General features: G+C 42.7%; 5 protein-coding genes, 3 long non-coding RNA genes and 1 pseudogene across 36 annotated transcripts; 4 read left to right on the top strand and 5 right to left on the bottom strand.

Annotated features, from left to right (window-relative positions):
* Window positions 1–9409: 9409 nt before the first annotated feature.
* Window positions 9410–20775, bottom strand: LOC128312577 (uncharacterized). The gene is made up of 3 exons (XR_008292052.1): window positions 18630–20775; window positions 18444–18522; window positions 9410–9962 (listed from the first exon to the last, which is right to left on the bottom strand). It is a non-coding gene; the product is annotated as an uncharacterized LOC128312577 (long non-coding RNA).
* Window positions 20776–37792: 17017 nt separating this feature from the next.
* ZNF32 (zinc finger protein 32) lies at window positions 37793–42649 on the top strand. Of its 6 annotated transcripts, none has more exons than XM_027062584.2 (3): window positions 37793–37944; window positions 40367–40506; window positions 41667–42649. In XM_027062584.2, exons 2-3 carry the CDS (start codon window positions 40437–40439, stop codon window positions 42458–42460), a joined length of 864 nt encoding a protein of 287 aa, XP_026918385.2. In that variant the 5' UTR covers window positions 37793–37944; window positions 40367–40436; the 3' UTR covers window positions 42461–42649. The 6 variants fall into 6 exon arrangements, with proteins under 6 accessions (XP_026918385.2, XP_014924516.3, XP_053063060.1 ...); XM_015069030.3 differs by having other exon boundaries at window positions 37794–37944; window positions 41709–42649; XM_053207085.1 differs by lacking the exon at window positions 37793–37944 and adding an exon at window positions 39115–39859.
* Window positions 42650–47838: 5189 nt separating this feature from the next.
* Window positions 47839–60046, bottom strand: ZNF485 (zinc finger protein 485). 3 transcript variants are annotated; one of them, XM_027062577.2, is made up of 5 exons: window positions 59959–60046; window positions 59463–59549; window positions 57342–57468; window positions 56785–56880; window positions 47839–51345 (listed from the first exon to the last, which is right to left on the bottom strand). In XM_027062577.2, exons 2-5 carry the CDS (start codon window positions 59493–59495, stop codon window positions 50264–50266), a joined length of 1338 nt encoding a protein of 445 aa, XP_026918378.1. In that variant the 5' UTR covers window positions 59496–59549; window positions 59959–60046; the 3' UTR covers window positions 47839–50263. The 3 variants fall into 3 exon arrangements, with proteins under 3 accessions (XP_026918378.1, XP_053063059.1, XP_053063058.1); XM_053207084.1 differs by having other exon boundaries at window positions 59659–60040; XM_053207083.1 differs by having other exon boundaries at window positions 59463–60040.
* An 11447-nt stretch (window positions 60047–71493) lies between these two features.
* Window positions 71494–200737, top strand: ZNF239 (zinc finger protein 239). 10 transcript variants are annotated; one of them, XR_008292171.1, is made up of 5 exons: window positions 71494–71796; window positions 72616–72740; window positions 164899–166101; window positions 187101–187238; window positions 199316–200737. XR_008292171.1 is itself a non-coding variant. In XM_053207308.1 (3 exons), exon 3 carries the CDS (start codon window positions 84720–84722, stop codon window positions 85974–85976), a length of 1257 nt encoding a protein of 418 aa, XP_053063283.1. In that variant the 5' UTR covers window positions 71666–71796; window positions 72616–72744; window positions 84491–84719; the 3' UTR covers window positions 85977–89828. The 10 variants fall into 10 exon arrangements, 6 of the variants coding, with proteins under 6 accessions (XP_053063283.1, XP_014924510.1, XP_053063286.1 ...); XR_008292173.1 differs by lacking the exons at window positions 164899–166101; window positions 187101–187238; window positions 199316–200737 and adding an exon at window positions 75935–77640 and having other exon boundaries at window positions 72700–72740; XR_008292172.1 differs by lacking the exons at window positions 164899–166101; window positions 187101–187238; window positions 199316–200737 and adding an exon at window positions 75935–77640 and having other exon boundaries at window positions 71500–71796.
* LOC106972121 (uncharacterized) lies at window positions 109333–165715 on the bottom strand. Its single transcript, XR_008292175.1, has 5 exons — window positions 165363–165715; window positions 164863–165014; window positions 164556–164614; window positions 163908–164041; window positions 109333–109709 (listed from the first exon to the last, which is right to left on the bottom strand). It is a non-coding gene; the product is annotated as an uncharacterized LOC106972121 (long non-coding RNA).
* A 2078-nt stretch (window positions 200738–202815) lies between the features above and the next one.
* On the top strand, window positions 202816–221447 carry HNRNPF (heterogeneous nuclear ribonucleoprotein F). 12 transcript variants are annotated; one of them, XM_027062578.2, is made up of 6 exons: window positions 202973–203277; window positions 213228–213384; window positions 213559–213797; window positions 214200–214333; window positions 216095–216163; window positions 219531–221447. In XM_027062578.2, exon 6 carries the CDS (start codon window positions 219582–219584, stop codon window positions 220824–220826), a length of 1245 nt encoding a protein of 414 aa, XP_026918379.1. In that variant the 5' UTR covers window positions 202973–203277; window positions 213228–213384; window positions 213559–213797; window positions 214200–214333; window positions 216095–216163; window positions 219531–219581; the 3' UTR covers window positions 220827–221447. The 12 variants fall into 12 exon arrangements, with proteins under 12 accessions (XP_014924528.1, XP_014924526.1, XP_014924524.1 ...); XM_015069038.3 differs by lacking the exons at window positions 213228–213384; window positions 213559–213797 and adding an exon at window positions 202839–202889 and having other exon boundaries at window positions 203210–203277; XM_027062582.2 differs by lacking the exon at window positions 216095–216163 and having other exon boundaries at window positions 203141–203277.
* An 11364-nt stretch (window positions 221448–232811) lies between these two features.
* On the bottom strand, window positions 232812–237400 carry FXYD4 (FXYD domain containing ion transport regulator 4). 2 transcript variants are annotated; one of them, XM_015069046.3, is made up of 8 exons: window positions 237118–237215; window positions 235574–235633; window positions 234708–234740; window positions 234547–234570; window positions 233800–233874; window positions 233655–233691; window positions 233199–233236; window positions 232812–232999 (listed from the first exon to the last, which is right to left on the bottom strand). In XM_015069046.3, the coding sequence occupies exons 2-8, from the start codon at window positions 235611–235613 to the stop codon at window positions 232980–232982; spliced, it is 267 nt and encodes an 88-aa protein (XP_014924532.1). In that variant the 5' UTR covers window positions 235614–235633; window positions 237118–237215; the 3' UTR covers window positions 232812–232979. The 2 variants fall into 2 exon arrangements, with proteins under 2 accessions (XP_014924532.1, XP_053063290.1); XM_053207315.1 differs by lacking the exon at window positions 235574–235633 and having other exon boundaries at window positions 237118–237400.
* A 20468-nt stretch (window positions 237401–257868) lies between these two features.
* Window positions 257869–260333, bottom strand: LOC128312635 (uncharacterized). The gene is made up of 2 exons (XR_008292176.1): window positions 260205–260333; window positions 257869–259644 (listed from the first exon to the last, which is right to left on the bottom strand). It is a non-coding gene; the product is annotated as an uncharacterized LOC128312635 (long non-coding RNA).
* Window positions 260334–276923: 16590 nt separating this feature from the next.
* Window positions 276924–287448, top strand: LOC106972126 (transmembrane protein 258-like; annotated as a pseudogene).
* The last annotated feature ends 910 nt before the right edge of the window (window positions 287449–288358 follow it).

Below are 288358 nucleotides of genomic sequence, written 5' to 3' on the forward strand. Positions count from 1 at the left end.
TTGGCATGAAGAACCATACAGGTTGAAAGCATGCTTGAGAAAAGAAGAGGAGGTCTCAGAAGCATGGAGGCCAGAGCAGGCTGGGGTTGGGGGAAGAGAACCCATGGAGGAGGAGGGTCAGGCTGAGAATGTACACAGTAGCAGGAATCCCAGGAAAGGCCCAAGATTAAAACCTGCCTTTGATAAGACTTGATGCAGGGTCCTGGAGTTCATATCACGTGCTCTAAGTGGTCAGGCACCCACTTCCCTACCACAGAATAGTGTCCACAACACAACTTCACCATTCACTGTGCGTAACCCTGCCAGAAAGGGCCTTTGGCTGCAGGGGATTCTCCCCCAGCAAAAAGAGGTGGGCTTCAGTACACGAACATCATTTATTCAAACTGTTCAGGCAAATTTATCACTGGAGATCCCAGAAGCTCACGAAAATAGAGCTTTCATTTCTGCCTTGACAGACAATGTTATGTATGCTAATATCACAGGCAAAGTTAATAGAGATTGCCTTTTCCTTAGTGAATTGAATTTTTATTTTACTGAATATTGTTTGAGATAGATGCACTACTCAGAGGCTTCTTTTCCTAAACATTCATTCATTCCATGAGCCCCTGAGGATGCCACATGTGTGCTGGGAAGAGAGGCCTTTGGAGACCAGAATAACTTGGCTGCTGCTGGAGGGCTGACTGTCAAAACTGACATGTGATGTAGAGACAAGGGAGACACCGAGCGCAGAGGGTGACCAGCGAGCCCAGGAAGGGCACGGAGCAGGGACAGGGAGGACAGGTGGGAATTTGCTGGGCAGAGAAAAAGAGAAAGGCAGTTCAGAAAGAGGAAATGCCTCTTGCAAAAGCCAATATCTTGAAGAATTAAACTAAGGAAGTAGCAATATAAATATAGAGAGGAGAATAATACAAGACCCATTAAAGGGGAGTGAATTCCAAAGACCTTCCATAATGGGAGTGAAGGAGCGGAGGCATCGAGCCTGACAATGTCAGGGCTGAGGAGCCGGAGCCAAGGTGGTGTCTGATTGAAACTGGGAATAGGAAGAAGCAGAATTTCAGGGAAGGAAATGAGTTCAGTCTTGACCATGCCTGTGGGACAGTCCAGGGCAGGTCTTTACTGGGCCTTGCTCCTGTGGAGGTCAGGGAATTAGGGTCCATAGTAGGAAAAAATCCAGGACATCTGAGTTACTCAGAGCATTTGATAAATTAGCAGAGAGCAGAGATATGCAGAGCACATTTTCCTACGGTTTGTAGAATTCAGATATGTAGAAGTTGGGTGCAGAGAAGAAGACATAGTTTGGAGAGACTACTGAAGGACAAACATCCCCAGATGTAGAAAGAGAGAGAGCAGACTAGTAGACATGTGGGCTTCTTTCTTTGTGTCAAGAGCTTTCTCTCTAATGCCTCATCCAGTTGTCCTAAAGACTGTCCATTGTTGCTATCTTCCCCATTTTGTAGGTGAGCAAAGTAAGTCTCAGAGATGTGAAGTGACTAGTCTGTAACCACACAGCTATTACACGGCAGAGCTGGGATTCAAATTACTGCAAAGCCTGAGTTCTTTCCAGCGTGCCGAGCAGCACCACGACTCTCTGACAATGGCAAGGTCACGCCTTCAGATTCTGGAAAGAGAACAGGTGAGAGACGGATTGAAAAACCGCCCGACCACTTTGACATCCGGGGCATGAATGCCGGCCTAGTTCCCCTGGGGTTTGGGAGGTAGGAGCTGCATTGAGTGACTGAAACAGAGACTGGAAGGGGAACAACATACGCCAGGTTCTCTTTCCAGAGCTTCACTGAGAAGATGAAAGTGCTTTCACCCAGGCTTCGGAGCAAGAGCGTTTTTGTTTCCCCAGGTTTTTGCTGCTGTTGGTATTTGAAACTTGCACAAGCTCATCATCCGTGGAGAAGGGGTCAAAGAAGGAAAACTCAAGGACTCAGGAAAGCAAGGGGTTAAATATAGGAAGAAATGAAGTATCTAAGAGAGAGGAGGTGAGGCGTCAAGATCTAAAATGAAGGAACTATTATTCCTGGATTGGGGGGTGGGGACACCTTTGCTGAGACACCTAAGAACGGGGAGAAGAGCCAAGAAGCAGATAGATCTGTGGCTTTGGAGACAGGAAGCCGAAGGAGCCCTCATCAAACATAAAGCAGGGGGTGTGGGCAGCCACGGAGATGGGGGCGAGGAGGAGCGAGGTGACGGGAGGAATGGAAGGGGCTGCCGGCCAGAGTCCCGTGTGCAGTGAAGCGTGAAGACCACACACTGGCGTCGCATGGAGAACGTAACCCTCCCGTCTCCTTGGCCAGCCCTCAGCCGCAGGTGAGCAAGAAGGGGGAAGCAGACGGCTCTGCGGGTTCACAGTTGGGCTCTGGCAGAAGGTCAAGGGAGAGAGGGATCCCACCGGACTGGCGGGACACGACACGGAAAACACATTTACGAGAAGAAAGGCTTGTTGCCATGTATGTTGTGACGGGAATTGGCAAGACTTTTATATCATCAGGAGTCTAATTCAGCTCAGTTTTGAACAACGTTGAGATAGCTCTCCTTAATGCTTTGTTTCAAGGTTCCCTAATCTTGTACCCCCACCTCTCTTTCAACACACAGAAGATAAATGCTAAAGAGACAAACTTCCCAGTTTGCCTCAGGAGACGGAGGAAAGCAAAGCTAGAGGGCCATGTAGGATGCAGAGAGGAAAGCGTGAACCGTCTACACACACAGGCAGCTCTCCGGCCCGTGCCGTGCGCACAAGTGACGCCGGGTCTGGGGAACTCAGGACTGCCAGTGCTGCTCTCCTCCAGAACTGGTAAGCGTGTCCTTGGAGGCTCAGCTTGCTTGGAACCGCCTTCTTCCACATTCTTCTCCTTGCAGCAGTCTCTATCCCTTTATCTTGAAAATAAGGCCTAGGACCTGGAGGGGCTTAATGCCTCCAAAACTCTAGCAGTTCATGGCCCTTCCTTCTTGTTGAATGGCCAGTCTACAACCATTTCTGATGCATCCTCCTGGGACCCTCACCCCCAATGCAAAGCAAGAAACATTCAACTATGAGAGCTCTTCACAGAGTGAGAGACATGGCCATGGAAATTATATTCCTTTTAGGGAAAAAAAAAAAGTGAGTGGACCCAGGGTGCTGGGTCTTTCCAGCTTCCAGACGGATGCCAAGCCAACATCAGAGGCCCAGGCCTGGGACAGACAGGAAGCCAGGATGGAAAAGAATGCCACTGTTTAAACACCTTTCCGGAGTCTTGTGCCTCTTCACCAGAGTCTTAAAAGCCATTTGATTCAAAATACTTAAAAAATGGTCGAGGGGCGCCTGGTTGGCTCAGTCAGTTAAGCATCTGACTCTTGATTTCGGCTCAGGTCATGATCTCACGCTTCGTGGGTTTGAGTCCCGCATTGGGCTCTGTGCTGACAGTGCAGAACCTGCTTGGGATTCTCTCTCTCCCCCTCTCCTCTCTCTCTCTCTCTCTCTGAAAAATAAATAAGTAAACATTTTTTAAAAGAAATAAATAAAGTAAATCCAAAACGTAGCCCCTTCTCATCATCTCGGCCACTATCAGGCCAGTCCAAACCACCACCTTCTCTTCCCAAATCATTACATGAGACTCTTCCCTCTTCCCCCTGTTTCTGCCCTTGCACCCACATACCCTTCCAATCTAGACACAACACAACAGCCAGAATAATCTTTTTAAAGCTTAAGTGAAATCATGTCACTCCTTTGTTGAAAATCCCTCAATGCCTTTCCCTCTCAAAGTCCTTAAAATGGCCCAAATAATTACCATGGCCTGAAGTCCTCACCATCAGCATCCCCAAGGACTCCTCTGTCAGGCTCATCCTGGCCCCACCCACACTGGTCTTGGGTCCCATCTCAGGGTTTTCATAGGCTCCCCCCAGGTCTCCTCCTGGCTTGTTCCCTTGCCCCTTCAGATCTAGGCTTTACCTGGCCACCTTATTTAAAATTGTCAGCACCTCCCTCCACCCACCCAACTCTCTCCTCTTCCCTGCTCTCTTGTGTTTCCAGAGCACCGATTACTTTTCTTCATCTGATATAGTTTAACTTGTTTATTTGCTTATTTTCTCTCTTCTACCCCATTCCATCCCTCACTGAACATAAGCAAGCTGGGATATTTTTTTCCTCTGTTTTATTCACTTCCTGATGTCTACTGCAAAGACCAAGAGGAGGGCCTCAATAGACCGTTGTCAACAAACGCATAAAAAATCAGGTCTCTCTTCACTTTCTCTCCTTCCTGTAATTTCTATCACCTTTTGTGGTTTTTTTTATTTTTTTTTAACTTTTATTCATTTTTTGATAGAGACAGAGCATGAGTGGGGGAGCGGCAGAGAGGGAGAGAGACACAGAATCCGAAGCAGGCTCCAGGTTCCGAGCCGTCAGCACAGAGCTCCATGTGGGGCTCAAACTCATGGACCATGAGATCATGACCCGAGCTGAAGTCGGACGTTCAACTGACTGAGCCATCCAGGTGCCCCTATCACCTTTTGTTTTTGATCTGATCTGTGAGGATCCCTCCAGTTCTTCTCTTTCTCTGCCTCAGATTTTAGAGTCCATTTGTCATTCATTACTGCTAGTGAGTTTTCATTTAATCTGTGCCATTGTGGACTATTTTTTAATTTCCAAGAACACTGTCTTGTTCTCCTGCTCCTTTTTCATAACTGCCTAAGCTTGTGTTTAATCAAAGCAGTGGCTCCCAAGCGCTTTCTGAGACCAGAAAAGACGCTTCTGTTTTCTGCATTAACTGTTTGAGTCTGGGGGGGCTTGCTTGGATTGCAGGGCTAGACCCCTCCTTATGCCAAAGTGCTGGCTCACAGAGCCACCCAGTGGCTTTTTCCCACGCATCCGCATTTGTGAGCAGAGGCCTTGACTGATCCATTTGGAGTCAGAAACCAGACATCAGGCTCCAAGTCCTTCCTCCTGCTGCCGCTTCCCCACGTGGGCCTCATCGCACACCTGCCTGACACAGAGGTAAACCAGATGGTCCTTTAACCCCCTTTCCAGATTCTGCAGTTGATGAGTCCATGAGTAACATACTTAATAGCATTTGATAGTTATTGGATAATTTTCTTATCACCAAGGTAATTATCAAAGTAATTCCACTTCCTGGTCATTACCCTACACAATATTTACAAGGTGCCTTGTTAAGCATGGTACAGAAATCATAGTTTAAAAAAAAAAATTAGAAATGATGCTTATTGAGCACCACTGCATCCAAAGTTTAGGTTTGTCAAGGGACATAATCCTTGTTTCTGTGAAGCTTAAATACTCATTGGAGAGTGTTCCAAATGATCCACAGCTGTGATCCAAACAAACCCAAACTTAGTGGGTAAAAACAACAACCACTTTCTTATCTCTCCCAATTTCTGGGCCCAGGAAACTTGGCAGTTTGGCTGGGTGATTTTGCTGTTCCACGTGGCATTGCAGAGGTCACTTGTGGTATTCAGCTGGTAGGTGGACTCTTTTGGAGGGACCAAGCTGGTTTCACTCACACATCTCGTAACTTGGAAAAGATGGGGACAGGGCTCAGCGGTGACTGTCAGCCAGAGCTCTAACACTCCCTCTCCAGCATGGTGATCTCAGAGTAAGTGGACTTCTCAAATGGCACCTCGGGATTGCGAGCCTGGGTGTTTTGGTAAATGAGACAGAAACTGCATGGCCTTTTATGACCTGGTCTCAGAGTCAACGGTAGCATCACTTCTGCTATATATTATTGTTCCTAGCAGCCCACCCAGATTCAAGGGAAAGGGGCATAGAGACACCACCTCTCATGGGAAGAGTGTCAAAGAATTTGCAGCCATGTTTTAATATCCCCACAGGAAGCAATAATACTTAAAAAAAGAACCTCTTTAAAAGAAACCTCTTAAAAAAGAACTTCTTAAAAACAACTTGACCTATGCATGACTGTTTACAGCAAATCTATTCATAGACACCAACAATGAAAATAATCCAAGGGCCCTTCAATGGTTGAGCGGATAAACAAACTATGGTACCCCCTATGATGGAATGCTACTCAGCAACAAAAAAACACGTATGTTATTGATACACGCAATAACTTGGATGACACTCAATGGTGTTATGCTAAGTGAAAGAAGCCAATCTCAAAGGTTACATCATCTGTCATTGCATTTATGTAACATTCTTAGAATGCCCAAACGATAACTATGGAGAACAGTTTAGTAGGTGCCAGGGGCTGATGGGGTGACTATAAAGGAACAGCACCAGGGAGTTTCTGGAGTGTGGAACAGTTTTGTACGCTGATAGTGGCGAGTGGGTACTTGCGTTAAAACTCGTAGAATTATACTCCCCAAAAGTGTCATTCTTACTGGTATGTTAATTTTAAAAATAAAATAAAACATGGGAATGCAAGCCGGTGCAGCCACTCTGGAAAACAGTATGGAGGTTCCTCAAAAAACAAAACATAAAACTACCCTATGACCCAGCAATTGCACTACTAGGCATTTATCCACAGGATACAGGTATGCTGTTTCGAAGGGACACGTGCACCCCCGTGTTTATAGCAGCACTATCAACAATAGCCAAAGGATGGAAAGAGCCCAAATGTCCATCGATGGATGAATGGATAAAGAAGATGTGGTATATATATACAATGGAGTATTACTCGGCAATCAAAAAGAATGAAATCTTGCCATTTGCAACTACGTGGATGGAACTGGAGGTTATTATGCTAAGTGAAATTAGTCAGAGAAAGACAAAAATCATATGACTTCGCTCATATGAAGACTTTAAGAGACAAAACAGATGAACATAAGGGAAGGGAAACAAAAATCATATAAAACAGGGAGGGGGACAAAACAGAAGAGACTCATAAATATGGAGAACAAACTGAGAGTTACTGGAGGGGTTGTGGGAGGGGGGATGGGCTAAATGGGTAAGGGGCACTAAGGAATCCACTCCTGAAATCATTGGTGCACTATTCGCTAACTAATTTGGATGTAAATTTTTAAAAAATAAAATTAAAAAAAATGAAGTGGGTGGGAACAGTAAATAAATAAATAAATAAATAAATAAATAAATAAATAAATAACAACTTTGAACCCAGTGACAATTAACTTATTCTGGGCTGCCTATATGGGCACTGAAGCAATTCTGAATAAGAGACTTAATCAGTTGTACAGGGGATGCATGTGCTGGGGAAGTGAGGGGAAAATCCTGTCTCATACTCTTCACGCCCTCACCAAGGGCTCTCAGTTCATTCTGACCTGACTCAGGAGTGGAGCCCCAGTGAGTCCTGCCTTGCCCGCCAGGGACGGAACAGAGGCACAGAAAGATTCAGGAACGTGCAGGAGTCACACACCAAGTCGGCAGCTCTGATTGCCAAGAACCCCCTGCTTAGCAGAACTCCTCATGGCCCTGTGAGCATCTGACAGCAGGCACAAGGACACCCGCCAAAACTCCTCCAGACCCCTCCCCAAGTTTCATTTTTCTGCAATTAAAATATTTGTCAAAGAGGATTTAATCCTACTGCTGTAAAGTGCTATGTCAAACAGATTTGGCTCAACATTTTTAAATGTTCTACGAAATGGTTACTCCCAACAGTAATTCAACTATGTTACCATGGCTTTAAACAAAAACAGCAACTAAAAAGACCATATTTTGACATACCAGGAAAAATCATTTTGAGGCACAGAGTCATGAATACTTCGGTAGAAAAAAAAATTAAGTCCAACCGTAACAGAGATCCCTAAAATGAAATCTCAGAAAACCTGTAAGTCAAAGGAGGGACAAATGCAAATCTAAGGAAAGCAGAGGTCATGATATTAATACCAAACCGTGCAAGAGAGTGGTTTTTTGGGAAATTCTTGATTCGTTTTACCTCCATTTCTCTTCACCACACTTTGTTTGGATTGCCCCTTTGGATCAGGAGTAGTCTGAAACATAGCTAATGGTAAATCCAAATTGTAAAGTAGACAGCTATTTCCATAAGTGAAAATACAAGTAGATGTGTAAGTAGGTTAAGTCCATTTATGTGAAAGAGTATTTAAGTGCTAAGGACAGATTGTGGCCTGAGGAGCCTCAGGGAGCGGGGAGGGAGGAGATGGAAGGACGTCTTCGAGGTTCAGGCGCCTGCAGAGGGAGAACACAGGGGCACAGGGCACGGCGGGGCCAGAGATACACATGGCCACAGACCGTGTGGGTAGAGAACATGGTGGGTAGAGAACTTGGTGGGTAGAGAACGTGGCGGGAGGCCACAGACACTTAGGAAGGCACACGCCTGCCCCTGCCTGAGTCACACTGGTGGCCCAGACTCCTGGACGTCACTCCATGCCCTGACTAAAGCCAGATGAGAAGAGGAAGATCTCACGCCGGACACCAAGAATGGACCGCTGCACCTCAGGTTTCCCAAGGGCACCCCTGCTTTCTATTCCTCTCCTTCTGAAGGCCCCAAAGTACTCAATTACCATTGCATCTGTGAGATATCTAAGGTTCCGCCTTCCCTTTGGCCTTCTATGTCTCCATTTTTTTTTTGTTTGCTAATTTCTTGCTGGCAAATAAAGAACAAATGAGGAAGAAACAATCTCTTAGAGAAACCAAGTTGTGCTTTTTGCTCCCGGTCTGTTACTAAAGATGTCATCAAGAATCCTCTGCGGTTTTGTTTTTTGTTTTTTTGTTTTTTACGGTCTACCCAACACACACAATGTAGAATTCTAGGGGGGAAATATGCAACGGCACGAAGAGGGTCACATTATGACGTTGGGAAGCACAGTCAAAAAGAACATTAATCCTCACTGTGGTTTCACGTCCAATTTACGTCACAGGTCAACACATATAGTAATTCCTCCAGGAATTATAAGGACAAAATAGAATAAACCAGTGTCCTAGGGAGGTTTTAACGTATCTACTTTGATATACATTTTTAACAGTTCAAGTACATAAAAATCAAGACATAAAGAATCCAAATAATATACAATCTGTCCCTGGTTCAGAAGTATGCACATTACTTTTTGCTATTTCAGAAGAGTGCTGTAGGGGGACTTGTAACAATTAATCATGTTTTCAATTACAAAGAGAAAATGAAATATTAATTCTGATCTTCACTGTAAAACTCACGTCTCTGCTCAGCCTGCCTATGACATGTCCTGGAGAAAGACCAACAGCCCAGTCATGTCCTATAAAATCTACACAGAGAGGCAGTGAAGTGCATAGTCCCTGGGATCAAACGGTCTGTACCTGGCTCCAACCCTGTCATTCACAGTGTGACCTCTCTATACCTTAGTCGTCCTCTTCTTTAAAATGGGGAAATGACAGCCGTGGCCTCAGAGTACTATGGGGCCAACTGAATAGAAGGTTAGAGTAGGTGTTAGTTATTAAACACATACATAGAATTTAAATCTATCCACACTGGGAATCATTGAAATATTTATTCCCTTTGGGGAAAAAATGTTATAGGTAAAAGGCACATTTATTCCTTCTAAATTCATACTATTTTACAGTAGGAAATGCGGTACACATAAAATGCTTCTGAAAGTGCCCAACAAATAGAAAATGCACAGTAATAGCTATTATTATTATTATTATTACTACTACTACTACTACTACTACTACTACTACTACTACTACTACTACTGCTACATCATCCAGGGCTTAAAAACACTATTAAAAAGAAGCAATTCAAAGGAAGAAATGGTTCGTGTGAGAGATTTGCAACTTTAAGGCTGTAAGTGTGGGGGCATCCAAGAAAGGAAATAGAAATCTTACACTCAGAAAATTTCAGAGAATAATTCTCACTCTGTATTACTCAACAGCTTTAAACATGCACAGAAGAGAAAACCCAGCTCGGCCTGGCTTAAAAATAATCAAAACACACAACTTGCGATCCAAGTTAATACAGCTTTAGAGTTGGTTGACCCAGGGGCTCTCCAGTGTCATGAAGCTCTAAGCTTCTGTCTTTCTCCCACAGCACTGTTCCATCTTCTCATGACTACAGTTTGGCTGCCTGTAAAAATCAGACGATATGCTTCTTCATTCTTGCCTAGAGGAGGTCCCACTATTTCAACATAAGTTTCTGCACCCCTGTCCCTGAAGACTGTGGCCAGGGGAAGGGCTGGTGCCTACCTGAAGCAAGAACTGGGATGGGTGCTCACCTTCCCCTCCGATGGCAGAAGGCAGAAAAGGGGGGAAATTCAAGAGATAATGTGGGCAGTAATAAATGTTGCAATAGTGCTGAATAGTGAATAGTAGTAAGTGCCGAATAGTTCACCACTGTGTTCGCTGTATCCCTGAGTGAGTTTTTCAGGATGCAAACATTGGATAGTTAATTAGCTGTGCCCACCATACACATCCTTTGATCCTTTGAGACAGATTTGCCACATGCGAACAGGCCAGTTCTGCCTGAAGGGTGGTCAGTGAGCTATTCTGTCAGAAATCATTTGCTGACTAATTAAATATCCAAAGAGATCAACAGGCTTCTCCTGTGGTCCCTTTCAGCCAAGTGTTTCTGTGCTGGGCAGCATGAAAATCCAGGATGATGGCTCCACTGGGCTCAACATGGAGATGTGGCCCAGAAGGCCATAGTCTCACTGTGCCTGAGGCTGAGACCAGGCCAATGTTGACCCAGGCCCAGGCCGTGCTCCCTCTATTGTACTTCCTCAAATCAGCCGTCTTGATTATGCAGCCAAATTACACAGCTTTCTGAATTCATCCAAAATTCTGACAAAAGATTTTTTTTTTCCAAGTCTGGTTTATTTCCAAAGGTGAAAAGTCTAAATTGTAAAATATTTCAATGTCTCAACAGAAGTAAACAAGGGAGAATTAGGTGAAAAATCATGGAAGTTTATAAAAACCCCTACACAGAATGAAGAATCCCCAAGGGCATTTGTCTGGTTTAAATTAATAACTTAGGCTACGATTAAAACACCGTTTGTATGAATCCTCCAGTTACCCCACATAATGAGAAAGGTCAAAGTATGACCACGTGTGACGTATGGTTTGGGGCCTTGCTCACATTCTTCCATTTGAAATGAGAGCTCGCCTAACTTCACCTGGAGGCTCTGTGCCATTAGCACGGAAGCATGTGCCTCCTGGAATCTCAGGAACCTGTAGCCCCACATCTAGCCTGGAGTGATACTAGCTGTGGGCCCTGTGCCTTTTTGTTTAAAATTCACTCAAACAATATAAATATCTGTAAGATATAAATAAAGAGCTAAAGAAAGAGTAAAATATTTCTTAACCAACTTAGGCAGAATCACTCAGAGAATCGTGGCCTAGGTATAATGTTCATTTAACCCTATAAGCATGTACTTCCTCTCTTGGGAACAATGAAGGCCCATTGTCACATCCATTTAGTGGCATCTGTTTACCTTCTCAAGCACTTCCCTCACTGGTGGCTCTTGGGCAGTTTTACAGCATCTCAAATATGTTTTTGGGCATCCACTCAGGGGATCACAGTTACTTTGTTTCCACCTTAGTAGCATGGTGAATCATGTTAACACATTTCCTTTTGTTGCACTATCCTTGCATGGCTTGGACAAACCATTCTTGGTCTGGACTCACTATTCTTTTTTTAAATGTTTGTTTACTTTTGAGAGAGAGAGCAGGGGAGGGGCAGAGAGAGGGGGGGACAGAGGATCCAAAGCGGGCTCCGAGCTGACAGCAGCAAGCCCAATGTGGAGTTTGAATTCACGAACTATAGATCATGACCCAAAGTCAGACACTCAACCAACTCAGCCACCCAGGTACCCCAGGACTTACTACTAAGAACATTGATTTGTTAACATTTTAACTGACATTCTGCATCTCTGTTTATGAGTGAGATTAACCTATATATTTTCCTTTTCATGCTGTTCTTTTTCCAATGTGGGATCAAGGTTATATTCACAGTTTAGAAAAAGATGAGGACTATTTCATCTTTTCCGGTGTTCTGGAACAGTTTAAATGACAGAAAGTATCTATTCCTTTTAGGATACTATTTTCATAGTACTTTTTGAATTACCTCTTCAATTTTTTCCACGGTCATTGGGATCTTTTGGAGCTTTCTTGAATCAAATGTAGAAGTTTAATTTTCCGGAATTTGTTCTTTCCATTTAGATAACTTAAATATATTTTAAAAGGGTTTCTTTTTAGAATAAATGTTTTACGTTTCATGAACCACACTGAGCTTCTTACTCTTCTGTCCTAATATTGTCTCTCTTTATCTCTTGACTACTGTCAAGAGGTTGATCTATTATGATACTTATAATTTTTTTCATTTGTCAGTCTTCATTAATTTGTGATTTTTGTTGTTTAATGACTCCTTCCTTAAAATACATTTAAAAGCAGGAACACTCCTCTGAGTTGCATTTAAACATAATATGTCATGCTGTTGGTGGTATTTATTCCTAAATAGTCTGTACTTTGTAACTGATATTCTTTATAGTCAAGAGTTGTTTAAGACACTGATTTAGTTTTTTTGTTTGTTTTTTTCAGAGTGGATCGATCAGTTTAGAGGGACTCTCTTTTTGTAGGTATTACCTTCAGAAGGTATAGCATGTATGTTTTCTTATATGTGTAATAATGGTCATAAAATTTCCCCGGGTATTGGGAAAGAACATGTATCTTGCTTATTAAATATTATAGTACATCAGTTATATTAATTGTATTATTCAAATTATCCAAATTATTACACATTTGTTGTCACTATTCTGGCCACTTTCTGAAATATGTGCAAAAGCACACATGATTAACACATCTTAGTGGGTTTTTTAACTCTTGCACGATGAACATTGGCTGCAATAATTACAAAATTCAAAAAAAATAAGTAAGGGGCACCTGGGTGGCTCAGTCAGTTAAGCGTCTGACTCTTAATGTTGGCTCAGGTCATGAATCCGGGATCATGGGATCAAGCCTGCATTAGGCTCCACATTGAGAATGGAGCCTACTTAAGATTCTCTCTCTCTCTCTCTCTCTCTCTCTCTCTCTGTACATTTCCCCCACTCACATACACTCTCTCTCTCTCTCTCTAAAATAAAAAAAAATAAATAATATGGATTTATGAATGGATACAAGGATAGAAAAATGGATAGGTATTTAATAAAGGAAACAGCAAAATATTCATTGTAGACTCTAGATAGTGTGTGTATACAGATGTTCACTGTATAATTCTTTCAACTTTTCTGTTTGAGTATTTTCATAATAAAATGTTCAGGGGCTCCTGGGTGGCTCAGTTGGTTAAGAATCTGACTGTTGGTTTCAACTCAGGTCATGATCCCACACTTCACGGGATCAAGCCGCACATCAGGTTCTGCACTGACAGCACGGAGCCTGCTTGGGATTCTCTCTCTCCCTCCCTCTATATCCCTCCCCCCCAGCTCACTCTCTCGAAAAATAAATAAATAAATAAACATTTTTAAAATGTTCAAAATAAACATTTTTAAAGCCAACTTCATGGATGTGTGCTTTAAGCATGCCCACCAAACTAAAGTCCTCAAAACAAGTTCATTTGTCTTCATCACCCACAGATATTTATGACTGAAATTGATGCAAGAAAATAGAGCATCGCTGGTCTTGCAAATAAATGCTCAAGTTTAAAATCTATAATAATAACAACAGTGAACACTAAAGCTTCACTGTGGACCAGAGCATGTATTATCTCATTTGCTCTCCACAACAACTCTTTGTGGCAATAATTAATATCATCATTTTATAGGTTAGAAAACCGAGCCTCTTATAAGTAAGGGGATTTTCCTACATCTAGACAGCCTATCAGTGTCAGAGCCAGGATTCAAACTCAGCTCCATGTGACTCTAGAGCTCACACCCTTTAGCCTGCAGACTCTGCAGACCTGCTGGGTCAGTACAGGAGCCACTAGCCACACGTGGCTTCCAAGCACTTGAAATGCAGTAAGTCTTAATTGAGATGTCTTCTGAGTATAAAAGACACAGCAGATTTCAAAGACTTGGAACAGAGAAAAAAGAAAGATATTTCTGATCATTTTTTAATATCATGGGCTAAAATAATATTTTGGAAAACTGGGCTGGATAAAATATTTTCAAAAGTAATTTCACCTGCCACTAGAAAATGTTAAATTACATATGTAGCTCACACTAAATTTCTGCTGGGTGGTGCTGCTCTAGTCCTATTGGACTCTGATATGAATTGTTTTGTGTTTCTCTCCTCTGATGTGAATCAACAGCCTCCTTGCGACAAAAATAAGAACATTAAGAAAGGTGGCAAAAAGGATCACATTAGAAGCACATTGTGCCAGCCTGAACTTCAAGGAAGGGAGAAGGTGTTGTCCTATGTGGGACAGTGGAGGCAGGCAGGCTTAAGACTGCCAGGCAGATGGCATAGAAGGGCTTGTGGGCTGGTTTAGCTACAGGAGGGGTTCTTCTGTGAAGGTGAAATAGACATGTGCACACGAGGATGCGCCAGTCATGGGAGTCGCTGGTTACCGAAGGCCTGCGACATGAAAGCATCTCAACTCTGCTGGATTCACAGAGGCTCATGGTCATTTAGTAACAGTGACTTTCACTCCCTGCTCGTCTCAACCTCCCCTGCACAGAAGGGTGGAAGAGGTAAGAGTAGAACCCCAGAGCAGCAGAGATAAGGCAGTGCCTCCAGGGACACATGTGGCCCCTGGGCTCTGGAGCCCCAAAACACTGCACCCCCCCACCCCGTCTCAGAAACCTGAGCTCACACTGAGGCAAGACTGGAACGGAGGACACGTGAAGGGAAGTAACAGCCTTAGGTATATTGGTGCCAGATTGTGAATGTCTTTGGAGTCTATCCTAAAGGAAATGGGAAACCACTGAAGGTGCAGCAACAGGAGGCAAATTAACATCAGGTTGGCAAGAGGGACAGCATCATGGAATTTAATTGAAAAAGACTGAAAAGTCTGCTGGTTCTCCAGGAGCGTGTGCCAAATGTGACACTTTAGCAAGATGGGAGACTGCTGCACATTGCCAGGAGGGGCTCCGGGGGGACTTCTAAATCCTTCCTCTAGATGTTCGATTTCACTATAAACCCGTTTCTAACGTCCTTTCCATTTCTGAAATTCCCTGACCCTGTCATGCTGTGATGTTGGGGCTGTTCTTTGTTCATCTTTCCACATGTTTCTGAAGAGGAATAACTGATAGAATATTGACTGATCATATGTAAGCCATAGAATACGCACACAGTGTATGTTATAATAAAAAGAACCATCCGAATGCATGATGTTTCATTTCCAGTCATCCTAGCTACGCCCTCTGTCATATAGAAGATAATATCTCTTCCATTCTATGCCCCAAATGAAACGGAATTGTAGAATACTGCAGATATTGTGGTCGTCGTGCTAAGCTACACTGGTTTTAACAAAATAAAACAGGTCAGAATGGAATGGTGGTGCGCATCCTCCAGCCTAGTCCTGGGAACCATCCCCATCAAGTTGTCAAAGTGGTTTACCAGTCTTGTAGATCGCAGCCTTCATCGTGACCTTCTCACAACCGTATTCATGGTGGATGGCATTCATGGGGCGTGAGGAGCCGGCTGGGCTCCTTTCACATGTGTTTTTCTGACGCAACTCTGCAAAGTGGGTCCTAGTGGGTGCTCATTGCACTGATAGGAAAACTCAAATTCACAGACTTTGTCCCCCTCCTAGAAGGGCATCTCTCCAGACCCCATGCTCTTTCTAGGACCTCAGGCCACCTCTTAACACCTCCACATAGATACTCAAACATCAGGAGTTTCCAGATGCCCCTACCCTTACCCTGGATTCCCTCAAGGCTAAAACACTCTGCTTCTTCCACCATTCTCCATGATTCTGAATCCTTTCTCTATCCCACTCACCTTCTGGTGGCCATTCCCCATCCACCCAACACCCCCCACCCCAGTTACTACTACTGTTACTCTAATTGCCATTCACTCCATATCTTTATCAAATTTATCAACAAGAATGAGGAGTAAAACAAAAGGCAGCACAGTATGGGTATTCATCTGTAGGGTCTGGAATTCCTAGGTTCCAGGGTCAGTTCTGCTACCTATGAACACTGTGATAGGGTCAAGTTAATGAAAATGGCTGGGCCTCAGTTTCCCCACTCGTAAAAAGACAATTATCTTTGCTCCCTCCCAGAAAAGTAGAGGTACAGGAATGGTGCAACTAAGGAAAAAGCCAAATCAGGCAGAAGCAGAAGTACCCTTGTCTGGAGAGAAGACAAGTTCAAGTTCTGATGCACTACAGAAAAGGTGGTATCATGTAGCATGAAAAGCATGGACTCTGGAGCCAACAACCCTTGATTCAAGTCCTTAACTACTTTGGTTTCCTCCTCTGCTTAACAATAATAGTAGGAGTATCTACCTCACTTAAAGAAGCTACCTTATGGATCCTGGCCAAAAACCCTGTTAAAACAACACCCAACTTTTCTGAGATAATTTGTTGGTGGAAGAGGCACCTGTAATTCTAACATGGGAAGGCTTGCCTCTCAAAGATTTGTTTATTCGTTAAAAAAAAAAAAAAAAAACATGTTGAGGGGCATCTGGGTGGCTCACTCGGTTGAGTGTCTGACTTCAGCTCAGGTCATGACCTCATAGTTTGTGAGTTTAAGCCCCACAGCAGGCTTTTGCTGCCGTCAGCACAGAGCCTGCTTTGGGTCCTCTGTCCCTCTCCCTCTTTGCCTCCACCCCCGATCATGTTTTTGGGTTACAACAATGGAAAAATATGCCTGACCTCATGGAGCTTACATCTTATAAGAATAAGCAGTAGATAATAAGTAAGCAAATCAAGTAAGTACTACGGTATAACAGCCCAAAAAGAGAGGAGAAGACAGGTTGCAATATTAAGGAAAGCAAAGCTAGACCTCGTGAAGAAAATGACATCTGAGTAAAGATTAGAAGGGGAATATCAGGAGGAGGAGGAATTTTGCAGACAGAGGTGCTTAGCAGTAGGAATGTTCTCAATGGATGCATGCCTAGTGCCCCAGAGGAATAGCAAGGAGGCCATGGGGAACAGACTGAAATGAGGGGAAGAAGATAGGTCAGAGAGATATGGGGGCCAGATGGTGGAGGACTTGTGGACCACTGAAAAGATTTTAGCCTCTGCTCTAGGTGAGTTGAGAGGCACTGCAAGATTTTAAACAGAAGAAGGCCACGAGCCCTCTGATATTTTAAAGGATCATTCCAATGGTTCTGTTGATAGTAGCCTATAACAGAGTAAACTGAAGCAGCTTCTGTTAAGAAGCTCCCACAATAGGGACGCCTGGGTGGCTCAGTCAGTGAAGCGGTGGACTCTTGATTTCAGCTCAGGTCATGATCTCACAGTTCATGAGATCAAGCCCCACGTCAGGCTCTGTGCCAAAAGTGCTGGAGCCTACTTGGGATTCTCTCTCTCCCTCTCTTACTCTCTCTCTCTCTCTCTGCCCTTTCCCAGTACACACATGTGCTCTCTCTCAGAATAAATAAATAAACCTAAAAAAAGTAGAATCTCCCAAAATAATCCTTAGTTACAAGCAGGCTGTGTCTTCAACCAAAGAACAACAAAGGAGAGGTTTAGCAATTAGATTCTAGACATGTTTTTCATTTTTCTCTTTTTTTGTGGTAAAATGGCATAACATAAAATTTATCATCTTCACCATTTTTAAATTTTTAAAATTTTTATTTTAGAGAGAGAGAGACAGACAGACAGAGTGCATGTGGGGGAAGGGTGCAGAGGGAGGGAGGGAGAGAGAGAGACAATCTCAAGCAGGCTCCACACTCAGCACAGAGCCCGATGTGAGGTTTGATCCCACGACCCTGGGATCATGACCTGAGTGGAAACCAAGAGTCAGACACCCAACCAACCGAGCCACCCAGGAGCCCCGCATCTTCACCATCTGTAAGTGTGTGGTTCAGTGATATTAAATACATTCACGTTGTCATACAGCCATCACCACCATCCATCCCATAACTCTTCATTTTGTAAAATGGAAACTTGAACATCCTTTGAAGGTAGAGACAGCCATATTTCCTGACAGATGGTGGACATTTGATCCGATATCATAAGCATATCCTTTTTTGAACAAAATGTGGTCCAGGCGTCAACCATTGGGCTGTGGACATTACTTCTGTGGAACTGGTCTGTTGGAGATGTTTCTATAAAGAACCCAGGACTACTGGGCAAGCGGCTGCATGTCCAGACCTCTTGTCTGAGTACATTATCCTATTACCCTGAAGGTCATAAGGAATTTCTCTTACACATTGTTGGAAATTGTCACCAAGGTGTTTGAAAAGCCAGAAGCATTCTGTTGGGTCCAGGAGTCACAGTTGGTGCATGGACAGACAGAAGATGTTAAAGCAAAAATGCATCCTGGCAATTAGGGCTGCAGTGGCTGGAGCCAGGCCCAGGGCTGAGGGGAGATGGCTCCCCCAACAAGGCACTGCACCCTCTCGATATGATCTGGGATGGGAGAGCCCAAGCACCACCTCCCAGGGTTCTCAAGGACCCACGGCACACCAGCAGCCCCTTGGGCTACTCCGTCTTCTAGCTTACCTTCTGCTTTTGGATACATTCCCAAAAATATCATGATAGTCTGGAGCCAATGGAAGTCCCAAATGTTGGCAACATCTTTCTGTAAAAGGCCCGATGGTAAATATTTTAAGCTTTGTAGCCACATGTCCCAAGTCACAAGTCTTCTGATTTTTTCCACCCATTTTAAAAAGTAAAAACTATTCTTACCTCGCTGGCCGAACAAAAACAAGCAGTGGCTGGATTTGGCCTGCTGGCCATAGTTTGAGGACCCCCAGACTAAACCACGCATCTCAAAAGGGCCTCATGGGCCACCATGGCAGTCCCAAGGGTGAGGTCTCACTGTCCAGCTCTCCAACTGCCTGCCTTGTCCCCTCCAGTGCAGCCAGGCTGGGCACAGAGCTTCGAGGTTATGCTTACCATGGTCATCTTTCTGCTGGGGCCCTAGCTTAGTCATGACTGCTGTAACAGTCATGTGCCAAGTGTGGGCCCACTGCTAAGTCACAGAGATGCCGCACAAATTAGAACAAGGCACCTGCTCTTCACAACACTCTCCTGCCATCTACTGGAAAAACTGTTATAATAATAAACAGAGCAACACCAACTATGAATTTGAGTAGCACTCCCTTAGAGTTTTGCGATGATCTTTTGCTCAATTTAAGCAGTGGCCCTGAGTTCAGGAAATATAGAAGGGGAAGAAACTCACTCACAGGACTTCCAGAAGATATCATGTAAATGACAAAAAGATCTCTCTTCCACAACTTTCTAGAATTTGTGGGATAGGAGGCAGACGGGAGAAGGGAAGCAAGAGATCTCATTGCTGTTCTCATCCAATCTTTGCAGGATGAGACTGGAACTCTGCCCTACACTGAAGGCATCCTGAAAACACAAAGTCTTTCTCAGGTAAATGGGATTCCTACAAACTTGCTTGGACTCTGGAGAGGCTGAGAAGAGAGGAGACCATCAGCACCTGCTGATTTGAACACGCTTCTAAGGGGCACACAGCACTGAAGTCCTATTAGTTTTGAAAGGACTCTGAGCTGAGGGCCAGGAGAACCTGAGTAAGGCTAAGCTTTCCCACTGACTCTATGACCTTGAGTGAGCACCTGGCCTCTTCCTGCCTCAGTTTCTTGGTCTTTCTGATAAGAACAACACTACTAATGATGCTATCTCATGGAGGTCATGTGACAATGGTATGCACTCTGTTTGCACAGCATTATAATTAGAATGTGCAATCCAGTGACCAAAAGGCTGGAGTGAGAACAGGAAGTAAATGGAAAAGGTCTGGTTCTACTTAAATAAAGTGTAATCGAAAAACCAGGAAACACTGCAAGATAAGAGATAACATGAGTCCAGGCTTTCAGGACCTAGCAACAAATCCCCAGGTGTCCAAATGAAAAAGGAAAAGGGTCAGAGACTGACACCAACTCATATTTGCAAAGACTATAAGGTCCACCATCTCTAATTTAAAACTAAAGCCTTTGCTATTTACTCTGGGGAGGAAGGGAAGAAAGAAACAGGGGGTGATCTGTTTCACCCTGCCCCCGAGTCTCCTGAAATTCCCAGCATTCTAAGGCAGGGAGAGAATCCAGGTCAAGAGTTCCCACAGCAAAACAGGTGTGGGCACAGTGAAGGCTCAGGAAACCCAAGGAGCATGTCAGATGGAACCCGGGGGGCCTGGGATGCAGAGAGCCCCATGTCAGGCCTGGGGTGGGGAGCAAGCATAAAGTGCAAACATCAGACTCAGATCTGGTAACAAAACCGTCCGAGGAAGAGCCAGAGGATCCCAGTGTTGTGACAGCTGCACAGGGGCAGCTCAGCACCGGGGATGCCTGTGTGGGGACAATGGGTCCTTTGTGGGTGCAAGGCAGGGGGGTGGTGCAAGGGGGCCTCTCCAGGACCCCAGGAAGGGAATGTTGCATGGGAAGGGCTGAGCATTACAGTTCACCAAACCCCATGTCTACCATGAATTGACAAGGCCTTTGACCAGCTTTAAAAACCAGTTTCCATCTCCTCATCCACATACCATAACTGAACTTCCATGTTGAAGCTTCTGTCTGGAAACTTGGGGTTTCTCTGGGTCTGGCATGTTGTAGAGACTGCCTCCTCCTTCGAGCCCAGAAGGGCATTCAGCACACACATGGCACACAAAACATAGACAATGTCCAATTCCACTCTGATCTGAATTAGGAAGGCAGGAGCCCCAAGGGCTCACCAGCCATGCTTTCTATAATTTTCTTAAGAGATTCAGGAGCAGGATTCAAGCTCTCCTCCTTTCACATCTTGCTGCTCTCATCCCTCATCACCCTTCACCACGAGCAGCCACCACGAGCCAGGTCCACAGGGCACAGCTACCCTTGGCCTCCATGACTCTGTCCTCGGAGAGTGGGCACTGTACCCTGTGCTGCTCACCAAGGCACAAAATCCTCCCCACCCCCCAATACCCCACCACAATCTGAGCCCAAATTGTAAATTTCAGGGAATTTGAAGAACTTGGAATGAGCCAAGGGAGCTATAACAGAGAATAACTTAGAAGTAAGCCCACATCTGGCCACGAACTGACACTGTCTACCTTACTCAGGATCCTCTGTACGGCCAAAGGTGACCAGCCACCAGAGCTAGCAAGGCCATGATCCAGCCTCCATCTGCTACTCATGGGGGATGTTTCTCAATTTGTTCAGAATTCAGACATTTGGGATACCTGGATCTGCTCACAGACCCCAACATCTCCCAAGTCCCACGTCCTGCCCCAGAATCCACCATTTCCCAGGATGATTGACAATAAAGGCCCATTCTCTTTAAGACAAACCCACTCCACTCAAGGTTGAGCCTTGGGGTCTTGACCTGACAGTCCACCATGAGGCACAGAGGATGTAGTGCAGATAGATGATGATGATGCTTGGGCAGAAGTGTTCCTTGTCGCCCAAGGGCCTTTCCTTCCCCAGACAGGTAGACATAGATTTGCCCCATGATTTGGGGAAGGAGAGTCAACTGTGGAATCAAAATACAAAGACAAGACAGACTTAACTTCTTACTTTAAAAGGTACCATCCAGGTATGAAGCCAAATATTTGAAAGGCAATGAAATAGAAAGATACAGTTTTGTTATCCAACACGACTACCATCCTCATCTTCAATGCATCCATATATGTGAAATGAGAAGCTAAGAATGTATCTTCTTTATATATGTAACCTATTGTATGTGTCTGTGGGTATCAGAGTGTACAGTGTGTGTATATGTGTGTGTCAGTATGTGTCTGTGTGTGTGTGTCTGTGTGTGTGTGTGTGTGTGTGTCTGTGTCTTAGTGTCTCTGTGTGTGCAGGCGTATGTGTGCACACTCCAAGCTGGGGAACTGAGGGAATTGACGGGAGAGGAAGCATGAGGCTCAGGCCCAGCACCAAGGCCACACTCTCCCCCCTTCCCTCTGTGGGCTGAGAGGACACACAGCAGACTGTACTTGAAGTCTGAAGGTCTGATCTAGAACGGAAACCAGAGGACAGTAGCAGTGAGCCTCTTAGAGAGACCTGTGTCATCCAGCCTCAGGGGAGAAGTGGGTTCTGAGTATGTCTAGGCACCAGAGGACCCATAACAGCCCCACCTGACCCACACAACAGGCAAGAGAGGCCATCCTTAAGTTCGAAAGGGACCAAGTGGGACTTGGAAGTTAGATAACCCGGGTGGATCTAGAAACTGGCATGTGGGAAATTGCATCAAAGAACCCACTTGGACAGCCTCACTGTCCACTGAGACCCAGTGGAGATTCTGCTACCACCTCAGCAGCTCTCTCTGCCCAGGGAGCCAGGGAACCATAGGCATCGTTCCCGGAGGCCTGCCCAGCCCGTTTGTGGGTGGCCCAAGAGAATAAGAAACATAAATTGGAAATAGGCAGGGATCAGCAGAGGCCCCCGAGAGACCAAGGCCTTAGTAGAAGCTGGCCAGCCTGTGGTCCCAGGTGGGTGGCAGTGTCCAGCCCTCTACACTCTAGTTAGAACCAGTCCAAGGATACAGTGAGAGGGAACCAATGAGTTTTAAACCTAAAAATGGTTGAGCAATCATTAACTCGGGAGAGTTAACCAGGAAGTGGTGATGTATCTGTATCAGGCAAAAAAGAGAAAGAAACTAGACGGGGATTACAGGAAATAATGGCAGTGCCGTTTCCTTTACAACCCAGTCTAACTGAGAGCTCTGGCCCACTACAAAGACATTTCCAGCAGTCCGCCAGTCTGTTTAATCGGCACCCTGAGTAAGTCCCCATGGAGAGGCTGCACCAGGTAGAATCCACCTACCCTGCCCTTCCCTGAAGGCCTGTCCCAGCCCATTGTCACACCAGTGTGACAGATGTCCAAAGCAAAGGAGAGAAAGCAGGTTCCATCAAAAACGCATGATTGTAATCTATGCTGCTGTTGCTGTTTTTAAAGGATTCCTTCGGACTCGAATGATCCGTGTGGAGTGAAAGTCAATAAACTTCAGACCATAAAACAGAGAGCAAACTGCTCCAAGTTTTCAGACGATTTTGCAGTGTAAAGCCCAATGCCGTTGGGAAAGGTTCCTAAGCGTGCCTGCACTGCCCCCTGCTGGAAACTTCCCGCACCAACGCGCCTCGGCCACGGGCTGTCGGGGTGCACCGCGAGAGCGCTCAAAGACGCCCAGGCGTCTGAGCTTCACCCGTAACCGGTCTGTCTTCACAAAACACTTCCGAGGCGACCTTCTAAGTAGAGCCGTTCTTAATTCTTGGAAATCGCTGCATCCGGACGCTGACTCGGGCCCGGGAGCTGCTCTGGGATCCCCAGCCGGACCTGCGGACCACAGAGCCCAGACCGGCCGGCTGGCTGTGGGTTGCAAGCCTGGACCGAGGGGAAGCTCAAAGAGGTGATACGTGTTTTCAAACAAGGATAAAGGGTTTGCTGCCATTGGAGTCCCCCGGGGCTGTCCCCTCTACCGTCTGCTAGCACATCAGAAAAAGCGCCTTCCATAGCAGGGAAGAGGACCCCTACATGACATGGCTTCTGAGCCCAGGAAGTGACTGGGCCCAGCTTGGGAAGAGGACCCCAAATCTCTGATTGGGCACAAGTGCTTCCTGAGGGGGAGGGGCAGCAGCAGAAGCTGCACAGAGATAGTGTAAAAGTGCCATAATCAGGAAAATACAAACAAACCTTTGATAAACTACCCAACATTAAAGACCACGTCTGAAGGCTCCTGAATGTCCAACGATGTGGGAATGGGTATGTTATAATTAATAATAGCCATTTAACAGAGGGGACAGTTTTTATTTACTAATGTGACCACACTGTGCCTTTAAAATGCACCCAAAAAACCCAGAAATGTTCATGGTGACTTTCTGTTTGAGAGGATTAGTAACAAATTTTTCCACTTTGTATTCTCTATATTCTTATATTACAAGCTGTATTGTTCTTGTAATCCTAAAAACATCTTTATTTTTAAAAAGAACACTTGGAGGGGGCGCCTGGGTGGCTCAGTGGGTTGAGCGTCTGACCTAAGTTCAGATCATGATCTCACGGTTCATGGGTTCGACACCTGCATCTGGCTCTGTGCTGACAGGTCAGAGCCTGGAGCCTGCTTCGGATTCTGTATCTCCCTCTCTCTCTGCCCCACCCCTGCTCACACTCTGTGTCTCTCTCTCAAAAATAAATAAACATTTTAAAAATTTAAAAAAAAAAAAAAAGAACACTTGGAAATAAGAGAGGTTATAGACACACAGGTTAGAGTACTTGACCTTGGGCAAAAAGAGAACTCCATCTGCTTCCAAAGAGGTGGAGGGTGGCCTACATGATGTCCGTTCTGGCAGCAGGGATACAGAGGAGCTGGGGGCTCAGGCCTGATTGTTCTCACTTCCTCATGAACAGGACAGGATGCCCTCTGTTGAGGAAAGGGCTGCTGGCCGAGAAAGTGGAGCCTGAGGAGTGGCCATGAGAGCTCAAAGGAGACACATAGGGGACAGGAGTCTAGTGGCCGGTCAGAGATATAAATCTGGCACTGGCAGGCAGGGGCTGGCGGCCCCACTCCCCTGGCTTTGGGGCTACGGGCAAGCTCTTTATCATGGCTTTCCTGACTATTGAGGTTTGCCTTAATTTTTCTCAGCAATACTTTTGTAACTTTTAGTATACAGATTTTGTATGTACTTTGTTAGGTTTCTTCCTAGGTATTTGATGGGTTTTTTTTTTAAGTTTTTTTACTTATTTATTTTGTGAGACAGAGAGAGAGAGTGGGGGAAAGGGCAGAGATAGAGGGAAAGAAAAGAATCCCAAGCAGGTTCCGAACCGTCAGCGCAGAGCCCAATGTAGGGGCTTGAACCGTGAGACCATGACCTGAGCCGAAACTTAACGGACTGAGCCACCCATGTGCCCCCTAGATATTTGATATTTTGATGCCATTGTAAAAAAATACTTTATTTCATGTTCTAATTTGTTGCCATTATGTATGAATACAATTAATTGTTTATTGACTGTGTCCTGTTACCCTGCCCAATTCCAGTATTATTCTAGTAGTTTTATTTTATATTCCATAGGATTTTCTACATACACACAAGTGCGCTTGGTCAAGATCTTGCTCTCATAGTCAAGAGGAGATGTAGCTAAATATTATTAAAGCTGCACAGAAAGATGCAAAGATCATAAGATACGTAATGACAAAGTGCTGTGGGATATCTAAGAGCTCTAGAACCACTGGGTAACATGGAACCCTTAGGTTCACAACCAGCTCTGTTTTTCACAAAGTGAAACATAACTACCAGAATTAAGCTTCACAGCTCCGTGACACAGGCAAGGTTGTTGTCATTATTTGAGACCCAATGGTCCCAATGGTCTGCCCAGTGTTGCAGAATCTCTGCTGGGTGCGTGATTTTTATATTTGTACACTTCCCACCATTGGGCCAAAGATGGTCCTTGGAAGTTATCTAATGATAAAAACCATTAAGCTGGAAAGGACCTCTGATGAACCTCTTTTCTAATTTAGCACTGCTACTCTAGAAGATTGTTTGCCCTCTTGAGGCACAGACGTGATCAGAGCCAGTTAATTATGCCCCTCTGGGTTTCGGAAGCACTTTCAACACACAGAAGAGAAGCAAAGTCCCTCGCTCTCCTGTGCTCTTCAACCGGACTTGACCTACAGTCTGACCCAACATCTATTTCCTGTTTGGAAATCCACTACTTTTTTTCATGGAAACTATACCAACTTAACCAATTCATTCTATAAATTCCATGTTTTTTTCTTTCCCCACCGGGACCCTAGGATTCTCCTTTTGATGTTCCTTCCTTTGGAGGGTGAACAAACCAGAATCTTGTCGATCCCTTCCAAACAATACCATTTAAGCCTCCAGCAGTCTGCTTCCCTGGGGTCTGTCAACAAAACAAACAGCCCAGAACTCATCCAGGACTTCTCAGGAAAGAAAAGGGAGGGAAAAGAAACTTAAAACTACTGTGCCCTCTGGTGGTCATGACAGAAACCAAACATACCAAAATATCAAATTTCCCAAAAGTTCTTAAGCTACATTTAAAAATATTTGCTTATAATTTTATAAAATATACCTTTACCATCAATTATATCTTTATAAATGTTACAAAATAAGTTATATCTATAATTATTAAATCTACTCTTTAGATTTACTAGTACTCTTTTTTTTACTCTTTCTTAATTACAGTACTATTTGTACCTATTTGATCTGTTTTTCTTGATCTTTTCTTCAGTGAGTTGTCTTTTTGAGGTTTATAATTTTAAGGTTTTCTTTTCTAATTTGTTTTTTTCCTTTTATTCATATTATTTTTATCTTATACTTCTTTGAATCCCCTTTCCAAGAAATGCATATTGAATGTTTTTTGGTTTTTTCCTTTAGTGATAATAAAAACACTACATGTGAATTTTCTCTTGAATACTGTTTTGATAAAAATTACAGATTTTGGGAGTACCTAGGTGGCTCAGTCTGTTAAGCATCTGACTCTTGATATCTGCTGAGGTTGTGATCTCACAGTTGTGAGATCAGGCCCCACATCGAGCTCCACATTGAGCGTGGAGCCTACCTTGGATTGTCTCTCTCCCTCTCTCTTTGCACCCCCCAAAATAAATATACAAACTTTAAAAAATTACAGATTTTCATATGTAGTGTTGTCATTTAATAAACAGCATGTTGCTGTATTTCTTAATTTCCCACTTTAGCCAATTCTTATTGATGGAATTGAGCACATTTTTTAATTTTTATTTACATTTTAGTTAATTAACATATAGGGTAATATTGGTTTCAGTAGAATTCAGTGATTCGTCACTTAAATATAACACCCAGTGCTCATCCCAACATGTGCCCTCCTTAACACTCATCACCTATCTAGCCCATCTCCCTACCTACCTCCCTTCCATCACTTAGTTTGTTCTCTAAGAGTCTCTTGTGGTTTGCTTCTCTCTTTCCTCCTTTTTCCCCCCTTCCCATATGTTCATCTGTTTTGTTTCTTAAATTCCACATGAGTGAAAGAATTGAACACATTTTAAATGACACAATTTTGCAATTTCTATTGAAACATTTATTGTTATTAGCTTGCTATATTATGGGAAGAGTTTGTGGCCTTAAGATTTTTGTTTATTTTTTGTAATGTGTTGGTTGTCTTCATACTGTCATGAATTAGGCTTTGTAAAAATTTCAGACAGTAGAAAGTCTTTCAGACTCAGATTCTCTCAGTTCATTCTATTTTATTGTTTTGTAATATATACTTAATTTTTGCCAGCTTGATTTAATAATGTTAACTGAGAATGGTAATTTCAAATTTCTAAACAGCATATTTTGTCAAATACTCCTTAACTCTAAATGTTATATACCGTTGTGTCAAAAAGTAACAAAGTTCATAAACTTTTTAAAACAGTGTCTTTAATAAAATCATAATTTTTGTTAAATGCTACATATATATAGCCGATTTCTGTTGACTAAACAATGCTTAATATCAACAATGCTGTGTTTGTATTTGATAAGGCCTTTCGGGGTTATTTTGTTTCAGGTGCTCCTACCGCAGTCCAATGCGTATCCTGTCAAGATGACCCAGGGAGTTGGAAGAAGCAAGGCATTTGGAATCAGAACTGGGCAGAATCCCAAACTGAGCACTTCATGGTTGTGAGACCCTGGATGTGCAATGGACACCTCTCTAAGGTAGAGAGAGTGCCACTGCCTGCTACATGCGATTGTTGTGAGGAATAAATTATATGTAATATACATAAATGTCTACGGAGACACATCTGTTTCCAAAAGCATCAGTCTTGGGACTGTTCCCAAGTACATTCTTGGGAGCTTTTTTTTTTTTTTTTCCTAGAGAGAGAGAGTGAGCACAAGAGGGGGAGAGGGGAAGAGGGAGAGAGAGAGAGAATCTGAAGCAGGCTCCGTACTCAGCTCAGAGCCCAGCGCAGGGCTCAGTTTCACGACCCTGGAATCCTGACCTGAACCAAAATCAAGAGTTGGACACTCAGCTGACTAAGCCACCCCACCCAGGACACCCATTCTTGAAAACTTTTGTGTAGTCACTATGGGCTAGTATTTATTTGGGGACCCAATATGCACAATGAATTGTAATTTTTAGGCTAATCAACATTTAGGAACCTATCCTGGAAATCCAGGGGAGGGAAGGTCACACATTGTGGAGTGGCAGAGAGGCAAGAGCGGGGGTGGCAGATCTAATAGTTAGTTAGGAATAACACTGGGAGGATAGGGTTTGTTGGAATGTGGGAGGTGAGAGGGGAGCTTCTTTGGCATCAGAGGATACATACTGTGAACATTCCCAATCCACACCCAATATTTTATATATAGTAATTCCTTGTGTATTTCTTGTCTTTAGATGAGTGAATGTATTCCCACTTGCTTCCATCTTTTACTAAGGTTAAACAGGAAAACAGTTCAGTTCTAATCCTCTGGTTGTTATCCTAAAACAGTATCAGCCTCATTTAAAATATCTTAAAATAGCAATGAATGCACAAAATCCTATTTGCCCTTTAGATAAGTGGAAGACTAATGATTTTTGGCTTCTCTCAATCCACTTTCCCATTCCTTCCTATTGTCTCATTACCTAGTCTGTAATCTTAAGGGCTGGCTTAGAATGATACTATCTGGAGAGCCTGGATAGCTCTAGGTGTCTGACTCTTGATTTTTGGCTCAGGTCATGATCTCACTGTTCTTGGGATCGAGCCTCACACCGGACTCTGTGCTGAAAGTGCTGAGCCTGCTTGGGATTCCCTCTCTCCCTCTCTCTCTGCCGCTTCCTTGCTTAGGGCCTCTGCCTCTCAAAAAAATAAACAAATAAACATTTTTTTTCAACGTTTATTTATTTTTGGGACAGAGAGAGACAGAGCATGAACGGGGGAGGGGCAGAGAGAGAGGGAGACACAGAATCGGAAACAGGCTCCAGGCTCTGAGCCATCAGCCCAGAGCCTGACGCGGGGCTCGAACTCACGGACCGCGAGATCGTGACCTGGCTGAAGTCGGACGCTTAACCGACTGCGCCACCCAGGCACCCCACAAATAAACATTTTTAAAAAGAGAAATCTCCTCTCAAATTTAAAAATAAATGAATAAATAAATACATAAATACATAAAATGATACTATCTTGAGGGTGGGGGAGGGATAGATGAAATATGTGATGGGGATTAAGGAGTGCACTTGTCATAATGAATACCGGCAGATGTATGGAATGGTTGAATCACTAGTTTGTTCACTGGAAACTAAGACAATACCGTATGTTAAGTGTACTGGAATTTGAAATGTTGTGTTAAAATTTTTTTTAATTATTTTAATAAAATAAAATGATACTATCTTCTCTCCCAGTGTGTGTGTCTGTGTGTGTGTGTGTGTGTATGCATTGTTGTTATTGTTGCTGTTACATCCATTTCTCTTAGTCCACCAGATTTGTTAATAATTTAGCCTTACCTATTGGGATTTGGTGATTTTCTTTAATCTCCAATTTCTCCAAGTGGTTTTGAGGCCCACCAAGAGCTTTTATCTCCCAATAAGACTGATGGTTCTGTTGTGTTACTTAGTTAGTATGGTGTCTCCTGTTGGGTGTCCAAGAAAGGAGACCCTGAGACAAAGACTTAGGAGCAAGTAATTTGAGAAGCACAGTTAGGCAGTGGGAAAATGAATGAGAAATGGAAGGAAAATCAATCAAGGGTACATGACAGAATGGGGTACCACTGTGGGCAAACGGGATACAAGCCTGCTGGTCCCTCCGGGAAATACAGAACACACTCCAGAATTGCACAGCTGGGAAGGGAGCAAGCTGGGATATTTCTCCATGAATTCCTATTCCTCCTTGGTTGAAGGTGATTCCTGAAGACATTAAATCCCCATCACTTGAGGTCTGCCACACTCAAAAAAAAGCCAGGCAAATTCCTATGGCCAAAGAAAATCCTTAAGCCAGGAACTTGGGTTCTTGAGGTAAGGAGCCCTCCACAAATGGGAACCTTGCCCACTGAAGCTTAAGGTGAACTCAGGAGATACAAGAGGGGCACCAAGAGCATCTGCTAAGGGTGGTATTTTATAAAGTCCCACAAGAAACACTTGGCTTTGCCAAGTGGACATGTTTGGGAGTAACCGCACAGTGGTGCTGCCTGTCCTTGGAGACTGTGCCATGAGAACACCCTCCCCAGAGACCTCCAGGCCTGTGAACAAGAAGAGAATCCCCAAATTACATCAACTTCTTCTTTAGTTGTAGAAAGATTACAGAAAAATATTATGTCTCTTGCTTTGTGAGTAAGCACTTTTAAATGTTAAATATTTTGTAACTAAATACTTTAAAGTTTTATCACTAAAGGCATTTCTGAAAATGTTATTCAGAAAAATGTAGGAAAATACTTTCTAACAGCTTGTTTTATGAGTTAAAACACCTCCTTTCAACTCCTAGTACAACAAATTTTATTTTAAAAGCATTCTAGTTAGTAAACCAGCAAGTTCAGAATCAAATACTGGAAAAGTCATAAACGCCAACCATAAAAAAGGATGAGCTCTATCATTTGCAATAACTTGGATGGACCTGGAGGGTATTATGCTAAGTAAGGTAAGTCAGAAAGAGAATATGGTTTCACTTAAATGTGGAATATGGAAAACAAATGAATAAATGAAAAACACAAAACAAGAAAAAAAAAACAGAATCAGACTTAGAAACGCTAATTGATGTTGCCCGAGGGGAGGAGAAGTGGGTATGGGAAAAACAGGCAAAGGGGAGCAGGAGATACAGGCTTCCAGTTATGGAAGGGATAACTCATGGGAATAAAAGGTACAGCACAGAGAATATAGTCAATGGTACTGTAGTAGTCTTGTGTGGTGACAGATGGCAGCTATGCTTATCGTGAGCATAGCGTAACACATAGAGTTGTTGAATCACTATGTTGTATACCTGAAACTAATGTAACATTGTAGGTCAACTGTACTCAAGTTAAAAAAAAAAAAAACTTACCGACATTTGAAATGCCAACTACAACGCTTTTTAATAGTTGAAATTTTTAAATAGCTGGAAGGATTTCAGAAATAAAAAAAAAAGGACACAAGCACAAATGACATGTTCACATGTGCCCACTGGCATATTTTGCCAGATATTTACATTTTTTAATGAAAAATATGTCTCAAAATGGTATAGCATAAACCATTTTCTCAATTAGAGTCCATTTCCATAGTGCTCTGAAAACAGCAGTCTTTGATAACGTGAAGCATACATTTAGCACTCACCCTACAATTTATCTTTTCTCTTGTTAAGTAAACACTAGGACTTCTGTTTTCAGAAATGGAATAACCATCAAAGTACGCTTGAGTGTCTGAAAAATACTATGCACTTGAGTGCGCCTGGTTTCCATAATGAAAAGATGCACTCAACTCATAGCAATTTTATCAGATTTGAACATTTGGAAAGATACTTTCATTACCAAGCTCTGCACCACCACCACCTCCATCATGCATTTATCACTAAGATGGAAGTTTCTGAAAGAAAACAAATCTATGTAGCTGTTCTTTAGGCCTGAAGAACTTAGATCTTGGCGGAGCATTCAAGAAATTTTTAAAAGCTCTGGAATCTAGACAGGCTACATGTGTGACCTACCAATGAAGGCTCCCACAGGTCACGATCAGGGTCTTTCAAGACAGTGGTTCTATGTTGAGTTTAATCTATATTTAGAAGAACTCTAATGTTTGTTATGAACGCTCAATGCAAGTGAGATAACTTCGGGTCTGAAAGTGACCAGCTCTGTCCTATTGTATTCTTACAAATGAAACGTGTTGAAATGAGGAAGGAAACTTTAGCTGAAGTGCATCTGCTAAATATAAAATGACACTTTACCAGTAACAATCTCTTGTTTGTCTTGGAAGAAGAATTATTTTTATCTTCAAATGCAAAGACTCACGGGTTTCAAATTCAGCTCTCAAAGTCACTGCAAAAGTTTAGGTCAATTGCAAAGCAAGGGAACAGCCTACAAGACCACCTCACTTCTGACATCAGTTTCAGGTTTGTGGAGTTCCCAAAAACCCCCTCAGTTTTGACAGCGTTGCTTTCCCAGAATTCGTGTGACAATACGCACAGCGTATTGCCAGCCAAGGAAGTTCGCTTGAGCCTTGATGTCCAGACTGTTTATTTGGAGTCCATCACACAGACGTGATTTATTGTCCATGTGGCCAATCTCAATCTCCATGTAACCCCAAACTCCCACCCGATGTCATACTATTGCTACCTGGAGTGTCCAGGTCCCATCCTGAGACTATCTAGTGTGGCAGCCCACACCCTAAATCACATTTTTATACTACTCGGTATAATCGAAAGCTTCATGGCAGATGAAGACACCATCAAGCATGACATTCCAAGAGCTTAGAGGTCCCCTTCCAGAACCCAAGGACAAAAGTCTGACCTTTTGGGGGCAAGGTTAAATTCTTTACTACACAGTAAAGTCAGGTGTATGATGATTACAATTGCTTGGTTTATATTTCAAGAAATGTGTTTGACTATTCTGAAACATGGTCGAAGCTTGTAAAGCCTTTAAAACCAACAGTTGCAGGGGTGCCTGGGTGGCTCAGTCGGCTGAGCATCTGACTTCAGCTGAGGTCATGGTCTCACGGTTCACGAGTTCGAGCCCTACATTGGGCTCTGTGCTAACAAATAGCTCAGAGCCTGGAGGTTGCTTCAGATTCTGTGTCTCCCTCTCTTTCTCTCCCCCTCCCCTGCTCATGCTGTCTCTCTCTGTCTCTCAAAAATAAATAAGTGTTTAAAAAAATGTGTTTTTTTCATTTTAAACCAACAGTTGCATTTTTTACTTATTTTAAAACAAAAACCATAACTTTTTTACTTCCATTACAGCAAATAAAAATAAAACTAATTTTTAAGTTTTACTTGGAAAGGAAAATGAGTAAGAAGGGAAAAAAGAAGAGAGGGAGGCAGATCATTTGTATGTCCTTACATTTACCTTGCATTTTAATGTCATCACTCCCAACAGATTTTACTTTCTTCTTTAAAGTGAGGAAATGCCACAAATAAGAGAAGATGAGCGAGACACAACGACCAAATGCAATGTGGGATCCTGGACTGGGCCCAGGAACAGAAAACAAACACTAGGGATAAAACTGGTGAAATTTCAGTAAGACCAGTGGTTTACAGCAAGTGTTACTGTTGGGTATTGTGCCAATGTTAATTTCCTGGTTTCCATTGTTGTTATAATTCTCTCAGTTGTTATTATGAGGGAAAGCTGTGTGAAAGATAAATATGACAACCCCTGTATTGTTCTTGGAACTCTTCTGTAAGTCTAAAATTGTCTTGAAAAAAAAAAAAGTTAAAAGAAAAAAAGTTTTAAATGATCTATCTCTGTTTACTCACGGATTCTCTAAAATAATCATTTTAATCTTTTCAGAGGTCAACCAAGTCTTTGATGAAAAGTAAGTACTATCTGCCCTGAAAGTTCACTTACGCCATTTTGCAAGTCCACAGACCCACATGCGGCCCATCCACGGGCCCCCAGTGAAGAACCCAGGCTCCAAGGGCTGCAGCTAGGACTTGGGTGTGGCCGGAAGTGACATCCAACCGATTATCTGAGCAGAACAACTTCTGTCTCTCCCTGCAGTCCCAGTCATGCCTTCACCATCTGGCTGCTTGGGAGGCCTTCCTACAAAATGGGCTTACAGAAACACAGTACTTCATGCTCGCCCTTGACAGCTCCTCAAATGGGTCATTATGAGAGGACTACACTCACCCACACAACAAAGGCCACCTCCTCTTTCTGGGCCAAGCAGCACCATAAGTATATCCCAAAGGGATCCTAAAGACAGCCCCACTAAGTGATACCAAAAAGGATAATCAGCTCTGGGCATTAAAGCCTCAGCAGGAAAGAATGGCCTGGGCCCTAGCACTGGAAATAGACCCAAATATATACTAAGTGTGGGGCATCAATTCCTACCCCCAAACTGCCCCTCCCATCTTCTGCTTTATAAGCAACTCCATCAAGAAACTGAATGAAGAAAGGCATAACTAGTTACATGCCAGAAATAAACGGCAAGGATAAAAATCTGTCTGAAGCCTGCACAAATAGTTTCCACAAGGACGAATGATTTAGACTTGAACAGCTGGGGGAGTTACAAAGTTACAAAAGTGAAGATGCACACAGTAGGCGTCTCTAATGCCAAATTATTAGTATCAGGTAAGAATAGTGAGATCAAACACAAGACATATTTGCTCGAAGGGACAGAAGCAGCTGTAGAGAACAGGAATGGCTAGTCCAAGGAGAGGCCAGGATGACTTCCAGCCCTGAGAAATAGCTAGCAAGTCAAGAGACACTTGGATGGCTCTAGCTGAGAATTCAACAAACTTACCAGAGAATTGCATTAAAGCACAGATCCCTCTCTTTCAATAGGGTCAGCTCCTTAAGCCTGGCCACTGGTCAAAAGGGGCCTGAGAGACAGCCAGCTCTCTGCCAAGCCCTGGCCTCCATGATGGACATAGTGGGATGGTTTTGGAGGGATGGGAAGGCTGCTTAGTTCAGTGAGTATACAGAACAGGGGGACGGAAGACATAAAACACGGCTGTTGACAAATGACTAAAGGGGCTTGCATTTTTGACAGGGACTAGAATAAACACAGACTTGAGACATAATGAGAATTGTTCTGATAAACTCTTCCAGGAGGGCAAATTCTACCATTCTAGACCCAAAGACTGCTCAGAACTATGGCAGCAAGGGAAGGACTTGAGCATCATGCCATCTCATGGAAACTTCTGGGGCAGCCCCTCCCTTCAAAGAAACCACAAGTCCCTTGCAAGTCAATAACTTACTTTATAAACTTGGATCCTGCAGCTTTCATTCCACATTTAGGATACAATTATCTGATTTTTGCCCCCCTGGGGAAAATATCCTAGACATAGTATGTACATTTTTAGGACTTTTCGATACATATCACTAAATATCTAATCCGAAAGACTGTCTCAGTCTACACATGGATGAAAATGTCCATTGCCCTTCTCCCTTCTGTAATTTTTGCCATTAAGTAGTTAGGGAAAAAAATTTCCTATTTCACCTGGCATTTTAAAAAGATTAATAGCAAGTCTGAGAATTTTTCTTTAATTCTATTTTTTTCTTTTGTGAGGTGCTGTCCTTTGCCAGATTTCTAATGAAATGTTTTATTTTTGTATGTTATCTTTAAATATGACAGTTACTAATATTTTCCCAGCTTGTCGTATTTTACCTTCATAAATGGTGTTGACACACAGAAGTGTTGGATTTTAATACAGTCAAATCCAGCAATCTTATTCTTTATTATTTCTACCTTTGTTACCATGGTTAGGAAAGCCTTTCCTAAGCCAAGATTATAAAAATATTAATCCACACATTCTTCTGGGCCTTTTGTGGATCTGAGTTTTACATTTTGTATTTAATCCATCTGGAGGCTATCTTGACTATAGTAAGATTAACGTTTCACTTTATTTCTCTCCCAAATGTTTAGCCTTTTGTCGTTAACACCATTTATTGAATTATCTGTCCTTGCCTACCGTTCTGAAATGCACGCAAAGTCGGGAAAGAGTTCTTCAGCAATTGTTCAAATCTACACTGCCGACACCATCACCTGGATCCCCCGCCTCCTGTTGAGTGTGGGCCTTAAGTTGCTGGTGGTGGTTGAAAACTGGGCCCCATTTAGGCTGAGGGTGAAGACTGCTAAGTGTCTGTCTAGGGAGCATTAGGTCGCATCAACTCCAGGCCTAACTGCTTTCTCCCCTATTTCCATTCAATATGCCTACTTTCCCGAGACTCCTTAAGAGAATTTATGTAGATTTGTGAAAAAAGTAACTACAAGTCCTCCTTTACAGCCACCTTTTCCCACCAAAGCTTTGTCATCTACTTTCCTGGTGACATCTGAAACTTGTCCTAATGTCCACAGCTGATCCTGCCCTCCACAGAACCAATAGACCCAGAGTGACTTCCAGGCGCCTGGTGCTGTTTATCAGCAGACGAAATGACTCCTGGTCCTGGGGTCTGGGAGGTGATGCACGCAGCCCTACTGGCACGGCCTTGGGAGAGAAGAAAGCAGAGACACTCATACAGCATCGCCCAATCAGACATTAGGTCTGGCTTTTGCTGTGTGCTTCCTGGGCTTTGAAAAAATAAGAGTATGTGGCTGCTCTACAAGGAAGAGACAGAGTAGGGATTGTGCCCCATCCCCTGGTGCAATACCCCTTTCTCTCCCTGACTCTGGAACGAATGACAGGAGAGGAGGCACCACAGGGAGCTCTGCAGTGGTGCTGAGGGGTCTTTCAGGAGTAGGAGACATCAGGGAAGTTTCCACTGCACACGCAGGGACCTCTCAGTGAGGCAACTGCTGGCCCAGGTTTTAAGGAAGGTAGTGTGTTTGTTTCTCAACTAGACTGTCAGCTCCCTTCATAGAAGGGAGTGCGTCTTCGCATTTGTGTCCCCAACATCCATCACAGTACCTGACACTTAAAACGGGCTCAGCATGTGCTCACATCGGCAGCACATACACCAAAATGGGCCCGGCACACACAGATTCAATGAACTTAAGTAATGATGTATTACTGGTGATGGTAATGACTAATATTACTTAACACTTTGTATATACTCTGTGAAATTAATTTTTGGTTCTGTTTTGCTTAACAGGTAGGTGGCTTTGGGGTAAAGGACAAGAACATAATAGCAAGAGGAGATGGGTCTCCAACTAGAAGCTCTGGAGGAGGGAGCCTGAAGAGAGGTACAAAGAGCAAGAGAGCTCCAGGAAGAAGGAAAGCAAAGGTGATTCCAAGAAAGAAAGAGCCCCAGGCAACAGCAGCCTGCATCCTCAGGAACTTTGCAGCCATCCTTCCCTGTCCAAATCCCCTCTTGGGGAGGCCAGGATCCTATAAAAGTGCACTTGAAGGGGTCTTAGGGCATTTTTAGAGATCCTTTATCTCGTAGATGCTCAAAAGCAATCTTGTCCCTTCGCAGTATCACACGACGGGACTAAGGACTTCATGCCTGTGTCTGAGTGGGCTCTGCACAGACGCCCCATAAAAAAAAAAAAAAAAAAAAAGAGCTCTTGCTCCATGTGCTGGTTTTCAGGACTTAAAATTTCTCCACGTTTCAGTTAGGTCTCCAGTTAAGAAGAAAAATCTAATTTGTTACCCTACAAAACACTGTTTTCTCTCCATAATTTCTCCATGAGAAATTTCTCCATAATTCACAAGGTATATGAAGAATAACTTTTTCTGGGTTCACTCACATACCTGTCTTTGCTCTTACGGAACAGAATGGGGGTCGCCTGGCCTGGGCCCTGGCTCTCCCAAGAAACTCACCTGGCACCTGTCCGGTCACCTAACCATACCCCGGGCTCCCCACCAGGGTAGGAAGCCTATCCAGAGTCCGGTAGCTAATCAGTGGTGGAGCCGATATGCAAACTCAAGACAAGATTCTTACTAAAGAGATCTGAAGGGAATAGCTCTACACCTGACAGCAGTATCGACCTTCCAGCCCCTCGAAATTCTTTAGTTGTGACAAATTCTTCCCCGTAGTCTCTGCTTGAAAGATCTGCTCCTAGCTTCAGAGCTGTAACTACAGAAACTTAGTCTTCGCTTATGCAGAGGCTCAACTCATAACCCCTAAGCACCCAAGACTCTTCTCCCCCCGCCCTCCCCCCCCCCCACCTCCCGCCAAGACTTTGTTTCCTTCCACGAAGCCCTGCAAGAACCCCGGATTCCCGATTTCCTGGCCCAGCAGACGGCTTCCCGAGGCTGCTATTCCAGGCCTCACTAATCTGAGCGGCTGCGTCTGGGTCAGTGGACAGGGCGCCTCCTCCTTGAGGCCAAAGGGGATCCGCCTGAGGACCCCGCGCCGGTGGAGACCCTCCAGAGCCCGAGCGCAAGGGCGCGCCGCCGAACTACGTTTCCCACAGTGCTCCGAGAAACCGGGACGACCAAGGCCCGGGACCCGGCGGGCAGGCTCGCGCGGAGCCTCCTGGGAGTTGTAGTTCGGTCCGCTCGCGCCGGCGCTGCTGTGGGCTCCGCGCCGGCCTTTGTCTGTCTGCGGGCGCGCGCCGCTGCGGTGAGTGAGGCCGCCGGCCGGGTCAGTGAGCCCAGGCAAGGCGGAGCCGCGTGGGCGGGCCGCCGCCCCCTGGCCCTCCGAGGCCCCAGTGGCCTTGAGCAGGCCCGGCCGGCCTGAGCCCGGAGGGGGGCCGCCCGCGAGGGGAGAGGCGTGCGGCCCGCACAGAAGGGTCCAGCTGGACCGGAGAGTGGGGTGCTGAGGTCCAGCACGCAGGGCGGGCCCGGGGTGGGGTGCTGAGGCGGGAGGGGAGAGTGTGCCCGGGGGAGCTGGGGCCCCTCCGACCGCCGCTCCGCAGGGCAGAGCATGGGTGAAGGCCCCGCACCCTGGAGACGCGGGAGGGGGAGGCCACAGGCAGGTGTGCCCAGGGGCCTGCAGCGAGGGTTTCACGACACGGTCCGGGAGGGAAAACGCAATCTCCAGGGAGGGGGAATGGGAGAGAGATCAGACTTGTCAGGGTGGAGAATGGGAGAAAGGACAAAATGGACTCAGATGTGCGGAGAAAAAGAATCACCCTCCTCTCATCTTCTAACCCTAAAACTATCACCCAAGAGGTTACCAAGACAGCAAAGTTTACCCCTTCTGCTGGGCCTCTCCTGAGGACTCTCAGCATCAGGCCTTCAGTCTGTAGCTTGTAGCAGAGATTTTGCACATTTGGTTCTTTCGTTCTCCCAAGATCGACCTGATATGACAGTGTCCTTAACCCATTTAGTCAGTGAGAAAATAGAGCCGGGGCTGTTTGGTTACTTGCCTAAGGTTGTGTGGGGGTAATGGAGAAGACAAGGCAAGAATCCAAGTTTCTCATGGCCTAATTCTGAGTTTTTCAAAAGGATAAATAGCCTTTCTGATAGGAAAAGCAATTTTCTACTAATAAAGCTACTTCTTTAAAATCATCTGGAAACCATTTTCTCAGATTTGTGACCCAGGGAGAAAAATAAGACAATGTCCTTTTTTTTAATCCAGAGACACAGCTGAGTTGTTACTTGTTGGAAGATCTCAGCATGCTCAGAGGTAGAGCTATAAATTCTACCCCTTGTTGGGACCAGACTATTTGCTGGATGCCCCGAGACAGAGTCCAACCCTGGGTAGCAGTTTTCATGCCTCCTTCCACTGACTCTTGATGGATGTGCAGTAGTTGAGCAGTAACACCTTGAACCAACAATGAACACCCTGGCACTCTCACAGAGGATTCCTTTGTAGCTTCTACTCCAAATTGGAAGTGAGGCCTCCAAATACAAGTTTTTTGGGTTTTTTGGTTTTTTCCAAATACAAGTTTTAAATGCCTCTCCAGTCAAAACAACACGTAGCCAAGTGTACAGCTGTCAAGTGTAGCATTTGTTTACTTTAACAAAACAAAGCACTGTAGCATCACACTGCTATTGCATTAAATCAGGAGGCGAGCATTTTGATGAAATATATTAGATGGAAATAAGGATTATACATTGAACCACTGCATAAAGTGTAAGAATTCGGTAATGAGGATCCTAAAGTAAGAAGGAAATACTCAAAAAAAAAAAAGGGAGGGGGAGGGATAGAAAAAGATAATATGGAGCAAGAGGATTCCTAGGATCTTGAAGACTAGTAAAATCTGGTCAAGCACTGTTACATTCGATTCCTTTTTATAAAAATTCTCACCAGCTCTTTAGTGATTAGAGAACTGTCTAGTGTAAGGGCATAGACTTTGGACCTCAAAAGTCTTTAATTTGATCCTTTGCCTATCGTTGACTCCTTATCGGCTCTGAGAATTGGAGCAGGTTACTGATCCTAGTTGGAGTACCTTGGCTTGGTTTTGGGAGTCTGGGGTAGGTCTTCCTTTTCCAAGAATTGACAAGTATTTACACATAGAATTGGTATTCTCATACCTTGAAGAATAGGAGAGGGCAGTCTGGATCTGGAACCTCCTAAATATTGCTAAAAGGTAAACATACGAGATCTCTTGTTCTGTCCTTATAACCTAGGGGGATCTGGAGGGGAGAGCTAGAGCCATTTGCATCCTAAAACCAATCATGAAGGCTGAAATGTTGGGTTTTTTTAGATTCTGAATTCCTTTGGAGGCTTGAAGGATAAAAGAGAAGGTGGTTAGATGGGGAAAGGAAGTGGGAGATCCCAATCACATGCCAAGGCTAAAGTACAAACAGGAGTGACCATTATCTTGGGATTGGCAGGAAGAGATTTATGTTTATGTGTTCTCTGCTTTCCCACCTCGTGTTTCCAGTTTGACTCATTTATGTGTGGTCATGGCACCTTTTGGCCAACTTTGCAGTCACATTATAGGTGACTTAGATTATATCAGTCCAGATTTCCTCCATTTACTCACCCCAAACTGGAGCTCATGTTGACTTTATCCTTCTCACTTGTCAATTCTCCTGCCCTTTCCTGTTTGTTTTTGTTGTTGTTTTTTGTTTGTTTGCTTTTTCCTCCTCAGGTGTTCAAGAACAGCCCATGGAAGAATCATATGAAGAGGTGGTGATTAAGGTCATACGGCAGGCGTGGACATGTTTGGATTTCCAACAGCTACCCTGCTGGACTGTCACGGAAGATATGCTCAGAATGTAGCATTTTTCAGTGAGTGAGTCGGTTGATCGCTGAGATGCCCTCAGCTCACAACATTCCGTGTCCCTGTCCTCAAGCACTGGTCAGCAGACTGAGGAAGCAGAGGAGACATTTCTGTGGAGGAGTTCACTGTTCCTGGGGGTTACAAGGAAAGCTTGCAAGCTAAAATTAGAAATAGTGGTAGAAATCAAGCAAGAGAATGGTCTTGATATGGACGCAGTTTTGAGGTAGTCTCTGAGAAAATGAATGAGCAGCTTTACATCTCAGCACAGTCACTGAACAAGGGTAAGGCAGAAGAACGAGGAGAAAATCTTCCTAGGATGACTCTAAGAAAACTGTTAATAGTGATGAAGGGCCCAGTGCAGTAGGAGGCTCAGAGGCAGGGCAATACAGAAAACACTGTCAGTCAGCATCTGCATAGGAAGTGTTTGAGAATAACTTCCAAACCAAAATTGGTCTCAGTTCCACCGTGGCTTAATAGATTGAAATAGCATGGATTTTAAAGGGGAAAGTTTCTTGGATCAGATTCTATAATTGTCCTAACGTGATCTACGGTATCAGATACATTATTTAATTTCCTTGAGCTCCAGGCTCTTCATCTGTAAAATGGGACAATAAACTCTACCTTGCAGGGTTGCAGGGATTAGATAATAGATGTAATGTACAAACCGATCTGATATATATTTTTTCTGTTGTCATGGAGCTTACTCCACTGTCAGGAAAACAGATTGGTATAGAGATGGATTGCTCATTTATTGATTTCTTCAGGGCCTGTACCAACTTTTATATTTTTTCTTACTGGAGTGCCTCCAAAATTTTAGAGCTTTAGGCCCTATGCAACCTGGATCCATAAACTTTTTTGGAGTCCGATAAAACTTGGGTATGGGGCTCTATTTGGTCCTATGTAGTTTTCATAATTTTTCTAAGCCTAAGGCCAAATTAAACTAAATTTAGAGGCAATATACTACTGTGGAGCATGCCTGTGTTTGAATCCCAACTTGACACTTAGCTGCAAGGTCTTTGACAACCTCCCTATGCTCTCATTTCCTTATCTGTAGCACTCTCATAGTATTGTTCTCAGGATTAAATTATCTATGCAAAGTTCATAGTATAATGGCTGGCACCTAAGCACTCAAAGCATTGTTTCTTTTTTCCCTGTTCTTCCCACTCAGCATATTGGTGCATCTTACATGACTTCCCTCTCATTTTACCAGATGTGATGACAGAAGCCCACCACAAATATGACCACTCTGAGGCCACAGGATCCTCAAGCTGGGATTTCCAGAATTCTTTCAGAAGGGAGAAGCTGGAACAAAAATCCCCAGATTCTAAGACACTACAGGAAGATTCACCTGGAGTGAGACAGAGGGTCTATGAGTGTCAGGAATGTGGAAAATCCTTCAGGCAAAAAGGTAGTCTAACCCTGCATGAGAGAATCCACACCGGTCAAAAGCCCTTTGAGTGTACCCATTGTGGAAAAAGCTTCAGGGCCAAAGGCAATCTTGTCACACATCAGCGAATACACACAGGAGAGAAGCCCTATCAGTGCAAGGAGTGTGGGAAAAGCTTTAGTCAACGAGGTAGTCTGGCCGTTCACGAAAGACTCCACACTGGACAGAAACCGTATGAGTGTGCTATTTGTCAGAGAAGCTTCAGGAATCAAAGTAACCTTGCTGTTCATAGAAGAGTTCACAGTGGTGAAAAGCCCTATAGATGTGATCAGTGTGGAAAAGCCTTCAGTCAGAAAGGAAGCTTAATTGTTCACATCAGAGTCCACACAGGCCTGAAACCCTATGCCTGCACACAGTGCAGGAAGAGTTTCCACACCAGGGGGAATTGCATCCTGCACGGCAAAATCCACACAGGAGAGACACCCTATCTGTGTGGCCAGTGTGGGAAAAGCTTTACTCAGAGGGGGAGTCTGGCCGTGCACCAGCGAAGCTGCTCACAAAGACTCACCCTTTGACCACTCTCTTCAAATGAAGTTCTCTTTATGAATTAAAAGTACAAAATCCTCAGATCGAGCAACCTATCCAATTCTATGGAATGAATGCAGACTCTTTCAGAAAGACCATCATTGGGTAGGGCATACTGACTTTTCTCCTTTCCCCCAAATGAATATGAAAAATAAATGTCTTGTTTATTATCATTATCACATATGTTTCATAATTTCTGTCAGTTTATTTGGACCTGATTTCCCAAAGTAACTCCATTAATCTCACGCATACTGGGAGACTGTTCTGTGTATAACAGAGATTTTAAATTTGTAGTTGACATCGTTAGTCTTTTTTAAAAAATCAGCCCCTTATGAATGCCAAGATCTTTTCTTTACATATTCAAATCAATCTTGTATTGGATTCAAAACCACTGGTAAGAATTCATCCCAAAAAGCTTGATAGCAAATCCGTATGATCTAAAGAGGTAAATTATATCAAAGGTCTCTGGACACAGAAATGTTTTAGAAATACTATGGGTTTGATCAGTGATGCAGTATTGCTCCCAAAGATACCCTGATACCAGTTAAAAAAGTATAGAAGAAGGTTCATATCACCCCAATTCATTATAGTCATAAACTGGATAAAACCCAACAATAGGTAAAGTTATAATATAGTTGGGTATGTTCATATAACGAAATATAACTCAGCAATAAAAAATAACACAGCTGATACAGTAATATGGAAGAATCTCAAAGCTTTATATTGAGTGAAAGAACACAAATACACACACACCAAGAAAAACTAATCTATGGTAATAGAAGTCAGATAGTGGCTAACTATAGGGGGAGGGGACTGGGTAAGGACTGACTTGAAAAGGGCACAAGGCAACCTTATAGAGTGAAAATAAGCGCCATACCTTACTTCAGGTTTCAGATGGTGGATGCCTGGGTCTATAGAATTGTCAAAGTGTACTGAACTCAACATTAGAGTCTATGCATTTTCTCACGTGTAAAGTATACTTCAGTAACAATGAGATATTTTTAAAACACTGCACACAAGTCCCTTAACACTAATCTCATGAAGAGATGGGGGTCTGTCTGGGTAGGCTTGTGACTGCTTCAAACAAGAAAACAGAACTGATGCTACATGATATCCAAGAATAGGTCTGAAGAGCTCTTTAAAGCTGTGAAAAATTTCTACATAATTCTCTTGAGACACTTTGGAGAAAACTAGCTGCTGTGTGAAAAGCCTATCTTAAGACCACTATGATGGACAAAGCTGCTTATAAGTGCTCCAGTGGACAGCTTCAGCTGAGGTCCCAACAGATAGCCAGCATCAACTACCAGCCACGTGAGTGAGTTATTGTAGATGTCCAGCCAAGTGTAACCTGCAGATGACTGGAGCCCCAAGTGACATCTGACCAAAACTGTATGAGAGACCCCAGTAAGAACAGCCTTCCCAAATTCCTAACACAGAATCATGAGAGAATTCAAAAGTGATGGTGTAACCACTAAATATTTAGATTATTATACAGCAATAATACAACATATTTTCTAAAAGGATAAGATACTATGAAAAGAAAAGGAAAAGTCTGGGAGAACAACTTGAGATTTACTTACTGATTAAACCAAAACAGGAAATCATGATTTAAGATTCACCGGGGAGCTTAAGATTTAAAAATAAACATTTATTTTGACAACATAGAAGGCGAGACATAGATTAGTTAACCCAGATACAAGTTAATATGAGGACGTAAATGCTAGTCTCTAGCAGTCCTGCACTGTAAGAAATTTATTAGATACTTCAGTAACGAGGCAGTTTAAAAACACTGCCCACAAATTCTCTGATCTCACGAAGGGATGGAAGTCTCTTTCACCTCCACTTGAATCTGGATCGGCTTGTGACCGCTTCAAACACAAAAAAATAGCAGAACTGATGCTACATGACTTCCAAGAATAAGTCTGAAGAGCTCTTTAAAGCTGTGGAAAGTTTCTGCATGATAGGTAGAGATAAATACATACAGACACAGCTATATATAGATAGAATGCTAGTTCTGCAGAACTAGTAAATAAGGAGTAAATAGGTCAGAAAATATAAAGGGCCTTTAAAAATATTCTTTCTATTCTTGATACATGTATTATTAGATTTCTTCAAAGATTGTTGGCTGCTTATATTACAGTAATAACAAAAGAGAGTTCCAGTTTAAGAGGACACTGTAAGAAGATCCCGGACTCCCCTCTTCCCACAGATACATTTAATCTACAGCCACGTATGGAACCATTTCCTCTTTACAAAACTAAAAACTAGCTGAGTGAGTCCTATATATAACACAAATTTAAAAACCTCACATTGAAGCAGGTAGAAGAGGCTGAGACCCTTTTGCCATAAATCCTACCCCTAGTACAGCAAACCACAATCAGGAGGGAATACACAACCTGAGGAGCAAAGAGCTTAGCCCCATGTTGGTTATTCCAACTTTTAAGACTGAAGACAGGAGTCCCCAAAACATGTAGTTCTGAAAACCAACAGGACTCACATTCATGAGACCCACAAGACTAGAGTGAACTGAAAAACAGCTCTTAAAGGGCTCTCACACTGGGGCGCCTGGGTGGCGCAGTCGGTTAAGCGTCCGACTTCAGCCAGGTCACGATCTCGCGGGCCGTGAGTTCGAGCCCTGCGTCAGGCTCTGGGCTGATGGCTCGGAGCCTGGAGCCTGCTTCCGATTCTGTGTCTCCCTCTCTCTCTGCCCCTCCCCCGTTCATGCTCTGTCTCTCTCTGTCCCAAAATAAATAAAAAAACGTTGAAAAAAAGAAAAAAATTTAAAAAAAAGAAAAGAGCTCTCACACTTGGGGCCCCCGGGTGGCTCAGTCAGTTAAGCTCTCAGCTGGGGTCATGATCTCATGGTTCCTGAGACTGAGCCCCACGTCAGGCTTCACACTGACAATGCAGAGCCTGCTCGGGATTCTCTCCCTCTCCTCTTCTCTCTCTTCCCTCCCCATTGTGCTCTCTCTCTCAAAATAAATAAATAAACTTTAAAAAAGGGAGGCAGGGGGACACTCACACTTGGACTCACCCCAGGGAAAAGCACAAGAGGCAGCCAGTTGAGAGGTGCCCAGACTTCATGTGAAAGAGGCGTATTTTCGGTGCACCTGGGTGGCTCAGTTCATTGAGCATCCAACTCTTGATTTTGGCCCCAACGTTGTAGGGATCGAGCCCCGCATCAGGCTCTGTGCTGAGCTTGGAGACTGTTTAGGATTCTTTCTCTCTCTCCCCCTGCCCCTCTCCCCTGCTCATGCTCACTTGCACTCTCTCTCCCTCTCTCTCTCTCTCTCTCAAAAAAAAAAATTAAAAAGGAGTATTTTCTTATCTTAAAGTGATGGCCTGAGGCACAAGCCTCTAATTGAACGCACACCCTAGGGGCCTTGCATCTCCAGAGGTGGAAGATGGCTGGCACCATCTTGGCACTGTCCCTCTGCCTCACTGTTCAGCTCACCCGTTATCTCCCAGGAGGGAGCTTATGCCCTCCTCTGGCACACCTCTTCTGGCAGCTCTGGCCTAGGGGGACAACTCTAGGTCACCCGAACCTGGTGCCCAGTGGGGCTTATGCCCATGGGTCCACAGGACTGTAACCAATGTAGAAATAAGCTCTTGACTGGCTACCACCCTCAGGGCACAACAAGAGACAACAGACCAAGGCACTCAGTGTTTCTGTGAAAGAAGCCTATTAGCTTATCTTCATAGCTGCGGCGCGAAGGGCAGGATTGTAATTGAACACACAGGTAAGGGCACACGGTAATTCTCTCCAGAGACCTCAGAGAACGTCATCTTCACGTTCTCCCTCTGCCGTGCTCCACAGCACCAGTATTTCCCAGAAAGGTGCTCCTGCGTGTGTCTCATGTTGTCTCATGCTCACGTTGGTTTTTATGGCTCAACATCCACAAATCTATCAAGGTGACACACATTAACCAAATGAAGGGTAAAAATCCTGTGATCATCCCCATACAGTAAAAGCATATGACCAAATTCAACATCTGTTCCTGACAATAAAAACTCTCAATAAAGTTGGTAAGAGGAAACACCCCGCAGCAAAATAAAGACCATATAGGACAGCTAACATCATACGCAGAGTAAAAAGCTAAAAGCTTTTCCTCTAAGATCAGAAACAAGACAAGGATACCCATTATCCTCACTTTTATTCAACATAGTAATTAAAACCCTAGCCAGAGCAATTAGGCAAGACAAAGAAATAAAAGGCATTTTATTTCAAATTAGAAAGAAGCAAAACTGTCACTATTTGCAGATAACATGATCTTATATATAGAAAACCCTAAAGACATCGCACACACACACAAAAAGTTAAGACTAATAAATGAATTCAGTAAAGTTGTATAAATAAATACACAGGGGCACCTGGGTGGCTTAGTTGGTTGAGCATCTGACTCTTGATTTCAGCTCAGGTCATGATCTCACGGTTTGGGGGTTCAAGCCCTGCATCGATCTCTGTGCTGACAGTATGGAGCCTGCTTGGAATTCTCTCTCTGCCTCTCTCTCTGCCCCTCTCTCTGCCCCTCCCCCACTTCCCCTCTATTTCTCTCTCAAAATAAATAAAAATAAACTTTAAAAAAGAAATGAAATATACAAAATCTGTTGCTTTTCTGTACACTAATAACAAAATATCAGAAAGAGAAATTAAGAAAACAATCCCATTCACAACTGCATCAAAAAGAATTAAATATCTAGAAATAAATTTAACAAAGGATGTGGAAGACCCATACACTGAAAACTCTAAGACATTGATGAAAGAAATCAAATAAGACAAATAAATGGAAAGATATTCCATGCTCATGGATTGAAGAGTTATTATTGTTAAAATGTCCACACTACTCAAAGCAATCTGCAGATTCAGTGAAATCCCTGTCAAAATTCCAATGGCATTTTTCACAGAAATAGAACAATCCCAAAATTTGTATAGAACCATAAAAGACCTGGAACAGCCAAGACAATCTTGATAAGAACAAAGCTGGAGGCAACATGCTCCCTGATTTTAAACCATATTATAAAGCTATAGCAATCAAAACAGTATGGTACTGGCATTAAACAGACACACAGATCAACGGAATAGAGAAGAGAGCCCAGAAATAAATAAGCACATGGCAAATTAATCTATGATGATGAGGGGGGTTAGATGGGTGAAGGGAGTCAAAAGGTACAAACTTCCATTTATAAATAAGTCACCCTGCCAAGGCACTCCCTTCATGGAGTACCCTGGGAACCCCCAACCGATGACCCACCTCAGCTCCAGCCACCCTGCCAGGGCACCCCCTGCAAGCAGCACCCCAGGAACCCTAGACCCACGCCCTGCCTCTGCTCCAGCCACCCCCCTCCCCAGGGTGCCTCCTGTGCTGAGCACCCCAGGACATCCTGGCTTGTACTCACTTCAGCTTCAGCTATCCTGCCAGGGCACCCTCTGCATGGAGAGCCCCAGGACTGCCCCGGGCTGCACCTACTTCAGCTTCAGCTGTCCTGCCAGGGTGCCCTCTGTACGGAAAGCCCTACCTGAGGTTCTAGCCTATAGCGTCTACCACCAAATTTGTGAGAAGGCATTCAGATCAGTATTGACCAATAGAAATACGATGCGAACCCCAAATATGGGTTGCATATATAACTAAATTTTCTAGCAGACACATTAAAATCATTTTAAATAAATTTAATATTTAATTTAACCTATATATCCAAAATATCATTTTGATATATAACATAAAAATGACCGAGAGACTTTAGTTTCTGTTTGTCATGCTGCATCTTCAAAACCCAATGTATGTGTTACACTTATAACACATCTCAACTCAGACTAACCTCTTTTTAACTGCTCAATAGCCACTTGTGGCTACTCTACTGTGTCACCCTTAAATGATTCAACCAGGCAACTGTTAAGTCAATGCCAGTCTTGAGTTTTCCCAGCTGAGACCCAAACTTCACACTGTTAGAAAGTTGTCCCTGCCATGCTCTCTTTCTGAATTCTTGATACTCACAAAGTCTGTGAGTCTAACAAAATGATAACTAAGTTTGGGTGGCTTGTTATGTGCCAGCAGTAACTGGGATGCCAGTCTGAAAGTCTATAATTTATTTAAACGTTTTCCTAATTTAGGTGTTTTTCCCACTTCTTTTCAGGATTTTATTATAAACAATGCTATGATGAGTAATATAAGCTTTGTAAGCTAATCAAATTATTTCCTTGAGAGTGGATTTTCTGGGTCAATGGAAGCATACATTTAGATTGACATTCATGTTGTCAAACTGCTATCCAAAGCTTAACCAGTTTCCACTAATAACACACATATGCCCAACGGTGCTACTAATTAATACTAACCATTTTTAGTTTCTTGAGTTGAATGTTTAGTTCCTTTCCCTTCTGTTCTATAAAATTCATAAATAATCTGGCTTTAGCTTATGTCTTAAACTACCACTGATATATTTGTATTATAAAAGATTGAAGTAATGCACAAACTATATAAAAGGGGCCCTACACCACTATATAATTTGGCTTTTTTCCCACTTAAAGTCTTGGTTATCTTTCCGTGTTGGTTAAAAAATTAACCCATTAAGTGTTTATTGATTGAATGATTGCCTTATAATTGCTATGTATTAAATTACTGCATGGTAGTCCAGAGAATGCATGTTATCTTAATTTAACCATTACCCTAGTGATAGATATTATGGTGACTCAAATTGTGCATTACTATAGTGCTCTAAAGACTGCCTTTACTCTTTATTGGATTTTAAGAAGTAGAAATGTTAAGTCAAAGAGTAGAAGCTTTCTAAAAGTTGGCAGATACAGTCAAATTATGCTTCTCATCACCAAACACTTCATTAATTCACAATTCCTTCAACAATATGTAAGTGTGCCTATTTTCTTGCACCCTCAAAAGTACAAAATATTTTCTATCTTATTAATTTTTGCCAAGAATGACAAAAAAAAAATCTGATCATTTTAATTCACATTTCTCTAAAGCTGGTTATTTCTTTTGGACTATTTATATTTCCTTTTTCTGACAACTGTACATTCATATTCCAAGCTATTTCTCCACTGGGATTTTTATATTATTTTTATGTACCTTTATGAACCCTTTAGATATTCTAAGTATTGTTTGTTATTTATGATGGTGATAATATTCTCTCCAAGTCTGGCTCTTTGTATTTTAACACCATGAAGCCTATGGTCATACAAAAGCTTTTACTTTTTATGTGGTTATTTATTTTATTTTTATGGCTTCTGAATTTTCTTATTTAGAAAGACAACTAGGTTTAACTATGTTAAATTATACATTAATGTATATGCGATTAAATATTTCAAAAGAAAAGTCAAAGTAAAAATTTCACTTCATCACACCAATAAAAACATTCTTCTTAAAGATAAAAAACTTTTGGACTTTATTTTACTAGATCTTTTTGAATACATAGGATATATACATATAAACAAAATAGCTTCATTTCTTAAAATGTAAATTGGACCACAATATGTAGATTTTCTGCAACTTACTTTTTTTTAACTGGAACAAGATATCATGGGATATTTCTATGGCTCTCTATAGAGCTCTACTTCATTCTTTTTACTTGCTACATAGTGTTCTATAGTAACTATTTCCATATTGATAAACATTTAGGTTCTTCAAATATTTCACTAATACAAACCATACGACAGTGAACATCCTCACAAGTGAGAAGTTCTCCAGGATAGAGGTACACAGACTATTTTTGTTAAGTGTGTGATTTGTCGAATGTCTCCCCTTTGACGGTCAAAAAGAATAATTACTTTTGCCTGATTTACCACACTAATTACAATTGATGGCTCTTTCTTTGTTATGCATTTTCTTATGTTGTTTAAGGGCTGAACTCTGAGGAAAAGCCTTCCCACATGCATTACATTCATAAGGTTTTTCTCCGGTATGGATTCTCTGATGTTCCACGAGGCCAGAGCTATGTCTGAAGGATTTCCCACATTTCTTACAGTGATAGGGCTTTTCTCCAGTATGAATTCTCTGATGTCCAATAAGGGTTGAGCTCTTCGTAAAGACTTTCCCACAGTCATTACATTGATAGGGTTTATTTCCACTATGAGTTTTCTGATGTCCAGCAAAGGATGAGCTATACCTGAAAGATTTTCCACACTTACTACAGTGATAGGGTTTCTCTCCGGTATGCATTCTTTGATGACTAACAAGTGTTGAGCTCTTCCTAAAGGTTTTTCCACATTCATTACATTGATATGGTTTCTCACCAGTATGGATTTTCAGATGTTCCAACACAGTTGAGTTATCCCTAAAAGCTTTCCCACATTCCTTACATGTAAAAGGCTTCTCTCCACTATGTATTCTCTCATGACGAGTAAGGGCTACATTCTGAGCAAAGGCTTTCCCACAGTCATTACATTTGTAGGGCTTCTGACCGGTATGAATTCTCTGATGACGTAAAAGGATAGAGTTCTTTCCAAAAGCTTTTCCACATTCATTACATTTATGAGGTTTCTCTCTAGAATGAATTTTCTGATGATTAACAAATGTTGAGTGCTTCTTAAGGAATTTCCCACATTCAATACATCTATAGGGTTGCTTGCCTGTGTGGATTTTACGATGATTTAAAAGGGATGAGCTGCTCATAAAGGCTATCCCACATTCATTACATTTATGGGGTTTCTCACCAGTATGATTTCTCTGGTGGCTAATAAAGGAGGAACTATATTTGAAGACTTTCCCACATTCTTCACATTTATAATGTGTCTTCTCTGCGGAACTTCTGCCCTCCCAGTCCAGGCCTCTCTCCATCATGTCAATTTTTGTTTGTTCTCCCAGATCAGATCCTTCGGAGGTATTTTGCTTTAGGGTGGACACCTTTGTTTCAAACCAGTACTCCTGGACTGAAAAAAATTTTTTTAATTCAAACACTCTCTATGTTGAAATACTGAAAGTGTGAGCTGCACAGGATAAGAATAATGTTCTCTTCTACACAAGTAAGGGTTATGTAAAATTAATTCATCCCACTTGTGACTCTTGCTAAGAAAAGATGGCAAGACTAAAGATAACAGTTAAGTAGGTGTCTAAAGAAATGGCAGGAAGTTATATTATAAACTTTGTATTTAAAGAACGCAAAGAACATCTAAGAAGTTGGCAAGTTAGGAAGGCAACACAGAACCCGCCCCTCCAAAAATAGATGAGAATGTGAGAATACACACAAATTTGGAGAGAAAACCAAGTATCACAAAGCAAACCATGATTGCTAGCACAGAATCCTGTAGGGTAGTACATGTGAGAACATTTTAATGTCTCCAAGAACTTAAGGATAACATTTCATTGTGAGAATTTAACAGAGAACCAATATTTAATGTATCAGAGAAAAACCAGACAAAACATTTAAGGAACCAAAACAGTTCTCAGGCCTAAAAGATTCTAGACTTTAATCTAAGTTTTTAACATACCTAAAAAAGAACATACCAAATTGTCACTTTTTTGTTGTTGTTGTTACAAAGTACACACACAAGACCCAAGAGAAAATATGCAAGATGATTCTGACAAGCAGATGCCAGAAAACTAATGAAGCCATATTTGTGATAAATCAACAATCAATGATCAATTCTTTTACTGAATGAATTTTTCTTATATACAGATATAGATATATACACACATACACATATATTTATATTTTTATTATTTGTATTTATATTTATTATGATTCCATATATCAGATACTAGAGCTAAGATTTATTTTTTTAGGAAAATGCAAGAAATGAAGCCTGGTGAGTAACAGCCCAGATCCTTCAAATGGCCTTTAAAGGGATATACATTTAATGTATAATGGTTAAACTAGAGAAAATTTCAAGATACTGATTGTAAAGGTAGGTAGAGGCAAATTAGTCATATGAAGAGAAATGCAAGTATATGGACATCTGTTTTATGACAAAGGTAGTTTGCAGAGCAGTGAGGAACATTGGTACTTTTTTGGGAGAGTTAAACATGAACGCTACCTCTTACCATGCACAAAAAATCAGTTTCAAAAGTATGATAAATCTAAAAGGCAAACAATAAAGCTCCTAGAAGTTAACATAGAAGAATGTTTTCATGAACTTGGGGAAAGATTTATTAAAAAGGACACAAAAAGCACTGTCAAGAAAGGGAAAGATTGATAAACTAGACATCATTAAAATTAAAACTTCTATTCATCAAAAGACCATTAATAATGAAAAGCAGAGAGAAGGGTGATACTGCATATGTAATCAACAAAGGGCTCTCTGAATAGATATTTCGTGAAAGATGATATATAATGGCCAATAAACATTTGCAAATGCCCTCAACCTCATTAGATATCAGGGATAAGGATATTAAAACCACATGAGATACACAAAACACACAAAGAATGCCTAACTTCAAAAGACTGACAATATCAAGCACTGGTAAGGATACGGAAAAATGAGTACTCTCACACACTGATGGTAGAAATATAAATGGTACAAACCTTTAAAAAACTATTTGGCATTATGTAGTAAAGTTGAATATATGCATATCCTATAAAATAGAAAATCCACTCCTAAGTATGTGCCCAGAAGAAATGTATCTACATGTGAACCAAAAGATAACCCATAAAATTGTTCACAGCATCTCTAATATTAGTCAAAACCTGGAAATATCCCAAATATCCATCCAAATATATGCAATAAGCTATGGTATAGCAATACAATGAATGAAATACTCCATTTCATTTCATGTTTTCAAAGCATGGTCCCCAGTCCAGTTGCATTAGCATCAGCATCACCTGGGAACTTGGTAAAAATTTTCAGTTCACTCTAAACCAAATAAATAAAAAACTCTGAGGGCTGGGCCTAGTAATTGTACTTAAGCATGCATTCTGATGAATGCTAAATTTTTAAGAATCCTTGGTCTACACAAAGGACAATGAATGAAAATGGCCAAATAAACTTCAGTGTTAGTCTGGGTGGGGAGGGGTTAGGGCAGGGGAACATGGCTAATGATTGGGAGGGATCAGCATGTTATTTAGTAGTATTCCCAGGGTTCTTTTCCTTGACCTGAGTGTTGGTTACATAGTATTCGATTTAAAAATACTATACTAATTTAGGGGTGCTTAGGTGGCTCAGTCAGTTAAGCGTCCAACTCTAGATTTCGGCTCAGGTCATGATCTCATGGTCATGAGGTCGAGCTCTGCATCATAACCAAGAGGCATTTGATACAATTTAACATCGTACTTATTTTAAAATAAATAATTTCGTAATGAAAGAGGTGAATTAAATTTTTTTAATGTTTATTTTTTATTTTTTGAGAGAAAGAGAGACAGAGACAGAGCACAAGTGGGGGAGGGGCGGAGAAAGAGGGAGACACAGAATCTGAAGTGAGATCCAGGTTCTGAGCTGTCAGCACAAAGGGCTCGAACCCACGAACTGTGAGATCGTGACCTGAGCTGAAGTCGCACACTTAACTGACTGAGCCACCCAGGTGCCCCGAAAGAGGTGAATTAAATACTTCACTACATAATAACATTCAGGTTTCCCAACCCAATAACCAGCTAAATGGGAGAATCCTAGACACAATCCTATGAGAGACACAAAAAGACTACCATATCCATCATTACCATTATTGTTGACAATACAAAAACAAGTCGATATAAAACAAACTTTAAAAAAACACATGCTCGACTACACTCCTGATAAGAGAAATGCAAACTAAAATTACAATAAAATTAAAGTTTTTAACTATCAGTTTGTCAATGATCAAAAAGTATAAGACACTGTTGACAAGGTATGATCAGATTGGCATCCATACATTGTCATTAGGAGTATAAATGTATATAATCTCTATGGATATTGGTAATATTCACTGAATTTAAAAATATACTTACCCTTTCACCTACAAATTCTTCTAGAATTTATCCTATAGATGTACTTGAGAGAACTGATGTGTATAAAGATGATCACTGCATCATTCATAGTTACTATGTCCATCAACAGGGAACTGATAACATAAGTTACAGTACATCCATAAAATGAAACACTGTATACCCATTAAGAATAAAACAGCACTCGAGGCGGCTGGGTGGCTCAGTCAGTTAAGCGTCCGACTTTGGCTCAGGTCATGATCTCACAGTCCGTGAGTTCGAGCCCCGCGTCGGGCTCTGTGCTGACAGCTCAGAGCCTGGAGCCTGTTTCAGATTCTGTGTCTCCCTCTCTCTCTGCCCCTCCCCTATTCATGCTCTGTCTCTCTCTGTCTCAAAAATAAATAAACGTTAAAAAAATTAAAAAAAAAAATAAAACAGCACTCTAAATGATGTAGCTATTTGAAATGATTTCCAAGATATTACAAAAGATACACAATACTGTACTACCATGTGCTTTAAAAAAAAAAAGGAATACATGTATATTCTTGCAAAGCACACATTATATCTAGAAATTTCCACAAGAAATTTATATAAGAATGCCTCCAGAGAGAGGAACTGGATGATTAAGAAAGGTATGTGAAGGGAATGCGTGGGTGGCTCAGTTGGTTAAGCATCTGACTCTTGATTTCGGCTCAGGTCATGATCCCAGGATCATAGGATCAAGCCTCACATTAGGCTTTGGGCTGACAGTGTGGAGCCTGCTTGGGATTCATTCTCATTCTCTCTCTCTCTCTCTCTCTCTCTCTCAAAAATAAATAAACTTAAAAAAATAAATAAATAAAGGTATGTGAAGAAGACTGCATACAATTTGAACCATCTGAATTTTGTACCATATGTATTTCTAAAAGCTAAAAGAGTAGAATATGCAGAAAAGGAGGATGAACTGTGAAACATGGAAGGGTTGTGAAATCTTTGTCTAAAGATTTATTAGTCTTCCAAATGGATGGAAGAAATATCAAAGGAAACATTGCTAGTTTTTACTACATCTAAATTCTAAACATCTTATTTCAAAAAATACCAAAATTAAAACAGAAAGAACAAAGAATAAGGAAGACTGAGTTACTACTACTACTGAATTACTCAATAAGGAATCTACACAAAAATTTAGAGGGAAAGGGGGTGCCTGGGTGGCTCAGCCGGTTAAGCGACTAACTTCAGCTCAGGTCATGATCTCCTGGTTTGTGAATTTGAGCCCCACATCAGGCTCCTCAATGACGGTGCAGAGCCTGCTTGGGATTCTCTCTCTCTCCCTCTCTCTCTGCCTTTCCCCCATTTGTGCTTTCTCTCTCTTTCAAAATAAATAAATAAAACTTTTAAAATTTTAGGAGAAAAAAATTAAACATAGTAAGAACAAAAGAATTACTGAAAAGCGTTAAAAAACAAAACAAAACAAAACAAAACAGGGGCACCTGGGTAGCTCAGTCAGCTAAGCACTCAACTCTTGATTTCAGCTCAGGTCATAATTTCACAGTTCATGAGATCAAGCCCTGAGTCGGGCTCTGCTCTGGCAGCATGGAGCCTGCTTGGGGTTCTCTCTCTCCTTCTCTCTCTGCCCTTCTCCTGCTCACACACACATGTTCCCTCTTCCTCTCTCTCTCTCTCTCTCAAAATAAATTAAAAAACATTTTTAAAAAACCTAGGTTAAACAAATTATATATATCACTGGTATTTTCCATGAAATATAATTATAAAAGTTTCATTGAAGATGATATAGGCAAAATGACAATTAGAGTTTTTAAAAAAGGAATACTAGCAAGATAAATGTTGTAGGTGAGAGAAACATCATGTTTAAAGACTTTGAAATGAATTATGATGCAAAGAAAGCGACTTACAGAAATTTATGCAAAGTATACACAGAAAAAAGATGAGAGCCAAGAGCAAAGGATAACAGAGACATTTTAAAAGGGGAGAAAATGCTTCCCCATCAACTTGTTTGCTAAAAATAGTAATTATCTGATAGTTAGGAAACTATGCTTACACTTGGAATCTGCCACTGCCACTATATGATTAAAGATAATGGATATTAAAACCAGAAAAGGATATACAGTCATTTATTAAGCTAACCATGAGAGAATTTGAAAGGAATTGAAAATGGACAGAAGATAGAAACAAAGTACAGCCCGACAAGTGCCTGAAAACAGGGAGGGAGAAAAAAAAAACACATGAAGAGACTGAGGACTTCAGGCGAGAAGTCATGGGCCTGAGGCCCTCGAGAAGGGAGCAGGCACGGATAGAATGAGGAGAAAAATGGCAAGTCATTTGACGCAGCGATGACATTAAGAGGAGGAAAGCGGTGTCAAGTTCCCCCACGCGGCTGCACAGACACACGCCCTCTGAGGTGAGCCTCGTGACCAACAAGTCCTCCTCACCACTCTGTGCGCTGAGCTGCTGCTTGAAATGGCCCCGCCTCACTCACCTGAACAAGTACCTGATGGAACTTGCTGTACTTCCATCCGTGGCTCTGACCCTTGCTCCAACTGGGTGATTAGTTTGGGTTTGGAAGAGAGAAGCCCTGTTCATAGAAAAACACAAAAGGAATGTGACTATGGTCATGAGCACAAGCAGTCATCCCAGACCTCAGTCTCAGGAAGGTTTCCACATCAGAGAGGCCTAGAGGGTGGTATGAGGATGTCCAAATCATGTCCAAATCATGCTAGTTATAGAAAGGTAGGAGGGAAGGTCAGTTAGAAAACCAGGCCTCCTTGAGCATGAGAATTCCTATTGTTGGTGGCAGACAAATCCTGAGATGGAAAATTTAGAAAACTGGGCTAGACAACACACATAGCTGCCATCTTAAACTCTGTATGGCTCGGACTTTCTGAGAGATGGGACTGTGCATAAACTCCAGCCTCTAAATCCATGCTAAAAACAAACAAAACTTCCTATTTACGATTTAAATACCCCAAATCATTTACCCTGTGAAAACACACAGTTGCCCAGGAAATCAATTTTGAATTAAAAAGACATCCTTACCCACTGACACCAGATTCCCATAGTTTTCCAGCATCACATCCTTGTACAGGGCCCGCTGAGCAGCATCCAGGTGTTTCCATTCAATGTGGGTAAAGGCCACAGCCACATCCCCAAATGTCAGTGATCCCTGCAAAGTCAAACCCAATTCTTCTCACCAAGGAATGTTTATACCCTGAAGTAGGGAACCAGGAAGTCCTCATCAGAAAAGGAGAGCAACACCTTCAAGGCCAGCTTCTGATACTTCAGCTTGTTTATGCAGAGGGAAGTGGAACACAGTTAACAAAAGGACCAAGGGGGAAAGTAAATGACAAGCTCAGGAAGCAGACTTGCTACCCAGGAACAAAAAATCAAAAGAAGCTGGAAAATCCAGCCAGCAATAAGAGGAGGTCATGGCCCCTCGTTTCAACCACACTGCCCTCCTCACGTTCTTCCAACACGCCTATCATGCTCCCTCCTCTGGGCCTGGCATTTGCTCATTCCTCACTTCATAGGTCTTTGCTTAAATGTCACCTCCTCAGAATGTTCTTCGCTTTTCTCCCATCCTCTACCACTCTCCATCCTATGTCCCACTTCACTCTCTTCACAGGATTTCTCACTACTTGGCAGGACTAGATTTATCATCTATAATGTGAGCTCCAGGAGCTTAGGGACCACTTGGGTCACTGTTGTCCCCCTCGCCTAAAATACTGCCTGGAACATAGAAGTGTTCAAGGATTTGTCAGTCAACAAATAAATAGAAACTCCAAAAGGCATGCAAAATGATAGTGGATTTATCCTAGAATTTACTAGGAAATAATATATATTTGTCAATTGCCTTTCACAGCAATAGCAACTCAGTATGTACCACGCACAGTGCTAAGCCCCAAGATAAACACCATCTCTCTGCATTTCTGCCATGATGGTCTATAAAGTAAATCTATTTTATAGCTAAAGATACTAAGGCTCAGAGAGTTGAAAGAACTTGTTCAAAGTCACAGGGCTGGCTGACTACAGAATAAAAAGGAGCTTTAAAAAGTGATAGTGAGGGGCGCCTGGGTGGCGCAGTCGGTTAAGCGTCCGACTTCAGCCAGGTCACGATCTCACGGTCCAGGAGTTCGAGCCCCGCGTCAGGCTCTGGGCTGATGGCTCGGAGCCTGGAGCCTGTTTCCGATTCTGTGTCTCCCTCTCTCTCTGCCCCTCCCCCGTTCATGCTCTCTCTCTGTCCCAAAAATAAATAAATGTTGAGAAAAAAAAAAAAAAGTGATAGTGAGACTATGGAGCAAATAGGAAGATATTTCATAACATATTAATATGTCATAACATATTAAAACATATTAAAAGGAAAAAATGGATAAGCCTAAAAAATACTTATACAAAAGTGTTTCAAATGAAATAATTTGATTTGTTAGTGCAATAGGAATATGGATCTTTAATTTTTAAAATTTTCCTTTACTCTTAATTTGTATAATAGTCAAGTAGGTCTTACTTCCTTTCAAAATGCTAATTTACTTCCTGTCAACTTCTCAAAATTCTTCAAAACCCAGTTTTCTCCAGCATACAGGCAAACTCCAGCCTGGCATTCTAGATCCCAAATGTTTCCAAATTTCTCTGGAACCCGTGTTCATGGTTCAGATATAATGGCTTCACTCATGTTATAGCCTTCCCCTAGTCACCCCACCTTCTGCAATTATGCAAAATTAATTTAATCTTCAGGAAGAACTAAACACACCCTGAAGACTCCTCTGACCCCTGAACATCAAGAGAGCACTACCATCATTGTGTCGTATCTATCAGCCTCTGTCCTTGTATGATGTGTCTGTCCTTCATCTTCTGCGAGGTGGCAAACTCACTTTGAGACAATGGCTATTCCTTACCTACAAAGTACTCTTCAGTTTCAAGCACTCTAGAAAGCATGGGTAGCAATCATCTATTTAGTAAATGACTCTGTAATGTGTAGAGAGGACATGAAGGGACAACAGTGGGGAGAGGGGTCCTTTCTCCGCAGCGCTGCACCTATCCAGGATTGGCTCAGGGAACCTAATTTGGTCCATACACAGGGCAGAGCACCTTCCAGACAAGCATAAACCCAGCTTCACTTTGAAAGAGTGGCAATTCCTCAGGAAAAGTTAAAACCAAACTTGCCTGGATCTGGGCTCTTGGTAGCCTTGGGGCCATCTGTCTCCTGAACTGTTCTCCCAGGCAAAGGCAAAGAATCCTGAATAAGCCAATCTGGGAAAGAAGAAAGGAAATATGAGGAAGTCCCTCCATGTCCTAAACTAGCTAGAACTTGCTCTCTGCAAGCTGAACCGACCAGTCCTCCACCCTCCCTACTCCGCACAAAGGTGGGTAGACAGGTGAAGGTGGTTAAGATCAGGACTGGCTGCCTGGAGTCCGGCCGGGCAGCAAGCTCCAAGCCAAGCTCTGGCTGTCAGTCAGGAACCTTCGCCAAAACGGGTGGAAAGTCTCGTCGGTGACTCGATCTCTGGGCCTCAGGGCAAGCCTTTAAACTCTCAGGCGCCGGATTGGGGCGGCCATTTAACACAGTACGGCTCATCTGGGTGGGGCCCCGGCCACATCTGCCTGTCCCCTCGTAAACCGGCTCCTTTCTCGGCCCGCCCTGGGGAAAAGAGGGGCGCACCAGGTCTCAGTGCCTGCCTGGCGGCCGCCGTTCCAAAACGGCGCTGGGCGTGCTGGCCTACGAGGCTGCGCGCGCCGAAGAACTCCGAGACCCGCGAGCAGGCAGGAACCTCGCTCTACTCACACGGAGGCCGGCAGGGCCGGAAACGGAAGCGGCCGCGGAGCCCCTGGGAAATGTAGTCTCGGATGCAGTCAGAGCTCAGGGTCTCCATCGTATGCCTATGTTGGCATCTTTGGAGAGCTTTGAAAAGTAATGGGGCCATGGTCCCAGCTCCAGAGATTCCGGATTTATGCTCTAGGTATAGTCCTGGCATTGGGATTTTTTAAAGTTCCCAAGTGATTCTGATGTGCAGCCAAGATTGGTACCCAATGCTAGAAACTAATGCAAATCTGTAAGGCATATTTTATGTTACTTTGGGGCAGCTATTTATGATTGATTTGTTCACCTATTGGTTTCAGAGTAATGCTGTTTTGATTTCAAGTTAAAAAAAAAAAAAGCATGTTAGAAAAGCAGAGCACCCAAAACACTAAGATTTTTCTATTTGCTAGCATAGAAGATGGAACAAGATTGGATCCGTTTTTTAAAACTGTGGTTTTTGGGGGGTGCCTGGGTGGCTCAGTCGGTTGAGCATCTGACTTCGGCTCAGGTCATGATCTCACGGCTGCAGAGTTCAAGCCCCGCGCCAGGCTCTGTGCTGACAGCTTAGAGCCTGGAGCCTGCTTCAGATTCTGTGTCTCCCTCTCTCTGCCCCTAACCCACTCACATTCTGTCTCTGTCTCTCTCAAAAATAAATAAACATTAAAAAAAATTTTTTTAATTTAAAAAATAATAATAAATAAAAAATAAAACTTTTTTTCAGGGCACCTGGGTGGCTCAGCTAGTTGAGCGTGTGACTTTGGCTCAGGTCATGATCTCATGGTTCATGAGTTCAAACCCCACAATGATTTGCTGCTGTCAGCACAGAGCCTGCTTCCCATCCTCTGTCCCCTCTCTCTCTGCCTCTCACCTGCTTGTGTACTTTCTCTCAAAAATAAATAAAACACTAAAAAAATAAATGGATACAAATGTGTTATTTTCTAGAAAAAAAATCCTCCTTATACACTCCAGGAATTGGACAGATTAGGAAGGAAAAATGTATCTCTTTTGTTCAGTTAGGACTTCTTATTTGAAAGACTATTTCTCAGAATGGGGCAGTTATTTACTGAATTAATAGTGATTAACCAATGCCCTGCTAAGTGCCACTCACTAGTCTAGATGCTAAGGACAGAGCACTCGACAAGGCCTCCCTCCTTAACCAAACTTTGGTCAGGGTCTTCTCAATCCTCTTCTCAATAAGGCCTTGTCTTTGGCCTAATGAGCCCAATTTTAGCAAAGGATCCCACTAAACCAGTTCATCAAGAATTCCCCCACCCTTGGATCCAATCAAGCTTCGTTTCCCCCATCCTTGATACCTAACCCAATTCTGCTCTGCCCTCCCCCCACCTTGATACCTAACTAATTTCTTCCTAGAAATTTTCCATTTACTCCCTCACCCTATCAGTTGGCTATAAAACCCCATTTGACCCTGTTGTGTTGGGAGTTAAGTTCAAGCTCTCTCCCATATTGCAATGCAATGAAATCTTAAATAAACCCTTCTTTTCAATTCAATAAGTGTCAGTATAATTTCTCTTTGATGCAGTAAACAAAATAAACAATGTCTCTCCCCTCAAAGATCTTACATTCAGATGGGCATCAGGAAGAGAGAGATTCAACAAAATCAGGGTAAAGAGGTAGGAAGAGGATTCTTATTTAAAATAGAGCTGTAAGGATTGGCACCTTTGATAAGAGATCATATGTTCAGAAGTCTGAAGGAAATGAGGTAACAAGAAGGAGTATACCTGTGGGAAGTCAGATAAAACAGCAGATGCAAAACCCCTACAGAATATGCTTCATTTATTTGAGGAACAGCAAAAGGCCAATGTGCTTAGAACACTAAAAACATAGGTAAAAGCTAGAACACGGGTGTGATGATTAATTATATGTGTCAACTTGGTTGGGCTAAAGGGCACACAGACAGCCGGTAAGACATTAATTCTTGGTGTGTCTGTGATAGCGTTTCCAGAAAAGAGTAGCATTTGAATCAGCAGACTGAGTAAAGAAGATCCACCTTTACTAATATGGGCAGGCATCATCCCATCCTTTGAGAGCCCAGGTGAACAAAAAGGGGAAGGATGAATTCTCTCTTTCTTCTTGAGCTGAGGCGTCCATCTTCTCTTGTCCTCAGATGTCAGAGCTTCTGGTTCTTAGACCTTCAGACTCTGGGACTTCCTCCAGCACACCACCCCCTCCCTTCTCAGGCCTTCAGCCATTGGTTCCACTGGTTCTTGGGCCTTCAGACATAGACTGAATTACAACGCCAGCTTTCCCAGTTCTCCAGCTTGCAAGTGGCAGATCATGGGACTTCTCAGCCTCTATAACCACATAAGCCAACTAATTAATTAAATACACATACTATCATTCTATTTCTCTGGAACACCCTAATACAATGTTGGTCCATTTAGTCCACTGCAAGGATATTGGCTCTAATTTTGAATGATATAAGCCATCAGAATGTGGGGAAATGGGAAGCCTCATTGTTGGTAGGATCATAAAATGGTGTGGCCACTTTGGAAAATAGTTTGGCAGTTCCTCAAAACCTTAAATATGGAGTTACCATATCATTCAGTGATGCCATTCCTAGACACCTACCAAAGAGAAATGAAAATATACATCCACACAAAAACTTGTACACACGTGTTCACAGCAGTGTTATTCATAAGAGCCAAAAGTGAAACAGCACAAATGTCCATCAACTGGCAAATGGATAAAAAGTGTGGTATATCCAAACAATGGAATGATATGTGGCAACAAAAAGGAATGAAGTAGTGATATATGCTACATAATTGATGAACTTTGAAAATAATACTAAGTTAAAAAAAAAAAAGATAGTCACAAAATACAATGCGATTCCATTTATACAAAATGTCCAAAAAAAGGCAACTTCATAGAGACAGAAAATATATTAATAGTTGCCAGTGGATGGAGGGAAGGAGGTATGGGGAATGACTGTTAATGGGTATGAAGTGATGGGGGGTGATGTTTAAAATTAAATAGTAATTGGGACGCCTGGGTGGCTCAGTTGGTTAAGCGTCTGACTTCAGCTCAGGTCACGATCTCACGGTCCGTGAGTTCGAGCCCCGTGTCAGGCTCTGGGCTGATGGCTCAGAGCCTGGAGCCTGCTTCCAATTCTGTGTCTCCCTCTCTCTCTGCCCCTCCCCCGTTCATGCTCTGTCTCTCTCTGTCTCAAAAATAAATAAACATTTAAAAAAAATTTTTTTAATAATAAAAATAATAAATAAAATTAAATAGTAATTATATTAGTTTACTAGGACTATCATAACAAAGTACCACAAACTTAAGCAATAGAAGTTCATTTTCTCAGTCTGAAGGCTAGAAGCTCATTATCAAGCGAGGCTGGTTCCTTCTGAGACTGGGTAAAATCCTTCCTTGACTCTCCCTACCTTCCTGTGGTTGTTGTCAATCCTTTGCATTTCGTGGCTTGAATACTCCTGTGTGTGTCTGTCTTCATATGGTATTTCCTCTTATAAGGATAGCTAGTTATATGGGATTAGAGCCCACCCTAATGACCTCATCTTAACTTGATTATATCTACAAGAACCCTATTTTCAAATAAGGTTACATTCTGGAGTACTGGGCATTAGGACTTCAAGTATGAAGGGTGTGGGGGAGGACACAATTCAACACATAAAGCTTAGTTTTATGTTTTATGCTTTGTTCCTTAATGGTTGCCTTTAATACCTCTAATTTATTTTTAATAAAGTTCATATATTATAAAAGAAAGGATCTAAATTTGTCTCAAATGATTGCATAATTTTTTCAACACCTTTCACTGAAAAGTCTACTCTTTCCTCCAGCAAATCAAATGTCATCATTATCTTATGCCACACTATAGTGTCTCCCAAATACAAGTTTGGGGGATTTCTTAATCTGTGCTATTTTTCAGAAGCACAGGGCTCAGATAAACTTCAACACTCTCACTATTAATAGGAAGCGGTTAAATAAGTTATAGTAAATCCAAATGAAAGATTACTAGGCAACCATTAAAAATTTCAATGTGGATATAAACATATGTTACATAAATGTGCTGACAAAATTGGGGGGGCCTGGGGTTTTTTAAATTGAAGTAAAGTTGACACACAATGTTACATTCATTTCAGGTGTACAACACAGTGATTCAACAACTACCCATTATGCCATGCTCACCACAAGTAGCTACCATCTGTCACCATACAACTATTATAATACCATTGACTATATTCCCTGTGCTGTACCTTTTACCCTCGTGATTTATGGACGAAATACTGTGAATGAAAAAAAATCAGTTTCTAAAAGAGCCTATGTGGCATAATCCCATTTAAGTATCACATAACAATGACATAATGCCAGAAACATGCTCAGCAAGGGCCTACTGTAAAGTATGATTCAACTCATGCCAAGAACCATGCTAAACCTTCTACTTGAATCATTTCATGTAATACTCAAAGCAACCCTATGAGGTAGGTGCTATTACTATTCTCAACAGAAAAAACTTTTTGTTCTAGAAATTTCAAAATATGCACAACATGGGAATAATATAGCCTCCAAGTATCCATAACCCAGATTCACAAATATTGAGATCATGCCTGTTTTAGTTTATCTGTCAATCTCTCCTCGCCTTTTACTGAACTATTTAATCTACAAATAATCAAGTATATATCTTACCTAAGGGCATTTTAGTTTATTTTTTACATTGTATCATTATTACACTTAAAAAATAAATAATTTGAGAGATTGAATATACACATGGACAATAGAAAGACCATATATAAAAACAATCTGCAGCAACCAGCTCAGGAAACCAACCCATAATCTACGATAACTAGCCCAGGAAGCCAGTCTGCTTGTAGGCTGACTTGTAAGAAGTCAGAATATCATCTCTAGCAATCAGCCCGGGCAGCCAAACTATCAATCATCCCCAAACAGTCAGGCCTTGATTAATAACTGACAATATCCCTAAGTTTTGTCCCCACTTCCAATTTAGGATCAGAGAAAGCCAAATATGCTCCCCTAACCAATCACATAGGATGCCCTCTTCTACTTAGCCACCTCCAGTTTCCCTGCAATCAGGGCATACCCAAAGCCTTCCTTTTTTCCACTCTAAAGCTTTATCACTCCGCTGCCTTTGAATCACAGCCAAAATGCAAGGGATAGTAGCTGACTACCTTGCCATAGCATGCTTATTCTCATTTGGTTGGTCTTCACTTTTTCCACAAATTCTTTATATCTAATATCCAGTCCAAATTCAAATCTTTGTAAGTGTCCCATAGATTTATTTTGTGTCTAGTTTGTTTGATTCAAACGGGAACCCTTCAAGCCAGGCCTGGGTCCTTACAACTTGATGGTAGTAGTCTTTGGAACTTTCTTGCTCTCTGGCAGACAAGTTGTTCCAGGCTTGCTCTATGCTTTGTCATGAACCAGCCATTTCTCCAAAGACCCCTGGCTTTTTCAGTTTCCTGCAGTCTTTCGGAGTCACCTACAAACTGGAGCTTGTGAAAGAGCCTGTGGAACCTCAGGCCAGTTTCATTGGTATCCTCAGTTTCTTGCTGATGGTTCCGCTCAGAGTGGAGCTCTCTTCTTGGAGGACGGTATTATTTGGTGGCATTTTCTGTGTTCTGGGTTCCAGAACTCTCACGACCTTGGAACAGCTGCTGAAGCCTGATGGTGATTCGACCCACCTCTTCTAGGATCCGTGGGGATCCCCTGATCTTGGTTTTGTTGAAGATACTGTCCAACGGGATGTTTCTCCTGCTATCCTAGTGACTCAGTCCATTTTTGTGAGTGATTTGGGGAATTCAAAAACTGCGGCCATAAGGATCTTGTCCTGCTCCTCGTTTAACAGATGAGAAATGTTTAGAGAAGCTAAATAATGTGGCCTCAGTGTGCTCATCTGCAAAAACGTTAATAATCTCTGCTCGCCTACCTCCCACGACTGTTATGAGAATTAAATGATATAAAAGAAGTGAAAAGTCAGAAATTCAAGGAGAGGGATGCCACAGAACACAAGGGCAGAAATTCCTGGAACAGCGCCTCCACCTGAAGGGCATGTCTCTAGTGTCTGGGGCCACCTAAAGGTCAAAACTGAGAATAACAGTTACATTAACTTTTACCGCCTGCATTGTGATGTACACCTTCCATGCCTTATTCCATGTAGTTCTCACAACAGCCTGAAAGGGACAGGTTTCCTGAGCCTCATTTTACAGAGGAGGAAATCCAGGCTTGGTGACATTGATAAACTTGCTCGTGATGTCAGTTTTCTGGTGGCAGAGCCTGTATTTACACCCAGGCTATCTGACTCCACAGCCCCTGCCTTTAGCTGCTCTGCTCTGGAGCCTGAAGGGGAGAAGGTGTGGGTTTTCACCGAAATGAGGGAAAGAGAGAAGACAGAGGAGAAGGTGAGCCAGGTTATTGAGCTATTGAGAAGCCTTTGCAGCTATTCTCAATATCCTGTTTCACTGAGGTAGGTGACTAAGCTGAAAGCCAGGCTGGCACATTTTTGGGGGTAGGCTCCCAGATTGCAATTGCCCCCTTAGAGTCTTTCAAGGCATTCTTGGAAATATGCCACTCTTCTAGGGTTTCCAGATAAAATTCAGGATGCCCAGCAGCGTCTGAATTTCAGACAAACATTACAAAGAACACACATCTAAACAAAAAAATAAGGCCATTCATTGTGTATCTGAAATTCAAATTGAGCTGGGCATCCTGTATTTTCATTTGCCAAATCTGGCAACCCAACTCTGCCCACCCCACACAGATTTTTTTTCTTTTACATTTCCATCATCCTAATACAACATCTAAAAAGCCACAATTTTTTGGTTTAAAGATTTTTAGACCTTTCGGGATACCCTGTGATACACTTAACCTTAGTTTGGGGGGGACGCTCCTTAAGATGTTATCTACTCAATAGTATCCTTAGTTGGCAGTGGCCGACATCTTAAAGAAAGTCAACAGGTAGAATCTGAAGAAAGGTGAAAGCACAGCAATAACAATCAGGATGAAGAGGCTGCTGGGGGAGGAGAGAGGATTCATAATGCTGAAAACCACTAAAACCCTCACCCCCAGTGCTGGTGGAGCCCTGTGGAGCAACAGCATTGTATGTGACAAGGTACACAGAATATACTCACTGAATGCTTTTGAATGAGTAAGCGCAGGAATGATGCTGAGGTGCATCTAGTAGCAGGAACACTATAATGATAAGTGTCTACCCCTGGATCCCTAGCAAGGCAGCACCAAGAGCCCTTCAGTACTAGGCAGGACTAACTTCCCTCCTCTCCCCTCCCTGCTTGTCTGAGGGCACTTGACCAATTCTCTCCTTTTCTCTGGGCCTCAATTCCCAGTCTGAAAAGTGAAGAAGGCTGGATGAGACCCTCCTTATCACCCTCTTCATTTGTATGGTTCACATTTGAGCACATTCCAGGGACAGCCTGGGAAACAGAACTGGACATATTCTTAGAACTTGTAGGAATCTGGAAGGAGGCAGCTCTGTGTTCCCCTGTTCTAGCCAGGAGCCAACCTGGCTGGGCTCAAATCCACACAGGAGCCCTGACCTCCCTTTTCCAGCTCCTACAGTGATTTCTGCAGCTTTCCTAGGAGTCCACTATGACTGGACCTGCATCTACCACCATTTCTATGTTGGGTTGATCCCTCAGCAGGCTGAACTGGGAGGCAGGGCCCAAGGGGTCCAACAGAAGTTCCTTTCCTCATCTCTATTCTGGCCTATTCCATTTGTGATCCCCTGAAAAGATGAGGTGACAGACAAATGTGCTATAGTGAACGTGTGCCCAATTCAATATCCAAGGTGCTGAGTTTCAATCCCGGCTCTGCCATTTACCACCAGCAGGATCTTGGGCAAGTCACTGTCCCTTTCTCGCTCATCCTCTGTGCCTTCAATTTAAAAATAAGTGAGCAGGGGCACCTGAGTGGCTCAGTCAGTTGAGCATCCGACTTTGGCTCAGGTCATGATCTCACGGCTCATGAATTCGAGCCCTGCATCAGGCTCTGTGCTGACAGCTCAGAGCCTGGAGCCTGCTTCAGATTCTGTGTCTCCCTCTCTCCCTGCCTCTCCCCTGCTTGCACTGTGTCTCTGTCAAAAATAAATAAATATTAAAATTTTTTTTCTTAAATAATAAATAAAACAGGGTTGTTAACAGGCAATGATAAACATTGGGCCCTGAGCCCAGTGCAGGGCATCCAGGAGGAAATCAGTAAATGGAAGTCCCTCCACCTTTCTTTCTGTGTCTCCCAAGGGCTCTCCAGCTGAGGCCTACAGACTGATGTGCTCCCTGGCCAGTGCTCCTCCAGGTCCCAAGACCACAATAAGCAGAAGATGCAGACCCCAAATGAAGACCTCTCAAGCTTCTTCCCAGAGCATCTAGCCCTGGCCACATGGAGGACTTAGCTGGGCCTCAATGGCCTCAGGGGGCCATACCATAACTGCCTTTCTCTGGGGTCAGGGATGGAATCAGCTAAGGAGAGATGGCAAAAGGGTACTGGATAGGGGTGGGGCAAGACTAAAGTAAGATTGAAAAAAAAAAAAGTACCATTAGATACATCCACACAGCAGATCATTTGACTTGGAAAACAGATACGAACATTCCTGTGAGCCTCAGCCACACTATTTAGGTAAAAAAAAACTCCTTACTATATTGTGAGTCCCCTAAACAGGGCTCAAGAAGGACTTCTACTAACAAGTCTGCATTCATAAATGTGACAACTTGGAAGCACTGAACAAGCTCCCTGAAAACCACAAACTACAAAAACAAAAACAAAAAAATAAAATGATCTGAAGAGTCATGTGACTATTAAAGAAACTTAACTTGTAATTTAAAATAAAAGGAAATCTCCAGGCTTACATTGTTTGTTTCACTGGAGAAGTCTATCAAACATTTAAAGAGCAATTAACATAAATTTTATGCAATCTCTTCCAAAAAATAAAACAAGATGAACTATTATTTCCCAGCTCACTTTGTGAGGCCATTATTAGCCTGATAACCAAAACCAGAGAGCATCAAAACAAAACAAAACAAGGGCACCTAGGCTCAGTCAGGTAAGCATCTGACTTTGGCTAGGTCATGATCTCATGGTTTGTGAGATGATCTCATGGTCAGCACAGAGCCTCCTTTGGATCCTCCGTGTCCCTTCCTCTTTTTGCCCCTCCTCCACTTACACTCTCTCAAAAATAAACAAACATTAAAAAAAAAAAAAAACTACCAACCAATATCTCATTAATTTAGATGTAAAAATACTCAACGAAATATTATCAAATCAAATCCAGCAAAATAAAAAGAGGATTACACACCTCAGCCAAGTGGAATTTATTCTACATATGCAAGATTGGTTCAATACTTGAAAACCCATTAGTATATAATCTACCATATCAATACTAAAGAAGAAAAGTATTAAGATCATATCAATTGATATAAGAAAAAGCATTACATAAAATCCAACAACTACTCATGGTAACAATGCTAAGCAAACTAGGAATAGAAAGGAATTTCCTCAAATTGATAAAGACCTACAGTAACACCAAAGTTAATGTTAAAAGTTCAAATGCTTTCTCCCTAAGGGGGGGGGGGGGGGAACAAACAAGGATGTCTATTCTCATCAGCTTGTTCATCATAGTGCTGGAAATTCTAGCTCATGCAATAGGTCAGAAAACACATAAAGGGAATATAGATTGGAAATAAAGAAGGTAAACAATCTCTAATTGTAGATGACATAATTCTCTATGTGAAAAATGTCAAAAAAGCATTTAAAAAAGAAAACCCTCTGGGGGCGCCTGGGTGGCTCAGTCGGTTGGGCCTCTGACTTCGGCTCAGGTCATGATCTCGTGGTCCATGAGTTTGAGCCCCCTGTGGGGCTCTGTGTTGACAGCTCAGAGACTGGGGCCTGCTTGGGATTCTGTGTCTTCCTCTCTCTCTGCCCCTCCCCTGCTCATGCTCTGTCTCTCTCTCTCAAAAATAAATAATGATTTAAAAAAAATTTTTTTTTAAAGAAAACCCTCTGATAACCACTAAGTTCAGCAGAGTCTTACACAAGATCAGCACACAAAAATTAATCAATTTTCTATATACTAAACAATAAATATGTGAAATCTGAAATTAAAAATACAATATCACTTATAGTATAAGAAAATTAAATATTAAGGTATAAACTTAACAAAACACATACAGGATCTATATCCTGAAAATTACAAAATGTATTTATGTAAGATGCTGCCATTAGGAGAAACTAGGTGAAGGACATGGGGACTTCCCTGTACATTTTTTCCAACTTCCTGTGAATCTATAATTATTTCAAAATAAAAATTTTTTAAATACATGAACTGAAACAAATTGGGGAATAATAATGTGTTCTCGCACAGACAATAATGGGTGAGTGTGAGCACATGCTATGTATGAATGTGGTTGTGTGGGAACATGCTGTGAAGGGGTACAGATTGTGTGTATGTATATAGTTTGTGTGAATGAGTATGGGGTATATGTTTGTAGGCAGGCTGATCACTGTCAGCAGAATGCCGTTCAACACACATCCCAAAGTCCCAGCACCACCCTGGGAGGAAATTCCCCAGGGATCATTCTCCAGGGATTCTAAACTGCGCAGAACACAAGGTGAAGGTCTTTGTCCCCCTAACAACCCCGCCTGAGGCCCCTCAACTCATCCCTACAAACACCTCCTGACATTTTCTAAGTATAATGCACCATAATTCGGTGATAGTTACCTTCAACCATCTAGAAGCCTGGAAAGTTTCTGAAACACTTTAACCCCCTTTGCCTTCCTGGGGGCTTCCTCGAAAAGGGCTGTGGTTACTGGGTCCCTTTCATAAATGAGAAAACCAAGTTTTCAAGGGGAAAATTATTTGGAAACACAGGGGAATAATAAAGGGAATCAAGTGTGAATAACACGTGCTCTGGAATATTCAGAAAAAAAATCTGGACTTGAATCCATACTTTACCCTTATGATGAGACACTGAGTATGCTTCTTGAAACTTCTAAAATGTAAAAGCTGTAAAATGGGGTTACACCACCCTCCCTTGACAGTTCCTGGAACATAGTAGGCCCTCGTGTTTGCCATATGAATGAACTTTGGAGCCAAGACGGTGAGGCCAAATAGCATATATTCATTTCAAAATATTTTTAAGGGTAAAGACAAAATTACAGGTGATATCTTTACGTTCTTTTCACACCAGTAACACTTCAAAAACTAAGAACACTTCAATGGGTATTCCTAAAATAACTGACACACTTATAATAAAAAAATAATAATAAGGAGTGCCTGGGTGGCTCAGTCGGTTAGGCCTCAACTCCAGCTCAGGTTACACTCTCATCCTTTGTGAGCTGGAGCCTACGTAGGGCTCTGTGCTGGCAGCTCCAACCTTGGAGCCAACTTCGGATTCTTCTCTCCCTCTCTCTGTCCCTTCCCCTCTCACGCTCTCTCTCTCTCTCAAAATAAATAAACATTAAAAAGTTTTTTTTTTAATAATAATAAGATAACTTAAACAAACTAGTCTCTAACCTCAAAGTACAGCTACCCACTGAACCCCCGCAGCCGGGAACTGGCCCGGACCTTCGCCGGAAGTGTGCGCCGGAAGTGGGTACGACCGGCCCGCAGCTTTCTGGGACTTGTAGTTGGGGGCCCTTAGGCGCGGGCGCGGGTCAGTCTCGGGAATACTGCGCTTGCAGGTGTAGGATTCCACGTGGGAGGTGAGACGCTCAGGACAGGCAACGCTGCGGGCAGGGAGGCATTCTGTGGTTGGGATGTGGGAGTGACGCGGTGGTGGCGCAGGACCGCTGAGACCCGAAAGCCTGGCGGGGCGGCTGTGAGAGGGCTCGCGACCAAGAGGAGGTGCGGCCCGGGACCGCACGTGTGGGGGTGTGTGGGGGGGTGGAGGGGTGGATGGGGGGGGTGGGAGTCGCGACCGCCTCTGTGTCCGCCTGGCCGGACCGCGATCACCTGACACTAAACGGCCCCCAGCGCAGAAGCGGCTGCGGCTCCGAGGGGCCCATCTCTCTCGCCCGGCTTAGCTCTGGCACTGGCCGGCCTGGAGGCTTCGAAGTTGGCCGTACCGGCCATTTCTGTGCCGGTGACTGGCCTTATTCCAGGGTTTGCGGTGGATGTTAGGCGACCGAGAGGGGCCCCTTTGAGAGACCTAGGTTTCTGTCCCCACAGCACTGTCCTCACGCCCCAGAAATGAGGCAGGTTGGGGAAAGCGCCTCGGGTAGTGGAAATCCATTCTGAGGCAAAGCATCCAAGCTGAGAGCTCCTACTGCTCTTTCTAGAACTTCAGGACAGAAATCAGAATCCCTGAGGAAAGGGACACATCCTAGTGTTGCTGGGAGCAGCGGGATTTACTTACCTTCGTGGGTTTGGGGGAGAGGCTTGGCCTGTTCAATCCAAAGCCGTGTGGAGAGAAGTGAGGGAGGGGCAGCACGGAGAGACTAGAAAGAAAGCTCGGGAGATGGCGTGGGAAGGGCTACTGAAGAGGGGTTAGTCGCAGGAGCTCAGTAACTTTTTTCCTACAGTCTTGCTGGACTGGCTGGTCTGTACCCTGCAAGGTGGTCTTGATTTTCATGGCTGTTTCTCTTTCCCTGACGCCACTTTTCCAGGCCGGTGACCTTCCAGAGAGGAGGAAATGACCTAGTGCCAGGTAGGTGAGTTGGGGTTTCTTCTCTGTGAAAATGCCATCTCTCTGAGAATGGACAGAACCTTTCTAGCTTGGAACAAAGAAAGAACATTAGCATGAATTGGGTGCTCATCTGGTGTCAGGTCCTGTCTTTGTTCTGTACGATCTTTTTATTGTCAGACGTCGGTGTGAGACCTGAAATATTGTATACATATGGGTGTAAGAACATTAATATGCTAAGGGCATATAGCTACCAAGTGATGTCGCCAGAGTCTGCACAGGTGGCCGCTCACTTTAAATTCCACATCAGTTTTCACTGAACCACCCTAGCTCCATGAACTTGGCCCACTCCCCAGAGCACTGCGCTGTGCTCTCCCATTGAAAGAGTCCACACAGCGTCTTTGCCTGGTCCTCTCTCAAAGCCTCCCTTTTCCTGCCAAGGCATTTCACTCGCATTGAAAGTTATTCAGAGTTCTCACCTGTTCCAGCCAGTGCTAAGTGGTGTCAGGAGAACAAACAGAATTATAAATTGTGGTGCTTTTCTGCATGAGCACATTCTGTGTGTGAAAGAATACACATCTTAATAATAACCATTTATTAAACATTAAAAAGTTTGGTAAATGCCAGCACAGTTGTTACCAAATCACTCCCAGTAATACTTCTTAACCAAGCTGTTCATCAGAGTTACTGTGGTGGTTTTTAAGAATTCAGATTCATAGACACTACCCTCACCCCAAACCTACTAAAAGGAGAGTTTCACTGTTTTTTTTCTTTAATCTTATTGGCCTCTGTACATCCAAAGATTTGTTGGATTTGTTGTGAGATATATCTCTATAAACTTAACGTGAGCGTCATTAAGGTAGGTAAGATGGGTTATTTATCTTTTATGCTCTGGTTGCTTTGTTCCCTTCACCAACATACCTACATGTTTAATTGGTCCAATAAATTGTTAAATTACTGAGTAGTACTTTTGTAAAAACTGATTTCTCATTTGTCTCCAGAAAACCATTCCTCGAAAGCTACCTCGAGGTTAACACTTAGAATCATAGAATGTTTGAAATGGGAGGGGTTCGCCAGCCCCCTCTCTGCCTTGGGACCGGCATTTTACAGAGAGCTCTAAATCTGAGGGAGCTGAAGGAAAGCACCATGTCCCCTGTTGCAGAAGCAGCAGAGTCAGAAGGAAACCCCATGTCTTCTAACTCTATGCTCTTCCCTCTCCATAACTAAACAGGTGAATTATATCAGAAGTTACTTGAATAAAATATCAGGCTGGATTTTAAGGAAGAAGTAATTGGTTCTTTGCACCACCACCAGAAAGACCATCTTTTTGCTTGGCAAATACAGTTCTTAGATACATAGGAAGAGACCATGAGCTCTTATAAAGATCTGTTTAGAGGACAGTAAGCTGCCCCAACGTCCTAAGAGCATGCCATCTCTGTGCCTTGAAAAGGAATTGAGGACTTCAAGGGAAATTAATGTGAATGAAACCCTGTGCTCTATATATTTTCCTTCCTTTTCCTCTACCTAGGCCCTGATGAAGATTATTTATCATGAAGTTGGGAATTGCTGATATAGTGGAATTTTGAAATTCTGGTATATATTAATAACTTTTGAATTTAAAGAAAAACTTTATTCCACCAATACTTATTGAGTGTTCTCTTATGTACCAGACATTGTCCTTGAGTCTGAAAGGCAGGAGTCCCAATTTAACCCCTCCCTCTGTGACCTTGAGTAAGTCACTTCACTATCATGAGCCTTGGTCTTCTCATCTGTAAAATTAGAGTGTTTACCTTGATGATCTCAAAGTTCACGTATACTTGTATCTTTTCATCATTCATTTAAGTTGAATGTGAATTTGTAACTATCATTTAGATCCCTAGTCAGTTGTGCTAGTTGCTGGGGATTTAAAGATTAGTTGAACATGGTCCCTATCCTTTAGAATCTTGTAGCCAATTTGGAAGACAGACTTTATAGCTATGGTAGAGATATGTGAAAAATACTATGAGATCTTGAAGGAAGAGGCATTTAACTTATCCTCACGCTTCAGAAAGGCAGTTGTTGATTGTCTTGAAACTGAAAGGAGTTGCAAGATGAATGGAAGAAATAAAAGTCAGGACAGAAGCAGCATGTAAAGGGCTATTCTAGATTACAGCATGACATTTGGTTAACTGCAGGTAATCTAGTCTGACGACAGCACTTGTCTACCTCCTGACTTCTGCATTACTGTTTTCCTGCCTCTGAGTAAATTGTTGGATCCAGCAAGGATGGGCTCTGGAAAGGAAGTGGAAAGTTACATGATATAAATAGTTTTAAGGAGTTTGACATTTGTCAGGTGGGAACAGGAAACTGCTAGTCCCATGACCTTTCCCTTTGGTTAGCCTTCAGGATACTGAGTCTACCTTGGGTGTAATTCATTAGCTCCACTGATATCAGGGGAGACTGTTCATTATTCAGATTCCTTCCCCCAGCTTTGTCTTTGGCAGAACCACTATTTTCTTTCCCTTTATCACACTGATACCTTTCATGTGGCCCACTGTCCTACCATTTCTTATCCCGGAATCTTTAGTCTACTGCAGAGTTAGTAGTCCATCAACATATCCTTTCCATTCTTGACATGGAATTCTCCCCACCACTTTATCTGTGGGATCTTAAAAAATTAGTAACTCAGTCTTTCAGTCTCTGGATTGAAAAATGACAAAACTGGTATTTTAAAGACTTGGTAAGGATTTATTGTGGTCTAGAATAAGAAACGGGGGCCTTACCTACAACGGTGGCAGTGAAATAAAGAAGAGGTAACACTTTGAAGGGAGATTTAGGAGAGAAGAGTTCATAAGATCTGAAGTGGTTTGAAATTGCTGAGGTAGGGCGGGAGTCTTAGACCATCCAGATGACTGAGTGGAAGGAAGATGGTTAAAAAATGAAAGGGGAAAAAAGATAATTGATGGACTTGAATTTCAAAAGGAAGAAGATTGAATCTAGAATGCGACGGGAGAGGTTAGCCTCATACATAAAGAAACCTTGTTCTCTGAGGTTGAGAAGAAAGTCTGGTTGAAAGGAGTGGCTAATCCTAATGCTTGACGTTCCCCCGGCCCCTGTCCTCACGGGTGTGTGTATGGCACCCTGAGGCAGCAACCTCCACTTCTGCCGCTTTTCTTTCCCACCTTCACGCAGGAACTTGCAGGCTTCTTGAGCCCAATCTCATCTCTCTCTCTCCTCAGATACAGTGGAGACCTGAGAGCTTGGGAGGAAACTGCTGCCTTCCCTCATCATTACCTTCCACTGGTGACAAGTAGGGTAGTCCTATCGTTCCTGCAAGCGGCCTGGTTGTCTTCAGTTTCCTGAGGCGCGAGTGGGTAGAGCCCCTTCAGCCTCAGGCCTGAGGTGTTGGAGTTCTGAAAGTTAGCAGGTTCTTCCCTGGCCCAGAGTTGAGCTGCTTCTGTGGCTTCACTTCGTTCTCATTTTATGTATATTCTGTCAGTCTGCTTTTTAGGTGTGGCCTGTAGGGTGGTGGCAGCCCACAGACGGCTTGTTACCAGTCTGCAAAGACACAAGGAGAGACACTGAGAGTGTTTAAAATAATTCAATATTTTAATAATAATTTAAAAATGGCTTCGGTATTTTCTATGTCTGGGTTTTTATTTTCTAGTAACTCTTTTTTATTGTATTTTACAAAAATGTGACAAGTCTGACATATTGGAAACTTTTCAAAAGAAAGTATTCCTTCACCAGAGGTAATTTGAGAAGTGTTGCTCCATCCACAGAACTCTGGAAGGAACCAGAGTCACTGTGAAGTTAACTAAATAAATGTTTGGACGCCTGTTAAATGACAGGCATTGCTTGAGGATGCAAGGATCAGACACCTCTCTGTTCTTAAGTAACATATATCTTAGCGGGGAGAGATGGTAAATAAGAAAGCAAATGAATAAATAAGAAAATGAGATAAGGCATAAGTAGTGCAAAGAAATGAAAACAAAGAGAAGTGATAGTTTCTGGATGCTACTCTGGATTACACCATCAAGGAAATGCTTCTCTGACAGCGGTCGTTCAGCTGAGACCTGAATGAAAAGGAACCAGGTGTGTGTGGATGTGGGAAAAGAATGTTCTGGGCAGAGGGGACAGCCAGTTTAAAGGCCCTAAGTTGGGATAGGTTTGATGTTGTCAAGGACCTGCAAGGTCACTGCGGCCAAGTACGACACGTAGGGAGGAGTGACTTGGGTTGAGGTTGGAGAAGTGAGTGACAGGACCCCAGTCTGTGAAGCTTTGCAGACTAAGATGAAGGGTCTGGATTTTACTCGATGTCCGTTGCAAACCTTTGGAGGGTTTCCTGCCTGATGTGATGTTTTAAAAGATCACCCTGGCTACTATGTGGAAAATTCATTGTGTGCGGTAGCAAGTGTGGAAGCAGAGAGACAAATCGGGAGGTTGGTACAATTCAAACTTAATATGGCTGTGCTCGTAATCATAATCTCCAAGGTGGAGAGAAGTGAGTAGATTCTGATGTGTTTTAGAGATAGAATCGATAGGACTTGGTATGGATAAAATGTGAGGAAGAGAGGAGAGAACCAAAATGACTTCTAGGACTTTGGCTTCAGCAACTGGGTGGGTTGTGTGGTCATTTACTAAAATGAGGACCCCCTAGGCAAAAGCAGATATTGATGGAGATTTTTAGGAGCAAGAGTTCCACTGGGGCCTATTAAATTTTAAATGCCTCCTAGACATCCAAGTGCAGATGTTAAGTGGGATTTGGAGTGTAGAGGTAAGGGGAAACATTGCTGGGAATACCTAAGGATAGTATTTTATGGTATGTGTGTATGTGCTATTTTCTTTTTTCCAGGAACGTTCAACTACTTAGTTTAGAAGTAGAAAGAACATGATTGATAGGACTAGGGAAAGACTTGAAATCAGAAGTATACTTGGGGGGAGGGGGGGAAGAAGTATACTTTGGCTGGGAGGAAAAAAAAAAGGAGGAGTTAGCAGGTGGTGCTCTTGATAAAAGAGGTGTGATGGAAGAGAAAGAACAGGAAGATGTTTTTAAAGAATAGGATAGTAAGAGATTAATATTTCAAAAGCAGGGTGGTCCATATAGCAAAATGGCCCTGGTTATGGTTATTGAGTTTGAAGAAATGAGGCAGAGATGATTAGCACTAAAGTAGCTAAGAAACGTGAAGTTAGAGTGTTTAGCAAATTGTTCTCTTGAGTGTTGAGATTATCAGGATAATGATAGGAATGGGTGGAAAAGACAACTCAGCAATGTCATGAGATGACAGTGACAAGGAAAGATTCAGTAACTGGACAGCTTAAGCTTGGGTGAGTTATGGACAGGAAGGGAAGGATTTGGATAAAAATAGCAAAGTGGATGAGAAGAGAAAGTTGTTCCAACAAAACTTGACTTAAATGACTCATATCCCTGAACTATACTCTTCTGTACCCTTGTTGTCCAGTGCTACCAACCCCACATTCCTTCCAAGGCATTTGTGCAAATGGTTGTCAGTCGAGGAGAAATGTGCTAAATGTTTTAGAAGCTAGTAACATTCAAGGATGTTTCTTGGGGCTTCACTGAGGAAGGGCAAGGCTGTCTGGACTCTGCTCAGAGGAAGCTGCACTGAGCTGTGATGCTGGAGAACCACAGTTGGTCTCCATAGGTAAGAACATGAGCCTGGACACCTGCCTATTAGAATCTTTGTTTCTTCAAATTTAAATAGTGATGGGGCCCCAGGGGTGTAGTTTAGGAATTGATGTTTCCTAAATTTTTTTTTTTTTTTTTTTTGGCACAAAGGATGTTTCTGATTATTCTATGCAGCCAAAGAATTTGGCTTGTTAAGAATTGGAGAATGTAGGGGCGCCTGGGTGCTTCAGTTGGTTAAGCATCTGAATCTTGGCTTCAGCTCAGGTCATGATCTCACAGTTCATGAATTCGAGTCCACATTGGGCTCTCGTCTGACAGTATGGAGCCTGCTTGGGATTCTCTCTCTCCCTCTCTGCCCCTCTTCTGCTGACATGCGTGCTCGCTCGTTCTCTCTCTCTCAAAATAAATAAATAAACTTTAAATTAAAAAAAAAGAATTGGAGAATGTAGCTTTACTGAGTCATCTTAAAAACCATACCCCTTATAAAATCATCCCTTGGGACTGAATTTGCTTTCTGTACAGTTACCCGATCCTTCTTGTCTCCCAGTTGTGATCTCTCAGACCAAGGTGAAGATCATTATATAATGGAAAATAAACTCCAAAGGAATCAGTTAGGTATCATGGCAGATTATAAGCCCAGGCTAATTCATGAAAGAGGAGTCCCTTTTTTAATATTCCCGGAGTTCTTTCTGAAGTTCTCTGGTCTGTGGAGAAAGCTAAGGCCTCAAAGGATAGTCTCCACATACTGATCTCCCTTTTTCTAGTCACTTACTCCCCCCCCCCCTTCCTTTTCAGAAGTTTGTGGTCTTTCCCATTTACACTGACCTTCTTATCTGAACTCTTGTCTTTTCCCACATTTTCCCCACATTGGCCTTGTACTATCTCTGCTTGACTTTATTTTCATTAAATATCCCTTTCCCTTGCCCTACAATGTCTAGTTTCCATTGCTTCTTTTCTTACACATTCAGGGATTTATCCATCTCCCCTTCTGAATAGAAGAAAATACTTTTGATGAGACAAAATTTCATACCATAAAGTAAAATATGGATATAACTGACAGTTTTTCTCAAAAAACATTTTGACTGCTTAAATCAAAGAAGTTAAACATTTTTGATATAATAATTCATTTTTAGGTATCTACTGTAAGGAAATAATCAGTACTCCAACTGAAAATCATGGAGAATGATAAGTCATTATAGAATTATTTAAAATACTGAAGGGGCACCTGGGTGACTCAGTCAGTTAAGCATTCAACTCTTGATTTTGGCTCAGGTCATGATCTCACGGTTCATGAGTTTGAGCCCTGCATCAGTCTCTGTGCTGGCTGTGCAGAACCTGCTTGGGATTCTCTCTCTCCCTCTTTCTGTGACCCTCCCCCACTTGTTCTCTCTCTCTCAAAATAGATAGATAGATAGATAGATAGATAGATAGATAGATAGATAGATAGATAAAATGAAATAGTGAAAAAATTACTCACCAAACATATCAGAAGGTGTTGGTTATACAAATTATAGTGGAACATATAAGAGAAAAATGTGTACCCATTAAAAAATTCAATGATAAAAATTTTTTAGGGGTGCTTGGGTGGCTCAGTCAGTTGAGTATCTGACTCTTGATTTTGGTTCAGGTCATGGTCCTAGGGTCATGGAATTGAGTCCGATGTGGGGCTCCATGGAGCCTGCTTAGGCTTCTCTCTCTCTCTGTCCCTCTCTCCCACTTGTGTTCTGTCTCTTAAATTAAAAAAAAAATTGTTTTAAATAATTTTAAATGTTTGTTTATTTATTTTGAGAGAGAGAGTGAGCATGGTGAGGCGGAGAGAGGGAGAGAGAGAATCCCAAGCAGCCTCCACACTCAGCACTCAGTGTGGAGCCTGACACAAGGTTCGATCTCTTGAACTGCTAGATCATGACCTGAGCCAAAATCAAGAGTTGATGCTTAGCCGACTGAGCCACCCAGGCGCCCCCACAAAAGGCTTTTTCACAGATGTAAGATACATATATACTTACTAGATTAAACCATGTGAAATTGCCATCCCGTAGTAAAAACAGACATTGTACAAAACCACCAAAAAGAAATAGCCTGTAATAATGGCTATCAGGGTTTTTTTCCTGCCTCTGTCCACATGGTTCTCTTCCCTCAGTGACTATGGCTCTTGAACCATTATTTTCAACTAAACCTGGGAGGTGAGGCAAGCACCACAGAGTGAAGAAGTCCCTGTAAGTAGTGAGAGGCCTGTGCTTTCATTTTCTTTATATAAACATAATGCCTGTGCTCTATGCTTCCAGTTTCAGTCTCAATGCTAGGTCAGTCTAGTTTTAGTATAGTATCTCAGTATAGTTTCGTATGGTATCTCAGTATAGTTTTAATGTTTATTATAATATACTGCTAATTTTCAGTTTATCAGTATTTTATATTTTATATTGACTTATTTAAATCATAAATGAGGATTTAGCTCTTTTACATTATTTTCCCCAACATTCATCCACGATTAATGCTTACATTGCTTTGACTTCATAACGCTTGTTCCCTGCAGGGTAAAGTAGTGTACTATAATTACAGTTCCTTTTTTTTTTTTTTTTTTTTCCCTTTCCTAAAGCTAATGCTTGCTTTTTAAAGTATTTTATTTGGGGTGATTTTCCATGCTGTTTTATAGTGGCTTGGTTAATTATTATAGTTTTCTCTTATGTAACAACAGTCGATTCAACTTAACTGTCTATTTTATTGACTTCTTTGCTCACTGCGATTTCTTGTATTGTGTATCATCTTCTTCACAATCACTTTTCCTCCAAATGGAAGATAATGCTCAATTATTTCAGGCTTCCAGTATTGTTTATTGGTAGTTCGGTGTTAATATATTAATTCTCATTTATTTGCACACAACCTGCCATTTCTGTCTGGATGCTTTTGTGTTTTCTGGTATTTTTTTTTTCCTTGAAGTCCTGAAGTTTCACATACAATTTTTAGCATTCAGTGAGCACTGAATTGTGAATTCTAAGAAATATTTTTATCTGTTACTGCTTTGATCATTTCTCTCCCTCCCTTCAGTCTTCACCATATTCACGGAACTACTACAAAATGGGCTTTTAGGGGCGCCTGAGTGGCGCAGTCGGTTAAGCGTCCGACTTCAGCCAGGTCACGATCTCGCAGTCTGTGAGTTCGAGCCCCGCGTCAGGCTCTGGGCTGATGGCTCAGAGCCTGGAGCCTGTTTCCAATTCTGTGTCTCCCTCTCTCTCTGCCCCTCCCCCGTTCATGCTCTGTCTCTCTCTGTCCCAAAAATAAATAAACGTTGAAAAAAAAAAACAAAATGGGCTTTTACTTTTATCTTTCCATCTGTCTCTTTTTTTACTCTGCATTCTAGGAGAATCCCTCAGTCTTCCATCTTAGCCATGTGTTCATTTTGCTTCTCGACCCATTGAGATTGTAGACCTTAGGATCAGACAGCTTGACGGTAGCTGTGACATAAGTTACTTAACCTTTTCAACCTTGGGTTTCCTCATGTGTAGAATGGATGTCATAAGAGTTCCTCTTACATAAGATTGTGCAACTAGTGCCTGAGTATTTCAAATGGGCATGACAGGGATAGTTGTAATCCTTTTCAGTCCTTTTATTAATTTGAAAGAATTCTGATTATTTTTCATAGCAATGTGTTTATATTTTATTAGATTATATTGTTTTTCTAGATGCGATATCCTCTCAGATTTCTCTAGGATTTTAATTACGTACCTTTTAAATTCTGTTTCCTCTGGTCATTATTTCTTGAGTTTATGCCAGTCTTCATTTATGTTAGTTTTCTGCTTTTTTTTTTTTTTGTCTGCTTATATTGTTTTTATTGTCTCATTTTTTTTTTCAAAAGGCTTATGTTCACAGTATGACACTGGAGTATGTATCCTCAGCTGATGCTTGGCCCTCTTTGGTGCATGCATGCTGTACTTATAGAGGACACCTCTGCTGATTGGGTTTGAGACAGATATAAGAATCCAGATGGTGGGTGGTTGTAAACCCCTTTTTTAAGGTTGCCTTTTCAGTGCAAAATTACCTGGGATGTGCCCTGCTTCTCAATCTCTAGCTCTGAGGTATCTCTCTTATCAGAAATCCCACTTCAAGGGTTACCTCGAGCCTTATTCTGGGCACATGTGGAGTCAGTTGCTTCTTTTTGTACTTTAATCAACCCTTTCATTGTGCAGGTTCAGTATTACCTCAACTTCTGCTTTTCTCTCCAGCCCAAATAATACTATTAGGAGTTTTTCTTTGGCAGACCATTTATTTTGTTCTTGAGGCTTTCTGTGGGGCCACTACCCTTAGCCACCCAATGTTTCATTTTTTTGTAGGGAAGAGGGTGCTTGGGAGAGTGGTGCTGCTAATGGCAACAACTTGTCCAGCCATTAGAAATGCCTAACATTAGGGGCGCCTCTGTGGCTCAGCGGGTTAAGTGTCCGACCTCGGCTCAGGTCACGATCTCGCGGTCTGTGAGTTCCAGCCCCGCGTCAGGCTCTGTGCTGACATCTCAGAGCCTGGAGCCTGCTTCGGATTCTGTGTCTCCCTCTCTGGCCCTTCCCCTCTTGAACTCTGTCTCTCTCTCTCTCTGTCTCTCTCCAAAGTAGATAAGCAAAACTTAAAAAAAAAAAAGAAAAGAAATAAATGCCTAACATGAATTAATAAACATGTTTCCAGGGTAAACCTCTCTTTACAACTGTTGATTCTGAGTTTGGAATTTGAATTTCTAGGATTTGTTGAGATCTTAGTCTTTTGGAAGCCCTTTTCTCTGTATGTGATTTGAGCTGTGCATTTGGGTTTTGGTTTTTTTGTTTATTTGTTTTTGGTTTTTGTTTTGTTTTGCTTTGTTTTGTTTTTCGGTTTTTTTTTTTTTTGGATTCTCTATCAGTTCTCATTCATCTGCTCTTTATCATCTAGGAGCTTCTCAACATTTTTATTCTGCTAATTGTGGCCTATTTTTACAAGACTATTGTGGACTTCTTTTTTGTCACCTCAGTGTAATATTAAGATACTCACTCTAATTGTTTTGATGAACATACATACTAGTAAGTCTAAAATCTACATTCCTGGAACAGTTCTCTCTCAGGAGTTCCAGGCCCATATTACTGAACAGTACAAGAACAGCACCACAAATTAAACAAGGCAAAGTTTGTGTTTGTTATTGTCCCCACTTTCCCATTCCAGCCTGTCTTACCAAGTACACCCCCATACCTGGTCAATTCAAGTAAGGAACTTAAGGATCCTGCTGGGTGCCTCCTTCCCCTCCTAAATTTAGTCAGTCATCATGTGATTTACAATGAATTTCTTCCTTTGTCTTGATAACCATCCTTATCACTTTGCTTCTGATTTGCTGCAGCAATTGTTTCTCTACCTAAAGTCTTGCTTATTTCTGATGGTGTTTAAAATCACAAAATCAGGTATTTTGCTCCCCATTGAAGTCCTTTAAATCCCTGAGGGTTGTAATCCTAAATCCTTATAGTACATGACAAGCCCTTTGTTCTGGCTCCTGCCTTCCTCTTCAGAGCACACTTTTTACCACAGTCACCTGTTTTATATCCTCCACAAGGAGTTGTGTATAGTTTTCTGGAGCATGTCATATTTTCTCTGCATTTTCACTTTTTTTCCCCCCCTTCCATTTGCTCCCAGAAATCTTCCCCAAGGTTTGGGTTGAATGCCTGTACTCTGTGCTCCCATGACTGGTTGTGCGTGCATCTGTTGTCATACTTACGGTTATCACTGTTGATACTGTCTTTCTTCCTAGTAGGCTCTAGCTTGTTAAGCAGAAGAATTTCTATTTTCTTTGTATCCCCAGCACCTTTTAAAGTGGGTTACCAATTTAAATGCAAATTTAATTAAAGTACAATGAAGTAAAGTGAAATGAAATGTTATTTGTGACAAGGACACATTCATTGCCTATGCAAGGTTAGGGGAAGAACAGTTTTTTTTGTTTGTTTGTTTAAAAGCTGAGACAAGATTTCTGCCTTGTGTAGCTAAGCCTTCTCTCCTTCTGACATTAACCCAAAGGACATGACTATAAGGACGAGACTGAACCTTTTCCTAGTTACTAAATCTTCAAGCATTAGGCATTCTAGTTCCAAAATCTTGAAATCTACTCTTTGTATGTTCTTATCACTGAATTCTCTTTGTTCCCTAGGAGATTTGAATGAAAATTCTATGGAGAATCTTCAAGAAAAAAGACTTAGGGATCTATTACGTAGGGGCTTTTCTGCTGGCTAATTTTAGAAGATATGGCCAGCACAATTACAGAGTCAGGATTGTATTGTGAATCTTCCAGGAGAAGGGTACAGGAATCCTGAACTAGATTGTTCCCTTTGTCAGAAGTAGGGAGAAGCATCTTCTGTATTTCTAGAAACAAGAGCAGTATGGTGACTCTTCAAAGTGATGATTATAAAAACATGGCAAGTGAAGAATATTTGTCTTTGACAGTCCCAAGCCAAGTGGCCACAAAGGGCTCCTCAGTGACTTTCTGCCAAAATGAGCCCCAGGATCCTCAGAAAAGTAAAAGTCTGTTTATAACTGAAGAAGGCACTGAGAGAAAAGTCTTGGGAGGAGAAAGTCCTCCCATGGACCATTGTTCAGAGAACCTTCAAATTAAACTTTTGTCTGATGTAACAGAACTGGTCTCGCCATTGGTCAGTGGTGAGGCAACTTGCCAGAATGGCCAGTTGAGAGAATCTTTGGATCGCTTTGACTGTAACTGCAAAGACATTTGTGGTTGGAAATCACAAGTGGTCGGTCGTAGTCATCGGAGAGCTCATACAGAGGAGAAACCCTGTAACCATTACCACTGCAGGAAAAGACATAACAATAGCTCAGGCAATAATCCGTGTGAGAAAATCCACACTGCAGAGAAGCTACACAGATGTAGTCAGTGTGGTAAGGACTTCAGCGAGCGCTCAGAACTACTACTTCATCAAAGACGCCACGCAGAAGAAAAGCCCTACAAATGTGAGCAGTGTGGGAAGGGCTTCACGAGGAGCTCCAGTCTCCTCATCCATCGAGCAGTCCACACAGATGAGAAACCCTATAAGTGTGACAAGTGCGGAAAAGGCTTCACAAGGAGTTCAAGTCTGCTCATTCATCACGCAGTCCATACAGGCGAGAAGCCTTATAAATGTGACAGGTGCGGGAAGGGCTTTAGTCAGAGCTCCAAACTGCACATTCATCAACGAGTGCACACTGGCGAGAAGCCCTATGAGTGTGGGGAGTGTGGTATGAGCTTCAGTCAGCGCTCCAACCTGCACATCCACCAGCGAGTCCACACTGGGGAGAGGCCCTACAAATGTGGGGAATGTGGGAAGGGCTTCAGTCAGAGTTCAAACCTTCACATTCACCGGTGCATACACACAGGTGAGAAGCCCTTCCAGTGCTACGAATGTGGGAAGGGCTTTAGCCAGAGCTCTGATCTCCGCATCCATCTCAGAGTCCACACTGGAGAAAAGCCCTATCACTGTGGCAAGTGTGGGAAGGGATTTAGCCAGAGCTCAAAACTCCTCATCCACCAGAGAGTACATACTGGAGAGAAGCCCTATGAGTGCAGCAAGTGTGGGAAGGGCTTCAGCCAGAGCTCCAACCTCCACATCCACCAGCGGGTTCATAGGAAAGATCCCATTAAATAAGGTCTACTGGAAAGACTTAAACATTTTTAATATCACTCTTCCCTTTATATTCGCAGGAGAGAGATCATAGGTTATTCAGATATGTTCCCTCACTGAAATTTATTCATTCATTTAAAGTATTTAAGTACCAAGCACTTTGTCATGCTATTCAGAGAACCGATTGTTCTGGTTCCTCGGATGGGTAGAGTGAAATATCTGTACTTTGCAGTTCAGCCAGTGTTATTAGAACTGTATATCCTACCCCGCATTTTTAAGTGCAAAAAACTTTATATTTGTGCAAGCAGAACATGTTTCCCTTTGTTCACATTCTGAGAAATTGAAACTCTGGTTTCTCTTCAAATCATGTGCCTTGTGTTTTTCCTATTTCCTTCCAGCCTTGATGAGCTGTCTCTGAACTGTGATTGCACGTGTTAGTTTCAGGTCAAGGGAGTGGTGGGAGATACTATGGGCATGAAATCTCTTGTGTTTATGAAAAAAATATACCAACAGTGTGTGGCCACGTGGCAGGTGGTAGAGAGGAGCTACTTGTGTGGTACACCCCATACACTGTTTTACAGAATATTGAACCCACCCCCCTAAGGCAGCTGCCTAGGAACAGAAGTAGTTCTTTTTCCTGGGTGCGGCTGGTCTATTGGGGTTCTTCCAGATCTCACCACTTCAGATGACCCCCCGCCACCAAACTAAAGCCAAATAGGGTACATATACCGTGTTGAAACATAGCAGAAATGAAATATATCTAAATGTATTTAATTCCTCACTACCTCATTTCCTTAATTTTCTTCAGCACTCATGTCTGCGCTAAGCAAAACAAAGGAGTCCAGAGAGAAAATTTCTAGTATTTTTCTCTTTGGGCTTATCTCTTGTTTTAATATTTGCTGTACCCCCCAAAAGCCATTTGTTTTCACAGAATCCCCAGCCTGTTTAGGTCTCACTATAGATCTAGAAGTCTGATTTATAAAATTATTCTTATATTTGGCTGAAAGTACTTCACATAAAAATAGCTATATGGGGCACCTGGGTGGCTCAGTTGGTTAAGCCTCCGACTCCACTCAGGTCATGATCTCACATTTTGTGAGTTTGAACCCCATGAGAGGCTGTGTGCTGACTGCTCCGAGCCTGGAGCCTGTTTTCAGATTCTGTGTCTCCCTCTCTCTCTCTGCCCCTCCCTGCTCACACTCTGTCTCTCTCAAAAATAAATAAATGTGAAAAAAAATAGCTATATAAAAACATTTTAACCTATTTGGAGAGTATGTTTGGGATGACCAGGCTTAAAATATGCAATGTATCACATATAATTCACTTGCAGTGTGAAGCTAGGACACTTCAAAGAGACATTTGTCCCCTAGAAGTTGATACAAGAAGCGGAAGCAACAGTTGAAAGAAAAGTGATTATGTACATAACTAAATTGAAATTTACTATACAATGAGCAGCCCTCATTTTCTCACTAATGGTTAATGATTCCTCAAGCAGTTCTCAGGTGGTTACCTAGTGTTTCATATCCCAGTTTTCCACCAATAACTAGTATCCATATATGAAAAATATGGATGCTTATTAGCTTGAGAACATGGGGTTATAACTAATATATCCTGACCAAGGTAAGCTGAAGTAGTTAACTGGACATAGATAACAGGAAAAGTATACATTAATTTTGGGGAAACAGCTCATCTCTATTAAGGAATAAAGAAGAGAGATTAAGACATTTGCCTTTAAGAGATAGTTCCAGAATATTTGACTCCACCCTTGAGTAAGCGTTCCGTATGCAATGATTAGGGTGATGATTAAGCATCTGCCCTTTAGCCATTCCATAATTTCTCACTTGTTTGGGTACTCTAAGGCAACATCACAAATGATGTGATTCTGTTTCACCAATCTCTAGAATAATGAATGAATGCCTCTCATTCCTTCTACCCTCATAGATCATACCTGAGTATCTATTCAGGATTTCACTCTTTGTCACATATGTCTTCTAACTCCCTGATATATGGAATCTAACTGGGGTTTGGAGCCAAATATGATCACAAGAACCTGTGTGTTTTGAGGATAGAGGGAGGTCGGAAGTCCAAATCTCAAATGGTTATAAAATAGCTTATTTTTCCAAATTTCCTTTTATACATAACTTATGGTATCAATTTTTTTAACTATGTTTAGTTTTTACTATTTTCTTTTAAGCATCATCTTCTTTAATACAATTGAAATATGATCAGAGTCCTTGGGAAGCATTTCACGGATTACGGGAAAGAAGTTTGTGGAAAAGAGGGATTTACACGTGAAAATACAGGGGGAACAACAGGGGATATGTCACATTTCATCAGATCTTAAGAAACCATTGATTGTGAAAAAAGCACTTTGCTAAGATACATCCCAATTTCATGAAAAAAATATATGTGTGCTTTAGGATTGTTGAAGAAGAGTTTTTTTCAGAGTTCAAGGGTTGCCCTAGGCTTGATACTTGATTTGAACAAAGACCTTTGGCTATTCTCAGTAATCATCAGTTATATTCAATTGATAATTCTGTCAATAGGTTACAGATTATTTGTTGAGTACTTGGAACACTTTTACAATTCTTAAAATTCTTACCTATTCATTGGGTGCTGTTCCTTCTGTATGGGTTGTTTAATATCTTAAAGTCAAAATACTAGTGAATATGTGATCACTACTTGTCACATTTCCAAATTATAATGTTTAACTTTTTTAAGATTTTATTTTTAAGTAATCTCTACAACAAACATGAGCTCAAATTCCCAACCCCGAGATCAAGAGTTGCATGTTCTACCAACTGAGCCAGCCGGGCACCCCTGATATTTTAATTTTTCCTTCCCACCCCCCACCCTGACAGCCAGAGTTAGGGGATAGAATGAAATATGGAAATTCCCATGGCTTTCCCATTGTACTTTCATTGATGAGAAAGCATCATGACTGGTCATGGAGTACAAGACTATACCCTAGGTAATGAAAGCCAACAAAAGTTCAAAGCAACATGCCCAAAGAAGTTGCAAGAGTAAAACTGGCACCAGATTGGTACCTGAAGGCAGGTAATAACAGCAAGTAGGTTCAAGAGTTAGATCTGGGAAAAGCTAATACATAGGAACATGTGGCAAGGGCCACAGAAATGTCAGCATATGGTCAACCCAAGCAAAATGACTAGCAGAGAAAAGGCTAGAAAATGCGCTTTTTGTTAAACATCTCTCTGGACAGCATTAAAATGCTAAAAAGAAATTTTTTACATTTATAAAACCACAGCAATAAAGAGGACAGGAGGAAGACCATAACAAACAAATCTCAACAAAAATTTGAAAGATGGAAGGGGGGTGGCTATTGTATCAGAGCAGAAACAGGCACCATTTAAACTGCTTGCGTATGAAGATAAGGACAAAAAGTAACCAGTTTGGCTCCAGTCTCAGAAATGCTTAATACTGTGGAAGACAGGAGTGAGACATGAAGGGAAAGCAGTGAAATCAATGGCCAGGTGTATATGGAACATTCACTTAACCCCATACACCCATGCCCTCCTCTCCAACCACTGTGCCTTTGCCAACCAGACATTTACCCTCCAGCAAGAGGTGGGGAGTTCTTTGCAGAAATTGGCCCGGAGGGAGAGACCTGTATTCTGGCATTTGAGAATCCAACAGTAAAACAGTTATCTTCTATCTCCAATACTTATAGCTTCAAAATGCACGAAATAAAAACTGATAAAATTGGGGCACGTGGGTGGCTCAGTCAGTTAAGTGTCTGACTTTGGCTCAGGTCATGATCTCACGACTCATGAGTTCAAGCCCCGCATTGGGCTCTATGCTGACAGCTCAGAGCTTGGAGCCTGTTTTGGATTCTGTAACTCCCTCTCTCTCTGCCGCCCGCCCCCCCCCCCCACCCCCGCCACACACACACACTCGTGCTCTGTCTCTCTCTCTCAAAAATAAAAACATTGAAAAAAATTTTTTGAATGATAAAATTGAAGGGTGCGTGGCTGACTCAGCCAGTGGAGCATGCGACACTTGATCTCAGAGTTGTGAGTTTGAGCCCTGTGTTGGGCTCAGAACCTACTTAAAAAAAAAAAAAAATCTGATAAAATTGAAATAAATGTAGACAAGTATGGTTATTTCAAGTATTTCAACACTTAAGTGATACCACAAATAGAAAATCAGTTAAGGCTGCTTAACCGAGTTACCCAGGTGAAGGGCAATCCAGTTGTAAACAAAGACACGCTGAAACTCTGCAAAATGTTCTTATGTTAGCTACTTGACTATTAAGATTCTCTTAAAGTTTTAAACTGTCAAAAAAACAATCAGTTAAGGGTAAAAAAGACCATCAACTAATTTGATTAAATGACATACATAGAACACCACCCAACAACAGCATAATGTACATTCTTTTCAGGTGCAAATATTGTGAGCTATAAAACGAGTTTCAAATGATTTAAAAGAATGGAAACTATACAAGGTACGTATAACCAGAAAATAATTAAATTAAAAATCACTAACAGATATCTGAAGAACCCCAGATATTTGGAAATTAAGTCACCCTCCTAAATGAGCCATGAAGAGGAGGTAAAAAGGAAAATTTGAAAATATTTTGAACTGAAAGTATATACCGAAATATTTGGACCTACTAAAGCAGTGTGGAATTTTAAACTTTATGCCAGTAAATTCAACAACTTAGGTGAAATGTCAAAACTCCTTGACAAGCAAAAACTACCAAAACTCACTCAAGAAGAAAAGAAATGTGAGTAGCCCTAAAAGTTGAATTTGTAGCTGACAACCTTCCCCCACAAAAAGAAGTGCAGACCCAGATGGCACAAATGAATTCTACAAATATTTAAGGGAGACAGAGCAACCATTCTATACAAATTCTCTTCTAGGAAGAAACACTTAACAACCCATTTGTGAGCCAACATTACCCACGTACCAAAGCCAGGAAAAGACCTCACAAGAAAAGAAAATCATACATCAACATCTCTCATGAATACAGATGCAAAAATTCTTTTAAAAAATAGCAAATTGAAACTGCTATCTATAAAAGATGGTAATACCTCATAGAGTTTATCCTAGGAATGCAAGTTTGCTGTATCATTCAGAATCAATGTATTTCATCATACTGACATACTAAAAAAGAAAAACCCTATCTTATTTAAATGCAGAAAAAGTATTTGAAAAACATCAACATTCATGATTAAAAACTCTCAATTGGTAAGGAATTAAAGGGATCATCCCCAATCTAACAAAGAGTGTCTATGGAAGAACCAGCACCTGACATATTTAATGGTGAAATAAAAAGCAGTTTCCTTCTAAAACTAGGACGAAGGCAAAGATATCTACTCCCCTCTTCTAGTCAACATTGTCCCAGATGTAGCTGGTGCAACAAGGCAGTAGAGGAAAAGAAGGGGGACCCACCATAAGTCTGAGCATGCACCGTATGCCAGGCTGCATTGGTTTGGGGACAATTGAGCTGGGCCTAAGTATTGGGACAGAGCACACCATTAAGGGCAGATAGAAAAGACACAGATGGGGGGGCACCTGGGTGGCTCAGTTAAACGTCTAACTGCGGCTCAGGTCACGATCTCACGGTTCGTAAGTTCGAGCCCACATCAGGCTCTGTGCTGACAGCTCAGAGCCTGGAGCCTGCTTCGGATTCTGTGTCTCCCTCTCTCTCAACCCATCCCCCACTCATGCTCTGTGTCTCTCAAAAATAAACATTAAGAAAAAAAAAGAGTCACAAAGACCCAGGCACATGAAGGGAGAATACCATATGACAGCAGAGACATTGGTGTACAGTTGCAAGCTAAAAAACACCGAGGACAGAGAGCCATTACCAGAAGCTAAGAGAAATGAGCAATGTAAACATAAACACTGTAAACATAAACACAAAACCCATAAAGTGCTATAAAGAGAGAAAGAAAAAAATTGGATATGGTTTCAAGGAAGCCATGAGATGAGATAGTAACAAAAGAATAGGCAATAGTATTGAATCTTGCCCAAAACTGAGGGGCAAGAGAATATATTAGACTACAGAGTAAGGGGTATTGATTGGGAGGAGGAAGCATGGTCATGCAATGTGTGAAAAAGCCATACAGATGCCTCTGATAGTCCTTTCCCTTCTTCTCCCCACCCCTCCAACAATCTAGGCAAATCCTAAGCAAAACCCATTGTTAGTGTTCCTTTTTTCTATTCCCTATGAGTTATATAGATATCACTATCAGGGTTCCAGTTCAAGATGGCAACAAAGAGGGATCCTGAACTCACCTCTTTCCATGGACATACCAAATCTATAGCTACATACAGAACAATTTCCTCTGAAAAACACCAAACAGGTAAATCACTTTATTTTGTTAAGGTGTTTTTCTGAGGTTTTATTTTGTGCTTTCATTTGGAACGTATTCCTCTGTTTTTCCATTTTCCTTCACTTTGCAATGGTTTAGTGCATTGTATAAAACAACCACCTCTCCTAGTCTTGAAGGAGTGTCCTTATATAGGAGATATACCTTATTGTTCAACCCAAACCTTTGTGATTATCTAAGCACCTACCTTATTTTTAGTGGCTCCCAGTAGTTCAGGATGTGACAAGATCTGTGAGTGTCCCGAAGAGGAGAATCCCAGTCAGCATCTAAATTCAGACTGATTGAAAGCCAGACCCTCAAGCAGCAGCTTTTAAAGTATGCAAATATATCTCTTCCAGAGAAAGACTGGGAAATCACTGTTTCCGTCTGCTCACTTTGCACTGGGCACTGGGGTGATAGCCAGTTAAGAACTGTTTCTTTCTTTGCTATCATCCCATAGAACCCATGAACACCAGCCCCACTGGCCACCACAGCCAGGCTATGAAGGATGTGTCCCCTGGGCAGCAAACACAAAATTGCAGGCACCAGACTTGTACACAGACTCCTCAGAGACACTGATGACCTGGGGCGAGGCAAAGAGATTGCATAAAGATGGTGCCCACTGACATCCCAAGTCTCTAGAAAGGATTGCAGTCCTTAGTACATCTGACTATATAGAGTTACATCTATTATGATGGTGACACAGCAGTGCAATGTCTTTTCAAACAAATAAAACCATGTCACTATGATAATCATATGGTTAAAAAAAGAATCACACTATTGAGTTGATGAATTGCAAGTCTAGATGTGAAAGTTTTTTTTAAGGTTTTAGTAGAAAACAGATGAATAACTTCATGAGCTAGGAACAGGCAAAAAATAGGACACAGCAGTAACCACAAAAGAAGAGAATTGGAACACATTAAACTTAAGATTTTCTGTGCAAAAAAAAAAAAACAACAAACTATTAACTAAGTAAAAAGGCAAGCCATGGTGGATGAAGATACTGCAATTCTTATATATGACATGACCAAGACTGTAATTCAAGAATATATAAATAAAACCTACAAATTAATAAGACAAAAGCTGGCAACACAATAGAAAAATGAACAAAAGACTTAAGCACTTCACAAAAAGACAGCTTATCCAAATAGCCAGTGAACACATGGAAAAAATATTCTACTTTATTAGCCATCAAGGAATGTAATAAAAACCATAAGGCAGGTTTGCCTGGCTGGCTCAGTTGGTAAAGCATGCGACTCCTGATATTAGGGTCGTGAGATCAAGCCCCATGTTGGGTGTAGAGCTTACTTTAAAAAAACAAAACCCACAAGGCAGAACTACACATCCACCCTAATGGCTAAAATGAAAAGGCAGACAATACCTGCATTAGTGAGGATGTGAAGAAACTGCAACTCTCATACACCTGCTGTGAAAAACTAAATTGAAGCAACCAGTTTGGAAAATGATGGCAGAATTGACTAAAGCTGACTATATGCATATCAAATGACTTAGGATTTTACTTTTGGTGTGTGTTCAACAGAAATGCATTCATATATTCGTCTAAAGTCACGCACTGAAATGTTAATAGCACTATTTGTCAGAGCCAAGAACTGAAAATTCTCCAGTGCTTGTAACAGAACAGGTAAAGTGTGGTATACTGACACAGGAGAATATTACACTACATTACTAATCACCAGACCCAGGGCACCTGGGTGGCTCAGTCGGTTGAGTGTCCAACTTCGGCTCCAGTCATGATCTCACCATTCATGAGTTTGAGCCCTGCATCTCTCTCTCTCTCTCTCTCTCTCTCTCTCTCTCTCTCTCTCTCTCTCTTTCTCTCTCAAAAATAAACAAAAAAAGATTTAAAAACAATAATAATGAGCACACCACAATTACATGCAACTGTAGGGATGAATCAAACAAAATGTTGAATGGAAGAAGTCAGACATGAAAGATGTATATTGAGTGATTTTACTTATACCAAATGAGTAGAATTAGTTCAAGATTGAAAGTAAAAAATCATCTGTTGCTTATAATATCTATTATCTGCTAATAGGCATAAAGCCAGCTGCAAAGTTAATAGAAAATATTTCTCCCAAGGTCATGCTGCAGATGTAAAATGTCCTAATGACCCCCTTCTTCAAGTTACTGCTGCCTTTTTACTAATGATGCCCCAGTCCTAACTTGCTGTTCCCATTTGCTGAGCAAACATTACTGAGATACCTAATTGCTAAGCTGCCTTATGACAGCTACCATTTTAGAGCTGATCCCAACTTCCCCTAACTCCTCAGAGTTATTCAACCTAAGCCCGGTGTTTCCCTGCTCCCTCTTCTCACCAGATGCACTCAAGTTGCTGAGATGCCCTCTCTTATTGCAGCAAGCCAATAAGCCTACACCTGAACTAAACTACCTTGCTGTTCCCATCTGCTGAACAGACATTACTGAGATACCTAATTGCTAAGCTGCCTTATGACAGCTATCAATTTAGAGCTGATCCCAACTTCCCCTAACTCCTCAGAATTATTCAACCTAAGCCCAGCCTTTCCCTGCTCCCTCTTCTTACCAGATGCACTCAAGTTGCTGAGATGCCCTCTTACTGTAGCAAGCCAATAAGCCTACACCTGAACTTAGTTGTTGTTCTTGGTGGTATTTAGCTGGTTGGGCATTAAAAATACATCAAAAGCAGGAAAAAATAATGCATGAGGTTAGAAGTGAGAATAATAGCTAATACTGAAGGGGTAGGGACTATGAGGGGGCACAAGAGTGACATCTGTAGTATTGGTAATACTGAATTTCTTGAACCAACTGGTGGTTATGCAAGTGTGTTCACTTTATGAAGATGAGTTGAGCTGTATACTTATAATTTGGGCACTTTTCTCTATGTTATACTTCAATAAAAAGTTTATTTTTTAAAAGAGCAGTCTCCCCATTTCTGTGTCCATCAAGTCTGTTCATAGGCTGTCCACTCACAGTCTGCCCTTTACTTCCTTACACCTACTTTTCATCTAATTATTGTCAGCAGGGTGACTAAAGGCTTCATTTCCTATGATCTAGAGAGTCTAGTCTTTGCTGTATATGCCCCTCTTGGGACTTTTGGGACTATATTGTCTGAAAACACATGGTTGGACTTTTTTATACCTAGCATTGTGTGTCCATCTATGCTAACAGTTATTCCTGTTGTTGGCACAGTTCTTAATTTTTCTGGAAAAATTCAAGTTAGTTTCCAGTGCATATCCTTCTTGACTTGCACAAGTAGAAACTGATCTATAATTTTAAGCACTGCATTTCCTTCACAATTCCTTCACAATTTCAGAGATTGCTAGTGCGGCTACAAAGCCACAGCTGTGGCAGTGGGTGGAGATGCTCATGCATGGAGGTTTATGTATCTGGAGAACAGTCTCCAAAAGGAGCACTAATTTAGGGACTTGCTGAGGCAGCTGCGTCCCGTGCTCCAGGATCAGGGACTACTGAAGAATTGGCAGTCGCCTCTCGCCTTGTGCTTCTCCCTGGGATGGAGGTGATGGGGTTGCAGCCTCCCAAGACTGCTGGCCTTCTGAGATGAGCTGCTGCTGATTCTGGACCATGGGCAGACAGGGCCGCAGCATCTGCCCCTGCTGTTCTCTCCAGCCAGCCCACTGGCCATGGGGCGGCTGCTGATACCAGAATGGGGGCAGGTGGGCCTGAAGCATCTGGCCAGGCTGCTGACCCTGGGGCTGCTGCTGATCCTGGACTATGGGCACACAGGGCTGTGGCATCTGCCCCTGCTGTTCTCTCCAGCCAGCCCGCTGGCCGTGGGGCTGCTGCTGATACCAGAATGGGGGCAGACAGGGCCACGGCACCTGCCCCTGCCATTCTCCCCAGCCCAGCTGGGCTGCTGGCCCCAGGATGAAAGATATTGCTGAAGTATATTCTTGAGGCTCCCATCTACGAGCAAATGCCAAGAAGGAAAATCCTGAAGCATAACCTGTAACAGCTGTCTCATGTCTGATTGTGGATCTTTCATATCAAGAAGTAGCTCCTGGGGACTCTTTGGGTGTTGGAATTTTACAAAAGCTTGTAGAAGCATCTTGATCATTGGACTCAACGGTTCTTCCCTTTCTAGACATTCCTGCAATCATTTCTGCAGGAGGTGGTGGTCAAATTGCTCAGATAGCCTTAGGTCTTCCCCAGAGAAGCCAGTTAGTATCCTAAGGGACTGTCCTGGGATGGGATTTTGTCTCTGACTTCCTGATTCTCTAGACTTTCCCTTCGGAGAATATGTCAAAAGTGAGAGAGTGGTTTGAGGCCAGACTGTTGAGCTGCCTGTGGAAGAAGGGGAACTCTGCCAAGCTCCAGAAGGTCCTAAGCTTGCCATGACCATCACAGGGAAATGTGGGGCCACACCTACACTCCTGCCTCCACGGTTCCCGGAGTAAGACTTTTGTCCAGGAACATGCTCTGTCTTCCTAGAATCACTAGGTATAGTAAGCTTGTCATCAGGACCCTTGAGAACAGGATCTTGTCTGGGAGCCTGGTTCTGTCCCCAGTAGGCCATTGCTTCTTTCCTTGTTGGTGTCCAGCTCTTCAATTTAAGGCCAAAATCAAGTGGGAGAACAGAAAAACAGTGTTAATTCATTTATTCATTGCAGTCCCATCACTGCCTTAACATGAAATCATTATTTGCTTACTAAACTCAGTCTTAGCATTCTGGTCACCTAGCCAGTCACCTGTACTCCTAAAGAGCACAGACGTAGCTCAAATCATTAGCCCAATATTCAGAGATCTTGGTGGTTCGACCCCATTCCAGCTTTCTATGATCTTTTCTTGGTATTCCCTTCCTTATAGGCTCTCAGAATACTACTCTGTTTACTGTGTTCTCATACCTGCAGGCCTTAACCAAGCCCTTCCACAGCCCAGAGAGCCCTTCCTGCACTATCTTCCCTATCTTGAAAACCCTTTTCACCTCCCAGGATGCATGGGAAGGGCAATCTTATGTTTGCTGAAATGATGACTTCTCTGATGATATGACTGCCTTCATCTAGACTTTTATCTGATTATCAGATTAGGTTGTGGGACAGCAGAGTCTAAAGCAGTGCTTCTTTAACTTGGCTTTTTATCAGAGTCAGCAGGGAGATAGCTACTGAAGCCCACAGAGTCCCAGGCTCACTGACACTGGATAGTATTTTTAACAAGCTCCCCAGTTGATGCTGATGAAAACCAACGTTTGAGAACAGCCCGAAACCTTAAAACATTGATTAAAGTCCTGCTCTAACATTTGTCATCTATGTGGCTCTGGAGAGGTCTAGAATCTCCCAGAACCACACTTTCCTTGTAGGAAAAAGTGGGGATAGCAAAACCATACTACATTTCTTATAGACTTTCAAAGGTAAACTAAAGGGGGCTTTATAGCCTGAATGGTACCATGCAAATATGTCCTTATCCTGGTGGGAGAAACTGACAAGTGTGACAGCTACAGTCAAGCCCCATGACGCTGCTCCTGCCCCAGTCAGCCATGTTCTTGTCCTCTTCCTCTCCAATATGAGATGTCCAGAAGGACTTTGCTAAGACAGCATCTAGGGCCAGAAAGAATTTGATCCACACACACTTGTAAAGCTTTCTAAAATTGCCAGATGTACACTATGGTAGACAATTTCAAACAAATTCTTAAAATAATCCTGACACGGAATGTATCTTGCTAAGTATCTGATAGTTAATTCATTGCGTACGCATCCCATGACAGTGGAGAAGTGGCAAAAACAGCCTCTCATAATCTGAGAATTGAGTGAGTATCTAATGTTTCAGGAGAGAAGGATAAGGAAGATACAAAACAGGCTACATGACACACTAAATAAATATGTGCAACAGTACTCCCATGATGCATTCCTTCTTCCCAGGGCATATGAGCCTCTCAAAGAGAACGAGGCAGCATATAAACCTAACACATTATCCCCCATGCAGGAAGCAGCACTCTGAGAATCTGGCCTCCAGGAATCCAAGCCTAGAAAATATCTGTAACTAGGCAACCAAGATGCCAGGGGTTTTCACACCTCTTTCAAAGCTACTAATATCACCCAGGGAATCAGATGGCTTCCTTCTTAGAAGACTTGGGAATCACTGTGTCTGCTTTCCTTCCTGTAAATTTCATGAGTTTTATTCACAGAGCACACATGCTTATGCCTAATCATCTTTGCATCTGATGGAGGCCCTAACTTCTCAGCACCTACCACTGACCCACCAGGGGCTGGACCAGCACCATGCTGTGGAATGTGCCTAGCTCAGAGATGCCACAACTAAGCACAACACCTTATAGGGCCTTTATCTCTTCACCAGCCAGGGCTCTTCATTCCTGCGCTTATGAGAATTCCCTGGAGAACTCTTTAAACATTCAGTCTGAACTTCTAGAGATGAGTCTGATATAATATAAAGATTAAGAACACTACCTAGATGGCAATTACCCATTCTATCTACACCCACCCTGAAGGTGCCAAATGGGGCAAGACAGAAATGTTTTCTGAAAAACACTGACCTTCAAAAAGAGTGTCTTCCTTCCTCACCACCACCAACTCCTATCTCCATGGCAAAGCCCTAGTGTTTTTATACCTTGAGTTTTAACAATAAACCATTTACATCACCTGATATTGCCTCTAGTGCATGAAGTGATATTCAAAATTGAACTATTTTCCAAATAACACTTCCTGCGTATAAAATCTAAAAAATGTAAAACAACAATTATAATATATGTAAATATATTTTATAAAATATAATAATTATGATATTGTAATTTCACAAGTGGTGAAGTAAAGATAGTATAGTTATACATTGCTAACAACGTTATAAATTTGTGTGCCTTATCCTGAAAATAATGATTCAAGTCCTTTGTCAGAAAAATAGATACTATACCCTCTGTCCTTGTAAACTCTTTTAGGTAATCTGTCTTAAAGGAGTCATTCTCTACAAATCAATGGGGTCCACGGACCAGCAGCATCAGCATCAGCCTCACCTGGGGACTAGTTAGAAATCACCTCCTCAAGCCTACTCCAGACCTCCTGAATCAGGAGCTCTGGGGCAGGGCGCCACCCTGTGCTTTAATAAGCCCTCCAAGTGACTCTGATACCCACTCAAGTTTGAGAATCACTGCTGTAAAGTGACAGGTCTCAAACTTGACAGCACATTAACATCACAGCTTAAGAAAATCCCACCTGCGAGATTTTTGCTTTAATCAGCCTGGGGCGGGGCCTTGGCAAAGCTCCCCAAGTGATTCCAATGTTCAGTCATGTTTAAGAAGTAATTCAATAAAGGGGTGCCCGGGTGGCTCAGTCAGTTGAGCATCCAGCTCTTGACTTTGGCTCAGGTCGTGATCTCACAGTTCGTGGATTCAAACCCCACATCAGCCTCTGTGCTGACAGAGCAGGGATTGGGACTCTCTCTCCCTCTCTGTCTGCCTCTCCCCCCCCCCCCCCACGCACACACTCTCTCTCAAAATAAATAAACTTTAAAAAAAGTAATTCATGGGGCGCCTGGGTGGCTCAGTCGGTTAAGCGTCCGACTTTGGCTCAGGTCACGATCTCGCAGTCCGTAAGTTTGAGCCCCGCGTCGGGCTCTGGGCTGATGGCTCAGAGCCTGGAGCCTGCTTCCGATTCTGTGTCTCCTTCTCCCTCTGCCCCTCCTCCATTCATGCTCTGTCTCTCTCTGTCTCAAAAATAAAAATAAACGCTAAAAAAAATTTTTTTAATAAAAAAAAAGTAATTAAAAAAAAAAGTAATTCAATAAATCCATCACCAGCCTTCAGTGCTATATTTTGTTTAGTTTTGTCGAGTGGGAAAAATGTGGATGTGACCTCAATGTTCATATTTTTGAAGTTCATGTATATTCATTCAAAGTGGAAGTAATGAATATTACATATTTTAAAAAGAAAAATTATTAAGATATAATTTACAAGCCAATTAATCATGCATTTTAAGAAACTGAGTATTACCTATAAAGAGAAAAAACAAACTAAAAGGAACTACATGAAAATGTTAAATGTTTGTTTTATAAACAAATTTTTTCCTATTGATCTGTATTTCTCAAATGCATTTAAATGTGGAAGGGTTTTTATATAAAATTATTTCATTATTACTTTTTTTAGGGGCACCTGTGTGGCTTAGTTGGTTGAGCATCAGACTCTTGATTTTGGCTCAGGTCATGATCCCATGGTTGTGGCATCGAGCCCCCACATCAGGTTTTGTGCTGAGTACGGAGCCTGCTTGAGATTTTTCTCTCTCCATTTGCCCCTCTCCCCCACTTGCTCTCTCTCTAAAATAAAAATATTTTCAAAGAAAGTAGTATTTTTTTTAAAAAGTAATTGATGGATGATATCAGTGTTTTGTTGAAGTAGCATGCCCTAACATATAAGCAGTAGATGAATAGGTAGAGATTTAAATCTCTTGAAAAGAGACTCAGGGACACTGAAACTCTGTTAAGTTTGTTTTTCTTTTGAATGTGCCCCTTTTTAAAAAATTCTTAATTCCAATGTAGTTAACATACACTGTTATATTAGTTTCAGGTCTACATTATAGTAATTCAAGAGTTCCATATATTACTCAGTGCTCATCAAAATAAGTATACTCTTAATCCCCTTCACTTATTTCACCCATCCCCCCCCACCAACCTCCCCTCTGGTAACTATCAGTTGTTCTCTATAATTAAGAGTTTGTTTCTTGATTTCTCACTTTGCTCTCTCTTATTTTTTTTCCTTTGCTTGTTTGTTTCTTAAATGCCACATATGAGTGAAATTATATGGTATTTTTCTTTATCTGACTTATTTCACTTAGCGTTATACACTCTAGATCCATCCATGTTGTTGTAAATGGCAAGATTTTGCTCTTTTAATGGCTGAATAATATTCACCCACACACACACCACATCTTCAGGATGTAAAGTATGACATCATATACCAAAAACATGAGGGGTGCCCGGGTAGCTCAGTCATTTAAGCGTCCAACTCTTGATTTCAGCTCAGGTCATGATCTCATCATTTATGAGTTCAAGTCTTGCATCGGGCTCTGTGCTGACAGTGCAGACTCTGCTTGAGATTCTCTCTCTCTCTCTCTCTCTCTCTCTCTCCCTCTCTCTCTCTGCCCCTACCCTGCTCACTCTCGGTCTCTCTCAAAATAAATAAACATTAAAAAAAAAAAAACAACATGAGCGGGGGAGGTGGGGAATAAAGAATGGGCTTAAACTTAAGCAACCATCAACTTAATATAGACTGCTATATGTAGAAGATGTTATGCAAACCTAATGGTAACCACAAATCAAAACCCAGTAATACAGGGGCGCATGAGTGGTTTAGTTGATTAAGCATCCAAACCTTGGTTTCGGCTCAGGTCATAATCTCACAGTTTCAGAAGTTCGAGCCCCACATTGGGCTCCATGCTCACAGTGTGGACCCTGCTTGGGATGTTTCCCTCGCTCTCTGCCCCTCCCCACTCATGCTGTCTCTGTCTCTCTCAAAATAAATAAATAAACTTAAAAAAACAGTAATATATATGCAAAAAACAAAGACAGAGGAAATCAAGTCTATCACTAAAGAAAGCCAGCAAACCATGATAGAAGAGAGCAAGAGAAGAAATGATCAGAGAAGAACTACAAAAACAACCATAAAACTAGTAACAAAATGGCAATAAATAACATACTTATCAAAAATTACTTTGAATGTAGATGGACTAAACTCTCTAATCAAAAGATATAGGGTGATGAAATGGATAAAATAACAAGACCCATTATATGCTGCCTACAAGAGACTCACTTCAAACCTAAAAACACATGCAGATTGGAAGGGAAAGGATGGAAAAACATTTACCATACAAATAGAGATCCAAGAAAGCTGGGTGGCAACACTTATATCTGACAAAATAGACTTTAAAACAGACTGCAACAAAAGACAAAGAACAAAAGACAAAGAACAAAAGACCGCAACAAAAGAAAAATTGTCCTTCAAAGAGGACAATTGAACAAGAAGATATAACAATTGTAAATATTTATGTGCCCAACATGACAGCACCCAATATATAAAACAGTTAATAACAAACATAAAGGAATTAATCAATAGTAGTACAATAAGAGCAAGAGACTTTAACATCCCACTTACATCAATGGATAGGTCATCCAAACAGAAAATCAAGAAGGAAACAGTAGCTTTAACAGATATATTCAGATCATTCCATCCTAAAACTGTAGAATACACATTCTTTTCAAGTACACATGGAACATTCCCCAAAATAGATCACATATTAGGTCACAAAACAAGTCTCAACATATTCAAAAAGATCGAAGTCATACCATGCACATTTTCTGACCACAATGTTATGAAACTAGAAATCAACCACAAGACAAAATCTGGAAAGAGCACAAATACATGGAGGTTAAATATCATGCTACTAAACAATGAATGGGTCAACCAAGAAATCAAAGAAGAGATCAAAAATTACATGGAGACAAATGAAAATAAAAACTCAACAGTCTAAAAACTTTGGGATCCAGCAAAAGTGATTCTAAAAGGAAGTTTCTAGCAATACAGGCCTACCTCAAGAAGCAAGAAAAATCTCAAATAAACAACCTAATCTTACACCTAAAGGAGCTAGAAAAAGAAAAAAAATACAAAACCTAAAATCTCTTAAGTTTTTAAAAAAAAATTTTTAATGTTTTAATTTATTTTTGAGACAGAGCATGAGCAGGGGAGGGGCAGAGAGAGAGGGAGACACAGAATCTGAAGCAGGCTCCAGACTCTGAGCTGTCAGCACAGAGCCCGACGCGGGGCTTGAACTCACAGAGTGTGAGATCATCACCTGAGCTTAAGTTGGACACTTAACCAACTGATCCACCCAGGCACCCCTATTAAATGTTTAAGATGTAATTTCAAGGGAGTAAAATGATATCAATATATCATAGCACATAAATTAATCAAGCTTTTGGGGCACCTGGGAGGCCCAGTCAGTTAAGTGTCCAACTCTTGATTTCAGCTCAGGTCATGATTTCATGGTTCATGGGCTCAAGCCCCACACTGGACTCCATATTGTCAGCACAGAGCCTGCTTAGGATTCTCTCTCTCCCTCTCTCTGCCCATCTCCTGATTATGTGCTCTCTCTCTCTCTCAAGAATAAATTTAAAAAACTAATTAAGCTTTTTCCTACTTGGGTATATTAATTTCAGTGAAAACCTAAGTAACATTATTAGTTCTCAAACAGAACAGAGATTGACAAGGAAATATAAAGAGCAATAATTTGATAAGGCAAGAACCCCTGAATCAAGATGGAGAGTCTTTCAGACCCAGGACAGTGGGAGAAGAAAGTAAGGAAAGAGGGACACAGAGAGAGAGAGAGAGAAAGAAAGAGAGAGAGACCATTTTATGTCATAACTCCCTCTATATATTCAGCATTTATTTTGAGAGAAAGAGAAAGAGCACAAATGGGAGAGGAGCAGAGAGAGGAAGAGAGAGAATCCCAAGCAGGTTGCACGCTGTCAGCCCAGAGCAAGACGCAAGGCTCAATCCCACAAGCTGAAAGATCATGACCTGATCTGAGATCAAGAGTCAGACATCTAACCAACTGAGCCACCCAGGTGCCCTGATATTCAGCTTTTTAAAATAATAGCCTTGAGCTACAATTCATATATCATAAAGTTCACCCTTTGAAAATATACAAATTAATGGGTTTTAGTATATTCACAGAGTTGTATAACCACCACCACTATCTAATTTTAGAACATTTCATCACCCCAAAAAGAAATCCCATACCCAATAGCAATCACTCCCCCTTTTCTTCTCTCCCATCTCCTAACAACAACTAATCTACTTTCTGTTTCTGTAGATTTGCCTATTGTGGACATTTTGTATAAATGAAATCATACAATATATGGCCTTTTGTGTGGCTTCTTTAACTTGGCATGTTTGCAAGGTTCATCCATGTTTTAGCATATATCAGTACTTTGTTCCTTTTCATGAGTAAATAATATTCCATTGTATGTACATACTACATTTGCTTATCCAATAATCAGGTGATGGATATTTGAGTTGTTTCTATCTTTTTGGCTATTATAACATTTTATGCAACATATGGACATACATTGGCATATATTATCAATTGTCTTGGATACATACCTAGGCCATGGGTTACTCTATGGGCCATATTTTTGGGCCATATGCTTGCTCTATATTTAACTTTTGAGAAACTGCCAGACTGTTTTCCAAAGAATTTTGTATTCCCACTAGCAGTGTATGTGGGTTCCAATTTCTCCACACCTTTGCCAACATTTATTATCCATGTTTTTTTTTTTTTCTTATAGCCATCCTCATGGTGTATTAAGTAGCATCCTGGAGATTTCATTCTTTCTGGGGCACCAATAGCTCATTAGACATAACTGATATGGCAAAAAAATATTTTCCCTACTAATTCCCCCAAATGAATACTAAATCAAAACATAAAACCCTGTCAATAATACAGACCTCCTCATAGTGGTAGATTTCTGTTCACCAAACAATTATAGCACCCCAAGTACATTAAACAAAAAAAACAAAAAAAAGAGAGAAAGAGTGTCTGTTACTAGTATTTAGGTATAGACCTAGTATCCAGGTCTCAGGAGAAGTATATTCTCCCAGAAGAAATCAATAAACAGATCACAACATTTCTGTGTTTGACTCTCCAAAGTGAAGCTACATGTATGAGTTTGATGAACTCTAGGAGCAGTGAAAAATCTGTTGTTAATCTGTTTTGTGGAATGATTATGTCATTTAACTTTTTATTTTACGTGGATATAAAAGAGGGAGTGGGAGAGAAGCTGCCAATAGCTAATTTAACAAGATGGACACAGAAAGTCACATGAGAGAAAAAATTAACTGACCCTTTCCTGAATATCTCATGATTCTTCTTAGGTGTCTGTTCCAGAGCAAAGGGGAGAGGGGTGTGTGAATGTGTGCATTGTGTGTGCATGAATGTGCATGTATGTTTTCTGATTAAGGTGACTTTTCCCAGGAGCTTTCTTTCAGAGGATGTAAGGCTGGGCACACTTGAATAAGGGACAAGGATCCTCACAGAATTTTGGTAATATACAGTAGAGACGAGATTAGATTAATGGTAAAGTGAGAGAAAATATACGTACCCTCCAAAGCACGCACTTGGGTGGCATTAGCATCAGACTGATATGTCACTACCTCCTAGCATTTCTAGTGTTATGGCACCAATGAAAAGCAGTAATATTTTTTATGGTGTACACTGAAAGGAATTGGGAGCTGTCTACACAGGACTTGGTGGGAAAAAAACCATTCTATTATTTATATATAATAAAATACCAATATAGTAAGAAAATAAAAAGTATTAGGGAAGAAAATAGACATTGAACTTAGATAAAACTTCCAAATAAAGTCGTTAGACATTTCTAATGAGAAACTGAAGCTTGAGGAGCGCCTGGTTGGCTCAGTCAGTTGAGTGTCTGACTCCATTTCGGCTCAGGTCATGATCCCAGGGTCAGAGAATGGAGTCCTATGTCAGGCTCCATGCTGAGTGCTGAGCTTGGTGCCTGCTTGAGATTCTCCTCCCTCTGTCCCTCTCCTCTGCTTGCGCTCTCTCTCTCTCTCTAATTAAAAAAATGAAGCTTGAGTCCATGAATATACATTTTTAAATATCACATTTAATTCTTAAAATTAGCCACATGCAATTTTTATGAAGAATTTTTAATAATGTTTAATGATAATCTCTTCAAATTAGAGATGGTCACCACAGTGAGCTAGTTTTATTTTTTTTAAGTTTTTATTTTAATTCCAGTTAGTTAACATACAGTGTTATATTCATTTCCGGTGTATAATATAGTAATTCAACACTTCCATACATCACCCTGTATTCATCACAAGTGCAATCCTTAATTCCTATCACCTATTTTAGCCATCCCCCCATAACCATCAATTTGTTCTCCGTAATTAATTAAGAGGCTGTTTCCTGATTTCTCCCTCACTCTCTTATTTTTTCCCTTTGCTTGTTTCTGAAATTCTACATGTGAATGAGATCATATGATATTTGTCTTTCTCTGACTTATTTCAGTTAGCATATTCTCAAGCTCCATCCATGTCGTTGCTAATGGCCAGACTTCATTCTTTTTTATGGCTGAATAATATCCCATTGTATATATATACATTATATATTTATACCACATCTTCTTTGTCCATTCACTATTCCCCACCCCACAACCTTGCATCTATCAATGGACACTTGGACTGCTTCCATATCTTGGCTATTGTAAATAACCCTGCTATAAACATAGGGGTACATGTATCCCTTTGAATCAATGTTCTTGTATTATTTGGGCAAATACCCAGTAGTGCAAATACTGGATCCTAAGGTAGTTCTATGTTTAGTTTTTTGGGGAACTCCATACTGTTTTTTACAGTGGCTGCACCAGTTTGCATTCCCACCAAGAGTGCACGAGTGTTCCTTTTTCTCCACATTCTTGTCAACATCTGTTGTTTCTTGTGTTGATGCTTTTAGCCATTATGACAGGTGGGAAGTGATATCTCATTGTAGGTTTTTTGTGGGGGTGGTTTTTTTAGAGAGAGAGCGTGAGGTGAGAAGAGGGGCAGAAGGAGAGAATCTTGAGCAGGCTCCACGCTCAGCGCTCAGTGCAGAGCCCAACACAGGGCTCAATCTCACAACTGTGACATCATGATCTGACCCCAAATCAAGAGGCAGATGCCCAACCAACTGAGCCACCCAAGTGCCCCCCTTTTTTTCCCCTCATTGTAGTTTTGATTTGCATTTCCCTGGTGATAAGTGATGACGAGCATCTTTGCATGTGTCTGTTGGCCATCTGTATCTCTTCTTTGGAGAAATGTCTGTTGATGTCTTCTGCTCATTTTTTAATTGGATTATTTGTTTTTTGGGTGTTGAGTTTGATAAGTTCTTTATAGATTTTATATACTAACCCTTTATCAGATATGTCATTTGCAAATATCTTCCTTTCCGTAGGTTGCCTTTTGGTTTTGTTATTTCCTTCACTGTGCAGAAGTATTTTATTTTGATGAAGTCCCAATAGGTTATTTTTGCTTTTGTTTTCCCTTACCTCAAGAGATACATCTAGAAAAAAGTTGCTATGGTCAATGATAGATAAGGTACTGCCTGTGCTCTCTTCTAGAATTTTTATGGTTTCAAGTCTCAAATTTATGTCCTCAATCCATTTTGAATTTATTTTTGTAGATAGTGTAAGAAAGTGACCCAGGTTCATTCTTTTGCATGTTGCTGTCCAGTTTTCCCAACACCATTTGTTGAAGAGATTGTCTTTATTCCCATTGCATATTCTTTCCTGCTTGTCAAAGATTAATTGACCATATAATTGTGGCTTTATTTCTGGGTTTTCTATTCTGTTCCAATTAACTATATGTCTGTTTTTGTGCCAGTAGCATATACAGTGAGCTAGATTTAAAATTTTTTTAATGTTTATTTTATTTTTGATAGAGAGAGACAGAGCATTAGCAAGGAGGGACAGAGAGAGAGGGAGACACAGAATCTGAAATAGGCTCCAGGCTCTGAGCTGTCAACACAGAGCCCAACACAGGGCTCAAACCCAAGAACCATGAGATCATAACCTGAGCCAAAGTCAGACGCTTAACCAACTGAGACACCCAGAGCCCCCTTTTAAAAAAAAAAAAAATTTAATATGAAATTTATTGTCAAATTGGTTTCCATACAACACCCAGTGCTCATCCCAACAGGTGCCCTCCTCAATACCCATCACCCACCCTCCCCTCCCTCCCACCCCCCCCATCAACCCTCAGTTTATTCTCAGTTTTTAAGAGTCTCTTATGGTTTGGCTCCCTCCCTCTCTAACTTTTTTTTTCCCCATCCCCTCCCCCATGGTCTTCTGTTAAGTTTCTCAGGATCTACATAAGAGTGAAAACATATGGTATCTGTCTTTCTCTGTATGACTTATTTCACTTAGCATAACACTCTCCAGTTCCATCCACGTTGCTACCAAAGGCCATATTTCATTCTTTCTCATTGCCAAGTAGTATTCCATTGTGTATATAAACCACAAAAAGTAAATAAACATTAAAAATCTTTTTAATATTTATTTTTGAGAGAGAGAGAGAGAGAGAGAGAGAGAGAGAGAGAGATACAGAGTGTGAGCAGGAGAGGGGCAGAGACAGAGGGAGATACAGAACTTGAAGCTAGCTCCAGGCTCCATGCTGTCAGCACAGAGCGTGACATGGGGCTCGAACTCACAAACTGAGATCATGACCTGAGTCCAAATCAGATGCTTAACTGACTGAGCCACCCAGGCGCCCCTCACAGTGAGATAGCTTTAAACATTTTACAACTATCTTACATTTGCAGCGGTTAAAGTTTGCATAAATACTCATATATTTTATTTTTCTTTCATGTATGTTAAAATTCCATGTCATGGTGCAAATGGCTTTCAAATACAATCAAACTTTTTATCAGATATTAAAAAATAATGATGTTCTGGCACACCTGGGTGGCTCAGTTGGTTAAATATCGGATTCTTGATTTCAGCTCAGGTCACGATCTCACAATTCTCTGAGACTGAGCTCTGTGTCAGGCTGTCAGCGCAGAGCCTGCTTGGGATTCTCTGTCTGTCTGTCTGTCTCTCTCTCTCTCTGCTTCTCTTTCTCTCTCAAAATAAATATATAAACATTTTTTTAAGTAATAATGTTCTAATTTTCAGAACATAGATAGCAGTGTAGTATAACGGGTAAAACCATACATAGACTATGGAGACAAACTTCTTACATACAAATCCTTCTTCCACCATTTATTTACTAGCTGGAACTTGGAAAAATCCATCAAAAAAAGCACTAGGTCATGGGGTGCCTGGGTGCCTCAGTCAGTTAAGCATCTTACTTCGGCTCAGGTCATGATCCCACATCTGGTGGGTTCGAGCCCCACAACAGGCTCTGTGCTGACAGCTCAGAGCCAGGAGCCTGCTTAAGATTCTGCATCTCCATCTCCCTCTCTCTCTGCCCCTCTCCTGCTCACACTGTGCCTCTGACTCTCAAAAATAAATAAAAACATTACAAAAAAAATTTAAAACATATTGGAATAAAGACTGCACACAAAGGCAAAAATTTTTTAATTTAAAAAATAAACTGTTCTACAGCATAAAGAAAAAGGAATACTTTCTGATTATTTTAATGATGTAATTATTTTATTTATACAAAAAATGACAAATATTGCATCACAAAGGAAAATTACAATTCCATAATTCTAATGAATTTTTCATGAAGAATAAGTCTTAAAAAATATATCAACAGAGTCCAGGAACAAATTAAAAGAAGGACACCAGGGTGGCTCAGTCCGTTGGGCATCCAACTCTTGATATTGGCTGAGGTCATGATCTTAGGGTTGTGATCTCAGGGTAGTGAATTTGGGCCCCACCTTGGGTTCCATGCTGGGCATGAAGCCTATTTAAAACAGCAGCAACAAAAACAAAAAACACAAGATATCCAATTGCAGCTGACCCAAGGAAAGTGAGATGGTCCAACATTAGGAAAATATAATTACCTTCATCACAGACATGGAAAACACATTTGAAAAAAAATGTTTGCCTTTTCTTTCCTGACTTTGGTGCAAACATTTCTAGTATTTTCCTATTTATCATAACACTGTCTTTGGGGCTTATGTTAAGGAAGTATGCATCTCTTAATATTGTACAAAGGTTTTTAAAAACCAAATATCTTAAATGGAAAATGGTATGAAAACTTGCAAATATGTTATATAAAGCAGGACACAACACAGTGTTCTCTTAGACCAAAATACAGTTTCCAAAGTCTCAGGTGACTTTGCTTCTTAGGCCATTCTCAGGTATATCCTAGTGAATCAACAAGAAATTTTAAAACTTGGCCATTTTGAACTAAATCTGTTTCTCAGTGAAGCCAAACTACATGGAAGGAGACAGAAAGTAGAAATCCTCTGTTGAAATGAATCTTCCCCATTATCCAATAGCAAAAGTTCATGGTCCTATGTCAGAGATCGTCTGTCCACTATCTTGGAATTTCTGGAATGATCTCCTTTGCTTTCACTTTCTTTCCCTCCCTCAAATACCAGGGCCACTAGGATCTGGGGACTTTGCATCAATACAACTTCTGACTCCAATCTGCATTTCATATTCAGTGCAGTGATGTTATCAGGAAGGTCACGGGATTTACAGAAATACAGCAAGTTACAGAGAATGTAAAGATTCTTTATTGGCAATGTATATGGTAACTTATAAAGGCTGCTATGCAAATCAGGAAACAACAAAGAATTCCTTGAGAAGAATTTCCTAAAACCCCAAGGTTCCAGGTCCACAGGTATGAAGCTGTGAATTATACTACCCATATGAAGTAAGGACTCTTTCCATTGCAGAATCTCCCTTTGACATTCTCATTGGATTTTATATTTATACCATCTTGTCCTTCTGGCCCATTCCTGACTGTTTTGTAGATTTGGCTACATGTATCATATCAGAAGCAAATGACAAGTGAAAAGTAACTGTGACTTATTTCTAAACATTTATTCTAAAATTGATTAAAATGAAGGTCAATTTCCCAGTACCTTCCAAGAGCAGGCATATCCCTAAGACTTTGTCCAAGGCCCATGTCTACAGAAGATTTTTATGAACTTTGACATGCTGATTCTTAAATTCATGTTTAAAAGAAAAGGATCAAAAGCAGTTAGCTGAATTTGAAAAACAAGAATAAAGATAGCTACATTATATTGAGATTTATTTAAAAGTGATAGTTACAAAAGTGTCTAGTATTAGAGATAGGGATAGAGATAGACAAACCAGCAGAAGAAAATACACAGCCTGAAAGTAGACCATCAAATAAATGGAATTTGGAATATAACAAAGATAGCATTAAAATAACCAGAGAGGGGCGCCTGGGTGCCTCAGTCGGTTGAGCGTCCGACTTAGGCTCAGGTCATGATCTCGCAGTCTGTGAGTTCGAACCCTATGTCAGGCTCTGTGCTGACAGCGCAGAGCCTGGAGCCTGTTTCAGATTCTGTGTCTCCCTCTCTCTCTGACCCTCCCCCATTCATGCTCTGTCTCTCTCTCTGTCTCAAAAACAAATAAACGTTAAAAATAATAAAAATAATAATAATAACAATTAATAAATAAAATAAAAATAAAATAACCAGAAAAGCATAAGTATTTAATAAATGATATTGAGGCAACTGACTTTCCATTTGGAAGAAATCTAACATCCTAACTGAAACATAACTGAAATATAAAAATAAGTTTTACATGAATTTAAGATGTAAATATGAAATGTAAAATATCCCTTCAGGGGGAAAATATATACATGTTTATAATGAGGGTTGGAAAGAATTTTATTTTTTAAAAAAGAGTTAAGAGGCAAAAACTCTAAGAAAAAATATACATTTTAATAATTTACAGTTAAAATTTTCTCAAAGAGGTGGCCCCGTCGGTTGAGCATCCAACTTCGACTCAGGTCATGATCTCGTGGTCTGTGAGTTCAAGCCCCGCATTGGGCTCTGTGCTGACAGCCCAGAGCCTGGAGCCTGCTTCAAACTCTGTGTCTCCCTCTCTCTCTGACCCTCCCGTGCTCATGTTCTGTCTCTCTCTCTCTCAAAAATAAATAAACATTAAAAAAATTTTTTTTTAATTTTCTCAATGACAAAATACCCGTAAATGAAATTAAATGCATTAGGCAGGGAATGGAAAAGCTTATTTGCAAAGCATATAGCAAACAAAGATTTTTATCCACAACATCTGTAAAGAACTCTCACAACTTCTTTCCTAGTGACTATCCCAGAAAAGCCTAAATTCTTACAATTTTTTAAAAATTTTTATTTGAGAGAGCGTGCATGCATAGGAAAGGGGCAAAGGGAAAGACACAGAATCCCAAGCATGGTCCACACTCAGTGCAGAGCGCTACATGTGGCTCAATCCCATGAGCCCCGGGACCATTACCCCAGCCAAAATCTGAAGAGTCTGATGCTCAACCTAACAAGCCACCTAGGCACCCCTCTCACAATTCTTAGAGAAAGCAATGAATGGAAGGAGAAAACAGAGTGGCCTATTAACATAGGAAAAGATGCACAACATCAATACTATGCAGAAAAATGCAAATTAAAACAGCAAAAATGCCTTGCAAGAACATCAGGTAACAAAAAATCATAAGTCCAATAATTTCAAGTTTTGGCCATGATGCATGAAAACACGAATGCTCATATACTGCTTGGTAAGAACATAAAATCTGTACAATCCATTTAGAAAGCATTTTGGCATTATTCTGCAAGCTAGTGATTCCATTCCTAAGTGTGCTCCCTGGAGAAATTATCCACGATATGCAAACAGACACATGTACAAGAATGTTCATTGCAACCATTTCTGAAATTGAGGGACATTGGAAACAACAAAAATTTTCATCAATTTTGAAGTAGATAAAATATTATGACTTATGCATACACCAAAATATCACAAATAAATCATTTCTTTATGTAGCAATGTGAATGAATCACATAAAACTAATTTAAGTTTTTTTTTTTTAATTTTTTTTTTCAACGTTTATTTATTTTTGGGACAGAGAGAGACAGAGCATGAACGGGGGAGGGGCAGAGAGAGAGGGAGACACAGAATCGGAAACAGGCTCCAGGCTCCGAGCCATCAGCCCAGAGCCCGACGCGGGGCTCGAACTCACGGACCGCGAGATCGTGACCTGGCTGAAGTCGGACGCTTAACCGACTGCGCCACCCAGGCGCCCCACTAATTTAAGTTTTAAAAAGCAAATTGCGGGGCAGCTGGGTGGCTCAGTCGGTTAAGCGGCCAACCCGATTTCAGCTCAGGTCATGATCTCACAGTTTGAGAGATGGAGGTCCCCAAGTGGGGCTCCATGCTGCCAGCATGGAGCTTGCTTGGGGTTCTCTCTCTCCCTCTCTCCCTGCCCCTCCCCCCCCAACACTCTCTTTCTGAAAATAAATTAACTTTAAAAAAAAAAAAAGCAAACTGCATAAAGATAGACACGGTTTGACAGCATTTACATAAACTTTTAAAACAGAAAACCTATGCCTTTATTTGACACACATCATTTTCTAGAGTGAACTTTTTACCATTATAAAATGTCCCTCTTTGTCTCTAGTAACATTTTTGTCTTAAAGTCTATTTTGTCTAAGAATAGTGTAGCCACTCTGCTCTTACATGATTACTGTTTTTACAGTATATCTTTTCCATCTGTCTATGTCCAACCTATTTGTATCTTTGAATCTAAAGTGTGTTTTTTGCAGACAAACTATAGTTGGATATTAATGAGGTTTCCTTTCAGTCCAATCTAACAATCTCTGGCTTTTTATCAGTAACATTAAATGCAAACAGATTATTAATATAGGAGAATTTATATCTGCTATTTTGCTAATTCTTTTCTCTATGTCTCATGTCTTGTTGTTGTGGTTCCTCAGTTCCTCCTCTACTACACTTTTAAAAATCAAGGAGAACCTGGGTGGCTCAGTCAGTTGAGTGCCCAACTCTTGATTTCTACTCAGGTCATGATCTCACAGTTTGTGAGGTCGAGCCCCGCATCCGACTCTGTGCTGACAGCCTGGAGCCTGCTTGGGATTCTCTCTATCCCTCTCTCTCTCTCTCTCTCAAAATAAATAAAAGATGAATGACTACTCAAGTGTACATTTTAAAAAATAAATTAAAAATAAACTAACCAGGGGCGCCTGGGTGGCTCAGTCGGTTGAGCGTCCGACTTCGGCTCAGGTCACGATCTCGCGGTCCGTGAGTTCGAGCCCCGCCTCGGGCTCTGGGCTGATGGCTCAGAGCCTGGAGCCTGCTTCCGATTCTGTGTCTCCCTCTCTCTCTGCCCCTCCCCCGTTCACGCTCTGTCTCTGTCTCAAAAATAAATAAATGTTAAAAAAAAAAATTAAAAACAAACTAACCAATACAAATTATTGCTTGATATCATCTTAGGACTTTTAAAGAAGTTAAGGGAGGGGTGCCTGGGTGGCTCAGTACGCTAAGCATCTGACTTCAGCTCAGGTCATGATCTCGTGGTTTGTGGGTTCAAGCCCCACGTCAGGCTCTGTGCTGACAGCTCAGAGCCTGGAGCCTGTTTGGGGTTCTGTGTCTCCCTCTCTTTCTGTCCCTCCCCCACTCATGCGCTCTCTCTCTCTCTCTCTCTCTCTCAAAAATAAATAAACATTTTTAAAATTTTTTTTAATTTAAAGAAATTAAGGGAAAAAAAGGAAAGGAAAAACGTATTTATAGACTCATAGATTACACGTGATAAACCCAACAATCCAATTCTATAACTATTGTTAAACAATGATATTTTAAATCAATGTTAAAAACAGAAAAAATAGGAGCACCTGGGTGGCACAGTCAGTTGAGCATCTGACTTAGGCTCAGGTCATGATCTCGCTATTGATGAGTTCAAGCCCTGCATCAGGCTCTGTGGTGATGCTCAGAGTCTGGAGCCTGCTTTGGGTTCTGTGTCTACCACTCTCTTTCTGTTCCTTCCCCACCCGCGCTCTGTCTCTCTCTCTCTCAAAAATAAACATTAAAAAAATAGAAAAAACTTTTATACTTTTGTATGTCTTTTTCCACTGTTCCTAATTTTGGGGGTAGATTCAAGTATCATCTGGTTTCACTTCCTTTCAATCCTAAGGGGACTTTCTTTAGTATTTTTTTGTGGAAATCTGCTAGCAACAAAAATTCTGTTTTCGTTAATCTAGAAATGTTACCTTGCCTTTATTGTTTTTAATAGACTTACTTTTTAGAGAAGTTTTAGGTTCACAGCAGAAGTGAGCAGGAAGAAAGCTCCCAAACACTGTCCCACCCCTCAACCCATGCACAACCTCCCTCACTATCAACACTCTGTAGCAGAATAGTGCATTTGTTACAATTGAGTCTAATTGATACATCATTTCACCCAAAGCCCATAGTTTTTATTAGGGTTCATTCTGTGTGTTTTATATTCTACGGATTTTGACAAATGTATGACATGTATCCACCATTATAGTATCCTAAGAATAGTTTCACTGTTCTAAAAATCCTCTGTGCCTATTTATCCCTCCCCCCCCCGCCCTGATCTTGTTACTATATCCATAGTTTTGCCTTTTCTAGAGTGTCATGTAGTTGGAACAAGCATAATGTTTGGCCTCATCAGATTAGTTTCTTTCACTTAGTATAATATGCATTTAAGGTTCCTCGGTGTCTTTTCACAGCATTTCTTTTTAGCACTAATATTACATTGTCTAGATGTACCACAGTTTATTTATCCTAATAAAAGACATTGTGATTGTTTCCAAGTTTTCACAATTATGGATAAAGCTGCTATAAACATCCATGCGCATCCATACCTTTTTGTGGACCCAAGTTTCAAACCCCTTTGCATAAATACTAATGTGACTGCTACATTGCATCGTAAGAGTATATTTCGTCACACGCACTCCCCCAGTTTTATTGCAATATAATTGACATACATCACTGACATACATCACTGAACATACAAACCGAATGAGTTTCAGATGTACAGCATCATGGTTTGACTTACATACTGTGAAATGATTACCGCAATAAGTTTAGTTAACATGTATCATGTAATACAGATACAATACAAAGAATGGGGTAAAAAGAAAAAAATTCTCTTTGTTTTTAAGGAATGATTTTGTTTTTTTCTCTTATTTTTTAAGTTTATTTATTTATTTTGAGAGAGAGAGCATGAGTGGGCTAGAGTCAGGGAGGGGGGAGAGACAATTCCAAACAGGCTCCGGACTGTCAGCACAGAGCCTGATGTGGGGCTCAAACTCATGAGCTGTAAGATCATGACGTGAGCCGAGATGAAGAGTTGGATGCTTAACTGACTGAGCCACCCAGTGCCCTGAAAAAATTCTCTTTGTAATAAGAACTCTTAGGATTTATACTCTTAATAATATAACACTCTTCATATATATCACACATTAGTGGTAACTATACTCATTATGTTGTACATTACATCCCTAATACCTATTATTTTGTAACTTGAAGTTTGTACCTTTTTTTTAAACTTTTGTTTTAATGTATTACATAATCCATTTTCTTATAATAAATCAGAATATTTAATCATTTCTTTTTTTCTTACAGCATCTTTGATTTAGGCAGGAGTATTAAATCGAGCTTTTTGATATTGAGAGGTCAGTATTTTTTTTTGTTTTAAAGTAAGCTTCATGCCCAGCGTGGAGCCCAACACAGGGCTTGAACTCAAAACCATGAGATCAAGACCTGAGTTGAGATCAAGAGTCAGATACTTAACTGACTGAGCCACCCAGGTGCTCCAAAGCTTGTACCTTTTGACCACCTTCCTCCAATTCCCTTTCCTCCCACCCCTTCCTCCGGTAACCACAAATCTGATCTCTTTTTCTAGGAATTTAGTTTGTTGTTGTTGTTTTTTAGATTTCACATATATGTACAGTATTTGTCTTTTCTCTGTCTGACCTATTTCACTTAGCATATGCCCTCAATTTCCATCTGTGTTGTCTCAAATGGAAGAATTTCATTTTTTATTAGTATGTTTAGTTTTATAAAAAAAAACTGCCAAAATGTGTTCAAATTGTAGTCCCACCAGCAGTGAATGAGAGTTCCCGTTGCTCCATATTCTCACCAGCATTTAGTGTTGTCAGTGTTTTGGTTGTGTGCCATTCTAATAGGTGTGCAGGGGAATGCCATTATTTTATAACCTTCATTTTTTCATATAGTAACTTTGCTACATATAGAATTCTTGGTTTTACAGGGTAGTTTTTATCTTTCCTTTCAGCACTTCATTTTTCCTTTTTCTTCTTGAGACATAACTGATACATAACATTGCATAAGTTTAAAGTGTACAACATATTGATATGACATTTTTATATATTACAATATGATTACCGCCACAAGGCAGGCTTTCTTGACTCTTTTATTCTTCTCTGTTTGTTCTGCTCTGACTGGGTTGTTTCAAAATTCCTGTCCTCTATTCTGCCTTCCATTTGCAAATGCCCTCTACTTTTTTTTTTTTCATTTCACGCATTGAATTCTTGAGCTCTAGAGATTCTGTTTGACTCTTTTTTATGATTTCGATCTCTTTTATAAGTACCTCATTTTGTTCATGTATGCTTTTCTTCGTTTCATTGGACTGAGTTTCCTTGTAGCTAATTGACTTTCTTCAAAAGAGCTATTTTGAATTCTTGGCCAGCTAGATCACTAAAGTCCATGCCTATTAGCTCAGTTATTAGAGAACTGTTTTCTTTTGGTGATGACATGCTTTCTTTATACTTCATCTTCCTTGTGGTTTTGCACTGCTGCTTTCATATTTGAAGTCGCAGACACTTCAAATCATTACTAGTTGCCTTCAGATGGGGTATATTATTCATTGGTCCTGTTATATCTGGAGTTTCTCCACCTTTGTATGGAAACTCCTGCTACACACTTCTCGTTCCCTCTTGTGGCAAAATTCTTAAGCTTTTGTGTCTTCCCTGATTTTTATAATTCACGAAGCTTGATTGCTCAAACCTCTCCTTTGATTTCCAGAAGGTGGTGCTATAGTTCAAGTTTGAGGATCATCCAATGTCCACAGACGTGGTCTGATTTTCTAATAGCACTCCATTTACTGTTTACTAGACTCATCTGGTGGCCATACTCAGGAGTGTGCACAAGGAGCCAGCCACAGAGTGGGAGATGTGGGTTTAGTGCTAAGGGTGTTCAGGGTGCTAAGGGTGTTCAGGGTCTCCAGGGAGAGATCCTTGGGTGGGGCTCTTACACAAGCTCATGGGCAGACTCCCTACAGAAGTCCTGAGGGTAGTCATCAGAAACGGGTTCCCTTTAATGCCTTTGATCATCTTAAATGCCTCTTTCCTGATCTTCTCTTTCCTTCACACCTCAGAGAAACTGGTTACTCTCTAGCAATGTCTCACAACTGGGGTAACGAGGCACTCACTCACTGCTTTCCTTTTCCCCTGCAAGAGAGGTTACTAGAAGACAGTTCAGCTTCACTCTCGCCTTAGAGGATAGGCAGTGCTGGCAAAGCTCCTCTTACCTTCTCCACTGCATTCAATCTCATTTTCCCCCCCTCCAATGGCATGCTGGAATCTCCCCCTTAGGAAAACTGGACTTCAAAGTCTCTCTCGTCTGTGGGTATCTGCCCAGGTCAGCACTCCACATTTTCCCCAAACACAGCCAAGAGGGACTGGGGCAGGTTCATTGGCTCTCCTGGTTCTGCAGCTCCTACCAAGGTCTGTCTGGCTATTATTGAATAATTACATGTGGGCAAGACTACTTTTGCATTCCTTAGCATATGGTACCGAATCCCACAAATCCTACACTTTTGTTCATGACACTTTTGTTCATGAATGGATGCCTAATTAAATGTAAAAGTAGAGAACAAGAAGGAAGAATGTCTGTCACACCATCATGCCGACTCTCCATTCAGCTCTCCATTCAGCACTTGTAATTTCATTCTATTGCTTTTGGCCTCCATTGTTTCTGGTGAGAAATCAGCTGTTAATATTATTGTATATGGTAAATTCTTCTTTATTGCTGCTTTCAAAATGTTCTGTTTCTGCCTTGACTATAATGTGTCTAGCTATGGGTCTGTTTGTATTTATACTACTTGGCATTTATTGGGGTTCATGAATGTGTAAATTAACATTTTCATCATATTTGGGAAGTTTTTGGACATTACTTCTTACTATGTTTTCTATACCTTTCTCTCCTCTCCTCCTGGGACTCCCATTATTATTTTGTTGATATGTCTGCTGGTGTTCCACAGGTCTCTGAGACTCTGTTCACTTTTCCTCATTCCTCTTGTGTTCTCTGGTGTCTAGGCTGTAAAATCCCTATTGCTTTATCTTCAAATTCACTGATTTTTTCCATTGCTGGCTCAAATCTGATTTTAAAAATCTTTCTACTGGGGTGCCTGGGTGGCCCAATTGGTTGAGCATCCAACTTCAGCTCAGGCCATAATCTCATGGTTCATGAGTTAGAGCCCCACATTGGGCTCGCTGCTGGGCAGAGCCCACTTAGGATCCTCTTTGTCCCCCTCTTCCCCTGCCCTTTCACTGCTCTCACTCTCTTTGTCAAAAATAAATAAAACATTTAAAAAGTGTTTTTAAATCCTTCTGCTAATTTTTTTTTTCATTTTACTTCATTGTACTTTACAAGTCTATACCTTCCATTTGGCTTTTTTAAATAATTTCTATCTTTTTATTGATGATCCCTATTTTTTTAAGTTTTATTTATTTTTGAGAGTAAAAAGGAGATTGTGTAAGTGGGGAGGGGCAGAGAGAGAAGGAGAGAGGGAATCCCAAGTAGACTCCCTGCTGTCAGGGAGTATGTGGCTCAAGCTCACAAGCTGTGAGTTCATAACCTGAACCAAAATCAAGAGTCAAACATTTAACCAACTGAGCCACTCAGGTGCCCCAGGCATTTTTTTTTAAGATTTTATTTTTAAATATCTATACCCAGTGTGGGGCTCGAACTCACAACCCCAAAATTAAGAGCTAAATGCTCCATCAACTGAATCAGCCAGGTGCCCCTCATTCAGCCATTTAAAAAAGTTACGTTTAAAGGGGGGGCCTGGGTGGCTCAGTCAGTTAAGCATCCAACTTCAGCTCTGGTCATGATCTCGCGGTTCATGAGTTTAAGCCCCGCATCAGGCTCTGTGCTAACAACTCAGAGCCTGGAGCCTGCTTCAGATTCTGTGTCTCCCTCTCTCTCTCTGCCTCTCCCCTGCTCACAATCTGTCTCCCTCTCTCTCTCTCTCAAAATTAAACATTAAAAAAATTTTTTTTTCAAAGTTATGTTTAAAGAATTTTCAATCATAAGTGAAAGTACTCACTTATCAGCTGTTGAGCCTGGGATGAGTTACTTAACCTCTCTGTTGAAATAATATTATTTATAACAGGGGGTTTGGGTGAAGATTAAATGAAATGACACAGCAGATCTCAAAGTGTGGTCTCTGGACCAGCATTATCAGCATCAGTTGGAACTTGTCAGAAATGCAAATTATCTAGCCCCCTCCCCCCGCAAATGACTTTGATGCATCATGCTAAAGTTTGTGAACCACTGGGATAAAGTATTCAAAACATCTAGCACATTGGGGCACCTGGGTGGCTTAGTCACTTAAGTGTCTGACTTTGGCTCAGGTCATGATCTCATGGTTCATGACTTCAAGCCCCATGTCAGGCTCTATGTGGACAGCTCAGAGCCTGGAGCCTACTGTGGATTCTGTGTCTCCCTCTCTCTCTGCCATCCTCCACTCATGCTTTGTCTCTCTCTCTACAATAAATGAACATTAAATAAAAATAAAAATAAATATTTAAATAAACATCCAGCACATGGTAATAATCATAGCTATTAACTTGTAATATGTAGCATGTGAAAAGCATTATGCTAGGGTTTTACATGACTAATATTACTTAACCACCATAACAATCCAGTAAGGTTTCACTATATCCCTTTTATAAATGAGGAAACTGAGGCCCAGGGAAGATAAGATAAGGAGCTTAGAGTTTTCTGTATTCAGGTTTCTTGTTTTGAAACATCAATGTAGTAAGCCACAGATTCACTCACCTCACTCAATCACATGCTTATCAGTCTTATTTATCACCCATTTTACAGATTTTTTTTTTTTAAAGTGATTCCCAGGGGTGCCTGGGTGGCTCAGTTGTTTAAGCCTCCAACTCTGGATTTCTGCTCAGGTCACAATTTGTGAGTTTGAGCCCCATGTCGGGTTCTGTGTTGACAGTGCAGAGCCTGCTTGGGATTCTCTTCCTCCCTCTCTCTCTGCCCCTCCCTTGCTCATTCTCATACTCTCTCTCTCTCTCTCTCCGTCTCTCTCTCTCCCTCTCAAAATAAATAAATAAACTTTAAAAAAAAAGTGATTCTCAGAGAAGAAAAGTGACTTTCCGGGAGTCAAACAGTTAAAGGAAGAACCAAATAATAATAATAAAATTTTTAAATAAAAAATAATACCTTATTAAAATAGCTAAAGAAATATATCCAGAGAAAATAAATTTGTGTATGACTATTAGCCTCTTGGTGAGAAGAGTTGCTCACAGAGTTGAGGATACTGGAAGCAACATCAATAGCCAACTAAAATACAAGGCAAATAATCAAGTGGTTTTCTTTGCTCTGGATGAGCCAAAAGATGTTACTACTCAGTTATTATTGTTTATTCAGAATGTCAGTAAAAAGTTTGACAAAGCAAAATCAGACCTATAAATACAGAGAACTGATGGCTGTCAGAGGGGAGGAAGGTGGGGGATGGACAAAATAGGTGAAGCAGGGTGGGAAATACTGGCTTCCAGTTATGTAATGAATTAGTTACAAGAATAAAAAGCACAGCGTAAGGAATGTAGTCAATAACACTGTCAATGATAGCACTGTATGGTCACAGATAGATGGCAGCCGCACTTGTGGTGAGCATAGCATTATGTATAAACTTGTCGAATCACTGTGTTGTACACCTGAAACTAAAGTACCATTGCATATCAGCTATACTCAAAAATTTTTTTTAATTTTTTTTAATGTTTATTTATTTTTGAGAGAAAGAGAGCACGAGCGAGGGAGGGGCAGAGAGAGAGGGGGACACAGAATCTGAAGCAGGCTCCAGGCTCCAAGCCATCAGCACAGAGCCCGACGTGGGGCTTGAACCCACGAACCGTGAGATCATGACCTGAGCCAAAGTCAGATACTTAACTGACTGAGCCACCCAAGTGCCCCTATACTCAAAAATTTTTTAACTAATATGTTTGAAATCATTGGAGAATTAGTTCCTATGAACAGTCTGTGTAGAAATATAGAGGAGAATATTTTCAAATAGGTTGAGAAAACACTAATTCAGTACAACTTGATGTAGAATCTGCTAAGATGTGTTACAACTGATAATAATGAAAATATAAAGCAGAAAAAGGTTGGCCGAAGTAAGAGTTAGAGAGGTCTTGGGCATGTTGTGTGTGCCTGAAGTATCTGTGGAACAAGCAGACAGACATCTTCAGGAGGCCACTGGATGTATGGTTCTGAACTCAGGAGGGAAGCCCGAGATGGAAATTAATTTCACTTGTTTTTCTCTTTTTATCTTTGGGTGCCTGTGGCTCAGTCAGTTAAGCATCCAACTCTTGATTTAGGCTCAGGTCATGATCTCATGGTTCGTGAGTTAGAGCTGCACATTGGGCTCTACGGTGACTGTGCAGAGCCTGCCTGGGATTTTCTCTCTCCCTCCCTCTCTCCCTCTGAAAAATAAACAAACATTAAAAAAAAAACAAGGGCAAAATGGTAAGAACTAAGATAATCAAAACCATAACATGGATAAAACAAAATCACAGCAAGAAATGGAAGAAAATCTGCTTTTAGTTCCAAATGGTGCTTTTACAGATTTTAGAAAACTGCCTAAGAACTGACTTCAATAACAAGGAACCATAAAACCTCAAGAAATAATTCTCAAAAATTGAAAAATTTGACTACTGAATTGTGAAAAACAAAATCAAAACTCTTAACGGGAGGCCTGAAATAGAATGGATAGACATAAATGACTAATTCTGCAAATATCCTAGAATGTAGACTAAAAGAGAGACTGCCAAATGCATATGGGAGGTCGAGCGATCCTTCTTGATAATATAAAAAAGTAAGCATTCCAGCTTATTAGTCATCACAAAAGTAGAAACTGACTTGCCCTCTACTATCTATTGAGTAGAGAGACATAACAGCCTGTCAAATTACTCAAGAAATACACAACCTAGATCAAGAAAAGGACAATGACTATCCCATATAAGAGGAACCAGAATCCTGAGCAAAGAAGTCTAAGCAAAGTAATTTGTAGACAAAGACAATGATATTGGCTGACATACCCAGAACAGCTAACATGTAAACAATAAGGATTCCAGTAAATGAAAGGAACAGATGGAAGAGAATTAATCATAAATGAATAAGATACTTTCATAGTTGAAAGCCTTTTTTTATGTTTCCTTTTTTTTAATTTTATTTTTTTTAATTTACATCCAAATTAGTTAGCATATAGTGCAACAATGATTTCAGGAGTAGATTCCTTAGTGCCCCTGACCCATTTAGCCCATCCCCCTCTCACAACCCCTCCAGCAGCCCTCTGTTTGTTCTCCATATTTAAGAGTCTCTTCTGTTTTGTCCCCCACCCTGTTTTTATATGATTTTTGTTTCCCTTCCCTTATGTTCATCTGTTTTATCTCTTAAAGTCGTCATATGAGTGAAGTCATACGATATTTGTCTTTCTCTGATTGACTAATTTCACTTAGCATAGTACCCTCCAGTTCCATCCACGTAGTTGCAAATGGCAAGATTTCATTTGTTTTGATTTCCCAGTAATACTCCATTGTACATATATGTACCACATTTTCTTTATCCATTCATCCATCAATGGACATTTGGGCTCTTTCCATACTTTAGCTATTGCTGATAGTGCTGCTATAAACATTGGGGTGCATGTGTCCCTTTGAAACAGCACACCTGTCTGTATCCCTTGGATAGATACCTAGTAGTGCAATTGCTGGGTCCTAGAGTAGTTCTATTTTTAGTTTTTTGAGGAGTCTCCATACGGTTTTCCAGAGTGGCTGCACCAGCTTGCATTCCCACCAACAATGCAAAAGAGATCCTCTTTCTCTGCATCCTCACCAACATCTGTTGTTTACTGAGTTGTTAATGTTAGCCATTCTGACAATGTAAGGTGGTATCTCATTGTGGTTTTGATTTGTATTTCCCTGATGATGAGTGATGTTGAGCATTTTTTCATGTGTCGGTTGGCCATCTGGATGTCTTCTTTGGAGAAGTGTCTATTCATGTCTTTTGCCCATTTCTTCACTGGATTATTTATTTTTGGGGTGTTTAGTTTGATAAGTTCTTTATAGATTTTGGATGCTAACCCTTTATCTGATATGTCATTTGCAAATATCTTCTCCTATTCTGTCGGTTGCATTTTAGTTTTGCTGATTGTTTCCTTCTCTGTGCAGAAGGTTTTTATTCTGATGAGGTCCCAGTAGTTCATTTTTGCTTTCGTTTCCCTTGCCTCCAAAAACGTGTTGAGTAAGAAGCTGCTGTGGCCAAGATGAAAGAGGTTTTTGCCTGCTTTCTCCTCAATGATTTTGATGGCTTCCTGTTTACATTTAGATCTTTCATCCATTTTGAGTTTATTTTTGTGTATGGTGTAAGAAAGTGGCCCAGGTTCATTCTTCTGCATGTCACTGTCCAGTTTTCCCAGCACCACTTGCTGAAGAGACTGTCTTTATTCCATTGGATATTCTTTCCTGCTTTGTCAAAGATTAGTTGGTCATACGTTTGAGGGTCCATTTCTTGGTTCTCTATTCTGTTCCATTGATCTGAGTGTCTGTTCTTGTGCCAGTACCATACTGTCTTGATTACAGCTTTGTAGTATAGCTTGAAGTCTGAGATGGTGATGCCTCCTGCTTTGGTTTTCTTTTTCAAGATTGCTTTGGCTATTCGAGGTCTTTTCTGGTTCCATACAAATTTTAGGATTATTTTTTCTATCTCTGTGAAGAATGCTGGTGTTATTTTGATAGGGATTGCATTGAATATGTAGACTGCTTTGGGTAGTATCGACATCTTAACAATATTTGTTCCTCCTATCCAGGAGCATGGAATCTTTTCCCATTTTTTTGTGTCTTCTTCAATTTATTTCATAAGCTTTCTATAGTTTTCAGTGTATAGATTTTTCACCTCCTTGGTTAGATTTATTCCTAGGTATTTTATAGTTTTTGTGCAACTGTAAATGGGATCGATGCCTTGATTTCTCTTTCTGTCGCTTCATTGTTGGTGGATAGGAATGCAACCGATTTCTGTGCGTTGATTTTATATCCTGCAACTTTGCTGAATTCATGAATCAATTCCAGCAGTTTTGTGTGTGTGTGTGGAATCTTTTGGGTTTTCCATATAGAGTATCATGTTATCTGCGAAGAGTGTAAGTTTGACCTCCTGCTGGCTAATTTGGATGCCTTTTATTTCTTTGTGTTGTATGACTGCAGAGGCTAAGACTTCCAATACTATGTTGAACAACAGTGGTGAATGTGTACATCCCTGTCTTATTCCTGACCTTAGGGGGAAAGCTCTCAGTTTTTCCCCATTGAGGATGATATTAGCGTTGGGTCGTTCATATATGGCTTTTATGATCTCGAGGTATGCTCCTTCTATCCCTACCTTCTTGAGACTTCTTATCAAGAAAGGATGCTGTGTTTTGTCAAATGCTTTCTCTGCATCTATTGAGAGGATCATATGGTTCTTGTCCTTTCTTTTATTGATGTGATGAATCACGTTAATTGTTTTGCAGATATTGAACCAGCCCTGCATCCCAGGTATAAATCCCACTTGGCGGTGGTGAATAATTTTTGTAATGTATTGTTGGATCCGGTTGGCTAATATCTTGTCAGGGTTTTTTCATCCATGTTCATCAGGGAAATTGATCTATAGTTCTCCTTTTTAATGGGGTCCCTGTCTGGTTTTGGAATCAAGGTAATACTGGCCTCATAGAATGAGTTTGAAAGTTTTCCTTCCATTTCTATTTTTTGGAACAGCTTCAAGAGAATAGGTGTTAACTCTTCCTTAAATGTTTGGCAGAATTCCCCTGGAAAGCCATTTGTCCCTGGACCCTCGTTTTTTGGGAGACTTTTGATTACTAATTCGATTTCCTTACTGGTTATGGGTCTGTTCAAATTTTCTATTTCTTCCTGTTTCAGTTTTGGTAGTGTATATGTTTCTAGGAATTTGTCCATTTCTTCCAGATTGCCCCTTTTATTGGCATATAATTGCTCATAATATTCTCTTATTATTGTTTTTATTTCTGCTGTGTTGGTTGTGATCTCTCCTCTTTCATTCTTGATTTTATTTATTTGGGTCCTTTCCTTTTTCTTTTTGATCAAACTGGCTAGTGGTTTATCAATTTTGTTAATTCTTTCAAAGAACCAGCTTCTGGTTTCATTGATCTGTTCTACTGGTTTTGTTTTGTTCTTGTTTTTGTTTTTGTTTTTTTGGTTTCGATAGCATTAATTTCTGCTCTAATCTTTATTATTTCCTGTCTTCTGCTGGTTTCAGGTTTTATTTGCTGTTCTTTTTCCAGCTCCTTAAGGCGTACGGTTAGGTTGTGTATCTGAGACCTTTCTTCCTTCTTTAGGAAGGCCTGGATTGCTATATACTTTCCTCTTATGACTGCCTTTGCTGAGTCCCAGAGGTTTGGGGTTGTGGTGTTATCATTTTCATTGACTTCCATATACTTTTTAATTTCCTCTTTAACTGCTTGGTTAGCCCATTCATTCTTTAGTAGGATGTTCTTCAGTCTCCAAGTATTTGTTACCTTTCCAAATTTTTTCTTCGGTCGATTTCGAGTTTCATCATGTTGTGGTCTGAAAATATGCATGGTATGATCTCAATCTTTTTTGCACTTGCTGAGGGCTGATTTGTGTCCCAGTATGTGGTCTATTCTGGAGAACATTCCATGTGCACTGGAGAAGAATGTGTATTCCACTGCTTTAGGATGAAATGTTCTGAATATATCTGTTAAGTCCATCTGGACCAGTGTGTCATTCAAAGCCATTGTTTCCTTGTTGATTTCTTGATTAGATTATCTGTCCATTGCTGTGAATGGCATGTTGAAGTCTCCTACTATTATGGTATTATTATCGATGAGTTTCTTTATCTTTGTGATTAATTGATTTATATTTGGGTGCTCTCACATTTGGAGCATAAATGTTTACAATTGTTAGGTCTTCTTGGTGGATAGACCCCTTAATTATGATACAATGCCCTTCTTCATCTCTTGATACAGTCTTCATTTTAAAGTCTACATTGTTGGATATATGGAGCGTGGCTACTCCAGCTTTCTTTTGTTGACCATTAGCATGACAGATGGTTCTCCTTACTTTCTTTTTTAAAATTTTTTAAATGTTTTTATTTTTTTGAAGAAGAGAGACAGAGCATGAGTCGGGGAGGAGCAGAGAGAGAGGGAGACATAGAATTTGAAGCAGGCTCTGGGCTCTAAGCTGTCAGCACAGAGCCCGATGCAGGGCTCAAACTCACAAACTGTGAGATCATCACCTGAGCTGAAGTCGGACACTTAACTGACTGAGGCACCAGGCACCCCATCTATCGCCTTACTTTCAATCTGAAGGTGTCTTTAGGTCTAAAGTTGGTCTCTTGTAAACAGCATATAGATGAATCTTGTTTTCTTATCCATTCTGTTACCCTATGTCTTTTGATTGGAGCATTGAGTCCATTGACATTTAGAGTGAGTACTGAAAGATACGAATTTATTGCCATTATGATGCTTGTAGAGTTGGAATTTCTTGTGGTGTTCTCTGGTCCTTTCCAATCTTTGTTGCTTTTGGTAGTTCTTTTTCTTTCTTTTCTTTTCTTTCTTTCTTTCTTTCTTTCTTTCTTTCTTTCTTTCTTTCTTTCTCTTTCTTTCTTTCTTTCTTTCTTTTCTTTTCTTTTCTTTCTTTCGATTTTCATCTTTTCTCCCCTCAGAGAGTCCCCCTTAAAATTTCTTGCAGGGCTGGTTTAGTGGTCACAAACTCCTTTAATTTTTGTTTGTCTGGGAAACCTTTTATCTCTCCTTCTATTTTGAATGACAGCCTTGCTGGATGAAGAATTCTTGGCTGCATATTTGTCTGATTCAGCACATTGAATATATCCTGCCACTCCTTTCTGGCCTGCCAAGTTTCTGTGGATAGGTCTGCTGCAAACCTGATCTGTCTTCCCTTGTAGGTTAAGGACTTTCTTTCCCTTGCTGCTTTCATGATTCTCTCCTTGCCTGATTATTTTGTGAATTTGACTACGATACGCCTTGTTGATGGTTGGTTTTTGTTGAATCTAATGGGGGTCCTCTGTGCTTCCTGGATTTTGATGTCTGTGTCTTTCCCCAGGTTAGGAAAGTTTTCTGCTATGATTTGCTCACATAACCCTTCTACCCCTATTTCTCTCTCTCTTCCTCTTCTGAGAACCCTATGATTCTGATGTTTCTTTTTAATGAGTCACTGATTTCTCTAATTCTTAAATCGTGCTTTTTGGCCTTAATCTCCCTCTTTTTTTCTGCTTCATTATCCTCCATAAGTTTGTCCTCTGTTATTGCTGATTCTCTGTTCTGCCTCATCCATCCTTGCAGCTGCAGCATCCATCCGTGATTGCAGCTCAGTTATAGCATTTTTTATTTCATCCTGACTAGCTTTTACTTCTTTTATCTCCCATAGTTGAAAGTCTTTGAGTCTTCACATTGAGAGAGATATACTAAGAGTTAAGGAATAAAAAAAGACACACAAACCTTTGGTTTCAACTCTGATATTTAAAGAGCTTGCAGGTTGTCACTCCCATCCTAAAATCCCCTAAAAATCAATGACTTTCCTTGAAGCCATCAGAGAACTGAAGTCCCAAGGCAAAATGTCACCCTGAAATCTAGACAGGGAGACACATGCAGAGTCACAGCTGCTCACAGCCGCTCCAAGTGAGCAGAAGCTGGCAGAGCCATAAGCTGGTAAATTTGCTAACTGCTGGAGGCTATGTTTAGAGAAGCATCAGAGTAAACCAGAGGGTTCAGCAGTGGGGCTGCCACACTTTCATGGGCTTTCTGTCCCACAACTTCACCAGGTTCTCGTGAAGAACATCCAGGAAAGATCCACTTAGACCTGGCAAGGGTAGGGCAACAGTAACTATTGTGGAAATATGTTCAGTATCTTCTTCATAACAAAGGCTTACTCTCTGAAATCTAATCCCAACAGAAGGAAGGGAATTCTTCTCGACGCTATCCATCTCTAGCCTTCCTGTCCCATTTAAGGCTGGAGGGCAGGGAACAGTTTTTGTAGGTTATTGTTTCAAGGGCGCCTGGGTGGCTCAGTCAGTTAAGTGTCCAACTCTTGATTCCAGCTCAGGTTATGATCTCATGGTTCATGAGATCCGTGAAATCTCTCTCTCTCAAAATAAATGAATGAACATTTAAAAACAAATTTTTTTTAAGAATGAAATCTTGCCATTTGCAACTACATGGATGGAACTGGAGGGTATTATGCTAAGTGAAATTAGTCAGTCAGAGAAAGACAAAAATCGTATGACTTCACTCATATGAGGACTTTAAGAGACAAAACAGATGAACATAAGGGAAGGGAAACAAAAAAATATATAAAAACATGGAGGGGGACAAAACAGAAGAGACTCATAAATATGGAGAACAAACAGAGGGTTACTGGAGAGATTGTGGGAGGGGGGATGGGCTAAATGAGTAAGGGGCACTAAGGAATCTACTCCTGAAATCATTGTTGCACTATATGCTAATTTGGATGTAAATTTCAATAAATAAATAAATATATATATATATATATATAACAAGTTAATAAAAAAAATAAATAAATAAAGCATCATGTCACAGTGGGAGAGGAATGGTGGGAGATCCGAGGAGTAAGAACAAGGTTAACAGGAATGATGTAAAACAGAAATTTCTTGACACTGTGCTTATAATGTGCCAAATAAACACATGATTATGGAAAAAACAAAACAAAAAAACAAACAAACAAAAAATAAATAAAAACAAAATTTTTAAGAAGTTATTGTTTCAAGGAATAGAGGAGAAACTCGGCCAAGAAAGGAAATAGAAGGCAGGAGGAGGGGTAGTTATACCACTGAAGAAACACTTGTGAAAATCGCAGCCCAGGGACACAGACCCACTAAAAGACTGAGATTTAATCATGAGATTTTAGAATGCTTTCCCTCCACACTTTATCGCCACACCAACAGGATTCCAGCATAACATCAATAGATTATAGCTAAAAAAGCTACAAGACACAGACTCTCCACTGAGGCAGAGTTCTTAAGGAATCTCAAAGTCTTCAAAGAAGGGAGACAAAAATAAGGACACCAGAGGAAGTGAAGCCCCGAAACCTACAACAAACATTAAACAAAGCTCATCTGCTAGCCAGAATAACACAAGTCCTCACACTAAAGGTCTACTTACCTCAGTTTCTATTACCAGATACCTGTTCAACTTTGAACAACAACAACAACAAAACTATGACGTAAGCCAATAAAAGAGAAAATACACCTAAAGAAAAAAGGAATAAGAACCACACTCAGCTATGAAACAGATGTTGGTATTATCACACAGATAGTTTAAAATAACTATGATTAATATGTAAGGACTCCCCTTCAGAGTTTTGTCAAAGGCAAATGGTTTTATTTTTTATGTTTTTCGTTTTGTTTTGTTTTGTTTTGTTTTTTAGTAATCTCTAACCCAACATGGGGCTCGAACTCACAGCCCTGAGATCAAGAGTAACATGCTCTTCCAACTGAGCCAGCTAGGCACCCCCAAGCAAATGGTTTGAAAGACATTTAAAAAAATCCACTCAGTATATAACAATTGAGAATTTTATTAATAAATTTTTAGGAGTAAAATTATTAAATTTTATTAAAAATTTCTTTCAAAGAAAGAAGTGAAAAAAAGTATTTGCAAGAAATAAATAAGAGAAAAACCTGCTTCAAATTCTGTGTCTCCCTCTCTCTCTGCCCCTCCCCCCCCTCTCTCTCTCTCTCTCAAAAATAAATAAATGTTCAAAAACAATTTTTTTAAGAAATAAATAAGAGAAAAAGGATTACTGTCCAAATTACATAAAGGATTTTTACAAGGTCATAAAAAATAGAGGAAAATGGGCAAATACATAAACAAGGCAATCCATTATCATATCATATATGAAACATCACAGTTAATCAATAATTCACTGGTAAATAGTAGACCAGCCATGACAGGTATTCAACAATAGGAAATAGGAAGTCACTGTATGAGCAGGGGCCTCCTGTGTCACAGGATCCTGGACTCTTCCCTATTGATGGCTAGCAGCCAAGAAAGTGGAAGAAACACTAACTGATTAACATTTTAGACAAATTACTGAAAACAAACTTGAGATCTAGAAAAGAAGCATAAAGCCTGGAACAAAGAAGAGAAAATGAAACTGTGGTAGGCTACAACGATAAGACAGAAAAGACAAATTTAAGAAATATTAACAATTTAAAAGAAACAAGAATGGGATAACTAACTAGAAGGACAGGAAAACTGAGACAGAAAGTGGTTTAGGACTTCTGTCACATGGATGACTGGCTAAACAGTGTTAATATGTGACAGAGAATAAAGAAACACAAGTACTTTATGGATCTGTTATTTCTGGATGCTCTTGAACAAGTTACACACAGGGGACTAGCAGAGAGGTACGCTGGAAAGACAGACTCCCACAGGTGCCCATCAGCTATGAACACAGAGAAGATGAATCTGTGAGGGCAACGAGAATAACAAGCAGCAGAGAGATGGGACATGCTCCTGAGGATGATAATGTTTAAGGGCAAAAGGGTGGAAGAAAGCACCACAAAATACAAAATACAGACAAAGGCACATCCAGTGGGATGGTGTCAGAGAAACCAACAAGAAACTCTCAGGAGAGAACAGTCAACAGTGTCCATGAGACAGCAGGTACTGGTAATAGCCATCATTTTATTGTAATTAGATCACTGTAACCTTTACAAAAAGACGTTAAGACAACTGGAAAGGAAGAAGCAAGAATAAGAGCCAGAGAGTATAACCCTGAACTATCTGTGCCACCACTAAATACGGCCTAACGGGGGGAAAAATCATTTACTGGAATAATCAGTAAAGAACATACACTTGATTCCTTCTTCCAAATACTCTACATCTTATCCTTGGATCATACAGGAACATCAGAAAATGGTCTAGAGCACTGCTGTCCAGTTTGGTAGCCACAAGCCACATGTGGCAACTAAGCACTTAAAAGTGTTGATATGTGAGTCGATACTACCCAAAGCAATCTACATATTCAATGCAATCCCTATCAAAATAACACCAGCATTCTTCACAGAGCTAAACCAAAGAATCCTAAAATTTGTATGGAGCCAGAAAAGACCCCGAATAGCCAAAGCAAGCCTGAAAAAGAAACCCAAAGCTGGAGGGATCACAATCTCAGACTTCAAGCTGTATTACAAAGCTGTAATCATCAAGACAGTATGGTACTGGCACAGAAACAGACACATAGACCAATGGAACAGAATAGAAAACCCAGAAATGGACCCACAAACATATGGCCAACTAATCTTTCACAAAGCAGGAAAGAATAGCCAATGGAATAAAGACAGTCTCTTCAGCAAGTGGTGCTGGGAAAACTGGACAGCGACATGCAGAAGAATGAACCTGGACCACTTTCTTATGCCATACATAAAAATAAACTCAAAGTGTATTAAAGACCTAAATATAAGACAGGAAGCAACCAAAATCCTAGAGGAGAAAACAGGCAACAACCTCTTTGACCTCAATAGCAGCAACTTCTTACCTGACATGTCTCTGGAGGCAAGGGAAACAAAAGCAAAAATGAACTATTGGGACCTCATCAAGATAAAAAACAAAACAAAACAAAACTTCTGTACAGTGAAGGAAACAATCAGTAAAACTAAAAGGCAACCAATGGAATTGGAAAAGATATTTGCAAATGACATATCAGATAAAAGGTTAATATCCAAAATCTATAAAGAACTTTTCAAACTCAACACCCCCAAAAACCAGTGAAGAAATGGGCAAAAGACATGAATAGACACTTTTCCAAAGAAGACATGCAGATGGCTAACAGACACATGAAAAGATGCTCAACATCACTATCATCAGGGAAATACAGATCAAAACCACAATGGATACGACCTCACATCTGTCAGAATGGCTAAAATTAACAACTCAGGCAACAATAGATGTTGGCAAGGATGCAGAAAAAAAGGAACTCTTTTGCACTACTGGTAGGAATGCAAACTGGTGCAGCCACTCTGGATAACAGTATAGAGGTTCCTCAAAAAATTAAAAAATAGAACTACCCTATGACCCAACAATTGCACTACTAGGTATTTATGCAAAGAATACAGGAGTGCTGTTTTGAATGGGCACATTCACCCCAATGTTTATAGCAGCATTATCAACAATAGCCAAAGTATGGAAAGAGCCCACATGTCCATCAACCAATGAGTGGATAAAGAAGATGTGGTACACACACACACACACACACACACACACACACACACAATGGAATATTACTTGGTGGTCAAAAAGAATGAAATTTTGCCATTTGCAACAACGTGGATGGAACTAGAATGTATTATACTAAGCAAAATAAGTTAGTCAGAGAACAACAAACATTATATAACTTCACTCATATGTGGAATTTAAGATTCAAAACAGATGAACATAAGGGAAGAGAAACAAAAATAATATAAAAACAGAGAGGGAGATAAACCATAAGAGATTCTTAAATACAGAGAACAAACTGAGGGTTGCTGGAGAGTGTGAGGGGGGTGACTAAATGGGCAAGGGGCATTAGGAGGGCACTTGTTGGGATGAGCACTGGGTGTTACATGTAAGTGATGAATCACTAAATTCTATTCCTGAAATCATTATTACACTATATGTTAACTAACTTGGATTTAAATGAAAAAAAAATAGCTAATTAGAAAACAACAAGAACTAGCTAATTAGTAATTTTGCTAAGTCCAAATTAGAGTTATCATTGGGATATTAAAAAAAAAAGACCAAAAAAGATGTTGATTTGTTCACAGGAACTACATTTTAATTGCTTTAAATGAACTATCTACATGTGGCTAGTGGTTACTATACTGTACAGCATCCAGTACCAGACAGATATTCTGATTCTCTGAAAATCTATATCCACTGAGTTCTCCCTTAGCTCTAGAGTCCTCTGTTCCCATTGAAGAACTGCTCAGTGAAAGAGGCTGCATTTCTTCTAGGGAAGTTGTTAGAAGGTTGTACACTTCATCATCCATACAGAGTGCAAGAAAGGAACTTCTTTTAGACTTTAATGCTAGCAAGTCTTCATGCTCCATAAATAATCAATATGGTTTCTGTTTATGGAAAATGTAAATCATGTAACAGATTCTGCATGACTATCAGAAAGATTAGGAACAAATTTGCAGCTTATCTTTGATAACTCTAAGATCATAAGATCTGTCCATATCTATATATTACATCCTTCTGTTCTTGATCTGCTACTGTATATTTTCCCTATTGTTGATTTGTAATTTCGATATTTCCATTCTAATCTACTAACTCTTAAAAGTCTCACACAAGGCATTAGAAATAAACTGGGAATGGGGCGCCTGGGTGGCGCAGTCGGTTAAGCGTCCGACTTCAGCCAGGTCACGATCTCGCGCTCCGTGAGTTTGAGCCCCGCGTCAGGCTCTGGGCTGATGGCTCAGAGCCTGGAGTCTGTTTCCGATTCTGTGTCTCCCTCTCTCTCTGCCCCTCCCCTGTTCATGCTCTGTCTCTCTCTGTCCCAAAAATAAATAAAAAACGTTGAAAAAAATTTTTTTTAAAAAAAAGAAATAAACTGGGAATAAATAAACAACTCACCTGGGATCTGTTCATTTTCTGGTTTGGAAAAGTGTAGAGAAGTGTAAAGGTAGAGCTGGGAAGAAGGAAGCAAGAATAAAGTCAGGAAAATATGGCCTGCCTTTCAGTTCCTGGATTCACCTTTCTATTTATTTCTTTTTAATGTTTACTTATTTTTGAAAGAGCGCACATGAGTGGGGGAGGGGCAGAGAGAGAAGGAGAATCCGAAGCAGGCTCCAGGCTCTGAGCTGTTAGCACAGAACCCTATTTGGGGCTCGAACTCACAAGCCATGAGATCATGACCAGAGCCTAAGTCCGCCGCTTAACCAAATGAGCCACCTAGGTGGCCCTGGATTCACCTTTCTAAAATGCACCACAAAAGAGGCAATCTAAACAACATGAAAACCTATCAGTGACTAGATCATATTCAGCTTTGACATGTAGTTTTTGAGTAGGTGAAAGTAAACATACACATCCCATTGATTATATTGATAATTTGCCTATGATTTAAGCACACAAAAAAACTTAAAATACAACCAATTCATACATTCAGAATACTAATATAGGAGTGTGTTCTTTAAACTCCTGTGGTTAGAAATACTAAGATTGCATTATCTATTTTCCTACCAACTTGATCCTAGAAGTATTGTTGAACAATTCACAGAAACTCTGAAAAAGAGAATCAGTATTCTAATAAGTTTTTTTTTAATTGTCCAAATTAGTTGCAATTTCATAACCTTTTGATAAGAAACTTGTTTTAGCTGTGCAAAGGAGGCATCTTGGGAATCAAGAAACTAAGAAACTCTCATGTCTTGATCACTAACACAGGAGTGATCTGAAACAATTCATTTACTTTCTCAGGCTCTATGTTTCCTTTCAAATGGGGCAGAAATAGATAATCCCGAATGCCTTTCTTGCACTACTATTATGTGATTCTAAGTTCAGAATAAAAAAATAAAAATACCTAGATACTAAAAATACATGGATATACATCATATTCAGGCTTAGGGTTTGGGAAAAGGAGAACAAAAGAAATGTGGGCTGTGTAAGGAGTTAAATAAAACTTCCTTGCTGGTGACCATTCTCCCATGCTAATCATCCATAAGGAGGTGATGTTTCCATGCAGCTTGCCCCACTCATCACTTAAGACAGCACACCTCTCCAGTGAAACCTGGTCTCTGAAATCACAGAGCTGTGATGGTTTCAGTTGTGACACCTGAAGTTATGTTTATTTAGAGCAGGGAGATCAAAAATTGCTTCTGGCCTTGCATATCTAGAGTCTGTTCTTTTGGGGGGTCTCCTTCACTTCTGTTCTGAAGCTCTGGTGAGAGGTCTGAGGAGGGTCTCAGGGTGTTTTCTTTGGATGTTTTTGTGTGGTTCCTTCCCTTTTATCTTCCTAGAATTGCTTTGTTGCGAGGGAAATGGAACTGGGGCCCAGAGGACAAAATCATTCAATTTGAATTTTCGTACGAGACCCCCAATCTGACTCTCTGGACGGTTGCTCCCCAGACTAGACCTTCTACAGGCTCAAATCAGGACCGCTGGGCGCACAAAGCTGAGAAAGATGGGTGGGGCCCATATCCTGGATTATGGACTCTGACCTCAGAGTCCTTCCTGAGAGCCAGAAGGGCACCTGTGCCACTTAGGGACCATGAAAGAACCCAATGGTGGTTTCCAGGTAGAGTGGCCTATTAATAACAGGAAGTTCGGACAACGGATCCGACCTTAAACCCAACCCCCTCACCTGCCGGCTGAGTGAACTTGGGTAAATAATTCACCTCTCCAAGACTGGTTCTCATTTGCTAAAACAAACGTTTGTGAAAATTCAAAGAAATAACAAACGAAAACAGCTGCTTTATCATTAACCACCACACACTAGGCTCAAAGCTTCACATATGCCTTCGCTCTCAGCGCAGAGAAGCCCGCTGAAGAGCCGGGCCTCCCCCAGGGGGCGCTGCTGGGAGCCGACCTGGGCCGCTTTCGCAGGCTAGATACACAAGGCTGCAACCCTCAGAGGACGTGGCCAGGCGGCCGGCTACAGGGCTCCAGCGTCTGGACGCTGGGCCCCGCTCTCCCCGCGTTGGGATCGGGAGCCGATCCAACACGCACGGTCTCCGCCCACTACACACAGCCGCGGGCCTCACAGCCGTGTGGGTGCGCGGCTCCGCAAGACCATGCGGACGGAGACCATCTACCCCACGTATCAGAGTGGTGAGGCGGTCGCCGCCGAACGCACATGCGTACGGGAGCCGCGCGGGTGTGTAACTTCCCATCAGCCCCGGCGGGGAACGTGTGCGCCTCTGCGGCGGGCCGGGCGGGGCGCGCAGAGTAAGTATGCGCCGGACAAGTTCCGGGAAACGCTGAGCTGTCCCGGAGACGGGCGGGGCCGGGGCAACAACGGAAGCGGAGGCCAGAGACTCGCCCTTGTTGTGAAATACACCCGAACGGCAGGGTTCTCCCAATACAGGAAAATAATGATGAATGTTTCATTATCATGCTTTTTACAACGCTAGCCTCCAAAGACTACACGGTAATACATGAAAATTTTAGGAAAATCAGAAAATACGCACAAACAAATGAAAGAAAGGAACAGTGGACATAGCTTCACCTCCCGCTCCCTGAAATTTACCTGCTTAACCGTTACACGCAGCCGTCTTACAGTTTGCAGAAATGTGATCATAACACGCATTTTACCACTATCCTTGCAGAAAACAATTTCTCGTAATATATAACACCAATTCTTTTCTTTCCAATAATAATAAGTTACACTCACAACAGCATCAAAAATTGTGCAAAATAATTGAGTTAATAACCTATTTTTAAAAAAGATATTTTGTGGTATATCACATTTAAAAGACCTGGATGAGTAGATATTCCTATGATTTTCCTAGAAAGGTTCAATCTTCAACAGTATTCCAAACAATCTCAACAATTTTCTGTGTTTTTCTTTTTGCTTTTTATTTTGTATTATCTTACTTGACTGGGCATTGTAACCCTACTCTAAGAGAAAAAAAAAGAAGAAAAAAAAGAAGAAAACCCCAGTACTGCTTAACATATATTAAAAGTATTCTATTATAACTTTTTTTAAATTTGGAATTGGCACAAAAAGAAAAAGAATATTTAAGAATTCAGAGGCACCTGGGTGACTCAGTGAATTATGAATCCGACTTCAGCTCAGGTCCCTTCCTGGGTTTGAGCGCTGGGTCATGCTTTGTGCTGGCAGCTCAGAGCCTGGGGCCTGTTTCAGATTCTAGGTCTCCCTCTCTCTCTGCCCCTCCCCCACTCATGCTCTGTCTCTGTCTCTCTCAAAAAATGAATAAACATTTTAAAAATTATCTTAAAAATTTTTTTTAAAAAGAATTCATTACATGGTTACATGAGGAAAGAACTGAGTATTCAATTCATTTTGGACAAATAGATCCTTCAAACTGAATGAACTTGTACACCAGTTCAAGACTCGTGCTCTGTCTCTGTCTCTCAAAAATAAATAGACATTAAAATAATTTTTTTAATTTTATATGTAAATCATTATATTCTTTTCATAATTTTTTTTAACAATGTGCCTCCCACCTCTGACCTCTCAAAGAGCCTAGATACAATGATCTCCCAGTAGCAATGAACACAGTTAGTACTCAGAAATTATCTGTGAAAAGTACATAATGACCTTTGGAAAAGCGATTGCAAGGCTGGCCAAGAAAAGTACAAGGTAAAACTAAGAAAGCTTGCTGTGCTAAAGAACAAAGAAGAACTTGCAGATCAATGGGGGTAAAAAACAGAAGCAAGTTCGAGGAGGTACTCATAGCAAAATCATGGGGTCAATTAAAGCACCTAAAAGCATAATTTTTAAAATTTTTTTAATGTTTATTTTTGAGAGAGACAGAACATGAGTGGGGGGAGGGGCAGAGAGAGAAGAAGACACAGAATCCGAAGCAGGCTCCAGGCCCAGAGCTGTCAACACAGAACCTGGTGTGGGATTCAAACCCATGAGCCCAGAAATCATGATCTGAGCTGAACACTTAACCGACTAAGCCAACCAGGTGCCCTAAAAGCATAATTTTTTTAAAGGGGAGAGGCAATATTCTCAGAAAGGCCAAGAAGGGAACTGGGACATTTGGCTCCATCCATTAGTAATGAGGCTATTCCTACTTTAGTGTCAGTAGAGACCAACTGGGGTGCCAGAACTCCCAATCTCCCTCGAGAGTAACAAAGAGCCCCCAAGTCAGGTTTCAAACAAGGATGAGTGGGAAACCTCGAATTCTACCTCCATCTATCAGTAAAGGGATACTGCCCCCAATTCTCCTGCTGGAGCAGTGTTAGAGAAAGCCGGTTAAAACAGATGTAAGTAAGATCTAGCATCTTCTAAGATAATATGAAAATATCCAGGTTCTAAGCAAAAGTCACTCATAACACAAAGCAGGAAGATCTCAAACTGAATTAAAAAACAATAGATGCCAAGAGGTCAGGATGTTAGAATTATCTGACAAAGACTTTAAAGCTGCCATGATGAAAATGCTTCAACAAGCAATTACAAAAGCACACGAACCCCATTTCAAAACTGAAGAATAGCAGCAAAGAAATAAAAGATACAAAAAACCTTAAATGGAAATTTTAGTAATGAAAAATACACTAAGTGAAATTAAAAACAAAGTGGATGGGCTCAAAATAAAAAATAATGAAGGGGACAAAGGAAAGAATAGTGAACTGAAAGAGAAAACCATAGACACTGCTCAATGTGAAGAACAGAGAGAACAGACTAAAGAAAAAAAGCCCCAGGGACCTGAAAGACTAACTGTGAAAAAATTAACATTCACCTTCTCAGAGTCATAGGAGAGGAAAAAGAGAGTAACACTGGACACGTACTTCAACAAATAATAGCTAAAAACTCTCCAAATTTGGTAAAAGACACAAACATCCAATAAAATGAGTAAACCCAAACCAGATAAAGCCAAGGAAATTCCATATCAAGACACACCTGATCAAACTTAGGAAAACTAAAGATTTTTTAAATCTTGAAAGCAGCAAGTCAGCAATGACATCTTATTTCTAGGAGCAAAATCTTCTGAATGACAGTGCATTTCTCTTTAGAAACTAGAGAGGCCAGAAATAAGTGGCACAAGATTTTTCCTGTGCTGAAAGAAAAGAAATGTCAACCCCAAATGCTACATCTAGCCAAAATATCCTACAGTAATGAAGGGGAAAGTCAGTCTGAGGTGAATTCTCAGATAACAGAATTTGTCACCCTTAAACCTACCCTAATAAATGACTAGATTAAGTTCTTTAAACAGAATGGAAATGTCTAAGGAAGAAACCATGGAACATAGTAAACAAAAATAGGAGTCAAAATATTAGACTTTCCTTCTCTTAAATTTTCTAAGTTGTATTTTACCGTTGAAGCACAAATTATAATGTTGTCTGATAAGAATCTGAATGCATGTAAATTATGAATGTATGTGTGTAAACTATGAATGTATGTAAAATCTAAATATGTAAATGTAGGCACCTGGCTACCTCAGTCCTTAGAGCATGCAACTCTTGATCTCAGGGTTGTAAGTTCAAGCCCCACAGTGGGTATAGAGATTACTTAAAAATTAAAAAATCTTTATAAGCAGTAGAAGGATGGGGGCGCCTGGGTGGCTCAGTCGGTTAAGCGTCAGACTTCAGTTCAGGTCATGATCTCACAGTCCGTGAGTTCGAGCCCCGCATCAGGCTCTGTGCTGACAGCTCGGAGCCTGGAGCCTGCTTCAGATTCTGTGTTTCCTCTCTCTCTGCCCCTCTCCTGCTCATGCTTGGTCTCTCTCTCTCTCAAAAATAAATAAACATTAAAAAAAAATTTTTTTAAAGCAGTAGAAGGAAAATGGATGTAAAGGGAGGTAAGATTTCTATTCTTCACTCAAATAAAATGAGAACACAGTTAATGGGTTACATATATATCAGAGAAACCACTAAAATAGCTACACAAAAAATATATTCAAAATCCTAGATACATTGGGGTGCCTAGGTGCCTCAGTCGGTTAAGCATCCGATTATTAATCTTGGTTCAGGTCATGATCTCACAGTTTGTGAGCTGGAGCCCCGCATCAGGCCCTGTACTGATAGTGCAGACCCTGCTTGGGATTCTCTTTCTCCCTCTCTCTCTGCCCCTCCCTGCTCTCAAAATAAACAAACTTTTATGTTTTTAATTTATTTTGACATTTATTTTTGAGAGACAGAGTGACAGAGCACTAATGGGGTGTGGGGGGGAGGGCGGGGGAGGCAGGGGACACAGAATCCGAAGCAGGCTCCAGGCTCTGAGCTGTAGACACAGAGCCTGATGTGGGGCTGGAACTCATGGACCACGAGATCATGACCTGAGCCAAAGTCAGACACCTAACCGACTGAGCCAACCAGGCTCCCCAATAAATAAACTTAAAAAAAAAAAAACTATAAATACATCAAAATGGAATTCTAAGAAATGTGCAAGTAATCCACAGAGAGACAATACAAAGAAACAAGAAACAAAATCAACAAATATAAAACACAAACCAAAATGGCAAACTTAAATCCTAATATATCAATAATTACACTAAATCTAAGTGGTCTAAAAGTGCCAATGAAAACCCAGAGGTTGGCAAAAAAAAATTTTTTTACGATTTATTTATTTATTTATTTTGGGAGAGACAGAGACAGCAAGTGGAGGAAGGGCAGAGAGAGAGGGAGAGAGAAAATCACAAGCAGTCTCCATGCTGTCAGCGCAGAGCCCAATGTGGGAGTCAAACTCGCAAATCCGTAAGATCATGACCTGAGCTGAAACCATGAGTCAGAGGCTTAACCAGCTGGGCCACCCCGGTGCCCCAACAAGGTGGATTTTTAAAATATAACCCAACTATCTACTGTCTAGAAGAAATTTAATTCAAATACAATCCTATAGGTAGGATGAAAGTAACAGAATAGAAAAATATATATCAAGCCAACATTAATTTTTAAAAACTTAATGTAAAAAAAAAAGCAAGCGTGGCTATGTAAATATCAAATAAGGTAGACTTCAGAACATTGAAAATCACCAACAAACAGAAGGACATTATATAATGAGAAAAGGGTTACTCCAAGAAGGCACAGCAGTCCTAAATGCATATGTACCAGACAAAAGAGCCATATAATACGTGAAGCAAAAAACCAACTGAAAGGATACACAAATCCACACTTATAGCTAGTGACATCAACATACCTCTCTCAATAATTGATACAATAGGTAGACAGAAAATTAGGAAGAATATAAAAGAACTCAATAGCAACATCAACAAAATCTAACCGACATTTATAGAACACTTCACCCAACAACAGCAAATACACATTCTTTTCAAGTACCCAGGGAATGTGTACCATAATACAAACTTAAACAAATACAAAAGAACTGAAATCATACATAGTTCGTTCTCCAACCACAATAACCAAACTATAAATCAATAAGAGAAAGAGAACAAGAAATTTTCCTAACCCTTGTAAACTCAACAATACACTTGTAGAAAAATCTATGGGTCAAGGGGAGTCTCAGTGGAAATTTTTAAAAATACATCAAACCAAATTAAAGTGAAAATAAAACATATCAAAAATTGTGAGATACCAGCTAAAGGAAATATAGAACACTACGTGCCCAACGCAAGGTTAACACAAATTAGGTATATACAGGCATTTATTGCTTGATTATGATATTTATTATGGTGTTCTGGAACTGAACCTGCAATATCTCTGAGGTATGCCTATAGTGGTAATGATTGCATAACTCTGTGAATATACTAAAAATCACTAATTTGCACACTTCAAAGTGGTGCATTTTATACTAATTATATCTCAATAAATTTGTTCTAAGAAATGAGCACATAAAGTTTCCAAGAGGAATGAAGTATAACCAGTAAGTTAAAAAAAATATTAAACCAGGGGTACCTGGCTGGCTCAGTCAGTAGAACACGTGAGTCTTGATCTTGGGGTTGTAAGTTCGAGCCTCACATTGGGTGTAGAGTTTACTTAATGATAATAATGGGGCACCTAGGTGGCCCAGTCAGTTAAGCATCCAACTCTTGATTTCAGCTCAGGTCATGATCTCGCAGTTTGTGGGATGGAGCCCCACATTGGGCTCTATGCTGACAGTGCAAAGCCTGGTTGGGATTCTCTCGCTCCCTCTCTCTCTCTCTGCCCCTCCCCTGCTTGCACTGGTGCTTGCTCTCTCTCTCTCTCTCAAATAAACAAACATTCTTTTTGGGGCGCCTGGGTGGCTCAGTCGATTAAGCATCCGACTTCGGCTCAGGTCACGATCTCGCGGTCCGTGAGTTCGAGCCCCGCGTCAGGCTCTGGGCTGATGGCTCAGAGCCTGGAGCCTGCTTCCGATTCTGTGTCTCCCCCTCTCTCTGCCCCTCCCCCATTCATGCTCTGTCTCTCTCTCTGTCTCAAAAATAAATAAACGTTAAAAAAAATTTTTTTTAAATTAATTATAATAACAATAATAATTAAAGCAGAGAAAGAAGATAGTGACAACACCAAGTGTTGGTTGTGAGGGCAACACGGAAGAACACTACCATAAACACAGCTCTGAATGTGTACAATTCCTGACAACTTTGAAAATATCAGAAGGAATTGCATTGTTTTGAATTTAGTGCATTATGTAAAAATTTATTAGTATTATACAGTACTACTTATAATATGTAAAAATATTTTTTCATATTTGCACAATTGAAATTTTCCCCCAAATGCTATAGTACTCTCTTATGCACACAGAGACAGACAGATATGTCAGAAAGGAGGGGCAGCTGGGTGGCTCAGTCTGTCGAGCATCTGACTTCGGCTCAGGTCATGATTTCACAGTTCTTGAGTTCCAGCCCCACATCAAGCTCATTGCTGTCGGCACAGAGGCTGCTTTGGATCCTCTGTCTGCCCCTCTCTCTGCCCCTCCCCTACTCTTACCCTCTCTCTCAAAAATAAATCAAACATTAAAAAATTATTTGTTAAAAAGTCAGAAAGGATAAACACTAAAATAATAACAAAAATTACCGCTATGTCAGTGACTAATATCAGTAGTGGTGCTGAAAGCAAACATTGCTCTGACCTATAAATCAGGGGTTCTCACACAAGGGCTTGTGGGCCAAATCCAGCCTGTTTTTATCTGGCCTGTGAGCTAAGAATGTTTTTATCTTTCTAAAGGGTCATTAAAAAATATGTTCTAGAAATATTATGTGGCCCAGAAACCTAAAATATTTACTGTATGGGTTTTCAGAGAAAAAGGCTGCTGACCCTTGATCTAAAACCGTTATTTTCTTGAGGCACCTGGTGGCTCAGTCGGTTGAACGTCTGACTCTTAGATTTCATCTCTGCTCATGATGCCAGGGTCATGGGATCCAGCCCCACATCGGGCTCCAAGTGAAGCCTGCTGAAGATTCTCTCCCTCTTCCTCTCTCTCCCCGCTTGTGCGCTCTCTCTAAAAAAAATAATAAAGTAAAATAAATTTTAATAGAGAGAGAGCTGCCTGGGTAGTTTAGTCAGTTAAGCAGTTGACTTCAGCTCAGGTCATGATCTCATTGTTTGTGAGTTCAAGCCCCACATTGTCTGCACTGACAGTGTGGAGCCTACTTGGGATTCTCTTGCTCTCCCTTTCTCTCTGCCCCTCCCCATCTCTCTCAAAATAAAAAAATAAACTTTAAAAAATAAAAATAATAATTGGGAATGCAAGCTGGTGCAGCCACTCTGGAAAACAGTATGGAGGTTCCTCAAAAAACTAAAAATAGAACTACCCTTCAGCCCAGCAATTTCACTACTAGGTATTTGTCCACAGGATACAGGTGTGCTGTTTCGAAGGGACACATGCACCCCCATGTTTATAACAGCACTATCAACAATAGCCAAAGTATGGGAAGAGCCCAAATGTCCATCGATGGATGAATGGATAAAGAAGATGTGATATATATATACAATGGAGTTATTACTTGGCAATCAAAAAGAATGAATTCTTGCCATTTGCAACTATGTGGATGGAGCTGGAGGGTACTATGCTAAGTGAAATTAGTCAGAGAAAGACAAATATATGACTTCACTCATATGAGGACTTTAAGAGACAAAACAGATGAACATAAGGAAGGGAAACAAAAAAATATATATAAAAACAGGGAGGGGGACAAAACAGAAGAGACTCTTAAATATGGAAAACAAACGGAGGGTTACTGGAGGGATTGTGGGAGGAGGGATGGGCTAAATGAGTAAGGGGCACTAAAGGAATCTACTCCTGAAATCATTGTTGCACTATATGCTAACTAATTTGGATGTAAATTAAAAAAAAAATAAAAAAACAAGTTTAAAAAATATATCTTCTAGCTAAAAAAAAGAAATAAATAAAAAATAAAAATAATAAAATTTAAAAAATAAAAAATAAAGAGAAGCCAGAATGTATGTGAAATCTTCTGGCTTAAAAAAAATAATTAATTTTAAAAAGTTATTTTCTTAACAAAGATTATATTGTTAATTCTCTGTAAAATTAAAAACTAATAATATTTTGGGGCGCCTGGGTGGCTCAGTCGGTTAAGCAGCCGACTTCGGCTCAGGTCATGATCTCGCAGTCCGTGAGTTCGAGCCCCGTGTCGGGCTCTGTGCTGACAGCTTGGAGCCTGGAGCCTGCTTCAGATTCTGTGTCTCCCTCTCTCTGATCCTCCCCTGCTCATGCTCTGTCTCTCTCTGTCTCAAAAATAACTAAAACGTTAAAAAAAAAATTAAAAAAAAACTAATAATATTTTATATACAGTATTAGTTTGCAGCAGCAACAGATTGTTTTACCTTAGTGTGAAAGGTTGTATGCCTAGATTTAGGGGCAGATTTTGGAGGAAAGAGAATTTTGGGTAACAGGCTCAGAGATCAGAAAATTCAGGACTCCCTCAAATCTCATGGATATGAGGCAGGAGGTCCCTCTGGATTATCTGCCCTTTGGGCTATCCACTCACTTTCTCCATAAAAGGAAAATTATATGAGAAAGTCACTTTTTCAGCAAGAGACAGGCTGCTTGGAGTGGAGTCAGCAAGATAACTCTGCAACCTTGGGGGAGTCTGCATTGACCTGGATTCCAAGCCAGCATTTTCTAGGGAAGTTCAAAAAAACACCACAAAAAACTAAACAAAAAACAAGCCTGACCAAAACAATATAAGCCTGACCAGCTATATATTTATTTAAAACTAAACACACACACACACACACACACACACACACACACACACACACACACACACACACACCTCTTCATGGTAGGATGTATTACATAGCTGTAGGCCAATACTCCTTCTAAAAATGTCTAGTAAAGCCCATATAAACAACAAAAATATATTTAAAGGTATCCAACAGTTGTGGAAGCAACAAGGATAAGGGAAAACAAAACTTCAGAACAGAAAGAATCAGGAGGAGGTACAAAGCAACAATACTTTTAGCAGTGGTATACTATCGCTGGAATCACAAATTCAAGAGCCTCTACTAAGAGGCTAATGAGATGAGGCCAAAAGGCAGAATGAAGTTTTTCCCAGTCTTGCAGTGCTTAGAAAATAAAGACTTTCTGGGTGAGGTTACCTAAAAACAAAACAGGCAAGATATGAAAACCCTAGAGAAGGTAGTGAATTGTTCTTTGGGATCTAAACCCACTTTTAATCCAAGACCACTTACCAATTCTGGCACAGATAAAGGTTGAAAATAAGGCTTGAGCCCCTGCAGAAAGCAGTTGTTGAGGACAGAGATTCATGAAGGGCTGGAGTTAAAAGCATGTCTTTAAATATATAAAATGTCTCAAGATAAGTACCAAGTTTGAAACTCTACGAGAAGACTTAAAATTTGTTAAGGGCAAAATTGAATAATTAAACAAGACCACAAATAGGCACCAGAGGTTAGGACTTTATCATATCTCTTAGGGTAACTTTATTCAACCCATAACAATTGTAAATGACAAGAATCAGTCACTTGAGGACAGAGCAACAGAATTTGCCCATCTGAACCAGAGAGAAAATACGCTGAAAGGGGGAAAAAAAAAAAAAACAAAGCCTTAGGGCCCTCAGCTGTGTGTTTAAAAAAATAATGGCTAGGGGCACCTGGGTGGCGCAGTCGGTTAAGCGTCCGAGTTCAGCCAGGTCAGGATCTCGTGGTCCGTGAGTTCGAGCCCCGTGTTGGGCTCTGGGCTGATGGCTCAGAGCCTGGAGCCTGTTTCCGATTCTGTGTCTCCCTCTCTCTCTGCCCCTCCCCCGTTCATGCTCTGTCTCTCTCTGTCCCAAAAATAAATAAACGTTGAAAAAAAAAAATTTTTTTTTTAAATAAAATAAAAAAATAATGGCTAAAAACTTCCCCAAACTGACAAAGACAAATCTAAATGGAAGATGCTAATCAACCCCCCCAAAAATCTATGCTTGGACACATCACAATTAAACTTCTGGAAGCTAAAGAAAGAACCCTGAAAGCAGCCAGAAACAGTACTTCACCCACAGAACACCAATTTGAATGATGGTGGATTTCTTATCTGAGATCATGGAGGCCAGAAGGAATTGTCACATTATTCAAAAGTTCATAGGAAAATACATCGTAAATTCTTTATCTGCTTTGAAACCCTCCTTCAGGAACAAAAAAGAAATAAAGAAATTCTCACATGAAAGAAAACTGATAGAATTTGTTGTAAGGAGACCTACCATTAAAGAATGACTAAAGAAGGGGCACCTGGATGGCTCAGTCGGTTAAGTGTCCGACTTCGGCTCAGGTCATGATCTCACAGTTTGTGAGTTCAAGCCCCACACTGGGCTCCGTGCTGACAACTCAGTGCTCTAGACTCCATGTCTCCTCTCTCTCTTCCCCTCCCATTTTCACACTCTGTCTCTCCCTCTCAAAAATAAACATTAAAAAAAATTTTTTTAAGAATGGCTAAACTATCCTTTACTCATAAGCTTTATAATTCATATTTCATGGTTGAAACAAGTTTAAATACCATGTTGATGCAGGGAAATTGAAAAGATCACATGAAGGACTACATTTTGCTGCTTTTCCTGCTTCTATTCTTGCTAGGACCTGCACGTTTGCCCTACACATGCCTTATTGTACAATGTATGTCCTTATAAGGTCAAGGAGTTAATGATTTCTTTGGAGTCTTCCAGCACTATAGATAACATCTAAGGAGTGACCAGGAAGGGTCCTCATGTAGTTTTCCAGACCACTGACTCACGGAGACCCCTGGCCCCAGGGCATAAGTGACCTATGGAGAACATCTACACACTGTTTTAACCAGTTCCTGGAAGCCTGAGGAAGACAAGTACTACAGGCCTCAGCAAAAATCCCAGACCCCAAGCAAAGAAGAGATTCACTCTCCTTTCAATGTCTCCCGGACACTCTATCTGCTCTCTTTCTATGTCTTCAATAAACTCTGTTCTCATCTCTTCTCAGCTCATGTTTGATTTCTATCCTGTGCAAAGCCAAGGACCATCTTGGCTGGTCCATGTGAGATCCTCCTCTGGGTCCTTGGACTCAGCCTGCCTGCATCAAAGTGATCCTCAAGATAATAATATTTAAAAGTGGGGAAGGTAAAAAACAACTAAATGGAAGTAAGGTTTCCATATTTAACACTAAATGGTAAAACGCTGACATCAGTCAATGGTGATAAACATTCAGTTATGTATATGTTGATATCAGGAGCAACTACTACAAAAATTGACACCTACAGCTGTTAGAAGCAGTTAGTTGGGTTCTAACAGGATGCCTGGAGGCCAATGAAGAGGAAGTCATGGTCAGCTATCAAGAAAGTCAGAGGCCTGTCCCTGCAGGGCCACAAGGCCACAAGAAGCTGGATCAAACCAGACAGGCCTAAGATGGCAGGTGCCATGACAGTATGAGAAGTAAATGAGATGATTCATTTTCAGAAATACCAAATAAAAGCTGTGCTGTCTACTCTGCAACAGGTTTACAACCTATTAGAAATATATACCAATCATCGCCCCCCAAAATGGGGTCCCAAACCCTTAGACACTTCACTTCCTGATTCTTCTTCCCTACCCATTTCTGGGGCTTATTTTCATAGGCTTTGCAATGAGCATGTGCCAAAGAACTGAAGTCTCTGCATCACCTCAAAGAATGTATTTTTTGCCTTACATGGTCATAGGCAAATTCTGAGTAAGGCTGTAACCTCTATAGTACTCAGCCAATGAGGAATCAGGGGAGGGATGTGCATGCTAGGAGATAAATTGCCTGCTGTAACTGCACAGCCCCCCCCCCACCCACCCCCCCCCCCCCCCCCGCGCCCTGCAATATGCCTGTCCATCAGACGCCCGCTCTTGCAAGAACATTGATTAAAGCCTTGCTTCACTGTGCTCTGAATCTCCGTTCCTCTCCTTTGGTAGGGTCACACTGGGCTTCTCACAACAGGAACCCCTGATCAAATAAGGAAGAAAAGTGCAAAACCTTGTTTCCAAAATATCCCTACCTCAGGTAATGAATATTCCATTCCTTGTTGACAACTGTCAATAAAAGATAGAAACCCAAACCCCAGGGCGCACAGCTCTGTCTGTCTTGAACTTAGGTGCTCTCACATCTCAAGAGTGTACTTTCACTTTAATAAACTTTTCCATTTGTGCCCCCTTGTCTGCTGTGTTGTGTCTGTCCTTGAATTCTTTCTCATGAGGAGACCAAGAGGATTTGGTGACATCTTTGGGATGGGCTGGGTTGGGGTCTCAGGACCCAGGATCTCGATCCCAGTTCACCCAGCAACACAGCTACAGCAAAGAGTAAATGCAACCTAACCCCTAGACAGATAAATGTTAAGACCATACACTAAAGGCCTATTTCCCTCAGCTCCTCAGTTGTGATGATTTTGTGAAAACTTGACTCAGCTAAAAGATGCCCACACATCTGGCAAAACCTTATTTGCGGGTGTGTCTGTAAGAGTGTTCCAGAAGAGGGGCGCCTGGGTGGCTCCGTCGGTTGGACTTCTGACTTCGGCTCAGGTCATGATCTCATGGTTCGTGAGTTTGAGCCCCGCATCGGGCTCTGTGCTGACAGCCTGGAGCCTGGAGCCTGCTTCGGATTCTGTGACTCCCTCTCTCTCTGCCCCTCCCCCATTCGCACTCTGTCTTTGTCTCTCTCAAAAATAAATAAAACGTTTAAAAAAAATTTTTTTTTTAACTAAAAAAAACAAAAAAACAAAAAGTGTTCCAGAAGAGATTGTCATTTGAATAGGCAGACTGAGTAAAAGATCACCCTCACCAATGCAGGTGGGTATCACCCAATCCATTGAAGGCCTGAACAGAACAAAAAGGTGGAGGAAGGGTGCTCTTTTTGACTGAGCTGGGATATCCATCCTCTTCCCACCCTCAGACATCAGCACTCCCAGCTCTTAGGTCGTCAGACTTGGACAGAAATACACCACTGGCTTTCCTGATTCTCCAGCTTATAGATAGCAGATCATAGGACTTCTTGCCTCTATAATCGTATGAGTCAACTCCTATAATAGATCTCCTCTTATATATACCTACCTATATCCTATTGGTTCTGCTTCTCTGGATAACTCTAATATACCAGTACATCATGTTCATATTTCAATAAAAAGAAGGTGGGGATAGCAGAGTCACTGGCATTTTGGTGGTAACTGAAACCAGCAATGAATCAGATGGCTTAAAGGAAAGACACTGAGGAGGTCAAAGGGCAAATACAAGATCTGAGAAAACTTCACTCAGAAGCCTGGAAGAACAGGTCATGAAAAATGAAAAAGAATTATCTGGAAGGTAAAAATAAAACTAGCAACCCACATTGAACACACAGTTCTTCACTTGTGGAAAATAAACACAAAATGAAAAAGCAGAGATATTTTATGGAAACCAAAGGCACAACAGTAAGAATTAAGATAATCTAAACAACTAAACATGAAAAAACCAAAATCACAACAAAAGGAGTGCCTGGGTGGCTCAGTCGGTTAAGCGTCCAACTTCAGCTCAGGTCATGATCTCACAGTCTGTGGGTTCAAGCCCCCCATTGGGCTCTGTGCTGACAGCTCAGAGCCTGGAGCTTGCTTTGGATTCTGTCTCCCTCTCTCTCTGCCCCTGCCCTGCTCATTCTCTCTCTCTCTCAAAAATAAATAAACATCTAAAAAATCATGAAAAATGGAAGAAAATCTGCTTTTAATTCCAATGGCACTCATAGATATAGACAGATACAAAAAACCCTGTTTAAAGTAAGAATTGATTTCAATTACATGGAGTCACCAAAGAATGAGTTATCAAAAGTTAAAAATTGACAGGTAAATTATGAAAACTAAAACTCTCAACTGAAGGCTTGAAACAGAGTGAACATAACTGACCAATCGTACAAATCTCCTAGAGCATATGACAAAGGAAAGTGACTGCCAAGTACACATGGGAGGTCCTAAGAAGACTGAGCCTTCTTTCCTGGGCATTTAAAATAGTAACAGACTCTGGTCCAAATGGCGACATAGAAGGCTCCTGAAGTCACCTGCTCCAATCAACATACTGAATCTACAACAACGTACAATTCCTCTGAAAGAAATTCAGAACCTAGCTGAGTGACTCCTTCATAAGCAGTGAACAAGAAAATACCCACATCGAATTGGACAGGAAACACTGATACGTAGCTCACCATAAACCCCACTCATGGTATGGTGCTAATATAATTAAGAGTGAACTCCCAACTCCAAGCTTTTCCATGAGGAGCAAAGGTTTAGACCCCACATCTAGTGCCTCAACTCTTAAGATTCCTACCTGGACAGGCCCCCAAAACACCAAGCTCTGAAAGCCAACAGTGCTTGCTTCCATAAGAGCTACAAAACTATAGGGATGCCTGAGTGGCTCAGTCAGTTGAGCGTCTAACTTTGACTCATGTCATGATCTCACGGTTCATGTGTTCGAGCCCCACATGGGCTTGCTGCTGGCAGTGCAAGGCCTGCTTCGGATCCTCTGTCCCTCTCTCTGTGTCCCTCCTCCACTCATGCTCTCTCTCTCTCTCAAAAATAAATAAAAACGTTTAAAAAAAAGATTTTAAAAAAGAACCACAAGACTATAAAGCAAACAAAGAACAGTTCTTAACAGACTCCTGAGATTCTAAAGCTATCATCCCACGTCTCCATGCAGAAAGAACAAGATCTCCCAGTCTTTTTCCAAAAGAGGCCCATTTGCATACTTTTGCTACTTGAAGGCCAGGCATCTACTTTAGCAGGCAGTTAACTGGATCCTCCCAGAAAGCCAGAGAAACCATGACACCACTTCCACCTTCTCCCTAAAACCCACCGCAAAGAGCCAGTATCTGCCTGGCAGGACCCTGGATATTATCTGGCACCTCAGCTTTCATGGTTACTGCCCAAGTGACAAGCCCCCAGATCACCTGGCTCTGACAGTCACCAGGACTTACATTCATGAGACTCACAGGACTATAGCAAACAAACAGCTCTAAACAGGTGTAGGACAATCCCATCCCCATGAGTATATACCCAAGCCTGGCACAGAGGGAGCATTAAAAAAAGCCCATCTCCAATTTCTCCCTGGAAAGGGCCTAACTACATACTTTCCCAGCTGCTGCCTGATGGTTCAGCTTCCAATAAGTCTGCATCTAGGTGCCAACTGAGATCCTTGCCTTTGGTACACTGACAGTTCTTGGCACGCCCTTAACTACCAGGAGGCACTGAAAACAAAGGCAGCTTAGACAACACAAAGGTCTAAGATACCTGAGTGCTGGTGAGGCTGCAGAGAAAAGGGAATCCTTGTGTACTATTGGTAGAAATATTAATTGGTGCAGCCACTATGGAAAACAGCATGGAAGATGCTCAAAAAATTAAAAATATGGGAGCGCCTAGGTGACTCGGTCAGTTAAGCCTCCAACTTCAGCTCAGGTCATGATCTCACGGCTTGTGAGTTTGAGTCCTGCGTCAGGTTTTGTGCAGACAGCCTGGAGCCTGGAGCCTGCCTCAGATTCTTTGTCTCCCTTCCTCTGCCCCTCCATCGCTCGTGCTCTCTCTCTCTCTCAAAAATAAACATTAAAAAAACTTTTTTAAAAATTAAAAATATGATCCAGCAATCCCACTTCTGGGTACATATCCAAAGGGAAAGAACACAGGATATTGTAGAGATATCTATACTCCCATATCCACTGCAGCATTACCCACAAAGGCCAAGATACAGAAACAACCTAAGTTGTCCATCAACAGATGAACGGACAAAGATGTGGGGTATACATACATACACTAAGGACTATGATTCTGCCATGAGAAAGAAGGAAATCTTCCTATTTGGGACAACATGGATAGACTGTGAAATCATTATCATGCTGGATGAAGTCAGACAGAGAAAGACAAATAAATATAGCCCAGCATCATGTATACATGGAATCTTAAAAAAGTCAAACTCCAGAACAAAAGGTACAACAGTGACTGCCAGGGGCTGGCGAGTAGTGGAAATAGGGAGAGTTTGGTAAAAGGTTACAAATTTTCAGCTGTTAAGATGAATGAAGTGAGGATCTAATGTACAACACGGTAACTATAGCTGGTAACACTATCCCATGTAATTGAAATTTGCTAAGAGAGGAGAACTTAAAAGTTTTCACCAGAAAGTAAAACCAAATAAGTATGTGAGGGAACAGATGTAACAAACAATTAACTAGATGGGGGTATACTTTCACAATGTACATGTACATCGAACCACATTTTTTATTGTTGTTAAAGTTTCTATTTTTCGGTAATCTCTACACCCAACATGGGGCTTGAACTCACAATCCTTGAGATCAAGAGTTTCACGCTCTTCCAACCAGGTGCCCCTCCACTTTAAATATCTTACAATTGTATTTGTCAATTATACCTCAAAAAAACAGAACACATTTAAACATAAAATAAATACCATGAAATAGTAACAGTGTTCCAGCTTATGAGAATACCAGGACCCTGGAACAATACAAGACTGAAAGTTAATCGTAAGATTACAAAATGCTTCCCTCTCTACAACTTCCCACCACATCAACAGGCTCCAGGGCAGTAACAACAGATAACAGATGAAAAAGCTATACAGTTTCAAGACCAAACTGAGAAGGCCAAAGTCAAGAGGGGAATCAAAAACAAGGGCACTTAGGGGTGCCTGGGTGGCTTAGTTGGTTAAGCATCAGACTCTTGATTTTGACTCAGGCTATGATCTTATGAGATCAAGCCCTATGTTGGCTCCTCGCTGTCAGCTTGGGATACTCTCTCTCCCTCTGTCTCTGGCCTTCCCTGCCCATGTATGTTCGTATGCACGTGTGCTCCAGGGCAAGCTCTTTCTCAAAATAAATAAATAAAAATTAAACAAAAAAAAAAAGGACAGTAAAGACATTTGAAGACTCTGGTACCTACAGCTGTTTAAAAAACATTAAACATTGCCCATCTCCTAGCCAAATTAACATAAATCCTCACACTATAAACCCATTTATCTCAGTTCTGTTACAGGATACATGTCCAGCTTTCAAAAAAATTGCAAAGCATATCAAAAAGCAAGAAAAAAAGCACACAGAAGAGACAAAGTAGTCATCAGAACCAGACTCAGATACAACACAGATGTTGGAACTACGACACAGGGAGTTTAAAATAACTATGATTAATATGTTAGAGAGTTGAATGAAAAAATTAGACAATATTCAAGAACAAACGAGTAATATATGCAGAGAAATAGAAATTCCAAGAAGAAAAAGGAAATGCTAGAATTCAAAGCCACAGTAATAGAATTGAGGAATGCCTTTGATGGGCACATCACAAGGAAAAAACCAGTGAACCTAAAAATAGGTCAATAAAAACTACACAAACTGAAATGTGAACAGAAAGATGAAAAAAATAGCACATCCAAGAACTGTGGGTCAACATCAAAAGGTGTAATATATGCATAAGTAGAGTGCCAGAAGCAGAACAGAGGCAGTATCTGAAGTAACAATGACCAAAAAATTCCAAAATTAATGACAGATTCAGGAAGTTCAGACAATACCAAGTGGGAAAAATACCAAGAAAACCACATCTAGGCACATCATATTTAAACTGCAGAAAATCAAAGACAAAGGGGAAAATCCTGAAAGAAGCAAAGAAGTGGGAGGTGGGGGAAGGCTGGGGGGAGGGGGGTGCACCTTACCTACAAAGGAACAATGATAAGAATTACAATAGACTTCTCACAATCCATGCTAGCAAGAAGAATGGAGTGAAATATCTAAAGCTTTGAAAGAAGATACAGCCAGGCACGCCTGGGTGGCTCAGTTGGTTAAATGGTTAAGCATCTGACTCTTGATTTTGGCTCAGGTCCTGATCCCAGGGTCCTGAGATTGAGCCGTCTGTGGAGCCTGCTTAAGATTCTCTCTCTTGGGGCGTCTGGGTGGCGCAGCTGGTTAAGCGTCCGACTTCAGCCAGGTCACGATCTCACGGTCCGTGAGTTCGAGCCCCGTGTCGGGCTCTGGGCTGACGGCTCGGAGCCTGGAGCTTGTTTCCGATTCTGTGTCTCCCTCTCTCTCTGCCCCTCCCCCGTTCATGCTCTGTCTCTCTCTGTCCCAAAAATAAATAAAAAACGTTGAAAAAAAAAATTAAAAAAAAAAAAAAAGATTCTCTCTCTCTTTCCCTCTGCCCCTCCCCCACTCATGTTCCCACGGGGCACACACATCCTAAGGAAGGAAGGGAGGAAGGGAGGAAGGGAGGGAGGGAGGGAGGGAGGGAGGGAGGGAGGAAGACAGCCACCAACCTAGAATAAAAAAGATGCACCGAGGCATACATTTATATAACACTGAATGACAAAGATAAACTCTTATAAGCTTCCAGATGAAACAACACTGACTCACAAAGTAAAGAGATATATCCTAACTTTAGATTTCTCCTCTGCAGTGGTGAAAGCAAAAACACAATTAGATTATGAGAAAGAATTTCAATGCAGAAATGCTATACATAAATAAATTGCTTTTCATATGACAGGCCCCAAATCGGATATGTTCAAACGGGCAGGGCCTCAAAGAATAAATCACCTACGGGATCTCTGCAGAGAAAATGCTGAGGAGGTACAAATAAGACGCCAAACAAGTCTCAAGCAAGGGGAAGGTGAAGAGGAGGGGAAGGAGTGGGAAACAACAGATCTTGTTGGTGATACACAGCTACAACTAGATGGATAATATTAACGTGATGTGAAATGTACCACGTAATGTTAAAGACCTGTTGAAACAGAAGAGACTCTCCGTAAGGAAGGACCAATAATACACTGATAATTAGCAAAATGAAGGAGTCTGGGTATGGGGTGCAGGAGACCAAAGTTTTCTAAGATCGTCTAAGAGGGGCTGGAGGAGGAAGGGTAGCAGTTGCTACACCACAGAGCAGCAGAAGAGCCATGAAGCTTAATCCTGATGTGTCAGTAGATATGCGCTCAGTTATAATATTCAGCAGTAAGTTGGTAACTGTGAGAATTAAGAATCAGAAGTCTACCAGATTAACAAAGAAGAAAGATTAAACACTAAGAAGTTTGAACAAGCCAGAAAAAGTAAAGTTTCTGAAAATGTACAATTAGTAGCATAAAATTGTGGTATATATTTGTGTTATGCTAAAATATAATACTTAGCAAACTAAGATGGATATATAAAACCAAATATATGGATTATTGCAGAAAATGTGAATGGATATATTTCTTATCCAAGACGGATTGACATGGTGATCAAAAAAACCAAAATGCTGACATTTGTTGTTTATAAAAAAATAAATCTGAAAGTGATAAGGAATGGTGAAAAATGAAGGAATGAACAAAATGTTACAAAAAAATGCAAATAAAAGGGAGGCAAGCATGGCTTTACTTATATCAGATTAGCTACAATTTACAGCCTTTACTTTCAGTAGGGCAAAGACAGACATCATGTAATGATGATAAATGACAAAAATTAATCAACATTTAAGTTAAATCTACATGCATCCAAACAGGTTTTTAAAAATTGCCATAATTACAGAATAATTTGGTTAAAGAAAACAAACAAACCACAATTACAGTGAGAGACAATATATCTCTATCAATAAGAAAGGACAAGTATCGGGGCACCTGGGTGGCTCAGTTGGTTAAGCGTCCGACTTCAGCTCAGGTCACGATCTCACAGTTCGTGAGTTCGAGCCCTGCGTCAGGCTCTGTGCTGACAGCTCAGAGCCTGGAGCCTGCTTCACATTCTGTGTCTCCCTCTCTCTCCGCCCCTTCCCTGCTCATGCTGTGTCTCTCTCTGTCTCAAAATTAAATAAACATTAAAAAAAAAAAGTAAAAAAAAAAAAAAAGGACAAGTATCAAATGGAGTTTATTTAACCCTTGTGTCAGGTAATAAATGACAACTAAAATTCAACAGGCACTTACTTGGAAGAGTACCTTTCACAGAATATTTTAAATATATATTATTTCATATTCAGGGCAAACCTATAACATAGGTATTATTTCCCCCCAATTAACAGATAGGAACATTGAGACAGAAAAAAGTTATCAACTTTCTAAGGTCATCCTTAACTGGAATTGGGTCATCTGACGATAAAGATCCGCTTATAATTGTTCTGTTATACTGTGATTTCAGAGAAAATATTATTAAAGTCTATAAATTCTATAAGAGGTTTTATAACCTACTTTGTCTGATTATGACATATAAAACCAAAATGAAAAATATAATCTCTACCAAAAAGTCATTAACTCATGAGATGGTCTCCAAATTAAAAACTAGGTCAAAGAAAAGTAACCAACATCCAAATTACTAATTACCTAGAAAAGAACAAAGTGGGCACTTCTTGTTTTGTTTAATGTTTATGTATTTATTTTGAGAGAGAGCACAGGAGCACAAGCAAGGAAGGGTGTGGGGCGGGGAGGGGTGGAGACAGAGAATCCCAAGCAGGCTCCATGCTGTCAGTGCAAAGCTCTGCATGGGGCTTGAACTCACAAACTGTGAGATCATGACCTGAGCTGAAAACAAAAATTGGACACTTAACCAACTGAGCCACACAGGTGGCTCACCCCATTTAATGATTTTCAACACTATGTGCCACTGTCCTAGGTACTTGGGATACAACAGTGAAAAACAAAATTCACCTCCTCTAGCCTTCAGGGGTTGGGGGGGGGGGAGGGGGGGTTACATTGATTCAGAAAGGGGAAAACAGAGGGTAAACTATATAATAATAAAGAAACCGTAGAGTAGGTTAGATGAAAAGTGCTATGTTAAAAATACAAAGTAGACCAGGGCACCTGGGTGGCTCAGTTGGTTAAACGACTGACTTCCCCTCAGGTCATGATCTCACAGTTTGTGAGTTCGAGACCCACGTAGAGCTCTATGCTGACAGCTCAGAGCCTGGAGCCTACCTCAGATTCTGTGTCTTCCCCTCTCTATACCCCTCCCCTGCTCACAGTCTGTGTCTCTCTGTCTCCCAATAATAAATAAATGTTAAAAAAAAAAAAAAAGTGGTTTTTTAATTAAAAAAAAAAAAAATACAAAGTAGACCAAAATTAGGCCATGCGAACACTGGGGGTTAGCGTAGCAATTTTAAGCTGGGAGTTTGCCTAGACCTCACTGAGCACTGACCTTGGAGCCAAGCCCTGAGGAGGAACGGGAGTGCACCACCAGGCTCCCTGGGTAAAGCACATTTGGAAGGTACATTTGGTACAAGCATGAAGGTGGCATTGCGCATGGTATGTTTCCAGAACAGCAAGAAAGGAAGCAGGGCTAGAGCACAGTGATCAAGGGGCTAAGGAGGTGAGATTGGATCAAAAATGAGCCACATAAGCCACTATAAGAACTTGGGCTTTTACTCAGAAAAATGTAGATGCTGAACAGAGGAGCAACCTAAAAGAACCTGACTCATATTCTACAAAGAGCACTGTGGATGCTGTGCGGAGGGGCCAGGATTGAGAAGCAGCAAGACCTGCTCTGTAACTATTTCTATAATCTAGACAACAGCAGATCAATTATTTTGGCCTGGTGAGGGTAGCTGCAGCAGAGAAGATCAGAAGAGGTCACACTTTCGATACATGTTAGATACAGGGCCCAGTAGTTGTGCTGACAAAGAAGACATGGAGCACATGAAAAATTTAAAAAAAATTTTTAAAGGTCAAGGATGATTCCAAAGAGTCTGCTATTAAACAAGCAGAAGGCACCAGAGGGGGCTGGTTTGGGAGGGGAAGCCCAGGAAGTCAACTTTAGTTACACTGACCTTGAGTCTATAAAACATTCAAGTGGAGACAGAGAGCAGTTAGATATATGCATCTCAAGTGCAGGAAGAAATCTGCAGGCCAGAGATTATCAGCAGATGAGAACAGACGAGATGGTCAAGGAGAGGGGCTGCTCAGGCAGAGGAAGGACCAGGACCAAGAACTGAGCTCTAGGGCACACCAACATTCAGAGGTAGGAAGAAAAGGAGGAACGAGCAAATGAGAGAGAAGGAATATTAACGGAGTGTGAAAGCCAAGTGAATCAAGTGAATCAGAAGGAAAAAGTAGCCAGTGGTGTCAAAAGTGACTAAAAGAGCACGCAAGAAGAAGCCTTTTACCATTGGATTCAGTAATGGAGGGCATTGCTGAGTTTGACTGAAAAAAACAAAGGGAGAAGATAGGGTTTTAAGGCTTTTAGTTCATAGCAGGATGCTAAATTAACACCATTGTTGGCTCCCTCCCAGAAGATCAGTCCAGGGAGAAAGAGCTGGAAAGCAAAGTAAACTGTGAGTAACCCTTTGTGGGACTCTGGTTAACTGAACTGGTGTGTGTGAGCCATGCTTTTCGCTGGAACAAAAAGCACCTACTCCCACTTGGGGATGACAAGTGACAAACTGGGAAGAAACAACCACAACTTTTATCGTGTTCAAAAGGAAGATTTCCTTAATATAAAGAAGTTAAATCTACACTTTAAAATTTTCCAGAAAGAAGGGAGCCTGGGTGGCTCAGTCAGTTAAGTGTCTGACTTCAGCTCAGGTCATGACCTCACGGTTCATGAGTTCCAGCCCCATCAAACTCTGTGCTGACAGCTCTGAGCCTGGAGCCTGCTTCGGATTCTGTGACTCCTTCTCTCTCTCTCTGCCCTTCTCCCGCTCGCACTCTGTCTCTCTCTCTCTTAAAAATAAACATTTTTTCAAATTTCCATAAAGAAAATCCAGACCCTAGATAAATTCACTTAATTTTATAAATAAAAAATAAATAACACCAATCTTACACAAACACTTCCAGAGATGAGATAATGAGGAAATCAGTAACAAGTGTTTTGAGGCCAGTATAAAATTGACATAAAACCTGACAAAGACATTATAAGAAAGGAAAATAACAGTCTCTCTCATGAACAAAGACAAAGACAAAAACTGTAGACAACTTATCATGAAACATATTTAAAGGTGATAGAATAAAAAGGCCAGGGGGGATTTTTTTCCTGGTTTAACATCTGAAAATCAAGCACTAATAGGTTTACCTCAACCAACATACTAATATCAATCATTAAAAGAACACAGGAGAAAACCATATATAATCATCTCAATAATCAACACCCATTGGATGCTAAAAACGCTCAGCAAACTAGGAGCAGAAGGAAACTTCCCAAAGAATATCTACCAAAAAAACATACAGCACACATCAAACAAAGTGATAAAATATTAAAAACTTTCCCTTGAGACTGGGAAGAAAGCAAGGATGGACTAGTTCTATTCCACAGTACTTTATAGCTCCTAGCCACAGCAATAAAGAGACAAAATAAACAAATATAAATTTTTAAATGAATGAAAATCTATTAAAAGGGGGCACCCAAGTGGCTCAGTTAGTTGAGCATCCAACTCTTGATTTTGGCCCTAGTCATGATCTCAGGGACATGGGATAGAGCCCCACATTGGGCTCTGTGCTGAGCATGGAGCCTGCTTAAGATTCTCTCTTTCTGTCTCTCTCTCTCCCTCAGCCCCTCTCCCCCCACTTGCAAGCTCTAAATTTTTTTTTTAATTTTAAAAAAAGACAAAATAAAAAGTAAAAAATGTCCATACAACATAGTTGTGTAGGTAGAAAATCCAAAATAATTTACAGATGAAATATGAGTTAATAAATGGTAAATGTAGAGGCCACATTTAGGCAACAGCCTTGAACAATGAATATAGAAAGGGCCCAGGGGGACCCCAATCCCCTGGCTGAATACACAGTCTCATTAGATGACATGCCTCAAAATGTCCGTAGGCCTTAACTAATCAGTGGGCTAGTTACAACCACGCAGAGTTACCAAGAAAGGGAAAATTCCATTTGTCCCCTACCTTCTCACTTTTCCCCTTTAAATACAGCCCCCACCACTGCCTTATTGCAGACAACCTCTGCTTTGCTGTCCTGCCCTCTACTCCCTTGGGGTGTATTTGATAAACTTCTATCTCCTTTGTTCTGCCTCTGGTGAATTCTTTCACCTCCATCCTATTGGGAGAGACATCACAGTAAGGTCACTGAGAAAAAGTTCAATATACAAAAATTGACTATATTTCTATATACCAGCAACACCCAAATAAGGAGAAAAATTTTCAACTAAGGATAACTCTAATAAAAAAAAGTACAAGACGTATATATAGAATTTATCAAACAGTGCTGAGAAAAAGAGAGCCTAAATGAAGAAAAATGCCATGTTCGTGAATTAAAAATTCAAGTCTTTATTAATATGACCAGCCTTCCAAATCAATCTATAGATTCAATGTCATACCAAATTCCAACAGATTGGCGGGGGGGGGGAGTTGACAAAGATTATTATAAAGTTTATATGGAAATACAAAGGACTTAAAGTAGCCAAGACAAATCTTGAAGAATGAAAGTAAAAAACATATTCCCACAGATATGAATACTTTTTATAAAGCTACAATAATAAGGGCAGGGTAGTATTGGCATGAGGCTAGATAAAGAGACAACTGAAGAGAAATAAGAATCCAAAAAGAGGGGCGCCTGGGTGGTGCAGTCGGTTAAGCATCCGACTTCAGCCAGGTCACGATCTCGCGGTCCGTGAGTTCGAGCCCCGCATCCGGCTCTGGGCTGATGGCTCAGCGCCTGGAGCCTGTTTCCGATTCTGTGTCTCCCTCTCTCTCTGCCCCTCCCCCGTTCATGCTCTGTCTCTCTCTGTCCCAAAAATAAATAAACGTTGAAAAAAAAAATTTAAAAAAAAAAAAAAAAAAAGAATCCAAAAAGAGACACACACATACATGGTTACCTGATTTTCAACAAAATTCTCGTGGGAAAGGAAGTCTTTTTCATAAAAGGTACTACAGGAACGGGATAGCCATAGCTCATGACAGGGAAAGATACATGTGTGTGCATTTATATATAATAATTCAAAATGGATCATACACTTAAATGTGAAAGTAAAACAATCCGAGCTTTTAGAAGAAAGCACAGGTGGATTCCCTTATGACTTTTGGACAGGCAAAGATTTTTTAAGCAGGACACAAAGAGCACTAACAATTAAAGAAAAGATTGATAAACTGGATTTGATTAAATTCAGAAAAAGTCTCAAAGAAGATATTTGCAGTACATGTATCCGACAAAGGACTCCTATAAGGAACATACAAGGAATTCCTACAAGTTAACACAGCAAAGACAAGCTACCAAAATTTTTTAATGGACAAGACTGAAACACACTTCAACAAAAAGATATCAAAATGGTCAGTTAATATGGACAGATGCTCAACATCATCAGCCTTCAGAGAAGTGCAAATTAAAATCACAACGAGATACCACTACATACATTCACTCACCAAATACTGAAAAGAAAAGAAAGAAAATGAAAACAAAAGAAACCTCACAAACAATATCAAATGCTGTCAAGGGTCAAGGATACAGTGCAACAGCACTGGTGGATGGCTGGTGGGAAGGTAGAGTAGCACAACTATCTTGTCAAACCACTGGCAAAATCTGTCAAAGCCAAACATACATATGTTCTATGACCCATCAATTCCACTTCTAGGTTTATATTCCTCAGAATCAAGTGCATATGTACACCAAAAGACATATACAAAAGCCAGAATTAAAAACAGCCCAAATATCCATCTAGAGCAGAATGGACGAACTGTGGTAGAGTCATACAGTGGGAAAAAAACAAACTAGTGCTACCCGCGGATGATGTTACAGACGTAACACTCAGTAAAAGAAGTCAGATGAGACACAAAAGAACACATATTGCATGATTCTATTTATATGAAGTTTAAAATAAGACAAAACTAATAAATGTTAATAGAAATCAAAATAATGGTTCCCCTCGAGTGAGAGTGGGCAAGTACTGTCTTGGAAAGAACACAAAGGAAGCCTTCTGCATTGCAGAAAATGACCCTTATTCTGACCTGGGTGATAGCCGCCCAGATGCATAGTGTACGAAAAATTCAGGTTGTACCCTTCGGATTTGTGCACTTAATTTCAATTTCAAAAGAAAGAAAGGAAAGAAAGAAAGAAAGAAAGAAAGAAAGAAAGAAAGAAAGAAAGAAAGAAAGAAAGAAAGAAAGAAAGAAACATTAACAACTTGAAAGTAACAAGATTTATTTACCAACTGGATGTGTAGGTGGCAGGCAAAGGCCAGCACTTAGCACAAAAGCTATGTTTGTTACCTGGATGATGAGCTGGCTGGTAATAACATTTAGTAGGAAATAAAGAAGGGTGGCAGGGCAGCAGGGGGATCTATAGAGTTTGAAGGGCCTTTAGACGAGCCATTCACAGTTGGCCATTAAGGTCTAAGGTAGGGGAAAGGGCTGGACCAGAGAGCCAGATTCAAGCATCCCAGCAAATGGTACATCTCCAGAGAGAACAGATTAGTCAGCAAGACCAGGAGAGTGAGGACAATCACTGGAAAGTGAAGAGATCAATAACAGACACTGTGGGAGAAACAATAAGAGGCAAAAAGAGGAAGAAGACTCTACTGAGAGGAGAGAAAAGAATTCCAGAAGGAGGAATAGACCAGAAAACAACCAACAAGACTTTCTAGGAGAGACTGGACATGAACGCAAAAACTGGACAGAATGCTCAATTCACTGAGCATTACCTTAATTAAGGTAACTTCAGTACTAAAGTATCCATGACATTTGCCATAATAAGATCACTAATGTCCCTTACCAGACAGATCCAACAGTGATTTGGTTTGAAATATGGAAAGGAAATGGGGAAACATTTGCCAGAAAATACCTTTAACCCATCTGTTGCACACTCTATACATATCATTAAAGATTATCTGAAGGTGGTATAATCCATTCTTTTTGGAGACATCCCTGGTTCTATGCCTGGATTAGGCAGAAAAAGGTCGATGGGGGTGGGGGCATACCTGGGTGGCTCAGTGGGTCAGGCATCAAACTCTTGATTTCAGCTCAGGTCAACATCTCACAGTTCATGGGATCAAGTCCCGCGCTTTCCAGCCTACTTTGGATCCTCTCTTTCCCTCCCCTACTTGCGCATGCTCTATCAAAATAAATAAACAAACATTTTTTAAAAAAAGAAAGAGGTCTATGGCACCATGGTGTTTTGGCCTTCAGAAACCTGGACTGACTGAGTTCTCCTTTAGCACGAGTGTCCTGCTTCCCTTGAGGAGCAATTATAGGCAGCAGGCTGCATTACTTCTCATAGTAACTGAAAGATTATTTACTATGTTACCCAGGAAGAACAAGACAGGAACATTTTTAAGAACTCTTATGTCTTCTGAGGAATTAGCATGACAGTTTCTTCAGGGGCCAATTCAAACCATGCAACAGAAAATGTCCGCATCTTTGCTACGACTATCAGAAAAATCGGAAAATTTGGCTGTAATATAAAATCTGCATATTTCTGCACACCACTTTGTCCTCATATTGATGCGCTCCTGGCTATTTTCCCTGAAGCTGATTTTCATCTATTTCTGTATTTCCATTCTAACCGACTGACCCTTAAAAGCCTCATACAGTCACAGTAAACAAAATAGGGAAAATAAACAACTCACCTGAGATCTATTCATTTTCTATGGAACTAGGAAACATGTAGGGAACTACAAAGGTGGAGCTAGGGGAGAAGAAAGAAAAAATAATCACAAGAGATCTGACCTACTTTGCACCTCCCTGGATTCTCTCACCTATAAAACTCCACTCACTAGCTGGATAAAATGTCCTCCTGTAGGAGAACATCCTTTGGTCCTTAACTACCTCGACAGTAGTTTCTGTCTTTTGATGGAAGCCCGTTTTGACTTAACTGTATCTGAAAATCCGACTATTGGTTAGACCGCAAACGAACAGGAGGACCCTGACATTTACCCTCTCTGGCTCAGTGTTTTTCATCTTTCATTGTAGGCATAAACAGGTAACCCAGAAGTTCTTTCCTGCACTACCTTCTGAGTCTGCGAAGTCAGAGGAGAGGATGCAACACATCTGTCAATGCCGCATGTGGCATCAGGGCCCCTCAGGATCTGAAAAGGGTGGAGCATTTGAAAGACATCAAAGTCTGTTAGAGAGGTCTCAGAATTTTCTTGGTGGGTTGAAAACCAGTGTCACCCACAGAGGGTAACTACACCTGCCGTGGTGAGAATTTTGTACTGTACATAATTGTCAAATTACTATGTTGTACGCCTGAAACCAATATAATGTCAACTATACTTCAATAAAAGAAAAATGCCGTCACCAACCCCGCCCCCCCAAAAAAAGAATTTTCTTGGTGGTAGGTGGTATTTCTTTCTCCCAGACCATCCTCTCTCAAACCTGCAAATGAAGTGAGCTTTCCTTGGCAGGCTTGCCCTTTGGCCTTAGCCCTAACTCACCTCTCCTAAAACCTGGCTCAGAACTCAGGTTGTCAAGGTTGAAGGGTGGCTTGCACAACACAAGGATCACATACTGCTACTAGCCCTGCAAATCTACAGTCTGCTCTTTCTCTGCCTCGCCCTCCTCTGCTCTGCAGCCCTGGTCCGGGATCGCCATTCAGACTGGCGATCTTACAGGTGGGATTCCTCTTTACAAGAGCTTGGTTCCTAGGAATCAGGACACGAATGTCAGGGACAAAATCATTTTTGAGTTGTAACCTACCATTAGGGTCTCAAATCTTGGAGCTCCCTGGGCCCCAGAATCTTGGGCTGGTCCTTCAAAAACCCCAAACTAGGACCACAGGCTGGACAGTTCGTTCAGACCAGGCCCAGAACTAACCATTATGAAGAGTGACCCAGGAAACCTCACGAGACACCAAGAATCCCCAAAATACCAGTGCCCCACAATAAAGCGTAGTCTACGTTATACTTGACAGCGATACCCTCTGGCTCAGTGCTGGGTCGGACACAAAGCCGGATTTAGGCAGAATCATTTCTTAGGGAGGAGGCAGCTGTGGACGCGCCTCCTAGCGCCACCTCCCGCGGGGCTGCACGATCCGAGGCACTCGCGGGCCTGAGACTCCATTTCCTAATCTGTTACAGCAGAAGGGTGAGGATTCCCTGCATCGCCGAGCGCGCGGCGGCCTCAGAACAGGAGGGCCAACGCCATCGCGGCCTTTTTGAAAACCATCAGGCTCCGGTAAGCGTACAAAGATCTGGTCCGGATCCGCCTGCCCGGCCACTCCCGCGGGCACGCATCCGAGGCCCACGCCCCGCCCTTCCGCAGCCGCCGCTCCCCAACTGCGTTCCAGCCCCCGCCTCGCCCAGGGGCAGGCCGCGCGCGGGCGACGCATGCGCCAGAACTCCCGCCCTCCCCACCCCTTCCCCCCGGCTCCCGCGCGGCGCAAACCGCAGACCCGGAAAGCGCCTCCCATCAGGCCCCGCGGCAGGACCCCCCCCCCCCCCGCCCCGCCCTAGAGGGGGAGGGGGGTGCCGAGCCGCGTAGGCTATAACCGCGAGGGGGCGTGAGGCCGACCTTCGGCCAGCCCAGACTCGTGGGCGAAAGTCTCGAGAGGTTTCGAGCCGAGCGAGCGTTGCGGAGGAAAACAAGCCCTTGGCCGCAGAGTTTCCCCCCGGGAAGGCACGGCAGCTTGGACCTGGGCGTGTTGGTTGTAGTAGTAATGATAAAATACGATGGTGCCAGCTTCTCAAAATTACTTGCAATACGCAAAAATTGTAGATGAATAAAAATACAAACCGAAAGAAAACGACTATTACACACAGCCTGATCTCCGTTAGATGGCTGTGCACCATCTTCTTGACATTTTACAAAAATGGCATTTTAAGGACGTGACTATTCTAGCATGTTTTCAGTAAGGGAGGTAAACATTTTCTTGGTCAGTTTATGTCCCGGCTCTTTCTTACTGATACTTTCAAATAAATAGGACATTCGAAAGAATTTAATGAGCGGACACAATACAACTCTGATAGAGTCAACAGCTGTTAATATTTTGCCATGTTTGCTTTATCTAGATGTGTAGTCATTTATGATGACACCAGCCCTGAATATGTCATCATGTATCATCTAAGATTAAGGGCATATTCCTGCGGGATCACAATAACATTATCACACCTATACTATTTAACACTAATTCCATAAAAACCATTTAATATCAAGTCCATATTCAAATTTCCCCAACTGTTCCAAAATGTCTCATAAAAGTTTTGTTAAGTTTTTTTGAAACTATTTTTTTTAAACCAGGATTCAACAAAACCCAAAACAATGGAACCCACATATTATAGTACATAGTGGTGGTGTATTAGAATGTGTAAGTGAAAATAAGATTTACTCTCTAGATAATTGAGTACTAATTTTCCCATTGGAATAAGTGTAGTGAGTGCATTCTGAAAGAGCATAAATCTACCAATAGGATACAGAAATTTTGTTTTAATTCTACTTCATGTTTTCTGAGCATTTAACAGAATTCAGCTACCAATTCAACTGCATAATCCATCAAACTTGAATTTTATTAAAAATCAAAATTTGGAGCAGCTGGGTGGCTCAGTGGGTTAAGCTGTGACTTGGTCTCTGGTCATGAACTCGCAATTCGTGAGTTCAAGCCCCGTGTGAGGCTCTGTGCTGACAGCTCAGAGCCCGGAGCCTGCTTTAGATTCTGTGTCTCCCTCTCTCTTTGTTCCTCCCCTGCTCGAACTCTCTCTCCCTCTCTCTCTCTCAAAAATAAAGATTTAAACAAAAATTTTTTAATCAAAATTTTATTCCAAAGCTATCAATTTTCAGGCATGTTTTACAGCACAAGCTCGAATACTACTCCTAAGTAAATATTAGTTGGTTAAAAAAAGAAAGATTTTTAATTTTAACAACACTGAATATTAAAGTAGCGACACAAGTCTGCAGATCACAAAATGAATGTTTCAAAACACATACGCAACATTTACAGGAGACTTGACGTGATAGAGTTAAATTTTGTGTGTTTAAGGTAAAGGGGATTTTGTATAGTAGTATAACAAATATTGACCTCAATTTGCTGCTCAAGAGTTTTAAAAATCTATGACTCCCAACAATTTTTTTTAAATATTAAGAGAATTTCATTATTTTAAACTTTGTATATAACATATAACTTTGAAGTATTTATTCACATTATTTTAAATTTGCAGAACTTAAATTCCCGTATGTGACAGCAATATCCTTAACAGGCAGTCTTTTGCACAGTTCAGGTATGTGTGAATTTCAGTCACTATGGTTTAGTTAAATAACACTGGCCCCACAACAATATGATTCCAATTTCAGCTACCACTTTATATTAACTGAGGAATCGCATGAAGTAGAATCTCAGCTGCTAGGTCTTCAGTCTACAAATCACTAATAATGGCTGCACATCATGATCAGTGACAAGTCACATCCCTTCTTTCAAAGTCTGCCCGTGATCCGTCACTGTAAATCTGTTACTCAGTTCACACTGAGAGAGCAACAGTTGGAGTTGTGTGGGCTCGTTGTCTCCCATTGGTAAACTGTTTTGGTTACTGAGAATTGCAGAACTCTCAGCACATAATAATTCCATCCAGACCTCTGCTGGGAGAAAAACTCTAGTATGGCATCTACCAGCATCAGGCTGTGTCCCTGGGATGACCCCAGCCACTCCCATGCCCACCTCCCTACCCTGCCTGCCAGTCACACACACACACACACACACACACACACACACACACACACACCGTTAAAATGTTGGGCCAAAAAACTCAACTCTGCCAGAATTTGCTGTTTGTGCCAGCCAATAGCAATAGGCCCCTAACTTCCTTTTCTTAGAGCATTTACTAATTAGGAATTCTTCCTCTGTCCCTTTGAGATGTACATGTACCACCAACTCAGAAGTGTCTCTTCAAGAACCTGAAAGCCATTTCCTTGAAGTGTATTCATCAGGAAGGATAGGGCCTCTGTCTCCCAGTCTCTGTGCGAGGATAGAATTCTAAATTAAATAATTACAGATGCAGCTGACCTAATCGCATTTATACTTTTTAATATTTCACTTCTCTGACTCTACTTGAGCCTCTGCTTTCCCCCACCACATTCTCCTTTTAAAATATTCTATTACCTCCTGGCACGTAGGTGGCTCTGTCGGTTAAGCATTCATTCAACTCTTGATTTTGGCTTAGGTCGTGATCTCACGGTTCATGAGATTGAGCCCCACATAGGGCGCTGCTCAGAGTCTGCTTGGGATGTTCTCTTTCCTCCCTCTCTGCCACTCCCAACTCTCTCCCTCTCTCTCTCAAAATAAATAAACTTTAAAAAAATCCTATCACTTCTGCACAAATTAGAATAGAGCTCAACCCTTTCCTCTACTGTCAGTAACTACTGGATAAAGTCTATTTTCACTACCTTAACTAATGTCTGGCTGTATTTATCTTTTTTTTTTTAATGTTTTTTTTATTTTATTTTTGAGAGAGACAGAGCACGAGTGGGTTAGGGGCAGAGAGAGAGAGAGAGGGAGACACAGAATCTGTAGCAGGCTCCTGGCTCCGAGCCGTCGTCACAGAGCCCGTTGCAGGGCTCGAACTCATGAACCGTGAGATCATGACCTGAGCAGAAGTCAGACACTTAAGCGACTGAGCCACCCAGGCACCCCAGCTGGGTTTATCTTTGACATTACCCAGAAGAAAGGAGATGGACTTCCCATTCAAAATTGGGTTTGGGTGTCAAAAGCGATGGCACCCCACATGCACAAAGAGGGTTTATCATTCATCTAATGAGGCTTTCTGGAGCGAACAGGGATAGTTTCCATGCAAGTCCCAAAACGGCTTAAGAGAGCCCTGAAAAGACTGGCTTAAGGGTTTTATTGGGCTTAAGGGGTGGGACTGACATGTGGGCTCATGGGCTTGTGTGACTTGAAATTCCCTCCAGAGTCAAAGAGGGGGATTACCTGGGCTTTCACATCAGCTTGCCCAGACGTAGGGCAGGAGGAGAAGGAAGACTGGTGGAGCTTGAAAGCTGTCATTGTTGCATCCACACGACTCCTGAAACAGAATGCTACGGGCACCGGTGACAGTCACAACAAAGTTTATTGCAATGAGAAGCAAGGCAAACCAATCAATCGGGACCGACACTCTTGACCAGAGTGCGGTCTCGAACAGCCAGAGTACAGAATTTTTATAGCCGACCACTTCGTCTTATTATCACCTGGGAACAGAACAAAGGAATAGTTCCCAGGTGGAAACAGTTCAAACAGGCCCTTGCCCCAATCCAATCAAGCGCTAATCCATCCCTTGATTGATAGGATAAGGCTGTTACCTCTTAACCTATGGTGTTAAAACAAAGATGTTATCTCTTAAGGCTACCGGTTAGCCCTACCCTTACAGTCATCAGTCAAAGGTCAAAAATGGGTCGGACTATTACACAAACCCGTGGCATTAAAAAAATAATAATAATTAAGAGGGAATTGGACAACAAGGATGAAATTGCAGCAAAGACAGCAAAAGTTATAATGCTGGAATGAAATTCAAGTTGAACATAGAGTTACAGAAGAAAGAGCTGGCCAGGGGGGCACCTGGGTGGCTCAGTGAGTTAGTGTCTGACTTCGACTCAGGTCACAATCTTGTGGTTTGTGGGTCCGAGCCCTGCATTGGGCTCCCTGCTGTCAATGCAGAGCCTGCTTCGGATCCTCTGTCTCCCTGTCTCCCTGCCTCCCTGCCCTTCTCCCGCTCACTCTCTCTCTCTCTCTCTCTCAAAATAAATAAACATTTAAAAAAAGAAAAGAAAGAGCTGCCAGGGAAATTTCGACACTGTCACCATTTAAGAGGCTCTAGATTTACAGCCAGAGGAACTTGCGGAAGGGGAACGCATCCACATAAATGAGGGAAGTGATAAACGGGATGAAAATGTCCCAAGGAAGTGATGCTGTTTTTCTGGGTTTGTTTTTATCTAAGTAACTGTGTTAGACTTCTGTCTGCTCAATATGTGGATGTCCAGAATTTCACAGGGTATCCAGCAAACTGCTTGTGCATAAATGAAAATAGTGGGACCAGTGTCCCTTCCCAATTCAGTTCTTCGGAAATTGCTACAGAGTCACACGTTTGCAGGCAGTTTATTATTTAGTGTTGCCTAGCAAATAACCCACAATTTGGTGGCTTCGAACAACAAATGTTTACTATCTCGCACCATTTCTGAGCGTCAGGAGCAGCTCATGTGTGCACTTCTGGCTCAGGTTCTCTCTTGAGGTGGCACAGCAACTCTCAGCCAGGCCTCAGGCCCTGAAGGCTTGGCCAGGCCTGAAGCATCTGCTCCCAGGCAGACACACTCACATGGCTATTGGCAGGCGCCTCAATTCCTTGCCAGGTGAGCCTCTCAACGTGGCGACTGGCTTCCCTCAGGGCAACCAATCCAAGAGAGAGGTGGAAGCCACAGTGTCCTTTAGAACCTTGCCTCAGAAGTGACATGCCACTTCGTCTGCATCCTGTTGATCACATAGGCAACCCTCACTCGATGTGGGAGGGGACTATACAAAGATGTGAATATGGGGGCAGGATCAGTGAAGGTGACAAATCACCCAGAAGGAAGATGACAGTGTGAGGGTGTCCTCTGTAGAATGCAATCAGGGCTGTGTGTGTGTGTGTGTGTGTGTGTGTGTGTGTGTGTGTGTGTATGTGTGTGAAATCCTTTACGCCCATCCATGTTTCTCTTCTAGATGTTTTGCTGCATTTCTCTTTCATTTTTCAACTCTTCCATTGAATTTTGGTTTTATTCTTTATAGTTTAAAAAATGGCCCAGATACATTTTTATGGTTGAATGTATATTTTATGCAAGTTCAAGTTCCAGGCTTGGGGAGTTTTCCTAAATTTTTTCCCTCTTCCAGTGTGAGGGTTGCATTTTGTGAGAAATGGAATCAGGGAATGCTACTTTTTTTTTTTTTTAATGTTTATTTTTGAGAGAGGGAGCAATTGGGGTAGGAGCAGAGAGAGAGGGAGACAGAGGATCAGAAGCAGGCTCCAGCTGACAGCAGAGAGCCCAATGCAGGGCTGGACCTCACAAATTTCAAGATCATGACCTGAGTCAAAGTTGGACACTTAACCAACTGAACCACCCAGGCGCCCAGTAAATTCTGCTTTTGAACTTGGTGGAGAGAAATACTGACATGTCACTGCGGGCAAAAGGGATGCGGGAGGAGAGAGGAAGGAATTACTTTTCCCAGTCACAGGATAAGAGACCACATGTTCCCTGCCCTCTGCTTTTAGAGGTCTTCTAAGGGACCATATGTTTTGGCTGGACAGCTGACTGGTAAACATGGATATTACTGCCTGACACAGCACAGAAGCCCATGTTTTCTATTATTTGAGATAAGGTCCTCTAGTATATATTGAAGCAAATGTTTAAAATGGGAGGCTATGGTCCCTAGTCATCTTTAACTTGCATCTATTGAGAATCTGTACATTTCAGGCACTCTCCAAATGCCTCGTCCTGAATATGACTGAAAAACATGAAGTTCAGGGGCAGGAAGGCCAATTGGGAGGCCATTACAATAATTCATGTACAAAATGATGATGGTTGCTGGAATCAGTACAGAGAGAAGTGGAGTGAAATATGTATTTTAGGGTACAGCTGATAGGATTTTCTGACAGTGTATGATGTGAGAGAAAGAGAGGAGTCAAAAATGACTTTGACCTTTTTGGGCCTGAGTAATTGGGCAGATGGAATTGTCATCATTATGGGGAAACTCTAAAGGTTTGGTTACCTGCTGAGAGTAGGATGATTTTGAACTTATCATCTAAATATGAACGCTTTTGAGAATGAATATGACTGCTATTAGTCACTAGGCCTAGATGATAGGAGCAGACTGAGACTGTCCCTTTCAGACCAGAGAGGATGGTTTCCTTACTGACAGGACAGGAGAACGTACTGGATGTTGAAATAACTGATATATGAGATAAGTATAAGTTAAAGCATCTGGAAGAATGGAAGATCTTTTTAAATATTTATTTATTTCTTTAGAGAGAGTGGGGCAGTGTGAGCAGGGAGGAGCACAGAGAGAGGGAGAGAGAGAATCCCAAGCAGGCTCAGTGCTGTCAGTGCAGAGTCCCAAATGGGGCTCGATCCCACAAACTGTGAGATCATGACTTGAGCCAAAATCAAGAGTCAGACATTTAGCTGACTGAGCCCCCAGGCACCCCTGGAAGGATGGAAGATAAACTAGACTATAGTCACATGGTACGGTTGCTGAACACATGAAGAAATCAGGAAGATTAGTTGTTTCTGAATCTGAAGTGATCTGAATGACAGAATGATCACCCAGGTCCAGCTACATGAGTGGAGGTACATGATAGGCAAAGTTAGCCAGGTACGGGGTTTGACCAAATGGTAAAGCAAGAATGGAGGGACTAATAATGATTGAGAATCAACATTAAGCTGGACAAGTAGGGAAGGGGGACACCACTGGGTGAGGGACATCTAGAAATGACAAAGTCTCAGACATGATCAGGTTCTGATTGTTCTCCATGCCCGAAGGTGGAGATTACCAATGAGACTGTATGTAAATATTCTTCCTTCTTACCCTTTCACACTCTTGGTTATTTTTTAAAGGTGAGGGAGGGGGATCTAACAAGAATAGGACATTGGCGGGGCACCTGGGTGGCTCAGTTGGTTGAGCAACCGACTTCAGTTCAGGTCATGATCTTGTGGTTCATGAGTTTGAGCCCTGCATCGGGCTCCATGCTGACAGCTCAGAGCCTGGAGCCTGCTTCGGATTCTGTGTCTCCCTCTCTCTCTACCCCTCCCCGGCTCATGCTCTATCTCTCCTTCTCTCTCAAAGATAAACATTAAAAAAAAAAAATTAAAAAAAAAAAAGAATAGGACATCAGGGTAAAACTAAATCTATACATTTATTCAGTAAACTAATTATCATAATCAAGAATACCTTTTTCTCTTCTGTGAAATATTTTTTTCTTCCCTGATCTGATTCCCTTTCACCTAAAATGGTGAAATGGTCTAAAATGACCTGGCAGTGCTATCCAATAGAAATATAATGTGAACCATATATGTAATTTTAAATTTTGTAGGGGCCATGTTAAAAATGTAACAATAAACAGTTGAAATTTGGGGCACCTAGCTGGCTCAGTCAGAGGAACGTGAGACTCTTGATCTCGGGGTCATGAGCTCGAGCCCCATGTGGGGAGTAGAGATTACTTAAATAAATAAAACCCATTTTAAAAAAAGAAACAGGTGAAATTAACTTTAATAACAGATTTTATTTTTTAAATATTCAAAATATTATTCCAATATATACCCAATATAAAAATTACCAAGATACTTCACATTTTTTATTGCAGTGTCATACTTCTAATATTTATTTCACATACTTTCTTCACTTTGGATTTCACAAGCCATTAACTCTTTGAGTCTCAGTTTCTTAATCTGTAAAATGGGAACACTAATATCCATTTTATCAGGCTGACCTGGGGTTTAAAAACAATGTATGCTAATCAATTGCAGCAATGCATGCCCAGTAGAAGATGCTTATAAACAATAGTCGCCCCTTCTTCCATTAATCCTCATCTAGGCCGAGAGAAAAGTAATCATCCCTTACTTGCGAATGAGAAAACTGAAATGCAAGAATGATTGACAGACGTGTCCATGTTATCACGGTGAGAAAGGATTGGAACCCAGTTACTCTGCTCCTGGCCCAATCTATTCACTCATTTACATCCAAACACTGTAGCTTCTGGGGATGAAGCAATAAACAAGACAAAGTTTCTGCTCTCATAGAGCTTCCATTTTAATGGACAGAAAATCAACAATAAATATGCCGTGTGGTAGTGACGCAAAATAAAGCAGAGGGATGAAGATTGATGTGTGGTGAGTGGCGGAGCCTTTTACGAAGGACTCAGAGGAAAGCCCATGTGATGAAGTCGCATTTGAGTAGAACTCTGAAGGAGGCAGGGGAGTGAAGCGTGTTGGCATCTGCGATCAGATCATTGTAAGCATGACTGGTGTGATCTGGAGACAGCAAGGAAGCCAGAGGGGCTGGAGGAAGGTGAAGTAGGAAGAAGAGATCAGACGGTGGGGTTGAGAAGTAGATCCCGTAGTGCCCCCGTAGTCCCTTGTTCTTAGCACACTGCTGTCCTGCTCCTCAGAGAACTCGTCCAGTTTTTACTCCGTGACCCAGGAATTCTTCTCTAGTACTCTACTCCCCTTCCATCCTACCATTCGTTAGTAGGCATCGTAAACGCTCCGATAATAAAAGGATGTAAAATTGAAAATTTGACAATTCTCCTCCAGATAGATTGCTGGTAGGATCATCACAGGGAAGGTGTTGTCAAGCAGGTATCATAGATGAGGAAATGGACACAATACAATGAAGCTTTTTTTTTGGTTCTGGGTCTTCAATATCTGCTGTGTATATGACACTTAAGAGCATCTGAATTCAGATGCTAAATTTTCATCAGAAAGACTTCAGGGGCAAAATACATACATACATACATACATACATACATACATACATACATACAAGAAATACTTGAGGGGCACCTGGGTGGCACATTGATTAAGGGTTCCACTCTTGGTTTTGGCTGAGGTCATGATCTCACAATTCGTGGGTTCAAGCCCCACTTCGAGCTCAGTGCTGCTGGTGTGAGGCCTGCTTAGGATTCTCTCTCTCTCTCCCTCTCTCTGTGCCTCTCCCCTGCTCTCTCTCTCAAAATAAATAAACTTAAAAAAAAAAAGAAATGCTTGATCTATATTTAGATTTCATAAAATTTACTATTGAAAAAATATTTATATACCAAGTTATTCCAGGCCCACTTAAAAGCTTTCCAGTAACTGAATCAAATATCTGTGTTTAAACTTACATTAAAATTGAAAGGAGGGGCACCAGGGCGGCTCAGTCAGTTAAGCGTCTGACTTTTGACCTCAGCTAAGGTTTTGGTCTCAGGCTTGTGAGTTCAAGCCTTGCATTGGGGAGTGACACACCCAGGATGGACATTACTTAAAAAGATAAAAAAAAGAAGAAAGAAAGGAAAAGGAAAAGTTCCATTCTTTCGTCACAGTAGTCACATTTCAAGTGCTCAACAGCTACATGTGGCTTCATATCAGATAGGGCAGTTTTAGGCAGACGCGATCTTTTTAAGGAGTACCTTTGTGAGTTTCCTAATTTGTGTTTCCACAGGATTTGTATTTATCTCTTCATTATACTTACATCTCATTATAAGGGCCTGAGGGTTTTTATATCTTTTCTTGGAATTATACTCTGTGATATTTAAAAAGGTATTCCTTAGTCATCTTTCTAGCTCCAGAAAGCTAGAAAGGCCTGGCACCATTCCTGGCCAAAACCGGGGCTTGGGCAAGTTATTATATTTAGTAAACACATTGGTAGTATAATGAGTTAAATAGCGGCCTCCCAAGAAGATATGCCCAAGTCCTAACTAATCCCTGGAACCTGTGAAGGTGACCTCATTTGGAATAAGGGTTTTTGTAGGCATAATTAAAGGATCTCAAGATGAGATCATCCTGGCTTAAGATGGGCCCTAAATCCAACGACAGGTGTCCTTATAAGACACAGGAAAGGAGAAGACACACAGAGAGCTTATGACATACAGAAGAGCTTACAGACATCCAGAGACACACAGAAGACATACACACAGAGAGACAGGGAGAAAAGGCCATGTGAAGATGGTGGCAGAGACTGTAGGGCAGTCACGAGCTGAGGAATACCAAGGATTGCCAGCAGCCACCAGAAGGACAGAGGACTGGGATGGGCCCCTTTTCAGAACTTCCGGAAGGAGCCAATTCTGCCAACAGCTTGATGTCAGACTTCTGGCCTCTAGACCTGTGAGAGAATTTTCATCTTAAGCCACCAGGGTTATGGCAATTTGTACAGCAGCCTTGGAAAGACAAGTCGCCTGTCTCCTTGCCACAGATCATGATCATGTCAGGAGGCAGAAAGTCTCAGAGGAGTGACTGAGATGGTAAATCACCTCCCTGGATTTTACTTTATTTTTTTTTCAGTTTATATATTTATTTTGAGAGAGAGAGAGTACAAGCAGGGAAGGGGCAGAGAGAGGGAGAGACAGAATCCCAAGCAGGCTCATGAACTGAAATCATGACCTGAGCCAAGATCAAGAGTTGGATACTTCACTGACAGAGCCACCCAAATGCCCCATCCTGGATTTTATTAATAACCAAAAGAGGGCTGGGGTGGTGCCTGGGCGGCTTAGGCAGTTAAGCCTCTGACTTCAGCTCAGGTCATGATCTCGCAGTTCGTGGGTTCGAGCCCCACATGGGGCTCTGCGCTGACAGCTCAGAGCCTGGAGCCTGCTTCAGATTCTCCCTCTCTCTCTGCCCCTTCCCTGCTCGTTCGCGCTCTCTCTCTCAAAATAAACAAACGTTAAAAAAAGTAATAACCAAAAGAGGGATCTTGTGACTGGAATATAGATAAGATGCCATGAGACTCTGAAGGTGATTTTAGAAAAGGAGCATGGAGAGAATACAATCTTGTAACAGAACTAAAGGTTTTTGATAGCCCCCTGCAACATTTTAGCTAATGATGGAACACCAAAAGAACTCCAATTAAATCTGGTAACCAATCAAGGCTACTTACTATCACTATTGCTGATATTGTCCACAAATTTTTATCAATGCAATAATTCAAGAAACAAAAGTAGATTATCTATTAAAAAAAAATTAAGTTTTAAAAACAAATGAGGGGTGCCTGGCTGGCTCAGTCAGTAGGGCGTCCAACTCTTAATCTTGGGGTGGTGAGTCTGAGCCCCATGTTGGGTGTAAAGATTACTTAAAAGAAAAGAAAATATTTAAAAACAAATTGAAAACCAAACTAAGAAAAAAAAAAAAACTACTGAAATACTAGCAAGATATTTGAACTATTCAATTACCCGAAAACTTTCCTATTCCCCAGTAATCTGATAAAATGTGACTAAATTCTAGTCGTATTGTAATAAATATAGAAGTATCAAGGTATTTGCTGAGAAGAGCATGACATTTATAAGGACAAACTCAAAACGGTGTGGAGAGATACAAAATAGAACTTGGTAAACGGGGTAAGGCAAGGACATGGGTCGGGGTGGGGGTGCATCTGAGCACTGGACAGTCTAGCTGGGTCCAATCCCAGGACAGCTGACACAGGCCAGCAGAGGGTGAACCGCTTCACCTTTCCAGCCCATGGATCATGGTGTTTCCTTTGAGGCAGTAAGGCCAAGGAACAGAATAGGTAACACCATACAGATGCGCAGTTGTACGATTTATTAACAGAATCGGCAGGAAAAGCAACAAGTTTCCAATGTCCAGAGACTCTCTTCTTGAGAGCCTTCTAAGCCATTGCTTCCTACCTGTTTCTCCACCATCTTCACTTGTCACACAAATCCCTCATAAAACATTACTACAAAACACATCTACGAGTTGGGTACCCTTAAGTTACTGATACTCCATTTGCTTCTGTTTCCTCATTTATAAAACAATAGCGGTGATATTACTATTACACAGACCATAAGGGAGGTACTCATAGAATATATTTTAATTGCTGTTACTTCAACAGGGTCCCTAAAGAGGTTAAACTATAAATCATTTTATAGTTTTATATTTGGATCTGTGATCTGAGTTAAATATAAGGCGCGAAGTTTCAATTAGGGTTTATTTTATCCATATATGGATATCCAATCATTCGGCACTGAATTATTAATTATTAATTAATTATTAATTAATGCACTGAATTAATTCACTGAATTATTAAAGACTATCCATTTTCCACTGAATTTCTGAAACTTTGTCAAAAATCAGTTGGCCATATTTGTATCAATTTCTGGACTCTATTTTGTTCCACTAATCTATCCCTTCACTAATACCGTGCTATCTTAATTCTTATAGCTTTATAGGAAGCCTTAAAATTAGGTAGTATGATTCCTCCAACTTTATTCTTCTTTTTCAAAACAGTTTTGGCAAGGGGGTGCCTGGGTTGCTCAGTCGGTTAAGCATCTGACTTAATCTCAATTGAGGTCATATCTCATAATTCCTGAGATTGAGCTCCAGGTCTGGCTCTGCACTGACAGCACAGAGCCTGCTTGGGATTCTCCCTGCCTTTCCCCTGCTCATCCTCTCTCTCTCTCTCAAAACAAATAAATAAACATTAAAAACAAAAGTTTTGGCGAGGCCCCTGGCTGGCTCAGTTGGTGGGGTGTGTGACCCTTGATCTCCAGGTCATCAGTTTGAGCCCCACGCTGGGCATAGAGCTCACTTAAAATAGTTTTGGCTATTCAGTTCTTTTTTCATTATATACTGTTTCTCTTTATCCCTGGTAATTTTCATTGTTCAGAAGTCTACTTTGTCTGATATTAATACAGTCACTTCAGATTTTTGTTTACTGTTCCATGTTATATCTTTTCCTATCCCTTTATCTAAAACTACCTATACAGATTTTCTTGTAGATACCGAGTCTTTTTTAAAGCCATTCCAACAATTGCTGTTGTTTAACTGGTTTGTTTATGCCATTTATATTTCATGCCAAAGAGTTAACACAGCAGGCCTGAGCCTGCTAACTTTATCAAGGCCTGCTTGCAAGGCCAGCCCTTGGCTGGTATCTGAGAACATGCCTGGTAAATGGCTGCCTACACTTATAAAAAACTTTCCCTAAATGGTAAGAGTAGCTCACTGCACCTAAACAAACGTGTATGCTGAACACCTGCTTTCCTTCTGGACGTCTGGGATTTCAGTGACTGCCCCGAGTAACACTGGTACTTTGTGCCTCCGTGATTGACTTCTGAGAAAGATCCCGAATTCCTAGCTCTGGTGAGCTTCCCTCATAACACTTCACACAACTTGTTGCTGGGAGAATTCAGAGCATCCTGTGTGACTCCACTAAGAGGACTCTGGGAAGCTCAGGCCTGGTTTCTTCCAGACATCACCCCATGAACTTTTGCTGATTCTGTTTTGCGCCCTCATAATGTAAATATATCTTAGCCACAAGTACGACTATATCCTGAGTCCTATGAACCTTTCTGTGAAAAAATAATTTATTTTAATTTGGTAATAGAAATTTTAAGTTAAGTGTTTCACTCAGCAAAACACACCTAAAATAAACTAACAGTAAAAAGAAAGTTTTAAATTGAGGCTTCACAATTTCCTATAATCACAAAGACCAAAACCCTACAGTATGAATATTATGTTTCAATTTTCAAATTTAATGTTATAAAACCTTAACTTACCTTAGAAGAAAAGATTAGGGGGCACCTGGCTGTCTCAGCTGGAAGGGCATGCGACTCTTGATCTTGGAGTCATGAGTTTAAGCCCCTCGTTGGGTATAGAGATTACTTAAATAAAAATAAAACTTAAAATATATATATATATTAGAATGAAAAAAATCAAAATCTTAAAAAATTATGATTCTAATAGCTATAATTGAATTTTTCAAAAGCATGTCTCTTGACTGTGTTTAGAGCATCATGGCATAAAAGTTTTATTTCACAAATCATTTTAATATGCATATATAATTGCTGAGTTACACTACTACAATATAAATTGAAATAAGCTCAAAATGCAAGAGACATTTTGAGGCATTACAAAATATTAAAAAGGCAATTTTTAAAAAATACTGATTTCACAAGTTCATGGTACAAATCTGTTACACAGCTTCCACTTCTGTAATAACAGCTGCTCATTGTATAAGCTTAGACTTCAGTCAGTGGAGTTTTCCTATAAAACTAGCTATCTCGGGGGCAGCTGGGTGGCTCATTCAGTTGAGTGTCTGACTTCGGCTCAGGTCATGGTTTCACAGCGCGCAGGTTCGAGCCCAGTGTTGGACCCTGTGCTGACACCCCAGAGCCTGGAGCCTGCTTTAGATTTTGTGTCTCCCTCTCTCTGCCCCTCCCCTGCTTGCACTCTGTCTCTCAAAAACGAATAAACACTAATTTTTTTTTAAAGAATGCAGTGCATTTAAAAAAATGAATTGTATTTTTTATACTAGCAATAAAATATGTGGAAATCTAATTAAAAAATATAATACTATTGGGACACCTGGGTGGCTCAGTCAGTTGAGCAGCCGACTCTCAATTTCAGCTCCAGCCATGATCCCAGGGTGGTGAGACCGAACCCCCCATAGGGCTCCATGCTCTGCTTAGGATTCTCTCTCTCTGTTCCTCTACCCCTCTCCCCTGCTCACACTCTCTCTCTCAAATTAACAAAAATTGTTTTAAATAACAATACCATTTATGATAGCTCAGCAAAATCAAAATTACTTAGGTATTTAACAAACATAACAAAACATATGGAGGACTGGTATGCTAAAAACTACAAAAAACTTATGAAAGAATTCTAAGATCTAAGTAAATGAACAGACGTACTATGCTCAGAGATTGGAAGACTCAACATAGCAAAGACAGATGTCAATTCTCTCCCAAAATGATATATAGGTTTAACATATTTCCTATCAAAATCCCAGCAATATTTTTTATAAAATATAAACTGTTCTAAAATGTATATGAGGAGAGCCTGGGTGGCTCAGTCAGCCAAGCATCTGACTCTTGATTTCGGCTCAGGTCATGATCTCGCAAACCTTGGGATCAGTCTGAGTTGGGCTCCCCACTGATAGCCTGATAGCATGGGTCCTGTTCAGGATTCTCTCTCTCCTCTCTTTCTGTCCCTCCCCCTGCTCATGTGCAGTCTCTAAATACATAAACAAACAAATTAACATTTAAAGGGGGGGGGGTGGCTCCTATAAATCAGCAGAACAGAGAAAAGAGTCCAGATCTAGACCCACACAGACGGGGCCATTTGATTTCTTACAATGGAGCAAAGGCAATTCAGTAGAGAAAGTAGTCTTTTCAACAATGGTGCTAGAATGATTGTATAGCCATTTTTCTGCATACCCATATCTATAAAGAAAAAAAAAAGATGGGGTGCCCAGCTGACTCAGTCAGTAGAGCAAGCGACTTTTGATCTTGGGGTCCTGAGTTTGAGCCCCACGTGTAGGGTACAGTTTACTTAAAATTTAAAAAAGTGGTTTTTAATTAAAAAAAAAAAACAGAAAGAACCTTGAACTAAATCTCACACCTCATTAAAAACAAAAACAAAAAACTCAGAATGAAACTTAAATGTAAAATGTAAAGGTATAAAACTTGTAAAAGAAAATATAGGTGAAAAAATCAAGACCTAGTGTTATGCAGATATAATACCAAAAGCAAGATCCATAAAAGAAAAAGTTGACAGACTTGACTTCATCAAAATTAAAAATTTTTTTGCTCTGGGGGCGCCTGGGTGGCTCAGTCGGTTAAACAACTACTTCTGCTTAGGTCATGATCTCGCGGTTTGTGGGTTCGAGCCCCATGTGGAGCCTGCTTTGGATTCTGTGTCTCCCTCTCTCTGCCCCTTCCCCAGTCGCACTATGTCTCTCTCTCTTTCAAAAATAAATAAACATTAAAAAAAAAAAAACAACTTTTCTGCTCTGCAATACTGTGGGGGAGGAGCAGAGAGAGAGGGTGACAGAAAATCCCCATCAGGCTCCACACTGTCAGCGCAGAGCCCAATGTGGGACTCAAACCCACAAATCATGAGTTCATAACCTGAGCTGAAATCAAGAGTTGGACACTTAACCAACAGCCACTCAGGCACCCCATACAATATTAAGAGAAGATGAACTATAAACTGGAATAATTTTTTTTTTTTTTAATTAGGCTTCATGCCCAGCACAGAGCCCAACATGGGGCTTGAACTCACAACCCTGAAATCAAGACCTGAGCTGAAATCAAGAGTCGGTTGCTTAACCAACTGATCCACCCAGGGGCCTCTGGAAGAAAATTTTGTAAATCACTCATCTGGACCTGTATTTAGAAAATATAAGGAACTGTCAGATCTCAACAGGAAGGAAACAACCCAATTTTTAAAAATGGGAAAAACACTTATTCAGATACTTACAAAGGGATATGGGGATGACAAGTAAGTTCATGAAAAGATAATCATTAGCCATTAGTGAAATGCAAATTAAAGCCATGATAAAATATGGCCATATAGCCCATTAGAATGGCTAGAACAAATATTTTAAGTTTCTAAAATGACAATATCAAGTACTAGTGAAGATGTAAAGCAACTGGAACTCTCATGCATTGCTAACGGGAATGCAAAATGGTACACACACTGGAAAAGTTTAGTAATTGCTTATAAAGTTAAATACTTTATAATCTAGCAATCCCACTGGGGCTAGGGAGGTAAATTGGTACGACTATTTTAGAAAGTATCTTTATGGGGGTGCCTGACTGGCTCAGTCATTAAGCGACCGACCGGCTCTTGATTTCAGCTCCGGTCATGATCTCAGGGTCGTGAGATTGAGCCCCGAGTCCAGATCTGTGTTTATAGCATGGAGCCTGCTTGGGATTCTCTCTCTCCCTCCCTCTCTGCTCCTCCCTGCGTACACACACACTCTCTCTCAAAAATAAACAAACTAAAAAAAAATAAAATAAAATGATAGTATCTTTATGTGATGAAGTTGAATGTGGGCAAACCCTATAACCCAGGAATTCCACTGCAGGTAGAATCTAAAGTAAATCTGGCACATGTGCTCCAGAAGACATGCTGGTTCAAAGTACCATTGTTTATCATATCCCAAAATGGAAATAACTTATATGTCCTTTAACAGAATAGTGAAGAAATAAGTTGTTGCCTGCTTATTAAACGGAATATCATAGGGCACCTGGGTGGCTCAGTCGGTTAAGCTTCCGACTCCAGCTCAGGTCATGATCCTGAGGTTCTTGAGTTTGAGCCCCTCACAGGGCTCTGTGCTGACAGCTCAAAATCTGGAGCCTGCTTCAGATTCTGTGTCTCCTTTCTCTGCTCCTCCCTGACACCCCTGCCCTAAGGAAGGGATTCCTCACACTTGGTCCCTCTGGATCCTCCTGTCTCCATCTCCCCAGACAGAATAGCGATTCCCCCACTGGAGCCAAGAACCTTGGCTCGCTCTACAACGACCCCCCTCCCCCCCCAAACACACACTCCAAATCCCAGTCCCATTGTCCCCACCCCCAGAGGGCCCAATTCTCTGCAGGTCCCAGTTGTACGACCCTCAGCCTCGGACCCGCCGCCCGTCCCGCCCCTCACATCGGACTCCGAGTCTCCACGCTCTCGCTCTTCTTCACATTCCGCACCTTGGTTGTCCCTCTGAGCACCCAGGGGAGGATGGAACACTGGGGACTAGGCATTTGTAGCTAAGGCAGTTGGAGCTTGTTTATTATCACCATGGAAACCCCTGGCATTGCTCCCCTGGCGGGGCCTCCGAAGGGTCGGGTCTGGCGCGCGGTAGCTCCCCCCGCCCCGCCCTTCGGGCACACGCAGCGCTTCCGGCAGCCCCACTGTTCTGGGCTTGCCGGGTCTCCGCTCGACCCTGCACCCCAGCACCCGGGAGCACCAGCCCCGGGAGCCCGCGCCCCCGCTCCGCTTCCATATTCTCGCCAAACCCCACCTTCTTCCCCAGGAAGATGGAGCAGGATCGACTTAGCGCGGCGGGGCAGGCCCTCAGTGGCTGGCTCCGGGGGCGGGGCCGCGAGGGCGCCATGTGTCGCGCCTGAAACGGAGCGGGGATTGGTCTGCCAAGCGTGGGCGGAGCCAGGGCCTGTGGGTGCGGACAGTGAGGTAGGGGAGTGGCGCCGCAGAACATTCCTGAGTCGCTGAGGCTGCCCACTGAGAAGCACTTCAAAGGGCGGGCCCCAAAGACGTCTAGATAGAAGACCACCGTGTGAGGAGATATGGAGTCGTTTCCTGCCGAGGGAGAAAGAGGGAACCAGGAACACCAGAGACATAATGGCTGCTCAGAGGGCAGAGCATGAGGAGTGGGCGCAGGCTGTGCTCCCAGCTCTTGGGTTCCTACTCCGCACTGTCAGGTAGCTTCACCTGGCTCTAGGTTCCTCTGGAGAACAGGGCTTTGGCTTCTGGCCCGGTTCTCAGAGACAAAGTGCTGGGGTAGAGGATGTCATCGCTAAGATCTTCATTGCTGGAGAAAAGCGCCAGTTCAATGTCATTTGAGTTCCTCCTACATCCAGGCCACCAGTTTGCTCTCAAGACAGCCTGAATTTGTACACAGTCGTAATTAGCAGTATGGGGGGCCAAAAGTTGTCATATTTCTGTAGCAAAAGCTGCTAAGCAGTCTTCTTTTGCTTTCCATCTTTAAAAAAGATTTTTTTTCAATGTTTATTTTTGAGAGACAGAGTGTGAGTGGGGGAGGGGCAGAGAGAGAGAAGGAGACACGGAATCTGAAGCAGGCTCCAGGCTTTGAGCTGTTAGCACAGAGCCGGACTTGAGGCTCGAACTCAGGAACCATGAGAACATGACCTGAGCCAAAGTTCAGGCTTAAACGACTGAGCCACCCAGGTGCCCCTGTTTTGTTTTGTTTTGTTTTAATCCTTCATTGTTTGATCATAACTATGCGTAGTCTTTGGTGGGCATCACCAATATGAATAAACTCCTATTTCAGAATTTAAGCAGGGGCGCCTGAGTGGCTCAGTCGGTTGAGCGTCCGACTTCGACTTAGGTCATGATCTCACAATTCGTGGATTTGAGCCCTGCGTCAGGCTCTGTGCTGAGAGTCCAGAGCCTGGAACCTGCCTCAGTTTCTGTGTCTCCCTTTCTCTCTGCCCCTCCCCTGCTTGCACTCTGTCTCTCAAAAATGAATAAACGTTTCAAAAATGAAAAAAATTTAAAAAAAAATAATTATATGTAAGCATACACAAAAAATAAAACCTTACAGGCTATAATGAGAAATCAAAACATTAAGGTGAATGGTAAAATGGGGCAAGGTCTTTGTATATAAAAAGCTTGCATGTGAAATGGAATGTGGCTTGTGTGTTGGGTTCTAGAATCATAGAAAGACATCAATGGTAAAACCAAATTAAAGTCTATAGATTAAGAGTATTCTACCAATGTGAATTTCTTAGTTTTGACAAAGGTGCCATGGTTATATCAGACATTAAATATAAGAGAAATAGTAAAGGGTATGCAGGAATTCCCTATACTATCTTTGCACCTTTTCTGTAGATTTAAAATTATCCCAGGGGTGCCTGGGTGGCTCAGTTGGCTAAGTGTCCTACTCTGGATTTCGGCTCAGGTCATGATCTTCACAGATTGTGAGTTCGAGCCTGACGTTGGGCTCTGCGCTGACAGTGCTGAGCCTGCTTGGGATTCTCCCTCTCGCTCTCTCTGCCCCTCCCCCGCTTGCATGTTTATTCATTCTCACTCTGTCTCCCTCTCTCAAAATAAATAAATAAGCTTTACATAACCAAACTCTATCTTTGAAAAATAAAGTAGTCCCATAATAAAAATTTTATTTAAAAAAAAAGTATGAACAATTATCCTCCAGGAAAAGAGTTTTATTTTTGCACTCAGAGCGCTGGTGATAGTTATTATAACTTGAGTGATCTAGGTATGAGGGACAAAAATACATTCAACAACTCTTTTGCCTCAATTCCACTTTTGGTTCTTCCCTACCCAACATTTCAGAGTTCCTTCCTGGGTCCCCACACACCCCTCTGGCGTGTAGCCATCAGTCACTGCAAGTGACCGTACCTGGTCCAGGTACTGCCCCACTACTTTGTTGTTACGTGGAAATAAGTCATTCCAGCATTCCTGACTGCTTCCTGAATGGAAGCTGTAAGTGGTAAGAACCACAAAGGTATGGGAGAAGTTGTGTCAAGGCATTTTCAAATTAAAGAAGAAGGAAACTGCCTCTTTTACTCTGAAAACACATTAGCCTATCTCCTGAGCTTTCCTCAGTGAAGGAGGAAGGCCCCCAGCCTTCACCCTAGGCACAGGAGTTAATTGACACTGTAATGGAAGGCATAAGACTGTAATACACCAACAAAACATGGAAACCAGATAGTCACTGGGGAACTAGGTCGAACAGCCCAGCTTTTCGCTGTAAAGGTGGCTAGAAGTTTTCATTCAGGGAATCCTCCCATAGTAAAAAAAAGATAGATATAAATATTAAGAGCAGAAGATGTAAATATTAAAAGAACTGGGACTCAGAGATAAGTTTATCTTCTGGAATCTGGCGATTTTCATTATGCTGTAGGAGTGAAGGCTCCCAGTATAGCAGTACTGTCCAATAGAAATATAATGTGAGCCACATATGTAATTTAAAATTTTTCTAGGAGGCGCATTTACAAAAGTAAGAAGAAACAAGCAAAATTAATTTTTTAATGTTTATTTATTTTAAGAGAGAGAATCCCAGGCAGGCTCCACACTGTCATCGCAGAGGCTGATGTGGGACTCGAACTCACAAACTGTGAGATATGAACTGAGCCAAAATCAAGAGTCGGATACTTAGCCAACTGAGCCACCCAGGTGCCCCTCAGGTAAAATTAATATTAATGTTTTTATTTGTTTCAGTATATCTAAAATATTATATATGCAGTCAATATATAAAATTATCAATGAGACATTTTATATGATTTTTTACTGGATTAGACCTTTGAAACCTGATGTGTTTTTTCCACTTACAGCACATGTCAATACGGATGTTAAATTTTTATTGGTAAAATTTACATTTATGGGGCGCCTGGGTGGCTCAGTGGGTTGAGCGACTGACTCCGTCTCAGGTCATGATCTCGCGGTCTGTGAGTTCCAGCCCCGCGTTGGGCTCTGTGCTGACAGCTCGGAGCCTGGAGCCTGCTTCCGACTCTGTGTCTCCCCCTCTCTCTGCCCCTCCCCCACTCATGCTCTGTCTCTCTCTGTCTCAGAAATAAATAAACATAAAAAATTAAAAAAAATATTTACATTTAAAAAAGTAGATTCGCATATCCATGTTGTTCCAAACATAGTTAAAAGTTTTCCACTAACTGAATGGAGTATCAGTATTTAAATTTATTTTTTAAATCAGTATTTAAATTTGAAATAAGGCAAGGATGTGAAAAAATTGGAACTCTTGTGGGTTGCCAACAGGAATGCAAAATGGTATAGCCACTATGGAAAGCAGTATGGAAAAACCTCAACCATATGATCCAGCAATTACATTTCTGGATATGCACTCAAAATAATTGAAAGCAAGGTCTGAAAGAGATATCTGTACCCCAATGTTCATAGCAGCTTATAATAGTCAAAAGGTGGTAGCAACCCAATTCATTGACAGATGAATGAATAAACAAAATTTGGTATATCCATACAATAGAATATTATCCCACTGCAAAAGAGAAGGAGATTCTGAGACATGCTACTATGTGGATGAAACTTTAGGACATCATGCTACATGAAATGAGCCATCACAAGTTGAATACTGCATGATTCCACTTACATCAGATATCAAAAGTACTCAGATTTATAGCACCAGAAAGAAGAGCGGTGATGTTGCAAGGAGCCGTGGGGAGGCAGAAAATGGGGGAATTGTTTAATATGTGTAGAGTTCCAGACTTTCAAGATGAAAAGAGTCATGGAGATTGGTTGCTCAACTTTATTACTATTTTTTTTAAGTTTTATTTTATTTTTGAGAGAAAGAGCATGAGCAGAGAAGGGGCAAAGAGAGAGGGAGAGAGAGGATCCCAAGCAGGCTCCGAGCTGCCAGTGCAGAGCCCAACAGGGGGTTCGATCTCACAAACAGCAAGATCATGACCTGAGCCAAACTGGACGCTCAACCAACTGAGCCACCCAGCCGCCCATTCACGACGTTAAATGTGTTTAACAACACAGATCTTAGAAAATGGTTAAGATGGCCAAATTTTTATTGTATTTATTTAGAGAGAGAGAGCACACATACACAGGAGGGGCAGAGAGGGAGAGAGAGAGAATCCTAGGCAGGCTCTGCTCTGTGAGCAAAGATCCCAATGCACGGCTCAGCTCACGAACTATGAGATCATGACCTAAGCCAAAGTCAGACGCTTAGCCAACTAAGCCACCCAGGAACTCCATAAGATGGCCAATTTTATGTTGTGTATTTTACCACAGCTAAAAAGTTAGAAGGGCGCTCTGTGCTGACAGCATGGAGCCTGCCTGGGATTCTCTGTCTCCCTCTCTGCCCCTCCCCTGTTCTTTCTCTCTTAAAATAAAATAAACATTAAAATAAAAAGTCAGGGGCATCTGGCTGGCTTAGTCAGTAGAGCATGTGACTCTTGATCTTGGGGTCATGAGTTGGAGCCCTATGTTGAGTGTAGAGATTACTTTTAAAAATAAAAAATAAAAATATTAAAATATTAAAATAAAAAGTCATGTCGTCAATCACACTAGCCACATTTCACATGCTCAATAGCCTTGTGTGGCTAAATGCCCCCCTTATCACACAGTGCAGCTTTAGACTAAGAAAGGAGGAACTGAAATGCTACTATCTTCAACTGCCACTTTGAAAGGGTTTCTCCAAGGCTGGCTCTGCTCTAAGCCACTAAGCCACCGCCTTTCTCCCCTGTGCCTGGAGGGCTAGAACCTGTTACTTAAGTCTTGCCTGTGTTAAATACTCACACTAATTACTGCAGAATAAGCTTCGGTTTCCTTTAGGGAGTCTCACTTGAATACAGAGTGCAGGGCAGCCTTCTAATTGCTGGCTATCCACTTTGACTCTGCGGGTGTAATATTTCTCAAAGAGAGGTGCAAGAGACTTCTGCTAACTCCAGTTGTCACCCTGTGAAATTGTATCCCAAAGTGGATTATTTAACACTGAAATCACTGTGATCCAACGAATAAGATTTGAGAGCAACTTGTATTAAGTCTCATTTGTGAATAGCACAGAGATTTGACTCCTCAGGGACAGAAAGAAGGGTGAAGGAGATATGAGGTTTGCTCTCGACTTTCTCTCTAGGGCTTAAATGTGGTTGACTTTTATTTACAGTTGTTAATATACTTTAAGTTTCCTATCAGGTGCTTAATATATATTTTAGACAAGGATTGATTAGAGTTGTTTTTATAGTAATTTTTGTATTTTATTACTGTGTGATCTAATCACATTTTACAATTTCAAGGTCTTTTTAGTTAACTTGTAGCTCCTGAGAATTTTTATTCTTTTCTGAAAGGGCATAATATGTGATAAGCCTGATAAGACACACATTGTGCCTTTTCAGAAAAGAATGAAAATCCCTTGGCTTGGTGATAAGCTCTCTAAATGCAAGGACAGAACAATTTAATTCTTTTTGTCTTCCATACCATTAAGCACAGGGCTCAAGTTCTCAGTAAGTATTTGCTAATGGCTAGACATACTTTTTCTGCAGGTGTTCATGTGTGTTTTAAACGAAAATACCTAGTTTTATTTAACAAGGTTTAAATGTCTTTGTTGCTCACCAGTAATCAAAGGCAGGCGCCAAGTTTAGCTTAGTTACTGAGTATCCAGGGCAGTTGGAATGGTCTCCAGCTTGAAGGAAGGGCCCAAGTAGTATTGAATAGATAAATAAATGAAACTAACTGCTTTTTAAAGTGAACTGCTCTAAAATGAGTCGAGGTGGTGCCTGCCTGACTCAGTCTGTAGAGCATGGGACTATTGATCTCAAGGTTGTAAATTTAAGCCCCTTGTTGGGTGGAGAGATTACTTAAAAATAAAATCTTAAAAGAAAGAAAGATGTACATTATGGGGCACCTGGTTGACTCAGTGGGTAGAGCATGCAACTCTTGATCTCGGGGTTGTAAGTTCAAGCCCCATGTTGTGTGTAGAGGTTACTTAAAAACAAAATCTTTAAACAAAAATAAATAAAATGAGCAGATACTCGCATGTGTTAATCCTTAGGAAGAACTCTCCTATAAATATTTCAAGTGTTAAAAAATACAGCAGAAGTGAGGTTTTTGACATCCTCTCGGATTTTATAAACATAAAGTCACATTTAAGGGGCACAATTGTCTGAGTATATTCAGCACCCAGAAGAGCCATGCTCACGGGAGCTCAGCCACGGAAATAGGGGCCTCTCTGTCAGCTGTGGTGAAGATGAATGAAAACCAACTTTGTGACTCAGCCAACGTCCCAATAGGAAATGAAGAGTTTATAGTTCACATTCTTAGGAAATGCCAAAACGTTTTTCATTGTACTTACAGAATTCAGTAGATTTATTTATAGATTCAATATTCATGACTGCATTGTAAATTGAGTCAGGTTGCCCTCTCACTTAGAAGATAATATGAAGGCCTTTACCAATAGTAACTTGTTGGTTGTCAATTAACAGAAGACAGACTGGCCAGGACAGAAGAGAGTCACTGGTAAGACCCCTTATTGCACTGTTCAGATTCAGCCCAGGGAAGTTAAATGACTTTTGCAAAGTCACCCAAATAGTAAATTATTGCACAGAACCCGGAAGGCTTGGGACCCATTCTAGCGATGTTCCTCTTAAGCCAGACTGATTCTTTGCTCTATGTGTAAGTGTGCTTGTGTGTTCCTCACTTTGTACAGTAGTGTGGGACTGTCAAGGTGACCATGCAAGCTGAAATGATGCAAAGCGATCTTAGTGCTCAATGGGGAAAAATTATTATTATAAATTATTATAAATATTCTTATTTCTGTGATAAAAATTTTTGCCAAAACTGTAAAAACTCTCTGACAGTAATAAGTGTACTGGGAAATGAAAACAACACTAAAACTAATATTTATTTTGTATTCTGGAACCTATTAGAAATGTTGAGAATTAAAGTGTTTTATATGTAAAAACTTACCACGAGTGGTCTGAACAATGCTCGCCTCTTATGTTCATTGTATAGCTTATGACAGAAAGAGCATCTTTTTAATTCCTTGGCCAACTGTCATACTCCTTTATAAATTTGGATCACCTTCCAACATCTTATCATTTGCACTTTTAATGTCAAGAAATATCTCCAAGAATCCTCTAGCACAAAGTTATTTTGCCAGCATCACCTCCTCTAGGACACCTTTAACCTTTTCATCACAAATACTTTTTTTTATGTTAACTTCTCTTTCAACAAGTTCCCCTGGCTGCAGATCTGGAGTCTCTTGAACACCAGCAATGTCAACATTCCCCATCAGCTCTTTTGGCTATAACTCCATTTACACTCAGTTCCAATTTCACTCCCAGCATTATCATTTTTCACTTATTTGCTGCACTTTTGTCTTTGTTGGTCAATTCTCTCTTTTGATCATCCTTTTTTTTTTTTTTTTGAAATGTCACATAGTTTTATTTTGGGAGACAAGAGGTGACCCAGTCACATGCTTTTCTGTCCATATGTGAGCTGTACAACAGACTCACAGTGATGATCACTGACAGAGAACTTACAGGCCTTGTCACTTATCATAATACACATCTGTTATGTATGTAGTGATTTATGGCCTGAAGAGCTAGCAGCCAACGTTTATATTTTATGCAATTACAGTTAATACACTGTGGTAACTAAAATTTGAACGATCTTGTTGAGGGACTAATATGTAACTAAACCATGGTAAGTGTAATTTGTGCATAAGGGAACCCTACAAAGTGAGGACTGGCTGTGTCCAGGTGCAATTAGTAGAGAGTTTAAGAGGAATATAGACTTGAAGCTTTGACAGACTGGTTTAAATCCAGGATAACCGTCGTCGTCAACCTTTTAAAAGAAAAAGGCAAGCAATTCAGCCAGCAAAATTGAGTTTATTGGGAATGGCAGAGGAATTGCAATTCAGAACAAGCACGCTATGGCAAACCATAAGGAAGTACAGAGAACAATGGAGGAGAGCATCCTTTTATAGAGGAAAGGAGGAAGTTGGGAAGGGGTGTTTTGAACAAAGTTCATTGGAGGAAAATGAGAAGTCATTGGCTGCAGGTAAAAATGAAAGGCAGCCTTTCATTGGTGGCTGAGACGAGAGGAAATCTTCCTTCCTGCTGGATTATGCAAACTGTGAGGAGTGGCTTGTGTGACAGCCCTCCCTTCATAGCTTCCTGACTAATTTTGAGTTAGTTTTCCTTAACACCTTTTCACACCCTTAGGCAAGTCCTTCACCTGTAAAATTAGACAAAACTATCCCATCTCTCAGGGTTACTGTGAGAAGTAGTGATCATATCAAGATTTGATTTCACTCAGCATTGGGCATATGCCTGCCAGGCTTAGCAGCAGAAATGGAATCTTAATTTTCCATAGACAATTCCAAAATTACTTTTACATTCTTATTGTAATTAAACAGGGAGATAAAATACTTTATGGAAGCATATCACTCCCTTTCTTGCAGTCCAAAACCTCTTAAGACTACTTAAGGTGTCTGTCTAGTTTTGAGGAGGTAGGGAAGGAAGAATATCTAAAGGAAGGTATGTTGTAGCTGTCTTAAGAGGACTGCCTTATTCTGGGGAGGGAGGAGATGGAACTAGGGTGTTAGATGAGGAAAGGGATGGGATTTTGTGCACTGATCTGTGTTTCTCTGAGTCATATCTACATGGTATCTTTATTATTTGGTTTGCAATAATGTCCAGAACATGAGCCAGTCTATTAACAAGTGCAAGAATAAATACATTCCAGGGACCCCTGGCGGGCTCAGTCGGTAAATCATGCGACTCTCATTCTCGAGTAGTGAGTTCCAGCCCCATGTTGGGGTGTAAAGATTACTTAAAAAACAAACAAATAGGGGCGTCTGGGTGGCTCAGTCGGTTGAGCGTCCGACTTCGGCTCAGGTCATGATCTCACGGTTCGTGAGTTTGAGCCCCGCGTCAGGCTCTGTGCTGACAGCTCAGAGCCTGGAGCCTGTTTCAGATTCTGTGTCTCTCTCTCTCTGACCCTCCCCCATTCATGCTCTGTCTCTCTCTGTCTCAAAAATAAATAAACGTTAAAAAAAAATTTAAAAACAAACAAAAAACATTCCAGTAACAAGTAACATAATCTTTTTTCACATCTATAATTTTAGTTTACCACTGTTCTTTCTCAGCGTGTGTGTGTGTGTGTGTGTGTGTGTGTCATAGGCATAAGGATAACAAAGTAGATGACTCATAGTCTTTATTAACACTTTTTTCCCAGTGCATATAAAATGGTCATTGAGAAAGTGTAAGAACTTTTTCTCTGATGAGGGGCTTGCTCCTCAGGTTCTGATGATAGCCAATGAAATTAACATTGATAACAGGCAGTTAAGACCTGTAAGAGCAAAGAGAGACAACTTATTGCACGAGGGCCCCCAGATGACCTACAAGTGAGGTTGCTACAATGAAGCCCCTAAGTTTGGAGTGTGATGCTTGCTCAGCACTTTGAGATGATCTCCAGTGCTTACAACCTTGACAAAATATAGACTTTGGATAAGAAATGCCTGAGAGTTCTCCCTACCACTTTTTTTTGTTGTTGTTGTTACCGAGATGTGGCCTCAAGTGTTTTGGGTCCATGCACTCTCCCTCTGACATGGGAAACAATAATCAGGGATGGTCCTTCCTTGAAATTAAACAGGGAGATAAAATACTTTGAAATTAGGGAAAAAAGGCTACTGAATTTGGAAAACCTAAGTCTTAATCAGTGATGCTTTCAGAGACCAATCTTGACCAAAAAAGAGAATGTGAAAATTAATAAAGGAAACCTGAACTAAAATTGGAGTTGGGAAGACTTCTAGAGGAAACTCTTACCCCCTATCACTGGTCAGTTACCCCAAAGAAGAGGAGAGATACCTTGCATCTCCAACTGGAAGATGTCACTACTTTACTACCCTAGCAAGAGAAAAGATGTTCTCCTGCCCAGCAACAAGCCCAGCCAACAGAAAATGCTGTAGCTCAGCCAATGAGAAGCCTTGTCACCCTGAACTCTTTCCTACTAGAACTTTCATTTTTCCTTTGCCAATGACTTTCTTGCCCAACCCTCCTTTCTATAATAGCCTTCCATTTTGTAGAACTCCTTGAAGTTCTCTCTCTGCTTGCTGCCCAATTCATGAGTCACTTGATAAAGCCAATCCATCTTCAAATTTACTGTTATATTTTGGTTTTCTTAACACGAGAAACCAGGAAAAAAGGACAAAGGGCGGGAATAATTGCAGTTGGTGGTTATCCCAATATTCAGAAGAGTGTGAGCATGAAGGAAACCTTGTTAACACTTTTAGGTACATCTTTGTAGAGCTTTTTAATGTATGTAGATATATTTGTACATTTGATGACAATAGCAAAATATATCATTTTAGGAAAATGTTCACAGGACTACTTTTTTTAAAAAAAGATTTCTACTGTGGCACCTGGGTGGCTCAGTCAGTTAAGCAGCCAACTCTTCATTTCCTCTCAGGTCATGATCTCACGAGCCCTGCATTGGGCTCCATACTGACAGCACGGAGCCTGCCTGGGGATTCTCTCTCTGCCCCTCCCCTGCTCGTGCTCTCTCTCTCAAAATAAATAAACTTAAAAAAAATGTCTGCTGCCACATGTCTGGAAAGCAGCAGAATCAACTGCTTATCAGATCAGGTGATTTATCTCTTCCAGTATATTAAGCAGAAGGGCACTAAGAACTCAGCTATGTCATTAAATACCCATCTATTGTATAAGTGCAACTAAAAATTTTGGGCGGCTTTCCATATCTATCAAGGTTCAAAGACAAGAAGAGTACCACCAGAGAATGTGTATATATATAATTTTTTACAGAGATTTGAAAGTTATACTACTGTGGGAGCTGGTTAAGCAGTCTCTGTCTGCAAGGGAAGGCGGATATGAAGTCGGGGACAGCCAGAATGGCTGGAACTCACAAGTCAGAGATGAAGCTAAAATTCACCTTAGCTCTCCTTGTTCTTGCCTCTGACCTTGGTAGTGTGGGTATCCAGTAGAAGACCCTTCCTTCCTGAGCTAAACACACACCTGGCCCGGGAGTGGGGAAGTAAACAGAGGCCGCAGGGGAAGGACAGCAGCTATAAGGCTAGGTGCTGTCACCCACCTAGGATGATAAGGAACCGCAGGTCCTACTGCCTGAAAGCTCACACAAGGATCTCTCTTGAAGTCCCTACCCCAGATGGAAATACACAGGGAAGGGAACTCTGGGCAATATCCTTCAGCTTAACCAGGCGGCTACAGGTGAAGCCATTGACCCTGATTTCTTTATAGTGCCCCACGTGGACTGCCCCTGGTATGCCCTGACAAGAGCAAGAGTTTAGGACATGTTAGTGATTCTTCATTTGAGGCTAACTGTGATACAGATTTTTTTGTTTTTTAGTTTTTTTGTTTGTTTTTTTGGTAGGAAGAGAGCGCAAGCAGGGAAGGAGAGGGTGAAAGAATCTTATTAAGCAGACTCCATGGGATGCTCAACTGACTGAGCCACCCAGGCGCCCCAGTATAATTAATTTTTGTTTTTTTCTTCCTTGTACAGAAGAGTAAGCCCTATCCTTTCCATGTTTTTTCTGTCTCTCTCATTGGCACTCACATACCAAACCACTTTACTCAACTGATCTTTAACTTACAACTGTCCCCCCCACTTTTTTTCTGTTGTAGATCAAAACCTTTCAAAGTCAACGTTATTTAAAAAAATTTGTTTTTAATGTTTATTATTTTTGAAGGAGAGAGATACAGAACATGAGTGGGTGAGGGGCAGAGAGAGAGGGAAACACAGAATCCGAAGCAGGGTCCAGGCTCTGTCACAGAGCCCAATGAAGGGCTCAAACTCATGAGCCATGAGATCATGACTGGAGCTGAAGTCAAACACTTAACCAACTGAGCCACCCAGGTGCCCCTCAAAGTCAATATTATTTTTTTTTAATTTTTTTAACGTTTATTTATTTTTGAGACAGAGAGAGACAGAGCATGAACGGGGGAGGGTCAGAGAGAGAGAGGGAGACACAGAATCTGAAACAGGCTCCAGGCTCTGAGCAGTCAGCACAGAGCCCGACGCGGGGCTCAAACTCACAGACTGAGAGATCACGACCTGAGCCGAAGCCGGATGCTTAACCGACTGAGCCACCCAGGCGCCCCAAAAGTCAATATTATTAACAACTTCCATTGTGAAAATAAAGATCTGAAATTTGTTCCAATTTTGTACGATAAAATTTGGGGTTTAGTTTTTTCATAAAGTAGTCAAAATGTACATGTTAACAGGATGCCATTGCTGCTTAATAACTCTCAAGTGATTAAAAAAAAGAGAGAGAGAGAGAACTTCTGACAAAAGCATAGATCATGAAAATGCTTAGCATATATTCAGCCCTCACAGGGAGTGGAGCTCCCATGGCCTGTGCCCACACTTCTGTCCTACCACCTCTGCCCCACATGCAATGAGGCTCAGGAGTCATTGGCCAACTCTGGCCCCTTTCTCACTTGCCCTTGGGGAGCACAAAGTCTGCCGTGAAGAACCGGAGGTAGGAGAGGCTGCTCCCTAATAAGGCACTAGTCCCCCAGAGGGGTGGGGATTGTGGGGCTGATGCAGTGACCTCAATTCAGGCTCCCTCCCACCCATCCAACCATGATGGTTTTGAAATAGAAGCCGCACTGAGAAGGAATTGTTTTCACCATATTACCTTGGGTGAGGTCAGATGCTGATCATAAGAGAGAAAAATGGGGAGCCTGGGTGGCTGAGTCAAGTTGAGCATCCGACTTTGGCTCAGGTCACGATCTCACTGTTCGTGAGTTCAAGACCTGCATCAGGCTTGCTGCTGTCTTCCTGTCATCCTGTCAGCCTGCCAGCCTGTCAGCCTGTCAGCGCAGAACCCGCTTGGGATCTTCTGTTCCCCCTCTCTCTGCCCCTCCCCCGCTTGTTCGCTCTCAAAAATAAATAAACATTGAAACACAGAGAGAAAACAGCTTTATAGTTTTCTGTACTCAGCTCTCAAGGGAGAACACATGCCACCCAAGGACACTCAGGGGAAGCACCAGGTTGGTCATGAGGCAAAGCACGGGGAAACTCCTCAAGGGCAAGCACCTTTATTGTGGCTTTTGCTGGAAGGAAAGGGTTAGACAGGGCAAACAGGTTTAAGATTGGCTAATTTGAATAATTTCAGTGGGCTCTGGGGCACAGGGGCTGTCCCAGGATGCCTGGTACTTGGCACTGGGGTAATTAGGGTGGGTGTTTTGTGGTCCAGAGTATATAAGTCAGATAAGCGAGATGTTTAGTGTTGCAGACCTAATGGGTTGTTTAGGAAGGGGAACTGACCAGCCTCTAGCCAGGGCCCCAAAACTGGATCAAGAGAGCACACAAGGACCCATACAAGCTTCTATCACAGCAAGCAATATTATTTTTTAAAAGTTACGTAAATGAACACACATTTTGTTACTTCTCTGATACCAAAACTTTAATACTCCCTGCTGACTATATTATCTTCAAATTTTTTTCAAATTTTGAAATATTCCATCATTAAAAAATTGTATTATATAAATTGTTTTTTAAAGAGTTGAAAACACCTTAGAGCACTGGTTTAGCTGCAATTTTTTGTCCCCAAACAATGAAATAGTCAATATGACAAAGTGTCAACATCTCTTACATCTGTACAATATCTAATTTTCTGCATGTTTTAAATATTCCTTTTTTTTTTTTTTAAATGAAAGTTACTGGGGCACCTCAGTCGGTTAAGTGTCCAACTTCCGCTCAGGTCATGATCCCACGGTTTGTGAGTTTGAGCCCTGTGTCAGGCTTTCTGCTGACAGCCCAGAGCCTGGAGCCTGCTTTGGGATTCTGTGTCTCCCTCTTTCTCTGACCCTTCCCCAGTCGTGCGGTATCTCTCTCTCTCTCTCTCTCTCAAAAATAAATAAATATTAAAAAAAAATTTTTTTTAAATGGAAGTTTCTAGGGCACCTGGGTGACTCAGTCAGTTAAGCATCTGACTTCAGCTCAGGTCATGATCTCACAGTTCGTGAGTTTGAGCCCTGCATTGGGCTCTCTGCTGTGAGCACAGAGCCTGCTTCTGATCCTTCTCTGCCCCTCCCCAGTTTGCACTCTCTCAAAAATAAGCATTAAAAAAAATCTTTAAGAAATTAAAGTTGCTGAGAGAAAAGGAGGCAGAGAGGAGCTGCAAGCTGTCTTGCATCTAGCACATCTTTTTTCTTTCCACTTTTTGAGATATAATTGACATCTTGATGTCAATCTTGACATACATCTTGATCCAAATGAAGTTTCCTGACTCTCCTGAGGCCCCATAGAAATGAAGGCATCTAACTGTACATACTTTTGGATGGGAAAACTCATAATCAAGCTAAAAGCTTACGACTCAGAATGAAGACAGATAGACCTTAGGTCACTAACGTCCAAACCAGGGCTTTTTCCTGGCTAGCCCCGTTGAAGAAACGGTCAAAGGGCAGCCACACGATATTGCCCAGTATCACCCAGTCCACCTGCAATCCTTTGCTAGGCAAAAAAACCCCAAAAAACAAAAAAACAAAAAACAAAAAACAATTCAAGCAAGTAACTATCAAGCTAAGAGGGGTACTGTAATCCCTCTTTTACTACTTAATACAGAGTGCTATTTGAAGTAACTGCAAAGTAATCCCTGAACTGCAAATAACCCAGGGATCCAGCCTGCTGTAGTGGTGACTGACTTCACCATTAGGTTAGCATTAGTGCTGCCTCAAAGGTGCATGTTTCTTTTTCTTTTTTATTGATGTAAAGTTGGTATATAACATTATATTCGTTTCAGGTGTACCACATAATTCAACATTTGCATGTACTACAAAGTGATCACCACAGTAAGTCTAGTTACCATCGGATACCATACAACTGACCTCCTCCACAAAGACGCATTTTTCTGTATTGGTCCAGAAAATTATCCAGATGGGGCTATGACCGCTGAGCCAGCCTTCATCCCACCTGCGTTGTGTCATCCGTCATCTCTGCCTACTAGAGCACCCGGCCGCAAAGAGAAACATTACATTTGGACAGGATCTATGCTGCTGCTGGACAATTCAATTTACTTTTTACTTCATTCTCTTCTCTCAATTGGAAATAGAGCCAGAAACAGGGCTTGTGAGCCAGCCTGGACGATCTCTCTCTGTTGGGTTCCAGAGTACAGCAGTTAAGAGTGCATACCATAGATTCAGAGCACCTCAGAGTGCCAGCGTTTAGACCTGCCATCCACAAGCTGAGTGACCTTAGGGAAGTTACCTTAGGGACCCTGTACCTCAGTCTCCTTCCACTACACGGTGATGATGGTAATAACATCTACCGCTGGGTTGCTATGATGGTTAAATGAGATTGAGTATTCAGATTGTCCCAGTGAAGGTACAATCCATGTAAGCTATTGTTATTATCATTGCTTTTTGACAGATACTATGGCTTGGAGTAAAAGTCTTCTCTGAGCCTTGGGATCCTGCCTACCCATTGGCACTCTCGTGGGGAAGGGGGGGGGCAAAGCTTCATGGGTAAAGTGTTCTTTGAAGAGATAGTAGTAACTAGAAAATTTTAATGGACTCCAGGCAATACAAACTTTTGCACCATTTGTTATGGACCAGTGGCTTCCACAAAGGAGCTTGTTTTTTATTTTCTAGAGGGAGTGTGAGCGGGGGAGAGGAACAGAGAAAGAGAAATGTTTTAATGTTATTTTTGAGAGACAGAGTGCTAGTGGGGGGAGGGGCGGCGAGAGGGAGACACAGAATCCACAACAGGCTCCAGGCTTCAAGCTGTCAGCACAGAGCGACATGGGTCTCAAGCTCACAAACTGCCGAGATCATGACCTAAGCTGAAGTTGGATCCTTAACTGACTGAGCCATCCAGGCGCCCCGAGAAAGACAGAATCTTAAGCAGGCTCCATGCAGGCTCTGTGGAGCCTGCCGCAGGGCTTGTTCCCACAACCCTGGGATCATGACCTGAGCCAAAATCAAGAGTTGGACACTCAACAGACTGAGCCACCCAGGTGTCCCAAGAAGCTTATTTTTAAAACTTAGGGTGCTTATTTTGAAAACTGAGAGGCACCTGGGTGGCTCAGTCCGTTGAGTGTTCAACTTCAGTTCAGGCCATGATCTCACGGTTGGAGGGTTTGAGCTATTGTCAGCACGGAGCCCACTTTGGATCCTTTGTTCCCCTCTCTCTGCCCCTCCCTGCTTGTGAATGCTTGCTCTCTCTCTCTCAAAAAAACAAACAGAAAAACCCAAAACCTTAAAATATTTGTTGAAAGGTATTAAATTTGTGATAATCTATTTACGTAAACAACAGAAATAAAAAGGTCAGTCTGTGAGAGGATACATCTTGGGATGATCTTCATTTGTGGTGAATTCAATTGTTTTTATTTTTTATTATTTTTTAAATGTTTATTTTTGACAGCATGAGCAGGGAAGGGACAGAGAGGGAGACAGAGTATCCGAAGCCGGCTCTGCACTAACAGTGGAGAGCCGGATGCGGGCCTCAAACTCATGAACCAAGAGATCGTGACCTGCGCCAGAGTCGGACACTTAACCAACCTAGCTACCCAGGCGCCCCTCAATCGTTTTTAAATCACAAACCTTAAAGGTGCATCTCTGTGCATGTACTCTCAACAATGAAAAACATGTCTCTTTGTAGATTTCAGAGCTTAGTTGAGACACTTTTGTGGACATGGAGGTGAAAAGAATGGAGACCCCTAAGACTCTACAGCTGAGGTGATCCAAGTAGAACAGGTGTGGGCAAGCGTTTTCCAATTGGAGAGATGAACTGGACATTTGTGGAAAAGGGCTGGATCAGTGGCACTCGTATGAGCAATTCCAGCACTCACTGTGAAAGGGTGTCTACATGTTAGTGTGCTGGCTCTCATCTCTGAAAAAAATATAGTGGACACCTGGGATGACTCCTAGGGGTCAGAGGGAGACTCAAAATCAGTCCAAGGCCCTAGTCTTTTCATTCAGAGAAGCCCTCAAAGACTATTGATGAAGGGTCAAGCAGCCCATCTGGCACAGAGCCAATGAACTGTGTACATAAACACCTTGGATCTGGTTTCACAGTCCCTTCATTCTGAACAACTGTTTTTTGGTAAAATTTTAATATTTGCCCCAGAGTGGCTGCTTACATTTTCTCTCCAGAAACAGACCACTCTACAGCCAGAGCTGTGACAGTCATTGCGGGGTTTCCCAAGAATACCCACCTGATTTTTGTAGGACTCTTTCTCCTCAATTTTTGCCGTAATTTTCTCCTTGTACATTTTCATCTCTTCTGACAGCTCTTTTACTGTTTTCATTTTTTCCCCCTGGAATCAACTTTTGTTTTTTGACAAACAGCTCCTGACTCTAATATTGTCATCCACTCATGATCTGCCACTATTCCAAGCATTCTCTTAATTTAACCAGTTATTTTTTTAATGTACTGTTTTTTGTTTATTTATTTACTTTTGAGAGAAGAAACGGCCGAGAAAGAGGGAGACAGAGAATCCCACGCAGGATCTGCAATAACCAGAACCAGTTGTGGGACTTGAACTCACGAACCTTGAGATCCTGACCTGAGCTGATATCGAGTCGGAACCTTAACCGACTGACCCACCCAAGAGCCCCTAACCAGTGATTTTAAAATAATCTGCCCTGCTTAACCTATGATGAATGAATGTCTTGATCTCTTCCTCTTGTATGAAGAGAGTCTCCAAAAATAAAATGGTAGTAATAATTAACCCCAGAACACATCAAGAAAATCTCCACTGACTCAAGCTGGGTCGCCATAGCCACCCAGCCTGTAGTCTCAGGTGTTCTGACTGAAACCCTTGCATTCTCCGTGGGTCTTCCGGGTCACCTTCAGAGAATAGAGGTTTTTCAGCCCAAGTGATAATTACGTGAGCAACCTCGTAAACCTGTTAATCCTTCCCTAAATCCTCCAATCGGGCCGCCTTTATCCCTCTCGGTGTTCTCAGTTCCCTATTTTTTCTCTCGACAGGAAGTAACTCTCTTTTTCTTTTCTCATGCTTGTCTTAATCCAGAAGTTCTTTGGGCTCACTGTTTGGTGGGGGTACTCTGAGTCAGTATCCTAGTACCCTCAGCAGCTTAGTATCGCTCAACAACACGCCCCCCCCGCCGCCTCTCACTAAGAAGGGCTCACGGGGATCCTGCCGCTCCCCTCCCCGCATTGCCCCCCTCCGCGGGCCCGTCCCTGCCCTGCGCCCGGCCAACCAATCCCTGGCTCCACTCCCTTTGCGTCACAATGGCGCCCTCGTGGCCCCGCCCCCGGACGCCAGCCGCGGAGGCCCCGCCCCGCAGCGCTCATTGCGTCTTTCCGGCTCCGTGTTGGAAGTAGCACTGCGCCGTGTCTTCCTGGAGAAGAAGGTGGGGTTCCGTGGGGAAACCGACTGGCGGTCACGCCGGCAGCCGGAAGTGGGGTGGGGGCGCGGGCTCCCGGGGCTGCTGCTCCCGGGTGCTGGGGTACAGGGTCGAGCGGGGACCGGGCAAGCCCAGAACGGCGGGGCTGCTGGAAGCGCCGCGTGCGCCCCACGGGCGGGAGTTGTGCACTCGGGCCTACCGCGCGCCAGACCCCGCCTCTCGGAGGCCCCGCCCAGGGCGCGCTGCCAGGGGTTTCCATGGTGATGGTAAACAAGCCTCAACTGCCTCCGCTACAACTGCCAAGTTCCCCGCGTTCCACCCTCTAGGTGCTCGGAGGGACGACCGTGGTGCCGGATGTGAAGAAGAGCGGGAGCGTGGAGACTCGGAGCCCGAGGTGAGGGGCGGGACGGGCGGTGGGTCCGAGGCTGAAGGGCCTCACAGCTGGGACCAACAGGGAACTGGGCCCTTTGGGGGTGGGGACAGTGGGGCTGAGATTTGGGGTTGGGGGAGGTTAGGTCTGAAGTCAAGGGCTCACATGCAGGGACCGAATGGAGACTGGACACACGGCCTGGGAACGGCGGAGCTGAGAATTGGGGTCGGGGGGAGTGGGGTCAGAGGTCAAGGGCTTTACACTGGGGGAGTGGACCACGGGGCTGAGATCAAGGACTTTACACTCGAAGACTGGACCGCAGGACTGAGATTTAGGACCAAGGGAGGCAGGGCCCGCGGTGAAGAAGGGAGAAAAGGCCTTGTACGGAGGACTGCAGGGGAAGCAGAGCTTGAGCGCCCCTGCCAGGAATACCGTGAGGGCATCCGGCGACCGTGGGAGAGGGGCTTCATTTAAAAATGAAAGCAGTACTTTCACGTGGTTGAGTTGCACCGGACTGGTTGGGAGTTGACTCCTCCCCCCTCCCACGTTCCCGCTCGCTGAGCCTCCACTTTCGATCTTTGCGGCCTTTTCTTCCTCTCCGGGCGGCGTGTGTGCCCTGATCGCCGGTGTGCGTTTGTCTCCTGTCCTTGGAGGTATAGTGTTTGCATTTTGGGTGAAACTCTGGTTCTCGTTATCTTTGCCTGGTGGCCACATTTCAGCCGAGCGAGATTAATCGGCCATTTCTTTCTCCTTGTGCTTTATTTCTTTGTATCCTTGAATATATTTTTTGCTGATTCTTGACTGTGCCTGAGAAACTTCTGGACTCTCCCGGCGCCCGCGTTGCGCCCTCTACCTTCAGTGTACCCGCGTGGTTCACTGAAAGTGGCTCTGGGCGGCCTGGTGACGCCGAGCGAGTCGCGCGGGGACTCGACGGACCCTGGTCTTTCATAGAAACGGTTGGGAGGCCACGGGCCCCTCCCCGTTGATCTGTACCTTTAAGGGGCTCTCAGAACCCACCCACCCCCCCCCCCAGCTGCCTGCCAGACAAATCCCCAGGCCTGGGAGGGCCCCCTTCCCTCCCCAGCGCCCCACGCCGCCCTCCAGCTCCTGCAGGACCCCCGCCCGGCGTGTCTTCGGTCCCGGCCCGCCTGCCCGCGGGACTCCTTTCTCAGTAGCTTCCTTCCCCGGAGGCCCTAGGACGAAAGAACGTGCTTCCTTCTCTAGTTTTCGCAACTATTTGTGGGGCGTCCGGGCTCTTGCCTGCTACTGCGGGCCGCGTGCGTGGCGGGAGAGGAGCCCGCGAGCGGCAGCGCGCTAAGGGGGGAACCGCCGGATGGGGGTGGGGAGCGCCGAGGGGTCCGGAGCCTAGTGGAGCCGGGAGAGGTTTGAAGACTGCAAATAATACTCCTTTCAATTCAAAACAACGTCGAAATCACCTATCTTAGTGTAATTCTCACTATTACACGTTTTTAAAGGTTAACTTTATTTCTGAATTTCTAGTGAGAATGAAAATACCTCGGGTTCTCCAATTAGATAAAAATATATTAGGATATGTCAGTGAAAAGTGATGTGATGTTTTCAGTGTTAATGTCTAGAGAAGATTTGTCATTTTAAAATATGTGAGTAATTTCCTACTTTTAATAAATATTGGGAGAGTGCTGATGTTACTAATTAATATTTAAGCGAGTCCATCTTTAGTTATCTCTGGTGCCCGTATGCATTTCTGTAAATTGATTCGGCTCATTGTGTATTATGGTGTCTTTATTTTTTCTCTTTTAACATTCTTTTTGTGGTATTGCTTTTTTTAAATTGACAAGTGACTGGCATTCACTTGAGTATTGTTACAAAGCTCCCTTTAAACATAAAATATTGAAGTAAAAATGTGAATTGATTTGAGTGAAAAGATTAATTAAATAAATAGGTTAGTCCTCAGATGTGGCCAAAATTGTGAAGGAGATTGTGGAGACCTATGGTGCCCATCGAGGGTAGTAAGTTCATGGAGGGGTTACAAAAACGGGAGGAGGGCTCCTCAGTCTGAGCTCTGGTTTTCAGACTCTTGTCGGAGCACATTAATTGACCCTTACTAGGTCTAGGCACAGAGCTAGGAGTTTCACCATGTTTTTAAGTCACATGCTCGTGAGTAGTCTCGTAAGGGGGACGTATTGCTGTTCTCCCTGTTACAGATGAGAAAATGGAGGCCAAGGGGAAAATGAAGTCACTTCCCCCGGGGGAGGTATACAGCTGGGAATTAGGACTCACGTCTGTCAGACGGGAACAGCCCTACTCTGTCAAGGACCCTGCCCCCCAGTTTATTGCCCTGAATTGCCGTTCTTGGGGAAAACAAGAGGCTGGTCAGAGGGAGAATCAGGCCTCACCTGAGACCAGTCTGGCTTATTTTACAACTAATTCCAGACATAATAAGGGTCTTACTCATAAATATTTCAGCTTACATTTCTACGGATCTTTAAAAAATATAACTGCAATACTATTATCACACCTGAAGAAATGCTAATTCTTTGAGATCATTAAGTACCCCGTGTTCAAGTGTACCTGACTCTACAATAAATATTTTTTTACAGCTGGCTTGAATTGGAATCTAGACAAGGTCACACCTTGTATCTGGGAGAGCTATCTCACTCTTTTAATTCAGAGCAGTGCTGTCCAACGGAAATACAATGCGAACCACGTGTAATTTCACATTTTTTAATAGTAAAAAGAAACTGGTGTAGTTCATTGTAATAATTTAGTTTAATGTAATATATATGCAAAATATTTGCTCATGTAATTTTAAATTATATTTTCACTTTTTTCAAAATCCAGTGCATACGGCACCTCTCAGTTTGTACCAGCCACATTTTAAGTGTGGCAAGTAGCTTCCTTATTAGTGCAATCTAGAGGTATTTTTTTCTTCTTTGTTAAACGAATTGGGTATGGTGTCAGAGTTCCTTCCTCAGGCTTTGGCTTTTTCTGATTACATTCAATGGCGTTTGAATCTCTGACCTCTGCATTTCCTGTGAAATGGTAGTTAGGGTTCTGTTGAGATTTTCTTTTTGGAAAGAAGACTTCACTGGAGGTGCTGTGTACTCCTGCCTGAGGCACTTCTTGGCACTCCCCCTTTGTGAAGTTAGCAGCCATTGATGGTCTTTTCCCTAGATCTTTTGTTTTGTTGATGTTTCCAAAATAGTGATAACTTTAAATATTGCTTCTCATTTATTTGCAGGAATACTTCTATAGGGAGGTAATTTTCTTTGTTAATCATTTGATTACTGTAAGTTGTATGTTATTAATGGCAAGGTTAAGTTTTTGATTCATTCCTTATGTTTATCAATATCTAACAATTTATTGAATCTCTAGCAGGTGCCAAAGACCCTTTTTCTGGTGTCTTTATGATGTGCTTTAATCCACTGTGGCTTTTAGTCTCTTTGGTGCACAAATTATCCAATCTCTGGCCAGTGGGAGCCTTTCAAATTGGTTCCTGACTTTGACAGGAAAGACCTCAGTGGTCTTTGATACCTTCCTTATTAAATGGGTCCACTTCCTTATTAAGTAGGTCCATTTATTCAACTGGACTTATAGTGATAGGCAGTTGGGTTGTTTCTAGCCTTTTCCTATTAGAAGTAGAACCGAGATGAATAGGCTTTGCAGGTGTCTTTGCTTTTTTTGGCCATTTAATATTTCCACAAACGGTATTTAAAAGTGCCTGCTTATCTGTAGCCTTGCCAAGGTAATGCGGTTTCAAAATTCTGTATTTTTTGCCAATATGGTAGGTATTTTAAATGTTATTTCATATCAGATTTTATCTTAAATGGGTAAAGTTGAGCATCTTTTCATGTTTAAGGTAATTTCTTTTTCTGTCTACTATACCTCTAGTCCATTTTCCTTTTTGGGTAGTTGGATTTTGTCTCTTTTTAGATGCTCTTTATATGTTAGGGATATTAATGCTTTGGGAAAAAAATGCAAATATCGTTCCCACTTTAGCATTGGTATTTTTGTTTAGCTTAGTATTTTTTAGCTATTCATAAGAGGTTTGGAGGTTTTTGTTTTGGGTTTTGTTTGTATTTATGCAATTAAATTTTTTAGTGTTTTCCCATATTCTGGGTTTGGGGTCATGGTTAGGAAAGTTTTCCCTACTTCCAGTTTATGGAATTCATCTATTTTCTTTCTTTTCTTTTTTCCGTGTGTAGGATATTGCTTAGCATTTCTCATAAAACGTGAAAAATTCTTAGTTAACTCATTCCCCTTCATTAATACGTCAGTGTGACAGACTGTAGGGATTGACTTTGAAATGATGAGCTACAATTGCATTCCAAGAATAAACCCAACTTGGTCATGATTATTTCTTTGTATATTGCTGGATTTGGTTGCTGATAATTTCTTCAGGAGCTTTTTATCTGAGTTCATGAGGAAAATTAGCCTGTGAATCTTGATAAACTAATTCTAACACTCTTGGGAATGGAAAATCAAATCAGGTTGATTGTTGAGCAAAACAAAAATGCAGATGGAAACAAAGCTTTATAAGTTTAAAAAAACATCCATATGGACTTGGGCTAAGAAAAAGATCTCTTAAAACGGTACAAAAAGTGATAATGATGAATGGGTTAAAAAAGAAAAGACTAGAATGGAAAGTTCTGAATTCCCATTAAGTTTCTCAGACAGTTATGCCTCTTTTACAGAAATCCTCACCTAGTGTGAATATTAAAAATTTCTGTTGCACTGTCTCCTGCTAAGTCCATCTGCATTGCAAAGATGTTCCATTATTGACGTCTCCACAGGTCTTTGTTCTGCTTTACACAATATTTAGTTAGAATTACACTATCCAATAGAATATGAATGACAAATGTAATTTCATTTTTGAGATATAATTCACATACCATACAGTTCACCTAGTACAAATGAGAGGTTTTTAGTAAATTCACAGCATTGTAAAAACCACCATTACCTAATTCAAGAATATTTTACATTGAAACACGCTTAAGCATTCTTGGGGTACATCCTGCTTGGGCATGGTGTATAACCTTTCTTACATGTTGCTGGATTCAGTTTGTAGTATTTTGTTGAGGAATTTTGCACCTTTATTCATAACAGATATTAGTATGTAGTTACCTCTTCCTGTCAAATCTGTTTTGTTTGGTTTTGGTATCAGAGTGTTCAGTTTGTTAAAGGGGTGCCATAACAAAGTACTCTAGACTGGGTATCTTAACAGAAGTTTGTAGTCTTGCAGTTACAGAGTCCAGAAGTCCTAGATGAAGGCATCAGCAGGGCTGGCTCCCTCTGAGGGCCATGAGGAAATGATACATTCCGGACCTCTCTCCTTGCTTTGTTAGATAGCTGTCTTCTCTTTCTTATGTCAGCTTGTCTGTGTCCAAATTTCCCATTGGAAGGACACCAGCCATAATGGATTATGGCCCACTCTAATGATGAAATTTTCAACCCATAAAGCAGGGTAATATTGGCCTTGTAGAATGAGTTGGGATGTGTTTTAATATTTTAATTTAGTATATGTATTTTGATTAACTGTTATCTAAAATATTCCAACATGTAGTCAATGTTTTAAAATTGAGCTATGTTACATTCTTGTTTTAATCTTTGCAATTCGGTGTGCGTTTTATACTTAACAGCACATCTCAATTTGTACTTGTCACATTTCAAGTGTTCAGTAGGCACATGTGGTTAACGGCTATCATATTTTTATCCTTTGTACCCAATTTGTTCTTTTTCCAAGCAGTTTTTTCTATACTTGAAACTTAAATTTAGAAGTTCTAGCAACATATGCCTAGGTTATGTCTTTTAAAAATATCTGTTGGGAACCACACAACCATGTTTATCTTAAGCCAGGAAAATCTCCTTCCATTATTTATCTGTTCTATTTGTGTCTTTCTCTTTCTGGGATCCCTGTTGTTGACATGTTATTTCTTTTGTCTCGTGTTACATCTTGTGTCCTCCAAATTTCATATCTTTTTCCCTTTGTTTCTGTTTTTTTCTCTTTGAGATATTTCTTGCACTTATTTTTCAGGCCACTATCCATGCTTTCAGTTTATTACTAACTTTATAAACTCAAAATTTGATTGTTAGTACTAAAAAGTGTTGTATTCTGTAACTGAGTATCTGAAAGTGCTCTTTTTTTTCTGTTAAAAAATGTATGGTTTTGTTCAGCACTTCTCATTCCCTGATAACTGTTTTAAGCTGTTGTCTAAATGCATGGTATTCTCTCCGGGTGCTTGAGTCACTCTCATGTGCATTGTCCATTCCTTTCCTCTTGGTTCTGTTCTCCACTCTCCCAGGGCAGTGTGCTCTGGTCCCCTGAGCAGCAAACATTGAACACAAGCTGCTACAGCAGTCTCCGCTCCTCTGGCAGCTGCCTGGGACCTGACAAGGTGTCAGCTCTCCACAGAGCCCCAGGAGGAAGCTCTAGGCCCCTTAAGGGACAGTTGGCATGTACTGCAGCCATGGCTCCGGGAGACTATGAGTGTAACCCCCACAAGCCTTCCTGAATGTGGGATCTAAATGGTCACCCACCCAGGGAGGGGCTGCTTACTCCAGGGGAGAGAGCTACAGGCGGGTTGGTAGGGGAGGTGGTTCGGAGATGGTCTTAGCAGTTGTATTTTAACAGGTCCCCCTCCCCCCCTTTATATTTCTTAGCTAGGCTAGAATCATATTTCCTACTGTGGATGGGGGAGCACTACCAATTAATAGAGATGATGAATGCCTCACTTGAGAACAGATTTTACCTTTAGCAGTGGAAGTCAAATAGCAGTGGGTTTTTTTTGTTTTTTTTAGGAAAACTTCACCTGATACATTTTTTTCCTCTCATAATTTGGATGTCATCTTTGGATTCCATCTGTGGAATGCAGTCAATAATATCCTAGAGCAAGAGTGCTAGTTCTATGTTGGATAAAAATTTGTCCCTTATGTTAATTTTAATACAAGTAATAGAATTTACCTAACATTGTATTATACTGTTTTTGCTTTTTAGTTAACACAGATTTTGCAAAATGAACACTGAGAGAAACAGTGAATTATCACCCCAGACTTAGCTACAGTACATAAACTAAAGGGCTTAATAGTTAAAAGATAATGGAAAACAGCTTTCCTGTTTCTTACAGCTCATCTATATCCCCTTTTTGTGGATAAAAATATAGTAACAACAATAAACACTTAGAACGTTAAATTAGTTAGTGATCCATCTACAGCTTCTCTTTAACAGCTCTGAGATAGCTTTGTGTATTGAACTTGGTTTGTTGTACAAATTAGGGTCAGAATTCTCACACTTCAGAAGCATGAGCCTCTTGAAAATTTTGGTACAACTGTGTGGGGGTGTGCTTTCTTGAAGCAGCTCGTTCAGACCTAGGTCATATTCTCAAGAGAGTGACGGTAAGAAGTGTTTAAGAGCCACTGACTTTATAAAATTGCTAGGTTAGAAGAGATTTGGTTTGTAATGTAATTTCCAGTGGAACAGGAATACTATCCATATAAAGAATTTGAACAAGCATTCAGGGGGGAATAAGCAGGGTAATGTTCAAAGGAGCAAAAGATACTATTTTCTAAATTCTGCTTTTGAACCCTACATATTTACCAGGGGGAAAAAGTTTCACATCCCCCCCCCCCCCCCCACGCTTCTGGTTTCTTTAAGTGTCACTTCCTCAGATCCCCAGTGTACATTAATCCCCATTTTCTAGTTTTGGGCCATTCAGATTTTGTCATCATACATTTATTTCTTTATTGATTTCCTAGTCCACTGTTCTGTGGACCTAGCACAGCGCCTGCATTTTGTAAGTGCACAATATTTCTGGGTTAATGACTCCCAATTTGGTAAATTGTATCTACTGCGCATCACTCAAATCCTTTCACAATTGCTTCATTTCTATCACAATGTTTTTATTGCAGGGTACCATTAGTTTTTCCTAAACTTGTGTCATTGCTTCCCATCTCTATGCATCTGTTCCCACCATTAGTTTTCCAGATAACAGCTAGACTGTTCTGTTGAAAAGCAAAAACTCAAATTTACAACACATTCCATTTTGAAACTATTAAGTGACTTCTCATTGGCCTTAGACTAAAGTACAAAATACCAAACCAGGCTTTCAAAGCTGTGTGGAGGATCTTCCTCTTTTCATCGGTCTCAGATCTTCTCTGCTTTCCTCTTTTCATTGGTCTCAGCACAACATGCTCCCGTGTCTTCGGTACTTGTTTTTCCTTCACCAGGCAGGAACCATATCATGGCTGATAAATTATTAACAGCCACCTCCCTCATATCACCAACCAGTTAAGCCAAGAAGGCATATGTAAAACTACTTAACCGCAAGAAATATATTCAAATAAGTGAGAAAATGCACACCAGTCGTATAGATTACCAAGAATATATTTTGAGGAGGTTTTTAAGATGTGAAATTAAGGGGTGCCTGGGTTAAGCATCCAATCTTGACTCGGGTCATGATCTCACGGTTTGGGAGTTCAAGCCAGTGTCAGGCTCTGAGGCTCAGCACTGACAATAAGGAGCCTGCTTGGGATTCTCTCTCTGGCTCCCTTTCTCTGCCCCTTCTTTGCTCATACTCTTTCTCTCAAAATAAACTTTTTAAAAAAGTGAAATAAATGCTTACAAAGCAGTCAGGGTACCTCAGTTCTGTAGAGATACTTTTCCAAAAACAAGCCAATTTTGTGGTTCATTCTTCAAAATACTGTTTTGCTTCTCTTGAGTTCAGTTTTTAGTGCCTGTGTCTTTCCATGGGAGGCTGGATTTTTTAATCATATCATCCACCCAGCTTCAACAATTACCAGTCAAGGACAGTTTTTCTTTACATCCCCCACCTAATAATTTTTAAGCAAATTCCAGCAAACATACTATTTCATCTCCCAATAGTTCCAAGTGAATCTCTAGAAATGTATTTTTTAAACATAACTATAATTCTGTATCTAAAAGAAGTAAATGTAATACTTTAATGCCTTAAAGTTTTTAGTCAGTGTCCAGAAATGTCTTAAATGTTTATCAATTTGTTTGACTCAAAATCCAAATATGCCCCCGTGTACTGTGCATTTGGTACTTGGTCTTTCCCCCGTGTACTTGGTCTTTTCCCTTGGAGCTGTTTTCTAATGGACTGAACTCATCTGTCCTTGTAGAATTTCCCCCAGTCTGGCTTTGCATACTCTCACCTAGTAGGTTCCTCTTACCTATAAATCCTATTTATTTCACAGTTATTTCTAGTAAGTAGATTCATAGTTTTTTCTTTTCTTAAATAATTTCATTACTGAAGGTGTTTAACATAGGAAAGTAGAGACAAAAATATAATGAAACTCCATGTACCCATCACCCAGTTTCAATAATTAAATCATGGCCCCTGTTGGTTTCATCTGTAATCCCACTCAGATTTAGAAACATTCTAGGTATCAAATATATCTCTTAAGTAATGACTCCAGAAATAAAATTGCAGCACCAAAATTAACAACTAAAATTTTTAAATTCTTTGAAATAATTCAGTCACTGTTCACACTGCAGTTGCTTTAGTAATTATTTTCAAGATCGTATGAATTCGGATTCAGGGCTTCATGAAATGTAGTTCTTTTTCGTGTATTAAGAATTGCGAGTCTTAAAATTAATCTTTTAAATTGATGCAAAATATTTATAGGCGTTCATGGCCAAATATATAAAACAAGACTATATATAAAGAGGTAAAGAAGTTCTACCTTTTGTCCATTAGTTTCCATTCTAATTTCTTTCAAAGAAGTTTGGTGTATTTTCCCTCAGTTTTTTTGTTTGTTTTTTGTTTTGTTTTGTTTTGTTTTTTTGAGTTTACGGTTTCTCCTTCCACCTAAACCGTGCCGATCTACTCCTCTCCTGCGGTGTTACTCTGGACTTTTCCCCCCATCTTGGCATCTTTCCTGAAAACTCAGTCAGAACGGTCTTCCTCGTTGCTTTTCTTCCCTCCTTCCTCCCACTTCCTGCTTGGGCCGACCGCGCGGGCCGCGGGCCGCACCTGCAGGACGCGTTTCCATTGGTGACATCTTGGCGGGCCCATCGGTGGCACTTCCTCCTTTACACCCCGTGACCCACGTCCGGCCCGCCGCCCTCAGTCACGCGGCCTCTGCCTCCGGGACGCAGCCCCGCGCGCCGGCCTTCCGGACTCCGGACCCGTCGTGGTGAGCCGCCGCGAGCGGACGACCCCCACCCACCCGCTCATCCACCCTCACCCAGCCCCCAGTACACCCCCACCGCCCCCGGCGAGTCCCGGGAACTCATTTTCCCCTCCTCCGCAACTCCCCACCCCCACCCTGCCTGCTCCAGGAACTCTTTCTTCCCCCTCGTTGCCCCAGGAACTCTTCTCCCCCCGCGTCCCTTCTGCCCCAGGAAGTCCCCCCGATCCGACTCAGGAGCTCCGCCCCCCAACGGGTCCAGGGAAACTCTTTCCTGGCCGCCCCAGAAAGCGCCCCCCTCCCAGGCCCCGACTCGGGAGCTCCGCCCCCTCCCCCGCGGCTCCGGGAAGCCGGGACGGAGAACACTGGCCCCACCTCACTCCCTCCTCGGCGGCCTAGAAGTTCCCACTCCCGCCTCCGTAAGCTCCCCCTCCCCCCCGCCTTTCTCTCCTCCCACCACCAGGCCCGGGAAGCCTTCGCCTCTTGACCTCTTTCCCCCTCCCCCCTCCCGCGCGGCCCGTGAAGCCTCCCCCCCCCCTCCCTCGGCTCGTCCCGCCCCCGCCCCGGAAGCTCCCGCTGATCCCGCCCAGGCCGCGCGACAGGGCGCTCCGGGGTCTCGCCTTCCTGTGGGGCTTAGCCGAGCGTAGGTTGTCGGATCCGCCAGGTAGACGACGAGTGAGCCCCCGCTCTGCACTTCGTCTGCGTACCCCCGCCCCAGGAGCTCAGCGCCTGAGACCGCAGCTGTGCTTCCCGCCGAAATCGCTCAGACGCGCCCCTGGCGGCCCGCGGCTGCAAGCTTAAGAGCGCAGTTTCAATTTCAGGTTAATAACAAAAGGAGACGCACCTGGACTTTCCCGGAGCCTTCTGCGTTTTTAAGCGTCGGGTGGAATTAGGGGTCCTTTGGCCGTAAACCGCGCTTGTTTGAAAATAGAACTCAGTCCTGCTCCTCTCAGCGGTAAGTCTTAGAGCAAAAATGTCAACTGTGTAATCCTGAGGCAGCGTCTCTTGCTCACTGTGGTTTTAAGAGTAGAACTGTTTGAGTAATTAAGATACTCAGGACAACCTTGCTCTAGTGTGCCACCAGCTGTAGGTTAATATTTATTTACAAATAAGGGTGAAATTGCTCCTTAGGCTCTACTGCAACACAGACGTAAATAAAAGGGTGAAGCCACGGTCCCTCTGAATACCCACCCCTTCCTGAACAGAGGATGGGGGTTTAAGCCGGCCTGTGTACTCCGTAGATAAACCTAATCAGTCATGGCACTCAGAGGCCCGCCCTGTTTATCTTGATTGGATCTACCTGAATCCGAACTAAATCCCGTCTAACCAGTACAGTGAAGGAGAGAGCACATTCTGGAGAGCCTCCCAGGAGCCTTAGGAGTCTGTTATAAATGCAGAATTTTGCCCTATCTCACGTACGTTGTTTCAGAATCTCACATTTTAACAACATCCTGTACAGTACAGATAATTTGAATCTCCAGTTGCGGGACCTAAGAGCAGTATATTTTCACACTCCAGCGATTACAACGTGTGCTCGTGTGAGACCCGTGCTCTCTATCAGTGCTTCAACGTGTGTGTTCGCGGGCATGCGAGCCCCATTTCAGTCTTGTGAAAATTGGCTTCAGCGTGTCTGGCCGCTCCTACGCGTGCATGTACAAGGAGGGTCCCCCACGATGTTGGTCTGCAGACCACACTGGAAGGAACCAGGAGCTGGGGTAAACCATATAAAAGAAGGTATTCAGGTCATTTAAGATGCCTGAGTTCTACCTCTCAGATTCCACTGGGGGCTAGCAGGAGGGACGTTTGAAGCTTTTTGAAAACCATCTTCCAGAGAATTTGAAATTAAATACCTTTTATACAGGTTCCCCCAACGCTTCCGGGATAGTATCTTATGTAATAATCACAGGAGGCTATAAAGACAAGTTTATCTTTAACACGAGGCACTTAAGCGAAATTAACTTGACTTTCCCGGTTTTACCTTTCCCAAACTAAGAATGTAGTTTAGTTCTCCAGTGTACTCCTGAACTTCATATATCCTGATCCTTTGGGACACCTTCATCACTTGGCTGTGGGTGATGGTAGTAATGTTTTTCCTACTGAAAAGCATATTTTAACATATACTTACATTCTTGTCAGTTAATTAAAATATCAACATCAGAGCAAATACAGGTCACAAGAAATGAAGTTTATCAAACAAAACTGGGAAGGAAAGACTTGGGTATCTCCACCCTGAACCTCAGGGAGTCTTACAAATTGTAAATTCTGTTAAATAGTTTCTGGCAAGCAGACTGTGGCGCTCCTCCCAGTAAAGGTCTGGCAGCTTCTGGAGTCTCTCACCTCCTGCCCCTGAGGTCCCTACCAGGAACTTTTCTGGCCTTGTTCCACCCCCTCCCTGAAGAAGCCCCTCCCACCCTTAGTATTTAGATATCCTCACAGAGCTTAGAGTTTTCTAAGTCTCATCTAGGCTAGTGAGTGTTTTCTTGCTGTTATCCTTTGTATTACCATATGAAAAGGTAAATCTTTTAAATGCTATGGGGGCTGTCCTGGGTGTGTTCTTTAATTATGGAAGCTTCATGGCTTTAAAAGAATTGCTGCCCAACCTGCTCTTCCCTGGAGAAAAGGAGCTGGAGCCCATCCTAGCCCCGGCACCACCATCCCTGTTTGCTCTGGTGAGTGCTGGGCCACTGAGGCAGACGGCCATATCGCTCTTTTTTAGGACAATTCGTTACCTACCAGGAGTGTCTCCGACTGTGGGCATCCCCTCCCCCCCGGGTTGTTCTTTAAGGTGAGCTCTTTTAAGAAAAGTAATTTCGGTTTACGTTTGGTATATTTAAGTAGGAGATTTTTAAAGCATGAAGTAAAAGCTTTATCATTAGCTTTAAATCTAAGCGCAGAAATCTATAGCACTCTTTTACTGAGTTTTAGTTAATGTCTTGAGCACTGTAAAACTCTACAAGGAATCCAAATGTAGAAGATTCTGAGGGCAGAGTGAGGATATTGAATTATGTTTGCATCTAAAATTAGGTTTGAGTTTCATTGAAAGAATACGGAATTACATGTCATAGGATTTCTTGCAAGAAGTGGAACAGAAAAATAATTCCGGAGTATAAATAAACTTTTGTAGATAGGTGTTTGAGAAAAGAATGCTCTTCTCCTTTCCTTCAGAGAAGTCACTTTGTTTTTGAAACTTTCTTTTCTGAAGTAAAACACTTCTAATTTGTAATGTATTGTTAGGTATTTTAAGTAATTCTTCTATGAAGTGTTTGTGTTCGCTTATGCTTCCTGCATGTCTTTCAGCCTAGACTGCCATATTGTAGAGGGAGGTGTTGACCTCACATGGCCATCAGTTAATCTCTTGCTAATCTTGGGCCTGCTCTGTCGGGGGTGGGGCCACAGTGACCAATGGAACCGACACAGCTTGTTCCCGGTAGGCTTTCCAAGCAGTTTTGAAGACACATTTTGAACAAATCAGAGCAAGAATGTTATGGGAGTGTAGAACCATGAGACTTAATTCAAAGGGGAAGATCTTGTGGAAAGGTAATATGTTTGAGCTGAGACCTTAAGGATTAGTAGGATTTGACTAGACAGAAGGTTGGGTGGAGTGTATTTGGAGAGAGAATTAATTATCACGTGTGTCAAATGCAAGGGAGCAGAAAGCCTGGCACATTCCAGGCATAGGAAAATGGATAAAGGAGGGTTTTTGTTTTTTTGTTTCTTTGTGTTTTTTTTTGTAAATAGGAGTGATGTAAGCTAGATAATTGTGTTTGTTGCAGGCCAAAGTTGCAAGGTCTAAGCGACCCATTAGCACTGTGGTTTGTGTTCCACTGCCGGTGGGAAGCCACTGAGAACTTGGAACAGGAGAATGACATAAAGCCAGTTTTAGGAGAACACTTGAGCTGCAGATTGGGTTGCAGTAAGGGCTAGCCATTACACTTGGAGAAGTTTAAGAACCAGGTAAGAGTATCCTGGCATGGGCTGTTGGTACTGGAATTTAGAAATGAGGAAGTAGAAATGAATATGAGGGCAATGCAGAAAGAAAAAGTTTGACAGTTGAAATCACAAAGGAAGGAATTATTGAGTCCTTACTGTGTCGAGAAATGGCTAGGGACTGCGTATAGAATTGTGAGAAACTTATTTGTTGAACTCGAGTTCCTGAATAGGATTTGGGAAATGTGGGTTAGGGTGGTGAGTGGGATCATTACAGAGAGAATGAATTCATTGGATTTGAATTCATGGGGTGAAGTTGTCCAAGGATTATTTCACTTTCTTTGTAGAACCTCGGGATGGCAGGTAAAGCTATTTATACCCGCAGCCAGAGTGCTATAGAAGAGTGTCAGAGAAAAAGGCTGCTTTCATTTGTGGTGTATAGGGGCTGTGGATTAGTTTTGTATACCAGTCTGGGCCTCAGGAAGCATAAGGCTGGGGACTTGAGTGTCTTTGGCCCAGAGCTAGTTGACCTTGATCTTGTGAGGCTGCCTAGAAAAGGACTCACCCAAGTCCAGTGGTATCCCTGCAGTTGAATGTTGAGGAAGGACTCCCTGGAAGAAGCTGAGAGAACCTATTTCGGGAATTAATAGGAAAACCAGGAGATGGTTACATCATAAGAGCCAGAGGGAGAAAGGATTTCCCAAGGGAGTTGCTTAAATCCTGCTGCGGGAACAAGTAAAATGAAGACAAAAAAAACCCTCTTTTCTTCCTAGTGGAGTGAAAGGTTTTGCCCTTTTAATGGTAAGGAGTAGAGGTGACAGTAGAGGCCTGCCATCTGAGATTTTACTGAGAGGATCAGTAAATCAGGAAGTAGCTGGAGGCAAAGTTGGTGTCAGGGAAGGTATATTATGGCGTTGGTATAAATTGGCATATAATTGGTATAAATGCGCATTCTGTGTTTAGTGAAGAGACCGTGAAGATCAAGAATTTCTCCGGGGTGAATGGAGTTGGGACCAGAGCAGGACTGTGATCCTGCTAATGATGTCAGCTAATAGGAGAAGCAACTTCTTGCTTATAAATTTTTAGACTTTATGGCAGTTTCTTCACATCGTTCCCATTCTTTGAACTAGATGATCACCCAAAGATGAGGGAAGATTAGGTGAGGTTGCCACAGGTTACACAGGGCTTTGGGAGATTGGGGTTGGTGGTAGAACTTAGGCAGTATTGAGGGCCCATTTTAAGGTTGGTGACCCTGATTCTACGGTAGTCATTCCCAATTGGGAGCCGTTTTACCCCCAGGGAACATCTGGGAATGTCTGGAGACATTTGGGGGTTGTCACAACTGGAGAGGGGTGCCTTTGGCAGCTAGGGTAGAGGCCAGGGATGCTGCCTGACACTCTACGGTGCACAGGCCTGTTTCCCACAACAAGGAACTGTGTGGTCCAAAATGTGTGCCACTAGCCACTCAGTACAACCATGAAACAGATAGTTAATCTTCCTGGGCTGTTTTACTGGGCACAAACGATAAAGGAGAAAGAGCATATGAATTCCATTTGTTGTAGGGGGAAGGACTGAAATCATTACAAAATTATCCTTTCTCACGTTAGCAGTTTTAAAAATAAGTGCTGCATAGAGTGATTTTGTCAAATATTTAAATTACTATAAATCATAACGATTCAAAATGGTAGTTTGTCAGTAATTGTTTTTCCTTTATACTAGTGCAGTTGAACCTTTCATATGTTACAAATTTGCTCTGCCTTTTCTCTAATAACCAGAAAATGCCCTTGCTCTAACGTGACCGGTACTAATTCCTCTATGATCATGGCACTTACCCTCTTGCCTTTTATTTTAGCAATGTAATCTCATGTTTTCCTCCAGTTCTGAAAAGTTCTCTTTTTCTAGATATTGGCTTATTTCATTCTTTTGTCTTCTCTTCTAGAACTTAAAATAATTGACCGTTAGAAGTGATAGGTTTTGGCTTCAAAGCTTCCATATTGCTATTTTATTTTTCTAAGTCTCCTAATTCTTTTTCTGTCTGAATAATATGTACATTTGGGGGGGAGACCTTGGATTGAATCTCAGCTCAAATGTATTTTGTATATTTTCTTAACATTTAATTTTGCTTCTCTTTTTTCGTCTGCAAAATCAGAAAAACAACATTTACTGCATATTCTTGTACATAATAAATGAAAAATTATGTAAAGTAGTTTTTGCTTTTTTTTCAGCCACAAAAAGCTGCACCCAAGCTTGTTTGACGTCAGTCCTCTCAAGTGTCCATGATGCTGGGCCCCGAGGGAGGTGAAGGCTTTGTGGTCAAGCTCCGTGGCCTGCCCTGGTCCTGCTCTGTTGAGGATGTGCAGAATTTCCTTTCTGACTGCACAATACATGATGGGGCTGCAGGCGTTCATTTCATCTACACTAGAGAAGGCAGGCAGAGTGGTGAGGCTTTTGTTGAACTTGAATCAGAAGATGATGTAAAAATGGCCCTTAAAAAAGACAGGGAAAGCATGGGACACCGGTACATTGAGGTGTTCAAGTCCCACAGAACCGAGATGGATTGGGTGTTGAAGCACAGTGGTCCAAACAGTGCCGACACCGCCAATGATGGCTTCGTGCGGCTTCGAGGACTCCCATTTGGATGCACCAAGGAAGAAATTGTTCAGTTCTTCTCAGGGTTGGAAATTGTGCCAAACGGGATCACATTGCCTGTGGACCCCGAGGGCAAGATTACAGGGGAAGCCTTTGTGCAGTTTGCCTCACAGGAGTTAGCTGAGAAGGCCCTAGGGAAGCACAAGGAGAGAATAGGGCACAGGTATATTGAAGTGTTCAAGAGCAGTCAGGAAGAAGTTAGGTCATACTCGGATCCCCCTCTGAAGTTCATGTCTGTACAGCGGCCAGGGCCCTATGACCGCCCTGGCACGGCCAGGAGGTATATTGGCATTGTCAAGCAAGCAGGCCTGGAGAGGATGAGGTCTGGTGCTTATAGTGCAGGCTATGGGGGCTATGAGGAGTACAGCGGCCTCAGCGATGGCTACGGCTTCACCACTGATCTCTTTGGGAGAGACCTCAGTTACTGTCTCTCAGGCATGTATGACCACAGATACGGAGACGGCGAGTTCACTGTCCAGAGTACCACTGGACACTGTGTCCACATGAGAGGGCTACCATACAAAGCCACAGAGAACGACATTTACAACTTCTTCTCTCCACTCAACCCTGTGAGAGTCCATATTGAGATTGGCCCTGATGGAAGAGTGACGGGCGAAGCCGATGTTGAGTTTGCCACTCACGAAGAAGCTGTGGCAGCAATGTCCAAAGACCGGGCCAACATGCAACACAGATACATAGAACTTTTCCTGAATTCCACAACTGGGGCCAGCAATGGGGCGTACAGCAGCCAGATGATGCAAGGCATGGGGGTGTCGGCCCAGTCCACTTACAGTGGCCTCGAGAGCCAGTCTGTGAGTGGCTGTTATGGGGCTGGCTATGGAGGCCAGAACAGCATGGGTGGATATGACTAGTTTTGTAGGAGCATTTGAGTTATTGCAATCAAATTTTCACAGGCAGCCAACAAGCAGTGAAAAGCAATTATTACTCTAGAGGAAGCTGTGGGACCCATTTTGCACCATGAGTTTGTGAAATCTGGATTAAAAAATTACCTCTTCAGTGTTTTCTCATGCAAACTTTCTTCTAGCATGTGATATTGAGTAAACTAAAACTATTTTCAGCTTTTCTCAATTAACATTTTGGTAGTGTACTTCAGAGTGATGTTATCTGAGTTAAAGTAGTTTTGAGTACATTAAATGGATCTTTTACACCACATCACCGTGAACACATTGGGGAGACGTACTTTTTTGGAAAACTCAAGGTGCTAGATCCCTAATTCAAAGAGGAACATTTCTCATGTTTGTTCATTCTAGTTTATTTTCATTTAAAATCTTTTAGGTTAAGTTTAAGCTTTTAAAAATAAGTTAGTTTTGAAAATTGAGACACATTACTAATACTGTAGGAATTGGTGAGGCCTTGACTTAAAACTTTCTTTGTACTGTGATTTCCTTTTGGGTGTATTTTGCTAAGTGAAACTTGTTAAATTTTTTTGTTAACTAAATTTTTTTCTTAAAATAAAGATTTTTCCACAATGACTGGCACCGACTATATACTCACCAAAAAGTAGCAAAATGGGTGGTTGAAGAGAAGAACTTGCTTTAATACTGCTGTATTTCAGTGTGAATTTCAAAATAATTTAGCACATGAAATCTAAGATTTCCCTCTATTCCTATACCACGGTTAAATTAAAAGTTTGGTTTTTAAAATGTTAAATATGAGTGGTGGAAATGGTGACTGGAAACGCATCCCAGAGTATTAAAATAGAAGCACACAGTCCCAGCCTCCTGTGAGACTAGAGTGCTGTTCTTGATCAGTTATTTGTTGTGTCCTGCTCTTCCCTTGTTTTATGCTGGAGTCCTGTTCATTTCTCATAGCGGCCCTTCATTTTGGGTGCCATACACTGGCAGTTATTAACCACAGTTGTTGTTGTTGTTGTTGTTTTTTAAATATAAAATGTGCTATTTTTTTTCATACTAGCTCAAACACTCCCAGGTTAGCAGTTACGGGTTATTGCAGACTTCACATAAGCTTGGGACAGATCTGTTTCCAAATTAGAAAATCGCCTTCCACCTAGCAAGTAGAGAACCATGTCCAAATTCAAGGCAGCTCTGCACACAGCTTACTGCCTGCCATCACTTTTAATTTGACATAAACTAAGACCATCAAGACTTTAAGATGTGAATGGAGTTTATTTAAAACAACTTTTTGATGGCCACTTAATGATTTTGCAAACTTTGTGTCCCTACTTGTAGCCCAGATATACTAACTTCACCAGTTCTGGGGTCTTCATCTGGTATCATTTCAAAGGGACAAGCTTCATTTATAGACAAAATACTTTATTAAGTCCTGAAGATTTTGCTAAATAAGCATTTATGTAAACTAGAATCTTACCCCAGCCCCTCTCATCCTCCTATGGCCTCATAGCCCCACCTTACCTGCCTTTCTTCCCACTGGTGTTCTGCAGGTTCAGATAGTTTTAGATAGGGCAGCAGCAATACCCAGGAATGCCAGAGGTTCCGGGACGCAGGCTGAACCTGGAAGGTCCGCTCTGATGAGTAGGTAACGTGAGATTCTGGGGAGGCAGAGCTCATGGCACCTGATGTGAGCCATGTTCACAGGGTCTTTACCCATCCCATGGGTCTACCATTCTCCCAAGTCTCCAGCAATAGTGCATAGGGATGCTAAGGCCCTGGGTGGTCAAGACCCAGAAACCAGGTAGAACACCTGAGAGCTTAAGAAACCTGCAATGACAAAGATTTGATAGGGCAGTGAAGTTTTAAGGAGTATATTCACCCCGTATAAACCTCCCTTGTTAGGTTTAGGGTCCAGATAAGGAAGGAGTGGGCTCCAAGAACCTGGGATGGGTTATCCGGAGGAATGTGCTATATTATCCGAAATTGTTGGGCCAGCAGTAGTGGCTCCCTCCTACTAGAAGTAAAACTATTTGGAGGCCTCACCTGTGGTAGGTGATTTATAAGATGTCCTCCTCATCAAAGTCCACTTCCGGTATTGTTTCTAGAATGGATTGGCAGACTGCCTGTCAAATCCAGCCTGCTGCCTGTTTTTACATGGTCCATGACCTGAGAATGGGTTTTACAGATGAATCAATTTAATGTCCGGGAGCCCCAGTTAAAAACTCCCCAAATGAATCCCATTCTTATTAGTAGACTAAAAAATTTAAATGTGTCTTGGCCTGCAAAACCTAATATAATTTGCTATGTAGTACCTTCAAGGAAATTCTGATTTTTCTGTTCCAGAAAACTAGTATCAGGACTTAGCATGACACAGAAGGGAGAGGCCCCGCTGCAGGAGGAAATGCAGATGCTACCAAACAGCCAGGGCCTGATTGATCTGGGGGGGGGGGGGGGGGCGCGGTCTGGAGGATGCTGGACCAGAAGGTTGAGTGTAAATGATAACCAGCATCTCCTGTGACTAAGGATTTAAATTTTGAATAAAATGCTTGGAATCCATCCTAACAATCTGCTGCAGTCAACTCTTGAATCTTGGAGACAGCAACCTACTGGAGGAAGGGATGCTGGCTGTTGAGAAAGGGGTCATCAGATTCAGGTGGGCATGTTAGGATTTACTATATGAAGGCAGGAAAAACCGCTAAAAGTGTGCTGTAGAGGGGCACCTGGCAGGCCCAGTTGAAAGAGCATGGCAACGCTTGATCTTGGGCTCGTGACTTCAAGCCCCATGTGGGTATAGTGATCACTTAAATAAATTTTTAAAAATGTTCTGTGGGAGGGCCCAAGGACACTTTTAAGTTGATAAAGGAATGTGCTAGGGAAGCGCACAAGCATTTTAAGCTTAATGGAAACACAGCCATGGTTGGCAGTACAAGAAAGGGTTAAAGGGATTCCATCACATGTGAGGTAAGCATGATTGCCATAATGGACAGTGAACCCAAAGGCAGTAAGGGGCTTCACCTGGCCAGATCTGTGGTTAAGACTAGGACCTCTGTATGGACAGGGTCCACACACAGGCACAGCTATAAGGTCTGTCAACTTTCTGCCCCCAGATATTACTCTTTGACTCTATGAGCAGAAAGCTAATTGAAAATCAGGATTTTCTTTGTTAGAGTGGGAATGTGAGAAGGCCAAGTTTGCAGGCCAATTTCATCTCACTGTAGGTCAAACAAGTTTGCAGACCCCTGCAGGTACCTCCCTGAGTGAATTAGTACAAAGGGGTACATTAGGCAGTTGACAGCTGCCCTTCCCCCTGCACTGGATCCTTGGCTTGTGAATTAAGAGCCATAATGGCAGGAAAGGCCAAGGGGAACCTCTTGGTGTTCCCCGTTCAATACTGTGAATAAGGAGAAATGCCACAACATCTGAGGGTTGAACCATGCTTGCAGACTATTTAGAAAGGCAAACGGGCATCTGGGTGGCTCAGTTAAGCGTCCGACTTCGGCTTAGGTCATGATCTCACAGTTCGTGGGTTTGACCGCCGCATACGGCTCTGTGCTGACAGCTCAGAGCCTGGTGCCTGCTTCAGATTTTGTGTCTCCCTCTCTGCCCTCTTCCGCTTACGCTCTGTCTCTCAAAGGTGAATGTTCAAAAAAAAAATTTTTTTTTTTTAATTTAGAAAGGCAAGCAAATGCCTTTTTAATTTACTTGTGTGGTTTCAGCAAACAGCAGATGCATTCTGGTAGAGGATAGTGGATGACCAGGAAATTAACCAAGTTATCTCAGCACAATTCAGTGCTTAATGAGGTGCCCTTGCCAGTATAAATCAAGTCTCCAGCACTTGAGAACTCCTGACCTAATGAATATATTTCCTTTAATCAGCATCAAGGAGGAGATTAAAAATTTTAACCTCATAACATTAGAACACATTCCCTGACTTCTCCAGGGCTGTGGTAACTCTCCTGCTCTCTGTTACATAGTAGAGTCTGGAGAGACATTGATCACCTTGCCGTGCTCCACTGTATTAATGACATCTTCATTGTGTTTGTTGTGGGAGGAAGCAGAATTCTGTGTGCTAAAGGGAGGAAGAATTCAGGGCTCTGCCACATCATGGAAGTTTTTTAAAGTCTGAGAGTCTTGGGCAGGGATAGGCAAAACTAGGGTCCTGGGGCCACATCTGGCCTGCTACCAGTTCTTTGTAAATGTTTTATTGGTACACAGCTATGTCCGTTTGTTTTGTCTGTGGCTGCTCTTGTGCTACATTGACAGAGAGGTGGGCAGTTTGATTTGAGACCGTGTGGCTCACAAAGCCTCATGTATGTACAATCTGAGACTACAGGAAGTGTTTGCTAACTTTTGGCTTTGGGCGGATCTGGGACATTTCTTCCTCCAAAGTAAAGGTCAAGACACTTCATCACTAAAACACATAATTTTGGGGAAGACATTTTGGATTTTGGATTTATTTCATTACATGAAAATACTGCTCCTACCCAATTATTAGGTGACCAAAAGGCTGCAGGGGTCCTGCAAGCTGCCCTGCCATCTGCCACAGAGGACAGAGTAGGCCCCATGATCGAGGTATCTGTGTTCATAAATGGTTTTGTGTGGTGTCTCTTGACAAGTCTCAATGAACAATCCCAGCTCAGACCCTGAGTGTTCAGGCCCTGAGTGAATCAAGGCCGTGCCCCTATATCAGAGCTATTTACTGTTCCAAATGCTCACTCTGCATTAACCGCCACCCATGCTCTGTGGTGTTGGCAGAGGCATCAAATCATAAGGTTCTTTTAAGGCATCTCAGTTTTGTTTTTAGTTTTTGTGTAAAGCTTCTTGCACATACTCCATTAGATTTGTTTCCAGTATTATATTTTACATGGTATCTCTGATTTGCTTAGCTTGTTGCTGGGACTTCTTAGGACTAAAAAAAAAAAAAACAAAACAAAAAACAAAAAACTATGGATTTTTTTTTTAAAGCAAACTCTACACCCAACGTGGGGTTTGAACTCACAACCCCAAGATCAAAAGTTGCATGCTCTACCGATTGAGTCATCCATGTGCCCTAAGTGCCCCAAGAAATACTGTGGATTTTTATATTGAGTGTGGCCTTGCTGAATTCAATAAATTTACTTATCAATGCAGGTTTAAATGTAGATTTTCTATGTAAAAAAAATGCTGTTTGCAAACAATGATAGTTGTTTTGTTTTTTTCCTAATCCCTATGTACTTTATTCTTTTGTTGCCTTGTGGCTTGCTCTTAGATCAAAGTTTGTCTTTTATCATTAGAAACGTGATGCTGAACAAAGTGGAGTGAGAGGACATCCTTGTTTTATTCCCAGTTTCAGAGAGAAAGCTTTTGTTATTTCTCCCTTAAAATATTGTCAGGGTACTGGCTGGCTCAGTCAGTGGAGCATGCGACTCTTGATCTTGGGGTTATTAATTCAAGCCCCACGTTGGGTGTAGAGATTACTTTAAAAAAAAATCCTTAAGATAAAGATTGTTTTTTTGGTCTCATACCCTTTATTAAGAGAATTTGGGGCTCCTGGGTGGCTCAGTCGGTTAAGTGTCCGACTTCAGCTCAGGTCATGATCTCACGGTTCGTGGGTTTGAGCCGTGTGTTGGGCTCTGTGCTAACAGCTCAGAGCCTGGAGCCTGCTTCGGATTCTGTCTCCCTCTCTCCTCTGTCCCTCCCCGGCTTGTGCTCTGTCTCTCTGTCTCTCAAAAATGAATAAACATTCGAAAATTTAAATTAGGAGAATTTCCATTTGCTTCAGGTTTAGTATATGTACATTTTTTAATCATTAGTAAATGTTGAGTTTTAAATTATTTAATGCATTTCTCTCCTTACATTATCTTGATATTCCTTATTATCTATCTCCCAATTCATTCTTTCTCTGCGGCTAAGCCTAACTTGTTAAGCATCAGTTATGTTCTTAACTCCAGTTAAGAACTTTTAATTGTGAGGCACCTGACTGGCTTTAGTTGGTGGAGTGTGCGACTCTTGATCCTGGGGTTGAGTTCAAGCCCTGTGTTGGGTGTAGAGATCATAAGTAAATAAACTTAAAAAAAAATGTTTTTGGTTCTAAAATTTGATTTTTTTTACATAATGCAAAAAATTTAATTTGTTCACAGTTCTGGAGATGAGAAGTCAAAATCAAGGTGTTGGCAAGGTCATGCTTCCTCTGTAGTTGCAAGGAAGAATCCTTCCATGCCTCTTTCTAGCTTCCATGGTTGCCAGAAAACTTGGCGTTCCTTGGTTTGCAGCTGCACCATTCCTATCTATGCCTCTATTGTCACATAGCCTTCTACCTGTGTCCAAATTTTCTTCTTTATAAGTCCTTGAATTAGGGCCCACCCTAATCAAGTATGACCGTATCTTAAAATGATTGTATCTGCAGAAACCCTATTTCCAAATAAGGTCATAGTCTCAGGTACTGGGGGTTAAAACCTGAGCGTACCTTTTTGAAGTACACACAGCTTACCCCACAATGCATCCACTCTGTTTTCTTCTGAGACTCTCCATATACCATCTCTCCTTGAACATACCAGTCACAGTTTAAAGTCGTGGTCTGATCAGTCTAATATCTGCATCTTCTTTTTCTGTGTTTATGTTGTCTGGCGTCGTTTTTTTATGCCTGGATATTTTTGATAGGGTTTAGATATTGTGTACATATATTGGAGGCATAGGATAATTACAAGACCCATGTGCTATTATCATTTAAGAGGGGACTGGTGGCAGGCATGCAGCCAGACTTTTAAAAATTACCCTGAGAACACAAAAAGCTCAAAATGGCCAATATGTACTCAGTGGAAACCATAAAATGATAACTTGAGAAGAGCCAAATCTGTGACCCAAACTCAGAAAATTCTGTAGGCACCAATTTGAATTTACACTCTGGTAGGGGTGGGAGACCATAACAAGTAAATCAATAAAACATAAATAGTATATGACTTAGGGCTGAGTACAAAGAAGCAGCAGCAATTGGTAATGAGGACAAATGGTGGTGGTGCACTTGTAGGGTGGCCAGGAGGCCTCCAAAAAGGGCCTAAAGGAGGGGAATTCATTGGTGGTGATGCAGGGATGCTGGGCAATTGGGAAAATGGCCAGCAGAGGGAGGAGTGCAGTGCCTTAAGGCTGAGGTTGCGGACAACAGGTGTTCAGACAATACAATACCTAGGAAGCAGGGCGAGTGTAGGAAAGGACAGTGGGTGAGGATGGAATGTTGGTAGGGACTGGGGTCAAAGTAGGGCCTATGGGCCATGTTAAGGGGGCTTTTCTGGGGTGCCTGGGTGGCTCAGTTGGTTAAGCATCTGACTTTGGTCCAGGTCATGATCTCACGGTTCCTGAGTTCGAGCCCTGCATTGGATTAACTGCTGTCAGCACAGAGCACACTTTGGGTCCTCTGCCTCCCTCTCTCTCTGCTCCTCCCCTGCTTGTGCACTCGCTCACGCTCTCTCAAAAATAAAAACATTTAAAAACTTTTAAACAAAAAAAAAGGGGATTTTTCTGTAAGGTAAATAGGGTATCCCTGGTGCATTTTGAGCAGGATTGCTGTAATCTTCCCGTTAGAATATTCCTCTGGCTGGGTTGAGACTTGAGTGATAAATCCCTCTACAGAGCCGGGCATAGAACTTAGTCAGTCACTCCCTCCCTCATGTTAGCTGTTGGTCCTTACTTCTCCTGGGTTTTACAGCATTTTACACAAAAATTGAGGGTGAGTGGTGCCTGGCCGGCTCAGTCAGAGTATGAACTACTCAGTAGAGTGAGTGCTCTCAGTCAGTAGAGCACTCTTGATCTCAGGGTTGTAAGTTTGAGCCCCACATTGGATGTAGAGATTGCTTAAAAATTAAAAAATTGAGAGTTAGATGCTGCTATACATTCTGGGAAACAAATATTACAGTGTTTAAGTTACTAGTCTTAGAATAAAACAACTTTTTCTCATTAATAGGCCCTTACTTGAAAAGCTCTCCCTCAGACTACTACGCAGCAATACAAAGTAATGAGGTGTGTGTGTGTGTGTGTGTGTGTGTGTGTGTGTGTGTGTGTGAGGGAGAGAGAGAGAGAGAACAGTATTTATATATAACAGAGTTAATAGAATTATCAAACTTTCACCTTGATTATTTCTGGGTGCTGGGTTAGAAATTGATTTACTTATTATCTCTGTAATGTTCAAGTTTTCTGTTACAAGCATAAAAGATGTGTGCAATTAGAAAAAGAATAAGATTATTTAAATTTAAAAATGGGGAGGGGGTACCTGGCTGGCTCACTCAGTAGAGCATGCAATTTCTTTTTTTTAATTAAGTAATCTCTATACCCAGCTTCAAATTCATGACCCCAAGATCAAGACCCTCTTGCTTTTCTGACTGAGCCAGCTAGAAGACCAGAACATGTAACTCTTGTCAAGTAGTCAAGAAGTCACCACATTGGGCATAGCACTTAACATTAAAAGTACATATACATACATATATACATACAATGGGGAGGGATATATATAGTCCCGAAGCAGGCACAGTTACTGGCTTTTCTCCCAGATAGTGATAAATACCAGAAAGGCAGGGTAGCCCAGTCCTTCAGAAATAGCTCAGGAGCAAGATGGCCTGTGAGAACCCCTGAGAGCCTTGGTTTCCTCCTCTGCACGGATGGAATGATACAAATTGAGTTAAGGTGTGAAATGTTTGTTAACAATGCCCTTCACATACTAAGTATTCAATTACATAGAAATTATCTTTTGCTATCTCTGGTTCTCTGGGCAGCTCCTCCTCTGGGAGAAGAGGGCAAAAGGAAGGGAATTGGGACTAAAGTCCCACCCCTCCAAGGAGAACTGGGCCCGGGGAAGGGGTCTCTGAGGCACGGGGAGGGATTTCACACAGGAACCCTGAGCAGAGACCCCTCTCATTCTATGGCTACCTTTCCCTCTCCCGACTGGGGGTGGGGGTGAGGTGAGGAGGTGGGGACTGGACTTGTTTTTCATGGGAATCCACAGCCCAACTCCAGGGCCCAGCTGTCTAACACACAGGCTAACTTATTCCCCATTACCATCCCTATCACACTCCCTGACTTCTACCCATAATTAAGCCAGACCCCCTGACGTCCTCCATGAGCCTTGCCCCCTTGCCCCTTGCCCCAGCCTTGGTCAGGCAGAAGCAGCCTAAACCACCAGGTACCCACCTGTAATTGGACAAAGTCAGGCTCACTATGCTGGGCACTGAAGGAGTCCCACATATTGGAGGTGTAGGGGTTGTGGAGTCCCTCACCCCAGAGTGCTTGCTTATAGGACTTGAGGGAACTGTGCAACTTGTTCAGCCGAAATTGCAATAAAGCTGTGTTTGGCAGGTTGAGAGCAAAGCAGGACTGGGACTGGGGTCCGCTGCCAAGTGGAGCCAGGAAACTAAAATGTTATGATGGATGTGGAATGTCGTCGTGTCCAGAAACCCTTTACCGGAGCGGGCGCCCAGGTTGGAATCCCTGAATATCCAGTCAAAGTGACTTAGGTCCCATGGCACCTGGCTGGTCAGTCAGTAGAGCATGCTATTCTTGATCCCCCAGTGGTGAGTTCAAGCTCCACGTCGGGTGTAGAGAATACTAAAAAAATAGTAAATAAACTCCCCCCCCCCCAAAAAAAAGTGATTTAAGTCCCCCAGGCAAGGGTGGGGTTTCCTTCTTACTAGTAAGATTTCCAACAGCAGAGCTTCTTAGGCTCGTGATGGTAAAGACCTAACTGTTTCAGGAAGAAAGCAGTTGGAAGGGGGGTGGGGGCGGTACCTGATTGGCTCAGCCAGAGAAGCAGGCAACTCTTGATTTCCAGTCATGAGTTCGAGCCCCACATTGGGTGTAGAGATTATTTTTTAAGTTTATTTATTTACTTTTGGGGGGGAGGGGCAAAGAGAGAGAGAGGTAGAGAGAGAATCCCAAGCCAGCTGCTCACTCAGTGCAGAGCCCTATGTGGGGCTCCAACCCAGGAACTGTGAGATCATGACCTGAGCTGAGATAAAGAATCACAGGCTTAACAGACTGAGCCACCCAGGCACCCTGGTGTAGAGATTACTTAAATAAACTTAAAAACAAAAAGAAAGCAGTTTTCCCTTACTCAGAAGGTGGCATTTTGACCACGTGGCTTCCATGTCTGCCACTCTAGCCCCACCAACAGCCACAGACTTTGCTTTCCTGGTGGAGCTCATTTTTAGCTTCTCAAATGCAATCCACGCACACCAGCATCCTACATGTCCAAGGACAGGGACCTGCACCCCACTCCCCAGGGCTGCAGAGCGTGTTTGGAAGCCACCTTCTGAGGCTCTGACTCTGTGGTGCTTGAGGCTGCTGCCCTGTGTTGGGCTGCGTGCCCTGTGCTCTCAGCCTTCCTCCTGTTCCCACGTCCTGCACTCAGGAGGGGACGGTGTTTCTGCCTGTAGTGGCCGCACCTGCCTCCTTACTCTTTGATCTCGTCGCACAGGTTCCAGTCATACTGACTTGCCTCTGGTCTTTGCAAAAGGTCGATTGCACACGCTGATCTCTCCACCAGGAGAGATGTTTGTGCGGCTTGCGCCTCTAATCATTCACCTTTGAGGATTCAGCTCAAATGTCACCTCTTAACCCGAACACATCACCCGTTGGTGCCCACGCATTCCAGCCGCTGAAACACACTTGTATCTCCTTCACAGCATACATAGACTCAGAATCCTGGGACGTTAAGGGCCTTATAGGATGGGTCCTGGTGGTGATGAGCTTGGCACAGCTGCCAACCTCATGGCTCCCTGCTGCCCTTGGTCACTCAGACAGTGGCTGCACTTTCAACCAGGTGTCTTGGGTCTCACTCAGGTTCTTGAAGTTCTTGCTGCAGCTCTGGGCAAGCCTTGGAACTCTCCCCTACCTCTCCCTCCTTATATATCCTGTTTCAAGGGCCCTAAGCAGATCTATGAATCTCATTTTTAGACCTCAGGGTCTGGGATGGGCTGCCAACCAGAAGATAGGGTCCTCAGCTTTCAGACTCCCCTGCTATAGCCTCCTAACCCAAGTCTACAAGTCAGGGGCCTGAATTCTAGGACACATACTTTCCACAGGACCCACACCACCCTTAAGAAGTGGAGGGAGGGTTTGGAGCAGTGCACCATTAGAGAGAGCTGGCTTGAAGCAACACCAAGATGCACCAACATGGCTGTCCCATCACCCCAGATCCAGACTGTGCACCACTGTTTGGCCGGGACAGGGCAGATCTCTGCTGCTGGGCCTGCCTCCACCCCAGGGCCTATGCAGGGAGGGCTGGACTGAGTGCACCTGACTCCTTCCATCCTGGGCTATGGAGGTTGGCATGAAGGATGAGGCAGCAGGACAGATGGCTACTGAGGTGGGAGAGACATTTCCCCAGCCCCACTCTGCACATGTAGGGACCTTTCAAGTGAGGTGTTCCAGGAGTGGACTTGGACATACTGGGGGACCTAGATTTGTGCGCTATGCAGGGCTCCTTGGGATGTGGCTCATAGTAGGGTCCTATAGGATAGTACCTAGGGTGGGCAGAGGGTCTGTGGGTTGGTCTGAGGGTTATATTGGGTTTTACTGGGGTGAATCAACAAAAGAATTGCTTCATTTCCTGAGTGGTGTGAATGATAGACAGTATTCACTGAGTGAGGTGGCACCTTAGTGGAGGGCGAGCCCCTGGGGGTCATTCTAGGTTAGAGGATGTCATGGGTACCTGGCTCATTGGGACTTCTAGGGTCTCTAGGCAAGGTGTGGGAATTGTAAGATCTTTTGATAGAACACTGGGGTATCTTGCACAGTGCATGGATGAGGCAATGGATCAATTATCAGGAGGTTTTCAAAGTGGAGGGCATGTGGGGAGTGGGCCTTAGGACAGACATGCGGCCATAGGAAATCTTAGCAATCCACTGGACCCCCTACCCACCAGCCACTGAAGGGCCTGCACATTCCTGAGCAAGATGTGAGAGTCCTTGCCCAGCCTGCCTATTCCCAACCAGACCCACAGAAAGTCACAAGACCACTGGAGGGAGGAGTGAGACAGTTTAATTTAGAAATAAGCTTTAGACAGTGTCCTGATCAGACAGGAGCTGAAGGGCCCAGCTTTGGAGAGAAAGGCCATCATCTAAGGGCCCCAAGGGGGGAGGAAACAGCATGGGAGCTGGTACGGAAAGTGCCACAAAGCTGGTCCTGTGCTCAGCAGGTACTGGCAGAGCCTGAGGAGAGAATGGGGTGAAGTCCTCATAGACCTGGTCACTACAAGACAACCCCCTCAGCCTCCGGAAACCCCAAGGCTGGGCTGGCTCAGGACAGTCCTGCCTTACACATGGCATAACATTTAACAACTCAAATACTATGGCCACCCTCCCTGAGTGCCTGGAAGCCTCTCAAAGAAGCCAAAGAAGCCCGTCTCACCTGGAGTGATGAGTGGAGTGGCTCTCTCAGGTAAGGAGCTGAGAAAGGGACACATGAAATTAGTATCTCCCCCCCCCCCCCAAACTTCTGTCCTTATCCCGCATCAAGACTTCTGGTGCCCCCTCCCCAGGGCTTTGTGGGGCTTTGTGCTCACAGCTCCAAACCTGTTTTCAATCCTCTCTCTTTGCCCCTCCCCTGCTTGAGCATGTGCGCAAGTGCCCTGTCTCTGTCTCTCTCTCAACATAAATAAAATAAACTTTAAAAAACAAAACAATACCAAGGGTTATAGCTCTCTCCCTATTTGGGGAGCTTTGGGGCTGATTATCTGTGAATAACAAATCCCACTGCAAGCCCAGGGGGCAGCCAAGAGGCTCTCCTCTTCCTCTGAATTGCAGAACTTTACCCCAAAATAGGTGTGCTCAGCTCCAGGTGCATACAACAGGGGCCCTATCTCACCTGTGCTTCTTATTGTACTTGCATTTGCATTTTCCACCTGGGAGAGGACGAGATGGTCAATGCAAAGAACCTGGGGAGCCTGGGCCATGCCCCCCCTCCCCTCCTGCCTCCCGCCCCATGCCCTGCCTGCCAGCCCACCACTCACTCAGGGCTATCAAGATTCCAGCGATGCACAGGAGCCCTCCAACAATCATCCCACCCAGCTGCAGGCTTTCCCAGTCTGGGGGAGCAGAGGGTGAGCTGGCACCAGCCTGGCTCCACTCCACTCACTCATTCAAAAGATATTTATCATCACCTGCTTGTACAAATGCACTTGCATTCCAGGCAACAAGAAAGACAAGTCAGTAAATAGATACACCATATAATATCTGGTGGCAACAGCACTAGGGGAAAAACATAAGCAGAAGAGCACAGAAAAAGAAGGAAGGCTTTTCTGAAAGGTGGCACTTGAGCTGAAGCTAGGGGGGAGATGAGTGTGTAGGAATACTAGAGGACAGTGCCAGGCCAAGGAAGAGGAAACCCGCCTGGGGGGAGGGGGGGGTTGTAGGGTAAAGAGCCAGGTGCTGGGGAAGGCGGCAAGTGAAAGAGTAAAGGGAGGATCAGGTGAGATACCTGGGGACCCAAGAGCCTCCAGCCCCTCCCCCACAAATCTTCCTAAATATCCTGTGGGCACCTTCCCTCCTTGCTGGAATGAAGTTCTCCCAAAGATCATGTTGCATGTTGGCCTTTCACTCTTTTCATAGACCATGCTGACTCTGCAATCCCCAGTCCCAGCCCCATCTTGCTGCTCTTCCCTCATCAGCCCTCACTAAGCTCTAGCAAAGAGGTCCAGCCAGGATAGGCAAAGGTAGGGTAGGGGTGCGGGGTGGGGGTGAGGGATATCAGCTCTTACCATAATAGAAGGGACTGTCTTTATCTGTGGGAAAGGGGGAAAAGAATAAAAAAAAAAAAAAGAAGAAGAAAGAATAAGGACCAGAACCAGGAGGCAGCATGTGGAGTCTTAGAGGGAAAATGTGGGGCAGCAGGAGCAGGGCAGTTTGGGGCCTCACTCACCGACCAGATCATTGGCTTCCAAGGCAGGCAGGCCTGGGTGGGAAAAAGCAGAGGGATCTGTATTAATTCGTGACACTGGTCTCAAAATGAATCAGCAGGCAGGACCTCAGCCCAGAAGGGCAAAGATGAGAACCAGCCTCGTGGGTAGGGGGGACCCTGGAGTCACCAGTTCCCTTCCTTCTTCACACCTTTCCCAGCCCCATACAACCCTGGGATTTTATCTCTCACCCCATAGCCATGCCCCCCCTCCCCAACTCACCCTTCCTGCTATTTCTCTTGCTTCCTGCTAGCCTTTCTTGCATATGAAATGGGATGGTGTGTTGGTATCTTTTTACCCTCTTCTGAGAAGCTTCCTACACAGACTCTGGCCAGTGCCCTGTTAGGGAATAGGGAAAGCTTCTCTCTCTCTCTTTTTAAAGTTTATTTGTTTATTTTGAGAGAGAGAGTGTGAGTGGGGGAGGGACACAGGGAGAGGGAGAATCCCAAGCAGGCTCAGCATCGTCATTGCAAAGCCCAATGCAGGGCTCAAACCTATGAACCGTGAGATCATGACCTGAGCCGAAGTCGGACACTTAACTGACTGAGCTACCAGGCGCCCCAGGAAATGCTTCTCTCTTTATGCCAACAGATGGTTACCGTTTTCCAAAGTTCAGTCATGTAGGACAATTTTGCAATATCCACTTCCTAACTGTATTATTATTTCCTTAGTGCCGCTCTTTAAATTGATGGTTTAAACGAAAACACATTTGTTCGACATCAGCACCCCCCACCCCCCCCCCCCCTTGGGAGATGCTGCCCTCGCTTTCACTGCCTTGGTGGGAGGGTGAGTGGCAGCAGGTTCACTTCTGGGGGCAGGGGGGACTCACCTGCCAATGTGAGGAGAAGGGCCCGGGTCACTCTCTTCATGATACAGCTTCAGGGCAGGGCTGCAGGGGAGGGGGACAGGCTGGGGTCAGATAGCCCTGACCTGCCAGAGGCTCACAGTCCCTGAGGCAAAGAACCAGGGCACAAATCCCAAGGGTGCACTTGGCTTATGAGGTGGTTTGGGGAAAGTTACCAATTTCTAGTAGTAATGACTAGTGGAGTGACATATATTGAGCTACTACTAGTTAAGTATTTAGAACAGTGCTTGCACGTAGTAAGTGGTTTGTTAAAGTCTTCGTTAAAGTCTTTAATCAGATGCCTGACTCTCGGTCAGAGGAGCAGAGCTACTGTGCTAACTCAGGTTTTGGTGCCTGCCTTCCTAACCCCCACTCAAAAGGCGAAGGCACCCTGAGCTATTTTTCCCAAAGGTCTGGGCCTCAGGCACTATCAGGATGAATTCCAAGATAGTCTCTGCAAAGGGCCACCCTGGGCTGAGCAGCAGAGGAGGGAGCAGCTGAGCAGGCGAAAGGTGGTGGTGGAGGCAGGTGAGAGCCACCCACCTCAGCCCCAGCCAGGGATCTTGTTCCAAGGCGGCCCCAAATTCCACTCTGAGTACAGACTATTGACAGGAAACTGACAGATGGAAGGATCATTACTCCTCTTTTTTCTTTCTCCTTGGGGTGAGAACTATCCATGTTCCTATTTACTAGTTCGGAGGGTGGCTGTTTCCTTGAGATAAGACCCCTTCCAGCTTTCTGCATGTTGTTAGCTGCAGGCAAGCATAGGGATTGTCAGCTGTTGCAAACTGAAGCCCTTGTTGTGATATGCTGAGCCCAAAGGGCTGGAACTCTAATCCCCTCAAAACCACTGATCGGCTGTGTGACTCAGTGGGTTACTTAACCACTCTGCGCTTCAGTGTCCTGTAAAACGAGGATAATTAATAGTAACTGCAAAAGGTTATGATTGAATTAAATGAGTTACTATATGTGAAGCCTAAGAATAATGCCTAGCACATAGTAAGGAATGAAATGTGTGTTACGATAAACAAATACATAGCCCTTTACTTGCTAGGTGGAATGTTGCCTGATTCATGAATTGCTTAATAAAGCCAATTTGATACATAAATACATGCATACATACATAGGTCCTTTTGTCCTGTTTGGGAGGACTATTAATGTGCAGCTTCTGGACGTGGGAGTTTGTCGGCTTTTAACAGTCTCTGCAGCTAGCCCTCCTTTGGACTCGTCCCCCCCCCTCACCACCCTGGGATTCCTCAATAATGAGGGTTGCAACTCCACTTTACATACTCCTTAGCCAAAGGCTGGCTTCTGTTTCCTCCAGCCCCTAACCCTAACCCACGGTCCATATGATGGTGGTCATAGAGCAAGTAGCCTCCAATCCTCAAAACCCTCAAACATGCATCCTGTTACTGATGATACCCAGGCACCTGCCACCCCTTCCTCAGAGAGGTACCTCCTCCACCCTCACCCTTCTTCCCCCACCCTTCTGCTTAGCAGCCCTGAAATCCTAGCAGACACTTGCTTACCTGCGAGCCAGGTGCAAAAGGCAGGTTTGGAGAGGCTGCTGGGGCTGTGTTGAATCCAGGTGGGTTCCGGCTCTTTAAACCCAGCAACTCCGCCCAGGGCAACAATGCCATCAGGCAGGAGGGAACTAGTCAGATTACTAGTCAGATTCCTTGAGATTGCTGTAGCTCCTTCTCCACCCCCCCCCCCCCCCCCAATCCTCGTGCTCTGGAGACAGCTTGTCCTGCCACACCCCATGCAGAGCTGAACTCCTAGGGGCCCCAGGGCCATCAGAGGCTAAGGTGGTGGTGGGAGAGGGATGGACCGGGTCTCAGACCTTTCTCTTGAGCAGAAGGTGGACTTGCAGCTTCTTTAGCTCACCTAGATCCTAAAAGAGGGGTCCAGAGGGGGCTGGGACACAGGATGTTTCTGGGTTCTTGTGTCAGCAGTGGAGGTTCCAGGACTTCTGTGTGGGGTGTAATCAGATCAACTAGGAGTCAGGGACTGGCCTGAGGCTCCATTTGCTCAATGGTCCCATAGCTCTTCCCTGGACTGGATGTTTATTGAGTGGGAGGGTGGGGCTGGTGGCACCCTTCAGGATCGGCCACCCTCTGACCAGGCCCTGACACCCATTTATTCCAGGGAAACTGATGGCTGGGATTAGAAACCATCCTGGCCTAGGGTGGTTTCCTGCCTACTCCATGGAGTATGGGAGGAGGGATGGTACCAGGAGGAAGACTGTCAGCTCAGGCTGAAGAATGGGCTGCTTCCCTCTGTGCACCCCCATATCTGTCTCATGTGGTGCTGGCCAAACTCCTCTTTCGCCCCTCACCCCACCACATGCTTTTGGCCTGTGCCCTTGGCCCTATTCTGCTCTCCCTCCTCCCCAATTCCTCTGTGTTTGTTGCTTTTACCACTGTATGGTGATCAGCTGAAGGCAGGACTGTTGCCTCCCTTAATCCCCATGGCCAGTCATAGACACCAATAAATAGATTTTGATTGAATTGTTGAATCAATGAGGACAAGAAGCCACCAGAGGCTCCCAGTGCTGGGGGTCAAGGGGGAAAACAAAGCCTTGAAAGGTAGGGCGGGGAGGAAGAGGGAGGATATTCCTGGTGTGAACATTACACCTCCTCATGAAACCCTTCCATGGTGCTCCCTGTCTTCAAGATTCAGTTTCTACAGAGTTCAAGTCCAGGGGCTCTGGGGCCAGGAAGAGCTAGAGTTGATGCCCAGCCTGCCATTTGCTCAGTGGGTGAGCTGAGGTAGCTCCTTCATCATCCTGAGTCTCAGTTCCCTTTCTTCTAAAGTGGAGTTCATGACAGGACTTCTCAAGGTTCGGGGTGTAGGTCCTGCCCTCAGTATGTATTTGTGGAGTGAATGCCTCCTAGGTCTGGCATGAGGAAAGTTTGTTAACCTCAAGATTCAGAAGAACCACTAATTGCACATACTTTGGAGTCAAATCCAGGCTCTGTTAGTTAGTTGCTATGTGCACTGGAACAGCTAATTTCCCCTCTTCCTGCCTATTTATTCATCCATAAAGTAGGAACCATGACCGCGCCTACTCTGAATGTTTGTGGTGATGATGACATCTGATTGTGCTGCTCAGTTCACTGTAACTATAGCTGTGAATGGCCCTGATATACACACTGAGACATCTGCAGCATAAGAGGAAGGGGGTCATCAGTACAGACCACCCCCGTGAAGAAACCACATTCCAGAGAAGAGAAAGGTCTTGTTCAAGGTCACACTGTGCCTTGGTAGCAGAGTGGAGCTCTCAGCCCAACCTATCAAACCCTTCCGTTGAGTTCTTCTGCCCCGTCAGGCTCCAGGGAGGAATAAGCAGAAATGAAGCAGGCATTTGTAAAAAGGGGACACTTGGAAGTCCCGAGTGCCCTTTTTGCTTTGGGAGGTCTCCAGGAAGTATGAAAAGGACCTCCGATCCGCTTCAAAGGCCCTAGCACTTTTGCCCTACCCTGCACCTTCTGCCCTCTTCAGGGATCCTGCACTCCCATCTGTCACCATGAGATATTATCGTCTTTTTTTTTTTTAAAGCTTATTTATTTATTTTGAGAGAGAGCGAGCCAAGGAGGGGCAGAGAGAGGGGGGGAGAGAATCCCAAGGAGGCTCCACGCTGTTAATGTAGAGCCTAATGTGGCGCTGGAACCCATAAACCGTGAGATCATGACCTGAGCCGAAACCAGGAGCTGGACACTTAACCAAATGAGCCACCCGGCTGACTCAGAGATTTTATCTTTTTTTTTTTTAATTTAAAAAAAAAAATTTTTTTTTAACGTTTATTTATTTTTGAGACAGAGAGAGAGCATGAACGGGGGAGGGTCAGAGAGGGAGACACAGAATCTGAAACAGGCTCCAGGCTCTGAGCTGTCAGCACAGAGCCTGACGTGGGGCTCGAACTCACGGACCGCGAGATCATGACCTGAGCCGAAGTTGGCCGCTCAACCGACTGAGCCACCCAGGCGCCCGATTTTATCATCTTTAACAGGTAGAAAGAAAACTTCACCTGAACCAGGTGGTATTGACACTAGTCCAAGGTAAAGGAGGGGTAGGTTGAGCCTGGGGCAGAACCAGGGAGAGGGAGCCCAGCTGCCCGTGTGACTTCTGCAAGCACAATGGTAAGTCACCACCTCATCTTTTCCTTTTGCCAAAACTGACTGTAGGTGTAAGGTGCACCGTGGCTGAGTGGTAAGTACATCTGTCTCCTCTGAGGGACCTCAAAGGCCGGCCATTCACTCAGTGGCAGGCAGCAATGCCTTCTATGCTGGAAGTGGTACAAAGTCAGTTCCCAGGTTAGTGAATTTATCTTCTAAGACTTAAAATCAGCACTTATGGATGGTCATGAAACTGGTTGTTGAAACCTTCAGAAGTTTTGCATGGTAAGAAGTGTTTACTAAACTGTCTTTTCATTCATTAGGAGTGTTTAGGATGAACAGTTGCCCTCTCAACTGAGAGGCTGGACTGGCAGTGAAGGCTGTTTTCAGGAAATTACTTTCAAGGCGGGCTGGCCACTTGCCCTGATTCTTGGACATGCATTCCTCATCAGAATCTCTGGAGCCATCCATTTGGGTCTGATTTCTTTCTCTTTCTTTTTTTAAATTAAAACAAAAATTTTTTAACCTGTATTTATTTTTGAGAGAGAGAGTGCAAGTGGGGTGGGGGTGGGGGAGGAACAGAGAGGGAGACACACAATCTAAAGCAGGCTCTAGGCCGTCGCGGGGCTCAAGCTCACAAACTGAGAGTTCATGACCTGAGCCGAAGTCAGACGTTCAACTGACTGAGCCACCCAGGCACCCCGGGTCTGATTTCTTATCTACCAAATGGGAGAGCTGGGTAAGAGGCAACTGAGGCTTCCAGGAAAATCATACCTTGGGTGATGAAAGGCTGAGAGGAGTGGGTGATGGGGAGCCACACTTAGTTGGGTGGGTGCAGATGACAGCCTGGAGGTATTAAAGTTGAGAGAGAGAGAAAACTGTGATCCAGCTCTGAACACTTTCTTTCCCTTCTGAAGTCAGCGTTGCAAAGGATTACAAAGGAGGGAAGTCTGTTGCCAAGAGTGGCTGCCTGAGAATCAGCACTGACGCCCAGGGTCCCGCCTCTGCTCATGTCAATCACTGCCACAGCTCCTTACAGTCCCAAACTGCTTTTCCCCTTCTGCAAGCACTAACTATTGCTCTGTGAAAAACAGAGATGCATCCTCAAACCATTCACTGCACTGAGAAAAGGTAATAAAACAGGGATTATCTAAGATTCACCAGAGGTAAAATAAAAAGGAAGTGGCTGGTATCTTGCCCGGCACATGGCGGGAGCACAATGTGTTTTTTCCTGCCTCCCAAGATGGAATGAATGTCACAGACATCAACAGGCTGATTGCCTATTTCGAGGGGGTCTGGTAGAGTAGGGAAAAGACCCCATTCATGAGGGGAGAGGTTACTCCAGTTGTCTCCGATGTTTCCTCCCTTTGAGAAATACACACTAAATTCCCACCCGGACCCACTTCCTGTGCTCTGTCTCCCTCGGGAGCCCCCCACCCTCCTTCCCCTCTCTGCATTTTCAGCAAGTTCCCCTATGTGTGTTCAGAGCGCTGGTCTGAGGCCTTTAACCATGGGGGTTGAGGGGGTGGAGCTAGAAACACAGCCTGTGTGAGAGAAGGTTAGCGGGTGTAAGGGTGCAAGGGCGGCCATCTGAAGGGTAGCGGCGGTCTGAGGGCTCACTTTTCAGGAATCAGGCCTTGGCTGACTTGTGAGTTGGGGAGGCATCAGGAAGGGCCCTCTGATGCGGATTCTAAGTGCCTTCTGGGAGAGGGGATAAGGAAACGGTGCGGGGGGGGAGGGGTCTCACGAAGGGGGATAGTGGGTGTGTGTGACAGCCGCTCCCCTCAAGAGTGTGTGGTGAAGGCTTGGCTCTCTTAGGTCCAGTCAGGCCTCCAGAAATGACTCCTCCGCGTCTAGAAGGCTCCTTCCTAGAGGCCATTCGTTACCGCCCTTCCACTTCACGCAAAGGACTGAGAAATAGCTAATCAGAATAGGACCGCGGTGGCTTCCAGCCAATCAGCATTAAAGGAGGGCTGTTGCGGCCCGGCCGCGGGTGAAGCCGCCTGCGAGGCTAGGGCCCAGGCAGTGTGGGCGGGGCTTTCTTGTAGCGGAAGCTGTTCAGTGCCTCTTCGCGAGGATTGGCTGCTCCGGTTCAACTGCGTGCTTGTCAAGGAGCCTCCCTATTACGCATGCGCAGTCACTCAGGTGCTCTTCGTAGCCCAGTAAAGGTCGGCGCTCCGGTCAAGTCGCGCAGTGTCTTTGTCCATCCATTCATACTTTCGCGCTCCCATAATGGTCACAGTCTGCCGGAAGTCGTGGTCTTCAGTAACGGACCCTAGAGGCTGAAGGATAGCTGGGGTGAAGGGACAGGACAGCTGGTGAGCCCAGAGCAGGTAAGGTAAGATAAGAGCAGGGCTGCCTGTTGAACAGGCAGGAGGAGGCGGGCTGCGTGAAGTGAGGCCAGAAAGCTGCCAGGGGACCTTGGACTTGGGGAGCGCTTCAAACTGAGGGCAAATTACAAGCCTGAAGACCTGTGCAAAAGGGGAGAAGCGGAAACGGTTCACCGAACTGAGGCCAGGCGACGTCACTTCTCGTTGACCTTTCATTGGGCTTCTGTTAGAGCTCAGTAATGCTTTCCTCCCACCCACAGGTCCACAGGCCCCTTAGCATCTTTGTCCAACTGCTGCTTATGTCTCTAATCAACCAGACTTCGCAGCTGTCCTCTGTCCTCTTCATTTCCCAGGGGTACTCGATAGTCAACAACTTGTAACATAAACCTTCCTGTTGTCTCACACACACACACACACTCACAACCTATTTCAGAGTTCCGTATTTCAGGTCACCCCCTTATCCACGTGTCGCACAGGCTACCACTAAGCACGTAAGGAAAGGGCACAGGCACCTCTCACCCTGGCCGACAGCAGCTTCGTCTACAAGAGCAGCCTAAGCGAGTGCTTGCTACTTGGCAGGCTGTTTTCCAGGACTTTGCACGTGTTAACTCATGTCATCCTCACAACAGCCTATCTAGAGAGGGTTCATCACCCGATTTCAGGATGAGGAGGTGAAGTGAATGGTTAAGTGAAGCTCTGGGCCACACAGCTGGAAGTGGCTGCTTGGCCCCAGAGCTGGCTTTTAAACACCACTCTCCACGGTAAACTGTGCACATGATTTATTTCTAATATGATTTTATTTTATTAGAAAATTATTTATTTATTTAGGGAGAGAGTGTGTGTACATGAGCCAGGGGAGGGGCAGAGGGGGAGAGGGAGAGAGAGAAGCCCAAGCAGGCTCTGTGCCACTAGTGTTTTAATATGATTTTATAACAGTTCTGTTGAGAAATGATTCACCTACCATACAATTACCCCATTTAAAGTGTACAGTTTAGGGGTGCCTGCTTAAGATTCTCTCTCTTTCCCCCTCTGCCTTTCTCCCCTGCTTGTGTTTTCTCTCTCTCTCTCTAAAATAAAAATTAAAGGGGTGCCTGAGTGACTCAGTTGGTTAAGCATATGACTTTGGCTCAGGTCATGATCTCATGGTTCATGAGTTCCAGCCCTTCATCGGGCTCTCTGCTGTCAGTGCAGAGCCTGGGGCCTGCTTCAGATTCTTTGTCTCCTTCTGTCTCTGCCTCTCCCCTGCTCATGCTCTGTCTCTTTCTCTCTCAAAATAAATAAACATTAAAAAAAAATTAAAAGAAAATAAAGTATACAATTCAATGTGTTTTTTTGGTATGTTCACAGAGCTTGTACACATTATTTTTAAAAATATATTTCTCTTTGATGTATGTGATTTTTATGCAGATAATGTCTAAATATTTTTTTAAATTTGTTTTTTTAATTTATTTTTATCTTTTAAAATTAATTTATTTTTAGAAAGAGAGAGTGAGAGCAAGGGAGGGGCACAGAGACAGGGAGAGAGAGAATCCCAGGCACATGGTCAGGGTGCAGAGCCCGATGTGGGGCTCGAACTCACGAAACCGTGAGATGACCTGAGTCGAAATCAAGAGTTGGTCGCTTAGCCAACTGAGTCACCCAGGTGCCCCTAAAAAAAATTTTTTTAAGTAATTTCTATACACAATGTGGGGCTCAAACTCACAACCCCAAGATCAAGAGTCACATACTCTACAGGCCAAACTAGCCTGGCACCCCTAGATATTTTGAATCAGTGAGTGTACTTTTTATTTTCACTAGGGTGCCAATTGTCAAAAATTTGGTATCACTATACAAGTACTATGTATGCCATGCTTTTTAAAATAAGTTATAGGGGTTCCTGGCTGGATCAGTTGGTAGAGTGTGAGACGCTTGACCTTGGGGGTCATGAGTTCAAGCCCCACCTTGGGGGTAGAGTTTACCAAAAAAAAAAAAAAGAAAGAAAAGAATATAAGTAATAATTTGATTTTGCAACTTTCAAAGTATTTTCACTCTAATATAATTACTTGATATCTATTTAATAATTCCACATGTATTTTGAATCGCACTACAGTTTTGGCACTTTTCCAGGAACTGGGGGTTCTGAACCAGGCAATGCAAAGCTCTGGCCTTGAGTGGCTGGGATCACAGTGAGGGCAGTGAGCTGGAAAAAGAAATAGATGGTACAGTATTTCAAGTACTGATTGACAGGTGTAGTGAAGACACATGAAGTGGCTGAGATACAGAGTGATGGGGAGGAGAGACAGCTTTCTTAGGCTGGTAGGTCAGAATTGGTCAGTGATAGAAACATAGGTTTAAACCATTTCTATGCCACAGTCATAAATTTTCCTTTGCCACTTTTTTTCTGGCTAAACTGAGCCAATGAAGTCAAACATACCCAGATTTTAGATTAGAGCATAATTTACAAAAAGGGTTTCTTATCTAGAGCCAGTGCCTTTCATTCCAAGAAATGTCTCTCCATCAAATCTGTTTATCTTGTTAAAACAAGACAACAGGCCCCCATATGGAGATACTTCTGCTAAGCCACATCACCAAACTTAGACTTAATTTAATTACAGTTTGACTCTGAAATGGAATCTTAAACCAGTCAATCAGGAACTACCTGATCAGCAGTAGAGGGGTAATCTGCCTGATAACCCCTGCCTTCTCTTAAAGGAAAGTGACCTTGGCACAGCCAATCCACTTTTTGCTAGTATAACTTCTTTGTTTCCTCTCCCTTTTGCCTATAAAAGTCTCTTATTTCACCTCAGACCTCCTTTCTTTCTGCTAGATGGGATGTTGCCAGATTCATGAATCACTGAATAAAGCCAATAAATAAGATCGTTAAAATTTACTCGTTTGAATTTTGTTTTTTTAACAATCTATCTCTTTATATAAGTTATAATAAGTGTCTGATAAGGAAAATTACGTAGTTATTTGGCAGTATTAGAATAAAAGAATGTTTTACTGGCATTGTTAAAGTTGAAAGACTAAAAACCGTGTTCGTGTTTGAGAGACCAAAGGCACTATGATTGGAAAGGGTCTGCACTGAAGCTGGTTTTAGTTCTGTGTTTGTTAGCAATGTTGACTATGAATGTCAGTAGTTTCTAGAAGCTTGTCTGTTAAGTTGAAGAAAGCATTGAATTTGTGACCGCTTGAAATCTGGATTCAAATGCAGTCAAAGCTGGACAAAGTCTTTGTTGTCTCCACTGCATTAGCTAATTTAAAAACCCTGCAACATTTTGCAGTTTCACCAGTACACAAAGGCACTTAGTGTTTTGTTCTACTCCAATCAGACTACAAAAGAGAATAACAAGTACCTCCAAACAATGTTTACCAAACTAAAAAGTACAATTGTTCACTAAACAATGAGAAATAGATCATATTTTAAAAACTGAGCAGCAGTTTTAACTTTTTGCTTGTAATGTAAAAGTAAAATGCCTGTTAGTTTGATGTGTAAAGTCTTGAGAGCTATTAATTACCTTCAAATTCTTAGTAAACTAGTAAAATATTAATATATTAACTTGTAATGATCAACATTGGGATTTTCCACAGTGAGTGCTGAAGCCATCCCCTCCACCACACAGCCCTTGGAGAACCAGTTTTGCTGCTAGAGGTGGGTGGAGTTTGCTGTGTTCTACCCTTTCATCCAGGGTGACTGAGACCTTCTAGGCGTCTAGATCTAGGTACAGTGGGGTACACAGGTCTCAGTTCCATTTTTAAAGGGGTACACCTGTCTTAAGAACAACATTGCTTCTGAAAACTGAAGTGCAAACCTGATGCCCAGGAGCGATGCCCTGGGTGTGTCCCTTGGAAAACAGATACACCTGCCCCAGAAGACCCCCACAGGCAGATCCCAGAAGTGGAAGCTGAAGCTCACACAATGCCAGAAGTTCTTTCTAGGAAAAGAACATAAAACCATTAACATAATGTTTGGTGCAAAAGTTTGTTCATATATACTTTAAGATTTTACTTTTTATTAAAAAATTTTTTTAATGTTTATTTATTTTGAGAGAGAGAGAGAGAGAGAGAAAGCATGAGCTGGGGAGGGGCAGAGAGAGAGACACAGACTCCAAAGCAGGCTCCAGGCTCTGAGCTGTCAGCACAGAGCCGATGCAGGGTTCAAACTCACAAACCGTGAGATCACCACCTGAGCTGAAGTCGGATGCTCAACCGACTGAGCCACCCAGTTGTGCTTTAAGATTTTATTTTTAAGTGGTCTGTATATCTAAGGTGGGGCTCAAACCCACGACCCTGAGATCAAGCCTGGCATGCTCTACCAACAGAACCAGCCAGGCATCCCTGAAAGTTTATATTGATTTGGAATGACAAAGCAGAGCAATTGCAAATTTAGAAAAGCTGACACAAAATTTTTAATGCAACAAATTTTAAAATTGTCAAAATGTGAATTTTACTGGTAACATTAACTGCATAAACTTGTCACTACTTCATCTGATAGTGATTTCAAATATTTTAAATTAGAATATATAAAATTAGAATAATTTCTATGGGAAAGAATGGAAGGTAATGAAGTCTTCCTTCTTAGCCTGATTAACTCACTCTTCTAAAAACATTTTTACTGAAATTTAGAAAACTTGCTTCTAGCTTCACAATGTATCATTGCTAATGTCTTGTAAAAGTTTTGGGTGCTGTCAAATTTGGGAAAACCTCTACTGAGTTTTTCTTTTTTTAATTTAAAAAAAGATTTTTTTTTTTAACGTTTATTTATTTTTGAGACAGAGAGAGACGGAGCATGAGCGGGGGAGGGTCAGAGAGAGGGAGACACAGAATCTGAAACAGGCTTCAGGCTCTGAGCTGTAAGCACAGAGCCCGATGCGGGGCTTGAACTCACGGACCGCAAGATCATGACCTGAGCCGAAGTCGGCCGCTTAACTGACTGAGCCACCCAGGCGCCCCTCTACTGAGTGTTTTTTTATGCATGAGCAGCCATATTTCAGGGTGTTTCACTTTTTTTTTTTAATGTTTATTTATTTTTGAGAGAGAGGCAGAGCATGAGCATCAGAGGGGCGGAGAGAGAGGGAGACACAGACTCCAAAGCAGGCTCCAGGCTCTGAGCTCTTGGCTCATAGCCCAACGCTGGACTCCAACTCACAGACAGTGTGATCGTGACCTGAGCTGAAGTCGGAAGCTTAACTGACTGAGCCATCCAGGCGCCCCAGTTACCTTTTCTTGTGTATTTCCCACTCTTCACCATTCTTTGAATTGGTGATGCTGGGTGACCACACTGGAGGTTTGCTCCAGAAGCCTTGGAAGGGACCCTGGGAGTGTATGTGGGGAGGGAGGGACCAGGTGGGTGAAGAGGGTCTTGGAGAGTGAGGAAGGGGTCTATGTGGAGCCTGGACGGTGTGTGGGAGGGAGGTCTGGCTAAGGGGGTTGGGAGACAGGGTGTGCGTGTGTTGAGGGGGGAGTCCCGTTGTGGGGAGGAGACCACGGTGTGGGGGCACACACTAGAGGAGGGCTGGAAGCAGGGTAGTGGCCAGAGCTTGGGGGGATCAGACTTGGAGTGGGGGCTTGGGACCTGGGCCAAGATTGCCTGGGCTTGTGTGGGTGAGGGGCCTGGAGTGGGGGGTTAGGGACACTGAGAAACTGGAGAGGGGGCTGGGGTGTGGGAGGAGGCCCAAGTGTGGGTGGAGCTGGGTGTGGTAAGGGTCTCAGGCCCTGGAGTGGGGAGTTATGGGTGGGCGTGCCCTGACTTTGAGGAAGAGTCCCTGATGTGGGACCTGTAGACAGGAGGGTGGATCCCAGAGCCTGCAGAGTGGCTAGGATTGGGGATACTGGAACTTTGTGGCAATCTGGCTATGGGAGGTGTGGGGGAGGGGGTCAGGACGTGGGTGGACATGGGTGGGGGTCAAGGGGGCTGGTGGTGGAGGGTTTTCTGCCTGTAGGCCTAGGCCCCAGGAAATGGGGGAAGCTGGGGTGTGGGACCCCTAAGCTTAAGTTTCAGTAGCTTTAGTAGCTCAGAAATGTTCCCACTAGGACTGTTTTGTTTTTAGTGTTTATTTATTAATTTATTTTGAGAGAGAAAGAGAGCAAGAGCATGTAAGCAAGGGAGAGGGGTAGAGAGAGGGAGAGAAAGAGAATCCTAAGTAGGCTCCACACTGTCAGCACAGAGCCCAACATGAGGCTTCGTCCCACAAACTGTGAGATCGTGACCTGAGCAGAAATCAGGGGTCTATTGCTTAACGGACTGAGCCACCTAGGCGCCCCAGGACTGGGTTTGATAGAAGAAAACCCAGAAACAGTGTAAATAACCATTGACCAGAGAAAGATAATTACAGCATTTTGTGGGTTAGAACTTTATTCGGCAGTGAAATGAGTGATTTAGTCATGGATTAAGGGAAAAACCAGTGTATCGAATGAAAAAAGTTGTAGAGGAATGCCATTTTTATATAGTTCAAGACTATATATGTAGTAAAGCCATAAATGAAAATACTAGAATAGATAATAATTTAAAAAGTAAGGGACACCTGGGGGACTCAGTAGGTTAGGCATGGGTCTGTTGATTTTGGCTCAGTTCACGGAGCCCATGTTGGGCTCTGTGCTGAGCCTGGAGTCTGCTTGAGATTCTTTCTCTGTGTCTCTCTGCCCCCCACCCCCAAATAAATAAATAAATAAATAAATAAGCTTAAAAAAAGAAGTGAGTGCACAGTTCAGACTGGAGTTTCCTCTGAAAAGTGAGGAACGGAGTGAGGCCTCGTGTGCATGGGAAACTTCACCTGCCTCGGTAACTATTGGGTCTGTTAAAGTTGACCCGGTGCCGCCTGTTTGGCTTTTCCGTTGGACAAAGGAATGACGCAGAGCACAGATAGCAGAATGAAGCACAATTAACGACTGGCAGGAGAAAGCCATAAAGGAGCAAAGGGACTGGTAATTTGAGGAAGGCCTTCCAGGTTTTTCATGGGAATGGTACAGCTGGTGTCTGAAATGGGAATAGAGGGATTATTCGGAAGACCAGCAGCTGTGGTTTGGACAGCTTGGACTTGACAAGGAATGGAGGGAATGTTCTGAGGCTAGCAGCTGTAGGCTGGGCAGGCCAGACTTTCTGGAGAGGGATGCAGAAGAAGAGGTAGGGCTAAGTGGTGTGGAGGGATGAGGAGGCCCAGCTGAGGAGACAGGACATTTGAAAGCCACTATAGCCAAGTCTCACATCTCAGGTCCTATAGGGTCACTCACGACATTTAATTCGATGCAATGGGTGAATTTAGAGTTACTGTGCCCATTTTACAGACAAGAAATGGAAATCTGGACTGATTCAGTGAATTTGCCAAGGCCAGTCTGACCCCAAAGTCCCTGGTCTTAGCACTGTTCAATAGCACACTTTGCAGCATTAACTCATTGACTCCTCACAACAGCACTATGAGGTTGACCCTATCAGTGTTCTGTTCTCTAGTCGGGGAAGTGGAGGCACAGAGAGCCAGATGGTAATCGATGAGACCAGAATTAGAATCCAGGTCAGGTCCCATAATCTAGGCCTCAGGCCACTGACAGTGGCGGGAGTGGAAGTGCTTGTGGAAGAAAACAGTGTGGCCAGGGGGTGGCACGCGGTAGGGAATGTACGAGGGGAATAACGGACTGAACGTGGGAGTTCTCATTTCCCATCTTCTATGTCCCTCTCCTGTTAACTCACCCCGAATTCTCCCAGAGCCGGTGAGTGCCTACATGGAGGCAGTGCTGGTTCTACTGATGAAGCCGTGAACTGAGCAGACTGCACGGGGCAGATGAATTCGATTCATCGGCCCGGCAGGGGTCTTCACTGAAGAAGCCCAAGACAGATTGTTGGGCCCTCCAAATTCACAGCTGTTTATCAGCCTCAGTGGGACAGCCAGTTGGGAGAAAACCCACAGTCAGTTTTGTTTTCTCCTAGGCAAATGCTATAGATGTTTTTATGTATGAAAATAGACATTATGTATACGAAAGAGGACAGGCAAACACTCACCAGGAGGAGTGCTGGCTAAAGACACCATGGCAGCCAGGTTTGGGAAGCTGGAAAGTGGGACCTCCCACAGCAGAGGCAGCACCCTCGTCTGTCCTGGGGAACGCCCTGAGATAAGCTAATTTGTGCTAGAGAATCCCAGAAAGAAGTAGGAATACAGTGCCCCGGACCTTCAGAAAGTGGGTGTTCAGATTTGCTGGAGAACTGCCTGGAAGTCCCCTTGGAGGGCAGGGGTAAGGGTTTTTCCTGGCACAGGATCCTCTTGCCTGGCCATTCTGTGTATCTGTGGCTCTGAGTTCCTTGGTGTCACTTTCTGGGTCTGACTGGGACTCTCTTTCCCTCCCTCTAGCTATCCCTCATCCCTCTGGGTTTCTGAGTTGTTTGCATCCTTATTTCTGTATCTTTGCTATATCCAGGTGTCTCTCACAGCTTCCCTGAGCCTGCTCGACTGGGAAATTTCTGTGACTCCAGATGTTCTGTTTTAGTACCCTCCAGGCCAGGCCCAGCAATTAGCCCCTCGGGGTACAACCCTACTAGGCATGAAGCCAGTGGTTAGCTCATCACCCAGGGTCCTTTCTGGGGCGTGGCCTTTGAGTCAGGCCAAGCAAGGGTGTGGGATCCCAGGGCAATTTTCATTTGTGGGAGCAGGGCAGAGCCCACCCCCAGTAGCCACAAGGTGGCAGTAGAGGACTGTTGCAGCAGCATTCTTTTCCCTACTGCACTCTCACCGTTGAGACACTTCCAGGTTAGAGGGAGTAGATTTGGGGTGTCAGCGAATTCGTTCAAACCTGAAGTTTACTTTAAAAATCAGGACTAGCCCCCCAATTTTCATGACATTTCAAAGGTTTGTAGAGTTACTACTGTGCTAGACGTTCCTCGTTGAGCCCCAGTTTCCTTTCCTCTAACCTGGGGATAATAGAATAATCTACCCAGTGGAAGTAATGTGAAATGAGACCTGGTACAAACTTAGTGTATAATGACTTTTGAGTAACTTTACCGTCACATGCTTGGATCCTTTTTCACCACTGGCTGGTGCTATTCCCTTGGGTCAGTGTTCCCACGGGCACCCTAGGGCAGGACCGTCCTTGGCTTGACCTGGCTGGAGTTTTGGTGGGAAGAACTTGTATTCATTGTGTCCAGATGCCTTAACACCTATACGTCATTAATCATTAAGTATCTGAATATGTATTTTTTGAATCACTGAATACATCCTATCTATCAAGAAATGTACAAAAAAGTCTGTATAAGGTCCATTTAAGCATTATATTTATCTAACCACTGTATAGATGGAAACACCTGTCTACAAAGATAAACATGTATTTTTGCATATTTTGCTATTTCTCCACTTGGAATCAATTTTAGCACTATTCTACACTTTTTCTTCACGTTGTCAATATTTATGTAACCACTATATTTGTCTAACCATTCTACCTATTTACATATAATTTTTACCAAACCAGTCTACAGACTTCTGTAGGAAGGTAGTTGTATAATACATTTCTTGGATAGTTGGCACATCAGGTTCCCTCTCTGTTTTATAAAGTGTTTTATATACTACATGCTTCATATCACTGATGTGTGTGTACCTTGCCAGTGTTCTTCGTGAGGACTTTTTCTTTTCTTTCTTTCTTTCTTTTTTTAACTTTAATGTTTACTTATTTTAGCATGAATGGGGAGGGGTGGGCAGGGAGAGGGGGACTAAAGATCCGAGTGGGCTCCATGCTGACAGCAGTGAGCCTGACGTGGGGCTGAAACTCATGAACCACGAGATCATGACCTAAGCCGAAGTCAGACGTTCAACCAACTGAGCCACCTAGGTGCCCCAGGTGAGGACCTTTTCTGAGCAGCCATCTTCTGTCAGGACCTGGTAGCCACTCTGACCCAGAGTTTGTGGTTAGAGAGTCCCAGCCAGGGGGAAGTAATGGTGAGCCTTGGTTTTCTCATCAGTAAAATGGGCTTAAGAGTTAGGATTGTGATCATTATTTTACACCCAGGGGTTAATAGATAGATGTTCACATCCCCCTCAAAGTTCATCTGCTTAAATCTAATTCCCTACTGTATTTGGAGATGGGGCCTTTGGGAGGTGATCAGGTCATGAGGACAGGGCCCTCATGATTGGGACTTGTACCTTTATAAAAGAGACCCCATGTTGCTGTGGTGGCTCCTGGGATGCACTGCAGTGAGTGGTCATGCTGGGCAACTGTCTGTGTGACCTTTCACCCACGCCCAGTGGTCCTGGTGGTGGCACAAGGCAGAAGCCATGGTGGAGGTGGCATCTGCATGGGCAGAAAAGAGAGACTGCAGAGAGCTCCCTTGCCCTTTCCACTGTGTGAGGACACATAGTAAAAAGACAGCTGTCTGTGAACTAGGAAGCGAGCTCTCACTTGGACTCCAGTGACCTTCCAGTACCTTGACCTTGGACTTCTCAGCCTACCAACCTGTGAGAAAGGAATTTCTGTTGTTTATAAGCCACCCAGCCTGTGGTATTTTTGTTATAGCATCCTGTACAGACTAAGTGTCCATTTTGGCAGACCCTAGAGTAAGAGTCCTGGTAATGAGCTTGTGACTTAAAAAATAATGATTTTGGGGGTGTCTGGGTGGCTCAGTTGGTTGAGTGCCCGATTTCAGCCCAGGTCATGGTCTCGAGGTTTGTGAGTTCAAGCCCTGCATTGGGTTCGCTGCTGTCAGCGCAGAGCCCATTTTGAATCCTTTGTCTCTCTCTCTCTCTCTGACCCCCCCGCTCTCAAAAATAAATAAACATTAAGAAAAAAATGACTTGGGGCACCTGGGTGGCTCAGTTGGTTAAGCATCCGACTTCGGCTCAGGTCAGGATCTCATGGGTTGTGGGTTTGAGCCCCATGTCAGGCTTTGTGCTGACAGCTCAGAGCCTGGAGCCTGCTTTGGATTCTGTGTCTCCCTCTCTCTCTGCCCCTCCCCTGCTCTCACTTCTCTTTCTCTCTCTCTCTCTCAAAAATAAATAAACATTAGAAAAAATTTTAAATAACTTTACAAAACTTTTTATTGAAGTATAATATACACATGGAAAAATATGCCTAAGTGTCTAACTTTTTTAAAAAAAATTTTTTTAATGTTTATTTATTTTTGAGACAGAGAGAGACAGAGCATGAACGGGGGAGGGTCAGAGAGAAGGAGACACAGAATCTGAAACAGGCTCCAGGCTCTGGACTGTCAGCACAGAGCCCGACACGGGGCTCGAACCCACGGACCATGAGATCGTGACCTGAGTTGAAGTCGGACGCTTAACTGACTGAGCCACCCAGGTGCCCCCCAAGTGTCTAACTTGATGAATCTTTGCAAAGTGAGCACACCTGGGTATCGAGCATGCAGCTCAAGAACCAACATTACCAGGACCCAGAGACCCCACAGGCCTCCTTCCACTTGGCCCAAGTAATAACTCTTTGAACTTCTAACCCCTAGATTTGTTTTTCTGGCCTTTGAACTTCATATAAATGGAATCAAACAGGCTGTCTTATTTTAGGCATTTGTGAGCTTTTCTCATATAGTCAAGGCCTTTTTATTCTCATTATTTTATGGTATTGCCTTGTTATTGTATATTATTCAATTTATTTATTATTTTTTTGCGTTTTATTTATTTATCTTGAGAGAGAGAATAAGCAGAGGAGGGGCAGAGAGAGGGAGAGAGAGAATCCCAAGCAGGCTCTGCACTGTCAGTATGGAACCCAATGTGAGGCTCGATCCCACAAACCATGAGATCATGACCTGAGCTGAAATCAAGAGCTGGACACTTAACCAATTGAGCCACCCAGGTGTCTCCATTTATTATTTTTTTTAAAGGTTCTTGTTTTTTTTTTAATGTTTATTTATTTTTGAGAGAGAGAGGATGCATGCACAAGTGAGGGAGGAGCAGAGAGAGAGGGAGACACAGTGTGAAATGGAACAACCACTGTTCCCTTGCACCCCTGGAGGCTTGGCATTTTCCAATGTTTTTATGTTAACCTTTTTGGTAGGTGAGCTTTTAATCTGCGTTTCCCTGATAACTAATTAAATGGGGCTGCTTCTCATATGCTTCTTAGTCATTTGCATCATCTCTCAGGAACAATGGGTCTTCTTCTTTTTAATAAATATATATAGAGAGAGGCAGAGAGAGAGAGAGAGAGAGAGAGAGAATCTCAAGTAGGCTCCACACCCAGCGTGGAGACCGATGTGGGGCTTGATCTCATGACTGTGAGATCATGACCTGAGCTGAAATCAAGAGTCAGATGAGCCAACCAGGCATCCTAGGAACTATGGGTCTTCTGTGTCTTCTTCTGTTAGATGATCTTTCCCTTTAATTTGTAGCAATTCTTTACTTTCTTGATGCAGTATGTTGCCTTCTCACTTTCTTTTATGATTTTTTTTTTATGAACAGAAATTATTAAATTGAAAATTTCCAGTTTATCAATTTTCTTTTTATGGTCAGTGCTTTTTACTTGCCATTAAGAAATATGGGGCGCCTGGGTGGCGCAGTCGGTTAAGCGTCCGACTTCAGCCAGGTCACGATCTCGCGGTCCGTGAGTTCGAGCCCCGCGTCAGGCTCTGGGCTGATGGCTCGGAGCCTGGAGCCTGTTTCCGATTCTGTGTCTCCCTCTCTTTCTGCCCCTCCCCCGTTCATGCTCTGTCTCTCTCTGTCCCAAAAATAAATAAACGTTAAAAAAAAAAAATTAAAAAAAAAAAAGAAATGTTTGCCAACTTTAAGGTCATGAAAGTATTCTCCTTTGTTTTTCTTTTAAAGCTTTGTGTATATATTTTTTACCCTCACATGTAGATCAGCACTCTATTTGGAACTGATTGTATGGTGTCAGATAGGAGTCTTTTCCATGTGGGAATCCAGTTGGCCTAGTACTGTTTATTGAAATGTATATCTAAATATATACATATTTTTCTCTTAAAATTTTTTTAAATCTTTATTTATTAAAAAATTTAAAAAAAATCTTTATTTTTTGAGGGAGAGTGTGCAGACAGGGAAGGGGCAGAGAAAGAAGGAGACACAGAATCTGAAGCAGGTTCCAGGCTCTGGGCTGTCAGCACAGAGCCCGACATGGGACTCGAACCCACGAACTGTGAGATCATGACCTGAGCTGAAATTGGATGCTTAACCGACAGAGCCACCCAGGTGCCCCTGCAGTGGTAATTTACAACACACCATCTTTTGGTCCATCCTGCCCCTGCCCAGCTTCTCCATCCTCTTTTTGAGATCAACTCCCACATGACTTGTACCAAATCCTTGTTTCAGAATCAGCCTCTGGGGCACTGGAAATCAAGGCACAGTCTAATACAAATGATCACTTTCTTTAATATTCTAATACTGCTAGAATTTTAGAACATTTGAACTCCGTTAACTCCTCATCAATTGCTGCATTATTGCTGCATTGTTGCTCTCATGGATTTTATTTTACTATTATTTTTAGTTTAGAGGGAGAGAGCGAGCGCATGATCAGGGGAGAGGGGCAGAGAGAGAGAGAGAGAGAGAGAGAGAGAATCTCAAGCAGGTGCCATTCTCAGCACAGAGCCCAAGGCAGGGCTTGATTCCATGACCCTGAGATCATGACCTGAGCCAAAAATCAGGAGTATGATGCTCAAGCAACTGAGCCCCCCCAGGCACTCCTGCTGTCGTGTATTTTAGTTCTATGTGTATATAGAGGTATTTTTTTCTGTTTTAAAACAGCTTTATTGAGATATAATTCACATACTATACAATTTACCCATTTAAAGTGTACAACTGAAGGTTTTCAGTATATCCACGGATAGGTGCAACCATTACCACAACTGCATTTTAGATTTTCGTTACATCAAAAAGAAACACCACACTATGTCAGCTATACTTCAATTAAAAAAAGAAAAAAAAAGAGGTAACATTACCTACGCCCGTCCCCCACCCCACCCCAAAGCAAAACCCAGCTCACAGCCTTTAGCTCTCATCTTCCTAACCCCTTGTGCTCTTAGCTCTAAACAACCACTAATCTATTTTCTGTGTCTTTCTATTTCCCTATTCTGGACTTTCATATAAATGGAATCATATATTGTGTGGCCTTTTATGACAGGCTTTTTACAGGTAACCATGTTTTCAAGGTACTTCTGTGTTGTAGCATATGTCAGCACTAAATTACTTTTTAAATTATTTTTACTTTTTAAATTCTTTTTAATTTTGAGAGGGAGTATGAGTGGGAGAGAGGTGCAGAGGGAGAAAGAGAATGAATCTTAAGCAGGCCCCATGCTTAGCGCAGAGCCCTATGCGAGTCTCCATCCCACAACCCTAGGATCATAACCTGAGCCAAGATCAAGAGTTGGACGCTTAACTGACTGAGCCACCCAGGCGCCTAGCACTTCATTGCTTTTTTTTTTTTTTAATGTTTATTTATTTTTGAGAGAGAGAGACACACAGAGCACAAGCTAGGAGGGGCAGAGAGAGAGGGAGACACAGAATGCAAAGCAGGATCCAGGTTCCGAGATGTCGGCACAGAGCCGGACGTGGTGCTCAAACTCACAGTGAGATCGTGACCTGAGCTGAAGTCAGACGCTTAACCGACTGAGCCACCCAGGCACCCCACTTCATTCTTTTTTATAGCCAAACGATATTCCATTGTGTGAGTATATCATGTTTTGTTTTCCATTCATCCACTGATGGACGTTTGAGTTGTTTCCACCTTTTGGCAATTAGAAATAATGGTGCTATAAACATTTATATACAAGTTTTAGTGTAGAAATATGTTTTCATTTCTTTTGGGCATATACCTGTAAGTGTAATTTTTGCATCATATGGTAACTCTATTTAATCGTTTGAAGAACTCAGACATTTTACATTCTCACAGTATGTAGCGTTCCAACTTCTTTATGTCTCCATCAATACTTATTGTTAGCTAATTTTTTTGATTCTAGACATCCCAGTGGGTGTAAAGTGGTATCTTTGTGGTATTGATTTGCATTTCTCTGATGACTAATGTGTCACGTTTCTTTTCATGTGCTCATTGGCCATATGTGTATTTTTGTTGGAAAAATGTATCTTGAGATCCTTTGCTCACTTATAAACTGGGTTATTTGTCTATTCTTTCATTCTTTTTGATGCTATTGTGAGCATTTTAGTAAGTTAATTTTTGGATGGTTCATTGCAAGTGTGTAGAAATACAATGGGCTTTTGTATATTCATATTTTATCCCGTAACCTTGCAGAACTCATTTATTAGTTCTAATAGGTTTTTTTTTTTGTTTGTTTTTTTTTAGTGGATTCTTCAGGATTTCCTATAAACCAGATCATGTCATCTGTGAATAGAGACAGTTTTTACTTCTTTTCTTTACAATCTCGATGCTTTTTATTTCTTTTTCTTGCTTAATTGCCCTGGCTATCACCTCCAGTACATTTTATTTTGAATGTTTATTTATTTTTGAGAGAGAGAAAGACAGTGCAAGCGGGGGAGGGGCAGAGAGAGAGGGAGACACAGAATCTGAAGCAGGCTCCAGACTCTAAGCTGTCAGCACAGAGCCGATGTGGGGCTCAAAATCATGAACCGTGAGGTCATGACCTGAGCCAAAGTCAGATGCCTGTACCCGATTGAGCCACCCAGGTGTCCCATCCTCCGGTACAATTTTGAATAGAAGTGGCAAGAGCAGATACCCTTGTCTTTTTCCTGATCTTAGGAGAAAAGCAATGTGAATACAGATTCCCCACCACTTGTTCTGGCTTGCTTTGGTTCTTGTTTGCTTGCTTATTTGTTTTGCAGCTTCCCTCATCTGCTAAATGTGAAGTCTGTTTCCCCTGCAATGTGGAGCCTCTGATGACACTCTTCAGAGTGTGCAGTCTTGAGCATGTGCCACTCACCCTGGGGTGATAATGCTGTTAGCAGGGCTCTTTTTTTTTTTTTTTAATGTTTATTTATTTTTGACAGAGAGAGACAGAGCATGAGCGGGGGAGGGGCAGAGAGAGAGAGGGAGACACAGAATCAGAAGCAGGCTCCAGGCTCTGAGCCGTCAGCACAGAGCCCGATGCAGGGCTCGAACTCACAGACCTTGAGATCATGACCTGAGCTGAAGTCAGACGCTCAAGCTCAACCGACTGAGCCACCCAGGCGCCCCAGCAGGGCTCTTTTTGAGTGTGTCTTTCCTTGATCTCTCTGTTAAGCTGTCTGCCTCATTTTGTATTACATCAATATGTTAGGTTCCACTAATTACTGGCTAATTGCTGTATTATTTTCTACCGTGCCCTGGGGCATACATTGTTCATTGGTCTGATCCAATTAAATTCAGGCAAGGGTAGTTTCAGAGGCCACTTGTTGAGTAGGTGGGCTATTCTTAGCTCTCTTTTCTCCTGGTTATCTCTAGTGAATTAGCTGGCCTATGGTTTAGTGTGTTGCTCTTAATTAAGAGGAACTATTGTTTTTAAGAGTGTCCTTAAATTTGAACTTCTCTATGCTCAATTTCAAATAAAATCAATTCCTCTGGGGAGAGCTTCAGAGCTCTCTTTTCTAACTGGCTGCCTTTCCCCCAGGCAATATCTGTGATCCACTATTTAGGGAGCTGAGTGGGTTTGGTAGCCCCTGGTCTTCTCAGCTTGCTTTTCTGGTGTGGAACCTCTCTCTGCCCTAGAAATGATGGGGCAGGAGTGATCAGGACCTCAGAATTCTTGGCCTGCTTCCCCTGGGCTAGAACCTCCATTCTGTAGGTTGAGAACAGGAACCCTTGACCTCTTGGCTACACTCACCAGTAACTTAGCCCCTTCAACTTGGAGATGAGAAGTGCTGGTAGCTTGCTTCTCCTGGTGAAATACAGTAACCCTTTGTATAAGAAAAACACTCCTGGGGCACCTTGATGGCTCAGTTGGTAGAGCATGAGACTCTTGATCCCAGAATTGGGAGTTTGAGCCACACGTTAGGTGTGGAGATCACTTAAAAGTAAAATCTTGAAAACAAAGAAAAACACTCCTGTGTTTCTCTTTTATTCTCATACCACTGTAACACTCACAACACTCCTGACACTAGATGTGTGTGTTTCCCACCCATCATGCAGTTCTGCAACACCAGCCAGTTGTCCTACAATTCAATTCAGTTCTGACACTACCTGGAGTTAGTGTCAGATCCCACAGTCTAAGGGTTGACCCTTGCAAGACTGCCCCACTTCAAGTTAATTTGTTGATTTAAGTAACCTCTACACCCAGTATGGGGCTTTAACTCACAATCCTGAGATCAAGAGTTGCATGCTCTTCTGACTGAGCTAGCTAGGTCCTCCCAAAGGACAGCCCCACTTCAGATGCCAATGGAAAGTTCCAGATTATCATCTGTACTTATGACTACATGGCTATAAATTGGGGTTCCTATAACCCCCTCCTAGGGGTTGATAACTTGCTGGAGTGGCTTACAGAACTCAGGAGAATACTGATTTATGTTTGCCAGTTTATTATAGAGGGTATGATAAAGGATATGAATAAGTAGTCAGATGAAGGGATACATGAGGTCTGGAAAAGTCCCGAGAGCAGGAGCTTCTGTCCTCGTGGAGTTGGGGTGTGTCACCCTCTTGGCATATAAGTGTGTTCACGAAACCAGATCTTCGAATCCCATACTTTGGGAATTTTATGGAGGCTTCATTCCATACATGGAGGCATGATCTATCATTAACTCAATCTTCAGTCCCTCTGGAGGATGGGGAGTGGGGTTGAAAATTTGAAATTTCTAATCATGGCTTGGTCTTTCTGGTGACCAGCTCCCATCCCAAAGCTATCCAAGAGCCCACCAAGAGTTGCCTCATTAGGATAAAAGACACTCCTATCACCCGGGAAACTCTAAGGGATTTAGGAGCTCTGTGTCAGGAACTGGGATCAAAGATCGAATATTAGAACAAAAAATGCTCAAAGTGCTCTTATCACTTAGGAAATCACAAGGGTTTTAGGAGCTCTCTGTCAGGAGCTGGGGGCAAAGACAGATACTGCCTATTAGTTTACACACTTGGTCGGGGACTGAGGGGAGAGGGAGCCTTGTCTTCTTGGCTACATCTGCCCAGAGTAGAGCTTCCCTCAAACTGAGCTGGGGAGAGGGGAGGAGGGAGGGAATAGGATGCGGTTCAAATCCCAGACTCTCGCTGGCCTTACTGAGTTTTAGTAGCTTTTCTTGAATAAATGTTTCTTCACTGACTGAATGCCCTTAGGACAATTTCCAGAAACTTTAAATGGTGTAGTTTTTTAAAAATAGTGTTTACCAGCTTTGCTTGTTTCCCTGGGAAGTGGGTCTGTGGAGCTCCTCGTGCTGCCATCCTGACGAGGCAACTCGGGGCAACTCGGTGAGGTGAGCGGAATTTCTTAGCAGGTGCTACAGTCTCCACAGAGATCCTCAGAGAAAGGCCCTCCAGCTTGGTTCTGCCCTCAGGCACGCCCCCTCCAACATCAGTAGGAAGGACTTGTTATCAGATATCACATGTCTTTATTTAGCACTTAAGTATGTGTGTCCCTATTTTGTTCCATAGTTTTTACCAAAAGCCCCTGTCCTTCCTCCTCTGCTCCAGCAGGGATAGAATCGCAGATGGCGCAGCCCGCGGTGGCTCTCAGCATTCCCCATGTAATCTGCTAACCACCTACCTTTCAAAGCTTACTAGTACTTCTCACTTTTCACTGCCTTGTCCTTTCCTTTGGCAAGATTCCTTCCTTCATGAGGAAGGGGGTCCCAGGGCAAGTTAGAAAGGCCAGAAATCATCTTGGAGTCCAAGGGCAGACCCCCGGAGGGGGGGGGGGGTGTCCACAGGGATAAGCTCCAAGTACCCTGACACCAGATGGCCTCATGGCAGGCAAGTGGGGCCAGCGGCTGAAGGAAGCTGTGTGCTCTGCAGGGTTGTAGTGCGAGTGCCTGACAGCAAGCTTTGGAGAGCCCAGACCTCCAGGGCCAAGGCATTCATCTCAGGAAACAGACCACCAGCTGGCCGACACAGCTACCAGCTACACAACTGGGTAAGGAGCCGAGCCTGCACCACCCAGGAGGCTCCCCTCTTCCAGACCCCTCGGTGATAACCGACCACTTGAGTGACCCCACTTTTCCCTTCCCACCCAAATTCCCGCTCTTATGTTTTGAACTTGCCAATAAAGAGTGAATCCGCAAAACCCTAGGCCCCACCCCCACCCTCCCACCCCCCTACCCCCCTACCCCCCTCAGGCACCAAGGAGAAGCAAGTGGCTGAGTGTGGCTTCAGAGTTGGGCCTGCCTTGCCGTCCTGCTGTGGGGGAGCACGTGGACGTGAGGAAAGATTTGGGCTGTGCTCATTCCCTCCTCCGACCCTTTCCAGAAATTCTATTTCTTCTTCAATTTCACCTTCCCAGGAAAGCTTCCTAACTTCTATAGCTTTATCCCGCTACCTCCTCCTGCTCCCCCCGAACTTTGTCACGCCCTTCTCCAGACTTTGCCACTCCACCTTCCGCTACAGGTGGTTGGCTTCCTCTGTGTGCCTCACCCAACCCGTGAGCTCCTTGGCGGGTGGCCATGCCTCACATGCACCACAGCAGCCCCGGAGCCTGGGGCCGGGTGGCCAGAGTCCACAAGTGTCTGCTCCACGCCTGATCGCTGCTGCAGCTGCAGACAAGGGGCCTGTGTACAGTGGGCACCTGGTGTGGGCCGCTCCGTCAGCAGGACCGGGGGAAACTCTGCAGAGAGAACGCCAGTGGCGGTCACTGTGCTACGGCCACACCCATCTGGGACAGACGGTAATCCAGTTACCAGGGAGAAGTTCCCAGGAATAAAGATTCGGAGGCCCGTTTTCCGTTCCTGACCCGGTGCCGTCTCCACGGGCTTGGTGGACAAACTTGACCTGCAGTGAGCCAGAGCCTCAGGCTGCGTGGCTGCCACCGGCCAGGGCTTCTGTTAGACCTGCAGAGACAAGGAAGCACCGCGAACTGCCTGCGGTTTGCTGCCAGGACAGTTGATGGAATCGATAGCAGGGCACTCACCTAGATATCCTGCTGTGGACACCTGGCAACATTTATGAAATCTGGGGCTGTCACATTGTTTTCTGTGTATTTAAGGGAAAAAATGTAATTTAAAAAATGAATAGAGGCACCTGAGTGACTCAGTAGGTTAAGCGTCTGACTTCGGCTCAGGTCATGATCTCGCAGTTCGTGAGTTCGAGCCCCGCATCAGTCTCCGTGCTGACAGCTTGGAGCCTGGAGCCTACTTCGGATTCTGTGTCTCCCTCTCTCTCTACTCCTCCCCCACTCGTGCTCTGTCTCTCTCTGTCTCTCAAAAATAAATAAAAAACATTAAAAAATTTAAAAATGAATAGCAGGCACAGAGTGAGTGCATTGAGCAAACAGAAGCCTGGGAGCCTCTCAGAAAACAACAGGATCTTTGTGTGGCTTATGGTGCGGTGTCCCAAAGGTAAGACTGAAAGTCTGACATCCGGAAGGAGGCAGAGGCTTGACTTCAAGCCCCCAAAGTTAGGCCAGTCCTTTAGGTGCTGCTCACCCTGCCTGGAGAAATGAGGTAAGAACCACCCCTGAGGGGGTGTCTGAGTGGCTCAGGTGGTTAAGCATCCGGCTCTTGATTTCTGCTCAGGTCATGATCTCATGATTTGTGAGACTGACTATGCAGTGGGGCTGACAGCGCAGAGCCTGCTTGGGCTTCTCTCTCTCTGCCTCTGTCTCTCTGCCCCTCCCCTGATCACATGGGCAATCTCCCCCCGCTCTCTCAAAAAAAGGTAAATAAATAATAAACGTTAAAAAAAAAAAAGAACCACATTTTCCTTTTAATTTTCATGTAAGTTTAAATACAGGTATTTTCTAGAGTTTCATATAGATAAAATCATACACATATACTCATTTGTCTGTCTTTTCCCCATCAGCATAATTACTTTGAGATTCACTCATGTTAATGTGTCAATAGTCCACTCTTTTTATTGGTGAGTAGTGTTTCATTTTACGGGATGTGCCATTATTTGTTTATCCATTTGCAAATTGATGGACATTTAGGTTGTTTCTCGATTTTGGCTATGACAAGTAAAGCTCCAATGAGCATTAATGCATTAATGTGTGGGCATATGTTTTCATTAAACTTGGGTAAATAGCTAGAAGTGGAATGACAGAGTCAAATGAAATTTGCATGTTTAAATTAATAAAAATTTGCTAGGGGCGCCTGGGTGGCTTAAACAGCCAACTCTTGATCTTGGCTCAGGTCACAATCTCATGGTTTGGGAGTTCAAGCCCGATGTTCGGCTCTGTGCTGACAGCATGGAGCCTGCTTGGGATTCTGTCTCTCTGCCCCACTCCCACGCTCATGTGCTCTCTTTCTCAAAAACAAATAAACATTAAAAAAAAAAAAACCACAAACAACCTGCTAAACTATGTATGTTCTACCAGCAGTGTAGAAAGTTCCAGTTTGTCCACATCCTTGCCACTGGTCAGTCTTTCTGATTATAGCCATTCTAGTGGGCGTGTCGTAGTATTGCTCTGTGTTTTGTTTTGTTTTGTTTTAATTTTATATCTATCTATCTATCTATCTATCTATCTATTTTACAGAGAGGGTGTGTGAGCAGGGGAGAGGGTCAGAGAGAGAATTTCAAGCAGGCATCATACTCAGCATGGAGCCCTGCGGGGGGCTGGATCCCACATCTCTGGGATCATGACCTGAGCTGAAATCAAGAGTCAGATGCTCAACCGACTGAGCCACCCAGGCGCCCCTTTCTGTGGTTTTAATGAACACTTCCTTAATGACTGATGATGTTGGGCATCTTTTCATGTGCGTGTTTGCTATCAGTTTATCTTCTTTGTTGAAGTGATTATTCATATATATATATATATATATATATATATATATATATATTTACCCATCTTTTAAAGACAGGAACAAAATATTGTGTAAGTAAGTGCTTACAACCGTCCCCTGTCTTTGGAGGAGGTATTGGTGTTTTTGCTGCTCTTTAAGGGCAGAGATGGGAAGAAGGGGCATGGGGCTAGAATGATCTATTTAGAACAGACCTGGGAGTACTTGGGGGGGTGGGAATCAAAGAATCCTGCTGGAGGGGAGAGGGAGGAGAGGAGGAGAAAGCTGGGAACTAAGGGGGAGAGAGGCAGCTCTGGGAGAGAGGAGGGGTGGAGCGAGGGGATCCCCTGTGAGGGACCTCCCCTCACTGTCCCCTCCAGAAGAACCTAGGCACAGCGCTTTGTAACCGCTCAAAGCTTTTGGAATTGGGTCAGTGTTACTTTTGGCCATGCCACTACACTGAGATGATGGGGGTGGGGGTGGGGAGTGGTTTTCTCTAAGTGTTATATAAACATTGAGCAGTTGTAGTTTTATTCTTGGCCTTAGCAACAGAAATACAGCAAGGGAGAGGAGCAGAGTAGGGAAGCATTTTTACAAAGAATATGTATTAATTTTTTTTTTATTTTGCAATAATTATAGATCCATGAGAAGTTGCAGAAAAATGCACAGGGAGGTGTCATTGTACCCTTCACCCAGTTGTCCCCAACGGTAACATCTTCCCTAACTACAATACAGTGTAAAACCAGGAAGTTGGAAGTGCTCATTCAGATTTCACTAGTTTTATATGCACGTGTGTGTGTGTGTGTGAATGTGAATAGTTCTGTGCGATTTAATCACAGGTGTAGATTCATGTAACTAGCACTACTCTTAAGACACAAAACAATTAGGGGCGTCTGGGTGGCTCGGTCATTAAGCGTCTGACTTAAGCTCAGGTCGTGATCTCACAGTTCATGAGCTCGAGTCCTGCTTGGGCTGAGCACGAGCCCCTCTTTGGGTGAGCATGAGCCCTCTTTTGGGTAAAGCACAAGCCCCTCTTCAGATGAGCCCCACTTCTCTCTCTCTCCTGCTCCCTCACTCTCTCTCTCCCCTTGTGAGATTCTCTTTCTCTGCCCCTCCCTTACTCACTTACACCCTCTCTCTCTCTCAAAAAAAGAAAAAAAAGAAAAAGATACAGAACAATTGTGTCCCCTCAAGACTCCTCAGGCTGTCCTTTACTGACCTCCACCCCCCTCTCTCCCTCTCCTTTACTCCTAACCCCCAGCTGCCACTAATCTGATTTCCATCTCTATCGCTTTGTCATTTCAAAAATATTACATAAATGGAATCATACAGTATGTTGCCTTTTGAGTTTGGGTCAGTGTTACTTTTCTCACTCACCACACTTCACTTGAGATCCATCCAAGCTATTGAACATGACAATACTCTGTTCTATTTTATTGCTATTTCTTGGTATGGATGTACCACAGTTTGTTTAAATTTCCAGTTTTTACCAATTGTGAATAATGCTCCTATGAGCGTTTGTGATCAGATTTTGGTGTGAACATAAGTTTTCATTTCTCTGTGACAGATGTCCAAGGGTGTGGTTGCTGGGTTGTATGGTGAGTGTGTATTTAGTTTTATAGGAAACTACCAATTTATTTTCCAGAGTGGCTGTACCATTTTACATTCCTACCAGCAATGTATGCATGATCTGGTTTCTCTGCATCCTCACCATCATTTGGTTGTTATCACTATTTTTTATTTTTGTTATTCTGATTGGTATGTAGTGATATCTGATCATGGTTTTAATATGCATTTCCCTAATGGCTAATGATGTTTAACATCCTTTCCTGAACTTATTTGCCAATGTATATCTTCTTTGGTGAAATAAATGTTCATGTCTTTTACTCATTCCTGATTGGATTTTTAAAAAATTGAGAGGTTTGTCTTCTCATTGAGTTATAAAAGTTCTTTATGTATTCCAGGTTCAAGACCTTCGTCAGATATATATTTTGGAAATATTTTATCCAAATTTGTTGCTTCCCTTTTCAAAAGCTGTGTCTTTTTAAGAACAAGTTTTAATTCTGATGAACTCTAATTACTGGCTTTTGTTTTATTATGGATGATGCTGTTTGTGTTTTATTTAGGCAGTCTTTGACAGACCAAAGGTCACTAAGATTTTCTCTTTTGTTTTCTTCCAGAAGTTTGTGCTAATTACACACAATTATCTTCGGTGTTCGATTGCTGAAATGACCTACAGGACTCATAAAGTTTATACTCCTATTTTATTACAGGCATTGCGGTCCCAGCAGAAAGAAAATGCACTGGAGGGATCTGAAGATCTCAGGCTCAGGCTTCTTTGAACTTCTACCACAGGGTTATCCAGGATGCACTTTGATTTCAGGTCTCAAACAACTGTGTACCGTGTATGCAAAGCCCCTCAGTACTGGAAGCCCAAAGTCTGCTCGTGGTAGGGTCTTATATTGAGATCGTCACATAGGCACATTATAGCTGTGTGACCAGCCTTAACTTTTGATATCTCCCAGACGCCATTAAGACTAGGTACAAATAACAAATTCAATGATTACTAGACAGTGTTGACAGATTGGTGGTCCTTCTCTGAAACAACTGATGACCCACGGTTTAGAACATTTATCTTTAGTTAATATAGTCCACAGTGTTAGCCAAGGGTCAGCATATGGTTAACATGTAGTTAACCTGATTCAGCTGACATTAACCCATGCTATACAAATTTTATAGTTTCAGGGTTTTTTTTTTTTTTTTAAGTTTATTTATTTGGCGGGGGGGGGGAAGGAAGCAAGCGGGGGAAGGACGCAGAGAGAGGGCGAGAGTATCCCAAGCAGGTTCTGCATTGAGAGCCCAATGCAGACCTCGAACTCATGAAGCAAGATCATGACCTGAGCCGAAATCAAGAGTTGGATGCTTAACCGACTGAGCCACCCAGGTGCCCTTACAGTTTTTACATTTAGGTTTATGATCCATTTTGAGTTACTTTTTGTATATCCAATTGCTTTATATGTATTGGCCTTGTGTCTTCCAACCTGTTAAACTGCTCAGTGAAGATTTTTAGGGGTGTAGTAGTTTGTGGCGTGCTTCGATACTCCCTCCGAAGTAAAAGGCAAATGATTGTATCTCATACTTCCCACTAATGAGAACGAAGCACAATGTTTAGTGGGCTTCTTTGGGTCTGAGCTTGGCATATCATGTGCGTGGCAATGTTGCTCTGGCCCATTTACTGAGTTCCATGGTTGGTGTTGACTGAGGCCCTGAGCAGGATGGAGCTCTGCAGCAAGTCAGGCTGTGCTGCTAGCCGCCCTGCCATTTGCAGCCCACGGTCGGGCAGATTGTATTGTATTTGTGTTATCGGTGTTAGGAAAAGATGCCCTCTAGAGTTGATGGCAAGCCCCTATGGGAGAATCACAATGTTGATGCTCAGGGCTCTGGATCAAGACCATGGCATCTGTATTTGAGAATTTTAGATAAATCATCCAAAAACCACAACACACCTGACAGCTTCTAGTGTGCTATTGGACTCTGATGGAGACACAACCCACCGAGAGAGTTCAAGTGACCCTACAGCCAGAACCACCCATCTCAAGCTGGGGTCTGCCAGACCTACTGAGTCGTAAGGTCAGTGGGCCCAACAGCAGTTTGTAGCATAAGACGGTAGCAGCTCATCTTATATTGGGCATGTGGCTTACAGGGCCTCTCAGCTCATAACTGGGGCTGCATTAAGGGCCCCTTATAAACAGCATAGAGAGGAGGGAGGAAAGGGGCCAAGCTTCAGCCATGAATGTGTAGGTTGAGGTAAGTCAAAAATGCTGCTATCCTACCTGCCTCATACGAGGTGGCCCTGAAAAACAGTGGTGAGGGGAGATCCTCCCAATGGACAGAAATTCAGACAATGCATCTGGTCATTCACTTTGTGTGGAAAGAAGACTGAGGTTAGAATACATAAGAGCTCACGGCAATGACTGATGGCTTGGCTGGTTTAGCCGGAATCTAGAAGGAGAAAGATTGCAGGATGTGGTTGACTAAAAATTGTACTCCCATCCTCCAGAGGTATGTCCATATTCTAATTCTGAAAGCTGTAAATGCGACCTTATTTGGCAGGTCTTTGCATATGTAATTAATTTAGGGATTTTGAGATAAGAGCATCTGGATTATCTGAGTTGTCCCTAAATGCCATCACAGTTGTCCTTATAATACAGAGACAGAGGGAGAATAGACACATACAGAAAAGAAGGCCGTGTGACCATGGAAGCAGAGACTGGAGTGAGGTAGCCACAGGCCAAGACCACCAGGCCACCATAAACTGGAAAAGGCAAGGAACCAATTCTCTCCTAGAGCCTCTGGAGGGAGTGCAGCCCTGCTGATAACATTGATTTCAGTCTTCTGGCCTCCAGAATTTTGGGGGAATAAATTTCTGTCTTCATAAGTCACTAAGTCATTTGTCATGGTAGGCCTAGGAAACTGACAGACAAGGTGAGGACCTGTGGGACTGTGCATGTGAAGATCCATGCATCACATATTCCCATGGATGAAGCATTTAATAGCCATGTATACGTATGGCTTGCCCACTGGCATCAACCAGCACTGGCACAATGGGCACATGAGCAAGGCAGCCATGGCGGCAGGGGTGAGACGTGCATGGATCCAACAGCACAGGCTCCCACTCACCAAGGCTGGCCTGAATATCACCCTGGCCCCCTGTCCAAACTGCCAGCAACAGGGACCAACACTAAACTTTTTGCATTATTCCCCTAGGAGATGAACCAGCTACTTGGTGGTAAGTTGATTACCCTGGATCCTCTTCCACTCAACAATCATCTTGAGTGGAGCTGACACATATTCGAGTGTGGGTTTGTCTTGCTTCTCTATCTGAGGGCATATAGAGTGTTTAATCCATCAATGTGTGATTCTGCATAGCACTGCATTGGACCAAGGAAACTAATTGGTAGCAAAGTGGGCACGTGACTATGGGGTGTACTGGTTCTACCATATAACACCCTTCCCCCTCCCCCTAGAGCTGCTAGCCTGACAGAGGGCTGGAATGGCCTTGTGATGGGGCAACTGAGGCACCAACTAAGAGACTAATCCTGTAAGGATGGGGTGCCATCCTCTTTAGTCATTCCCACTGTATGAGGCTGTGCCACCTCCCGACAGGTAGAGTCCCAGGGGGTGCAAGGAGGAGTGGCCCTCACTTTCAACAATCCACTTAAAGATTTTATATTTTCTTTTTTTAAAGTTATTTTGAGAGAGCGCGCACGCACGCATGTGCTCTCTCAAAATAACTTAAAACACACACACACACGCATACCACACACATGTGAGTGGGGGCAGGGCAGAGAGAGAGAATCCCAAGCAGGCTCTGCTGACAGCGTGGAGCAACACAGGGCTCCATCTGACAAACTGTGAGATCACGACCTGAGTTGAAATCAAGAGTCTGACACTCAACCAACTGAGCCACCCAGTTGCCTCCAGAATTTATATTTTCTTTTTAAAAAAATTTTTTTAAATGTTTATTTATTTTTGACAGAGAGAGAAAGAGCATGAGCAGGGGAGGGGCAGAGACAGAGGGAGACACAGAATCGGAAGCAGGCTCCAGGCTCTGAGCTGACAGCACGGAGCCCGATGCGGGGCTCGAACTCACAGACTGTGAGATCATCACCTGAGCCGAAGTCGGCACTCAACCGACTGAGCCACCCAGGCGCCCCAATATTTTCTTTTTTCTAAAATTCATTTATTATATTATATATATAGAGAGACAGAGCATGAGTGCGGGAGGGGCAGAGAGAAAGAGGGAGACACAGAATCCAAAGCAGGCTCCAGGCTCTGAGCTGTCAGCACAGAGCCCGACATGGGGCTCGAACTCACAAACCATGAGATCATGACCTGAGCTGAAGTCGGATGCTTAACCGACTGAGCCATCCAGGTGCCCCCAGAATTTATATTTTCTATCTCCACAACTCTAGGCCCTGTAAGCCTAGAGATCCTGGCTCCGGAGGGCCATGACTTTATCAGCAAATGTGAAGCCATGACTGTCCCCTACTCACTTTGGATTCTTTGTGCCAAGAAGCCAGCAGGCAAGGAGAGGAGACACCATCCAAGGAGACTGGGGATGGAGGGGATTGAGCCAACCTGAGCCTGTAGGATGCCAGCTTCTACCCTCATGCCCCTGAGCCAGGGCCTTTTTCTCTCTTCCCCCATCTTTCTGCTAACCATTTAGCCCTTTCTTCCTTCTGGGCCTCCATACCCTATTCAGACTGATCTCAAATTTGTTGCTCTCTCCTCTTCTCTTCCTATTCCAGGCCACCCCTTCCCTTGCCAGCTTCTTCCATCTGGTCCAGTCAGTCTTTCCATCCTTCTATGAGCATGCCTTCTCTTTATATTTTATATCGACCCATCAGAGTCCTTCTCATACTATCCAGGCCCTTCCTTTCCTAATGAAAGCTGGAGGGCAACACAGACTTCTCCGGAGCTAGACTGCTTTATGGGTTTGAATTCTGGCTCAGCCAGTATCTGTGTACTAGGGAAATTAACATTTTAGGGCCTGGTTTTCCCCATCTGCTCACAATACTACTCATATCATAGGGTTTGCAGGGTTTGAAGGAAGGTTAAAAGAACTTACGGTAGACTGTTAGTAGTAATCAGTATTAGCTGTTTTCATGTGAGCTCTTTGAGAGTAAAAACCTTCTTTTTAATTTTTGAGGGGATGAGCTTTCTCTGGCCATGAATGGGGACAAAGGAACACCCTGTTCCTGTTGCTGTCTCTTTCCTGGCCCTTCGCATCATCCCGCTGGCAGGCGGTCTGCCCATGAGCTGAGTTCTCAGGTGTTTGTGAGGAGGGAGAACCTGGGACCAGTGCTCTGGGCTCCCACCAGCCTAGCACCAGGGAAAATGGAGCCCCATCTCCAATTCTGCTGCCAGTGGTGAATATAGAATGTGTTTCTTGGGTTATCCATGGTGGCATGACCAGCAATCCTGAAGCTCATTGGCTTGAGACAACAGCCATGATCTCATGGGTAAAGAGGGCAGGCAGGGTTCAGAAAGCCACTCCTGCTCAGTGAGTGTGCACTGTGGTTGCTTGCTGGTGTTCACTGGTAGTTGGAGTGGTCTGGAGGGCCCTTAATGGCTTCATTCACATGCCTGGTGCTTTGGTAGAGACGGGCAGAGGCTGGGCTCAGCAGATTCTTTCTGCAGTTTGAGAGTCTCTCAATATGATTTCTTCAGAAGGATAGCGGGAATTCTTACATGGAAGCCAAGAACCCAAAAGCTGAGTATTCTTTTTTTTTTTTTTTAATTTTTAACGTTTATTTATTTTTGAGACAGAACGTGAACGGGGGAGGGTCAGAGAGAGAGAGGGAGACACAGAATCTGAAACAGGCTCCAGGCTCTGAGCTGTCAGCACAGAGCCCGACGCGGGGCTTGAACTCACGAACCGCAAGATCATGAGCCGAAGTCAGCTGCTTAACCGACTGAGCCACCCAGGCACCCCAAAAGCTGAGTATTCTTAAGAGACATAAAATCCTGAGCCCAAAGCTAGTCCGGTACTATTTCCTCTGTATTCTATTAGTCAAAGCTGTTAAAGAGCCTGCCCAAATTTAAGGGCAGGGGACAAAGACCCCACTTTTCTATGGGTGAACTTCCAAAAAATTCATGGCCATCTTTCATCTGCCACAATGGAACAGCCAGATTCCGTCCCCCTCTGCACCCCCCCACCCCTGCCGGCTGGGACCCATCCAAGAACTGATGAGTTGGGAGGAAAGAAGACCACCAGGCAAGAGGTTACAGGGCAGGTGGAGGATCTACCAAGGTAGGGCTTCCTTCAGGGTCAAGACCTTAGTGCTCAGCTGAGGTTAATCCATGGTCCCAACACAGCAAGCCTCTATGCCCCCCTGGCATGTTTTCCTTCAAATAAGAGTTGATGGTTTCCAGCCTGTCCAGAACCGTCCAGCGTCCCACACATTTCACCTTGACTGTGGCTATGAGATTTCTTGCTTCATGAGACCACAGTCATGGAAACCAACATGTCCTGGGGTGGGAACTGCCACTCTTATGAACATTTGCCATCCATCTTCTTAAAGTCAGTCTGTGCCCAACCACAGGGATGAGATACTGTCTGATACAAAGGGGCCTCATTAAGCAGTAATCCTCAAATGTAGTAGGGTATTATTTATGTAAATTATTAAAAAAAAAAAACAGCGTATTTCTATCAGTCAGAGTTCATGTCATCATAACTGGTATGTATAATGGCTTTCTTCACCACCAATTCTGTATTCCCTTTGCCTTTAGCAAGCACCTCAGCTGGTTGTGATTCTTTACCTGATAGGGTGACCCAAATCTTCATTCCTGAATGGTCTAAGCCATCAACAGTCATGCCTGACTTGGCTGTTATAGTTTTCCATGGACTTAAATTACAGGGCATGGTAGTACTAAGAGACTCCCTAAGGGATCTTCTGTATTCCAGATATATTTTCTTACCTCCACTGTTTGGTAGCAGCCCAGTTTGCCATTGGTAATCATGATCAATCACTCTACATAGCTCAATAATTTCTTTATTTGCCTGTTGGTTCAGGAGTATGAAGAGCCCAAAGTGGCCAGGTGGCAGTTTCAACTTCTAGTTCAACGGAGTCATTATTGTGCCTCCTTTTGGAACTAGGGCTTCTAGATCAGTGGCGTTTAAGGTGGTGGGGGTGGGAAGCAAAATTTTTGCTAGTGGATCCTGGGGGATAATAGTGAGTGGAACCACTTTCATTTCCACCTCTTGATTCCTGGACCCATGAATCCTGGCTATGGGGAAATTAGCAACATATATTGGATGCTGATTTCTGCATCTGGCAGGACATTGTGACAGTCCCTCAAGGCATTTCTACCGACCTGGCACCAAACTGAATCTTTGAAAGTCCTTTCTACCATTATGTCAAGCCAACTCCTTCAGGATGATGGGGAACGTGGTAAGACCAGTGGATTCCATAAGCACAGGCCCATTTCTTCACTTCATTTGCTGTGAAACGAGTTCTTTCACCAGAAGTGATGCTGTGTAGAACACAAGATGGTAGATAAGGCATCCTGCAAGTCCGCAGATGGTGGTTTTGGCAGAAGCATTGCAGGCAGGAAAGGGGAGTCCATATCCAGAGTAAGCATTTATTTCCATTAAACCAAAGTGTTTGTTGTCCCTTCCATGATGGAAGCTGTTCAACATAATCAACTTGGGAACGGTGCCATACTGGGGACTTAATGGTTTCTGTTGCTGGCAAGTCAGGCACTCATCATCAGTGGCTGTAGCCAAGCTGGCCTTGGTGAATGATCCATGTTGCTGAGCCCATGCATAACCTCCATCTCTGCTATCAGGGCCACTTGTTCATAAGCCCATTGGGTGATGACTGGAGTGGCTGGGAAAAGGGGATGAACAGTAACCACAGAATGGGTCATCCTATCTACTTGATTATTAAAATACTCCTCTGCTGAGATCACCCTTTGGTGAGCATTCACACAGGGCAAACATCATGTTCCTTTGCCCAGAGAGATCTATCCACACACCTCTTCCCAAAACCTCACCGTCACCAATTTTCCAATTGTGTTGCTTCCAAATCCCTGATCATCTAACCAAATACTGGCTGCAACCCATGAATTGACAGAGACTTATGCCTCTGGCCATCTCTACTTCCAGGAAAAATAAACAACCAGGTTTACTTTTATTCTCCAAGATCATCATGTTTTCTGCGCAGGCCAAAATAGGGGAGTTGAGTCAGGATGTGGTGGAAATCACTCCTGGCATCCTTCAAGTTCTCAATGGTGGCACTAATCTCTGCAAACCTTCTAAGAATGCAGTATTGCTTTTAGTTTACTGTTTTCCTAGGTAGAGGTAGTTCTAGTGGCTTCCATTTGGCCTTTCTTGCTGTAATAGTCCTCATTCCACAGGTCAGGAAACCAGTGTGAGAATTCTGCCAGTTGCTGAGTGTGTCTATTCCAATTCTGGAACTGGACAAATAACCACAGGGTGGCATCAGGGATCCACTGTGCCCACTGTGAGATGAACCTGAGTGAACATGGATCACCTGTGTTCCATAAGCCTCTGCTCTGAATGGTGGGTTTCCAGGAATCAGTTGAGGGTCTGTGTCCAATAATCTCTGAAAGGTATAATTATTTCTCTTTCTCCAATGCACAGTAGTGACTGGCAAGTAGCTGTTAGTCCCTTTGGGGAATGCTGAGAGAAAGAGTAACAATATAAGTTTTTGGCAGTTTAGTGGGGTCCTTCCTCAAAGGGACCTGGCCTCCCCTTTATTTAAGAAGTTCTGGGTCTGTAAAATGGCATAAGACTGGGAATCGAATGAAGGCTGTGACTCTCTGTTTTTATGATTCAGGTTAGAATTCTGTTCACCTGACCTAGAATTGTCTACTAATACAGATCAAGTAAGAGTTTAGTAGGGTGCTCATCTACTTCTCTTCTAGGGATACTGTGATCAATTAGCCAACATCATAAGGTCTCTGTGAGTCAGACCGTTCTGATTATTGCATTGATTCTGTTGTTCATAACGGTAACCATGACCACCTTGCCTGTTGGTGACTGAGGGCCATCACTTAGCCCTTGCCACTTCATGATCCAATTATCCCCATTGCATTTGGTGATCCAATTCAGTGTCAGCAGTTCCCACTGTAATTTTTGATCTTCAAGGATGCTGGAGGCCCCTCACAAATTTATTTCTTACAGTCATGGTGAAAAGTGTCTCTTCTGGACCCTCCTGGGGTGGGTGAGCAGCTCTTGCTTATCAATAAATACAGCCTAATATTACCATCTCCCTTTTCTTTGGATACCTTCCTCTACAGTATATCAAGGCAGTTCTGGAGTTTCAACTTCATTTAGGGTAGACCACTTTGGGGTTCATCTTTTTTTAGTCAACAAAAAACCCCTGTTATAATACTTTCTAGCCCCTCGAGCTACAACAATCTGTTATCTGTACTTTCTGGTTAATGGGCCTACCTCATTAAATTTGGCCCAATCTAACTTTCTGTTCTTTTTGCCATTATCCCACACCCTAAATATCTGTTCCACACATCACAGGGTGAGCAGAGAGGAGGCACCAGATCCACGCTGATGGTTGAAAAACTTCTCACCAGACCCCAAATCTGATTGTTGGCAACTGGAGACACACTGTGTCAGTTCAGACGCTCTGGGTCAAAGTGAGAAGTGCAAGAGGTTGGTTGGGGAGCAACTCCTGTGAGAGATAAAGCAGAAGGATGTAGGCCTGGGGAGAGGGGGACTCAGTCCCTGCTGCAGGCTTGCAAAAGTCTTGGTCATCTCCGCAGGAGCTCAGAGCAAGGACTGCCTTTTGAGTAGAGCAGCAGTGGGTGGAGATGGCCAAGTGAGCCTCCTGCTTTGCTCAGTTACTGGGGGCTTCTCGGGAAGAGCGGACTTTGGTTCCAACATCATGAATTAACAGAGAAACAGGAAATCGTCGTAACTTGCATGGTCCTTCAATAACTCTGATTTCACTCATTGAGAGATATTGAAAGTCTGTGGCCTGCCAGGGGAGCCTGAGTGGTGCCTGCCCGCAGTAACCATATGTCGCCCTCTAGTGCAGGACTGTGGAAATTATTGTAAATAACAGAGGGGAACTGCTTTGTTCCCACTGACTCACTCTGCAAATAAATCTCTGGTTCCTATCTGTGCGTTTGCCTGTTTAGTCAAGAACAACTGGGGCGCCTGGGTGGCTCAGTCGGTTAAGCGGCCAACTTCGGCTCAGGTCATGATCTCACGGTCTGTGGGTTCGAGCCCCGCTTCGGGCTCTGTGCTGACAGCTCAGAGCCTGGAGCCTGTTTCAGATTCTGTGTCTCCCTCTCTCTGACCCCCCCCCCCCCCATTCATGCTCTGTCTCTCTCTGTCTCAAAAATAAATAAACGTTAAAAAAAATTAAAAAAAAAAAAAGAACAACTGTAGAACATGCTGACATCTGGGAGATTCCTATCTCTCCAGGAGCACTTGAGGCCAGGGGGCCACTCTCAGCTTCAGCCCACAGGAGCCCTGGCATCAAAGAGAAATCTTAGAACCTGAAGCATTCCTTGCTGTGGCTGGGAGGTACAATTTATTTTCCTTCCCATGGTTCTCACCCTGCCCTTCATCTCCCACAGAGAAGCAATGGGACAAGAATAAATTTGTGAGCCAGGCTGAAAACCGGGAGCTCACAGGTATGGCAGTCACGTGTGGAAAGATTTGAGCCCGAGACACTGCATCTAACTCCTTACTTTGCTATACACTGGCTGTGGGACCTGGAAGTTCCTTTAATTTCTCTGTGCTTCCCAACCAATGTGCTAATCACAGAACCTACCTTACCAGGCTGAGAATGCAATGAGTTATTCTATGTAGAAGCTCAGAACAGTCAGTGACAGGCTTAGTGAGGGCTCAGTAAATATGGGCTGGCATTATATTTACTAGCTGTTGAAATGCTGAAATAAAATAATTTTTCCATGCCTTGGTAAGCCCTGTCTACTCCACAGCACTGTCCTGATGGCCAAATTAAAGTTATTTGCTGCCCCACTTATTCGTAGTATAGGAAGTAGTCCCCCATAAAAAGAACTCCCCAGAAGAAAATGGCTCCCCACACTATACACTCAGAACTCCTCCTGATAACCAGACCCATCAGGTATTCAGGCAGGGGGCCACCAGCACCTCTGTAAACGTGTCAAGAAGAGCACAGGGCTCTGCCCAGCTCCGACCCCCAGAGGACACCTCGTGGACAACTTTCCCGTCCTGACTGAGCCCCTTAGAGCTTCATTCCAGGCCTTCTGGGGTCATGGAAGGTTCCACTGCAGGACCATGGTTCACTTCCTTCACTGACTGTGTTTGATGTCTCCGTAGCCTTGTAGCCTCTTCACTCCCAGTGGTAAAGGGCATACGCCTTCTTATATCTTTTTAAGTAATCTCTACACCCAACGTGCGACTCGAACTCACAACCCGGAGATCAAGAGCCGGATCCTCTGCCTACTGAGCCAGCCAGGCGCCCCTCCCTTCTGGCTTTGCCAGGCCCCAGCAATGGGAATTTTCCTGAGTGTTTGCCGGCTCCCTTAGCTGCAGCTGCCTCAAGAGCCTCCTGGTGGCCTCTCGGCCCGCCCCTCTGCTAGCCCCGCCCCACGCCGCACATGCCGGCCAATCCGCGGCTCCGCTCAGGCGCATCACAATAGCGCCTTCCCGGCCCCGCCCCTCGCGGTCCCGCCCCGGGCCCCGTGTTGCCAAGAGGATCACAAACAGCCTGGGCCAGTTGGGGAGGGGAGGACTTTCCCCAGAGGAAGTGGCCTCACCTAGGGAGACAGGCACAGGTACCCAAGGAGCAGGTGAGCGGCTGACGGGCTGCGACAGCGCGAAAACAAGTCTTTCGGAGTCCCCACCGTTCCCCTTGTTGGTTAGTGAAGATTTGGGCCACTCCTCCCTTCTCATCCGAGTCACCTTGCAGATTCTTTCTACTTACCCTGGCCTCTCAGGTCCTTGACTCCGTGTCCCCGACACCAAAGTTGTTTCTTCCTCAATAATCATTCCTTTCTTCCTCAAGGTAATAACATTCCTTGGGCGTCTTGAGCAAAGTGCGCCTTTCCTACTGTCAGACATTGGGTTGGAGGGGAGTGTTGGAGGGGACAGTCTGGCCCACTGCTGACCCCTAGGACCTAGGACTTGGGACTGGGTGTGTGTGGTCTAGGACCTAGGACTTGGGACTGGGTGTGTGTGGTCTGGGAGTTTTGCGTCCGGTAAACGACGTGTGGAGCTGTTGGGCCATCCATGACCCTGAGGAAGGAAGAGCCTTTTGGGGAGGTGGATTTGGAGCCCTGATTACAGTGGTTAAGAGGTTGCACTAACTGCCCCTGCGGGGGTGATACCCATTTCTCGCTCCCAGCCACACCTCCAGGCTTTCCATTTTACCTCACCTTCCCTCTTCCTTGAAGTCCTTTTCCCACTTTGCTTGAGGGGACGTTCCTTGGTCTTTTCTCAGTGGGTCCCCCTGAACCTCGCCTTCTCCACCTGAGATGGTGGCAGGATTAGCCTTAGACCTTTCCTCTTTTTCTCGTCACCCCGCTAAGTGAAGTTATTGAGGCTGTCGTTTCAATCCTGTGGGCTGACTCTCCAAACTGCTGTCTCCAGTCCGTTTTTCTGAACACAAGGCCCAAATGGCAATCTACCTTATCTACATCCACACGTGGGTGTCTAATAACGATCTCAAATTGAGCCTGGTCAAGGTAAAATTACTGATGATCATGCTTCAAAAAACTTGATCATCCATCAGCATTCCCCATTTCCAGGGAAGGAGCCGGCTTTGAACCTGTTTTCTCCCCCATCTCCTATCTGGCTCATGGCTAAATCCCATTGCTCCCCACTGCTCCACTCCTCCTTCTCTAAACTACTGCCAAGAGCCTAAGAAGGGATCCCCTGTTGTTTCTGTGGATTGCTATTGCTATGCTGGCAATAGCCAACTGATAAACTTTCACGGGAACTTTTATAATTCACAAAGACTTACAATTTTTTGTCTAGGAAACTGGCAGTGATACATAGAGAGATAGAGGCTATGAAATATGCATTTGGCAAAGGTTCAGGAAACAGGAATACTAGTTTACTGCTGGTAAGAGTGTAAATTGGTCGCAAGTTGTTTGGAAGTCTTATTTGGCTGTATGTGTCAAAATTCTTACACGAACTCAATAATTCTATTACTAAAAAATTATTCGAAGAGGGGTGCCTGGGTGACTCAGTCAGTTGAGCATCTGATTTCAGCTCAGGTCATGACCTCACAGTTTGTGGGTTCAAGCACAGTTTATGCTGACATCGCAGAGCCTGCTTGGATTCTGTCTCCCTCTCTCTGCCCCTCCCCCATTTGCACACACACACACACACACTCTCTCTCTCTCTCTCTCTCTCTCTCTCTCTCAAAAATAAGCCTTAAAAATAAAAATTTATTCTATAAAACAATGACATGCACAAGATAATTATTGACAAGGATATTCACTAAAATGTTACTTCAAAGGTCGGTGAAATGTAAACTTCAGCAGGAGACATTGTTGCTTTATAAGTTCCAAATGATACACACGACAGCATTTCTGACAGAAGCATGTGTTACGTGGAATGCTTGGCAATGTGTCAGGCAAGTCGCTCAGGTCTGCCAACATGGAGTGAAGCTCAGCCATAGCCTTTTTCTCACCTACCTTGCTCCTGGGGGAGCAGAAATTCTGCCCTGAAGAAGTGGAGGCAAAAATGGAAGCAGAAATACCAGGTTCTCCAGCAGGGAGGGGGCGCAGGCAGGTACAGGGGCTCTGGCAGGAGGGAGGGAACAACATTGTTCTAGGGAAACTACAGGAACATACTGTACTGACTTCAGAAACTTGCTCCCATGTCATCAATGAGTGCCCTTGATGAAGCACTTGCCCATGATGTTAGCTGAAATCCAGGCTGGGGCTGAATCAGTGGCCATCAGAGCTCAAAGGAACCATTTTCCTCCGGGTCTCCAGGTGAAAATGAGCTATAACACCATGGTCACTCATGATGCTGTGCTGTTCTAAGTTCTTTGAACGCATTCATTCATTCAAGATTTGTAACAAGCCAAAATGGTGAGGCTCTCATCATCATTCTACAGAAAGGGAGAACAGAAATGCAGAGCGGCCACAGCTCCTGTGGCAGAGCTGGGGCATGAACTCAGGAGTTGTCACTCAGGTTCCATATGCTCAGCCAGTGTAACTTTGATCCCAACTGGTTTTTAGCCTTGCTCTCAAATGCCTTCTCTGTCTCACTGCCTTGCTCTGGGAAAAGGATCAGGCTGAGGGCTGGGAGTAGGTAAATTGTCCTGACTGGCCACATCACGGACTGCTTCAAAATATAAGATTTCTTCTTGATGCCAAGACCCCTTTTGGGCAGGGCTGAAGCAGACGATGAGCCTGGAGAAGTGTGAGCCACAAATGTCTCGCCAGGCATGAGCCTCGTTGTGTCATCTCATCATGGGGGCTGGAGACTGAGGGGCAGGAGGAGGCCTGCTGGGCTGGCTATCACTGAGTCTCCATTTTCTTGTCCACCAGGGCACAGGCCTGCTACTGTCTATTCGTGGAGGTTGTAAGTCAGCATGAAGGCCCATTGACTGAAGTTGTGGGACTTTGCCCCCCCTGGACACTGAGGGCAATGCCATGCCAATGCACAATGAAACAATACACTGAGGACTCTTGAAACAGGTCAGTGCCCCAGCCCCAGAGTCGTGGTGACTTACTTGTTTCTCTTCAAACTCAGAATCCTAGGACTCCTTACCCAATTCCCTGGGATAGTCTTAACAGGTAATGTTAGCTGATGCTAAGAATCCTGTACCCATGAGTCTTTTTGTAGCATCCTTTGCCTAGTATCCAACCGATCCTTTCCACGCTGGCTTTGAGACAGTCCTTTGTTGGATATGCAATTTCTGGTTTTTAACTTGTAATGGATCTTCCAGCAAGCATGGCACAAAAGCAGAAACCATCTGCCGAAGACAAGACTGAGTGGTTAAATTATAACAGTAACCAGCGATATTAGAATGACGAGAAGTAACCTTTTTTGGGGGTTTGATACAGAACTATATCACATGTCTCCGGAGGGCATGAGTTCACGGACACAGCCCGGCTTTCCAAGTCACCCTGTAAAGCGTACAGACCCTAAAATGTTTTTATTAATACAATATTTTATTAATGCTTTGTACATTTGCCTATACAAAATTAACCTCTGAACCATTGAACTTCATTTTTAGATTTTATAGCTTTTCCTACCCTGTGGGATAGATAAGTAAGTAGGTCAGCAGGTCAACCATTTAATGGTGCACTAATAAAAAATGTGGAGCTAATTAAATGTAAAGGGTAGTGCCACACCTATTATTTCTAGGGTCTCTTTTGCACATGATTGCCATGTCAGGGCGGTAAGGTGAGGGGGCAAGCCTCTGGGGCTGGTGGCTATCCAGGAAACGCCAAAATGTGTTGGGTGTAAAACCACGCTGAGTCTTGGTTTTTTGACATCAAAAAGGCTTGTATGAAGAGATTGGCCTCTGGGCTGAGGCTGAATCCCAAGTGCTTGAGAGGAAGACCTGGGCACAAGGCCACAGACAGAGAATGTTCAAGGGCATAGGAGGCCAGCCCTTTCAGGATACAACACAAATGTAGTAAAACTACAAAGAAAATCAAGGAAATCACTAAAACGGAAGATAAAAATGGACCTCAGAGTGGGTCAGGGGGTTATGGCCACATCCAGTGCCAATGTTTTTCACCCTTGAGATGGCACGCAGAAGACATCTGAGATAATGGTGTGTTCTATTTCATAGGCTGAGTCTTTACTTACAAAGATACTGGCCTTTATTAGTGCTCTTTATATCTTACCTTTATAACCTCTCATATACAAAATATCCCACTACTTCTTTTAAGGTGAGAAACACGATTACATACAAAAACTTGAATCACAGCAAAATCTGTGCAAGCCTAGGACACAACGCTGGAGTCTTCCTGACATAAATGTCTTATGCAAATATGGTCCAGGAAAAACTCACCTTCAAGATGAGTTAAGGAAAAAGAAGCAGCAAAGGGTCACTTTGAAGATACCGCACAGAAAGAGAAGTAAAGGAAACACATATGGATGAGTAAGAAAACCTGCTATGAGTCACCTGGAAAGTTTGACCGAACATCTTGTCTCACATGACACAAACTGATAAAGGAGTTACCTCTGCAAACAAGGGACACATGTTTTGATACAAGAGCCGAGGAGAAGGTGGCAGGACCTCAGAGGAAGTGAAACGTGACCTGGCAGAGCTCAGGGATGGAAAAGCCCAACGTGGGAATGATTTCCTCTGGGAGCAGGCAGTGGGAGAAGGAGAAAGGGAGTCGCTGTTTTCTGTCATGCAGCCTTAGAGAGATATTTGGTTCTTCAAACAGTGTGATATATAACTATGATTTGAAACACTTACAAAGAGCCTCTTTCTTCACTCCCACCCAATATCTGAGCCAGGGCTCAGATTCCCTTGCAAGAATGCCAGGGAGTCTGCTCACATTCACATGTCTACAGTGGCCGGGAGGCTCATTATATGACTGCTTTGCAATGGAGGAGGCCTTCATTAGGACAAGCTGTTCTGTCCCCTTGCCCTATTACTCCCTTACTAGCTGGTTCTATATCTCTGCTTCCTGGGGCTCCATGAACCTCTAGGCTCCCTCTCATGGGTCTTTTACGCTTGTTCCTTAACCTAAGCTTTTTAAACCCCAAATCCCTGATCACCCAGGTAGTACAGCATTGGTCCCTAGGTTCATAGGCCCTGACCTCAAGGCCCTCTTTCTCCTGTCAAAAGTACCCTGGCCATCCCTTCCCTAGGACCCTGGCCCTTCATTTGAGCCGCCATTTCTTTGTGTTCTGGCTCATTGCACCAGGACATCTGAGCACCGAATTAAAGATGGGGATGTGGAGACCTGGAAGTGATGCAGAGACAACAGTTTAGGTTGCATAGCATTGCCACAGAAACATCCAGTCATGTGTTCTGGGTGCAGCTTCACTGGGGTGGGACTAGGGAAAGATCAGGGGGTGTGCCAGTCTCCACCCACACAGTGTTTCTGAGCAGCTGTTCTCCTGTTAGGGGTCTTCTCTCCCCTAATCTTCCCAGACCATTGGGCCCCTGGGAGGCATCAGGTTCCTGGGGCTCAGTGAGGAGTTGGGGAGGTCCAGGATTGAGGGGCCACCCCACTTCTAGCTCAGTATGTGAGAGAGGCAGACCAGGAGCCCATCACAGGATAGACACCAGCTAAAGGAGGTCATCGGAGGACCCTCAGAGTGAAAGACAGAGTGAGTAAAGTGAGGAGGTTCACTGTGTATCAGAGAAGACCAGAGAGTAGAGAAGCAAGTCTGGGAATGGAAGTGCATGAAGAGGGCTGGATATGCTAGGAAGCCCATGTGGCCCCAAGAACTCAACACCTCTGACTCTGGCCTACAAGAGGCCCAAGACTTCAAGGTGTGGCAAGGTCAGGGCTTTTAATGAAATAACATCTGTTAAGAAGGACTGGGCGATTTAAGGTCTATGCTGCCTGTGGACCCATGGTCTGGGCCCATTTCTTGATGTGTTCTGGAAGGCAGTGCTTATTACCACTTTATTCTTGGAGACATTGAGTGAATCAATGATGAAGTGAGCCAAAGTTTAAAAATACCTGCACAGAAATATAGCAAGTGCCTAGAGTATGGCCAGATGGTGAATAGAAGGCTAAAGCATCAGACTTACCTTTTGAAAACCCCACGAGGCTGGAATCCAAAATTCAGCTCTCAGAAGATATATTCATAAAATCTTTCCAGAAAAATCACATCTGAGTCAAGAGGGCTCTTTTGACCCACCTTCTGGAATTAGGAAAGTCCTTCACAACCAATCAGCAATTTTCAAACTGGTTCTCTAGCTTCTAAATGTGCCCGAGAACGGGACTCTGCCTTGCCTAGGGAATCCCCCAAGAGGCCTCAAAGCAGTTAATCTGGGTGCAGAAGGTGCAAGGCCACACTTGCTGGTGCTCCAGAGGGGTACACCAGCCTGCAGAGGCCCATAGGGCTAGAGTGAGCAGCGGTGATGACCTTAGATATGCAGAAAGGATGAGAGAAATGAAAGGTATGAAAAAGTGCAGAAATACCAAGCAACAAGCAAAAACCATCTGAGCAAGTAAAAACTTACAAGGAGTCAAGGACTGGAGGAAAAATGACAAAACTGTGGACCCATCTGGAATGCAGGTGAGCTTTTCTTTAGTACCAGAGAGCCCCTGACCTCCTCACCCCTGCCAGTGGCTACAGGGCAAACTCTGGCCAAGGACAGGACAGAAGTGACAACACCAAGAAAGTATTCATAGCAAGCACAAATTTTGAAACAAGTGTTTCAAAGACAAGCAGTGTAAAATCATTTCTAGGGAGACCTGAGGGTGGGGGTCTCAAGGCAATGCTTCCTCTCTTTTTCCCGGAGTGGAATTTGGGCTGGAAGAGGGGCCTCCCTCTGACCTCCATTTCACTTAGGGATTGAGAACTTTAGTATAAATGTAATTCTTTTCAAGAATGCTTTTTTTTCCCTTCCAGTTTCTAGAATTTTTGGTGAAGCGAATGTTTTATGAATCTGTGCCAAAGATATGTTTAAGGTTCTTCCTACTTGTGTATCTGCAGCTTCATGTGAAAGAAAATTTTCAAAACTAAGATTAGTAAAAAGAATGCTTTTGTTTTATGTCATTTAAAAGAAGCTCCCACAGAGAGTCTGCTGTGCCCTGCGGGATGGGCACCGTTCATCTTGTCAGAAGGAACTGGGATGTGAAGAATCCCCAGAGTTCATGACCATGTTCCTGCTGGACCCTTGACAAAAGCAAGGTTGTCACTTGTCATCCCATTTGGCCCTCAGGACTGTGCTGTGTGGGAAGCAGTGTCCCCAAGGGTCACTGAAATTACCATGCCCCCTCCTCCACAGCAAGGACGGTGTCAGGAGAGCCAGCACAGGAGAGCTCATGGTGCTTGGGTGGGTTCTGAGCACTTAGTGCTTTACCTCTGTCAGAGCTTACAGTTTTTGAAGTGAAAGAAAAGCCTGAGACACCGGGCTGCTTGCTCAAGATCCACAACTAGCTTGTGACTGAGAGGTTCTGTCTTCCGGCTCCCAGGACTCCTGCCGCCTGTACTTGCCCTTGGTGCACTTAACCTCAGTCTCACTCTCCTGTTGCCTCAAGCAATGGGCAAGGGGGCCCCAGCAGAGTGACTTCTCCAGTAGAGCAGAGTAGGTGGCATGTGAAGTGAGGCCAAATGTTTGATTGTGGAGGGGGCTGTCAGCTTAGGGGCTGCTCCATGGGTGATGGGGTTTATCATCTCCATTTGCCCCTCAAGAGGGATGCACTGTGCTGTCACCCCACCCCAGATGCTGCGGCACCCAGAAGTGTGCAGGTTCTTATTGTTCCCAGGAATTCTCTCCCCAGTTTTCTTAGGCTCTCTCTGCTTTCTGTGTGTTCTTTTCAGAGCACCTGACTTAAGGGCAAGGAGGTGGGGAAAGTGACCTCAGGGCCAGAGGGGCTGCAAGAGAAACCCACACATTACATCTAAAGGCCACCCCCTGACTCGCTGAGCTCAGAGCCACCTGCCCCTTTCCCAGTCCCTCTTCTGCCTCATGAAAGCATGAGTGCTTTCATGTTGTCAAGATGCCCTTTGGAGGCCCCGGCTAAGGCTGATTTTTGACTCTTGTGTTGACACAATGGTAGGGACATCCTTGCCTCAGAACAAGCCTGCCCTGTGCACCATTGGTCTAACCCCAACTGACCACAAAGTTGCCTGGCATTCAGTTTGGCTGCTGTCTAAAAGGGCAGGCTCAGAATTTCTGAGATCAACTCCCCAGAAGACCCATTGGGTAAACCGTTGTCTTTGTTGCCTGGGACCTGGCTATCTGGCTGACTCTGGAAAGTGAATTAATTCCTTCTGCAAGCTCTTGACTATCTCTCCAGTGGATGACCTGGCCAGCATCTCCCTGGGTAACTGAAAAACAGTAACTGAAAAGCTCTTCTCACAAGCTTCCAGGCCGATGTCTGCTGTGTCTGAATCTGGAAGCCAGGAGAATGCTGGCAGCCCCCTCCTTATGCTCTGCCTCTGTTGGGATCTCAGAGGTCCCTAACAGTCCTCAGAAGCAGGTCTACCTAGAGAAACAGTCTTAATTTGAGGTCCATGAAGCTCAAGGGTGCCTGACATTACATTCAATATTGTGTATGGAGATGACGTATTCAGAATTGTATGTAGATGACAATGTGTAATTTCTGAGGAAACGACCAACAGCATTAGTTCAGTTCTCAAAGGGTCTAGGACCCATGAAAAGTTATGAACCATTTATCTAAGGAGATCCATCCATCTCTGAAAAGTCCAAGATTGACTCTCTCTGGATCCTTTTTCATTCCTGTTTCCAGATGCCAAATGGACAAGGAAGGAACTTGTAGGCAACCCTGTGGTCTGAAATGAATGGCAGTGTGGGAGGCAGTTCAGGACCCTGTGGACTCCTGAGTGCCATTCAGGGTCCTACAAAAATGACTTAATGACCCCCATTAAGGGTCATCAAGCTTCAAGAGTCCATGAAGTACACGCTATGGCTGAGGGGTTCCCAGCGAGAGTCCAAGTCTTTTTACTTTGAGCCTAGGATAGTCCAAAACAGAGTGACCTGAGGCTGACCCCTGGGTAATTTGCCCATGAAGTGGCTAAGGCATATAACCATGTTTCCTGTTAGGCTTGTGCACATTTTACTTTGGGACTCACCCAGTTTTCCTTTGTTTTAACCTCTTATACTGAATCAGCTTGTTTCCTTGGCAACTGGACTTTACTATTAGGATGACTTTTTAGACACAGCAACAGGCCAGGCATTCAAAATCAGAAACTTCCTATCATGTACCTTACCAATACTGGGGACTTTGGTGGGGGCTAAAATCTTTGTACATGGCCTTTTCTGAGCTGGGACCTTGACAGCAGAGGGCCAGGGAGCAGGTGGTGCCTATTTGGAGGCTGTTTCACTTTCACGAGTCCTAGAAGACATTTTTCTTTGCTCTGGATCTACCTAATGATCTGTATGTTACAAACATTCTTGGCTGACACCTAATTTTTCTTGACAAATGGTTTCAAAATGTTACAGTGCTATTTGGTTATCTCTTAGGGGTATTTTGGTGAAAAATAGACCACTGAGTGGTTCTCAATGATTGGTAATTGGATTTGTGACACAAAAGCCTCCCTGTTCCTACACACAAACTGGGTGGAAACTCATTGCTTTATTTAAGGGATTGCCCCTGACATTGTCCAGTGTCCATTCTGGGCCATCAATTTATCTTCTAGGGAAAAAGAATTTAGGTAACTTAATTCAAGTAGGAAAAAACTGGGCCTTGACTTACAAACAGAAACCCTAACTACTCAAGGGGAATTCTAGATTGCTTTCTTCTTTCCTTATGTTTCTTCACTTCATGCTTTACAGGAGGCCCAGAAAAATGAGCGATCCCATGTGCTTTGGACTAACAGGTGAGTTAGATCAAGCCACTGAAGCAATAGACCTCCTTGACTAAGAGGTTTGTGAAGAAGGGCTGGGAGTAGGGTGAAGCAGGTATGGCACTCAGCCTGGGCATATTTCAGGGAATGTCAAAAACCCTGTAATCAGGCCAATGTGTTATTCCAGTGGCAGAGCAGTGGATTACCTTGTGCCTGGCAAAATGGATCTTGAGGTCATGAGCAGATACACCAGTCCCGTGAACCTGGCTGTCTTCTCCCATCTGACTGTGGTGTTGTTGGCCATAGCATGTTCTTCACCACCTGGTTCTTCATTTATGAAATTACCTCCACCAAGTACACTCGGGATATCTATAAAAGCTCCTCACCTCCTTGGTGGCCTTGCTTTTCATGGAGCCTTCTTCTGGCTATTCTGGGTTGGCATCTACATATAAAGGGTTACAACCAGGTGGCTTCCCCAAATCCCTGTTTTTGTGAATTATTATTATTTTTTTACTATTGCTGGAAGTGTTTCACTTGCAGCTCACAATAAAGGCAGATATGAAACTGAGGGGAAAAAAAAACCACCCTGTACTCAAGATCATATTTTAATATAATCTTTTTTAAAAATCAAAACGAATGCCAAAAGTCCACGATAAACAAAATATCATTAAAATTTTTCAAAGTTTATTTATTTTTTGAGAGAGACACAGATAGTGCAAGTGGTGGAAGGAGAGAGAGAGAGAGAGAGTCCCAAGCAGGCTCCATGCTGCCAAGCGCAGAGCCCGATGCAGGGCTTGAACCCATGAAATTGCAAGATCATGACCTGAGCTGAAACCAAGAGTTGGATGCTGAACCAACTGAGCCACCTAGGCATCCCAACAAAATATCATTTTAAATAAAGAAGGATCAATAACAGTGCTGTGCTCAGCTATGTTGGAAGTTGAGGTTGAAGGAAAAATCAGTAATGCTGATCCTGTTTTCATTTAAAACCATATAGATGCCGAAAGGACCACCCTCAGATGACACTCAAACCACATGGAGATATGCAGGGATGGCCCCAGGTACGATGGACCATCCAGGGGTGCTGCATCCACAGTTCAGTGTCTACACTAATGGGACATCACTATTGGGCTGTCTTCATCAGCACAACCTTACTTCCCTAGGAGACACTCATAAACAACTTTATTGTTTATTCCAACAACTTCTGGAAAGACCCATCAGCAACTCAATAGGAAGCAGGAAACAACAGTTTATACATTAAAACTCTTTGAACATTTGCCTTTCTGTGTCTCCCAATCCCAAACTATCATATCATGGCCCTTACACAGTTCTAAGCCCTCAAGTTGAAAGGCCTGCACTAAACCAGATTTCAAAGTCTCAAAACATCTCAGCCTTGCTTTCTCCAACCAACATGTCCCACAACACTCTGTTGAGGTAGTGTTCTCCCTTCTCACTTTCATCTTGTGGAAAGAAAAGGAGAGAAGGAAGGAGGGAAGGGAGGGAGGAGAGAGGGAAGGAGAAAAAAAGAGGAAGACAGGGAAGGAATGAAGAAGAAAAGAAAAACAATAGGTATGTTAGATGAGTTTCTTTCTCTTCTTGGTCTTTTATTTCTCATGCAAACAGAGTAAAGAGTAGTCAAGAGAAAAATAATC

This window comes from Acinonyx jubatus, chromosome D2, assembly GCF_027475565.1.
Source record: "Acinonyx jubatus isolate Ajub_Pintada_27869175 chromosome D2, VMU_Ajub_asm_v1.0, whole genome shotgun sequence".
Classification (NCBI taxonomy): domain Eukaryota; kingdom Metazoa; phylum Chordata; class Mammalia; order Carnivora; family Felidae; genus Acinonyx; species Acinonyx jubatus.

Bases quoted from the DNA above. Each gene is read 5' to 3' on its own strand.
- HNRNPF (XM_015069042.3), top strand. From the start codon at position 219,582: ATGATGCTGGGCCCCGAGGGAGGTGAAGGCTTTGTGGTCAAGCTCCGT.
- ZNF32 (XM_027062584.2), top strand. From the start codon at position 40,437: ATGTTTGGATTTCCAACAGCTACCCTGCTGGACTGTCACGGAAGATAT. The intron at 40,507-41,666 runs GTGAGTGAGTCG...CTTCCCACTCAG, and splicing joins TCAGAATGTAGCATTTTTCA to CATATTGGTGCATCTTACAT.
- ZNF485 (XM_053207083.1), bottom strand. From the start codon at position 59,588: ATGGAGGGACTTCCTCATATTTCCTTTCTTCTTTCCCAGATTGGCTTA. The intron at 57,469-59,462 runs GCAAGTTTGGTT...TTGACTTTGCAG, and splicing joins TACCAAGAGCCCAGATCCAG to GGATCACTGACATTTGGGGA. The intron at 51,346-56,784 runs GTGAGTGAGGCG...AATTTTTTTCAG, and splicing joins TCCATCAGGTACTTGTTCAG to TCCAGGAGTACTGGTTTGAA.
- FXYD4 (XM_053207315.1), bottom strand. From the start codon at position 237,385: ATGGCCCTGGGGCCCCTAGGAGTTCAGCTCTGCATGGGGTGTGGCAGG. The intron at 233,875-234,546 runs GTAAGAGCTGAT...CTGCTCCCCCAG, and splicing joins AGACAGTCCCTTCTATTATG to ACTGGGAAAGCCTGCAGCTG. The intron at 233,692-233,799 runs GTGAGTGGTGGG...GTCCTCTCCCAG, and splicing joins TGGAATCTTGATAGCCCTGA to GTGGAAAATGCAAATGCAAG.
- ZNF239 (XM_053207308.1), top strand. From the start codon at position 84,720: ATGGTGACTCTTCAAAGTGATGATTATAAAAACATGGCAAGTGAAGAA.